The sequence below is a fragment of the Chiroxiphia lanceolata genome, chromosome 3 (genome assembly GCF_009829145.1).
Source record: "Chiroxiphia lanceolata isolate bChiLan1 chromosome 3, bChiLan1.pri, whole genome shotgun sequence".
NCBI classification, from domain to species: Eukaryota; Metazoa; Chordata; class Aves; order Passeriformes; family Pipridae; genus Chiroxiphia; species Chiroxiphia lanceolata.
The window spans coordinates 22318344-22605001 of record NC_045639.1 but is presented as its reverse complement, the minus strand read 5'-3'; the positions used below and the strand labels follow the sequence as shown (position 1 = coordinate 22605001).

Genomic DNA, 286658 nt, shown 5'->3' with positions numbered 1-286658 from the left:
TTTTTACCTTTGGTGTTTAATATTATATATTCCTAAACTTCATCGGTTTTATTTGAGACACTGCTACTTAGAACACTTATCCTTCATCTTTTTTGAAGATGAGGCACTGAGTATCTTGAATGATTGGGTGCAGATGTTATACCTTCCAAAATTCTGTATCTCCATCAGTGATGTCTAACCATTCAATGTCACAACGTAAACAAAGCAGAATACAAACGGAGCTTACTGTACATAATATTTTACATCAGTTATGCAGTGTTGAAATTATGTGTTTGTTCTAAAGGCTAAACTTAAAGATACCTCAGCCATAAGCTTCTTACGCTGCAAATTTCTCATGAGTCTATCACATATTGTACCTGATCCTTATATGATCATTATATTCTGCAACAGAACTTCTTAGTACGTTTTCCTAAGATCTGGATATATTGTAATGTCCTATATCACATTTTAAAGATATGTACTTCATGTATCTGAAAAGTGAATGTATTACAAAGATGACATACTAGGTCCAATTCTGTCCTAAGAATCCATTATCTTTCTGTGTACTGGAAGGAGGTTCCATTGACTTCCATTGACAAGTGAGAATTTTATTCACATCCTGTAGGCAGAGTTTGGAAACTGTGTGGCAACTTCTCTGGCTTAAAGGGTGAGTTCTATGTGTAATTGGGCCAGCTGTTTATCAGACAATAGGTATACATGAAGTGTGTTACAATAAACTTGTCAAACAATGTTCATTGTTATTTGACTTCTGTAATGTGGAAATACAAAACCAAGGCATCATCCCGGTATCGTCCACCTTGGCTTTGTCTTTTGTGCGTCAAATACCAGCAGATGAAACTGTCTCGTAGTCGGTTATGAAGTGTTACCACAGAGACTAGAAAATAGCGACAGAATTCACGTGTCTCCCTTAGGGAATTTGTATGGTTGCTTTTAACCATATCACTGGTGACGCAGGCGTCACGCTTTTGTTGCTTGATCTTATTTACTCGGCATGCCAAATGTTCATATGGTACCACTACTATTGTCAGAAGATAATCTATTTTTATTTCTTTATATGTGCAGTCATAGCTGCTTTGTATTGCTTTTGTATGTGTGTGTGTGTGTGTGTGCGTGTGCGCGCGTGCTCTTGCACGCTACTCTGGAAATGATGGTATTCAAGGACACTTGACTGTGCCCAGGAAAAGAGTGTTTAAAGAGCTAGACAGGAATGGTATGTTGCATGAGTTTTCTTAAGAGTGTACCTTATTCAGGAGAACCCTTAAAATGCATTAAAAGCAGTTTGTTTTCTATTCTCAAGTTTGTTTTGATACTTTAATAAAAAAGAATTAATATATATTTATTCATGTGTCATTTAATTCCTTCTAAGTTTCAAGGTCCAGGAGCAACTTCGTTTTCTTAAAACAACACCAAGATATTAAAAAGCAAGCACATTTTATATGTTTGCAACAATAAGTGTTTTGTAAAGTGAAACTGGTACTGTTTGCTGCTTTTCAAGGTATAAACAAAATTTTGTTATTACAAGGCTGATCATGAATTCCAGGCTAATTCCTTATTTGCGTCCTAGGGCTTAGATTAAAGGACTGGAAATAAGAACTCCTAAACCTTTCCTAACCTTGCAACCAACCAGATGATAGTTATTTCAACTTTCTGATTACCTAATGAGTTTAATGCTTTTGCTGCTTTGAAGCTTTAATATTTATAGATTGCTTTCTCTGGTTACATGGAAGATACTAAAGTAGTACGGCATGATTAGGGCTTTGTTGTTTTTCCTCTGTGTTGGTGTGTGTGGGGAGAAACATGAGGAAAGATGAACAAAATGTTCTCTCCTGCTTTTCCAAAACTAAGTATCTACACACCCAGACAGAAGTCCCTGTGTTTTGACAGCCGGTGATGCGGACAAAAACTTTTGGCTTCAGTCTGTTGCAAGCAGTTATAACTTGTAATACAGAGGCCAGGAGCTCCAGGGACCAGGAAATCCATTGCACTATTGCAAAATCCAGCTAAAAATATCATCTGGAGGGAAGATCTAGGCTACTAGGAGTTTGGCAATGTTCAGTGCTTACTTTCCTTATTGGTACATCCATTTACAGATGTGCAGTCCTCATACGTATAGTCACCTTTTCATTCATTCTCCTAAGGCTGCTATCAAATTTGACTTTTGAATACTCAGTTCACTTCTAAATTAGTAAATTTAAAAATCATCTACCTGGCCTGTTTTAGAAAACCTCATCAACAAAATTAGGGCTATGAATTCCTGAACTGATATTTTATAAAATTTTCCTTGAATAGTATGAGTTGAAACCATGGAATCACCATTGATCTCTATGACATATTCCTAATAACATAATTGGTATTCCTTGAGCAAAGTAATACGTCATGTCTTCTCCTTAGGTCTTGTTCTAGATGCTAAATCTGTGTGCGTACAGGCCCATGAGGATCTTGGGGCATGCTGGACTTTACCCTGTACCTTGATAAGGAGCACCTTCTACTCTTTTTCCAGCTTTTCCCCTGAGGTTAATGAATAAATAGCAGTATTGAAGAATGGTAGAGACAATGATTTATACTAAGCTGAAAATGTTTAATGAAACTGAATGGCAACAAACTTCATTTATAATAACTTTTCTACCTGAGACTATTAGAATTTGAAGTTATTGATTAAAGGGATAGTTTTAAAAATCACTGATTCCTAGTTTTGCAAAAGAAACTGGATGATTTATGGGTAATGAAAAGAGTACAACTGTTTGCTAGTAGCAATAGAGTTTTGAAAACAAAATCTAATTCATGTTAAAAAATTCTCAAATCCAGAATGATGACTGTGTCTCACATCCATTTTTCTTGGTGGTTTTGGTTTCCCCGCCTCCTCCCCCTCAGCGGAGTACTGGTCTAGGTACAAGACTCATTCACCCTGGCCATTGCCAAATTTCAATGTTTGCCCAGTGCCCCCAGCTGGAGACCCTGAGAATCACCCCGGGATTAAAATGTGTGATAATATTAATTTACCTAATTACTTAGTAACATTCTTCATCAGTTTGTAATGACACCAGTATAGTATTTTCATTTCTATAATAGATGCCATTCTTTTTTAAGTGTAGTTAAGATACTGAGTGACAATATTTTTAAAAAATCCTGTTATTTAAAATTCATTTCCTTAATGGACACTCTGAGTCAGAACCGCTGGCTCTAGAGATAAAAATAGTTATTTGCTAATTTTCAGTGCTATTAGGTCTTCAAAACCATTACAATTTAAAAGCGAATACACTGGAATCTATTCTTGAGAGAGCAGTAGTTCTGGCTGCATATCTTTACTACTGCTAACAGTGACGCATTAAACAAACAAAAAAACCCCAACCTAATGATTTTCGGACCCCAAACTAAATGGACAAGAGCTGACACTCAGAAAAAGATTACTAGACTTGTGAAATGAATAAACAGAAAATGTAAATAATCTGAGAGTTGAAGCTGGAATAACTTTCTTCTCCTTCTTTTTTTGAGAATTTAGTATCATCGTATTTCTGGACTCTGTCAAAATAATTTGTGCACCACCATGCCCACTTAGTAGGAATGCCCACACAGCAAATAGCAGTGTGGAATAGCAGTATTTTTATATAAGCTAGCTTGGTAGTGGGAACATCCCAGCGATGACAGCAAGAATCTCGGCACAGGCTAATTGATGCCACTGAGAGGACAAACTCTCCGTGCAGCCAGAGGACAGGCTGCTACTGGCATCTGAGGTAGCTCCTTTAAAGCCAACTTGGGTATCATTCAGTTCCTCAGGTTAGGACATGTCACGTAGCTGCCTGCATTCCCTACTAAACAGCCCCACCAGTTCACACCAAAGGTCCACCCAGTCCAGTTTTCTTTCTACACCAGTGATCAAAAGCAGCTGTCCAAGGAAGAATAAGAACAGGGCAAGTACGTTTCCCTGGGTGCTTTCCCACACTCCAACTATTTTCAGCTAGTGAGTCACACAAGCTTGCCATGAATCTTTTAGGTAGTACCCTTCCATAAATCTTTCTGTCAAGTATTTGACCAGTTTCTCATCCACAGTACCAGCATCTGCAGTAACTTTTGGTGGCAAGTTCCTTAGGACTGTCATCATTTAGAAGAAGAAAACCATTCCTTTTTTTTTTTTTTACTCTATGCCCTATTACTCGATTTGACAGGCCCTCATTCCTGAATTGGAAGAGTGAACACTTACCCAACCTCTCCGTGCCACATGATTTTATACTTTGCTGTATTGTTTCTTTTTCAGGAGAAAGAGCCCCACCATATCCAGTCAGCTTTTTTTTTTTGGTAGCCATTTTACATCCTTAATTATTCCTGTGAACTTTTTCTGTGAAAATTGTGACTTGTTAAGTAGTTTAAGATAAAGTGACCGTAAGTAGACATAGTATTCCAAGTGAGTTATAGGCACATATTAATACAGGGGCATCTTGATGTTCCCTGTCCCTTTCCCAATAACTCCAGCACTTAGGTTTGCTCTTTGGTGACTGCCAAGCATGAAGCCTGACAGAATGTCACTATCTACTGTAATCCAAAAATCTCCTTCCTGAGTAGCAATGGTAAACTGGAGCCCAACATTTTATATATGATGCCAGGATTGATATGCACTACCTTGTGTTTACTTGCATTGAATTTTATCTGCCATTTTACTTTCCAAACTGTAAATATAAACTCTTCCTGCCAATCTTCTGAAACTGCCTTTCTCCTGCCTATCCTTAGTAATTTTGTACCATCATCAACATTCTTGCTGCACTACTCGCCTTCTTACCAGATCATTTATGAAGATGTTGAGTTGTGCAGGTCCCAGTAAATGTTCCCATGGAATTCCAGTGAATGACCTACACCTGCTAGAAGAGTTCATCACTTACTCCTACTCTCTTTTCTACCCAAGTCTTTATGCAAGTATATGCCTTTTCCCTATTCATAGCTATTCAGTTTCTTTAAAAAAATTTTGTTGAGGGAATTTGCTGAAATCCCTTTGAGATGTCATAAAATGCATCTACTGTATCTCCCTGATCCATGTTTCTGTCAACCCTTTCCAAGAATGCCAGATATGTCTAAAAGCCTGAATTTAATTTTACAAAATCCATTCTTACCCTTTAGGTAAACCGTATTTATCTAGGCACCTATTCATTCATGGCTTCTTTATTTTAACTACCATTTATTGACCTGTTCAGATTACAGGCCTATAGTTCCTTGGATTCTCCTGAAACATTTCATAAAGGTTGGTGACACATTTACCACACTCCAGCCCTCAGATACCAAGAAAGATTCAGTCAGAGTGACAGTTTTTTTGTTTGAACCTTTTGGTGAAAACTCAATTGGTTAGTGCTGATTCTTCTCTAAACAGTCTCTTCAGTTTCAGACAGAACCTCTGCTTGTTTACTTCCCTTTACCCTGTCCTGAAGAACATTCTGGCTGAGGAATGACATCTATTTTTCAGCTTTTCAGGTCTCCGAGTGTTCCCTTTGTACCCTGATCATCAGTTGTCACTCGATTTTCTAACAGATTAATTATTACTAATACATCTGAAGGATTACTTAGTATTTATTTCAGTTTCTTTAGCCACTATTCCCTCTGTTTGCCTCTGACAGGCTTCTGCCCTCGGTGCCATCTCCTGAATGGCATCTCCTCCTACAATAGGATCTTCATCATCCTCAATCATATCTGGAACTTTTAGAGTCTGTCAGCTACTCCAAGATTTTCTGTGGCATCAAGGAGTCATTACGTGGGAATACATCTAACTACCAGATTTTAATTCCTGCCATGCTGTGTGACTTACACCCAGAAACTACCCTATGCCTCAATTCCTCCATCTAAAAGACAGAGTTTAACAACCGATACCATTCTTCCTGCCATACTTTCATCGCTTGCTTATGTGCACTGAGTCTTTTGAGCAAGTCTTGTGAAGATTCACAAACTGCTGAGTCACTAGAAAGCTAGTGAAGAGAAGGGTAGATTTTCTTGCCATGCAATTGCCACTTACAGCTGAGTAAAATCGTCCAAAAGACCAGTAATAAACGGTACTTCACTCAAACCCAGGAATACATTCAGTATTTTGGGATCTTTCTGGTTAGTTTTGGGGTGGTTGGGGTTTTTCTTAATGATTTGTTTGTTTGTTCGTTTGAGTTTGGGGTTTGGGGTGTTTTTGTTTTGTTTGTCTGTTTTACATCTTTCACCTTTGACAGCAATAGGGACATCATGAGTGTAAACAATCTATGAATTAAATACACATTAAAAGGTAAAAAAATCCTCTGAATAAAACAAATACAACTTCAGTTACCTGGCTTGTGGTAGGGTTACGGGCTATTTTCAAACCTGATTGGAAAACATAGATTTGACCAATTTACTTGACTCCAAAGGATTTATTTTACATGCAGAACTATGCACATGTAGAACTAAAACGGTTCAGTCAGAGTTTTCCCTGAGACCCAGAACACACTTTTCTGTTACAGAAGAGCATGAATGCCTTGGATGCCATTATCCAAACCACTACTGCAGTCATAATTCTCTATCCATTGACTATTGCTTGGTTAAGAGTTGAAATCAGAACAAGATAAATGGGGAAAATGTAAGTATACAATAGTCCTTCCACTGAATGGAATCAACTACCTTTCACTGGCTAAGAACAGGGATCCTTTCTCACCTGGTTTGGATAAGCACACTCCCCTGACACTGGCACGGTGAGAACTCTTCCTCTTGTTTTAGTCTACTACAACCATTGAAACTGAATCACGTAGAGCCTGTAACTCCCACGTCTGTAGGTAGTCCCTGTGGTTTTATCACACATTCTCCAACTCCTAAATCTGAAATACATGTGATGGTGTGAGGTCCTCCTTCCTCATGACTGTAGGAGAAGCCTTAGAAATACTTCTTGTGTATACTAAGTTCAGAAACCAAGAGAAAATAAATTAAATTTAATTTCTATTCACATTTCATATTTAGAAACAAATGTTTTGTTTTGGTTTTTTGTACATGTGAGAGTCTTTTTTAAACAGGATTTTTGAATGTCTGGGCTTGGCCATACCACATTCCCCTGTTGGCAGTAAAACTATCCATGGACAGAGGAAAGGGTAACTAAGAAACCAGTTACCAGTGCTAATTCTGAAGGGTTTACCAATAAAGAGAAAAATCCTTAAAATTAATAACAAGAGAAAGGAAAGAATAATTTAAAAAAAAATTACCCACCTTTCAAGTAATATCATGCCCCTCTGCACCTAGAAAAAGCAACATAAAGGACTCTGTGTTAGGTTTATCTGTTGTTGCTTTTATCTGAGTTTCTTCAACACATTTTTGACCCTCCTACCTTCTGTGCACTAACACTTCCCATCTTTCTAGAACTCGATGCTCAAATGAAGAGAATGTTACAAAACTGGTTTATAGCATGCAGCAAAATAGTTCCCTTAAAGAGAAAGGAAACTATTCTACAGGAAGCTAAAGCAAATATTAAATTGCACAAATACTTACTCAAAAGGAGGAAATGCTACCAAAACCTAGCCACGCAAACCCAATACACTTTCCATGGACAGCAATAAGTACACCAGAGAAGAAGGACATAGGACACAGACCATAGACAGAGGGCCATTTTCCATCTCTTTCCAAAAATATAGTGCCACCATTAAAAGACATTTTGTGGTTGGTGGGTTTTTTTCAGGCACTTTAGGATTCGTTTAATTCTCTCATGAGAGAGAATTGCTTGCACAGTGCCTCACCAGCATTCGTGATTGTTGGAACAGTTGTGTAACAATTTTGTAAGGCACAGAAAAGATCATTCTGGACACTCCTAGCTCAGAAACAGCAATGCAAATATTATATCCTGGAAAATGTTTTCCCTCTGAAAGCTGACCTGTCACAAGCAAAAGCAGAAAAAACCAAATTCTTTCATAATTGACCCCTTCACTCTGAATATTCATGGACACTGAATGCACTATAAGATCCTATTCTCTTTACCAAGCCTCTAGTTCTGCCGCTCACAGACATTTAATCAGTGTCCTGGCTGCTGGGATCCTATCCCGTTATGTCTGGCATTCCGGACTGCTCCTTAAGTAGTAAAGCATTAGCATATTACTCCTGTGCTGCAAATGAAAGAAGGATATGAATGCAAGGGCTGGACAAGATATCCTTCCAAAAAAAACCCCCTGATAATGTTGATAAAGAACCCTGAGTTTTAAAGAGAGACTTTGAGATTCACAGCCCACACTCTACCATGTGCCATCTACATAGTCATTGTGGAAAAACCATCTGAGTGTGAATTTATTAAGCAAGTCTTTTAATAAACACACAGCTCCCATGGCATAGCTCCACACCCCTATCTGGATGTGTTCAAGGCCAGGTTGGGTGAGGCCTTCTTCAACCTGATCTAGTGGAAGGCGTCCCAGCCCATGGTGGGGGGTCAGAATGAGATGGTCTTTAAGGTCTGTTCCAACCCAAACCATTCTGTAGTTCCATGAAATGTTTGTGTTCTTAGAATGAATGCCACATTAGATCCTGATGGTCAGACAGGCAGGCAGATTCCCACTCAGAGTACCTTTCTAGAGCTATGAGTCTGTGCAACTCCACAATGCAAGTGATGAATCCTGATGTTTGTGCATGGGCAGCTGAACAGAAATTTAGGGTTAGGCAGCAAAGAGTTGGAATTATGGCTTAAATCCTTTTGGGGATTTAAGTGCCACTAAGGTGCTTTAGTGCTTGGAATAAAATTCAAGCACTAAGGAGTATTTCTAAGTATGGATAAGCATATGCATTAGTAAGGGAACAGAAGTTAATGCCCAGTTTCCTTTAAAATGAATTTTGTCTAAAATACTCAGTTAATGTTTTTAGGTCACCCTAGTAACATGATCAACATTACCATAGTAGCATCTTATATGGAAAGACAGATCACTCCAACCTCATGAAAAGGTAATTCTACTTCTATGACTCATGGTAATAAATCCACACTTGTGGAGTGAAATGGACAGTCACCAACCATCCTGAGCTCCCAATGATGTCAGGTTAGCTGGCTATTCAGTATATGTAAATTGGAAAAAACAAACCCTGAACCCACAGTACATGTCATACTTAAATTTATAATCCCCAAAAGTTCAGCCTGTTCTGAGCAATTAACACAAAATTACTGCCAGAGCTGTGATCTATTAGAATAAATAACCCTTTAAAAAGATACAGATGTTAAATGTGTGTGCGCCTTGGAGAGTCATGTTAAACATTTAAAAATAACCTCAGTGATTATTGGTGCATTTAGATTTTATAAGATCTAGGACTGGCAGAAGACTCTGTGGTTCTTGTTCTGTACCATACCACATGTGTGATCTGGATTAAATTTCAGAGGGAGGTCTCTTTTTGTCCCTTCCAGACTTTTACTTAGTAAGAGTACAGTGAGCTAAATTCAGAAGCAGGGTAGGCATATGCATTTCCAAAAACTGTGTGGGTCAAATTTAGCAGTGGTACAAACTATAATGCTGGTGTCCAAGAGAAGTAAATTATTGACTTAGTGGTTATTCTTCAGAGTATGTAAGATGAGAATTGACTTACAGATGATATAAACTGTTCACAGATAGGTGATGAGCAGTGACCTGCTGAAAATTAACATGTACAGGTTTATAAAATGAATACATTTATTATCAGTATTACCTGTATACTTATACCTTATGGCAAAAAGCAACAATATCAATGGCAGTAGCAGTTTCAGTAACCAGCATTGTGACAGTGGGTTTTAAGTTTTCCTTTCAAGCTCTCAATTATATACATCTACCCTCTTCACCAGGTAAACTACAGTTTGAAGCTAAAAAGCAAATTCTGTCTCATCCCAACAGTGTCACAAAAACTGTTCTGGCAGAGAAAGCTGAAGGCCAAGAGGGAAATAAAGCATTTCTCTTGTATTGTCTTTCTAAATAAGCAGAACTTGCAAATGTTACAGTAAAGGGTAAGAGAAGTGAGAAAACTAGAGTTTCCCCTCGCTGGCTCTTTTTCAGTCCTAGCCCCTTCATATCCACCCCTCCTACTCTGGGTCCCTGCCTCCCTACTCAAAACACAAATCACCAGCGCATCTATCAAACAATTCTCTTTCCTGCAGCTCCCAAGACTCACAGCTCAACTCAGTGTGTAACTAGTTCCTTCAAACTCGGCCACATTTACCACCAGCCTGTGGTGACATGGATAACTAACAAGAGTTAGTTTAATAGTTCTCCCCAAATATGTAGGTTGTCTTCCCTCATTTCTTCCTTCAATGCATATCCAGTACACTTGTTTTGCATGCTTGATGACTGCTGAATTAGCTCCAGTTACTGCATTTTATGATATCCTCCTGTTCTAGGAATAATTTACACACAATAAGAAACTTACACCACGATGTAAGTCATTGTTAAACTTGCCTCAGTCTGCATTGTCATAAACGCTGCTTAGAAACCACACATAAATCTGTGGCTTTCTTATGCCACCAAACAGCAGACAAATACAAAGTAATGGACCATTCTTTGAAGAGCTGAAATATTGTCTAGAAAAAAACAGACATGGTACAAAGAATTGTTTCAATTCCTGATTTATGAGTGGGGGCAAGGGAGGTTTGATCACAAGGTAGTTTTCCCATTTTAAATGGGTAGGGATCCCAGCCCATGAAGTTTGTTGGGAGATTTATAGTATTCCACAAATTCTCATTCAGTGAAACATTTCATTATTAAGAGTGAAAACTCTTATGTTTTTAAATAGAAAAAAAAAATCCCTTAGGAAAAAAAAAAAGTAATGAGCAGAAGAGTCTCTTCCAAACTTTTGGCACTAAAAACGCTATTGCTGTTGTTTTACAACACCAGTTTTAGCCATCAGGAAACTCTAACTGCTATGTAACTGTTCCCACCGGACAGGAGCAAACAAACCCTTGTAATGTAAGGTTTTGCAAGGAGCAAGCAGCCCATTGAGCTCGAGTTCAGCTTTTTAAGCCTTGGACCAGACAGAAAGCTTCTATTACCTCATCTTTCATCAATCTGTTAAGAAACAAACCAGAGCAAAGTTATGCCCTTCAGTCTTTCAAACAAATTCTGACCAATCTGTTCTTTAATTGGAGCATCCATGGTTTCATTCATCTCCCAGAGGAAGGTGCAATTTTCTTGCTAATATATTTCAGAAACTTTCTCTTGAGTGTGTTTTTAGATGGTTACACAGAGCTAGAGAGCCAAAATCATAGATTTTGATCAGTGAACAGTTGGTTCACAGAATCATAGAATGGTTTGGGTAGGAAGGGACCTTAAAGACCATCTAGTTCCAACCCCCATGCCCTGGGCAGGGACACCTTCCACTAGACCAGGTTGCTCAAAGCCCCATCCAACCTGGCCTTGAACACTTCCAGGAATGGGCTATTGACCACTTCTCTGGGCAATCTGTTCCAGTGTTTCACTGCCCTCATGCTAAAGAATTTCTTCCTAATATCTCATCTAATCCCATCTTCTTTCATATAATCATCAGGGTCATGAGAGACCTTCAAGGTCATCCGGTCCAACCGTCCACCCAGCACTACCACTCTAACTCTTAAACCACTAAACCATAGCACCCAGTGCCAGACCCAGATGCCTCTTGAACACCTCCAAGGATGGTGACTCCACTACCTCCCTGGGCAACCTATTCCAATGCTCGACCACTCTAACAGTGAAATTTTTTTCCTAATATCTAATCTGAATTTCCCCTGTCTTAGTTTAAAGACCTTTCATCTTGTACTCTCACTGCAGGTACAGCAGAAGAGAACAGCCCCCACCTCACCACTACCTCCTTTCAGGTAGTTGTAGGGAGTGATGAGGTTTCCCCCTGAGCCTCCTCTTCTCTAGGCTAAACAAACCTAGTTCCCTCAGCCATTCCTCATAAGACACGTTTTCTAGACCCTTCATGGGCCTTGTTGCCCTTCTCTGTACACACTCCAGCACTCCAATGTCCTTTTTAAAGTGAGTAGCCCAAAACTGAACACAGTACTTGAGATTAAAGCCCCTTGTCCTATGTCCCTGTACAAAAGTCCTTCTCAAGCTCTCTGGCAGCCCCCTTTAGATACTGGAATGTGCAATGAGGTCTCCCCACAGCCTTCTCTTCTCCAGGCTGAACAACCCCAACTCTCTCAGCCTGTCTTCATAGGAGAGTTACTCAAGCCCTCTGACCATCTTTGTGACCTCCTCTGGACTCACTCCAACAGGTCCATATCCTTCTTGTGCTGGGCACTCCAGAGCTGAATGTAGAACTCCAGGTGGGGTCTCAAAAGAGCAGAGTACAGGGGGACAATCACCTCCCTCGAGCCGCTGGCCACGCTGCTTTTGATGCAGCCCAATACACAGTTGGCTTCCTGGGCTGCAAGAGCACACTGCTGGATTGTACTGGTTTTTTGTCCACCAACACCCCCAAGTCCTTCTCCTCAGGGCTGCTCGCTGTCCATTCATACTCCCCAGCCTGTATTTGTGCTTGGGATTGCCCTGACCCAGGGGCAGGACCTTGCACCTGGCCTTGTTGAACTCCCTGAGGTTTGCATGGGCCCACCTGTCAAGGTCCCTCTGGAAGGCATCCCTTCCCTCCAGCCTCTTGACTGCACCACACAACTTGGTGTCATCAGCAAACCTGCTGAGGGTGCAACCAATCCCACTGTCCATGTCAATGACAAAGGTGTTAAGCAGCGTCAGTCCCAATACTGGTCCCTGAGGAATGCCACTCGTCTCCGCTTGGACACCAAGCCATTGATAGCAACTGTTTGAGTGCAGATCTCCAGGCAATTCCTTATCCACTGAGTGGTTCATTCACCAAATCCATATCGCTCAAATTTAGTGGGAAGGATGTCCTGTGGGACAGCATCAAATGCCTTACACAAGTCCAGGGAGATGACATAGTTGCTCTTTCCTTGTCCATCACCACTGCAACTCTGTCGTAGAAGGCCATCAAATTTGCCAGGCGCAATTTACCCTTAGTGAAGCCATGTTGGCTGTTGCAAATCACCTTAATTTCCATGCGTTTCAGCACAGTTTTCGGGGGGATCTGCTCCTTTGTGTTAGGAACAGAGGTCATGCTAACTGGCCTGTAGTTCCCTGGGTCTTTCCTTTTTTACCTTCTTTTAAATGGGTGTTATATTTCCCCTTTTCCAGTCACTGGGAACTTCACTGGACTGCCGACTTCTCAAGTATAAGCCACTTCCTTCACCAGTTCTTTTAGGATTTGCAGATGCACTTCATCAGGTCTCATGAACTTGTGCACATTCATGTTCCTTAGATGGTCTTGAACCTGAACTTCTCCTACAACGGGCAGTTCTTCATTCCCCAAGTCCCTAAAAATCTGGATTCATTTTCCATAAAAACCTCAGAGGTAGACATTTCTTCATAAAAAGAGGCAAGAGGATTCTCTTTGACTCTACTGTCATGAATCTTCATTTACTTAATAGAGCAAAACACAGAACATTATTTTACCAGAGTAAAAAACAAGACAAATGATTGCAAACATCCCCTGCAGAGACATGCCAGAAATATTTATTAGATGGAATGATTCTAGAAACTGAAATTTGGCTCTGGAGTTCATATCCTACAGTCCTGAGCTGGTAAAAATGGGAAATTGTGCCAAAAAGCTATGAGACTATTTAAAGTAGAAGAAAATATATTCATCTGCTTTTTAAATAGGAACAGACATAAAGAGCAACATAATCTACAGACAAAAGTATGAGAGAAAAATGTAAAAAGAGAAAAATTATTTCATGCCCACTCAGAAATTAATATACCCAGAAGATGTTTCTGAGAGATTTCCTTGAAGTACCGTCACTTGTGATAAATCATAGGTCATAGTCTGTGGATGAAGACAGTTTCTTGCATCTCTTCTGGCTTTAAGGAAAACAGTCACCATCCACAGGAATAAAAATAATGACAATATTAAGGACTGTGGACAATTAGAGGGAAAGAACAAAATCTGGAATAATTTCTTTTCATGGGCAACGTGAGTTATGAAGATTTCTGCCCCCGGTAAGACAGACTTCATCACGAATGAAACTGATGCCTAATTTCAAGAGATTAAAAAAAAAGGCAAAATTCAGTGCTTGCAACCTAGTCTTCTACTAGTCCTCTAACAGGTGATTTGGTTCTTGTACATAATTTGATTGCTCTAACCCAGAAATGCCCAGTTCATATGGAGACCTTTTAACTCACACGTATGCATAGCACTTCCACTGCTTCAACACAAACTGTGAGCATGCTATGAGTAGCACAACACTGAATCATAAAGCTGTGGGCTATTTCATTTCTAGTAAAGATAGTGAGAAAAAAGATAGAGCCCAAACGTAGGGTTTCTATTCACAGTCTCCTTCTATGAAATGTGGTATTTCCAGTATGTGTTTCTCAATCAAACCATCGCCAGATCAGCTCGTGTGAACAGCTCAAAGACAGTAACCAGACACTTGCTGTCTGCATAGTAGGCAACACCAAGCAGAAGCGAAACAAGCTTTCAAATGCACTTTACTCACAGCATCTCCATCCTTCTCCCCCACTGACTAAAGATAGGACAGCACATTAACACTTAATATCCAAGTGTAACTAGCCTTTCTGTTTCCTCTCCCATCCTCCAAACAACGAGCGTGATTCTTTGAAACATTACGTGTTTTGCTTCCTAGATAACTCAGCACTGTGTCAGCAAATGACAAGCACAAGTGCTGGCGCCAAAAAGATGCGGTTATTATGCATGGCTTGTGAGAGACCCTTACATATTTCTGGTGTTAAAATATAAGTCTGTCTTGCATCATCTGAATGTGATTCTAGTATTTTAGTTAATTTGAAACAGCATTGCATGTAGTACGCTGTAAGGAGCTTGGCTCTTTAATGGTGAGCCAACATTAAGCAGATACTCATTCTAGCCACACCAAGGCTGCTGGAATTTCTATTGGAATGAGGATTATTCTCTTGTAACAGTGCTGGTTTTGGCTGCTTGCAGCAGGCTAGGCAGAATCATCAGAAACAGATCATTAAAGCTCGACACGTTCCCAAAAGTCAGAGAGTTGGGTAGGTTGGAAAGTGGTTTATACATTTTCTATTTTTATCCAATATAAAAATTTGGTTACTATGGCCCAAATCCCACAGCAGGTTGTCTTCCAGCAGCTCAGGGACATGCCGATCCCCCTCGTTGGTAGGGGGACCCTCCACTGGCAGGTCAGGAAGGGTTGGCCTGCAGGGCTGGAGCCTGGCCTGAGCTGTCCCTCAGTGCTTCACCAGGAAGAGGGGCCTGGATCATAGAGTCATAGAATTGCTTAGGCTGGAATGGACCTTAAAGTTCTGACTCTCCTGCTCTGGACAGGGACACCTTTCACTAGACCAGGTTGCTCCAAGCCCCATCCAACCTGGCCTTGAACACTTCCAGGGATGGGGCACCCACAACTCTGGGCAACCTGTTCCAGTGCATCACCACCCTCATAGTAAAGAACTTCCTCCTAAAATCTAAACTAAAACTACTCTCTTACTCTGAATCCATTCCTCCTTGTCCTGTCAGCACATGCTCTTGTAAAAAGCCTCTCTCTCTTTCTTGTTATTTCCCTTTAGGTACTGGAAGGCTGCAAATAGGTCGCCCCCAAGCTGTCTCTTTTCTAGGCTGAACAAAGTCATTTCTCTCACCCTTTCCTCTTCTTAATGGCCTCGTCTGGACTTGCTCCAACAGGTCAATGCCCTTCCTATTCTGGGAAACCCAGAGCTTGACGGAGCACTCCAGGTGGGGTCTCACCACAGTGTAGGAGAGGGACAGAATCACCTCCCTCGCCCGGCTGGCCACGCTGCTTTCGATGCAGCCCGCGATCCGTGCCGACTTCCTCACCGTAACCCCAAAACTCCAGCCCTGAACCGAAAGCCTTTCACTTTCCGCTGCCGCCAGACCGGCCGGGCGCGCCGCCGCCAGGGGACACTGCGGGCACGGCTTGAGGACAGGGCGGACACGGCGGGACACGGGGAACCGAGCGGCCCGGCCCGGCCCCCGGGGGAAGGGGCCGCCGCCTCTCCAGCAGCTCCCGCTGCCGCCGGGCCCGAGGAGAGGGCGGGCGTGGGAGGCGGTGCTGCCGGCCCGCTCCCTTCCCTGCCCCGGGATACTCGGGCAGCGCTCGGCTGTGCTTCCTGGGAGGCTCTGGGTGGGCGGCCGGAGGCTGCTGAGCAGATCCTGCTGAGCAGATCCTGCTGACCAGATCCTGCCCGATCAACGCTCGTGAGAGCGGGTGGGTGTCGGCGTGGACCGGGGAGCGCAGCAACGCGGGCTGCACGTCCCGGCGTGTAACTTCCAGGCATGTCGAACCCGCGCCGCACTATGGCACGTACGTGGGACTTCCCCTCAGTTCAGCCAGCCCAGATCCAGTAAATGAAAATTCTGACCCTGCTAGTTATCTGGATGGAGAGTCCCTGACGGCAATTTATAGACTGTATTTCACGACTAACGAAATATGGTCGCTGGGATTTTCTGAAGGCTTTCAGGTATAGCCCAGCAAGCTGTCTGTATGAGGGTGGAACATGAAGATGTCAGCAGTGACAGGCAGAGAAAAAGTCCATGTCCACTGAGCCTATTCCACTGCATGATAAGATACCAAGCATTTCAAATCACAGCTACACAGCTACTGCTATATGCACACACTGAATGGAAGCAGTGGACCAGAGTTACAGGTACCTATCAAAGAACCCCAAGCCAACACCTTAAATGCGTGTCCTCAGCTCAAATCCCCCAAGTGGGATGACCATTGTAGCAAACGCTGACTTTTACAGCATGGGGATTGCTACACACTCATCTCTCCGAAGTCACCTGACTGAAAATGCTGAGCAGTTGTGCAGTTTCCTCACCAGCGCTGTTCCAGTGTAGCCCTGAATGAAAAGAATCTGAATAACTAGCTCTGCTGCTCAGCAAACTATCCCATCTTGCCAATTCATCTGCGTTGTTTTCCATATATAGGTTTTTCGTTTATTGTGGACTGCATTGTGCCACACACACTTGCTCTTGGGTTTATAGGTGCCTTCAGAGAGCAAACATGCACAGCGATTTAAAAAAGTAAGCAACTCAGAAGAGATTATGTGTAACAAATCACATAAGCTCTCTGTAGCCACTTTAGTAGAAAGATTGGAAGGCAGCTCAGGGAATAGTTTGATAATTTTTAAACAATAATCTGGTCTGCTGATTCTGGTATAGAACTGGCAACTTCTGGCAAGAAGGCAGTAACAAACATCTCCAAGGTTATCTTGACAGGACTGCCCCCCCCCCAACTTAAGCCATATTGTCTTTGAAATTGTAACAAAAGGAACCTGTAATTGCTTCTTAAAAGCAGACATGTCAACTCACTAACACAATGGTTAAATGGAAAAACATTATCCCAAATCATTCTCTCTCGGATGGAAGCAGAACATATTTCATACCAAGTGCAATTTCTCTTTTAAACAGCTTTATCTTAAGGCTTTCAGTATTTTACTTTTACAGCTACTTGTCCAGTTGTAACCAACATTTCATTCACTGCTTTTCAGTCAATGCTTGGAGTCCTCTTAGAGAGACACATAAACCCTGGACTGCACTGATCACACCTGCTCAGCAAGAATAACACACATTCAGAGGCTGACCACCAAAAGCCTTGTCCCCTAAGGCAGCAAGCTTGGTGTAAACTCTGCTGGATTCCCCAGGCATCACTTTTCATGTGATTGTTCCAAACTCTTAGACAATACTATAGAGGGCAAGTCTTGACAGAATTTACACTAGCCAGTTGGTTTTATTTTTTACACGATTATCACTGGAAAAATCAGAGAGAACTGAAATATGGGGTATGTAGGGGAAATTACATGATGCTCTAAAAATGCCTGGTATTCTGAGTGTCTTTTTGGGAGCTAAATGTCACCTGAGAAAATTGTTAATGCATTGCAGCTCCCAAGAGAATCACGTGGAACATATTCCTGCATGTCATAGACTCACATCTCACCTGGGAGTCCTGATTCATTGCTTGGGTACACTGTTCTCTACATCAGACGCTGTGTAAGACATGATTTTTCCACTGTACATTATGCAACTTCTCTGTAATAAAAACTGTATGAGAAAACTACAAGAAGCACTTGATTCCAAATGAACTTATTCCATTTTATTGGTGCTGGCCAACCTTTCCACAGAGTGGCATATGGATGGACTGCCTATCCTGCCTGATTCATGGAATTCAAATGCATTGTACATGGTGTGCTAACACTATCAAAGGCTAATTTTGGCTTTTGAAATGCTGAAAAAATGATGAAGGGTAACCTTTTATTAAGTATCAGGCCAGTACTGCTTCATCAACTATTAAGACAGAGGTGAAAGTGGTTTATCACTTAATGACTTCTCTTGAAGGCATGAATTTCTTTGAAAATAGAGCCAGGCGTGACATCCAGAGGTTCCCAACACACCCAATATGATGATACCATAAAGAATATCTCCATATACAAAATAAAAAAGTCATCATTCTAATCACAGGAAAACTCCCAAATCAGTCATAAATTCTTCTAATGATTTCTCTACCTTGTTTATTCCCAAAGGAGAATAGAGAAGAAAAGGAAATTTTCAGGTTATCACATCTGAATCAAAAAAGTTCCAGAGAAACTATGACCGTTAAGAACATAGCTCTGAGTAACCGGCTAGTTCAGCCTAGAGAAGAGGAGACTGAGGGGAAAACTCATTGCAGTCTTCAGCATCCTCATGAGTGGAAAAGGAGGGGCAAGTATGATCTCTTCACTCTTGTGACCAGTGGCAGAACTCGAGGAATGGCACGAAGCTGAGGTGGGGAAGGTTTAGGTTGCATATAAGGAAAAAGTTTTTCACCCAGAGGGTGGTTGGGCACTTGAACAGGCTCCCCAGGGATGTGGACACAGCACCAAGCCTGTCAGAGTTCAGGAAGTGTTTGGACAAAGCTCTCAGGCACAAATTGTGACTCCTGGCATGTCCTGCGCAGGGCCAGGGGTTGGACTCGATGATCCTGATGGGTCCCTTCCAGCTCAGCATATTCTGTGATTCTGTGGTCTGTGTGAAAGTGATCAGTTCAGGAAATAAGTGATAACATCCTGATTGCCTATTAGTGTCCAGGAGTTCAGCCATTACTAAAGCATGTTAACAAGCCAGCTGAGATATTTATGCAGCTATCAAATGACAGATGATCTGTCCAGTTTATGTATACAAATGTTGGATGCCAAATGAGGGTGAGGAGGTTCACAACACAAAGTGTTCAGTAGCAAGCACAACCTCCTAATCCAAGGCATTTCTGCCTTTATTTCTGTCTTTCCATCATGGGAAGCTCTCCTCTTTCAGCTGTTCCATTCCTGCTGTTTGGTAAGTCATTCTGCAGAGAGGATGAGGCAACTGTCACTCAAAAAAGCTCTTTTTTTCACACAGGGTTACTTTTCAGCCATCTGTGGTTCACTGACCAGGTTTATTACACAGCCTATAAACATTGTGCTGGAAACATGGGGAGGGCAGCAATATGGGAAAATGGTTGGAGTGAGAGGTTAAAACCTGCTTTAGATGGTGTTGCCACCCAGGAAACTCTATGTGCACCTACTCTCTCCTGCAAAGGATTGCAATTAATGCTTTTACATATTACATGCATACACTCCAAAAATATACTCAAACAGTGGTAATATAGCATGAAATTATAGCCTAGTTAGTTCTCAGAGACAACCAAAAACCATTTTTAACTCTGGGTGTCTGAAGTCTCTGCCTTTTCCTTCCTCTCTCCCCACTCTGAGTAGGAGCTGAGCACCTTGGTTGAAACTCTGGCAGAAAGACATTCCCTGATGACAAATCCTACTGATTTTGGGGGTGGGGAGGAGAAGGTTTCACTCTGGCACTTCTCACAAGTTTAAAACCAGAACTGCTCACTCTTTGACTCCATCAGTAATAAACCACAAGCAAGCATACTGTGATGTCTTACCTTAAAGCACCAGTGGCCTTTCAAAGGAACCAAGGCGTTTGAGTGAGAACCAAAGTAGGTTAAGCAGAGATAAGTTCCCTTCTGTCAGTTCTGGTAATCAATGTGCAGAGGAGCAGAGTGACATCCATGCAGTAAAAACTGTGGCTGCTATACTTACTAGAAACAATTTATCAGTGCTCTTACTCAGCTGGAATATACCTACCTAAACAACCCTACTGAAATCAACTTGTAAACTAGCTGTGATCCACACTAATTTTAAAATTCCTTTATATTGCCAAGATGGCATAAAGGTGTGGTATGGGGAAAGAAGCAGGTGCAATGTTTTACTTTATTAAAGTTATTGAGACCATGATTTTGAAACCAGTAAGGTAAATCATCCAAGTGCTTGACAACATCTGAAGCTGTTTGCAATTTTCTGTAAGATTTTGAGAAAAGCTAGACTACAATGTGCAACTTCAGAGCCTGAATATGAATTCATGCATGCAAAACTCTTTTGCTCTCATTGGGAGTATCAGAACACAGTTAAATGAAAATATTCAAATTTGCTAACTGCAGCGCTGAAACAGTAATGCAGGTCTTGGTTTGCAATCTAAGAAGATCCACTTTCATGCCAAATACACATAAATTAAACTCACCTCATACAATTCCCTGAGTGGACTGAAGATTGAAAAGAAGTCTGTTCCATTAAACTACAGAGAATAACCCCAGAGAACCAACCCTTGGTTGCTAATTGAATGACATCAGAAAGCAGCCATCAACCGCATTCTGCCAATTTCCTAGACACTGGAGAGTTTTGTCAAGAGTTGCATTAAATGATCTGTCATCAACTGAATATTAATCTTTCAGTATTTTATTACTCAGACTTAAACAGGGCCTTCTGGAGGGCATGAATTATTGGCAGAAGGAGGCAGTAATTACAAAGTGAGGTATAGTGTCGAAAACATGACAAGTGAGTTTAAACAGCGTCTCGGGACCATTTAATATTGTGCTGGCAAACACAGCATGCTATAAAGCCATTTTAGAGAGAACAGATATAATACAGGAATCTGTCTGCTAAACAACAAAAAGGAACCCCAAAGCAGAAAATTACTTTGTTTGTTTGTTTGTTTCTTGCATTAAGGTATAACCTTTCAGCCCATGCTCCCTTTAACGGAGTAGTAGGTTCTGCCAGTGCTATCACCATACAGAACTGCCAAGTTTCTTGAATGTGTTGCAGGACTGGACACATTTTTTGACACACAGTAATTGCTGTGCAAGAGATGCCATGTTCCATGGTCTGCATCTTGGGTGCCATGTGGCTGATGGCAGTCTTGCTGAACCCAGTGGTGAAGGGGCTCCAAGCGAGAACAAAGTTAAACTGAGGAAATATGCACTATGCACGTGCATAAGATGGATATGGTTCTGTTGTAGTTAAGAAAATGTTTCAGTAAGGTGAAAACAAAATCACACTGAATTATTACAGTTGAAATATGGCAACCTGAGCCAAGTATGAACAGACACTATGTATTCTTAAGGGATGGTAAGAAAAAATACAAGCAAAGTGTACAGGAGATCAGCTGTCACAGGCAGGGCGTATGACTGATAGAAAGATAAGAGGCTTTAGAAAGCATCACTGAATTATTAGGAAGTTTCAGTCCATGAAACACAGAACTGACCACTCCAGGCAACACGATACAGCCTGATGTTCCCACAGCATTGTTATTGCATGAGAACATGAGTAATAACAGAGGAGTTCAGGTGTATCAGTGCATGGAAAGACTGGGAAAGTACAGGAGTATTTCTCTTTATTGCTACTCAGTGCAACAAATCCTCTGCCTTGAAGAACTTGCATTAGTTGGTAAAATGGGCAGATGTGCTGGGAAGAGATATATTTAACCTGATAGACGACCAACAGTACCTTGTAAAGCATGATGGACCTAAACAAAGAACATTTGTTCATTAAATAGGAGTTGTAAATGCACAGCTTAAAAAAAAAAAATCATTATTGTTAGGGAAATTGGAAAGTTTCTAAGCAAAAGAAGTAGAGACTCTGCATATTGACTTGAGATAGATTATTTCTTTCTCACTCGCTGCTATTTTTAATATTCATTCAGTAACTGAATCACTGCTTTTAAACACTATTGTTTAGGTATAAAACAAATAGCAGTGCAATGGGATTTTTACTAAGAAATCATGCGACAGTTTAATATCCTTGTGTTATCACTTGTAATATTATATTCTTCAAGTTTTTGAGAGCAAACCAAGACAATGATAGCTAAAAGTTTCTCCATATGCATCTGATGTCAAATATTGAGATAAAAGTGAAATTGAAAACACATCATCTGATTTTTCTTTTGAATATATATAGTTGGCATTTAAAAAGTAAAATAATTTCATTTTCCCAACCATTATAGAGTGTATAACTTGAAATCAAAATAATTATCTACAAATGTATGTTGTTTCCCAAATTTGTTATTGGAAATGTACAGAAAATCAATATAAACAAATAATTATGGAAAGCCAATTAGTGAAAACTGTAGGAATTGTTTTTCATATGAATTAAGTGGAATATTTTGAGTTTTGCAAAGTATCAATCAAAAATATATAAAAATCTGATAATCTAATAATTTACATGGAAAATGTTTTAATTCCATCATTTCTCGACACAATAGTAAAAATACAGATGTGTTCACATGTAGGTGTCATTTAGCATTTCTCATAAAAAGTCTGACTAGTCATGTAACTTTATATTACAGCCCTCAATCACCCATATCCCCACTTATATTCTTCTACATGAACTGTATCCACAGGAAGAACCTGTCCCTGCTGCAGGCTGCTCTGTGTGGGCTGACCTCACTGACTGTTCAAGGCTCCCTGAGTTATCTGAAACTCCAGAGAGAAGAAGTGTGAAAGTACCAGCAGGACACAGGTTCAAATAGAGGCAGGCTGCCTCAACATTTTATTCACTTGGAAAACAAGACTTCTGTTCTTATATAAACAATACAGTTGTTATCATTAAGTTCCTCACCTGTGTGATCAAAAAGACTCTTTCAAGTTTGATTGGGCTTCGCTACTAATCAAGTCCTTAAACACAGCTGATGGACCACCTACCCCTAGAAAGGCATGAGCAAGGGTGCAAAACCTCTCAGTGCACTGACAGAATAGGTCCTGAGTCCATACTGGAAATTAGCAAACAAATGGGATGACCAAAATTTACAAGGGAAATTTCTAGCTTATGTACTATTGTCATTTACAGTAAAAAAGAAAGAAAAAAATATTCATCTCTAGAGATTATTTACCTCGCAACCTAATAGTGCACTTGGAAATTACTGTACCCTAAAACAGTGCTGATAAGCAAAGATGAAACTCAAATAGCTAAAAGGGAACTAACAGAGCTCTTGCCTAGTATCAAATCCTGTTTTAAAGCTTTCTGCTCTTAAAGACATCCTGTTTATATATTTAATCAATGAACTGGATGTAAGAGAAACAAAAATGGCCTACAATCTTCTTTTAAATGTGTATTTGTAAAGTTGGAGTAACTCAGCTTTTAAAACCAACAGCTAAACAGCTTGGGAAATTCTCCAAATTCCTGTTAGATTTTGTTTCTCTTTCTCTGTGAACAGTTTTCTGATTTATTTTTTTTTCTGGGAACATACCATGTTTCAATGGTAGCCATTTAGAAAAGAAAATTCCCTCTTTTTTATGCTCTTTCCTTACCTACATGTCATCAAAGAGACTCTGCCTCTGACAAAACTTTATGTCTGTGTTAGCTCTCCTGTCAAAATGGGATTCTGGGTAATGATATGAGATTCAGAAATCTCAGGGGATTGCTTTGTTTGTTTTAAGATCTGCTTGATTTAAAGTTCAATTGCAAGTCTTCTCCAAAGAGAAGAAGGACATGGGACAGGAGGAAATGTTTTGGATCACCAGTGTACTCAACTGGTCTTATGTGAAATACACAAGTTTCTTCCCAAAACTAAGTGTCTTGCATATGTACATGTCTACCTATAAAATTGCTCACATACAAAATTTCTGTGGAAGGCTATTCCTGAACATCTTTCTTCTGACAGTCGGAAAATTCTTCACATATATAGCTCAAAAATAAGTACAAATTCTGCCTATTTATTGTTCTACTAACACCACTTCTTCTCTGTGATAGCTCTTTCCCTTACATGAACTTTACTCTGCTGTAATTACATAAACAGTGATCCATCACTCTTCGGACTTTATTTGTCTAAAATAAAAACTTGTCTAAAATAAATAGAAAATAAAAGACGTCTCAAAAAACCAGCTTCCTCATTACTCTTATCTTCCCAGCAGCCCTTTTATGTGCCTGTACCACATAAAGATGTTGCTTCATCTTTCTTTATCGTGGTTGAGCAGAAACATATGCAGTATTTCAGATGAGGTTTTGCCAGGCCCTTGCATAATTACATTGATATTTCTCACTTTAAGAACACAAATACAAAAATAAAGGAATAACACCCTCACTATGCACCTGAATTCCTGTTTAACTTCCTTTTTGCTCCACTACATTGGTGCCTCAGCATCAGTTACTGACTAACAACTTTTTCCTTATTCATTCCATTTGCGCTTTCAATTGATGAGTCTTCACCTCGTTACAGAAATTCCTGTTAATAGTTCTTCACATGACAGTATACTTTGCATTGTGGCAGGATGGGGGGTAGTCTCATACAGGTTCCCTTTCCCACAGAAGGCTGGACCAGATGACCTTTTGCGGTTCCTTCCAACATGGGCTGTTCTCTGACTCTATGATTCTATGATTAATGGCATCTATATTCCCTTCTGCAAGGTCATGCAGTTTCTTTTGTGTTATAGTAGTAATGGTACTACTTCTGTAGTAACGGTTCCTTTGTTTCCAAAGTCTTTACCAAAGATACTGAACAAGAGTGGTCTGTGATCAGTCCTTGAGAACCTCCATTTATGAACAATTTGTTAGCCTGATGGCTCCTTTTTCAAAATAACTTTTGCCATTTTTCTTCAGCTAGTTCCGTGGTTATTTTTCAATTCTTGTAAAACATCTCCAGCTGAAGCAGTTGTATCTCACATAGCGCTGCATCAAATATTTAAGCAGAGTCTTGTTGCTTATTCCTTATCCTCAATTGTTTACCTAAGACAGATAACAAACTAGTATTCTCAAGATTTACTTTACAATGGGAAGACAAATCCTAATAGTCTGCTTATCCCAGGAGAGATTACCCTTTCTTAGAACTTCAAAAGTTTTGATATTTTAATAATTTAGAATAATGAAAATATGACAACAAGGTCACTGTGAGACAGTTAAAGGAGAAAGTTCTTCCAAATTATTGGAGACACCTATCCATACCGAGTTCTGAGTGGAATGGTCTGTGGTAGACTTAATGTGACTGTACTCGGATGGGTGTAACAAGCTCTACTAGAAGTCTATAGAACTTACTAAATACATACAATAAAAGCTCTTCTACTGCAAAAGTAAAGCAAACACAGTTATTACCAATGTCATTTTCTATTTGGCTTCGTGAAGAAGCTGCTTCAGGATGAGATAAGCTGTGACATTGTAGCATGGCAGTCACTCAGTACTAACTCCACAAATGAATGTTTTCATTCCATACCAAGACCTTTGTGGTTTAGCTTATCCACTTCTAAAGAGAACTATAATGATTCCCTTAGAGCAGACCAAACACATAACTAGTAGAGGACAGGTTATTTGCAAAAGCTATGCCAGCCATTTTCAGAATAGTCAAGCCTTTACATTTGATGTCATGGTTTAAAAATTCTACAGTGAGAAAAAATTCCTGCTCTATCACTATGGATTTTTTCCATAGGAGCCATCTAGGAAAAAAAACCTGAATGAATGCCATAAATGGAGCATGCAATCCCATGGATGACTGTTACTATGGTTTCTTTATTAAGAATTGCCCACTTCCAGTCAGCCTGTAGCTGTTCTTGAGTTAAATATTACCTGTTGAGTAAACATAGTGCTGCATGTCCCCTGAGGCAGCTGTAGGACTGTTTCTGCTTCCAGTGAAATCAAGGTAAATTCCACATTCCTGCAAAGAATGAATCCAAATTCCTTCACTCCCTTATGGATGTGTGCCCACAGCACATGCTGTCTGTACATGTAAGTTGTTTCTCTAGTGACCACTTGACAGTAACCCAGGGTTTACAAACAGAAAATTCCTACCCTCCTATAAAGAGAATAACATTAGTTTTGTAACAGTAAATAAACCCACCACTTCTCCTGCTTATCAGACGTTTCCTTACTGTAACAGGAATTATATCACTGCACTGATGGGAAGAAGAGAAAAGGGATTTTTTTTAATGGTTGTTTTATCTATCACTTTCACTGAGACAGAAATTCTAGACTGATTCAAATATGGAAACCCCAAATGCCATGCAGCAAAGCATTCATCTATGGACAGGAAACAGTGTGGGTTTTATAGGCTAGGGTAAAGGTTATACCACTTTTAAGTACATTTTTAAAAGACTGCACAGATGCCTTCCTTAATATTCACCTGACCAAACAGGCCACACATAAAAGCCTTTAATCATGTACAAGGTATACCAGTGAAGTACAATTTCTATATGCTTCTACAGATTAGCCTTGATAATCTGTAGAGATAGCCTCTAATACTGATTCCATTAAGTGATGTTGTCACCAAGCGATGTAGGAAGAGAAGGAAACAGGAAGAAGGAAAAAAAAGTGGCACTACACAAAGACTACTGCAAATAACAAATGCAGATGAGATCAAGAGGCGTTGCAGAAGGAGCGCTAAATGACAGTAACTGGTACCAGGGAAAAGAACAGAAAGACTGTAGAATAGGCTGTTTTAAATCTGTTTTTTAAAAAATGTACTTTTAGCAAAAATTCTGGATGAGTACATGATGTTCACAGACATGAATGTAAAGTAGCAGTGGGAAGAAGCAAGGCTTTCTAATAAGCTCTCTTGAGGTATAACAGTTGATCTCTTTTATACTCATACAAACAATTTTGTGAAGTTTGCCTTGCTGTTGATTTTTTTTTAGTTTTGAAGGCTAAAATTATCTTTTTAAAATATGATAATTTTAAATCTGACCCAACAACGAAAAGAAATTAATAGATAAATCACAGAATTGGACCCAGTCTGCTCCTGGAATGAATAATTTTATCTGTGGGTAAGTTTGCACTAAGCATTTTGCTTCTTCATCAGTCACAGAAAATACGAAAAAGAAATCCACACTAACTGAATCTAGGCAAACTGTAACCTCCTCTGTGAGCCTAAGAGGCAAAATCCAGCTTTCTCAGCAGCCCTCATCTACAATGTGCATCCACAAACAAGACTGCAATTCACAGTATGCCTCACATGAACCACAACCTGAATGTATAAAAGATCTTCCCTACATATCTGATTCTGAAAATCATGTGAATGCAATACAGACCACATTTTTGTGGGGAACAAGTCAAACCAACTGGAAGCTTTCAGAAGCTAGAGTATGTCAAGTGGTACTTTAGCCATATATAGGTATGAAACATTTTTTGTGATGGTGTAATACTCTGCTGCAAAAGGAGAGGTTAGGATTTGAAAAAACTCTCTGTTGTTCCTTAACAAATGGGCCTTTTCCTTTCTGTTCTCCTTTCTGGTTCCCTATTCATGTAACAATTATCCCAGGCTCCAGAACATACTTTCTGTTTTGAGACTTCCTGTAAATCAATATTCTTATGAGCAGCTCCTGCAAAGAGTGTAATCAGTACTTATACATACCGATTGCTTAGGGGTACATAAGCCTGTGCTTTAACAGTTTGTTGTCCTTTTTGACCTATGATTCAGCCTTTACGTTAATTCTACAAATATATCAAAATGTTTGAATTATTTGCCTTGGGACACCCATTTTGCTCACTTCTTTTACTTGAGGATCCCAGCTGCCTTTGAACATTAGTCACACAGTATACTGATTGGCAAAATGCCTCGGTTAATCTATTAAACAGAAGAATGATGCAAAAGGCCCTTTGGAAATATTGCTGGGGAAAAAAAGTGATGCAAGAAATTAAGGAGGAAGAAGCAGTCCAGGCTCCAGAGGGTTCAAAGCCTGCTGTTAGTAATGGAAATGATCCACAGGCTAGAGCTACACCCTGTGGTTGTGGGAAGAAACTGGGTAGAGTGATGGCCCACACAAGGCTCCCAGTTCTTCCAAAGAAGAGCAACATGACCTTGGACTTGGGTTGTTGTTGCCATCACACAACATTTCTGTGAATTCAGCTGTCTTCCTCTGTACACTCCAAGACAGAAATCATGGACTAGAACTTTTATCGCAGAACAAGAATGGTGCTTGCTGATGAGGAGTGTACAGTAGAACTTGGATATGCCAAATGATAAACTGGAGTCAGTTTCTAGACAGATGTATAGAATAATAAATGTGTAGAGGAGGAGGATTTTACACAGGGAACTAGATCTCTACTTCTAGAAGCAAGCATCTATAGGACAAAAATCTTTAAAGGTTTCTGGTGAGTTGGACTGTCTTGCATTAGGTGGTTGATCTTTCCTTCCACTTTCAAGGGTCCACAGGGCTCCATATAGGAGACCACACTTTTGTACAAGTCCTGACCTCAACTAGATACTTTCCAGCCTTGGCTCAGTTGCACATACTTGGTTGTGAGATGTGAGACATTCTTCCTCTGCCTCCATCCTAAGCTATAATGAATTTTTCCAGAGTGAATGTTGTTAATTTCCATCACTCCTTCTTCATTACATCTCTACTCTGCCCAAATTACACAGTGGCATCCAGGGCCTGAATGAATGTGGATGGGTTGATGAAGATGCTCAAGACAGCTTCCTTTCTTAAGGGTGACACAAATTCTTTTGGGAATTACCTACTGAAATATTTAAAGAAGTCAACAGCTCATGCCTATTATCTTCAGTTTCTAGCCTAAAACAATGTCACAAGAGGCAGAGTTGACTAAATAATTTCCCCAATTCTACCGTGGCAGTGATTAGCAATGCAACATTCTACTAAAGAAGCTTAAACAAAACCAAAAAAAATCAGACATTTCAGATCATGTTTTGCTGGTAAACACTGTGATCCTGGCAAGGGGAGAAATCAATCCCAGGAGCTGAACTTAAAAAAAATCCAAATGCTGAAGTGAGAGAGTTGGCAAAGGGGTGGAGCTTTTTATTATCCAAAGATGCTCTTTGACTGGAAAATACTGTGAGAAAAACACTCTTTGCTGGATTCCAGGCTACAGCACTCACATTTCTAGAGCTTGACACTAATAAGAATCTTCAGAGAAAGCAAACACATTTTTCTGTACGTTTCTCATTGTCATACTTCTTTTTTGTAACAAAAAAGAAAAATTTAAAGAAAACAAAGTTTTTCTTGCAAGCAGTTATCAACCACCTTCAGTGTGGACACAGAACAAAATGCTTACTGAACTCAATTTGTTCTATCCATGGTCATAGTTTTTTAGTAGCAATAAGCAAGATGAAGGAAGGATAAAGATATTTGTTCATTTCCAGTGGGTGCCTAAAAAGAGTAAATTTTAAAATCTGATTTTTAAAACAATGTGAAAACCAGATGACTCTGTTTGCTTTTCTTCCACACAGAGCAGACAGTCAGCATTAGAAACTGGTCAAGCCGTATTTTGGGATATAAAACACTCCAAGAACTAATGTCAGCAGAGCTGATTCAGGTTAACAAAGAAATAAAGATAAGAAAACTCTTGTTACACACACTTCAAAAGAGGAACAAATGAAAAGGTGACAAGCAAATGATAGAACAACTGATGAGAAGATTAGCATTAGACTTTGGATTTGACCAGCAAAGAAACAGTAGAGATGTTGTAAAGACATTGATTATTGAAGAAGTTGGAGAACATAATAAAGATGGGACATGGCTTTTATTAACCAAACGTGTTTAGAGAGATACAAAACAGCAGCCAGAATATGATATACATGGATGACAAGTTACAAAGGGTCACTGGCAGCAGATGTGTGGGAGAAAGTCATCCCAGTCCGAGGTCGGCACTTTTCCCTGTATACATTCCATCATTCAATAGTGGGCTGCACGGCACTTTGACATTTCTGAATGCAAAACCATGGCTTGAGATTCTACCAAATAAGAAGTTGCTCTTCCAATTATCTTTTTTCCTACTGGTGTTATCCTGAGATTCAGAGGACTATAACACTTCAACGTGGAGAAGAGCAGCGTGGTCAAGTCCAGACCTCTTAGATGGAAGACTTGCACCGTGAGTAGGCAGTTCTTGAACAGTCCTGTAAATGGCACTTTCACACATCACATTTAAAGGTGATTGAGGAGAGCACTCATCTTGGCAGGCAGCTGGCAAGTGCGTCAGGCCGTGGTATGGTCACAAAGTTCATGGTGCAGTGCAATAGTGGACAGATCTTTTCATGATCCTTCAACACTTCACTCAAGTGTTTCATTTCATCTGTTAGCTTTCCAATTTCTCTTTTTAAGGAGGTATTTTCTTGCTCAAGAGACTCATATTCCTGGAAGGAGGGGAAAGAAAAATAATAAACCAACTTAGTCAAAACATTTATTTCAGTGCTTCCATCTTGAGTACATTCACATAACTGTAGAAAAACTGTGTGGTTTCCTACTACAACATGCAAAATCTTAAGGAAAGACAGACACAGCCTGGGTGCTCTAAGAGGGCAAGTGCTTTATGACCTGTGCCCTGACCACAGTGCAATTTCTCTTGTGACCCTGAAAACCACAAAGTGCTGCTGGCCCTCAGGAGTCCCCCAGTAGCCCAGGGCTGCAGGCATGGGTGGCTGTGTCCCCACAGTGGCCCCTTCCAGCCCTGGGCTGCCTCTGCTGGGAAGGGCTGAGCCGGACTCTGCACTGTCAGATCAGAGAAAATGAAAGCACTGACTGCAAATAGATGCTGGGAAAACCCGGTGCCTGGCATTGCTGGTGAGAAAACAGCAGCCCCTGCCTTGGGCCAGTGCAGGGAAAAGCCATTTATCCCAGAGCCAGCTGAGATGCACACCTAGCACAAGGTGTCCAGTGCTCTCCTCCAGGCTGGCCAGAGCTTGTAGCTCCCTGCCTAGATGCCTGAGAACTCAGGAGCAGGAGGAGGGGAGTGTCATGCCAGCTTGTTGCCAGACTCACTTTGTCACCACAAGGCCTTGGTTATCCCTAGCCTGTGCTGCCTTTGAGCTAAGGCTTCTCTGGCAATAAATAAGCTGCTGCTAACTACATGGGAGTTTCGAATTGCTCTGCAGCCTGCATCTGTGATGGATGCAAGGCTCCCATGTCACATTTTTTGATAACTGCATGTCTCAAGTGTTCCTGCTGCCAAGCCTTCTCATCCCAAAGAGAAAAGAACTAGAGGTTCAGAGCCAGCCCACTGAAAACTTGCAAGTGTCTCGCTGCTGGCCCAAGGCTCAACACTCACCCACTCAATCTCAATTTCCTGGGAAAGCTTGAGAGGAAACTTCAAAGCCTACACATGCCTTAAAAGGCTTGTTTCTCAGGCAGGAGGGAGAGCCTCTCATGCAATGGTCCTCTGGGTAGCCTGGCACTGCCTCTGCTACCCTTTGCAGCAGAACTTTGGATTCCCTGCCCTCCCTCACACCCCTCCTCTCACACACAGAGTAAAACAGGCACAGTCCTCCTAACACACTAATGTAGCCAAACTCCAGCCAAGTTTCCAACCCTGATTCTGGTTGTGCTCATCTCTTGTTGCCCCAAACCCCATAGGGTTGGGTTTTGGAATGTGTTACTCTCTCATTTCTCTGTCCCATTTTCAGGGGTGAGACTATCAAATTGTTCTTCCTAAGAATGAATGCCTATTCAACCAGATCTGCCTGCACCCAGAAAACCTGTGTGCCTGGTAATGAAGATTCCCAGCAGAAGGGGAATCCAGGAGGAATATTTGAGAGGCTGCAGTATGGCACAGGGCCCAGAAATTATTCCAAAAAAGCCAGGGGTTACCCCTTTACAGAAGTACTCTGCACCTGGCTTTCTCAGGCACTGACTCAGAGGAGATCTGGGAAAAACCAAACCCAAAACTCCCCACATTGTCCCTCTTGGTCTCTCATGACTGTCGGTAGATCCTTCCACACTGAGAAAGACAAAAAGCCTGTGATGAACCTTCAGAGCTGAACAACTGACTCAGTCACAGTTGCAGCAGCAAAACTGACACTTACCCTAAAAACTGACACCCCAAAAGCTGACACTGACCTGGCTACAACAGAAGCATTTTTGTGTGAGGCAACATCCAAAACCAGAGAAAGGGAATTCCTGTCCTCCAGTGTTTGCACTGGGGACACAAGAAAGCTACACTGCATTGTGATATTAAGAGTTTCTGGAAGAATCAGTTACCTTTTTTTTTGAAACATAAAATGTTATTTATCAGAGCATACAAGTACAACAGCTAATCGAGCCAAGCTCTCACAGTTGCAGGTTATAAAGTTCCTATGAATCCTTTTCAACTGCGTATTCTGGGGACCATGTTGATTAGTGGCTGTGGTAGCACCATAGTTAAAGAACTGATTTAGATCAGCACTGCCGCTGCATGGTCGTCTCCTCCTCCATCACCTTCTCCCTTGTAAGACAACAAGGATTCATCTAGTACCACAGCAAATGGGGCAAGCTTAACACTAATCCAGAGGAAAATGGGTATGTTTCAGAACAGAGGAAGCCTGTGAACCCATTCCTTGGGTGGTCAGAGGAACAGCAAACGCGGGAGATTGAGGCGAGGGCAGGACCATGTCCCTCTCCCCGATGGTGTCCCTGATGGCAGAGCTGCACTGTCAACAGGAGCATCAATATCTGGGAGTTCCCAGCTAGGCATCCCACAGCCCACCTGTCTCTGCCTCACACCCACAGCTCTCTGAGCTGGGTTAGCATGAAGACTGGCTCACACCTGCTTAAGAATTCTCATTTACTGTAAAGTCCTGTGCTCAATACCCAAGCTGTGCTTGCAAAACACCAAGTACCCATTCACCTCGTGAAGTTTATCCGCTTTCTGAGTTTGCTTCTTCCGGCTTCTCTGTGCAGCAACTCGATTTTTTTCTCTTCTCCTTACTTTCCTGTCATCTTCTTCATGACTCTGGAACACATCACCCAGAAACACTTCGTTAGTTTTTAAAGTGCATATGGACATGCCCTAATTCAGACGTGCAACTGTTTCTGAGAACGAGCATATACTCTAAAGTTCACAGTACCGACCGCCGGCATCCCACTGATCCCACAGTCACTGCAAAGGGCAGAGCATCCCCTCGCCCCACTGCACAGGTGGGACCCGAGGCGGAGGGATGGAAGCCCGCAGGTCTGCCTGGAGGGAAGCCGCAGAGCCCCGCGGGCACACGCGCTACCGCCGATGGGGGAACGTGGGCACCCCCGGCAGCCGCGGCAGGAACCTGCCCAGCAGGCAGCACTTGACACCTGCTTCGCCCCAGCGCTGCCGACGGGGCAGAGGTGCGAGCAGCGCGGAGGGAAGCCGGGCTCCCGCTGCTCCCGCGCCCGCTGTCGGCGGGGCAGCCCAACTCCCTTCCCGGCTGCCTGCGCCCGTGGAAAACCCTCTGACCGCGCCTTGCCCCGGCGGCTGGCAGCTTTCCGCGCACTGCCGGCGGTTCGCCCGCTCTCCCACCTGGAAGAGCCAGCACCGCGGCCGCCTCCCGGGAAAAGAAGTGCCGAGGGCCAGGAGCAGCGGGCACCCCCGAGGCGGCGCTGCCCGGCGTGACTCATCCCCATGTGCCCGCCCGCCTGCAGCGCAGAGCCCCTCGGCCCGGCCCTACCTGCTGGCTGCCCTCGGCCGCCGCGCCCCGGGGCAGCGCGCTGGTCCCCGCCGCAGCCCCCGGGACGGCGCACGACATCCCGCCGCTGCGGAGCCGCCCGCAGGGCTCCCCCGGCCCGCGGGGGGTGGGATACAGGGGAGGGGAGGGCAGGGAGTAGAAGGACAGGGCGGGCTGGGGCGGGACAGGGCAGGGGACGCACCGCCCCGGCACCTGGCAGCCGGCACCCCCCGGCCCGGGGGCGGAGCTGCTGCCCCGCCGCCCGCATGGCCCTCACATGGCGCCCGCCGGGAGCCGCGCCGCGCCCGCGGAACTGGGAACCCCGGGGCCGCCCGGATCCTCCGGCCCGCACTGCTCGCCCCCGAGCCTGAGCCCCCGGCGACGGCAAGAGTGTCCAGTCCCCGGGACCGCCGGGGCTGCTCAGCCCCCGGGAGCCGGGGGAAAGCCCGCACCCCCGGGGCACGGCGCTGCCGGGCAGGAGCTGCCTGTAAATCCCCCGGAGAGCCCCGGCCCCTGGGGCCGGCTGGGCTCGACGCCCCTCTGGGAGGCCCGACTCGCTCTTTCGCCTGCAAGAAATAAGCTCCCCGCAGTTTCCCTTCTCCCCGAATTTCCTGCCGGCGGCGGTGCCGGAAGGTCAGGCTGCCCCCCTGGGAGCCGGCTGTGCCCCCCCACGTGTCTCGCTCCCGGCTCACCTCCGACCGCTCCTGCCCGCCGCGCTCCTGAGACATCGGCTCGCGGCGGGAGCTCCAGATACGGGACAGCCGGCTCACCCCGGGGTCGTGGGCGTGAGGACACGGCATCCGTGCTGGGATAAAGAGATTTTCACTTTCGCTACTCGCCCTGTTCCTTTAAATAATAAGGAAATGCCACAGACTTCTTGTAAAGGCGAAGCCAGACAGGGATTGCTGAAAACACAGTTGCTGCAGACAAAAATCTCTCTGTTTCACTGTTCTGTCGAGAGTATTTTAACAGACTTAACAATGTTTCTTTTATCCTTCTGAACACCTTCTTTGCATTTTAATTGCACTGTTACCTTGGCCTTCTGCTCTGAAAGGGATGTTTGCACTGACAGGTACTTCAACAACATCCATGCTCTACCGCAGAAGTATTTGTAACTAATGTGCCCTCCTGGCTGTGCTCTACTCACAGGGGCAAGCACACGGCCATGCAAGGAGGGTGCACGCCCTTAAACTGCAGGGCAGTCAGTCATAAAGCCCCAGGTATCTTAATAAATCAGACACTTCCCTATTTTTCTGGTTTCCTCAGAAGCCTGAGTCATCTAGCTTAGACGAAGATGAGGTTAAAATGTTTGAAAAGTGAGTAAATATAGACTATCCTTTCAGGAAGATCTGGCTAACAGTTCATGCTGAAGGTGAGAGGACTGTGCTACCCAGGAGTCCAAGAGTCAAACCCAAGTCTGCACTCTGCCACAGGTTTCCTGGCAGGCTCTGGGACCATCAGATGACTGATAGACCTGAGCATGACTTCCCTGGTGGGAAGCACTTCTCCCCAGCTGTTCCACCTCAAAGCAGCTTGTGTCTCCATCTTCCAGGCTACCCACAACTTTGCTTTTGCACTTTCTCAGAGCTCCTCCAATCCCAGAGGAGCTCTGAGAAGCTTTGAGTCTCTCCCACCCTTATAGCCATGGGATAGCCTTAGACCACAACTGGGATGAGGACCCTTGCCAAAATACCCTGACCTCAGCTACGTCCCCAGGATGCATTGGGTCTCCCACACATCATACAGGATGTTCCTTGGTTTCTTTAAAATAATTTTTGCTTCTTTTCTCCTTTCCTCTGTCATCTAACATGCCGAGAGCCATGAGCACCAAGGGGGTGCTCATGGAGGTGGCAGAAGGTGTGGGTTCAGTGCCATTCTCCAGCTGAGGGGATCCAAACTGGCATCTCCCAGAAGGCAGTCCTAGCCACTGGGCAATGAGTTATTAGAGGGTGAATTGATCTCAACTGCTCCTTCAAAACAGTGAAACAGTCCAATTTTGCATTAACTACACGTCATGCACTTAAAGAAGTGTGGGCACAAGCAGAGACTTAATCGGGACAGTTGCATAAAAAGGAGCAACTGAACTCTTGCTGCCTTTGTAGCTAAAGCACAGTTGAAATTAACAGGACTAGGAGCTGGTATTTTTGTAAGTTCAGAGAACAGGTATAGTCTTTTGCAATAAAACCCATGAACCATGCAGATAAAACACCTCAACAGCCCTTCAGTGTGATCTGTGGGAAAAAAAAGCCTGTTCCACAGAAGGACTCCACACGAAGCTCTCAGGCTGTTCTAGGAGCAGTGCTGCCAAGCATGCAGCCAGCAGCTGCAGAATAAGGTTTCCAGGCCACCACAAGTATGGGACAAGCCAGGGGACAGTACCCTTGAGCCTGAATAGTCTGTTCTTGTTCAGAACAAATGGCAAAGGAAATGACAAGTCAAAATTTGCTCGTGGGAACAAGTTTCTACTTAGTATTAAAGCTATCTCTGGTACATCTGTAGAAATGCCTACACAGTAATTCCAGGTAGTGCAGCAGTGAAGGCAGAGTGTTTCTGTGCAGGAGAGAAAACAAGCCCAGAAAGCAGCCTAGTCAGCTGAGTTTACATTTTATAATGGCAGTTAATCAGTGAATTTTGTCTGCACTGAAGCAGCCTACACACACACAGACTAGAGTCACTGATCACAGCTTAGCACAGCGTGGCTCTTCTGGAGAAAGGCACAGATCAGAACTGGGTCTCAGAGTGCTGTCAGTGTCTACATGAAGATTTATGGAAGAAGAGCTTCCCTGCACCATTTGTAATCCCCTTTGTTCAGAAACCATACACAGCAAAAGTGTGCTTGGATACTGCTCCAATTTCCAAGTTTTTCTCAGGTGGGGATGGCCCAGCCTCAGCAGCAATAAGCACCTCGCAGACAGCACATACTAACAAACAGCGAGATGTGCCGCCTCACCTCAAAAGGCAGAGAAATGCAAACTCAGTTTGCAAATGTTGCCAAGCATCCATCGCCATTGAGCTGTCTTACAAAATTCGAAGGCTATATAAAGAAAAACTACCAGACATTTCTTGATGCAATACTGATTCGCCCCAAGTTAAAAATAAGAAGTTTGGATGTTGTGACATTTCAGTAGAAGCCTGATTAGACACTTGTCTTGCACAACACTGCCAATTCCTATGAAAAGTTAACTGAAGGACATAAGGCTACTGGAATGGGGAAAAAATAAGTGTTTTGTGTATTTCTGCTAGTAGAAAGAACAGACCCCAGGCACTGCTAGCTGCACGTATCACTGGCTGTAGAAAATTTTAATAACCATTTGAAAACCACCTGAACATTCAAGTGAACATTCAAGTGTTGAGTTTAGCTCATCACAGAACTTGTATTTAAAGGGAAGTCCTCTGACACCTTCTAGTGCTGCTTGGCCAAAAGTAGTCATCAAGAGATTTTTAAATTCATAGTTTTTATGTTGCACTTAGAATCTTGACTGGTTTATCCTTCTTTACACTATTCATTTGGCCAGCGTTTCCAGATGCATTTGTTTTCTTTTTCCACTCAGGTATAGTTGAAACAAAGGCCATGGAACAAAGCCCGACTGCCCTAGCTTGGGGCATCCATTCCCACTTACTTCAAATCCTGCACAGACCAACTATCCCACAATCTCTTAACATGAACAAACACTGTAGCGTGAATCCAGTAATTCTCTTATTAAGTCTTCATCCACAGTGCTCTCTCTGTATTTTGTAAGGATTTTGTCCTACCTTGGCCATTTTTGATGGGACTCCTTCAAAGAGATGCACCTATTTTCTGTACTTACCTATTATTGGCAGAGAAGAGCAGAGAATCTTCCTATTAACAGAGAAAATGTTCAAGTACTTTAATGGTAGCCATGCAAAATCCTGCAGGGCTCACTTTATCTGGGAACACTCAAAGAGTATCGGTGGATCTTGGTGAAGAAAGCCATGGTGGGGATTTTCAACGCCGCACAGAGCACAGGCACTCAAAGCAGCTAAAATAGCAAGTTGCTGCGTGAAAAGCCGTCTCAGCCACACGTTCCACAGTTCTGCACCTCCAGTCCCTCTCACATCCTGTCCTCTCTTACATTAGATGTTTTGTAGCCCTGAGATTAATAACAGCCGTGAGTTCAAAGGCAGTAAATGGAACTACTTGAGTTACTCAAGCCAAAATTTAACTAAGATGTCTTCTGAAGTATGCTCACTGCTCAGTCACCATCTGTTCCAGGATTAGAACTGACAACATTATTTGAAACTCTGATCTTCCTCAATTGATTTTATTTACTTCATATAAAAACACACATTTGTATTTACAAGAATGATGGGAAAAATATTTACATATGATTACATACATAAAGTCTAATAACGATGCTAAAATCTGTCATGTTCTATTGAGAATTTTCAGTCTCAAACATCAGGTTGGACCTATCTTCTTACCACAGTACATTTCATTAATAAAGCATCTAAAAACCCCCTCCATTTACTGTGTAAGGAATGTTACATATCAGCACGTGAAACTATAAACCAGAAAAGTTTATAAATAGTTAAGGCACAATGCTCAATCTAGTAATACTGTGCAATCCTCTAGGTACTAATGGGTAAAGAAAATAAAAGTGAGCAAGCTCAACTGAATACCATTTACTGGTACCCTGTACTGATCTTTAGAGTTTAGTCAAACATCAGAAATGCATACATGACCCAAGTCAAGATCCTGTAATGTGTAGACACACTGCCCAGGAAACCCCCAGACTGCATAATTGGATTACATGAAATGAAACATCACACCCTAAAATGTTGATGGTTAAATTTCTATTTAGAAGAGCACACTGCAAGTAAATACATACAATTACTAAAAATCCAAGTTTAAACAAATATGACTATAAATAAGCCTAAATAACCTATATTCAGGAAAGGCAGAATAGCAGGGACCAATGTCACACTTGTGCATGGATTTTCTAAAAACTCTAACATCCTATGAAATCTGGTGTTTTCAATATGGTCCAGTGTGAATTCATTTATTAAAATGGAAGCCACACGACTCAGTAATTAATGAAGGTGCATCAGGAGAACTAGACATCCTCCAACCTCTTTAGAGGCACGCTGAATGTAAATGAGCATTCAGTGGTTTCCTAAAGACTGCCCACATACATAAAGCATGCACACGAACTCTGAGAAGTGCAAGGACTCGAGCTAAGTGCTGCAACATAAGAGCAAAAAATGAGAGCTAAATGGCGATACATTTGCTGGATATTGGATGCTACTGGTATGCATAGGCTTTCATACACCATCAGCATGACAGCAAAAATACAAATATTGAAGGATACAAAATACAAGGGATTGAAGACTAATTAAGGAAGCTCCCATACACAGCACTGAGAGGAGACGAGTTTTAAGAGAAACAATGGAGCAAACGGAACAAGAGTACAACTGAGATTCCAAACTGAAAACACAGAATGAGAAATTCACGCGCGGAGAGCAATCTTCCTCCGTCGAAGTGGGTAGCGCTTCCTTTCTGGTGAATCTGCAGCTTTCCTTCTTTTTAGCAAAACATAAGGATTTTTACTGGTATTAGCGTCTGTTGGTGTGACTTCTCCCGGTGGTACAAAATTTTGGACATTATTTTCTTCCTTTGCCTTGCCACCAGCAAAGATTTCTTGCCGCAGCTTGCAGAGTTCCAAGGTTGGTTGCCAAGTCAACACTTGGGAAAGACCTTCTGCTCTTTCTGTGAGTGCTGGAAGAGACTGCAAAAACAAACCCAAGTATCTCAAGTTACGTAGGAAAAGTAACAGTTACAATGAATGAAGTATGTTTATTAGATCCTGACAGGGACAAAAGTTTCCGTGTCTGCAGAGATGATCCTTAGGATGGTGGGTGAAGGTTGGGAATGCAGACCTACCACCCCAGTGGTGACAAGAGTCTGTGCCCAGAGGCAATGCAAAGAGTGTGCCGAGGTTAAGTGTTCTCTCATGACATCTCTAAGCAGAGTTAAGTATCACAGGAACACCACAGCTGATGCCTAAGCAGGTACTGAAGTAACACGTCACACTCTACATGATGTCGTACAGGTCTTCAAAAGATGTGTTATTTTTCAGATGCTGCAGGTTCCAAAATCTCTGTTAAAAGTATTTCCTATAGCCACAGGGTAATCCTCCTTACTACCACGTGACAGGGAATGCTTTATAGACAACTTCAGCAGTTGTACCTACTTCAGAAGTACACACACAGCCTTTTTTGTAAAAAACTATCATGAGGGTGAGTTAGAAAGCCTGTTTTGTGATATATTATGAGATCAAGAAAATAAAAACATGTCCTGTTGGAGCGCACAGAGATCTCACCTTCATTGCTGCGCTGATCTGTTTGGATACCATTTCTGCCACCTGCTTCAGATCTGCGATGTGAGCATCTACAGAAAAACATAAAGCCCAAATCACCTTCTGAAACGTAGCTCCCTCCCCCCACTACTTGCTATCAGAAACTGGACAGAGAAGCAGTAGAGTCCCTGTATAAAACTTAAACCTGCAGCACATGGCTTTCATTATAGCACTGAGGATGACAACTGATATGCTTTATCTCACTAGTATTGTTCTTTATCACTCAAAATGCAGTACTGTCTAGCAGTCCCAACTATGACAAGCCACAGAGTTCTTCCCTAGAAAACCTACAGCTTATGCAAAACATGAGACACAAAGCCATTATTTGACATAAAGGAAGAGAACAGTTGTTAAGAAATAAATAATTATACAAAAAGATTTGTTTTCAAAACTTTCGAGCTCACATTACATTTGATAAAGACCACACAAAAGAAGGCGAATAAACACAACTGTGGAGAAAATGAGATGAAGGAAATCCTTTTAAGGAGGAGAAATAAGTAATCTTATGTCTCCAGCAAGTTGGCTTTTACAATAAAGGCTACTTTTTTTCTTCTGGCTTAATTTACCAAGGATTACCACCAAAAAGAACCAAGCATAAACAACACAAACTGCATGAATTCTGCTTGTGCTAATTAGGAAGGAAAGAGGAAGGGGAAAGGGAAAGGGAAAGAAGCTTTCAGTAACACTGAAGCAGGCAGCAGGTGCAGAACACTGGGAGGAATATGGCATATATTTGATTGCAGTAGCAATATGATAAGATCATCAACACAATAATTCTTTATTCAAGAGTTAAACCCTCAGCTATCATAAACTGTTATGCATGTTCTCCACCATCCACAAAGCTTAAAATAAGCAGACCAGTGTGCTTCTGGGAACTAAGCAGCCTCATCTCCACTCCTATTACTTTTCTGTAGGGTTTTAGTGTCTGCAGTAGGACACAGTGTTAGAGGGTGCACACCTCCCTAAACCCTGTCAGGGTTAAACACAGCATTCTGCTCTGAAGTCAATCTCTCTACTGCTGCTGGAGATAATTTAAGTCAGTCAGTGTATTCTAGCACAGGGTTACGGTGGCTCCCTGCTGAAAGGTGGTGAGCAGTGAGAGACTGTTTGTTAAACTGTCAACATGTCCAATGTGCTGATCAGACATGGTTTAGGAACATATAATCCATATATGAACATGAATACTACAATGTATCATCAGAGTTTAGAAGAATAAACAGTCCAACAGCAGCCTCATAAAACACACCCCAGAGGCATGGACATTCCCTAAAAGAAAGCTATATCCATAATGAAGCACTCTTACATTAGAGTGCTGGGATGAGGAGACTGGTGATGCAATGAAATGGCAAGAAAGGAGTTAAGTAAAAATAGAAGTAATTATTTGGATTATTATACGGAAAGGCTGACACACAGTTAAATGAAATTTGCCTGCAGGAGTTCAGCTTGACATAGATGGCATTATATTCCTCAGTGTTCAAGGCTTTCCAAAACATAGGGAAATGAAAAAAGGAAACGAAAGGTACTGAGTAATCTAAACATTTTTGGTTTCTGGCCACTGTACTTGCTAAACTGGGATACACAAACTTCCCAAAGAGTACCTAATACTAAAATTCAGCACAAACTCTATGCTATCTTTGCTACAACTTTGCTGTTACCAAACCTAAAAAGACAATACCATAGTGCAAACTGCTACTAACTTTTAAGTTAATAGCAGAAACAGTTAATTCACATCAGAAAAGCATAGATCTTGGAACCCAGATATGAACCGACACTTTTTATTGCTCCTACTAGCTGCTGTGCTGCACAGGCTGGCATTTCTGGAAGCAATGTCTCCATTTACAAAGAGGAAATGATGCTTAGAATGAAGCTAGATTAGCAGGGTGAGAACTGGAAGATTAAGCTCAGCTTCTCAAACTTTTAGCACCACTGCTTGTTACACCAGCTTTACATCCTGGCAGTAATCCGTAGTGAGGGTTCTGTAACCAAGCTTTTCAACTTAGAACTGCACTGGCAAATTCTGTCATTTTTTCATACTTAGGAACAGGCAACACAAAACTTTCCATTTCTTAAGGCCAGCCTCAAGAAAGCCCCAATCACCCACTGCCAAATCCACCACCTTGTTCCATAGACTTTGTACAAGGCATCTTTCACAAGCATGCAGCAAACTTATGATGCTGTTTGCAGTTTTGTGCCTTCATCAACCCTTACATGTGACACAGGCAGGATAAAATCTGTGTCCTACTCTGCAAGTTACTCCTAGTTTGCAAGTGATGTCAACACTGCCGTCACTGAGTACTACATAACAGCTTTCAATTCCCTGAAGAAACTGTCTGATTAGGAAGAGAGATTGAAGCATTTCTAGTATTCATGTACAAGGAACACAAGAATGGCCAAAGTGATCCAACTAGTTCCCCATCTGGCCTCCACCAGTGGTGAAGGAAAGAAGTAAGGAAAACTACTGGGGGTAGCTCTGTGACAATTCCTATCCAATACACACACACAGAGTGGCCAGTTTTTGCCTTTAAGTACAGTGTCCCACTGCAGACCGCACTTAGAACAAGAGAAATGGACACAAGAAAACTGAGGGAGCAATACACTCATTTATGAGAAACTTGTAGCTATTTTAGTTAACTATTTAAACAGCCAATAATTTTAAACAAGTTCAAAGAAAGAAAACTTCTTAAACATTTACAGCTAGTCAGTAAGTAGGCAGTGTTTCCTCAGTACAGCTGCCGTCCCCACGAAACCTTTACCTTGAGAAGGCTGAGATCTTATCTCTTCAGGTGTTACCACGGGCTTGTAGAGCTTCTGCATATTCAAAAAAAAAGGGAAAAATTCTTAAATACCCTCTTGCTTTAACAGATACCTAATATACACACAGCAGTCAGAACAACTGAGACAGTAGCAGAATTATTTACATCAAGAATATATTAGAGGTTCAGTTTCTGAAAACAGTACTCTGGTTAACACAGTTACATTCTCTGTAAACATATCTCCAGACTCTGCTTTAGTTTGCAGAATTCTAATTATTAAAGCAGAACTGAAATCCAAGCATTTCAGAAGAAGCATTGCCACCTGCTGCATGACTGAGGAACGAGAGCTGCTCTGGCTTCTAAGGGGCCATTCACAAAAACAGCGTGCTTTCACAGAGGCACAAACTCCAACAAAGGGTACATTAAGACAAAAAGCTAAGAAAAAGAAAACTACTTAAATGACTTCATTCTAGCCCTGCAATTACTTATGCAAAAGTAAGAACACTGTGCTTCACAGACTGTGAGTCTTGTGACTTGACAGCAGTTAATTGAGACATGAAGTAAACTAATACTAAATGAACACTACCAATATTTAGCTATATTAAAGGTGGAATTAGAACTAGCTAACAGGGAAGAAGGAAAAAATACCAAAGAGATGGGAACACAAGTTATATCATCAGCAAGTTAGTATTCTCCAGTTCAGGAGCTGTCCCTCAACCTTCTTCAAGCAAAAACAATTCCTCCTTGTAGTTTTCCCAGAGAAATTTTTTCACAGTTCACACATCTTCTCAGTGGAAGAATAAACATTGCTTGCATTAGCCTCAAACATTAGAGAACATATTGGCTGAAAACCCACAGGGTGACCTCTTGCTTTGGCAATTACATGGAGATCATCACCATAGATTAGTAGTTCTCTCCAGATAAACCATGTCTTCATAGCTGCTCTTTATGCCTCAGAAAACACGCACCACAGGGTTAGCTAGGGTCAAGAAAGAATACAAAACATCCTCAAATAAAAGCAGAGAAATCACTAGTACCTTCACAGAAGTAGCTCTGAGAGGAAAAAAAAAGACACTTCATTTACAGAGACAGACTAAACTTTCTCTATTTCTATACATACGTACAGAGAGAGAAACTAAACTTTCTATATTTGCAGCCACTTTTAATTGAAATAATTTAGCTGTAGAGTGATGCAAACTTTGAAGAGATCAGCAAGAGTAAAAAGGTAGCATGAGAGGCATTCTAAATAACTAATTCACTGTGGAACTCAGGTAGCACATAGCTTTCCTTTTGCAGAAAGGTTAAATTGCCTTGCTAAATCTTATTGTTCCGTAATAGCATGTTTTATTTGAGCTGACTTTGTTTGTTTAACACACTTGATATAATGACAAAACAGAGATTTTCTAACATATATTGCCTTTTATGATATCTCAGGTTTAAGACAAATATGTACCTATGACCTTTTCTTTACTGTAAATCATCTCTGCCTGGCTAACTAACATTAATTTGTTGGTTTTAGTCCTCAGAAATGCAATGCAGGCTCTTAACTTTCAAAAAGCATCCCTGTCTTCTTTAGTACAGAATAACTGAAGTTGCAAAGGGCCTCTAAACACCCTACAGAAAGTAGGGCCAACTAGTGCAGGTTGCTCAGAGCCTGAATCTCTCCAAGGATGAAGACTCCACAGTTTCACTGGGCAACTTGTGCCAGTATTTGCCTCTCGTCCTTTTTTTTTTTGCCAAAGGAAGCCTAATTAATCAGGAGGTAAGCAAATGGTAGGCCTAACGTAACTGCAGGGAAGAAATCAAGCAACCAAAGACAGGACTGGGTTGTTTAATGTCAGTAATAACTTTACACTGAGTGTCAAAAACCTCACAGAAATTACTGCACTTATTCATTAACCCTCACTGCCTTTTTTTCCTTTCTTTCCTGAAAGTACTTAATGTAGTTACAATGTAGCAAAAAAACCCCACTTAAGAAGTCACAGACATTCTTTTTAACAACCGTATACTGTGCATGATACTATTTATCTGTATGTAGTGTAACATTTGGTACTTCAAGCAGCCTTTGGGCAAGGACTTCAGAAACATGTGACAATAGGTGCATACTGGCTTGTAAATCATGAGGCACCACACTGAAACAATCTGCTTAAGCAACTCGCTGAACTGTGCCACAGACCCAATTCACTCATAGCTTTGTAGTAATCCTCATTTTACTGAAGAACCAATTAATGCAACAAACCCATTTAATTATATGACAAATAACCGAAAGCAACCATGGGAAGGAGCTTAAAGGTCAATATTAGATGATTTATTTCTTCAAGTTACACATGGTCAGCAGCTACTATATGCAAAGTTTTTCTGAAAATTTTAGGTTACTCACCAACATCTCTTGCTCAGCTTTCATGGTTTGGATAGCATGCACCAGTATCTTTTTAGGCCACTGTTTACGCTTTGTTGCTGTCTCTACTATTAGTTCATCAAACTGATCTTCGAGAATTTTAATGTTGGAACCTAAAAATGACAAACACACAAAGTTGTTGCAGGAATTCTCCTACAATTTTTTTTGGAGACTAATTTGTAGGAAAAAAAATTATATCTGAAATAAAAAAATCACGCGTTATTATCAACAAAGAGATGCATATACGTCTTGAATCTCCTTGTTAAGGCAATATAGAAATTGGAGCATAACTTGATGCTGGCCAGTTATTTTGAAGTAAATGAGCTGCGGGCATGAAGGGGGAGAATCATCTGGGCAAAAATAAAAAATGTATTTCTCTATGAACTCTGAATCTATGAAGAAAGTCTTAAAAAGAAATAGCTGTCTTTTGAGATCACATGTTTTTCAACTGAAGAAAAGCAGTGCAAAATGCAGCAAGAAAAATGCTTTATCTGTATGATCTACAAGTATTAAACAAACTCCAACTGTACAAGCAGTAATTTGAAGCCTGACTGATTTTATACCACACAGAGCACAAACATGCAGTTTAACATGACAAATTACAATGCCACCTTAATGAAACACACTTCTTGGAAATACTCTGCATCCTGACAACATCTACAATTTCTAGTCACAATGAATTTGCAAAATATATACCTGCCTGCTTTAAACACCTGAGGACCAAGAGAAAACATGGTAGGAGCTATCTTTCATAGCTCTTTTTTCCAATGTCAGGGTCAGACTAAATACCTAAAACATATTTTCAGCTGTGAACTAGTGTTTTTATTACTGCTACTCTACTAAAGGAACTTAACTTCTCCAAAATTGCAAGTTAAACGTAACAATTTTAAAAGCTTAAGATACTATTTTAAAACTGGTCTCAAAATTTAGACAAGTAAACGTCTGCACTTTCCCGACATCACACATCATTGTTACAAACTACAAAAAAATAAGTTATAGAAGAAAGCAGAATGAACTCTCAGGTCATTCTGTGCAGAATCAGGTCATTGCAAACCTCCGAAAGGCAAAATCAAGGTTTTAAGAGTTTGTGGGTCTGTTTTGGTTGTTTGTTCAAGGATCACTATGAAATCATTTAAGTATAAATAGAAAAGACTTGAGCCACTGGCTAACATAAACACAGAAGGCAAAAAACGTCAGACCTCTTGGTGATTCAAACCACATCAGAGATAGGCACACAAGTAAATTTTTGTCAAATTAAAAAGCACAGGTCCTTACACCTGTTTTATGCCAGCTGCAGGCAGATGACAGTACCTCGGTTTAGCATTTTGCATCATGAGACCAGTGCATTTTTGGCCTTGTAGTCAAAGGAGTTGGAGTTCTATCATTCTAGAATGACAACTGCAAAAGCTTCATAGAATCAGAGAATGGGCTGGAAGGGACTTTTAACGGTAATCTAGTCCAAGCCCCTTGCAATGAGCAGGGACATCAACTAGGTCAGGTTGCTCAGAGCCCAGGTTTGCTCAAAGCTTCCTCACTAAAAACCAGCTCAAGGAGCTCTTTCTCCATAGTTAGTTCACTATATCTGTATTTTTAGCTTTATGCAACTGTAAAAAGCATCAAGTTGCAGGTAAAGGACATCTCGTACCAACACAGGTGAGCAAATGAACCACACTGAAACTTTATTTGGACACCAGACTACCAAGAATCTCCACTAATATTATTTAAAAGACAATCATAACAATCACACTCTGTACATTACATATGTTTATATATTATTATACATCAATAATTTTCAACACTTAATTTGTATATTAAATAGCAGCAACAGACAATCTCTTAGGGTCGCTCGATAGGAAGGTATCTTGGACAATGCCCCCAACACTCAGGGCTGGAAGGGCCCTCAGCAGGTGACTCAAACCTCCTGCTCACAGTAGGGTCAACGCCCAGTTCAAACCAGGTTGCTCAGAACACTTTGGTCCAGTTGATTTTTGGAAGCCTTCTGGGCTGGAGACTACACAACCTCCCTGGGCAGCCTTTTCCAACGCCCAATTAACCCAGTAGCGAATTTTTACTTCCGTACATTAAGGTAGAACCTCCTCTTTCAATCCGACCCTTTGCCTCTGGGCAAAACCAAACCGAACCAAAACAAACACGCTCAGCAGGAAATCAATGGAAACCAGCGCGTACCGCTCGGCGGGCTGGGGTCATCCGTGGCCTCCTCCCAGGGCTGCCCGTTAATGGTCACGTTCTCCCGCAGCGCTGTCTCGAAGTTCTGCAAGACACGGGAGAGGCTGGAATCCATCCCTCAATCCCTCCATCCCTCTCTCGGGAAGGGCCACCTCGGGGCGAACAGCCTCCCCCGCCCCGCTGGCCGAGGGCCGGCCCCGGGGCCGCTCTGTGCCGGCACCGGCCGAGCCTGCTCCCCGCTCACCCACAGCGCGTCTCCCTCGGCGGCGGCCCCGCCGGGCTGTCCCTCCAGCACGGCCCGCACCAAGGGCGCGCACAGCTCCATCACGTCGCGCAGCCTGCGCTGCGAGCAGCACCGCACCCGCCGGTCCCGCCGCGCCGCCACCGCCCCCTCTACATCCATACCCGGCCCCGGCCCCGGCCCCGGCCCCGGCCCCGGCCCTGGCCCTGGCCCAGGCGGCGCTGCCGCCATTTCCCGCCCGGGACGCGGGGAAAATGCCGGCCCGGAAGCGGAACCCGCGGCCGCCCCAGCGCTGCCCCCGGGGCGCGGCATGGCGGGGCCGGTGGACTGTCACTGCCACCTCGCCGCACCCTGCTTCCACGCGGTGAGGCGCGGCGGCCAGGCGGGGCTGGGGGTGGCGGTGGGTGGCTGGGTGGATGTGCGGGTCGGGCGCTGAGGTGCTGTCTGTCTCCTGCAGGACGTGGCGACCGTGGTGCGGGCGGCGGAGCAGGTGAGGCGGCCGGCGGGGACCCCCTGCCCGCTCCCCCGTGGCCCCGCCGCCCGGGGCGTCTCAGCAGGCCGGGGGTCTCTGTGTGCCGTAGGCGGCCGTGTCGGCTCTGGTGGTGGTGTCGGAGCAGGCGGGCGAGTTCCGGAGCGTCGTGGAGCTGTCGGAGAGGTGCGAGGCCGGCTGGGGGGCCCCGGCGCCCACCCGTGTCCCGGGCGCGGTGTCCGCGCCTCGGCGGGAGGCGACGGAGGACGCGCTACTCTCCTCCTCCTGCATCAGGCCAGCCCTTCTTGGCTTTAAACTTGGGTTCTTTGGGGTTTTTTGGGCTTAAACTTGGGTTCTCTGGGGTCTCTCACACTGCCGATCCCTGTTCCGTGTCTAGGTTCCCAGGATTTGTTTTGCCGTGCCTGGGAGTTCACCCCGTTCAAGAAGTTTCTCCAGAGGAGCAGCGCAGTGTTACTTTGAAGGTAAAACACAGGCTATAAAATACGGCTGGGACTTTTCAGGACAGACGACAGGATGCTCCGGTCTGCCTGATTTACCTTCAGTTCTACCCAGTGATTTTTCTGCTCCCTGTGATGCAGGAGACCCAGTGGACCAAACCTCAGGTTTGTCGATGTTAGTCCTAAAGCAGAATTGTTCACTGGAGTCATCTGGCCCTATTACTGCAGTAAAACAGTTTAAAAAATCCCGAGTGAGTGCTTTGCTTACAGCAAACAGCATTTGCAGATGTCCCTTTGTTGACATGGGAACTGGAAGGCTACTGTTTGTTACCTTAGCCTGAAAAACTCAGGGAGCTGTTTGGCTGTTTGCAGCCATTTAATGTTATCGGATTGTTTATGGGCCTTGTTTTAATTACCTCTTCTGCTACTGCGAAAAGATAGCTAGAAATTAGGAGTATTTTGAATAAGTGTTATATACATATATGACGAAAGGGTTATTGAGTAAAGTCAAATCCTGAAGGTTTCTAAAATCTGACCGCACAACTTGCAATAATAGCAAGTTCTAAAGTACAGAATTTAAGAACAATGCAGAACAGTTTAATCATCATGCTGAGTTCATAACCCTTCCCCCTTGTAAAAGCATCTTTAACTTGTTCCTGCAGGATCTGGATGCTGCATTGCCGCTTATAGAACTCTACAAAGACAAATTGGTGGGGATCGGAGAAGTGAGTAGAATTCCACAACTTGTTTAAACCTCTTCAGCAGCAGCTGTCACCAGAATTACAAAAACTTAGTGAATGCTTGGTTTTGTGTATGCTAGTATAAGTATTGTTTTCAGTCTGAACAAGCACTAAGTCTGATTTGTAATTCATTCTCTTAGTGTGCGTTCCTTCATAGATTTGCCTGATTCCTTCCTTTCCTTCTTTGTTATTATTAGAAAATAGATGGAATTTATGCTGGTGGAGTAGCAGGAAGATTGCATAATTATGTTGTATCGTCTTACACCTGAAGGCAGAGCCTTCCTGCCTTCTTCCCTGACAAAGTTAGGCTAAGCTGTGATTTCAGTACACCTCACTGACTTGTACAGGTTTTTTTTTTGATCCCTCACCTGTTTGTATCCACGTATTGTCCCCTGTCTAACATTTGTTTATAAAGGAATTGAAGCTTGAAAAGTTTAGGGTAGGCTGCATTTGTTTGTTTGTTGGTAATGGAGGGACTTATGTCTGGTTCTGCAGTGGCTGCAGAAAAAGCAGTTATTGGCAGAGCTTTGTAGCTGAATTTGCCATGTTGTACTGTATATAAAAGACTTTGGTTGGTGTAACTGAATGGGGCTGCTTTGACAGACTTTAAATTTTGCCTGAACATGTTTAGATCAAAAAAGTATAGAAGTAATGGGTTATTTTTGCTAGAGTTTGGACTAAAGCTATGGATTCAAGTCAGAAATTTTACTTATAGTGGAGATCCAGATTTGAGACTTATTCTGAAATAATATTCAATAGAATATAAAACCCCAGAAAACCAGTTGCAGATTAAAGTGTTAAATACCCTTGTTAGTAACTCTCTGCCCAAAAATGCTTTCGCAGTTGGAAGAGCTTATGGTTGGGAATGGATTCTTTTCTGAGTTAAGCTACAGTTGAGCTTGTTTTAATTTCAGTCTCTAGTATACATACTTTGAAATGCTTTGCAATTTTGAAGCATTTTTTGCCTTTACATATGAAATAATGGTTTTGTTAAGTGTTAGGTCTGTAAAATTTTTTCCCTTCTGTTCTTGTACTGTAGGTTGGACTAGATTTCACTCCCAGATTTGCCAGCACCGATGAACAGAAGGAAGGACAAAGACAGGTTTTAATCAAGCAGATTGAGTTGGCAAGAAGACTGAATTTGCCTTTGTAGGTTTTATTTATAATAGTGGGAGAATTTGCCAGATCTCAGTAACATGTGGAAATATTTCCCAAGATTTATAGTTACTAAGTGCCCACAGAACTTTTCTTGGATGGATTAAACTGGCATTAGTGTCCAGTCAATCTCCAGTTTAAGATTTAATTATAGAATTTTCCCTGTGTTTACACTTCAATACTGTTGCCTTCTGTGTCCTGTCCTTGCTATGTTCTATATCTTCACTAAGTGCTATATCTTCACTAGCTACAGTGATTCATACATGTATCTCCGGATTTTTTCCTGATAAAAGGTGTAATACAGATTAATTACTTCCGTGCCAAGGTGCTGTTAGTTTGTTCATGTTTGCCAAAAAAAAAAAGTATTTGGCTGAATTTCCTAATGCCAGGCCTCTCCTTGCTGTGCAGAAATGTTCACTCCCGCTCAGCTGGAAGACCAACCATTAATCTCTTGAAGGAACAAGGTATGCTTTTAATGCATTTTCTCTGTCACGGCTTTTGTCAACAGAATTTCTTTAGCTGTGCTGTGTTCCTCACTTCAGTTTGTGTGTGTGAAACCTGGGAACAATAGTGCAGATATTCTGTATTCATTCTTTATGGGACCAGGGTCCCATTGGAAGCTGACATAGCAGCCCTGCTCTGTAACCCTGCTGATCATTTGTTTTGCTTCGTTTCTCCAAGGTGCTACAAAGGTGTTGCTCCATGCATTTGATGGGAAGCCCTCTGTAGCGATGGAAGGGGTGAAAGCTGGATACTTCTTCTCCATTCCTCCTTCCATTATAAGGAGTGAACAGGTAACATTTTGTCCTGATTGCAGCTGGGGTCTGCTCCTTCTCAGTGCCTGGGAATTGGAGGTAGTAGCTGACAGCTTATGGTGATGGCTGATGAGACCAGCAGTGCCTGCATACAGTTACTGTAACCTGGCGCTTCTCAGGAGAAGTTTCAGTTGCTATAGCATTGCACATTTTTACTTCGGCTGAATTTCTGTCTGGGACTTTTGCCTTAGCTAGGCTTCTGAGGGGAAATTTTGGCTAAAAGAACTCAGCTGTTCCTGAGAAACAAGGGGGTTTTTTCTTCTCATTTTAATGTGGTTTCTGATGAACTCTTCTTTGGCAGCTTCTCTCACTGTACTGTTTTAGAGTAGGGACATGACACATGGAAAACAACTAGTTTCTGTCTCAGAGCTGTGGCACTTTCTGTTCTAAATGAAATCCATTCACAATTGGCTAAGTTGCAGACTTATGAAGAATTCTGATTATCAGAAGCAAAGAAGCAGCTAAATTGCTTAAAGATGGCATTGTTCAGATTCAGTGCTTTATAGGGTGAGACTGCTCTTTTAATTTCTGTTCTGGGCTGCTACAAACTTTGCTAACCTCTTATTTTGGGGTGGCAGTCTGTTTCCATCCTGCACCATCATCACTTTCTGTCATAAGCTTGGGAAGTATAGGAAAGGAAAAGGCTTCATTCAAGTGGAGGAGGTATGAGGGATGGATATAGATGGGGGTGAGGTTGGGAACTTGGAGGAGGGAAAGCAAAGGTACACACATATATACACAGAAAATAGCAAAATTGCATTAGCAGCTCTAAATGCAGTGTGTTTACTGCAATATAACTGCATTATTATTTAACTGCATGATTTAATAAGTAACAATGGATTCAGTGTTGAGATAACAATACTTCAGATATTTAGGAAACAGGAGAATCCTAATTTGAAGGGACTTCTTGAGCAGCTCTTGGTATTCTTGCTTCCATTCAGAAATTATTGCTAAAATGCAGGCAGTGGCACCGAAGTCTGTTGATGTTGCTGTTAAATGCAGATGTCCTCCTTTCATAATTTTTTCCCATAGAAGTACATAAAGCAATTAATAGCTGTCTTATTTTCTTCAAGAAGCAGAAGCTTGTGAAACAGCTACCTCTGGAAAATATGTGCTTGGAAACTGACTCTCCTGCTCTGGGGCCTGAAAAACAGGTAAATGATGAGGGGGGAAGGACTTCTGTGTATGTATATCCAAACCCACACCTCATGGAGGTCAGTTACTGGTACAGGAGAGTGAAGTAGTGTAAGCATGGATACAAGAGGTGAAAGAGGTTACCAAGGGAATGTAATCAAGAAGAATAGATTCGTGTAATTTTTCTGGAACTCAGCCACAATGTGACTGAAGTTGTGTCAGGAAGTACTGACTCTGAAACACCTGTGGTCTGTAGGGATCTGTAACTTGGTTGGTTTGTTTCTTTGTTTTCAGGTGAGAAATGAACCCAAAAATATTTACATTGCTGCAGAATATGTTGCCAAAATTAAAGGAATTCCAGTTGAAGAAGTTATAAAAGTGACTACACAGAATGCACTAAAAGTGTTCCCCAAACTTCAGAACTTTCTTCGGATATAGATTCAGAAACTGAAATGTATGATATTGCAGAAAGTATTATTTATATTGTAATTAATAAAACCAACATGCATCTTGTGTTAAAGTGGAGTTTTGCTCTTGGAAAGTTCAAGAAGTGAGCAGTGTTATATAGCTGTATAGGGTGAAAATAGGGAATTTCTCAAAGACCTTTGGTATGCACCATACTAATAACTTGAATGTGATAAAGATGTGCTGTTCATTTGCATCTCTCATGTCTCTGAACAAAGTACTTCGTCTGCTGTGGGTTGATTTTGCTACTTTGGCCAGTGTCCTAAAAGCTGAATCTTGTACTCCCTCACGGCACCTGTGTGCCTGTGAAATATTGATCAGAATTGTGCTGACTGTAAACTAGCAATTGAACAAGGTGAGTTTTGCGTGACACCGAATTATTCTAAGAGCCACTGAGCAAGTGGAGATTTTGTCTCTATGGGGAGTTTTACCTGCTCAGCCAAGAAAATACTCAAATACTGACTTAGTCCATAACCCCCTCAGGTATAAAACCATGTATCATAGCAGCTGATGGTGAAAGAGTTTGGCTTTAAGATCTGGGCACGTTTCTTTAATGTCTCACGTGCCTATGTGATTTTTTTTTAATTGGAATCCTTCCGTTCTTCCCAGTTTAAGCTTCTTACTGGTTGCCCCTTTGCAAAATGGTTCTATAATGCTCTGTTCTGAAATCATCTTGATGTCTGCCTTCTGGGGTGGAGGACTGCAAGGCAAGAATTTGGTTTTTTTTCTTGTTTTGAGGAGCATGTGGTTAGAGAAGGGATCAGCTCTCAAATACGGGGAAAAATAAAAGAAGAAGAAAAAGCTTGTGATGTAAGTGATGCATATTGAAGTTTTGTTTTCCTCTACATTGTTTTCCTCAGTTTCTTAAAATCACATGGTCAGGAGGGTTTTTTACTGTCTATCAGAACAGCTGGGCTGTTCTGAGTTAGCATACTGAGTTTAAACATATGTTCCTAAACAGTTCTTGACCTGCAGCAAACGACCAAATTTGCATAAGTTGTCTTTATTACAACATGTATTCAGAGCAGCAAACACCTGAATCTTTGCTGAGAGTTTGATCTGGAGGAGTTAGAGCCAGTTGTTATCCTGGATCTACAGGCACCGTTTCCACTAAATTGGGCGAAGGACTAAGTTTGCCTCCAGATGGTGCTAGGGAACAGGTGTGCGATAGTCTTAAGAATATTAATGCAATTGACTTAATGATTAATAATCATGTCATTGGAAATACTAAACATGTGATACCAGGCAGCCTTACCCGTGCTTCCTGCTGCCTGTGTGATGGGAAGGCTCCCAGTATTGCTTGGGAATGCAGTTATGTATGGAGGTGCTCCGGGTAAGAAGTCAGGCAGCATCCAAATGTTTGCAGAGTTTTGACCTAGTTATTTTTCTCTGTGTAGTTCTTAGCATTGCATGAAAACACTAGTTTTGCAAAAAGGGAAATATTAAGTATTTAGACTGCTCAAAATCCCTGTCTCTGCAGGGAGCATTGCTCTGGTTCGGGCTTAGCCTTGCAGACCGGTGATACCTGGCTGAGCATTTGAATCCTTTTGCTGCTGCAGTGCTGCAAAAGCCTGTAGACATGCCCACATCCTGCAGCTCCCATCTGGAATGGCACTGCTGAGGGCAGCCAGCCCCACATGGGCTGTGGGGGCTCTGTGGGACAGCCTGTGCCCCTGGTCCTTGCATCAGCAGAGTCTAGCAGTGTTCATGGTCATCTGGGAGTGTGGTTGGGGCTTGGGAAGGAGACACGGACCTGCTTCCCCCTGGGCCAGAGAAAGCTGGCATTGCAGCAGCCTTGGGCAGGGCGAGCCTGGCAGAGAGCCCACAGCAGAACAGACCGACTTTGTCCTCTCCTTAGACCTGCGGCGCCTCAGCTAAGTCATGGAGTAGATGGCCTGGTGCTCCAGAAAAGGAAAATGCAGTGTCATTCCCACTCTGCCTTGGCATCCTTGACACCAAACAAGGGTCAGAAGCACCACCCTTTCCCCGGTGCCATTTTGCTGTATGAGCTGTGCCCAAGTCCCCTGCAGTCAATGCTGGGGGAGCGGGCAGCAGGCACTGAAAATAAAGTTGTTACTTTGCACAGGAAGCCCAACTTTTTAAGGTGCTCACTCAGGACTGATGGCACTAATGTGTGTGAGAGAGGAAGTGTGGTTTCTAAGCTGGAAAACATCACTGATCCCTCAGCAGTCATCCTGTGACTATACCTTGAAAGGGGAATGTAGCGAAAAGCTTGCATTTCTGCCTGCAGTCCTGAGCTGATACCTAGTCCCGAGGGGCTTGGGAAGTCAGAATGGCTTTTGGGGAGGAGCTGTGTGGCTGTACACCACGAAGCCCTCCCTCCCCACAAAGGTTGGCCTTAATATCAGTGTGTGCTGAACCCTGTTGCAGCTTCTCAGATTGTATCAATAAACCATGTCCCCTCCTACATAGCATAAGACACTGAGGTGGTCAAGGATGTACTGGAGGAAGGACCCAGCGCAAATTCAGCTGGATGGCATGTTAAGCTTTCAGGAAACCTGAGGAGAAAGGAAAGTATGGAATTAGTGGGGACCCAAATTTTGTTTTCAGTCATGTCATTAATTTTGGGGGACATAAATGGCCCTGGTGACCTCTGACAGAGAGAGCTGGAATGGCACAGATGTTCTGCAGCTGTATGGAAAGTGGTAGGTCCCAAGCTCCATCTGATACCTATAGCCATCTGGTACAAACAGCCGATCTGGTTGCACTTTGCGTGACTCCTCATGTCTCTCTACCTTGCAGGATACACATGGTGTGATAGAAAAATCAAGAAAGGTTTGTGATTTCTTTGACATAAATAATGCTGTCAGAGTGCCTTGCGTGTTAGTTATTGATGCAGCTCTGGCTGTTAACAGCTTCTGCCAGAAAAAAAAAAAAAGCCCCACATCTCTTTCCAGGCTTAAAATAATGCCCTGTGTGCCCCAGGACTCCCACACGTGCAAGGGCTTACAGTGAGTGTGTAGCTCAACACCAAGGCAAAGAAATGAGGGGGAGACAGGGTGACAGTAATAACGTGAAGGGACTTTCCATAGGCTGAGATGCACAGCCTGAAGATATAGAGAGCTTCTAAAGTGGATTTTATCTGCTGATAGAGACAAAATATTTGATCAGTGTATATTGTCAATGGCAGAGGTACTTTGCTCAGTGAGCACCATGGATCAGCAGCAGGGGTTGGAAGGACACTGAAATTGTGACTCCTTGGCAGGCTGGTGGCATTGCCCTTTTGCCACCCATGCCAAACTACTTGCAGGGCTCCTGGGGAACAACACTAAAGTGATTTTTCCTGAGGGCCAAGTGACTTGTAAGAATGGAGTGGGCATAGAAATAAAAGGTTGCATGAGTCACTTGAACTCAGATCCTGAATATCCTCTGAGTTCAGGCCTGGCAGCTAAGAGTTTGTCTAGGGACTCTATCTGTGCTCACTTAAATAGTCTTTGGAGGGCTGCAGCTGGATCATCCTCCCAGGGTCTTTCTTCTGAAACTTGTTTTCAGTCATGGAGTTACAGGACCTGAATCTGCTGAATTTTGGGACAAAGCGTACTGAGTTTTTCCAGGCTTCAACATGGGAACAAGTGAGGAGATGGTCACGAGGCCAAGTGGATGAAATGCTATTTAATGTTGCTGTTTATTATTATAAGAGTTTAAACAAATTGACTAAAGACTTTTACTGGAGGTGCTTTCAACAGACTCCTATGCAATGCATAGATAGGCTCTGTAGAAGCAAAAGCAAATAAATAATTGGCTGGAAATGCAACTTTTATCACTTATGAAGTTATGCTTGTGTTTGTTTTTTTCATTAATGCAGGCTGGGAGTCGATCCTCTGTTCCCATTATGGAGCAGGAAAATGAATTTGAGAAACTCAGTGGCTTAGCATAAAGCTTAATTGTTTTTCTCTTTGCTTTCTATATGCAGTACAAAGATAAAGCTGAGATCAAAGGAAGTATACAAATTGCCATAACACCTAGTTGTATCAACATTTTCCTTTTCAGCAGGTGGTTATCCATCTGTTCATTTCCCCTGCTGGGCCTGGCATTTCTGTCAGTGTGAATGGCTCAGGACATGGACATCACCCTCACTGCACTGTGTGGCGGCCTCACCAGGCAGTGAGTGCAAAGTGCCTCTTCCAGGGGCTGGTGAATTTTTATGCCGCTTTGAGCTACTGTGAATGACAAAACAATGACAAACCATAGTGAGGATCATGGCCCTAACGAACCTGTGCCTGGAGCAGGAGCTGATACCCATCTCCCCAAATGCTTGATGCTGTTCTCAGAGAGATGCTGCCCATGGGCTGCTTAATGCAAACGCAGGAGACCAATGCCACTACCGCACCCGGATCTGCTGGTGAAAATGGTGGTGTGGTTCATCTGCAAAAGCAGAAACAATGAGGCACTGGGACAAGGAATCTGCAGGAGCAAGGACCCCTCTGCCCTAGAAAACAGCATAATGAGCACTGCTGATGTTCATCTTGGCTGCCTCAGAGAGCCTCTGGCACATGGAGCACTTGTCATGGAATGGGTGCAGAGGTGGCATCAAGGAACTTAAGGCAAAGCTGCAAATAGGTGTAGAGCAGCGGCACATCAGCAGAACAGGAGGATCTAGGGTGTTGTCTGAGGAGCAAACAAGTTCTGCACTGATGCTTGGGGACATATCTGGTGTCCTTCCAAGGTGACAGAGTCAAAATATATAGATTTTGTCTGCAATGTCTGGGTGAGGCAATATGTCTGGTTACACTGCCTTCAAGGGCAGGTGAGGCAGCTGCGTGATGTCCATGGCTGGTGGCTGCATACAGATGAGCCCAGCCTGCCACAGCAGAGCACCAGTGTTGTGTTGTGGCTGAGCAAACCTTCAGCTTCTTGGCACGGGAGTGAGTACAGCTGCCTGAAAGACCATGGAGCAGCACTGACATGTGGGGAAGCAGGGCCACATCCCCCTGTTTTGGAAATGCAGGGTGTAAGACATGGAAAAGTGACAGTATTGGCAGTGTGATTGAACCCCTGATGCCCCAGAGGTATCACCTGGCAGGCAGGCTGGGTCAGCATGCGGACTGTGCCTTGGGCTTGATGCTAAAGCCTGACTGCAGAGCGGGGAGAGCTGTTTGAGGTCCCTATTGACAGAGCCCATAGAACTGACAGAACTGCAGCAGAGCCCTGCCCTGTGGCACCATGACCACTGTTCTCTCCATCTGCTGCAAGGTCTCTGCAGCTGCTGGCACTTACTGCATCTGGGCCATGCTTGCTGACAGGGAATAATAGCTGACATGTCCCTGCTGCCTCCTGTCCCCCAAAGGCATCCTGACTCCGTCACTGCATGTGGGGTTCATCCAATTTGGAGCAGAACAAAAGGGCAGTGCAGTGCCACATTCCAGGTGAGGTGCCTGGCTCCTTCCCACGTGTATTTTCTATTTCTGTGACTGAGTGTGGACACCATGTTTAACTTCTTTAATATGCATATTCGAATTTTGCATCCACTGTTTTGGCTGTGCCAGGCCTGTATGCTTTATCACCAGAGAATGTAAACAGAATGCTTGATACCTTGTTAGTGTGTAAGTGTGCTTAGATAAAGCACATGGCCCCATACTGATAGAAGTTATTTCACAAGCAGCACAATCAATAATGCTTTTTTACCCCAGGGATTTATGATCTCCTCGTCACATCAATCCTAATCTCCTACTCGTGTCCTGATAAGCTTCTATTACAGCCTAGCACTCCTAGTGCTGCATTTCCAGCTCCCTGTGTGTCTCCCAAACCCCTGCCATGGTACCACCAGCTCCTCCATGTATGTTCTGGGCTCTGCCCCCCACAGTACCTTGGTTTTCTTCCTTGTCCCTGTGACCTCCCTGTAATTCCCATTCTCTCTTCCATGTTGCCTCCCTGAGCTTGTTGGATTGTCATTTAGGCAAGATTAGTCTGGGTAGATCATATTTGGATAACTGCTGGCATCGAACCCAGCAGCTGGGTGTGTGACTTCTCTTGCTAGCCTTGAGAGGGAATGAAGGGGGTCAGTGTCATCTACATAACAACCAACTCTCACAAACCTTGTAGGAATTTTGTATCTCCTAAAGGTGTGTCTGTCTGACAAATTTTGTTGACCATGGTCAAAAACTGTGAGTTGTGGATGTGGACTAGGGGACAGCACGACCATGTTAAGTGAATTCCATAGAAATGTGTATATATTGGATGCTATGTTTTCCAGACAGAATTGGATCTGTTGCTTGGAGCCTCCTAGTTCTGCTCAGCATATGACCACTGGTGAACCTGTGAAATGGACCTGGGATTATCTAGCAGGAAGGTCTGCCTTTGTGAAGTGCACTACCTGGAGAGGGCAGCTTTGAAGTGCTGATTGGCACTTGCTTATTACTATAAATATATATAGAGAGTGTTTTTGTGCTCAGAACATTTCTGGATGCACAACAAAGGGTAAGGAAGAGAAAAAATGGAACAAGTTAAAGGGAGCAGGATGCAGGGAGTTCCAATCAAAGCATCTCTAGATAACTTCCCTTCTCTTTAGGCATCATTATTCCCGCCTGGAAAAGTCAGGGTGGAAACTCAGCTCCATACTACACAGGACTTCTGTGCTGATTTGAAGCAACGGCAAGTGCATGTGCAGAGGGCTATTGTGGTATATAATATGAACAAGCAGAGTTCAGCACTTTCGGAAATAATCCCTTCTGCACTCCCAGTGAGTGCAGCACATCCATTGACAATCTCTGTGTGTGTGATGCCATTTATCCAAAGATGATGTTTCTTGACCAGCACATGGAGGCTACTGTTGTTGTCCCAAAACAGGTTCTTTCATCCAGTGTGCAAGGGGCCAATCCACACACAGAGTCGAGGTGTTTGATTTATTTACGGTTCTGCACAGAAAGGGGTGACAGGTGGCAAATCCACAAAGCCAGCATGATGACTACCAAAACTTTTTGCTAATTTATACATCTTAGCAAACAAAGGCATGAATGTTAATTGGCTACAAGTTACCTATTTCTCTTAGTAATTAATATTCTATCTTCTCTTGGTTAATAATCCTCTCCCTTCTCATGCTAATTAGTCTGCTTTCTGAGCCTTTCTCCTTATTTGGGTTGGTGGGTTTCTTGCATCAGTGGGCCATGAGTTGGCAGTCATGCTCTCCCCCTGTCAGAATTACCTTTTACCCAGTCAGAGCTGATCCAGCACAGTTGTTGTCTTTATTAGTTTCTACCTTATCTTGGAGGCTCTTCCAAATATCCTTGTGGCCTATAAGTTGTACATTATTTGTGTTCACCTAGGTCTGAGATCACTGAAGCATATTTAACCCTAAATCTTAACAAGGCAATTCTACTGACAAGTAATCTTTCTAACACCTGGGCATCACTAAGAGCTTGCTTGTTAGCTGCTGTCTGTTTCATGAATTAAATCTGCTTCCATGTTGATTAGGCTTGAAAGTATACAAAGATCAAACATCAAAGAATATCCTTTCTTAAGAAAATTTTTATATATTCCACATTTTGCAACACTGTGGTATCAGGATGATCAGAGCTGCCTTTTGGCATCCTTAAGCTGCCCTGTTTGTTGGAGAGGTGCAGCTACACACAGTGGTGTCACTCCATCCCTGCTGTCTTAGTGGATGCACATTGGGGTAGAGGAGGGTGAATGCTGGGGCAAAACTCGAGGAAGGTAAGTGCTGAGCCTGTTACCGCCTGTGGCAGACAGAATTGAGGTTCACCAGAACAGTAGAGGCTGTCTTACTCTCATCTTCCAGGAATCAGAAGAAGTCTCCTTTCTTTCTAGCCTCTGTCCTGGAACAATGGGGATGTCACTGCTGGAGGACAGGTGTATTCAGAATTGTTATGTCTGTGTGCTATTGGCTGGTGCAGCTCTTGAGCAGGAGCCTGTGCTCTTGAACAGCTATTGTGGTTTAACCCCAGCCAGCAGCCAAGCCCCACACAGCCACTTGCTCACTCCCCCACCAGCGGGACCCGTGAGAGAATCAGAAGGATAAAAGCTAGAAAACTCTTGGGTTGAGATCAAGACAGTTTAGTAGGAAAGGCAAAAGTCATGCACACAAGCAAAACAAAACAAGGAATTAATTCACTGCTTCCCATGGGCAGGCAGATGTTAAGCCATCTCCAGAAGAGGAGGGCCCCATCATGTGTATTGGTTACTTGGGAAGACAAATGGCATTCTCCAAATGTCCTCTCTCTTACTCCTTCTTCCCCCTCTTTATATACTGAGCATGATGTCATATGGTGTGGGACACCCTTTAGTCAGCTTGGGCCACCTGTCCTGACTGTGTCTCCTCCCACACTCCCATGCACCCACAACTTGCTTGCTAGTGTAGCAGTATGTAAAGCAGAAAAGGCCTTGGCTTTGTGCAAGTCCTACTCAGCAATAACAAAAACCTCTCTATATTATCGACCCTGTGATCAGCACAAATCCAAAACACAGCCTCTTTCTAGTTTCTGTGAAGAAAATTACCTCTACCCCAGCCAAAACCAGCACAACAGCCCAAAGTGATGAAGAGCTTGGCCGAAAAGACAGTGATTCGTGGGACTGGTCTGGGAGGTTGGTTCAACAAGACCTGTTCAGTGGCATTGACAACTGCCTTTCCTCTGGAAAGGACACCACTCAGGACCAGGCTGCTAGAGAGCTATTAAAATGCCTTTCTCAGAGGTTTCCCAGCTCTTAGAAGATGAGGCTCAGTCCAGCCAAATGAGGAAGAATGGGATCTTTCTTCCTCTGCTCACTAGCGGAGTTACCTGGACTAACATCCCTCCAACCCTCTTTGAATCTATCTTTGAATTTTGTTCTGAAAAGGATGAATAATTAGGCTATTCAGAAGCTGTTAGTAACACTGTAGACTGATCCCCTCTGTCCTGGACTATCGTTTTCAAGGTTTGCTTTTCAAGATGAACAATAATACAGTTGTGTGTGGTTTTGTTTGCCATGGCTCAGCTTAGCGCTCATCAGTCTTTACAAAACACACAGGCTTGTTTATTACAGGTCATGGAATCTGTCCTGCTCTTCAAGAAACACAAAGATAAACTGCTGGCCATTGGTGAGGTAATCTGCTCTGATTTCTGCATCGCCAGATCTTGCTTAATTTGACTATACGGGAACTTTCTGAAGCTGCATGTAACTCATTGTAATCTCTGGCTGCTTACATTCCTCTTCATGGATAGATATGAAATGAGTTGAGATTAAAACCCAAAACTTTATTTTCCTGGCTAAACACCCATGCAGAAGTAAAATGAAGATTGCAAAATCCTAAAAGGAGAGCATATTGTCAGATGTCTGAAATGCTGGTTTCCTTCAATGAAGACAGGGTAGGGATGCTAGAGAAATTACTTTAGATCTTTACCAGGAGTGCTTTCATAGCTAGTATCACATTTTCTTGATTTTTATTTTTCATATGTTAATATATTTCCAGTTTTGTTGCCTTTTGGAAGTTGCTGTCTTTTATTCTGTTGCTTCATTGCTAAAAGGTTCTGCCACTCTCCTGAGAAAATTAAACTAGCATTAGATCCCCACAGTTTGAAGTTCATCGCATTTTGTTAAGTCTTAGGTGACTTTTTGTGTGGATTGGGCTGGACTTCACAGATTGTGTCCATGCCTCAGCAATGTGAGGAGCAGCAGAGAGCCCTTGTGCTGCAGCTGGCACAGCAAAACAACTGGGCTTGCCAGTGTGAGCCAGAAAACGTTCACACAGTGTCTCCTTCATACATAGGACTTTAACTGGGCTCAACACCTGTTTCCTGCATCACAGCTCCACAGGCATTCCTCAAAGAACACTAGTGGTTGTTTTGAAGTTTGAGTTTATTCAAGTGTTCAATGTTTTGAGTTGAAAGAAATAACAATTCTTCGTGAGCGCTTACATTTACGAGCATGGTGTCTTTGTCAAACGTGAACTAGAAAACTGTTCCTTTCTGGCTGTGCTTCTGGTGAGGATGTGGGAGACTTCCTAGCCTTTTCACCAAGACTCTCCCAAAGGAGACTTCTTTTTGTGATTCTACACCTCAGGGGCTATAGGGTGCTACTTAGTACTGACCTAGTAACATAAGGAATTGCAAAGTACACCTGAACAAGTATGGCAGATGGAAAATTAGTGAAACAGAGACAAGGAAGGTACTGTAACTTTGTGGGGGACAAGTGGTGAAGGTAGGGGAACAAAACAGCTACTGCCCCAGCATTACCCAGTACAGTGTGGGGTTTTTTTTTAATTAGGATAAGAAAGTATGATTTCATGAAATATTTTTTCTTCCTGGGGATTATTTTAGGCAGATGCGTATATTCCAAATTTTACTTACCTAATGGGGAAAAATATATCCTTTCCACTCATCTAAAAACAATTAGGTTTATGTATACCTTAAAATAGAGCATGGCAGAAGACAATAGGACAGAAAAAAGACTGAGCTATTGCAGCAAAGACTTTTCCTGTGTTTGCAAGTCCCATTGTGCACCAGGCAGGTGCTAACTGAAAAATGTGCCCATTACCTGTCCTCTGGTGACTGGTAAATTAATTTGGTGGTCCTTGCCTACCTACCAGTAGGCTGAGGGAATCTCAGTAGCCATTTCAACACCTGGAGGGCAGGGTTGACAAATCCAAGCTTTGCAGTTTTTTGGTGGCTGTAGTACTGCTTATAATCTTGGAGTCTTCTTGTCCTGCTGTAAGAAAACCTGATACACTGGGTTTGGGCTGCTCAACTCTGCAGTGTGATCCCAGCTCCCTGGCTTTCTTAGTACATCACAGATGTTCAGGATATACTGTTCCGTAACTTTGCTAGGACACAGTCTGTCACTCTGGAAAGGGTACAAACTGGTTATTATTTTTCTTTTACTCTGGCTATTATTTTTCTTTTCCTCTTACTGTTACAAGGCTTGATCCGTATAGTCCTTGCAGAGTTCCTGGAAGATATTTCAGCAGAGTTATAACTGGATTGCATGAGCTTTGGCCTTTTGCCTTTTCTTCCAACTATCATTTTCACTACCTGAATCAATGTAGAAGAAAAAGTGATACTAGCAGGGACGAGGGATTGGCTGTGGCTGTCTGGGGGATAACTTCAATGCCATGAAGCATATTAATGCCCATGTTTTCCTTTGGAGAGAAAACAAAATACTGGGATTTTTTTGATTTTGGAAAAAAACACGTGAAATACAAGTCACATAGCAGTTTGAAGCTAAGCCTCCTACAGGCTATGGTTTTCAAACAAAACTGCTCATTTTGAAACAAGAGGCCCATTTATTTTTCTGTATTTCCAGATGAAAACAAACAGTTCCACACTTCTCAACAGAAAGCTCAGTATGACTTTCTCAGTGAAGTGGTTTGATGTTTACAAATAAAAGAAAGTTTCCCAAACATGTAAGTAACTTTGGTCTCTCAAAAAATGCAGCTTCTCCCAAGCCAACCCCTTGTCAGGGAGCAGTGTGAGCTTCACTTTCACCACCAGCCATCCCAACATCACCCAACTCTGTTCTTGCCCCAGGCTCTGGCTACCCCATCACTACTCACTGACCTGACAAGGGCAACAAAGCCTTCTGATTCCAGCACTCAGACATTTTTCCTCGAAATAGCTGAGCTGACAGGAGAGTCATCAAGAGTGCCAAATCTGCCAGGGTAAAATGAGGCAATAATGAGCTCTCTCTGTCCTTTCCCTTAGGCTGAGAGGAGGGATGCAGGACTGTTTCTGAGCGCAGCACTCTGAAGCTGCCAGCAGAGTCATGGCTGTGCTGGTTTTTCACCCGTGTGTTAAACTGCTCTGTGTCCTTTTAGCAGCTTTGTGAGTCTGCTTTCTGGCATCCAACATCACCTTTGTCCTGTATGTGGCTCCCAAGGTTGTTGTACATCCAGCAGGGAGGAATAAGCACTCAAAGCAGAGTTATTCCCAGAACCCAAGTTATTTCCACTTCATTCCCCTCCCAAGGTTTCTAAAAGCTATAAGCCTCAACTTGGTACTGTCCGAAGTCTTAAGGGACCCAAATACTCTGTTCACCCTGTGTTTGCAGTTAATTGGAAATACAGGATTATCTCCAAAGACTTAAACAGTCTGAATGCCATTCTGGCAGAACTGGTATGTATGGGCTATTCTGTTATGTTCATTTTCCTGGTTGCATCGATGCAGACGAGAGTAGATGGCCTCAAGTTACACCAGGGGAGGATTAGATTGGATATTAGGAAAAAACTCCTCACTAAAAGGATTGTTGAGTATTGGAACAGGCAGCCCAGGGCAGTTGTTGAATCACCGTTTCTGGGGGTATTTAAAAGACATGTAAATTTGGCACTTAAGGACACGGTTTAGTAGCGGACCTGGCAGTGGTGGGTTAACAGTTGGACTTGATGATTTTAAAGGTCTTTTCCAAAATAAATTCTATGATTCTATATATAAGATCCACAGGGTTCTCATAAGACAGAGAAACAATTTATAAGGCAACAGTTCAGCTGTTGGGCTGACATCATATGACTGCTGCTCTAGTAAAACACACTGATGAATGTATCTGTGGATGTCTCGGGGATATCAGGTGCTGGGTGGGTGCTGGAGGTGCTGAGTGCCCTCCATTCCCTGTGGTGCCATCAGGAGCTGGGCATAGTGTTGAGCTGGTCACTGGGCAGGCAGGAGGTGAAAGCAGATGGTCATGCTCTCCCCTGCTTTCTAAACATGTAGATGAAGTAGATGATGTCACTCACATGCAAAAAGCTCTAGATGCTCCGGGGTTGTCCTGGCAGAGGAGCTGTCCACTGGCCAGTGGTTGATAGGTGCACACTAAGTTTGCCTCCCTTGATAATAAAAAGGTGGGGAATTTTCTGTGAGAAATTCTGGATTTACAGCTGATTTGAAACAGTTTATATCTTGTAGCTGTGCTGCAAAACACAACAGTTCAAAAGGGTCTTTGGAGAACACTTGGTGTGCTTTCCCAACAGAGGAGCTCCAACAAGGAGAGTCCCCAGTGTCTGTCTGTCTGTCTGACTTCCTGTTAAAATGATTAAAACTGTTGGAATGTTAATGCATTTACTATAATTTACTCTCACAGCCAGGGTCTTGGGCAGGCATCTTTTATTGTTATTCAGTCTAAACAAAAAAATTCCTGCTGATTTTTAGTTAAGCTGAGTTAACATTCCCCATCTAATAGATGTAGATGTTTAAAGAACATGGCTCCCTTCCTGCTGATAACCTCTTCAGAGAGAAATTGGGAACTTCAAGCTGTTACTAAGTGTTTGGTTTTCCTCAATAATAAAAGCAGCAACATTTCTCAAGCTTGGGTGAACAATCTGTCTCTGAAATAGTAGCACATTTCTGTACTAGGCCCTTAATGGCCTAGTATGGAATGTCCCTTCCATTTAATTTTCAAAGGATCTGCATGCATGGACCAGGCAGGTAAGTTGTAATGAATGATGTAGTGAAAGAGAAATGGGAAATTTAAGATATATACATTGTGGTGTTTTTTCAAGAGTATAGTGCTTTTTGTTGTAACTCTGATCTGAGATCTCCCAGAAGGGAAGAGAACATTTTATCCCTGTTGCTCTGAAGGGTGGTTTCTCCAGCTAATTGCTTCAACATTGCTGTATATTCCTAATGTGGATGGGGCAGGGAGCAGGAGCTCTTGGTGGACTTTGCATCCACAGAACACCACCTCTGAGTTAGTCACTTGTGATCCTGCTAGAGCCAGCAGAGGAAACTCTTATGGAGTAATTCCTCTCACATTACTGAATTCTTATACTCTGAGTTGCTGACTGCATTGTGTTAGTGGAAACCTGCACTATCTCCCAGGTGTAGAGCCAGCTTGCTCAAAATGCAGCTGGCAGCATCTGCGTGGCTTCTCGAATCACTTCTGTCCCACAGCCCTTTGATGGGTCAGGTTGATGTTACTCAATCTTTCTCACAAAACAGCTTTGTTGATTATCTTTTAGGAAAAAAACAAACCCAACAAATCAGGATTGCCTGCCAGCAGATTGCTGTGGTGAAAGGCATATCAGCTGAAGGAGTTTGTGATGTAACAATGAAAATGCCTCCAAGCCTTTCCCCAAACTTAATAACTTTTGAGTGAATGAGTGCTGGCCAAAAATAGGAATGTTCATCCAAGATAACTCTTCTACAGATTATGCATTTTATTAATTTTTGGGGGGGGCATACACATTTTTGTCATTGTTTATAAAGGATTCAGATGGAAGTTACGTTTGTTGTAATATATGAAGAGCCTGTTAATCTTGGAGAATAAGAATCAAATAAATTTACCTACTGTATTTGTTCATATGATTATTTTTTGTACACAAAATTGATTTTATATATGTATGTTTTTCCTGCTTGCTTTGGTAGGAAACTCAGGGGTAAAATTCCATTACATATATGAAATTGATAGCTGACTACAAAAAGAAAATGAGATGGCAGCCCAACAGAAGTACCAGATGTACATTTCTGCAACTTTTGCGTGGATTGAGACACTCAGAAACACAAATGTCTGTTGTTTACAGTAGAGGAGTTCACTACACATATTTTAAATTCAGAATTTTTTCTCTGATACTTAAGAGTACACTTCTGTATTTCTGTCAGTTCATCAAAAATTGAATCGAGGTCATTGGCAAATATACCTACTGTAGGCAGCCATATTCCCAAATTGGAGTGGCCAGGCAAACCCTTGGAGATAGATACAAACAAATTTCAGACAAGTGCCTTGTGTTGCAAGTGCTTTTTCTTCAGGTGGGGTTATGACTTTATCTTATGGGGAGACTGGGCAAATATTGCTGGAATGAGGACTGCATAGGAGGAAGAGGATGTTTACATTTTCCCCTGCATTCTCTCAGAGCTTTCAATTAAGATATTTAAGGCATATGACTCTCCAACTAATTTCTTTCAAGTGCAGCTTATTGAAGTTTGTTTAATATCCTGCTAAAATAGTTCATTTCTAGCCCAGTTGGAACTTCAGATCTTTTGTTCTGAAATCCCTTTCTTAAACTGCTGTCATTTTCTTGTTTAAACAACTCGTCTGGAAGACAAATACCTGGTGCACTCCTGCCATGTAGGTTTTCTCTGCATGAAGAGGTCAATTTTTGCATTGAAAATCATAACCAAGAGTTAAATAAATAAAGTTTAATTTGTTTCATTTAGAGACTGATGTACTTGATTTGAAACATTAAAACTAGAAAAATCTGGAAGTCTTAACTGTGTGCGTGCTGTACATAAAATTTCTAGGTTTTTTTCAGAAGTATTGATATTTTGGTAACATCCTATCTCTTTACTTCAGACTCCTAACCTTGGTCTCAAGTTTTACAAAGGTGGATTGACATGTGTTTTTTGGGTGGTGGGCTTAGATAACGTTTTGAGATCTGGAAGAAGGAGTTAACTAGGAATTAATACCACTGAAATAACCCAGCTAGGGATATCTGAAAGTTAATTACACCCTGAAAGCGACACTGTAGCTGAGTTTCCTTTATTTTGTGAAATTCCATGGACTGAAACAAAAAGGCTGTTTCTGAGACTTTTTTTTTTTTGTAGAAAGATTCAGAACCTGCAAGATAACATTAAAGTTTGGAAATATTATGAAAATATATTTTCTTTTGAAAAAGAAACATATGGAACATATCCTATAGGAGGAACAATGACACCACTACAAGTAAGGATACTGCCTCTCTAATTGCCTTTTAACTTTCTCCAACTTGGAAATTTGAGTGCTTGGCCCTGCCTGACTTCTGGAATTTGGGTAGAAGAAAATAATTTCTATGGAGTAAATTAGTATCACCTGCTTCCCAGTGACTGCATGATACATAACATATTTTAGCATTTTCACAGCATTCAGGAAAACAACTTCATTAACATTTGGGTATACATGAGCAATTTCTGGCACTAACACTAATAGGAATATTCAGGAGAGCCTAAATTTTCAGTTAGAGGGTAGATTTAGAAGGGACAGCAGCAGTTTTAAGCTAGACTTGTGCTGTAAACCTTGACATCAGTGTTCCATTTTTAGCTTTATAAATTGTCCATGAAATGTAGAAATCCAGGGACTCACATTTTAATGCCATAGACATTTCTCATGGGCTAACATTCTCTTGCTGGGCAACTACGTCCTTGGCCCCGCTTCTCATACAAATGGCTATAAATCAGAAGTAATGGTTGTGAAGCTGATAAAATACAGCAATGTCAAAAGACAGAAGATAAGTATCAAGGCGTTGCCTTGATGCTGTCAGTTTGGTTTGCCTTTTCCTTTTTTTTGTCTAGGAAGATAATTCTGGAGATAAATGTTCCCAGGATGGAAATGTATTGGCCGCACCTCATCGAAGTCAACCTGGTTTTATTTCACTGAGACCAGTGCAGCTGTAGCAAAGGTGGATTTGCCTCCATGTTGATCTGCTGTAAATAAACTTGTTTCTTTCTGGGAAAAAAAGTCTCTTCTACTTCTGGGAGTTAGCTGTCATTGAGGTGCTCTTTCCACTATCAGACTTCACCTCTTTTTATCTACAGTTCCCTGGTGTCTAGTTATTTCTTCCATGCGGGACGCAGATGATGTTGTTTTGTGCTGAACCACTGGGTGGATAGAGAAGACAGATGATACTTTGTGGGCACTGTAGCAGTGAAACCCAAGGTGTGCTGGCCATTCTAGCACAGGCTGGATTCAAACTTTTCACTGAGTGTATTAACTGGCAGCAGATCTGCCTGCTGTATGCAGCCAAGGGTGTAACAGTAGGAGAAGGATAACAGAATCAGAATCACAGAATATGCTGAGTTTCAAGGGACCCACAAGGATCACAGAGTCCAACCCTTAGCCCTGCACAGGGCCATTTCCAAGCATCACACTGTGCTTCGTGCTGTGACTCCTTTTCTAGGAGCTTGTTCCAGCACCCAACTACCCTCTGAGTGAAGAAAATTTTTCTACCTAGTATCTAACCTAAACCTCCCCGACACAACTTGGGTTTATATTAAGCACTTGCACTACAGCTAAAGCTCTACCCTATCAACAATGGTACAGTCTGTTATGTCTGAGAACTTCTCTTCGTTATCTCAACAAGTCTATGATTTTACCCGCAGCCAATCAGATCCGAGTCACGGCACCAAAAATGTTTATACCTTCTTCCGAAAGAACAATAGTAATTTAGGATGTTAAAGCTACATTTATACAACCCAACCAAAGTGTCATGGTACTTTTCCTGACCCTAAAGCAAACCTACAGCCTGTGCCAGGGATCATAAACAGCCACTGCTGGAAGTGCTAGCACAGACATAGTCACAGGTGCGTTTTCAGCATATAATGTGTAATACGGACATATGTTCTTGAAGTGAAAGCCATCTATTCTGTTGCTTTGATATTGTTTGTTTGTTTTAGTTCCTGCTACACTTCTTTCTCCTGAACTCGTGTTTGAAAAAGGCTCCATTGCTACATATAGAACTTGAACTGTCAAGTCAGGCAGAGGATTTGGGAGAAATTTACCCAGCATCTGATCTTACACAGGAAAAGTAGAAATAAATCAGGCTTTTTCTTGGCATGAATGACAGAGGCAAGAAGAGCCTGGATCTGTCATGGGTAACTTTATTTTTAAAGAGCCAATTTCTAGCACATACCTCTAATCTGCAAATTCAGGATATACTTCCAGTAATCTCTAAAAATCCATGGTGCCTGTAATCATCACTACCATTGCTCAGCTAAGTGCTCGGGGAAAGCAAACAGCCAAATTAATAGTTTGAAGCATGTGTTCATATTATTATTTATGCTGTAAATAAGATCAGGAACCGTGGCTTACATAGGTCAACTGATCTTGAGTAAAATACCAACTCATAATTAATGAGGGTACTTAAGACTGGTGGCTAAGCGTACCTACCACACAGACAGATCTGATTAGGCTCTGACATACCCATGAACAATGTGTGATGTGTTATTTGCTGAACACACGCCAAGTGATTTCCCACAGAAACCAGTAAAATACTATTAACATTGTTAACAAAATTAAATATTTCTATATTTTCCTGTTGCTCTTTGGAGAACAATCTGTCTTTTTATTAGGGGACACTGTCTGCAGCAATAGAATTACAAACTGTGACGGGCTGCCTGTGCAGGCACATACTGAGTGGGGTTTGAGGGAAGATTGCTTACTGAAGTGATATCTACCCGCCTCTGCACAAGGCCAGATGGCCAGTTTTCTGGGGTATGTGTCAAATCAAATTTCAGAGGTTGAGTGGAAACAAGGAATGTTTTGCCTGGGGCTCTGGAGGCAATGAAGGGCTGGGGTGGATGCACACACTCTAGTGATGCACTGTGCTAACCACCCTCTGCTTCAGTTTGGATCTCTGTCTCTGCCCATCCATCTCTTTTCACTCCAGTACATTTCTCTGCATCACCGTTGTGGAGAGACGAATCTTATTATGGCAGGGGAAGGCCAGGGATTTTCTCAGAATGTGCTGGGAGTGGTGTGGCCTATGTGTCTGACACAGATGGTGCAGCAGCTGAGGCGACCTGACCTGTGCCAAGGAAGAGGAGCAAGGAACAAGCCACAAAGCACTGGTCTGTGATCACCCAGCCTTGCCTGGGTCAGGCACACCAGACACCAAAAGTGTCACCAGGACGGAAGTGATGTTGCTTGTTCCTTGGGGATGTCATGGGTGTTATTTACACCACTGCCATCTCCCTATGATTCTCAGTCACCCATGTGGACAACCCTTCCAAGTTCAGCTTAAAAGACTGAAAGAAGTGTGTGTGTGTGTACATATATATACATATATATGTACACACACATGTCACTTGGATGTTGAAATGTTGGGGTTGAAGTGGTGCAGGACAGCAGCAGGAGTGTAGGGATTGTGTGGATAGGAGCCGTGAGAAAGATGGATCAAGAAAATGGGAGCAGAGGTGTGAACAAAATAAATACCTCTATGTATATATAGAGAGATGTGTATATACATGTGTGCCTATATATATAGACATATAGAGAGAGAGAGACACAGATGTAGATACATACATCCACACTACCAACAGCCTCCCAGCAATCAGGGCTGCAGTACTAGCTTTTTAAGATCACCTCTGCCACGGCAGTGCTGCCCCGCCCGGCGACACCCGCCCGTGTTCGGGGCCGCCCCCCGCCCCGCCCGCCCTGCCGAGATGCGGGGCCCGGCCCCGGGGCGGGGCGGCGGCGCCGGCGGCGTGGGCTCGGCAGCGGAGCGGACTCGGAGCCAGGTGACCTTGGCCGACAGAGCGGGACTGCGCCCGCCGCCGCTGCTCCCGGGGAAGCTGGGTGGGGAGACGGCCGAGATGGTGGAGGACGGCGGCGAGGAGGAGGCGGAGGGGGAGAGCGGGGAGATGCCGGCAGCCACCGCCGCGCCCCCGCTGCCGCGCTGCAATGGCTTCCTACCCGGCAAGGAGGCGGCGGACGGCGGGCAGGCGGCCCCGGCGGGCGGCGAGGAGCAGCCGGCGGCCCCGGCGGCCCCGGAGGCCGAGGCGATACTGCCGACGGGCGGCGGGCGGGTGGAGACGCGCCTGTCGCGGCGGCGGCTGGTGGTTCTGGCCGTCTTCAGCTGCTACTCGCTGGTCAACGCCTTCCAGTGGATCCAGTACAGCATCCTCAGCAACGTCTTCGCCGTCTTCTATGGCGTCTCGTTCACGCAGATCGACTGGCTCTCCATGGTCTACATGGTGGCCTACGTGCCGCTGATCCTGCCGGCCACCTGGCTGCTGGATGCCCGAGGTCTGCGCCTCACCGCCCTCCTGGGCTCGGGGCTCAACGCGCTGGGCGCCTGGCTCAAGTGCGGCAGCCTGGCCCCCCAGCGCTACCCCCTCACCCTGGCCGCACAGGCCGTCTGTGCCATCGCCCAGGTCTTCATCCTGGGGCTGCCGTCGCGCATCGCCTCCGTCTGGTTCGGCCCCACCGAGGTCTCCACCGCCTGCGCCGTGGCTGTGCTGGGCAACCAGGTAGGGGCGGAGGGGAGCAAGGGCAGCTTTGAAGAAGTGGGCTTCCTTGGAGTTTGGCATTGAGTTAAAGATAAGGTGCTTAAGTGGGAAAAGGTATTCTCCAGGAAGCGGTTATGGGGCGACATTGGAGAGTGGAAAGACGAGGGAGTGGGGACAAGTGTGCGGTGATGCTGCGCCCTGCCCTGCCCGGCCAGCCTCGCTCTGCCGGACCCGGCCATGTGGCAGCGTGTAGCAGCTCACACGCTTCCACATCAGCTGCCGGGAGTACACCAGTCAAGACCCTTTTCAGAAGTGGTCTTATTCCACTTTCTCTTCCTCTTGCATTTTGACATTTGGATTCATATGACTGAATCCACCCCCGGCTGGAGGGGTGTGAAGTACATGAACTTTCATGAAGAGCCCCAGTGCCAACATATATTAGTTTCTGCTTTTTAAAATATGGCCTCTAATTGCCAGGTGCCAGTAGTCAATACCCTGGTGGCTCGTGAAGTTTTCTGTTACGCTGTGATAGTTCACATCACTGTGGGGAGCTGATAACTGAGTCCTGGATTTCCTCAAGCTCCCTGGTCCTGGCCAGTTTCAGAGAGCTGGAACAGGTGCATCTGAAAGCACAGGTGCAGGTATGATACTTGGTTTTTTTCCTCCTATAGCCTTGTTCTCACACTGTGCCACTGTCCCTGCTTTTTTTTTTTTTTCTTTTTTTGGTGGCAAAATATTACTAAGATTCCAACCAGCGTCACTGGTGCAGGCTGAGGTCATAGGTAGAGTTTGATTAAGGTAGTGGGGGATTTGTTTTTTCTGATGTGAGTCTAATGATTTTATGCTTGTGCACTTTGGATTATTACAGTGGTACCTTTAATGTTACGTATTTACGGTTAGGGTTGCTCATTAGCTTGTACCTGTCTGTTTGCAGTTTTTTCAAAACAATGGTTTTTTGCGTTCAGGTCTTTCAGTGTACAAGTCAACTATTCACTTTGGACTGAAGATTTCAGGCGTTGTTGGTTGTTTCATCAATTGAGCAAAAATTTTGGATCTACATCCTGGAATCAAGTTAAAGGTTTCTTTGGCAGCTAAATTTCCACTCTTCCAGACATGCACCAGTCCTCCCAAGTACCGAGGAGTTGCTGGGTTTTCAGTTCTGCAGTACAGTGCCAAGGATCCAACTTGAAGTGTGAAACTGATGCTTTGTTTGGATGCTGAGATGAGGGGGTCAAAGTGGTGCAGGACAGGAGTAGGAGAGCTGGGATTGTGTGCCTAGGAACCACGAGAAAGATGGACAAGGGAAACGGGAGCGAAATGTGAACAAAATAAGTCATAGTTATTTCTGGGGCATATTCCCCTCCAGAAGGTAGGACTGATCTTAGTGTGCCGAAGTGATTGCTGGTCCTCTGCCAGGGAAAAACCTGTGAAATGCACTGACAAGGTGTGTTTCGTCTCCCTGCAGCAGTCCTGTGCAGAGGACAGTGGCTTATTCTGCAGCTGTGCCATACACTGCTACCTCAGAGCTCTGTGCTACAGAGGTCTGAAGATCCTGGTCCTGCTTGTGACGCGTGAAGTCTGATATGGTGTCAAACAAGGAAATTTCTCTGTTCTCAGTTTTTGCTTTTTTAAAAAACAAACTCCAAAACCAAACTAAAAATTCCCTCCCTCCCTGCCCAAACCTTCAAAAGCTAGATTGAAAGAGTGAAATGGCAAATCAGAAATTAGAAGTAATGTTGTCTGTATATTCTACTGCAGTTCACTTCTTTATACACATTCTGTTAGGGTCTCAGTGTATTTATTTAATTGCACAAGGCAAACTGTGTAACAGAACATTTTGCTATAATCCACTGTGCTGTTGGTCACGCGATTTCTTATCAGAAACTTTTTATAACTTGAGAGTTGCAGCAAACAGGGCTGGGACTGCAGGCAGGGGAGGGACAGGATAGTTATGAAAAATCAGATCGTACCCATTACCTCTTTAGATGCTGATCATTTGCAGTTCAGCGCAAATCACTGGGAATGCAGCGATGTACCTGCCAGGGGTCGTTAGGAGTGCCAGATTGCCTCAAGGATTTAGCATCTTAAGCAAGGCATGCCAAAACCGTTGGAATGCTTGATCCTTCTGGCCCTAACCTCTCTAGATGTAAATGGTGAAAAATGGTATCACTCGACTTTGTTGTGGGTGCTGTATTGGCTCCTATTGGGGGAGGAAAAAACATACCTTGAGAAAAAATAGTAACTGTGTACTGAGTTCATGAATTGTATACTGAAGGGTGAGGACAAAAAGAGACACAGTCTTTATGTGACCACTGGATACTGTGTAAGTCTGATGGTCTGTGGGGGGGAAAAAAAAAGTAGCAAACCACACATCAGGATATGCACAAAGGACGCTTTGTAAGCACTATTGTAAGCACTTAAATGTGAGTACTTTCTGAGTGTTGGACTTATACTCCAACAGTCTTTTGTGCCCTTTTTTTTTATTTTACCTAAAATAGATGCAGGTTCTTTAGTAATAAAATAAATGTTCTAGCACTTTAAAAAGCAGTTTAGTTTTGGAGGAGCAGAAGAGAGAAATTGGAGAGTAGTCCAAGATGGTTGTTTCTTCATGTTTGAAAATGCTTTATATATATATATACCCAAAATTTCAGTCCTTGTTTTTTTGTCTCTTTAATACAAAATCAGTTGTTATGTTGGAATTTACTCCAGATACAAATCAGATACTAGTTCATACCGTGATTTTTCTTTAGGATTTTGGTTTGTGTTTCTTAAAAAGGATGTTCCTTTTCTCTTGCTCTTCTCAGCTCAATCAGTAAACATTGCGTGTCAGTCTTTGTTACTATGGCGGCAGGAACATGACATCAAATGGAGAAGAGCATTTCTACAAAAGTATCTTGAGTCTTCTGTCAACTCCAGCCCTTCAGTTGCAGGATGACTGATACAAATTTATGTGCATGCACGGTGTTTTTCTGTGAAAGATTCTTAGACATGTGCTAGAGGTAGTATAGATATACACAAGGTGTAGTATCGGAATTTAATTTAGAAATGAAAAGGTTAAAACCTGAGTTATGGAGGCTCGGATTGTAAAACATCATCAAGAGAAAATGGCTCAGAAGTATGATACTAAAGGAACACTTTTCTTGATAGTTTTATTAATACTTATTATGATAAAAATTCTAAATTCTACCTGGTAAGACTTTTCACTTCTGTTAATTTCCCTATGAACATAAAAATTATTTTTGGTTTTCTTTTCTTGCTTTACAGCTTGGCACTGCAATTGGGTTTTTATTGCCACCTGTTCTGGTTCCAAATACACCTAATGATATTGATCTTATGGCACATAACATCAGCATCATGTTCTACGGAACAGCAATAGTGTCCACACTTTTGTTCTTCTTAACAGGAGTTGGTAAGTGTTTCATTCCTGGAATTTAAATGCTGACCATAGGGAGTGTTAACAACATCTCACTTAAAGCATCTGACTCTTCAAAGTATTTGAGGTTACATTTTCTCCAGTTTATTTGTGTACACTCACCTGTTGTGCCAGAGTTAAGCAACAACCAGTTCACTGTATGTCATGCTTCACATGGGGTGACCTCTTTCAGAATATTTAATTCTCTTATTTTTTTGCTACAAGGACATTATGATATAATGTGAATTCTCTCTGTTAATCTAAAAGTTCAGATTGTTGGTAGCAATCAGATGTGACTTGTGGCTGTGACTTGATCCTTTAATGAGAAAATCTGGAATATTTTTTTATGGAAGTCTTAGAATCACAGGTCAGTCTTCTGAAAATCATCACACTGAAACACTTAAGAAATAAAAACAAAAAAACCCCACATTAGTTTGGTAAAGATAAATACAAATTGTTTTTTCTTCTTTTTCCCCAGTGTTTGAAGAAAAGCCCAAATATCCTCCTAGTCACTCTCAAGCAGTCCTGCAAACCAAACCTCCTGAGGATTATTCCTACAAGCAGTCCATTACTAACTTGTTCAAAAATACTCCATTTCTACTTTTGCTGATCAGTTATGGTAAGTGGTGCTGCCCAGCTGTAGTCTGGAAGAACAGTTCAAATGTGTGCTGAAAGCTTACTGAGTTTTAATTGTGGTGGTGGTTTTTTACGGAGGAGGGAGTATCAAACTTTTATTTATTCAGCTGCCAGTTCTGGAAAATCTTGCAGGATGTAAAATACCATTTATAGGTCCAACGAAGAGATTTCACCTGGCAAATAAAAGGTTTTGCCTCTGATGTGGGCCTTAAATGTCAGAAGAGTATTTCTTTAGGGTAGCAGATCTGCTTGGCTACCCCTGGAATGACTGAAGCATTTATTTTGGTACTGCAGGTATTTTGACCGGGACATTTTATTCTGTCTCCACATTATTAAACCAGATGATAGTAACTCATTATGAGGTAAGTTTCTCGTATCTTCTTTGTCTTTTTGTTTTTTTCGCTGTACATTTGCAGAGGTGATGTTTGTTATTATGTAGGTGCTATGTGTGCTCAGATGTTTGGTGTCCTTTATACATCTCTACAGTTTCTTGTACGTACTGCTGTGGGAGTCATAGGAATGTTTGTTTGCACTTTTGACTGCCATGAGGTCTGAACTTGACTCTGAGTGGAAACAAGTTATTAATGAGCACCATATAAATATTTGTTGAAAGGGAGAAGAAGTGAACGCTGGGAGAATTGGCTTGACACTGGTGGTGGCAGGAATGGTGGGTTCGATTATTTGTGGTTTGTGGCTGGATTACACTAAAACATACAAGTAAGTGTGGGTAGGCATGTCTGGGGTCAGGGGTAGGAGAGTGTTGCAATTGCATTTGAAAAATACTGCAATGTAAGGGCTGAAATGAACTGATGATAAAATGCAGTTCATTCCTGATCTTTTAGTGGCCTTGATGGACACAACTTTCTGAGGCTACAGTGAAAACTTGAGGCTCTTATTGATTCTTGGCCAAAAGAAATGAGGGAGAGGAATGCAAAGATGCAAAGGGGTTTTCCATCTATCCCTGTCTCTTCAGGAGTATAAGGCTAACGAGGAAAGCACTGTAAGTCCTACATACTATGGCCAGGTGGCCCAGGGGGCTTCTTCTCCTAGGAAAGCATAAAGGCTTAAAGCCTACTCTGCATTGTTTTGCAAGATGGACAGCTGATGGATTCTCAATTTTTTTATACTGCTCCTGGTCCCATTAGTAAGCATAACAGTAGCTTTAATTCAGGAGGTGACCATGGAGCTGAACTCTGTTCAGCTAGGAGGCTGGGAGCTTCCAGGTGCAACACCCAAGGCCCCCAGCAGCGAGCACTGACCTGGAGCACTGTTTGTGATGGAGTAGTTCTCCCCTGTGACTCATAGCACATTATGTGCAAGAGCTCTAGAAACCTAATGGATGTTAATGTTGTAGATTGGTTTTGTTTCTGCGTGTGTTTTGGCTTATAAATATGTGCTTTAAGAATTTGGATGACATCGCTTATTCCAGATTTAAAATAAATAGAACATTATAATGAGATTTGTTTGACTTGCCTCTTAGTGGGCTGACTTTTATTAAGAGTGTTCAGTTTGGCTGCTCCTGTGTTGATGTATCATGTAAAGGGCAGCACTGCAGAATGGTCGAGAGGTACAACATAGCAGAGAACTTAAAATAGTCTTGAGGCAGTAGTATCTGCTGTGATTGTCCATTCTTTGAGAGTCTGAGTACTAAGTGTCTTGAGCCTTGAGTGAAGCAGCCATATACCCAAGGCACTGAAGAGGTCAGGAAGGAATATATTCTCATTGCATGCTATGTTTGAGTCAGAATTGGATGAAGCAAATTTTATAGCTTTGGAATGTCTGTTGTTAGAAAGTAAGTAATGTTTATGTTGCTCTTCCATGCTTCAGTAATGTGCTATGACCTTCTGTTAAGAATGTTAACTTTTTTTTTTTTTTTTGGTTGGGTTGCAGGCAAACTACTTTGATTGTTTACATTCTCTCTTTCATTGGGTTGTTGGTATTTACCTTCACCCTGGACCTCGGATACCTTATAGTAGTGTTCGTGACTGGAGGAGTACTTGGGTGAGCAATTAAAGAGCATTAGAAGACTTACTTTTGTTCAGAAACAGTATTTAACTGTTTTAATTAGATGATTCTACTGTGTATTCTGTCACCATGGTCTCAACCTACGCCTATAGCTCACAGTACAGGTAGGGTTTACTAGGATTTCACCTTCCATTAAATCAGAATAAATCTAAAGTAACTCACTTTTCAGTAAATTTCATTTAACATTTTTATGGACCTAAGTCTCTATACGGTCAGTTCATTTGGCTGCAATTCAAAAAGCTGTCTGCAGTAAAGTTGCAGCTTCTTGATGACCAGTGGAGAAGTGATTAGAATATGAGCAAATCTAGAAAGACTGGCTTCTTTGCATTTTGATTAACCTCTGCTTTGATAGCCCAAGCAACATGCTGGTTACTTTGATCACTCAGAAGAGCATGAGCTCTCATCATAGATATGTGGTCTAAAAGCCTCAAAAGGTGCTGAGGGAATGGTGCTGTATTTAGACACAGCAGACCAGGTAAAGCCAGAAATGTCTTGAGACCACCTCAGCTGCATTAAGCCCCTTCTCTTCCTGTCATCTGTCAGTCCCCTCAGCTTATTCCATAGCAGCTTCTAGCAGATGTTCCAGTGTGCAGCCTCACTCCCTACTGATAGTCTCTCTTTGTCCTTCAGCATGGATATCTGTGCTGATCAAATGATGATGATTCTGTATGTCTTTCATTTGAGAGGAATTGGCTTCAATTATGGAGTGGCTTGTGGACTGGTCAGAAAAGGTTGTTTTGTATGTATGGAGTGGAATGCAGGTGGTTATGGGAAATAGGACAAATATGTTAAAACATCTTTGTCCTAAAGAGAGAGAGTTGTTTGGCTAAAATTCTTAGATGTTGTTGAGGGAATGAAGCAAACAAAAGAATTATTGAATTATGTTGTCATAAAAACATGACGGTTCAGAGTACCAGCTAATTCCTAATACCCTATGTGTATGTTAGATTTTCTTAGCTGTAGTAATAGATGAGGGCCACACCTGCCATCCTTTTACTCTCCTCTTCAACAGGTTCTTCATGACTGGCTATCTTCCACTTGGGTTTGAATTTGCTGTGGAAATTACATACCCAGAGTCTGAAGGCACTTCCTCAGGTCTCCTTAATGCATCAGCACAGGTTGTATCATTTTATTTCTTCAAGCAAAGTAATTTTGGGAAGACCACTGTGTTAAGATCTAGGAAGGCTTTCTTCAACTTGGCTACTAAGTTTCTGTTGTGTTGCTGTAGCCCTTGTTTTTTGTAATTTGGTTTCTATAAGATGTGACCTGAAACTTTTAAAGGTAAAGTGATGACACTTTTCTGTGTGATCCTGATGAACTGACTTGTTTGTTTATAGATATTTGGAATTCTCTTTACACTTGTTCAAGGAAAACTCACAACAGACTACAGTCCTCGTGCAGGAAACCTCTTTCTTTGTGCTTGGATTTTTGTGGGCATTATCTTAACAGGTAATTAATTAGAAATACAAGTAATGTTTACTCTTTAATGTAAAAATGTGGAGGTTTTAAGGATGATGTTGCTAATATAGCAACAACCATTTGGCATCCATTTCTTGGGTCATGCCTTAAATTTGAGACAGATATCTATCTCCTGAATAGGGTGGTAAATGAAAAGAAATGCATAAATGGAGGCAGTTTGCAGTTTTCCAAATGCAAGAAACTGCTGATGTGTTCCGGAACTGTACCAGTGACTTACACATGTTGGTACTTACAAATGTGCTGAAAGTGCTAAAACTATCAAGCTTTGCTTTAAGTACTTGTGCTTTAAAAGCTTTTATTGTCATTTTCTGCTTTGTATGCTTTGTGGGGAGCAAGTTCAAATTGGCAATGAGTTCAAATCGCAAAAGAGTGAATATGGGTATTTTGAAAATGTGCTGAAAACAGCTTTCATGTCCTTGCACTGTGCAAGCATTTCCCTTGACATGCATGTCATTGCAAAGTTGTGAACCAGCTTTCTTTTTTCCTTTTTTTTTGTTTCAGCCTTAATAAAGTCAGATTTGCGAAGACAAAATGTGAATTCAGGGATTATGAATTTGGACGTTAAAGCTGTAAGTGGTGACTCTGTGATTGTATTACCTACTTGAATGCTTGGCTTCTATTGGCATAACAATATTAACTGCAAAAGAGTAAATACAAAATCTTATGACTGTTTCCATGCTGTTTTCGAACAACAGAGCCACATGGGATGCTGCCCTCAGATATCTGTTTTTCCCCTTAGCTCCCATGAAAAAACCCTAAAGTACCTTCTGCTCCCAGATTTTCCTGAATTTTAAGTGGCTAATATTAATATTTGATTTTATTGCTTGAATCTTGCTTTTTCATATTTGTAGGTACCATTGTAAATTGTGAAGCCTTTTTGTGTATTGAGTTATGAAGCCATCCTATAGACTATGCATTTTATTTAAAATATCTGCAGTCCCTTCAAGTGAAGTCAGTCTGCTGAATAGAAGCCATGCTGCAGTTTCTGTACTGTGCTGCATAAAGAGCTGGGTTTGTTCTTGTGCTGAGCACCCTCTCGATTTAAATGAAGAGTGAGCATAGCCCTTTCTGCTGTTCATGAGGTTCCAAGGTCATGTTTCAGCAGCTTTTCCAAATTACCACAGTTACTAGTAGAAATAAAGTTCTCACTGAAAACTTTTTTCAGTGGATCAAAACATGAGACAGCTTTTTAGAGTCAGATATTGCAAGATCCTCTGTCGTACTTCTTTTTATGTGTAGGTGTCTCACATGTACAGCAGCTTTCGATCATCTGTGATCAGCTGCACACAGTTAGTGTCTGCAGGAGGTGCAGAAACTTCCAAGCTGGTGCTGTATGAGCTAACTTGAACCTGAAACCTGTGCAGCTGTGTGTGCAAAGTATGGCATCCTGTGGGTTTGCAGGCCTGAGTTGGGGCTATCTTGGGGCTTATATGCTGCTTAAAGGCTGTGGCCCGTGACTCGTCTGATTTCTGTTATCACCTTCCTAGTTAGCTTAGGTTGTCACACAACTTCATTTATATTAGCCAAGATATAAGAAAAGTTGGAGTCTTTGCCCTGGTATTACCATAAGTAATTGAAAGCTGTCTGTGTTAATAATGTACAATAGCACTTTGATACCAAACCTTGATCATCAAGATTCTACAGTGTTTAAATGTAATGGAGAAAAAAACTGGAAGTTAATCCATATGTGCCAAACATCTATATGCTGTAAATCCATGCTTTAGATTTATACTAAGAAACTAAATTCTAAGGGGGTTTTCGTTTGGGTTTTTTTTGGGTTTTTTTCAGGAGAGAGAGAAGGGAAAATAGGGCTTTCTATAATAGCTTAATTGGTCTAATTGACTAGATATACTACTAGAGTCCAACTTAACAATTAACTAAGAATACTGAGGTTGGGAATAGTTCTGCTGCATAACAGCTTAATTCCTGTTGTGTTTGTGGTTTTTTTTTTATCTCCCTCCCCAGGTACCAGTTGACAGTCCTGTAGAACCTGAAAGCACTACGTTAAAAATTCAGTCAACTTTATAAAGCTGAAGGAAGGTGACTTAGAAACGCACAAGTTTGGTCGGATATGGAACAATATGAACTAGTATAATCACTGGATTTGTGTGTATGAGTAGTAAAACATGTCTGTTGATATTGGTGGTAGATGTGTGGTGGAAGCTATGAAGATGCTCGGTTCATTTTGCCCACGATGCAAACAATTCATCTTTATATGGAATATTTATTTTAACGGTTTTCAAGTTTTGCAGTTTCACTAGTAAAGAACTGTGTGAACACTCTCCACACTAGGGAGACATGTACGTTCAGGATGCATACTTGAAAAAATCTAGAATCCTGAAGTACAATTGTCATGATTGGAAGTATCTAATCTTCTCTTCTTGCTCAGTCTTTGCTGGTGTGTTTGAAAAGTCAAAGAGTAGGGAGCTGCACAGCAGGAGGATGTTCACGAGTTCCTTTTTTATTTTAAATGTATCTGTATTTTAATATAAGCCAATGATTCCTTCTGGGAAGCTGATAGCACAATACTGAAAACGAGAGATGACGTGTATGTTTCATACTGGCATCTGACATTTCTTTTGCCTTGAAACTTCTTGATAGGTATCAGAAGGCAGATAAGAGAGAACACTGTCTCATACGTTCATTGTAACATTTTTGGGGAGGTTTAAAGAGTTTCCCACTAGATAAATTGAAGAAAAAACATTTTTTATTAAATATAGTAAAAAGGAGGAGAAAGGCCTTTGATATCTCTGTTGTGAAGTACAGGCAATAAGGAACACTACCACACAGGTTTCCTCCATGGAATATTTTGAGTGCTTTCTCAGTTAAAGCGAGAAGAGTACGTGTTTACAAAGAGCTGGTGCCTTTACTTTGTAAAGATCTTTGCCTCATCTTGAGTTTAATCAGTGCTGCTGAAGAAATTCCATTTTGTCTGTTAAACTTTCTCTGAATATTTGTGGAATATCAGAAAACGTTTTCTATCCTTTTTTTGCATTTATTTTTCTTTGTTATGAATTGTATCACTCGTCTCGTGAAATTTTTGTGCTTGTATAACTTAAATCATGTCTTTTGCAGTTTGTTAAAAGCTGTAAGGATGACTGAAATGAAAATGGTGATATTTTCACTTTGTCTGATCAACTGTTTGCGTTTATACATACATCTTAGCTACAAAATGAGCAGGCTCTGTTAACATTCACTTTATGTGATCACATTTATCTGAATTTGGGATGTGGGTTTCTCACTGTAGGGCTTCTGAAAAGTTTCTCTTTTACCTTGTGCTTTACCTACACACCTACAGAACTGACAGCACTACAATAATACTGAGTTCCTACTATTACTGGAAGAGTCAGACCTGAGCTAGCGGACTTTTTGCAAACATTTAAGTTTTAGCAGTTTGTAAGCTGAGCCTGCAGATTCAGTGCCATCAATGATGCTGTCTCTTTAAAGTCCCACAGATGTAGTGCCATCCAGAAGGTAGAATAGAATCCTACTCGAAGTTTTCCATGGATTGTTACAGTTGAGTATGGGGAACTATTTAACTCTGTGCTGGTTTCAACAGGGGTAGAGTTAATTTTCTTCACAGTGGCCAGTTATGGGGCCGTGTTTTGGATTTGTGCTGAACACAGGGTTGATAGTATAGAGATGTTTTTGTTATTGCTGAGCAGGGCTTGCACAGAGCCAAGGCCTTTTCTGCTTTTTGTACTGCCACGCTGGCAAGGAAGTTGGGAATGCATGGGAGTGTGGGAGGAGACACAACCAGGACAGGTGACTCAAACTGACCAAAGGGATATTCCAGACCCTATGACATCATAGTATATAAAGTGTGGGGAAGAAGGAGGAAAGGGGGGCACATTTGGAGTGGTGACATTTGTCTTTCCAAGTCACTGTTACATGTGACAAGGACCTGCTTTCCTGGGAATGGCTGAACATCTGCCTGTGGGAAGCAGTTAATTAATTCCTTGTTTTCCTTTGCTTGTATCTTTCCTTTCCTTTGCTTTCCCTATTAAACTGTCTTTATCTCAACCCATGAGTTTTCCAGCTTTTACCCTCCTGATTCTCTCCCCTATCTTGCTGGTGGGGGAGTGAGCGGGTGGGTGGCTGTGTGGGGCTTGGCTGCTGGCTGGGGTTAAACCATGCCAAACTCCAAGATAGCCTTTCAGTACAATAAGTATCACGAGATGCTTTTCTTTTCCTTGTTTCACTGTAGACTTAGAGAATCCTTTTGTATGAAAAGGATCCTGAAAACTTATGTTTCTAAACTTAGCCTCTAAACTTGATGATCTTGATTTAAACATTTTGTATGGGAAGACCTATCTCGGAGTAAGCTAAGCATGCTTGGAACACTTGCCAAATAGGGTCCATGTCTCTTTGCCAGGTCTAGTGCTAGCAGGCTTTGCTGGTCCTAGAGAGGTGAGCTCAACAAGAATAGTCTGCTACTGAGGTAGCTGAATATAGGAAAAGTAACTCCTGGATACTGAAACGGCAGGCAAGGGTATAGGAGTGGAAGTAGAGATGCTTTCATTATGTCAGTTCTTTACATTTAATGACTTGCTGTGATATAAACTGCCCCATCAAGGGATGTACACATTTTCAACCTGAGTGAGAAAAGTGAAAGTTTCTCCCTTCTGATATATGTGGGTGGCTTTTCCTCTGGAAAATTTATAATAATATGTGCCAAAATATATTTGTGTTCTTTGGCAAGATCCAGATTCAGAAAATATTTATGTTCATGGCCCCTGGCTGCTTTGACTTTTGCCGTTGCAAAATCCTAACAAGATAATATTTTTGCAGTTTTGGGGAGTTGTTTTCAAATATCCAGTAGAAAGTCTTTGGCAGTATCCAGAATGTTTGCTAACCTCTCCAGTAAACACTGTCCAAATTCAGAGATGGAGCCTTTTTCTTTCTTAAAATTTATTTTTAATTCCTTTCTTCACTACTAGTTTCCAGTTTTTTTAGTTATGTTCAGCTGATTGTTGAAAAAATATTCTAGTTCTGGTTCCCTGTGTTTTTATCTCCTGCCAAATTACTTGGCTACCCTCTGAAAAGGTTCAAACAAGATTTTGGCATGCTGGAAACCCTGTTGGGTCCCTGAAAAGAAAATATTTCTAATAATAAAGGCTTAATTATATCCTGGATTTAATACTCTCCCTCTAAAAAGAGCTTGAAAGTTGGAAACCTGCAAGCTATTTCCAGGCAGTGATAAAGTATTTAAATAAAAGGTTCAGCAGCAAAATAAAGAGCAGATAAAGAGCAAACCAGTATTTTATGCAATAATCTTATCATCTGTCAAGAAACTGAGGTTCTAGCTCACAGCAGAAACAAATTTGGGGTAGTTGAGGCTTTGTGTTTTTTGCTTTCCACTCAATCAAACATAGAATCATAGAATGTTAAGAGGTTGGAATGGACTTTAATGATCATCTAGTTCCAACCCTGCTTGCCATGGACAGGGACACCTCCCACTAGACCAGGTTGCTCGAGGTCTTGTCCAGTTTGGCTTTGAACACTGCCAGGCTTGGGGCATCCACAATCTCCCTGGGCAACCTGTTCCAGTGTCTAACCACCCTCAGAGTAAAAAATTTCTTCCTAATATCTAACCTAAATTTTCCCTTTTGCAGTTGGTACTCATTATGCCTTGTCCTATCACCACAGTTCCTGACAAAGGGTCCCTTTCCTGCTTCCCATATATAGGACCCCTTTCAGATACTGGAAGGTTGCTATGAGGTCTCCATGCAGCCTTCTCTTCTCCAGGCTGAGCAGCTCCAACTTTCTCAACCTGGAAATTCCACATCCATCTGGCACTGGAAATAGGGTTTCTGACTCTCTTAGCCTTGAGATTCTGGCTCAGCTGTCCAGTAAGAGTAGAGGTGGGTGCTAAAAATCATAACTGTTTAAAGAGGTAATTGTATCATGAATGGAATAACATGTCAACTGCAAGGGGATGGCGTGAGAAACCAAGCGAGGAGAAGCATTCCAATCCCGTGCATCAGTTTTTGCTTTTCAATTTGCTTTTCTTTTAAGTGTTTCAAGAGAGCTCTAGAGGATGAAAGAGAACTTATGTAATGGAACGTAAGCAAGGGGGCTGCCCCCAAGTTCCCAGGGGCCCACCAGGGTGTGCAATTGATAACTTTCAGCTACAAAATTCAGAGATTAGCCTTAAAAATAACTCTTATCTTTGCATTTCTTCCAGACCATGTCAAACTTTTGATAACCTAAGTGGGAGAGATCCAGCAAACATTGACCCGTTTTTTTTTTAGCATTCGTAACATGGCCTTAAACCCCTCATTTCTGTTGCCTGGGTGTGCAAATACCAGATCGGTAAGGCATAGTCTGGAATTGCTGCAGTCAGGAGCTTTCTTAAGCTTAGGACTGAGATAAGTCCTTCAGAGCAAGTATTTTGTAGGTGAGTGCTTGACTTTAATAACATCTCTTTCTGTTGCTGAATGTCCATGTTTTACATGGAAGAAAGAACAAGGGAAGAAGTAGGAAGAATTAATGTGAAACAATTCAGGTTAATAGGTCTTTCCTAACTTCATCCTCTTGGTCATCTCTTTTGTTCAAGGCAGTCTGTTGTTTCAGAGACAATCACTGGAGTGTGTAATTAGAGCTGCCAGCCCATGTTGCCTAATGAAAAAATGTTTTTTGAGAAATATTTGGACTATCTTGTGCATCTACAACCAAGTGAAATTGGGTTAAGCTGTAAACAGTTATTGTTTTCATTTTTCATTCCGTGACCTCACTAGTTTTCCTGTGTGATTGGGAATGTGTGCACTTTTTAGTTGCTGTCTTTCAATACATGAATGTACCACCTTCTTAAGTGTTATAGGCTACTAATGTTTCTTGGACCACAAGCTGTTATTGTACCCCATGTGATTGCACCCAGCACCACATTCAGTCTGAAGTCTGTGAAGAGGGCAAAGCGGTGTTAATACATGAACTAGAATGAATTAAGCAAAAAAATTTCCTAAAAGAAATGTATTTTTGTGTAAGACCCGTGTTATTTACTGCTCATGTCTTTGTTCTACTCATGAAGATAACAAATATTTTTGCTGTAATATTTTGGGTTTGTAACTGTACCATTCTTTGTTTCAAGAGAAAATTAAAAATTCTTTAGGAATAATCTCTGATTGCAATATTGTCTGTATCTGTATATGTGGATGGCATCATTATTTACTGTTATATGTAACTAATAAAGTGTATAATGCAAAACTTGATTGAAGCCAAGATTAGCATTTTTGATAGCTGCTGATACAGCTGATGATCTAAAAATGATTCATTTTTTTTTTTCCTTAGAAGCTGCCTTTTAATGTAGGGAAATTTAAAGCGAATGACTTACTGTGTCATTAATAAACATGCATGCACATGTACATGCAGAGTACATGTATGCAGGGTATATAGATTTATTCTACACAAGAGTATTGGCATCCAGAGAAATTTTCTCGGGGCATGGAAGGAATTAAATATTAGCAACAGTTGAGTTGCTCCGCTCTAGTGCAGTGATTTCTCCTTTGCTTTGAAAAAGGTCTGTGAGGAAAAGGAAGTTGAAGTTAACCCCTAAAGCAGAGCGATCCAAAGGCAGCTTCTTGAGGGTAGTGCAAATATTATTTTAACAAAGCACTTGATTGCAGAGAGATTATCTGGGGAGAGAGAGTAGATTAACTTCTTCGAGAGGATAGAGTGAGACATCTTCAGTTATGGCACAACTTTTGTTTCTAAACCCAGAGTTGTCTTCAGCGGGAGCACAGCAGAACCCTTGTAAACACTCTGCAAGGGATCTGTCACTTACCCTCAGGCATTTAGCCCAGCACATCAGCTATGAACCAGGTAAGTTTAAGTAACCTGCTTCAAAGAAAATAGAGTCACTGTAAGAAAATGGTTTAGGTTTTTTTTAATCTCACTTCTCCACAAAACTCTGATTCTCTCTCAGCTATTTTTGTATAGGAGATTCTTCACAGAAGGAGGTTGCAGGTGCTGCAGAGAAAGCAAACACAAGCCTTTTGATGTATACAAATGCTAACTTCCAGTTCAAGGCTGGGTTGAACTTTCAGATGGGTTCTTCATTTTACAACCATGACTACAGGGTCATGTTCCTCTATGAAATCTGCAGGCAATATCTCCATTTAGCATTGTAATTTAAACATTCCTAAAGCTAGGAAGGAGCTATCCCAGAAAATTATTATTGTCTTAAAATTTCTTTTGGTTATTTGATTTTTTGTTTTGTTTGCTTGTTTGTTTGTTTGGTTTGGGGGTTTTTTATCAGATGCTCAGTCCTTCTTGAAAGAAAACACCAGAAGCCTCATCAGGTAAGTGGAAGATGTGAATCCACCCTGACTATGATTAGTCAGATAATCATTTCTGTAGTTGGGAGGAGGGCCTGTTTATCCAAAGCTAACAAGTGCTACCCTTTCCAGAAAGGGATGTGGTTTGTGTATGGATAAAATAGGCAGACGCTTAATAGTCCAGCTGCTTCCTGGGCTGAAAGCTTTCTTAGAAGCCTGCTGGATTTCCTTCTGGTAGTACTTCACAATGAGCTAACCTTATCTGACTATGTTCTAAATCAATATTTATAGCTTTATTAAACAACAACTTTCAGAAAATAAAACAATAATATCCTGAACTTTACAGAAAGGACTTTAGCAGGTATGTCACAGTAAAAAAAAAAAGGCTAAGTACTGGCAATGGTTAGGCATAATTATTGATTTGTGAGTAATTATATATATATATATTTGTGAGTAACTGGCTAATGTCTGCTTAATAGCAGGGATCAAAATTCAGCCTCTAGGATGCTAATTTCCAGTGTTTTCTCAGTAAACTGCTTCTTCTTGTAAAAATCAAAAAGGTTGTAAATAATATCTAAAGGGCATTGTCAGTATTGTGGCCTTGCATTACAAGTTTCCAGAAACAGACACAGGACCCTACAAAAGCTATAAACTCCATGCAGATGGAAAAATCCCAGGGAAGTATTGAAGGCTTCAGTTTTGCTAGACTGCATTAGGCTGAACCAGAAAGTTCCGAATTTCTTTTCTCAGAATGGGGCAGTCCTGAGGTTTCTCGGATGCTGATCACTAGTTTGAATAAGGTAAAAGAGGGACTGCAGAGGAGTGCAAAGTTAGTTATTTCTTTAGAAATCAAATTATCCAGCTTGCTACCAAGAGAAAAAGAACTTAAAATATAACAGCACAGTTTCTAAGGCTGTGCATGCTGCTTTCTCCATTAAATATTGGAAGGCAACTTGATTTCTTCAGAGTAATTCATCAGCTGATTCTGAACAACCCTACGGGCATTAGACAGAATGTACATCCTGTGAGGAATGAAGAAGCACCGTCCCACTGGGGTGAGAATGACTCACCCGTGGATGATTAACTGTCTCTATGGGACTTGAATTTGTGTTATCTTCTGCTCCCAAGGAACAACTGAAATTTCCTTAGGGCCCTAATGCTAAAAACCTGAAGTTCACTAAGAGGCCACTGCCTAAAGCCTAGATAGAAATCCCATGATTTTGCATCTTGTCACTGCTCCACAGAAGCTTCAAAAAAGTAGAAGAGTCTGCAAAGGCTCAGAAGCTTAACAAAGTTATCCAAACCAGGCTGTTTCCAGGGGAGATGCAGAGGCCCCTTGGCTTTTGGGGAACAGAATGCCCCACGGTTTTTCTCTGACCTACTCCAACTGCTCAGGCTAGAGCTGTAAGAATCTCATGAGGGTTGAAATATCTGTGTGCAGGAAGAATACAGAGAGCATTATGGAGCCTCCTCCAAGTTTGCAGCTTGCATGATCACACAACATTCCCAGTTTTGATTCCAAAGTCAGAAAATGCTCTATAGGGTTGACTTTGCAAGTTAACACCGACAATGAGTATCATTTCTGTGATGGCAAATAATGAAGATGACTGAGAAAAAGTAATTTTGCTCCAGATTACTACGCTTCCTTTAAGAACTTTGTTTTTGAAATGACCACAGTGTTTGAATTTTACTGTCACCTTCAGGTGCTTCTGCAGTGTTTTGATTACTCTTCAATCATGCTCTAGAAAGGGGGACTCTTAACCTGCAGAGCACTGTTTCCCAGGGATGTTTGAAGTGATGCTTCAGATCAAAAAACTGTTTGATGAAATCATCAGCTGATGACACCTTGTTGTACCATAGTACTGAGAACATCACACATTTCTCTTTGCAGGTTTCACACATCTAAATTCAAAGGCTTTTGGTTTTTGGGCTTGTGATATGTTCTATTGCTAGATTTAATAACTTTTTCAGTCCACTTCTCTTTCTTCCTAGAAAGAAAATGTGTTTGAGGAATTTTAATATGTAAGGGTGACATCTGGTCAGAGCATTTCCTAACCAGCATCATACTGTTCATAGAGGGCACAGAGTATCCCATAACAAACTAGATTGATTAATTTATTTCTGAAGTGCACCAACAATAATGCTTCTAACCTTAAGCAGGCAGGGGTTTATTGCAGTACATTCCTCTCTCCATGCAGGCAGGGATGACTCAGGTGCTCACGTGGCAGTGGAGGTAAGTCCTGACTCTCACCTTTGGTACCACCACTGGCACCTTGTAACAAGGGCTGCAGCTGTGGATGATTGCTGAAAAATCTCATTTCTAGTAGCAGATTTTTTTCAGCCACCACCTTTCTTTACTCCCTGCATTTTTATTATGCAGTTCCCCAGAAAAAAATAAAAAGTGATTATGCTGGGTAGTTTACCCTCTGACTAAAGGTTAAAGAAGTAGATGGTAGAAAAAAATGGATTGTCGATATTTATGGAAGGTTGCATTAGTGTTTCCTTGTTTGTATAAGCAGAGCTTGCTGCAGAGACCAAATCATGTGATATGCCATCAAGTAAGACCTTCACAGCAATCTGTATTGATGTAATTATTTTCCCAAGCTACTGTAATGTTTGAGACTGAAACTTTGCAATGAGATAGAAAGATTAAGGCAGGCTAGCAAAGGGACGCTGATGTTGTACCCCTCAGAAACAAGTTTCACGTGTATCTGGTGCTATCTGTTGTAGACCAGAGTGAAGTGACTATAGCAAGTATGGAAGAGACTATTTCACTGTCAGCAAAGGATCAGTCAGGCCAAGTGGGACATGCTGACCTGCCAATGGGGAGTGGAAAGTGAAAACTTGCAAACCAGTTTTGGGGGAAGCCTGATTTATAGGCTTTTCCTGACACTTTGATTTATTTTTTTTTTTTGATCTTTATTAATACAAGAAAATCTTGCCTGTTGGATTAGTCTGAGGACAACTGGAGCCCAGTTAGATTCACCTAAAATGAACACTGTAACAATTTGTTGCAGTAGAATTACTGCAGGAGGTCCTGGACTTGCTCATGCAGAAATTGAAAGAAGCTGCTGAAGTTCTTCATTGGTTCAGCCAAACCAGCTGATGGCTGTATTTTCTGCTAAACCACTGTAAAATAAATAGTGTTAAGAGTTCCCAGGAAGGGTTACTTTGGGGAAAGCTCCAAGGAAGCACACCCTCAAAGCACTCCTTTTGTAACTTGCTTTTTTTTGTTTGTTTGTTTTAAGTCTGCCTTACATTTTTATTTTCCCAGTGATCACATGGAAGTTTTATGAATACATAAAGTTGTTCTTAGTGGTTACGCAAATCACTTCTGCAACCTTGCATCAACAGCCCTTCCCACATTACCATGGTTACATCCTTATCACAGTTTGACCTTGCATTTCATTACTAAAAATATCCCGTTCCAGTATAACGTCCAATTTAGGAAAAAGCCCCAAACAAACAAATTTTATTTTCCTTTTCAAGGATCAAATGAGGTCACTATGGTCTTTCCAGGAAACGGGTTCACATTTGCACAGGAATAATGCAGTTCATTGACAGCAGGCAAACCTTCTTGACCTCTGTTTTTCTGCTTCCCCCTGCAAAACTGAAGCACCTTTGTATGATTAACCATTTTGGACTGCAGCTGCTCTTCTGGTTCCTAAGTTCAGAAAAAGCCATTAAGATCACTTGGTCCAGCTTTAGTAGAACAGTGTGCCCACCCTGGGAACACTTTGTGAGGTACCCAGGCTTCAGGCTTTTGACCACTGCCAGCTGGAGGCACTGGGCATATTTCCTGTTCCACCAGTAACTGACCTGCTCTTGGGCACTGATACAGGGACGTTCAGTGAGTGCAGAGCACTTCGCTCCACTTTTGGTGACCTGGAAAACAACCCAGGTCCAGAACTGTAATGTTGTCATCTACCTGATGGAAAGAAAGCTTTTGATTGGGTGCTGTGAGACCATTCCTTGACTATTGCTTCCCAGCCCTGGCTTGGACAGCAGAAGACTTGAACACCCTCTTCTTGCTCAAAAGAAATCTTCAGCTCTCCGTAGTGGGGCTGTAGCAATGTTGGGTGGACTGCTGGACCAGCTCCCCACTGCCTGCCTGCAGAGGCAGCAAAGAAAATGCACCAGGAGCAGACTTGTGGCATGGCTATGGCACTGAGAAGGGGGCACTGGTGTGGACTAGGACCAGGAGAATTGCTGCACAGCCTGGTCTGAAGGAGTCCAGAAGTCAGGCAGGGTAGAGTCAAGGGCAATCTGCCAACCACCCCATCTTTAGCTGCAGTGCTGCTGCTGGTCTTCTTCCACTTCTGGGTTCGGTGCTTCCCTTATGTGCCCTGGCAGCATAGAGTAGCATTCCCATCCACAGTGAGAAGTATTTTAACACAGGTCTGTTGATAGTGGAGTTGGGACAAGGCCTTACAAAGATCTTACAAAAGGCTGGAGCCATACTGTCAGAAGACCTGCAGAGCAGGACCCCACTGAATTTCAAAGCAGAAAAGTGGGAGCATGGGTAGTGCAAGAGTCCTCACAGGCACTAATCACACCAGTGGTCCATTCCCAGCCTGGCTGCAGCTCCCTGTTCTGAGGCTGGGTCGGGCTGGAGCTGCTGGCCAGACAAACCCTCTCCTGCTGGCTCCTAGTACAAGAAATGCTGTTTGGAAACAATGGGTAATAAAGGAAGTGTTTTCTCAAATAAGCCCAAATAAATACATCAGTGAACTGCCTCTGTCCATGAGGAACATCAGAGGGCAGTGAAGTTTTGCTACATGGCAGGGCTGAATTTGTTGCTGTGTGCAAGAAGATGCTGTGGAAGGGGCTAGTGGGACTCCTTGAGGGGGTTGGGGGGGTGACACTTTGGAGAAGTCTGCTTGGAAAAAGTGCCAGTGCTAATATCACCTTGCTGCCATGGTACAATTAAGAGCTATTAATTTTCCCACAGTTGATTTTGTAATTGCACTGCAGGGCCTTTTGAATACTGCATTTAAATGAGTCTGCAATTGGAAATAATGAAGGTTAAAACCCTCTTACATGATTTTATGATCAAATTAGTTCCTTTGACCCAGAAAGCAGCTGTGGTAGCAACAAGCCTCACATTAGGAGAAAGACTCTAGGTTTGAGGTGTTGTTCAGAGCTAGCTTTAGAAAGGTACATCCATACAAAGTGACCTCAAAGTCAAAAAGATCTTGCGCTCCAGGATAGAAGCTGGGAAGGAATCTGGTGTGAGAGTAAGTGCTGTGAACAGAGTGGGGAGCAAGGTCTGTCTGCTGAGAGTTATGGTATCAAAATCAGGTGATCCCATGAAGTGAAAGCCATTGGATGCTGGGGACATGCTGCATATCCCACCCTGCACTTACTCATCTTGAATATCTCTCTGTTTGTAACTACTACCAGGGAGGACTTTGGCTAATCCAGAGCAGCGTTCTTTTATTTTTACTCTGTAGCTGGCAAGAGGGTTATTAAGATGTTCCCTTAGTTGTTGGGACTTGGGGATTCTACTTTTATCTCCTTAGGCTGTTGTTCCAAAGTTGCCGTTGGCTTCAGGACCTCAGTTAATTTCAGCCCTGCCTGCCCAGCCCACAGCTGGCCTTGGACACATCGAGTGACCTCTAGGAGTTCAGATTGTCCCTCTTCATCCTGAGCATCAAGAAGGAGTTGGTAATAGTTTCTTTTTGTTTCAGTCCTGGTTGGAAAGGGTCTGAGTGCTGCAAAGGGCTGCTATGGACAGAGCTGTGGTGTCCCAACCTCACCACACCCCTTTTTTGTCTGGCCAGGGAGAGTCCATCCCCCTGGCATGGAGCACGCCCTGATGTGGTAGATGCAGGAAGCTTTGAACTGCAAAGCACGTAGCATCACTCTAATCTTCATCCTTTCAGGGTGGGTGTAGGAAAGCATGATCTGACAGCTCCTGGCTGCTCTGGGCAGTGAAGCAGCACTGAGTGAGGCTGTGACGGCCTCGCCATGGTTGCCTGTTCCAATAGTGAACAAGGCTCTGGGACATACGTGACTGTCAGCTTGTGTATCAGCATCCTTGGTGATGACATTCTGCTGTGTAATCCCAGTGCTCCAGGCTCTGTCACACGCAATGTGCCCCTGGGCTGCTCACACATGGATGCCACCACCTGCACAGTCCCATTAGTCCCAAGATCCAGGTCTGAATGATTTTCAAGCTTTCCCCTGGCTCTGCTCCAGTGAACTTACAGACTTCCTCAGCATTCCTTTCCTTACATTGCCTTTCCTGAGCCTCCCTTGGCTCCTCGAGAGCCCTCTCCTCCATCTGCAGCCTCTCTGGGTCTCTGTGCTTCATCAGCTCCCATCTGGAACTCATCTTGGTGCTCTCACATCTTGCTGATGTGCAGCTTCATCTGTGCTCTAGGAGGAGAGACTGTGCTTCCCTTGGGATCCTGCTTCAAAACCCAGTGGGGGGTGTGTGTGTGCGTGGATTGCCTCTGGCCATCATAGGGGCATATTTGCCCTCCAGTTGCAATGTTTGCCTGACGATGAGGGAAATGCAGGACATAGTGGAGAAGGTGGAGGCTTCACAGCAGCTCTAAATCCACTCTGACCTTTCCTCCTGTCCCCCAGGTTGTGTTACCACTTGCACACAGAGCCCTCACATTCAGCTCAAGGGGCTCCCTAGACCGAAATCTCCTGGGCTGAAAGCTGACATTTGGCAAGCTGTGTAAGCTGGAGCCCTTAGTTTGCTTTAGCTGATGGAACAGCTTTTCTCGGGCCTCCCTTCCATTAAACCTCCTGATGAGATTCTGGCATACGACAGGGCCAGGGTACAGCAGGGAGGATTACTGGTAGCACTCACAGAGACATTGACTCCTGTGGAGAGTGATTAGCAACTCAGCCTACACTCCTGGCTACTGAGAGCCTTCAGGAATCCGATTAGGGCACTGCAGAAATTTATTTATGTCTGGGAACTGAGGAGATCAGAGTGGCAGCAGTATTTGAGTTGCATAGGTAGGGAATGGGAGCAACATTTTTCAAACTGTTCGTTTCTCATGGGGAACTCACCTCTAGCTCCAGAAGTTCCATTACATTGACACTTTTGTGCTTGATATAAAGAGCTGCAAAATACCCTCTGAGCATGGAGGGTATAGCCATCAGGGAGCAGCCAAGTGCTGGAGATGGCAGCAGCATCAGGGAGCTGTCTACCTGACCCGGGGCGCTCCTTTGCCCGCCGGGCACAAGAGCCCTGGTGACTCCCTCGGGAGCGCTTTGCCTTTAGGCTGGGATCTCACTGCCACCACCTTAACACTCAGTCCTTAGCAACTGGATTGCTTAACACTCAGTCCTTAGCTGGATTGTCCAGCTGTGTTGGGAAGAAAGGAACAGCCCAGCTCTCTCTGATAAAGAGTTTGATCCTCAGGCTCCCGTCATGCAGTGTGGGCCGGGATGCACGGTTCGGCTCGGGCTTGGCTTGACTTGGCTCTGCTTGGCGCGGCTGGGCTCAGCTGGGCTGGGCTGGGCTCAGGCTGGGCTGCGATGGACTTCGGCTAGGCTCAGCTCGGTTGTGTTCGGGCTCGGCCGGGCTCTGGTTCAGCTCGGCTGGGTTTGGGCTCTGGCTCGGCTCGGCTGGGCTCGGGCTCGGCTGGGTTCGGCCGATGCCCCCGTGGCCGTGCCGCCGGGGTCCTATGGCCCGCTCTGCCCGGCAGGGGGCGCCTCCCGCCGGCCCCCCCCTCCGCCGGCCCCGCCCCGCTGGCCCCGCCCCTCTTTGTGTCGGCGGCCAATGGGGGCGCGCGGCGGGCGGCGGTCGCGCGGTAGCGCGCGGCATGGCGCGGGGCGCGGGGCGCGCCCCCAGCGCGGCCGGGGCCGGTACCGGGGGGAGCGGGGCCGGGACAGGGAGCCCGCGTTGCCGCCGCTGAGCAGGGGCCGCCCCGCACGGCCCTGATATACACACATACATACATACATACATATATATATATTTATATAAAGAGGGACCGGGCGGCGGCGAGGCCGCGGGGCACCTCCCGGCAGCGGTCCCGGGCTCGGGCATGGCCGCGGGGCCATGACGGGCTCGGCGGGCGGCGGCCGCGGGAGCAGCCGCCGTGCGGCGGCCGGCAAGGAGGGGGGCCGGTCGCGGAGCGCCCAGCCGCGGGCGGCGGGCGGCGGCGGGAGCGGCAGCGGCGGGGGCTCGGAGGAGGAGGAGCAGGAGCAGCAGCGAGACGGCGGGTCGCTCTTCCTGGTGAACAAGAGCGGCTTCCCCATGGACGGGCAGACCTGGGAGCGGATGTGGGGGCACGTGGAGCGGGTGCATCCCGACGGCGGCGCCGTAGCCGCGGCCATCCGGAGCGCCGCCCGCCTGGCTCGGGTAAGGCGGAGCCCCCGCGTCCCCCTCGTGCGAAACGAGAGGGTGTCACAGAGCCCGAACCTCGAAGTCCCGCGGCTGCTAGCTCTGAGGTCGTCCAGGGGCCGGGGAGGCTCGAGGGCGGGTTGGAAGGGTGTGACAGCTCAGCCGAGAGCGTGCTCTCGGGGCTGCGAGGGGCAGCGAGGAGAGAGCTGGAGCGTCTGCGCTCCGAAAGCGTCCGGAACGGGCAGCGGGGGCTGCGGGATGCTTAGGAACTGGAGTTGGTATCTTGGGAAACAAGTAGGAAGAAAATGACTTTTTTATCCTGGGGAGGAAAAAGTAGAAAACAAGAGTTAAAAGGAACTGAACGAAGTGCTTTGTGCAGTTTAAATCACGTTTTTCTCAGCTCTTTGAAACACAGGCATTTTCTAAAACACAGCCTTGCGCCCGAAGTGTAACAAGAAATTTAAAACTCAGGCATTTCATTTCCAGTACGTAGAAAGATTCCAAACGCTTTTGTCTTGTACGTTCCTCAGTACAAGCTCCAAACAACTCTGCTTAACCCAAGTCTTTTTCCTTCAGCCAGGAAATGAAATGTTGGTATCTGTTGTTGTTCAAAGGCTTCTCACCACTGCGCCGCATTACTGATCACAGTGTCTTTTACACTCTCTGCTTTGGCAGACTTTGAGCTTGATTCACTCCTCCCGTCTGAGCTGACCACTGAAGTCGGGGTTGATTTGCACCCCTCTGCATGCTAGGATGAGATGGTCGGGCTGGTGCTGTCACAGGCCAGATTGTCAGTGATATTTATATATGTATATGCCTTTTCTCTGTGGGGTAGAAAGGAAATTTTGTGTACAGAGAAGTTGAAAGCTTATTCAGTAGGGCTTTTCTGAGAAGGTGCTTGTCAAATAAGATGCAGGCTGAAAAGGCCTTTTATCTCTTCTGCAATGTTTAGTTCAGTGTAAGTGCAAAAGGGGCAATCTCTTTCTCTCTGTTCTACTCCTTGTTCTGGAACCAGCCTTTGTTTGGATAGGGGAGTAGATTCAGCTAAAGAATAGTCTAGTTGTATTGAGTTTTTTGTGGTTCCTTGGTGTGATTAATCTTGTACTTGTGCAAGGGCTTGAGGTAGAATTGAAGGGGTCAGGGAGAGGGTAAAACTCGTTTCAGCGGCATGACCGTCTTACAGTAGTCTAGACAGCCTGCAGATCTGTTTGGTGTTAAGGGATGGCAAAGCAATCGCTAGACTTAACTTCCATCCCTTACTTCCCAGCTCCAAAGTGTGTAACTTTTACTGATGATACCCATGGTGACTGTCAAAGCATCTGCTGAGAAGTGCCAGTGGTTGCAGTGTGCTGGCATGCTGCCTGTGGGAGTGCCCCACAGAGCATTGCCCATGGCTTCTTCCTCAGTGCCAAAGCACTGGCCTGACTCTCTGTGGCATGTGTGCATGAAGTTGATTTGGACAAAAAATGTTTTGAAATCTGCTTGGCCGAATCATTTGTTGTTGGTGATCAGTGGAGGGTGATTTAAGAGTTGTACTCCTCCAGTACTGTCTGGAAGGAAATTCCCTGTTGCAGTGATTAATTTCTTCAGGAACAGGAGGACTTGGTGACCCCTGTGACTAAGTAGCTCTTTCTGGCTAAGCCTGGAACCTCTGGGGTCAGAGGGCAGTTTGAGGACCACCTGGTCCTTCTTAGGGCCAACACAGCTCAAGTGAGCAAATGAAGGTTAGGAGCAGGGGGTTTTGCCACAAAGTGATAGTGGGTTGCTAAAGTGATGATGGTAATTTCTGGTTCAGAATAGAAATGTGAGGGGAGACTTGTTCCTTAAACAGTGGTACAGATTTTTTTAATTGACTTGTGCTGCTGGGTATGTGCCACCCCGCAAAAGACCATGTACTGCTGATTGGGAGTGACAAGAAAAACTTGTGTCTGTGAGAAGATGATTTGTAATCCGCTTGCATTCATAGTTGGTTCAGGCTGAGTGAGTGGTGAGTGCAGCTGCTCCATTTCTGCATCTGATCTGTTCTTAATCCCTAGTGATGGGGAGAGTTTTCATCAAGAAGCTCCACTTGATTGCTCTAATCATCTTGGTATTAGTCTCAGCAATCATACACTCAGAACGGTTAAGTAGCTTCTTACCGTATTGGGGAGATTGTCCTTACTGGAACAAAAGCAAACTGCAGAGATGGAGAGCTGCATCTCTCTCAAGAGGCAGAATCCTCTCAAAAAGCTGGCTTGTCTGCAAGGAGGCCAGTTCTGGAACCTGAGGGGTGTCCCACCTCTGACTGCTGGCTTGAGCTCTGGGAAGAGTTCAGGCTTATGGTTTGGAAGGACTGTGCAATGCTTTACATGTCCTGTGATCATGGAGATACTTGTAGATCTTAATGAATTAAACCTCTAACCAGCATTGAGGGCTCTTGCCTGTCAGCTTCATTTGTGCTAGATAACAATGTACTTGCAGGGTGAGCTTGTAGAAAATTACTTTCTGGTCATTAAATGAGACAGTAGAATTGGGCAAGACCAGTTTCACACAGGATGTCTGTGGTGAACTGAGACTACAGCATTTCCAGCCATAGGATGATGGTCTCAGCTCTGCCACATGGTCTTGTAGTGTAATGGCTTTACTGTCTTTGGATCTCTGGATCTGCTGTTGCTTGGAAATACTGATATAAGGTCAAGGCTTTTCGTCTGCCTCCTCTCTCTGTTTCACTCGCTTCACAAATTCATGGTCTGTAGTGCTGTGTCTGCAGTTCCTCTTGACGTCCCTGATCTGCTACAAATCTTCACCAGCGCCTTGCCACTGAGCTGGGATGCACACTGTTAGCTGGAAAGCTGCAGCCTCAACAGCAACAATGCTACACTTTCCTTTGCTTGTGGTGGTGTCCTACAGCCCTGGCTTCTGCTCCACGCTGGGTGGGTGCCCAGTATCGGTGCTCCTGCAGCTGGGGCAGGAATTGGGGAGGGCGGGAAATGTGTTTGGTATGGAAGGAGTGGGAGTGGCAAGTGGCTGTCCTCTGCCTGGCCTGGCTGGTGGCACAGTTTGTGTACTGTCCAGTTGCACTGGAAAGATGAGAGCAGTGCGATGTTCTGTGTGGGGGAAGACTGATGTTTTTTCTGTTGTGTCCTGAGATCTGGAGGGACTTGGGATTCCTGGCTCAGCAGGCCTGCTGAGGTAACTTTAACAATCGAGTTATGTGTCAGCCATTGGGAAAACCGTGGTTCTCTTTACCAGATCGTACCTTGGTGTCTGACATGATCATCCTCCTTGGATGATGTATCACCCACCTTGGAGATGGGGAGCACCTCACCTGGAGGTCCAAACCTGATCCCTATGGTAAGGGTGGCCACTCTGGGTTACAGGAAGGGCCACATCTGTTCACGCTGGTGTGATCCCTATGGCATCCTGGGTCCCACAGCTGTGCGAGGGCTGGAAAAAGGATGTTGTCTGTACCTCTGCAGCAGCTGGGCCTCTCACTGGCTGGGGCTCCCATTGTCTTGGTGTATTGTATAAGTGCAAAGCATACACCTAAGAGCTTCTTTATCTTCAAAGAAAAGGAGTGTTTATACTGGAGCAGGCCAGCCCTGGGAAGGTGGGACAGCCCTGCTGTAATTCCCTTAATCAGCTCCTTGCTGCTCCTGAAACTCAAGCCTCATCTGGTGTGTTGAGTCCAGGTCTGCCTTCATGCTTGGAGGGACAGGTGAATAATTTGTCCAGACCAAAGGGGCTGGGGGAGAAAGGAACTTGTGAAACCAAAAAAAAAAAAAAAGCCTCTAATGAAGAGCTTGGGCATGGAAATCGTGATTAAGAAGTGTTATTGAGTCTTGCTCATAACTCCCACTGGTGAGGAGAGAAAGCCCATGTGCATGCTCAGGGCCATGTGGGGCTGGAATGGCAGGAGTGAGCTGGAGGCCTTGCCATCTGCTCGCTGCTTACAGTACTTTTCTGTGTGCCAGTAGTGTAGGAGTCTCTGTTTTTTTCGTTTGGTGTTTTGGTTTGTTTTTCCTTTCTCCTAAGTGTATTTACTGTTTGACTGTAGTAACTAGCTACATGTAGTAAATGCTGGGTTTTGATTTCCTTGGTATTACCAGTGCTCACTCCCTGAAAGCAAAGGCACAGTCCCTTCCTCATAAGTGGAGATGGGAAGTGGAGAGGAAAATCTGTGTGGTGGAAATGACCCTGTATCACCTGAACTTGCTCTTCTTACCTGTGATTGCTACCTTGAACTGTATTTAGGACAAAGATATGTCACTTTATGCGTTTCAAACTATTGTAACAATGATGTGGGCCCACAGACGCTGCAAGCTTTACTTTGCATTTTGTGTCACGGCTACCTAAATTGCTGGTTCCTGAATTTGGGTCTGCATTAATGTTCAAATAAACTGTTTCCTCCATTGTGTTTTTGAGAATTGTACTAATCTCTTTTTAGCCATGCTGTCCACTTTAATATCTGCTGATCCCATATTTTGCAATGTCACCCCTAAAATAATAGGACTTGGGACAAGGCTGTGCCCCTTTCCTGCCTGGCTGCAGGCTCAGGAGCCACATAGCTTTGGGGATTAAACATGGATTGAGGGCCTGGCTTCTTAAAATACTTAGGCACAAGCAGATGTCGTATGAGATTTTGGAAAAATCCCATTATGTTGCCAGTCTATATCTTTAAGTGTCTTAATATCATTAAATATCTGGGTCCCAGGTGGTCTTCTAGGTACCATGCATTCCCTGCCCAGCAAGTCTGCTGCAGGCATATGGCAGATGGGAATTTATGCAACCTGGGATTCTTGTCTCCTTTTCTCTTGTGGTAAAGAAAACCAAAAATCAGACTTGAAATGGCTTCTTGGGGAAGGGGGGACAGCAGAGCCAGTGCTGGGAGTCTGCTCATCCAAAGTGCCCTGTGCTAAGGGGGAAAAATGGGAAGCGTTGGCTTTCTGTGCTGGACTGCCTGCCCACACAGGGATGCTGGTGGCTCTAATGATCAGCCTGCTGTGGGGGGGCCTGTTCTGGGCTCTCTGTGCCGGCAGGGATGGGGCTGGCTCTGGTGCACAGGCAGCCCCCATTGTCAGCAGGATGACTTTGCCTGATGCTTGAGTTCACGTGGGGTTTAAGCCATCTGTGCTGCCGCGTTGCGTTGCACTAAGCACATGCCGCTGCCCGAGTAAATCACTTATCCGCTCTACGGGGAGTGGTAACTATCTAACCTCTTTATCTCTTTTTTTTTGTATGTGTGTGTCCAGCCCTCAGTGCCACCTGTGCCAAACTACAAGCTCTCCATGTCAATCCCAGAATGGCTTCAGGCAGTACAGACCTACATGAAGATGCTGCAGTATCCTTCTTGAGCGTGTGGTTTCTGGAGAGAAGGCTGACTTGTGCCTGGCATGAGTTAACAGGAACTTAACTGAAGCATTAGCTGGTTATGAGGGCTTGGGATCATTTGGGGGTAAAAGGACGCCTCCAAGGATTTGTGATAGCACCAGCAGCGCTGAGCTTGTCATAGCAATCCTCTGGGAGATGTAATTAGTTTTAAATGATACTGAAAAATTTAACTGAAGTGGCGTTGGTGGGAGTAGAAGTGCTTATTTTGAAGTTGATTTATGAGGATATTATGATTGGATCGTGATGTCTGGAGAAATAATATGGCATCTTGTCATAAAGCAATGGAGACAGTGTTGTGGCATACCCTTTCTCCCTCTGCCTTTGAAGCCCCTGTGGGCTCCCTGAGGACTGCCTGTGTGCTCAGCTTGCAGGAAGTGCTTGTCATTGGGGTGAGGGGCATAAGCAGCTGTCCTGACCCCAAGGTGGGCAGGCTTGCCTGTGACACAGGAACTTGCCTGGTGTGTTCATCAGGGATGTGATCTATCTTGCCTCCCTGTCACTGCCCCATGCCTAGTTCCTGACTACTTCCCTTGCTGACTGATAATATCAAAGCAGGTTGCTGACCCAGATGCTGCTCTTCTGGTTTCCTTTTTTTCTGAACTCTCCCTTTTTGTGTGTGTGGGGAAGCTGGGGGGATGAGGAATGAGTGTAAAGTCCTGGTAAGGATTAAGAAGGGATATGGGTGGCAGCTGAAAGAGCATCCAAAAATAGCAGGCGCGGTTAGCCTGCTGAGGAGCAGTGGTTGGGATCAAGGCAGCAGCTGCGGTGGGGAGGGAGGCTGGGGCCTTCCTGCTCTGCAGGGGGGTGGTGCCTTTCTCTTCTGTATGTCGGCCACTTGGGCAGGACAAGAGGCTTGTTGCTTGCTGCAGTTGTGCTGAAGAGGATACCATGTCACATAGAACTCAAAAAATTGTACTTTTCCCTACCTCACCCTGCAGTGGTTTTGAAATCCTGCACTCTGCTATGTAGCAGGAACAGGCCTCAGGGGACAAAGTTTGGATCTGTGTTCAGAAAAACTTCAAAGTGGGCTAGGGGGTAGTGTCTGGGCTTCCTTTGAGGGCTGAAAGAGGATGTATGCTTTGTTCAGAGCACCCTGAAAGGGCCTCATGAATTAGGTTTTGAAGGCGGGAGGGGAAAAAAAGCCTTGTTTCTGGAGAACTCTGAACTCTAATTGAAGTCAGTTCAGAGCATCCTGGTGCAAGCTGGAGTTTTTATTTAGACCATGGTTATACAGCCAGCAGCTGTGCTATTTATGCCTTGCAAGGCACCCTTTGCCTCCATGAGGTCACCTCTTTCTGCTCTTGTATTGCCACTACAATTTTTACTGGCATGAATATTCTAATGGCCGTGTTGCAAACTAGGTTAGGAAAGAGATTCAGCTGGAAAGATAACCTAGAAAATATAAGTGAATAGTATTGGGGTTTTTTAGTTTCTTCTTTTTCTAATTTTGTTGGATTTTTTGTTTTGTTTTTACTGAACAGATTGGTATCTTGATCTCATTTACTACATTGCTGCTTGAACAGCTGTGCTTGAGGAGCAAGGAAGAGGCTGCTTTTGGTGATGCTGCTGCATGGTAGCTTGTGCTTCTAGGCAAGTGGTGCTGAGATTTGGTTGACTGTCTGCAGGCATCATTTGTGATGAACTTTTCTCCTGTCCTCATGGTGTTAACTAATGAGCTTGAGTTGCATGTAGCTGATTATTTTAATTTCAAGTGCGTTGTGGTTTTTTAGAGAATTATTTCTGTTTCTTAAGTGTAAATGGATGCATGTGCCATGATTTTGGTTTACAGATCATATGTGACTTATGTGGCTGAGTTAAAGACTTATAAAGGAAGTAAGTTCTTTCAAACCATGCATTATGTTGATTGTTTTTGGTAGGCTGTGAAAACTTTATCTTGCCCAAATGGGAGACTTTTTTTCAAACTTGTAACCCAATAGTGAGTGGGACCTGGGAGATAAGTGATTTAATAACCCTCAAATGCCAAATTTGAGTATCATTTTAGATGGACAGCCTTTTTGCTTGACTCTGCACTGAATGGTGGTTAATAGATCATACAAGAAGACAAGTAAAAAGTTTGCTTTATTTCACATGCCAGGGTTTCATCTCTGAGAGTCAATGGCTTTTACTGCTTATTCTATGTTTCAGCAGGAAGTGAGAACTGAAATTCACCTTTAGAGCATTGTCATCTTATTGTTTGACTGTTCAAGCTACTTTCCTTTAACAGAGAAAATTCAGATATAATCACACAGGAACACAGTTCTTCGAGATCAGAAAAAGCAGACCTCTAAGTGGGTAAGTGTCTCTGGAATTGGTCTAGTGCCCTTGTCCCACATCATGCCAGTTGATCACCTGGCATTTAAGCATCTGTGGCACCATGGCACGGGAGGGCTGTCTCTTCTGACAGGGCCAAAACTGTGTATGTTGCTGAGTGGAAGGGCTGGCCCTGCTTAGCAGCTGTGTGGGAGTTGCATAGCTGCAGGCCAAAGCTGCATGCACAGGGTGGGAAAACTCTAACTTTGTGCTTGTTGGTGTTGGGTTGGGAGGGCTGGGCTGCTTTTATGAAAACTGTGTAAGTCTTGATATTCTGGTTGTGCTGTAATGCCCTTTGCTGATGGTTGGAAGAGATCAGATTTGAAAAATGCTGTAGGAATTTTGATGTCTTGGGCACAGTCCTTTCCTCTGGAGGCTCACAATGGACTGTGTTAGGTTGCATCTGTGTTCTCCCATTGCCTCTCATCTTGCTCTTCCTTCCATGTGGTGGACTCCTGTGCTGGGCAGTGATGGGTTGTGCAATGCAAGTATGAACATGTGCCCAGGGAGCCTGCCAACAGAGAACTGGGGTCCCTTGCATGTAAGAACTGCATCAGACTTAGGATGATTCTTTAATAGAACTCAATAAATTAGCAGGTTAGGGCAGGAAGTGATGTTGACAACATTATGCTTTTATTTTAGGGTGAAATTTAGATATGCAGAGTATAATTACTTCTGTAGACTAGCCTGTCTCTAGTTCTCCTCAGATCTCTGTCATTAATCTAATGGTCCATCACTGTAAATTCCGGTTTCCACTCCAGCTTTGTGCTTCAGGTTTTCATCTTACTGACAGCAATCTTTCCCACTTCCTTTTTCTAATGTTCACTGCTCTGGTGGAACTAGATTAAAACAAATCTTGTGCCTTGAATGATAGGTTTACAGAAACTTAAACCAATTTTCAAGCTGCTTGCTCATTTTTAAATTTGTCCCATTACTTTTTTCCACGGAAGTGGAAGATGAAAATGAATTGTGTTCAGCACTTACCACTTAAAAGGCTGTCATCTCCCTGGGCTGGATGAAAGCCTGGCTTATGAGGATGGGTACTCTTTCCTGGAAGGGAACCAATACAGTGCTCACAGCTGGAGACCTACCCCTGCCTTTGGATCCTCTCCATTTCCTCTAATTATCTGCCTTACTGTGTTGTCTGGGGACTTGTGTCTGACTTCTCTCCTGGTTTTGTTGCTATTAGGACTTCTGTGAGTGACTTGAAATGGGGTGGCAGGACTTCTGTGGGGTTAAGGAGAGTACCCCTGGAAATGGTCCAACTCCTCAGGGCAGCTGCTGTCAGATTTCCAGGCACAGTAGTCTGAACCTGGTGTATGCTGGACTTGCACAGTGTAGAGTCCTAAGACCTGTGCTGCTTTGCTCCTTGATCGTGTAGATGGGAGTGCTGCCCAGATCCTGTTGTACTGCAGTAGGGCTCAAATGCTTGCCCTGTCTTGGTTTCTCCAAATTTGAAAAGGGGAACACATATAAGACTATCTTAAGTTCCTGTCATTTTTATGAAACTAGGTTTAGATTTCAAGTAAACAGATAATTGTGTATTCACATAGTAGCATTTACTATGGTCAAACAAATACAACAGGAAGTGAGCTTAAAGGGTCACATGTCCTAAACACACGTAATACTCTGAAGACCTAAACTTTGATTAGCTGAGATTTTTTTTCTGAATAGATAGCATGAAGATACAATTAGATTTTGTGAGAAAAAGTAAATGTAGCATACTGAATACAAATATACTGAAATAAAAAGGAGAACTGACTGATCTTTTTAAATTTACCTGGGCAGGTGTCAGGGAAGATGGGGCCAGACTATTTTCAGTGTGCCCGGTGGCAGGACAAGGGACAATGGGCACAAACTGGAACACAGGAAGTTCCATCTGAATATGAGGAAAAACTTCTTTACTTTGAGGGTGACAGAGCACTGGAGCAGGCTGCCCAGAGAGGTTGTGGAGTCTCCTTCTCTGGAGATACTCAAAACCTACCTGGACATGATCCTGTGCAACCTGCTCTAGATAAACCTGCTCTAGCAGGAGTGTTGGACAGATGATCTCCAGAGGTCCCTTCCAACCCCAACCATTCTGTGATTCAGTGTGAATAATGCATTGATTGCCCTGTAATGTTGAGTTGTGCCTGAAAGCTTTCCTTTCCTTCATCTGGTGTGCAGGTCAGTTTTCATCAAAGCTCAAAAATCACCTACACCTGTTTTTTTCTGGGGGGTGTGTTCCACTTTGCAAGAAATCTGCTTCCAGCGTGGTGACAACAGGCATCTTGCACTGAGGCAACAAGCACTGCTCTGAGCAAGTTTCTGTGGTGTGAGAGGCCTCACTTTGCTGCAAGACAAAGTTTGCATTTGCAAGTCGGTTGGACAAGATGCTAAACGCCTCCAATTGCCACTGGCTCTTGAAAAATGAGACTGTTCCCAGAGCTTTATTGATACTAAACATATTGCTTATTTCATAATGTGAGGGCTCAAAGCTAATGGAAGTATTAGAGATCTTTGGCAGCCTTTCTTCAAGAGAGCAGTGGCTGGACACAAAGAAGCTTGAGTACTAGATGGAAATTGAATATTCATAAATTCGTGTGAAAGTGTCCTAAAGCAGCTGGGGCATATTAATGAATTTTTCTGTTATGGAGGGAGAACTAGATATTACAGAGATTTAGTGCCAGCATCAGTGTGATGTATGAGAAAATAAAAATGTGTGGCTGCATGTAGAAAGACAAGCATAAATTATCTGTAGGAACTCATTAACGGACACAGTCTTGCTATAATTCAGTATTTAAAATCTCTTTAAGAAAAAGTCACTCTTATTGTCAGCTTAACTTCTAGACTGCCAGACACTCTGTGGATTTGTCTTGACTACAGATAACACTTTTGGAAATGTTAGATTTCTGTTGGCATAGTTGTGTGAGTCAGGGTGGTAGAGCTGTGAACCTGTAAACTTTGTGTGGTATTCTTGTTGTACTGGCAGACTGTGACTGAAAATGTGTCTGTGTCTAACCTTGCCTGAGTTTGCTGTATTTGTACAAAATCCAGATTTACAGGTGCAGCTACATCCACCATAGGAGTGCTTTGCTGATAGACTGTATAGGTATCCTGACCCAGGACAGTGACCTTCATAGGCTTCATGATGTAAAGGAAAAGGGCACTCCATAGAGTTCAGCTCTCATGATCCATGGAATATGTGTGTGCATATGATATGAGTGTTTCAGGCATCAATAGGGCTGGTTTTCCTTTTCCCGTACAGGATTATGCTGGTCAAACCTATATTACAGCTTCCTGTTGGTACAATTGGTCTGATTAAAAAATGCTAATTTTAATTGAAATAGTCATTATTTTAAAAATTTCCAAGCTTAGATCACTTAAGAACTTCAGGAAAAAAATGTATTTCTGGATATCAAGTAACTTCTGTAATTGTGTATGCAATGTCAACAAGCTGTTATTACTGGCTTTACAAGGAGTGATAAGCCCTCTGGAAGCTTCTGTTCTAGGATGCAGGTATGAGCCACAATGAGAAACAAATACCTTTGTCCTGCACAGAGTATCTGGGGAGGTGTGGTATTGTACTGTTCCCTCCAGTTAAGTGCCAGCTGATCAGTGGGACCTACAACTGAAGCAAAAACTGATGTTTGAGTAGGTTCTAGAGTCTTTGAGGAATTGCAGCCCAGAAGCTGCTGTGTGAGGAGGGAGAGACATTCAGTGACTGCTGATATAATGGGTAATCAATTGCAATAAAAGACTGCGAGAGGAGCAGTCACGTGGGAACGGTGCAACCAAATAACAGGGAAGGGAAGGGGGGAAGGAAATTATACTGTTTCAACACACCATGTTATTAAGGAAACCTGATGGGGCTGCAGAGAAAAATAGGTTCATACCATTTCCAGACAATAGACTGCAGAAGGCATTTGAACATCTGCTTCTCTCTCACACAAAGGGGGAATGTTACAGATACAGTGCTATGTGCAGCATGTGGTAGAAATGCTTTTGCTGTTGAAGCAGACTGGTTTTGAGAAGATTCATGAGATCAGTATCTGCTCTGCTGTTTTTTCTCCTTTTAATCCTGTTGGTCCCTTTCACTTCTTTCTTGGCTTCATTGTCATGAATAAAACTGCCAGGAGTTTTAGATAAGCTTGGGAGAGGGAGATTTTGTGCACCTCATGCAAGCACAGGGGTCTGGAAAAGGAAAATTTTGTGGAAAATGTGCTGAAGGATCTCACTAATTAAAAATGTTATTGAAGTCTATGGTAGTCTTTCTGATGAAGGTAATAGGCAGCCTCTCCTAAGCATGGTCATCTCTGAAGGGAGTCCAGTGTGATGGGTGCCAGCTCTGACATCCTCCTGTTTTGGGCATACTAAAAGGTTTGAAGATTTTTCTAACCTGTATATGAAACTGGGTGCCTGAGTGAAAAATCTGTGAGCAAAAGGAATTCATTCTTCCCATGAGTTGTCTGGAGACACTGACATTTTAAACAGAAAACCTCCTAGAGAGGCAAACCCAACTCCTTTACAGGCCCTCTCCTACTGCAGAAAGCAAGGGAGTTAGTCCAGGTGGGCTCCTGAAAACACTGAAAGAAATTTGAATCAATTAACAAAGAAATATCATCATCTGCCAAGGACTAGATCTCAAGGCAGGAACAAACAGCCTGTGCTGTTGGCTACATTTGTTAGAGGCAGAAGTGTTCGCTCTGGTCTGGAATAGAGATCTGCCTGGCAGACTTTAGATAGTGTTGTAAGTACCACAAAGAGGGAAGCTGCATGACACTTGTCTTTGACTCTAGCAGTCTCCCTTGGGTTACTGGAAGTGATGGGCTGCCCCCATGCTCACTGGGGTCTGTGGAGAGGGTGACTGTGGGCGAGTTCTGTGATATAAGGTTGTAAAGATTAGCTGTATGTGTGGAATCTTTTCAGGTAACTGTCAAGATTTAAAGAAAATCCCAGAAACAAACCCTTCTCAAGCAGGAAATTGAAATGCTTGATGCCATTTTTAAAATTCTTTTCTACCTTCCTTAAATGTTCTTTCATGAGTTTAACTGCGGACTTTCTGGTCACTGTTAACATCTGAGACAGCATGGTAAGAATTTAGGAGTTAAAAAAAAGAGGGAAAGGACAAATCAAAGAGCATCTGTAATGAGTTACTTTCAAATGAGCTGAATGCTCTGTCATTTGTTATCTCTTAGAGAACTGACAAGTGGTGCCCCACCATTAATACTTGTGTTAGAGAGCATGGGGAGGATGGGTATTCTTGGAAACTGGGGAAGGCAAAGATATCAGCCTTTAAAAACAATAAAGGAAAAGGTAAGTTTGGGAAGTTTCTGAGTTTATCTGCAGTTTCAGGGGAAAGGCAACATTAATGTCATTGGGCACAATGAAAATGACAAAGCTTTGCAAGGTGAAATTGGGATTCAAAGTGATCTCAAAGGATAGGAGAAAGCTGGGCTGGAACAAACAGAAGATAATTTAGTAAGGGCAAATGCAGAGAAGGGTTTTGGGAGTAGCCAGCTGTGGAGAACAAAAGGCTAATTTTGCAAAGAAGGAGCTGATCTTAGAAACCAAACAAAACTTATCAAAAAAAAGGCCAAACCAAAAAAACCTCCACCCCTAAAAAAACCCCCAAACCCCACCAACTCAGCCCCAGTAAAAGAAACCCGCAAAGCCCCACAAAAACCTATTCAAGGTGGGCCAGGAGGGAAAAAGCCAACAGCACACTGGGTTGGTTGCAAAAATGCACTGAAAGTTGGATTCAGAAGGAAATTGGTGTTTTTCTACTGTGGTGGACTTAGTTGAAGGACTGTGAGAAGTGAGTTGATTGAAGGGACTCTGAAATTGAAAGCAGCAAACTTTTTGTTTGAAAGGTATAGAAAACATAACTTAAGGGGGAAGTTTTGGGGGGAGTGAGGGAAGGATTAAAAAAAAAAAAAAAGATTGGTGTCTGCTTTCTCATGTTTACTGAGGAGAGGGTGGTGGTCTGTTGCATATCCAAACATCTGTAGCAAGAGGAGAGATAATAAACGGTCTCCATACTCACTGTGCAGAGCAGAAATAGCTCCTGATTTAATTTGCAAAAAGGGAAATATTTAGTTTAAACATTAGGGGACCTTCTCAGATGCAAGGTTAAGTATAGGATAGATTAGCTGGTGGGTTCTCAGGCCTTTGAGAAGCCAGTCGAAAGTGGGTTGAAAAATTGTCTGTTAGTAGTGATTTAGATTTGGCTTATGCTACCTTGGGCAGAGCAGTGGCTTGGGGATTCTCCAAAGGCTCTGTTTCCAGTGCAAACACAGGGTTTAAGGCCATGCTTTGTCTCAAGCCTGTTAAAAGTGGAAGAAAAACTCTTAAGTGGCTGTTGAACTGGATCATCCACGCAGAGATAAAGCAAACTGTTTGTGGAGTATTCCCCAGGACTGTGGGATGGATGTGTGTGAGGGCATGACCTGCCTGTGAGTGCAGATGGGCACTTGTTCACTGACCACTGCTGATGCCTCCTGACTGATGCTCCCCTTGCACAGATCCTCATCCCTACCCCGGTCCAGAGCACCTACTGCAGCTCCTGGACCCGGGTGCAGGTTCCTGTGTGTGCCTGCAGGCAGCAGGGCCAGCGCAGGTGCAGACCTGAGGAGGAGGTGCTGGCCCTGTCCCTCAGATTATGTTAACCAGGCATATGTCACACTAAATGGCTTGAAGCTAAATAGCTTAACAACTCAGAGCTTTTTCTTGATGATGCATGTTCATTATCAGCTGTGACTTTTTTTTTTTCTTAACTTTAGAAGATAGGAAATTCAGTGGGATACCTCCCATGCATCATCTACATGTAACGCCTCTGGATGGAGCTGGGGCTTTGCAGAGGCTCCTTCTGCGACCAGCACTGAAGAGCCACTGTGGGGGATGAAGGAATCCCATTGTGTGCCCTTGCTGGAGCTGCTCTGTGCTCTGTGGGGTTTCTGTGGCTGATTGTGAGTGTGTAGGAGGCAGGCAAACTCTAATTAGTCTTCTGTACTGAAGGCCGAGTGTAAAGAGTGGTTGTTTACAAATGAAAAGATAATTTCTAACTTGGATAAATGGGACATGGAATGGCTGTGACAGACTGTAATAGCAGTGGAAGCTGTATTGCCATTTCCACTCAATACAAGGTTTAAAATGCATGAAGTGGCTGAATTAGAAAGTGGGAGAAAAAGACTGATGATTTCAGATGCATATTTTCATAATCTTCTCTAATACAAATATTTTTGTCATTTAATATTGTGTTTCCTTAGAGTAGGGATTTGTTTACAAAGCTCTTCCCGGGGAAAGGATATGGATAGGGAAGACTTCAAAACAGATTTCATCCATTTGGCTTAGTTTTTAGCTGCCTTTTTTTTTTTTTTTTCGGGTGTGTCATTGGATGTGACTCTTCTGGCCTTTTTTAGTCTCCTTCCAGTATTTTTCTTAAACTTTGCAGGATTTCAGGATCTGCTTGTGGAAGGAGATAGGTTACCTAGTTGGTTAATGGTACAGTATCAATTCGGGACAACATCTTTCTCAGCTGAGCTTGTTTCTTGTCACAATGTTGTCCCTGTCAGATAACTGTACTCCAGAGATAGTCTAGATTGTAACTAAACTGAACTTGCAAAATCCTAGGCATAATAGTTTCCTGCACTCATGCAGGAAATGGTGCGGTTTTTGCCTCTTTCCCCATCCACAGGAGGTGGGGAGCAGCAGCCAGACAATAACTCAGCTTGCAGTGGTGTGAAGTGTCTGTGCTGGTAGAGTTTTCTGTAGAGAAGGGTGTGATAAAAAGGCATTACATTCTTGTCCAGCTATAGCTATAGACTCACAGAGGCATTTGTAGCTTTCAGGGGGCCATCATGTAACCATCCTCTCTCCCCTGTTGTTGTTTTGTTTGTGGTTTTTTTTTTTTTTTTTCCAGAAGAGAAGCAGGGTTATTTTGAAAATAAGCTACTCTTAGTCCTGCTGTGAGAGCTTGCATGTTTGCCAGCTTTTCCAGTTCAGCAGGGATTTGTATTACAGTCTGAAGTGATGCTCATGGAGTTGCTGGGAGAGGCAGCATTCCTTCAACCCATCTTCAGAGGCTGAAAGGCACTAGGATGCCAAACATCTTTTTTTTTTTTTTCTTTCTTTTTTGTTTTTTCTCCCCCTCAGTCATCCTCCAGAAGTCAACAGGGCTCTGGCAAGTCACTGTAAAGGATAATCAAGTTCATCAGCTCTTGCAGAGATAAGAACTGGAAGCGCCTGGCCCTCAGTCTACGAGAGGGCCCTTTGATCCCAGTCAACTGCTCTAGATGGAAGGACTCAAAATTGTTTTGTTTCTGTTCTAGGTTAATGGAGACAGCAAGAGAAATGACCAGGGAGTCCTTACCTATCAAATGCCTTGAAGCAGTTATCCTGGGGATGTATCCTTTCACATGCCTGTCTGCTGCAGTGCTGTTTAATATATTGCCCTTCCTGAATGGTGTTTGAGAGGGTCACAGCCAAAGGTGAGTGCCAGCAGCTTGATAAGCTGCCACAGTATTGGTCAGCAAGTTGCTGAATTGCCTGGGCTTGTTGGTAGGAGTTTGGATGCTGTATGCCCAGTTCACAAGTGTTACGATTTGGCTGTGCAGACTTTGCCTTCTGCCCTGTAATCTGCATAATGTCAGGATCTGACCCAAAGTGCCCAGATAAGTATCTGCCTACACAATCTTTGTTTTCTTTGTTAGTATTTCTCTGTTGGTTATTGTTGGAACTTGGTAACACTTGAGGAGCGTGGGTTCAGTTCTCGGGTTTTGATGTGTACATGGCCAAGTCATGTTAGTTTTTGTCTCTCAACCCACAGCTGTGCTTTGTGCAGAAACATATGTGTATTATAGTTAAACATTTAAGCTTTACCTTAACATAATGCTTGCTTTCTGTTCAGGCTCAGAAAAAACCCCAGAAGTATTTTCATTTAGAGGCTGACTCCCTTCTTGACCCTCTTCTACTGTCACTGATAAATCAACCTGCACCATCCTAAACCACTACAGGGGTGGGCAAGGCAGGGCTACAGGAACAGGTTGCCAGATAAATCTCATCACAACTGATCAAGTTTGATTTAAAACAAAAACACAACTGAAAATAAGCCCCTAAAGCAAACCAGCTTCTGGGATGTCTCTGCAGTGTTTTGCTTGCTGCTGCTGCCCCCTCCTGTGGGACAAGGAGCTGGCAGAGCCTGGCACGTAGTGCCTGCTGTTGGCTGGTGAGGAGAGGTGGCTGCTGGGGGAGTGGGAACGGGATGTGGGCTGAGCAAGTGCAAGGATATGGTGTGCCAGACTGGTTGCTGGATACAGTCCTCACTGTGCTGGGAGGTTTGTGGTGTGCTGCTGTGGCTCCACTTTGCTCCCTGTGCACCAGGGATAAGCCTTGAGTATGAGTTGAAAGGTGGCTCTGGCTGACAGCACTTCCCCTGCAAACGCTGGAGGGCCTGCATGCAGCTAGAGGGATGGGGTCCTGGGGGCTTGATGTCAGCAGGAGACTCAAACCAATGCCCTTCTAGAAGCAGAAATCATAGAATCATAGAATATTCTGAGTTGGAAGGGATGCACAAGAATCACTGAAGTCCATCTCCTCGCCCTGTGTTGTCCAAATGCTTCTTGAACTCTGTCAGGCTTGGTGCTGTGGCCGCTTCCCTGGGGTGCCTCTTCCGGTGCCCAACCACACTCTGGGTGAAAAAAACCATTTCTTAATATCCAACCTAAACCTCCCCTGACACACCTTCATGCTGTTCCCTCGGGTCCTATTGCTGGTCACCACAGAGAAGAGATCAGTGCCTGCTCCTCCACTTCCCCTCACTAGGAAGTTGTAGACTGCAATGAGGTCTCCCCTCAGTCTCCTCTTCTCCAGGCTGAACAGACCAAGTGACCTCAGCTGCTCCTCAGATGGCTTCCCCTCAAGACTCTTCACCATCTTCATTGCCCTCCTTTGCACACTCTAATAGCTTAATATCCTTGTTATATTGTGGTGCCCAATATTGCACACAATATTCAAGGTGAGGCCACAGCAGTGCAGAGCAGAGCAAGACAACCCTCGACCGGCTGGTGATGCTTTGCCTGATGCCCCCTCGGACCGGGTTGACCCTTCTGGCTGCCAGGGCACTGCTGACTCATATTCCCTTTCCACGGTGCTGCTCTCCAGCATCTTGTTCCCCAGTCTGTATGTAGATCCAGGATTGCCCTGTCCCAGGTGCAAACTCCAGCACTTGTCTTTGTTGTATTTCATATGGTTGGTGGTTGCCCATCTCTCTAATTTGTCAAGGTCTCTCTGCAGGGCATCTCTGCCTTTGAGGGCGTCAACAGCCCTCCTAATTTCATGCCATCAGCAAACTTACTAAGTATATGTTTGAGTCCTGCATCCAAGTAATTTATGAAGATGTTGAAGAGAACTGGCCTCAAAATGGAGCTCTGCAGGACCTCCCTAGTGACTGGTCGCCAGTCTGATATAACCTGAAACCTTTGTGTTTGACCCATGAGCCTGTTGTTCACCTACTGTGTTATGTATTTCTCTAGCTGTGTGCTGGACATTTTGTTCAGGAGGATAATGCAAGAGACAGTATTGAAAGCTTTCCTCAATTCCAAAAAGTTTACATCAACTGGTTTCCCTTGAAATCATGTCAGTGGATATGTTGTGCTTGCCCTTGTGTCAGGATTGTGTCCCAAACTATTTGGGGATGAAAGCAGAGGAGGAAATAATCCCCAGGTGGAGTTGATGCTGCTTTGCAGTGTCAGTGTGGCTTGCAGTGCTGTACTTCTAGTAGTGAACTGATTATTCCCCATAACACTTGAACAAAAGGTGATTAGTGGCCTACAGATAACGATGTGTTGTGGTTTTAAGCCCAGCTGGATATTAAGCACCACGCAGCCCCTCGCTCAACCTGCCCTCTCTCCCACCACCCTGGTGGAATGGGAAGGAGAATCAAAGTAAAACTTGTATCTTGAGATAAGAACAGTTTAGTAGTTGAAAATAAACTAATATACAGTAATAAGGATAAATGATAAGAATAATGATAATGAAGAGGGAAAAACAAGTGATACACAATTAAATTGCTCACCACCTGCTGACCGATGCCTTTCCCGAATGCACATCGGCCCCCCCTTCCAGGTAACTCTCCCCAGCTAATATACTGGGCATAACATTCTATGGTGTGGAATATCCCTTTGTTCAGTTTGGGTCACCTGTCCCAGCTATGCTCTCTCCCAGTTTCTTTTGTGTACCTTCTCACTGTCAGAGCATGAGACAAGAAAAATAAATCTGTGACTTAGGATAAACCCGATTTAGCAAAGAAACAAATCATCAGTGTATTATCAACAGCAATATCATTCCAGATCCAAAACACAGCACTGTAACAGCTTCTGAGAAGAAATTAACTCTTCCCTAGCTGAAACTAGGGCACCATGATAACCTAAAAGCGTTGCTGATTTTTCTGCTTGCCTCAGACCTGACTTGTGTTCAGTTTGGTGGTTTTTGGTTTTGGTGGGTTTTTTTTGAGCAGCGAGGGAAGCAAAAAAGTTGAAAACTATGTTTTATACTATTTGGTGTAATTTGAAGTTTCTTCAGAGTTAAGATTTGTATGAATCTTTCTATCTCTAGATGCTACTTAAAAAACCCCAAACTTACATTAGGCTTTTTTTTTAAATTGAGAAGGTTTAGTCAGGGGACAGTATGGGGCAGGCTTGTCTTTCTAGGACTTGTACTTACTGTTTTGGAAGTCTCTATATGAGAACAGGGACTGTCTACTGGGTGGTGGTCCAGTAACAGATGCATTAAAGTTTAAAAAATCCATGCAATAGAAAACCCGTGTATTTTGCTTGAGGTGTGGGTACACAAAGAATGTAGAGTGGTGAGGTGATGGGCCATCTGAATATGTGTGTCTGGAAAGGGGCTGGTATGAAGCCTGTGCAAAACCTTGTGCTGTGATGCAGGTGCACCATGCGGGTTTTTGGGAGGCATCTTTGTCATGGTACATGGCGAAGTTTGCTGATTTTTCTCAGCTGTGAGATTTTGATCTTCAGCATTGCCTTCTCTATGCAAACACAGTGAGGCCAGCAGCTTTACAAGGTCAGGTGGCTTCCAGAGAAGAGGTGTGCTTACCCTCTCCTAAGTGTCCAGCCAGTGTCTTCACATAGGCCTGAGCTGAGCAGCCCTGCCTGTGTGTGTTAACCTCTGGCTCCACTCCATATCTCTGGAAATAAGGTGCTGCTTGTAATTCATGTGCTGGCAGGCTTTGCCATGTTGCTTGGATACCAAAAAAAGCACAGCCCACTCCAGCGGACCCTCGGCATGAGCCTTCATTCAAGGGCCAGCTCTCCGAGCGGCTTAGCGAGATGTCATTTTAATTGAGCTGCTCGCTGGCTTGTGCAGCTGCCTTTTACGATGTGACTTCTTATAAAACGCTTCCCTAATCCCTCTTGGTGCAGAATTAAGTTTGGCATAATTGCCTGTGCACTAGATCTTGAAGCATTTTTGTAGGGCAGTGAGTTAAAATACTGAGCTACCCTGTCTGCATGCACCAAGCAAGAAGCTGCTGTGAGATGACTGAAAGCTTGTACAGATCTTCCAGTATTATTTTGCAGCAGTCTGCACAGCTCTTTTTCTCTGTGTAGCTGTCTGAACTGGCTTCATATCTCTCTGCTTATATGATCTGCTTGTCAGTGCCTAAGCAGAATCATTCCTCCTGCTGTCTTCCCCAGGGCATTTCTCAGTTCATTTGTAAATCAGCTGAGTAATGGTGCGTTCAGCCCACTCTTCCTGAGCAAAGATCCAATCCACTTGAGTTCAAGAAAGGCAATAGTAACCCAAAAAGTACCAAGGGAATTTTATGCGTGCTGTATTCACTTTATTAAAATGTGGAGAGCAAAATACCAGCGGGGGAGAGAGAAGCGGCACAGGGCATCCATCCTCAGGGTGTCCTGTGGAGCGTGTCTGTGTCAGCTGAATGTAACTCACTCCCATTGCCTTCAGCATGCTTCTCCCAGTTCATGTGAGGTAATGGTTAGACCCATGCAGGGTATTAGACCCCTTGTCCAATAATATCATTAAACAAGGAAGAGGAGAGCAAAACTGTCTCAGGAGGGAGAAATTATTTAATACACATATACATAAAAAATATATATTTTTATATATATATATATATATATACACTCCCCTATACCTTCTGTGCTTTTAATTGGTGGATGATGGTTATCCCCACTGGAGACCTCGGTCCATCCAGCTCCTCCAGCCTAGCAGGTATACTCCTCAACATGGAGTGTTTTCAGTAAGGGGGAGAGTTTCTTGCAGTTATTGCAGGATACTGATGTCCTTGTAGTGCCCCTCTTTGTCTCCTGCATGCTTGTCTACAGCTTAACCCACTTGTTATCTGAAATGCAGGAAGGGATGATCCTGCTGAAATAGTCCCTCTGGTAGCTGGGAAGAGCTGGGAGAGAGCTTTTAATTGCTTGCATTGTCACGGTCTAATCTTATGATAGTCTCCTCTGACTGCAGCCAGGCACTGCAGAGTAGGTTTCTCAAAATGAGGGATGCAAGCCCGGCAGTCCCACTTGGGGAGGCTGAACCAGATGCTCAGGCCTTTCCTCCATGGACACTGGAGCTGTCACAGGGAGCTCTGGGCCCTCTGTGTAGACAAAATCTATATATGGGCTCGGTAGCACTCTGCCTTAGAGTGAGCAGTCCCAAGCCTGTGGGAAATCCATCTGACTCCAGTCTGTGGTTGGAAACTTCTCTGAGTGTTTACTGCTGGTGGTTGGAGGCCCTCTGAGCAGTTGCTTGGTTGCTCAGAAAAACAGCTCTTCTGTTTCTACTGAAGCCTTATCTGATGGTTTTGAAGCTGAGGTTTATTTTCCTCCTGTTACACCTCCTCACTCTGAGCTAGCAGCTTCAGCATTGCTAGTGTAAATAAAGCTGCCTCCTCGCTCCTCAGCCTGCCATCATCCCTCCAGCTTGCTGGTGCCCAGTGGCACAGCCTGCCATGATGGTTTGGGGCACCTGCTCGTGCCTCCCCAGCCCATGTGGGTGGCAGGAGAGGAGAGAACCAGACACCCTGTGGTTTTCTGTGCTCATCTCGACCAGACTTCAGCTATACCCACCCTTGCTGGGCTCTGAGACATGAGGCACTGCCATGCCATCTTGTCTAATTTAAATAAGGGAGAATTTCAAACTAATAAATAACAAATTAATTAGCACAAGCAGTGCAATGGGCACTTATTTGCTCAATAGTAGGTTCATCTGGCTTTCCCTTTTTTGTCTTTGGTTTGCAGCAGTGTTAGGTATGGTGCTGGGTCTTCTTGCAGCTGGAAAAGCACTTATGAGTCTGGGCACTGGGACAGGTGGTGTTTAGATTCACTTGGGCGTCAGTGTTGGTGGGCTGGGCTGCTCAAACAGGTGATGCTGGCACTTCCATCTGAAACCTGAGCAGGCCTTGGTTTGGCTCTGTTAACGTTTGGGCTTTTTCCCTTTGAGGCTCAGAGGAGGGTCTCCCCATGTCCCCTGCCCCAGCAGTTTCTGTTGGTCTGGGTCCCTGTTGGTGCTGCAGGCACAGTGCAGGGACAGCATTACTCTCCTCACCTGCCACTGCATGTCCCTTGCACAGTTGTTGCCTGGTCACCTTGTCAAAGGCTAAACTCCCATTCAAGCTGGTTTAGACACAGGTGGGCTGTGGTGCTCACAGTGTGTTCCCTCACCTACTGTTCCTGCTGTATGTGCTTCCGAGCAGTGGTGGGAAAACTGCTGGTCGCAAGTTACCTTAGCTCACCTAGCCATGGGGAGCCAGCTGCTCTCTGGTGGGTGCTGTCAGCTTCTAAGACAGAGTTCCAGCAGTGTTCAAAGCCCAGAGACACAGTGCTGGCCACATTGAAAGATCCTGCTCTGATTATTTGGTAATAAGTGTCCTGGTTCAGGAAAGGTGCTTCCTAGTTCAATGCCCCCACTGAGCCTCTCCAAACCATGGCTCCTCTCTCACTCCCCTGTATTCCCCTTTCCCTTCTCATTGCCGAGGGACAAGAGCTGAGAATTGAGAGGCACAAAGGGCAAACATAATGGGTTGAGGTAAGAACAATTTACTGGAAACAGCAATGAGATAAGAAAATGAACAGTAACAGCAACAATACTAATAACAAAAGTGAGGGTGATTCACTTGCAAAATGCTCACTGAGCTGGACCTGACTGTGGTCATGCCACCCCACTGCTCTGTGGCTCAGGACTAGTGCCACACTATACCCACTGTCCTGTCCACCACCTTTTCTTGACCAGAAGGAACCCCTTCCCCCAGGAAGAGAGTCCCTTTCCCTGCCCCCGGCAGTGACATGAAGTGTTACAGAATATAACATCTGTGTCCTAGCCATGCCCCCTCCTGGCTACTGCAAAAAATGAACCCTGTCCCGACTGAAACCAGGACAATAAGGGGAAAAAAAAAAGGCAAGGGAGAATGTTTTTTTTCTAAAAGTTGCTGCTGGCAAGTAAACAAGGTGAAGGGCTTCAAGTCTCTCTTCTGGCTGGGACCTGCTCTGTGCTCTGCAGTGGGGGCACCTGTGTAGGGGAGGGTCTGTACTGGGAGCAAGATGTTGGGACTTCTTTGTAGGACATTGTTGATTTTAGAGTCCACCAGGAGATGATGAAGAAGAAAAAACCAAAACAACCTTAAATCACAGAAGGCCATTGCTTGAGTCATTATGTGAGTGTGCGGATTTAAAGAAAACTCATCCAGATGCTTTCTGCTCTAGAGTTTTAAAACTGAGGGGTTGATTCACCTAACACTTCAACTAATTCTCCCCTTTGGAATTGACTATGGATACTGCTTCACTTTTCCCTACTGCCTAGGAAGATACAGGTGGTGGCCAAAGGGCAGGTTTTGTGTCCTGGGTCTTGCTTGTACTTGAGTCTGGGATCTGAACATCTCCCAAGTATCCATGGTAGGTTGTGCATGAGCCTGGGTGGTGAAGGCGAGGGGACTGTGGGAAACAAAACAACCTGTGGCTCAGAGGGTGGTATGTTTGGAGACTTGCAGATCCCTAGGAGCTGCGTGCTGCCGTGGGAAATCTGGCCCTTCCTGCAGGCTGCTAGCAGTAATGGTGTGCTCAAGAAAGCCTACTTGTTAATAGGCCTTTTTTTTCCCAAGTCACTGTTAAGTGTGATGGAGCCCTTCTTTCCTGGAGAGGGCTGTGCACCTATCTGACGTTTGGAAGTGTGAATGAATTCCTCATTTTGCTTTGCTTGTGTGCACAGCTTTTGTTTTACCTGTTAAACTGCCATTATCTCAACCCATAATTTTTCTCTTCCAGTTTTGTCCCCCATTCCACTGGTGGAAGTGTGAGTGAGCAGCTGTGTGGTGCTCAGTTACCAGCTGGGGTTAAACCATGACAGCTGAGTTTGGGAATCTCCAAGGGGTGGGGACATGCCATACCACCCCATTCTGTGAAAACTCAGTGGAGCTCCAGGTATTGTCCTGGTGCATATCCTGGGTGTGGGGAAAGAGGAGGGATATTGGGGCAGGAGGTGGCTAGCCAGAAGATTAGAATCCCTCTTGTGTGATCTCCAAGGAGATCAGTATCCCTCAATACTGTTTTTCTGCTGCTTTGATTTACGTGAAGACCCAGGATTGAGAGGCCACTGAGCTTTCACTACAGCTGCTTTTGCCCTCTCCTGCTCTGCCCTGCTTTCCTATTGTGGCATGTAATTTACTCCCTGACTCTCCATCCTGCAGTTACAGTCCCAGCTCAAAAGTGTGATTACAGCTGCGGCATTGCTGTGTCGTTGCCTTTTGTTTGCCACAATACAGCTCTCCTTGGGCAGAGCAGAAAGGAAAAGATATATAACGATGCATGGACAGAGGGGAAGATCTGACGTGCCTTTCCAACCCGTTTGCTGTGTATTTCATCTCGGGTGGGGACTCTCGTTAACTATTGCTCAGCGAAGCAACCCGTACCTAAAGGTTAATTTCCACAGCGGTTGTTGCTGGGTTATTTGATGGTGGGTAATTTCTACCCTCAAAAGATTCTTTTACTCCTACTTGGTATTTAATGAGATTAAATTGCAACTTCTCTGAGACCTCGTGGCAGAAGTGTGTATGTGTGGCAGGTGGCCACCAAAGCTTTGTGTGGACTTAATAGAAAGGCACTCGGGGAGCAGAGAGAAAACTCTTTAATAATGAGGGGGAAAAATAGTGGTGATGTTTGAAAGCTTCACAGGTGTTAATAAAAGATACTGCTTTGTCAGTTACATAGAATGATAAATACAATGGGCTTTTGCAAGAATCTGTAGGACACAAATTATTGTAACATGACTTTGATGTACACAGGATGCTCCTTTTAAGGCCCGAAGCAAGGTGACCTTTTATATGAGGTGACTGTGGGCTGAGTTTTCCAGTTGACATAATGGTGCTGGGCCCCAATTCTGGCTTTGCAGTGAATTTATTTAATTTATTTAATTCTACTGATTGCATGGTTTTTTTCTTGGAGAACCTAGTCCTAAGGCAACAGTGATCCAGTGAGACCACCAAAGGCAAATAGAGCTGCTTCTGTTCTGTGTTGATGTAGTTGATAGCGGGGTGGGCTTTGACAGTTGCTGCAGGGTGTTTGTGTTTGATGTAGGTGAGCAGGAGGTGGGTGCACGTAGCCTTGGTTGAGCAAGGAATGTGTGTGTGTTAGGGAGGTCTGTGCTCTGCGTGCTTATCCAGGCTTATGATCTACAGACAGTGAAGTGCACCATGAGCTGGGCCCGAAGTGTTGTCCGTTCCTATACCCTCTCTTACATTTTCTCCAGGCTGCTAAAGCTGATGACATCTAGCATTGAATGCAGTTAAACTTGTTTGACATGGAACTGAAAAGCTTTCCTGTGGCTGTTCTGAAAGATTTGTGCCAATGTGTTTTTCTTGACTGTTGGTTTTTTTTGTTTATTTAACTACTTGCTCGACCTCGGATTCTGGGCAGTTCATGAATCTCTTATTAGTTGGTTTCTGCATTCACTTGGGGGGCGAATGTTTGAATATGTGAAATTCAACAGGGATCAGGTGGGTGAAATACTCCCCTGAGAAAATGCTTTAGAGACAGATGAGAGCCACTGGATGCTTTTGCTGCATCTCTGTAGAGAGAAGAGGTGAAACATTGGGTGTGGGTGGGCAGGGATAAACATCCCTGGGAGTTGCACTGGTGGTGAGATGGTGGCATGTCAGGCTGGTCAGAACCAGAACTGAGCCCGAATTGTGTTTTATGGTGTTGGTACAAAGGCTTTTTCTGTTCTCAGCTTCCCAACAGCTGTCAGGCAGCCATGCTATGCAGGCAGGGGAGAAAGGCTGGCCACAGTAACATCCCAGGATACCTCAGCTGTGCAGCGGCTCTTGTTTCGCTGCCCTTTTTGGCTATGGGGTGGGGAGAGGAGGGGATGCTGCACATCCTCAGAGCAAAATCCCAGTCTGAGCTGGTTTCTGCAGCTCCAGTAGAATGTAATGCCACTCCTCCATCCGCCGGGATACCCTAACACTATCCTGGCAGCGCTGCCCTTTGGGGCAGTGTATTTGTAGTGGCAGTACCCTGACTGACTGCCTTGACTGCATCTGCTTCTGGGGGTGGCTTCAGGGTTGCAACAGGTGCCTCTGGCTGGAGTAACCCCTGGCTGGGGAGTCTTGCTGCAGCCTTTTCTGGTCATCCCTCCTCCAGTCCCCAGGCGTGGGTGGGGGCCTCAGCTGCAGAGGGGAAAGGCACCTGCTGTCTCAGGGGCCAGGTGGCAGCACGTGGAGCCAGGGTGAGTTTCAGCTGTCCCGGGATTAGCAGCAGGGAGCTGCATGCAACGTAAGTGCTGACGCAAAGCTGTTTGCATGAGGGATTCTCAGCCAGTCCTTTCCCTGGCACGGGGAGATGGCCCCGGACCTGCACGTAGTTCCCCTCTGAGATCACATACTACACTGTTATGGAACTTGGTCCTGGACTCTGCATGTGCTGCATTTGAAATGGGCAGACAGAGATTCCGGGGACAGGTTTTGCTTTTTAAAAGCGTTTGTTCCTGACCGTGTCTCTGTGCTTATCTAATTACCCATCTGGTGATTTTGTTCATCTCAGCAATGTGTGACAAGGGTAACATGCAAAACCACTATTGTATGAGGAGTGGCAATGTTGAGGGCCAATTTACAGAAGGAAAGGCAGGCTGTCACCTTGGAGAGGAATAAATTCGGATTTTTTGATAGTACTTGAAGATGTGAGAAAATGAGGCTCAGTAACCTGAGTCGTACCAAGCCCCCCCAAACTGCTGAAGATGTTTTACAGGTGTCATTGTGAGGGCCCCTTTCCCAGCGCTGTTGTTGCCTTGACGCAGTGCACATCAGATACTTAACGAACGGGCAGCCCTCCGTGGAACGATTCCCCATCAGCTTTAAAACCCACTTCTCAGGGAACTATTTTCATCATGTGGTGCTTGGGATTTACTGCAACGGCCGGTACGGCTCGCTGGGCATGAGCAGACGATCAGATCTGATGGACAAGCCTCTAACTTACCGAACTCTGAGCGACCTCATCTTTGAATTTGAAGACTCCTATAAAAAGTACTTACATTCAGTCAAAAAAGTAAAAATTGGATTATACGTCCCGCACGAGCCGCACAGCTTTCAGCCCATCGAGTGGAAACAGCTGGTCCTCAATGTATCCAAAATGATGCGCACAGAAGTCAGAAAGGAGCTGGAGAAGTTTGCCAGGGATATGAGGATGAAGGTAGGCCTGTGCACCTGGGGGGTGGGCTTGGGGGCAGCTGTGCCTTGTCCCATCCCCCAGAGATGGGTCTTGCCCTGTGTCAGCACACTGATCCCAGCCTGAGGTGAACCAGGTACCAGGTGGACTGGGCATGTGCTTAAATCTGTCTTGGTGGTGTTCCCCCAGGATTTGGTGCGTTTTCAAACCCTTGTAGCTATTTAGTTCAAGGGTCTCCCCTTCAGCCTGAAAAACACTTGAACCCATACTTGTACCTGGCCATCAAGGACCTATTTCCCACTTTGCTTTTCTCAATGACTCCAGAAGAATGTGGCTGGGAAGAATCAGCATGGCTGGGGCTGGAACTGGTGGGAAGGGTGGCCTGGTAACAGGTAGGAATCTCTGCTCTTTGCACCTGAACTGCAAGGGATGCCACGGGACATCCGTGTCAGTGGTTGCCTCTCCTTGCAGGGCATGCCAGTGGGCTTGCCCTGTGCTGCCTGATGTCCACCACCCTCAGCTAAATCATAAAGTGGATTACATGGGAAAGGTGAGTAAAGCAAGTCGTTTGCAGACTGATGCTTCCCTGCCAGTTAGTTGGACTGAAGAGCTCAGAGAGAAACAATAGGGAGACAGGGCAGGCTGCCAGGGTGGAGGAGATTTTGGCTGCCCTTGGGGATGAGGGGTGTCCCTGATCGTGCCTCTGAGCCTGGCATAGGCCAGGAGCTGTTTGTGGTTGTGGTGGAAGGGGATTTGGTGCCTTTCCAGCCTGCTGCTGGCAGCGAGAGCAGAGCAGGTGTGTTGCTAAGTATGGGTCTGGCTCTTGTGGAGAGGTATGTGGCATCGTGTCCAAGTTATTCTGGGTTCCTGTCCCCTTCCCTGCTAAAGAACGGCTCCTACGTAGCAGCCACGTGCCTTCTTGGCTGATGCACCTGCCCCTTTGCCCTGACCTTGGGGTGAACATTTCCAGTGGCATTGTAGCCCCTGTGTTCTGCTGCCATCTCTCCTGCCCTACCAAGGCATTTTGAGGGCTGTCTTGTATCATACTATCACCTTAAGAATGTGGTCTTGATTACTGATGTAATGACATTTTTTCTTCTTTTCACTTCTAACCTACTCATACACTTTTAATACTACCTAGAGAGCAAAGAGCCGAAACATGCTCTAGTTGAAGAAGTCCATATGGGTGGGTGACTGACTGAATTTTATACTTGCTTTTGATAGAGGGACCAGCTCTGTCTGCGTGCTGAGCTGTGACATTGAGTTCAGTCCTTTTGAGCGTCTCAGGGCCAGGACCAGAGCCCTGAACTCTTGAAGGTGGAAGGCCCTGCGTCTGACCTTTCCCTTGAGTTACTTCAGAATTTGAGCCACTTGATTCAGAGGGCTCCTATTGTGAGGGGGCTGACTTTGAAGGGTCAGGTCTTTAAAACAGCCTGAAGCGCGAGTGTTGTGCTGATGGCCTTCTGAGGTTGGAGGGCCTGGAAGATGTGGGCAAGGTGGAGACCTGCTGAAAAGTTTCACTGTCAGAGAGTTCAACTGCCAGCCTGAGAGATGGTCACCTCTGTTTGTGTAGAGAAAAGTTGGAGAGGGCGATTTGGCTGCCTGAGTTTCCTTCAGCTGAGGCTCAAAGTCATTTTTCTTATCCCTTGCTGTTGCCAGCTCTGAAGAAAGCCGTGGATGAGACAGTATTCAGCTGGGAACTGAATGGGTGACACTGAATTTTTGCAGGAGGCCGCAGAACAGCTATCACATGATAACAGCTTTGGGTTCCTCTTAACCTGGGCAGAGTTTGAATACGCCCCAAGGGACTGAAGGCTCTTTGTGTGCCATCCCTGCTACTGTATGAGGCCCTTTATTTTAATTTTTTTTATTTTCAGTGAATCATTGCCTTTATTGAAGGCCACTTCCTTCCCTCCCCCATCTCTCACAGATTCTGAAACCCTCAAGTGCCCATTCTCCGATGAAAGAGAGATCACGGGGTAAGTCGCTGTCCCCTCGTCGAAGGCAAGCGAGCCCTCAGAGACGGGCATGCAGAAGAGATAAATCGTGAGTATTCCTGCCACCATCACTGCTGGGTCAGAAACGGAGGGTGATGATGCGTTGTTTTGGTGTACAAAACTTACATGCTCAGTGGCATATATAGCAAAACTGCCCCAGGTACCCTTTGTTACCAGAGAGGCTCCAGAAGCCGCTGGTACTGCTGGTCTCCTGGCATTCCTGCTGCCCGGTGACCCCTCTGTGCGGGGTCCTCGGACTGTCCAGCTTACAGGGATGGTAGAAAAGTAAACCTTTTCTCTTCTTTCAAAAGTGGAAACATCATTTGCATTGCATTCTTTGATTTTAATCACCTTAAAAAAATCCCAAACCACTTCCCTTTTGCGTTGTAGCTAATAGTTGTTCCTTAGCTGTGTGGGGAAGCATGGACTAACTGCATGTAATACCTCTAAATGGATAAAACTGAGCTTCCAGATCACAGGCCTTTTACAGCCACTGGCAATTCAGACTCCCTTACCTTAGATGTGGAAGAGTTGAGTTTTAGCTATACTGCCTCGTGCCAGGAACCTGACAACTGTGAAAGCCTATACGTAACCCAGATTAGTCACATATTTATGATCATCATTTTTTAAATAGGCTCCCAGACTACTGTCTCAGCACTTATTTATTTATTTTAAAGCAGCTAACAAAGACATTAGACTAACCTTCTAAAGATAACTTCAAGATACTTTGGCAGCACATGATTTCACAGCAGGCTTTTATTTTTACATGTGAATTCACACTCAGTCCACGATGCTGTACTTTGGGCTTCATCACTGAGAGCTCCTTGTTTAGTGCATAGATAATTATAGTTGTAATGAGGTCAGCTGTTCTAGGCTTCTTTACCTCCTAGATTCTTTTTGAGGGACAGTTTCATTTTTGGGTTTCTGATACTGTTTCTGCAGTTGCTGGCGTGGATTATGTATTTATGGAGAGGAGTGTCTCACTGAGCTTGGAGACTCTCCAGTTGGGCTGGTTTCCTGAGAGAGCTGCTGGGCATGTGGCTGCTCTGCAGTGACTGATTCCTCCTTGGCAGCTTTGCTTTTCTAGGACAGAAAGGCAAGTGACGTATGGATGGCCTTGCAGTGGCTTCAGCACCTGTTACCTGCTGTGTTGCTCTGTATCTAGAGCAAATTTTGTTATTCTAAAATAAACCCTGGGTCACCATGACACAGGATCCAGGACCCAGCTGTAGCATGATGATCTCTGAGCTCTGAAGGGGGAATGGCATCCCCTCATCAGGGATGAGCTGAATGACACACACCAGCTTGTACAGCACTTGACACGGGGTGAGAAGTACAAGAGGAGAAACTGGGTATTTTCTTCAGCATATTGATGGATCTCTGAGAACCTGATGGAGTGAGAGGCCTTTGTGTTACACACAGAAGAGGAAAGGCTTTCAGGTTTGCTTAGGCTTTAGGCTGGAATCCTAGCTAAAGAATGGCTGTGATTATCAATGCTGTGTTTTGTTTCTTTGTGGATGTCTTATTCACATGCTGCAATTGCAGCTTTTCCAAGCTTGCAGGGGAGGGGGGAGAAGTGTTTTGCTCTAGTATGAGCTGGCAGGGGCTGAATAACACATTCATTTGAAAGGCTTCACCTGCTGATGACAAGCTGTTATTACAGCCTGCATTTTGTCAACAGTAAAATTATATGGGCCTGCTGGGAAAAATCTCCCACTGAAGAATATATGAACTGGAATGGTGAACTGGAATGTCTTTGCTGGATTGTTTCTGAAGGACAAAGACTGAAGTGGTGCTTCAGGACAGAAGGGGATTTTACAGCCTCAAACCTTTAACTTCTTATCCTGGTTCCTTACTAGATTATTAGGTGGTGGCTGCTAGCAAGCCCATGATAGCCTTTTAGCCTGGAAATGCAGCTACCAGGCAGATAGGGCACATTGCAGAAAGCAGGTGGTGATCCACTATGCAGTACGTGCCTGTCTAGGAGGCTGGTGTGTGGACAAATTGCAGCTCATTAACTGAGCTATGTAAGAGTCCATGTGCTCTTAGCCCACAGCTGGTGTGATCCTGCTAAGAGTGGACAGCATGAATATGGAGGATATAGGGTGGAGTGAATCTGGTAACTGTGAAGCTTTCCTGTGTCCACTTGTCCATCCTCTGAAGTCCCAAAGCGGGAGGGTCATGCAGCAGCCTGGAGAATCTCTACTCCTAAATGTCAGTTCACCAGCTCTATTTCCTTTCAATTTCATATTGAGACTTAACACATGCATGCTCTGGGACTGTCATGGCAACACTGGCCTTGCGTGCTTCCAGCCCAGTGTCACTGTTGAAAGGAAAATTCTGTTAGTCTGTTTTATTAGGATGTGCAAGGGGACAGGATTATATTAGGATCATGTAAGGATGTGCAAAATCAGGCAGATCCAGTGCAGACAACTCATGAATACTGTGTACTCAGCAACTAGGCACAGCTTGCTCACCTGCTCATGGTCAAGGCACTTTGGACAGGAGGTGTGATCTGACAGGCCAGTACAGCAGAGGTCCCTCACTTCAGAGGACAGGTTTGGTGTAAGGTCATTTGCTGGCCAAGAAGATTGGGATCTGTGGTGCCTCTGGTCCAACAAATTCTTGTCTTTTCCTAAACCTCATGGAGGACAGTCTGTTTGTAGCTAGAAGCTACAGAGAATTGTGATGGATGGGTGGGTGGAAACGGGTATGTCACCAGGGGTGTGCAGGGACTCCCCATCTCTGTTGGATAATCAGAGAAGGTAGAACCATCCAGACATGCTTTAATTAAAACCATATTCTAGCTTTAATTAAAGGGAGAAAAGGGTGTGAAGAGCATCCATAAATTGGAGGGAGGGAGGAAGGACGCTGGAAATTTCATACAATGCATCTCTTGCTGGTCTCTGACTCCTCTGCAAGCTCTGATAGATGCAGCTTGTAGCTTGTTTACTGGCTAGTCAAATCCCATCTGCTCTGAAGGAATAAAGTGAAAAATCCAAACTATCTTACAGTAATTTCTTTAAGTGTGATTCCTTCTTGCAAGTGAGAGAGACCAGTGAGGACTCCTTCACATCTGTGAAGTACTTCCAAACTGAGATAAACACAAGGGTGCAGGGCAGTACTTCAAAGAAGATGATGAGGTTATTATTAGAGGTGCTTGGATAAGTGGCAAAACAACAGGTTTCATTCAGTGTGACTAGGCAGAAGAGCATTAGTTGTCCATAGCAATGTCTCCAGCTCTCAAATGCTGTGCAAAATCTCAGCAGAGATCTGGTGTTAGCGGTTCTGCTCTTAAAAATAAATATCAAAAAATTCCCCACTGAATTAAAGAATTAAAAAAAGATTTTGGAGGCTCTGCCATACGCGTGTATGTGTAAGCTGGACACCCTCACCTCTTAGGGCTGCAGCAGTACAGCTCTTCCACCGGTGCATGCACCCAGCACACTCCATGGGCAGGGCCGGGCTTTCCCTGGCCTGCCAGCCCACCTGTGGCATGCTGCCTCTCCTGAGCTGCCTCTCCCGAGCCTGTGCTGGCTGCCCTGGGCAGCTTCCGTGGAAATGGGCCGGCAGCTGGAACGAGGAGATAAGCACCAGCCTGGCAGCGCAAACTCAGGGGTCACAGCTGCTGCATAATGAGCAAAGAGTGAGTGCACAGAGCTGCAAGCCAGGTCTGAGGAGCTGCAGGAAAGCACTGGAGCCATTACCAGCCTCACATTGTACTACTCTGGGCTTTAGCTGTGTTTCTGCAAGGAAGCAGACATGCTGTAGAGTACTAGGAGAAATGTGTGTTTTAAACAATGTCTGCCTTAAGAAAAGCAAATGTACAGCTTAGTGTGAAAGCAGCTAGGAGCCTGGAGTAAACTCAGATTAGACACTTCCATAGACTGTAAATCAGCTGGAATGTTTTGGTTTGACAACTTTGTTGCAGGAGCTTTTCCACTGCTTTCTGAATAGGGATAGACTGATTGTTCAAGGTTTCATTTGGTTCAGGCCGTTGAGACACTTAAATGACCTAATAGCATCTGTGTGTGCGTGATTACTCAAGTGAATGGCTGGACGGGGTCAGCATGTTGGGTGCCGGGAAACCCCTGAGATTAGCTCAGTTGCTTAGGGCATAATGCTACTAACACCAGGGTTGTGGGTTTGATCCCTGTATGCGCCATTCACTTAAGACTCGGTGATCCTTGTGGGTCCCTTCCAACTCAGAACATTCTGTAATGAGAGGAGGGGGAGACCGAAGGAGTTCACCTTGTGTTTTCTGTTTGGGGGGCTCTAGCCCTTCACACAGACCTTGCCAAGAAAGGGCAGGCCTGGGGAGAAGACACAGTGGCCATGTGAGAGGCCCTGCCTGTTTGTTCTCAGCTGTTTCACCTTTATTCTAAAAGCTGAAATCCTGCTCTGGGGTAGATGACAGAGTAGTAGGTGGAATGTGTCTAGTCTTGTCTACTCATTTAGGCCCTCTCTCAAGTCAGGGGTGGGTGCTTCCAGGCTCAGATCATGGACCCGAGCATGGGACAGCTTGTTCTTCACTGGCACGTGGCTTCAGAGGCAGCACACAAGTAGCTCAATCACGTTAGTTCCTGTGGCAGATTCAGCAGGACTGTGCATATGATGAGAAAATTAGAAGTAGTGAGGCCTGTTTTGAAGTGGACCTTTCCCTGTGTTCCCATTGTGCTGTCCACACCTGTGGCAGTGTGGGATTGCTGGTCAGCAGCGCCCTCTTCCCTCTTTTGCTCGCAGGCCTGCGGTGGTGGACAAGAAAGGAGACCTGGCAACGCTCAATGAGGTGGGCTACCAGCTCCGCATCTAACAAAGCCATACTGGACAGAGGGCTTCCTGCTGCTTCCCACTGCACTTTACCTGCACTCCGTTGGAAAGGAAAAGGAATGGACTATTTATTAACTTATGTACTCCCACAATAAAAGTTTTACCTAGAAAATAGAAGGGGGGGATTTTTTTTTTTTTGTGGCAGTATTTATTTCAATTTATAGAAAAGGCATCAGCAAAGGGAACCTAAAATTAGGTTTGCCAGGATAGGAGATTTTTCTTCCCCTCCCATCATGTAGCAGGTGACTCTGTGGTGTGAGTTTCTTCAAATATCATTTCCCTGTACAAGTGTTAATTGAACTTGGCACTGTGCTGGGTAGTAGCATTGGAATAACTAAGGAATCTTAGTTTTAAGATGTGCTGGGGTGCAGTGCAGTTAAAAGAAAAATCATATTCAGTATTAATCTTTAATTCAGCAATAAAAGCAAGCAGTGCAGAAGTGGCATAAGTTTTTAAAGTATCAACATTACCTCACTAGACTTAATAGATATGCAAAACTGTCAGTATTATTGTTTTCTCACTAATTTGTACTGTCTCCCAGCATTTTTGGTAGTATTAAAACAGCACTGGATATTTTACTGCCACCTGTATTATTTTCTGCATGTTGCTGAAAGATGTTAAGTAATAGTAATATGCAAGTGTATTCTTAATACTGACATCTTATTAGGCAAGATATGAGGGTTTGGGTTTTTTAAACAATGACAATTGATGAATAACGGATTTTTAAACTTTCGTAATTTTTTTTATACTTTTGTCACAAGCTTTTAGTCTTTCCTGACTACACTGCTAAAGCACAAAACGTAGAGATTGCTGGTTTGGAGAGACAAGTGTTCACCTATTAGTCAGTTTTTTCTCATATATGTACCTGGAATAATGGAAAAACTGTCAGAATTGCTAACGTGAGTCTCTGTGCTTTTCTTTCCACATTTGTGTGTAAATTTGAACCTTGTCTCTGAAAGGCTGAGCAGTCTCCAATGGTGATGCTTTGTCATCTTATAGTAAATCAGAAATGGCAGGCTGAAGTTAACCTTCTGCTGTGCTGCTGTAAGGGGGTTTTTCTACATGTGTTGTAGGTCTCACTGCTTAGTGAAACCTGAATAAGGAAGTCTGCCTGAAATAGCTGCAAATCAAGCTTTTCTGCTTCCTTCCAACTCAATCCTTTTGTTCTAAGACTTGGCTAAGGACCTGTGACCGACAGCAGCGTTCTCAAGTGATAATGGTAAGACTTACTGGGGTTCACCGTTCACATTAGTGAAGTTCTCTGGAACCATTCGAGTGCTGCATTCCTGGAAATATTTCATTAGGTGCCTAAATATAAACTGGATTATTGTGCAAGTCCAGCCTCAACCCTTTGTGCTGTGCTTATAGATGATACTGCCATGGGCCTTGTGTACCTCCACTCCTGGGCACGCACTTTTTGGGATCTCAGTGAAGACAGGACGTTGTAACAGACAACGATGCTTATTCAAATGGAATGATTTAAGCTCCTAAAACACTTCTATCAGCCAGCAAATGAATGAACACAGAAGGAGATGACTGCTTGTACACAAACCTCATTGCCCAAAAAAGTCAATGAATTTCACCTGCCTAGGACAGGAAGAAAACACCAGGACCTTGCAACCTTCTACAACCAGTGAAAGGCTTTCTACTAATTAGACTTCAGAAGGTGGAAGAAGAAAACCTTTCAAATGTATGACTCTTCTTTATCCAAGTTTACCATATCAATTACAGGGAGGCCTTTCCCATCCCTCTTTCTGTAAACTTTTCCACTCCCGTGTTCACAATACGGATTTTTTTTAGTTAATGAGTGAATTTGCAGAGAGGGAAATACTCTTTTAGTAGAAATTATTGTGTAATTTGACATCAGCTGCAGAGTTTCAGTTTTAAACTTTGTGCTGCCCAGTGTCTTGCGACCTAAACAATGTTTTTTTCATGTATTCCTTAGAATTTCTCATGCATAAAATGATGTGGAAAAACTTTTGATCAGCTGTATCCTATAGCACAAGATTATCTGATATGTGGCAAGTTTTTTCTATGAAACCATGGTTTACTTCAGCTCAAGTAATGTCTGTATATAGTTTTTACTACTGTCCAGCACAATTTATTTTCTCTTAACTTACACTGAAGCTTTTTAATGCTGTAGAGGTGTATGACAAAGTGCTTTTGGTTCTTGTCTTGACGTTCAGATGAAATATTCTCTTGAAATTTGCTTATGATGCCATTTGTCTTAAGTGTGGTTCAAGTGACAGCAGTGTGGTCAAATAGTGTAGAAAACATGCATGACTTTTTGGGCTTTTTTTCATCACCTGTATATGCACAGCATGAAACTTCAATAAAAATATCATTGTAGTCTTTTTTTTTAATGACTTATGTTTTTTTTTTTTTTTTATTCTTGCTCTTAACACAGACTGTAAAAGTTGCTACAATTGAACAATGTTTTTAGCTGTAGCCTGGATGTACCCAGAAATTTGCTGCATCTGTTCAGATATGTTGGCATCTATGAGGTTCAGCTTTGAGATTACTCAGATACTTCCAATCAGACAGCACCAGTATCAAAGAGGTAGTCACCATTAACCTGACTGTTAACAGGTGAAAGAAATATCTTGAACTGATACTACCTAAGAGTAAAATAGCCCCCTCCAAATCTCAGCAATTTAAGCTGAATGTTTTAGGTTTTGAGGAACTTTTTTAATTCAGCTGGTTTTATGATTACTACCACTGTACTTCCTGCGTTATTCTCAAGGCAAAAAGTAATTGCAGTTGTTTGCCTGTAGTCAGGAAAAGGGAACAGAGATGAAAATTCTACAAGTGCTCCTGAGAGACAACTGCATCTGAATGTGATTTCAGGAACATGGGTGCAGGTTTTCCAGCACTGCACTGAAACGCAATTCTGTTCTACATACATATCCACATGTAGTTTGACCAAGTTACAAGACCTGTTTTCAGCCCCTCTCAGTTTCCTATGCAGGAAGGCTCTGGTGTTTTTTTAATTACTTTGTAAATTGTATTTTGCAAAGAATGTTTGTGAGTCCATCATGAGAATAAAGTCTTGATCATGTAATACCTCAGGATCTGTCATTTCAAGATACAACCTGACATTTTTAAAATGGAAAAAAACCCCTGTCCTCCAGTTGTTCAATATGTATGAAGCCTCATGATGTCAAGAACTGATTTTTTTTTTTGTTCCTAGAATAGATTAATTAAGTTTCCTGTAAGGTAGTGTGCTCATTAAGGTTAGTTTTATTTCAAATATTTTTTTAAAGATTCCAGTGAATGCTGCCCATACTTAAGCTTTTAGAATTTTAAGAAGCAAATTCCAAAAGCATAAATATTTGCTTTACTGCAAAGCTATCTTCTTCCTTTGAAAGTTCAATCTTGCAGCCTCTGCACTGACTACACTCTAAGCAAATTCCTTTGCAAATGTGTTTAGACAGAAGTGTCCAGAGCACCGTTGCAGTAAGACATTATTTTCAGCTCATTATAGAATGTCACAGGCACACAAACACGTTCCCCTTTGATTGAAGAAGCACACAGTTCTCAGAACAGTCCTTTTTACTATGATTTACAATAAAAAACGTTTACAACATCTCCGTGAAAAATAATGCCATTTTGAGTCTGGCACAGATGTTTTCCTTTATCAAAGAGAAAGTTAATCCAAAATCTTTTCTTTTTTGCCTTAAAGACTTCATAAAGCAATTTGAACGTTTAAAAAAAAAAAAAAAAAGTCTCTTTAAAAAGTCTACTTTACACAACACTAACAAATCTGCATGCAGGCAAAGTTATTTAAACCGGACCAGCAGTGCTTGAATTAACCTTTAAAAAAAAATAATAATCATCCCATGAAAGAAAGAAGGTGAAGGTAACTTTACCTACACAAAAAGTCCTTTGGGTATTACCGTTCAATAAGCCTGAACTCTGCTAGCAATGGCAGGTGGTCAGAAGAGTTATTTTCATTGGGAAGACCATTAACAGTCCAGAGATCTTTCTCTGTTAGAAGTGCCAGCCTGCCAAGAAGTTTCAGACCTCCATGAAAAGAATCCTCTGCTCCTGGTTAAAAAAAAACAAAACACAACAAAAGGAAATGTTCATCAGTGTTTGGGCTAATTATCACACATTCATACATATGTAGAAAAAGGAAAACAGTATGGGAGCAATAATCTGACATTATTGTTCCATGCAAGATCACCACTAAGTTCAGAAATTCTTCTTGTTTACTATGACTTTCACAGTAGAGTTTATAATCAGTAGAGCTCCAAGTATTCAGAAGGACACTATTTTGTGGAGAGATAAATTGAGGTAAAAAAGGGATGTATTTGTTCATTGTAACTCTCCTAAAAAAAGCCTTACATAATCCAGTCCTATAGTTTAGCACAACAGCACTGCAGCCAGAGCCAACCCTTGCAAAATTAATTATCTTTTTAGAGCTACCGGTTCACATGACATTTTATTTCTGTATTCTCAAGCACACAGTTCTCCAGCAGGCAGGTCATACAGAAACTCTTACTCATAAGGATGAAAGTCTTATAGCATTTCCCTTTCTAACTGTTCATCATAAGAAAGGGATCTTCCTCCATTATTTCCTGCTACCTATTTCTATAATTGCCCAAGGAACAGCCCCCCTCGACAAAACACCATATTGCTCATGCAAGAGGGGAAGGTGACTCACAACCTTGTCTTTACTACAGAATTATATAGAGTGGTTTGGGTTGGAAGGGACCTTAGAGATCATCTGCCAGAGGCAGGGACACTTTTCACTAGACCAGGTTACTCAGAGCTGCATCCAGCCTGGCCTTGAACACTTCCAGGGATGGGGCAGCCACAACTTCTCTGGGCAACCTGTTCCAATGCTTCACCACCTCACTGTAAAGAATTTCTTCCTAGTATCTAATCTGAACCTACTCTCTTTCAGTTTAAAGCCATTCCATTATGTCCTATCACTACCTGCCCTTGTACAATGTCCCTCTCCAGAGCCTTCTCTTCTCCAGGCTGAACAACCCTGACTCTCACAGCCTGTCTTCATAGGAGAGGTGCTCCAGCTCAATGATTATCTTTATGGCCTCCTCTGGATTCACTTCAACAGGTCCACATCCTCATGCTGGGGGTCACAGAGCTGGACACAGCACTCCAGGTGGGGTCTCATGAGGTGGAGTAGAGGGGGACAATCACCTCCCTCGACCCGCTGACCACGCTGCTTTTGATGCAGCCCAGTACACAGTTGGCTTTCTGGGCTGCAAGAGCACACTGCAGGACTGTGCCGAGCTTCTCATCAACCAGCACCCCCAAGTCCTTCTCCTCTGAGCTGCTCTCAATCCATTTATTCATCCCCGCCCTAATACTGGAGTTCTCCTGACCCGGGGGCAGGACCTTGCACTTGGCCTTGTTGAACTCCCTGAGGTTTGCATGGGCCCACTTCAAGCCTGTCAGTGTCGCTCTGGGTGACATCCCTTCCCCCAGTGTGTCAACTGCACCACACAGCTTGGTGTCACCAGCAAACCTGCTGAGGGTGCACTCGATCCCACTGTCCATGTTGCTGACAAAGGTGTTAGACAGCAACAGTCCCAATACTGATCCCTGAGGAATGCCACTCATCACTGGTCTCCACTTGGACATCGAGCCATTGATCCCAACTGTTTGTTTCCCACCAATTCACAGTGTGGTTCACCCATCAAATCCATCTCTCCAGCTGTCTTGCAGGACTGTGTAAAATGCTTTGCACAAGTCCGGGTAGATGATATCAGTTGCTCTTCCCTTATCCACAACTGCTGTAACCCTGCCAGAGAAGGCCACTAAATTTGTCAGGCACAATTTGCCCATCAGCAAAGAGCAACCAGCTTTTTCAACTCTGGTCAAGAAATTCCACTGAGATCCTTCCATGATGTGTCAAACTTTTAGACTTCTTAAGCTATGTAGTCAAGTGAGACAACTATTCGGCAACCCTAGCTACTGCTTTCGGAGTGCAGAGATGATACCGAGCCAAGCTGAGTGCCTTCAGGACCAGCACAAACAGCAGCTGTTAACTTTTGACAGAAATACTTTCTGTATGAAAGTGATCAGCAATTTCAGAACTTCCTGGCCGAGCCTGGTGCTGGCTTACCATAAAACATACTTTAAAGGACTATCCAGCAACTGCTAAACTCCTCAGATCAACAGCTTCATCCTTTGCCATCTGCTAGCTTTCCAGCCCTCTAACAACCCAGCAGCTGTCAACTGCTGCTCTGAAGAAAAGCTTTATTACTGCAAAGATGTCTTGGCAGCTCCAGAGCACACATCCACCTGGGTCTTGAGTCAAATTAATCACCTGAGGCAGCACCTGCATGTCTACAAAGGAGCAGTTTGTTGCCACAGAGCTTAGTCTGCATGCAGTGATTAATGTCAGCTCAGAACACTCTGGAACCAGCAAAACTGTGCTCTGCAGGACTCAGGTAGATACTGAACCCTGATTACATGCAAATCCTGAATACCAAACCAAATACTTGGCTAAACATGACAGATTGAAGCACAAAAAATTTTCAAAAAAGCCCCTTTAAAAAAAAAAGAGCAGTCAACCCAGACCACATTTAATATTCACCTGTTCAGATAGTGGAACTTTTAATACAGAGGCCCATTAAAAAACTGAAAATCCAGACCATTACTTAGTTTCTAAGACATAGTGACTAAAAACTATACCAGTTTAAACTACTTGGAAAATTCATTCCGTACTCTGATGTGGGGAGAAGAATCTATTTGAAAAACAAGTGCAGAAAGAAAAAAGTGCTGTATTTCTTCTGGGGCAATGACGGTGCAACAAAATATATAAGCAGGTGAATTAGGATTAAATTTTGTGCAGGAATGCACTCTGAAATCACACCGCACTCTGTTAGAACACATGGCATTCAGAAGTCATTTAAATACTTCTCATACCTGTTTTTCAGTCAAAGCTTTTGTATTTACTATTTTACATTAATACAGCATTTACTGTGCATGTTATGACAAATGAGACTTTCATGAACTGACTCAATCAATTTTAACAATCAGGTATGAGAGTTGAAGGTGGTATTTTAATTTTACATATTGAGAACAATGTTAATTTATAAAAATCAGTTGCAATGCACAGTGGGAGCAGGAATGGAATCCAGCTTTCATTGCTCTGAGTTCTGCAGAACCATTTATCTGATGGTGGAATGACCTCTGTTGATGGCATAAAACACAGAACTAATGAGGGCATGGGAAGCACACTGCTCAGAAGTACCCACGGTTCGAGTACAAACACAGTAAAGGATAGATAAACACTGTTCCCCATCACGAAATTCCTGCAGAGATACCATGACTTTCTTGCACCATCTGGTGAGTTTTCGCTGCAACTGCAAACCAGAGAGGGACAACAGGGCATGTGCCAGTGACCATGCTCAGAGCAAAGGCCACAGAGTCTGTTACTTGACAGAAATTACATCAAGACAAGCTGAAAAGTAAATTGCCAAGAAACAGTTCGTTTATCAGTTTTAATGCACATCATAAGTTGCTGCTCAGCAAGTTGTTGATTAGATGACTGGAAATACTGCTTTGTTGTAGGTCTGGCCTGAGCTACTGACAGCAATATTTCTCAGATGCTACTTACTTACATTGCTGCTTTTCTGTACCCTCAAGTCTCATCTCCATGATGACAACTACAGAGATGTTCAGTCAGGTAAAACGTTTGCCCTGTGTGGCACTACAGGTTCATCTGTGGTGAGCTGACAAGGCCAGCCAGACTTCTCAGGGAGCAGCTGGCATTGAAAGCACTACCACAGACCTCTGAAGTACTTCATACGGATTGAATTATCACTACATTTCTCTTAATCTCATTTAGCATTTGTGGAAAATAATGAAAAGTTGGTTTCTTTACCTGGCTGGGCAGCAGCGTCATCGTTTGCTGCAGAATAGAAAATATAATCCACAGTGACAGCACTTCGGGAATGACAAGTTGTTACTTCTGGTACCCCAGTTTCAGGAAGGTAATGAGAATAGACTGAAGACAATTTAAAATGGTGCCGCAATTTTGAAGACAACCTAAAGCGGAATCAAAAGAAAATCATTTCATTTTCTTGTGTGTCCTACAAGGTATAAGCAATGAAGAAATACCACATAGTTCCTGGTTACAAACAAAATGAGTTATCTGGATATGCAAACTAGTGTTTCTCTCATGCAAGCAATTGCATAGCCTTTTGTGTGAGTGGCCTAAACCTCAGAAGGCAAAAATTCAGGCAGTATTTTCAAAGCAGATACCTAAGAGCTTATCCAAAGTGTCTTAACTGACACTTTAATTACAGGTAGCTTTCACCTCCATATACACTTTGTAAACATTCATGTGCTCTCATTCAGCAATATCTCCCTGACACACAGGTAGAGAAGTCCATGAAAGCAGCTTATATGAAAGCAACAACTCATGTATGAACTCATCTAACCAGGCCCTTTAGCATATATAGAAATTAAGATTTTTAGCATTTTTTTCCTCCCCTAAAGCTACCAAGTGCTTCCAAACTAGGCTATGCCTAGTCATCTTTCCTCCACTCAGGCTCCCATTTTCTGTCTCCCGGTTACTTGTTTGCCTGTTCCTCTTCAGTTCAGCCCATCTCGCCTCACCTATCTTTTCAATCTTGAAAGCAATCTGCACCTTCAGCAAAAGAACTCTCTCCCAGCCATTTGCTTCCATCATCTCTGCAAATCATCCATCCCTGAGCTGTACCTGCCTCATCTTGCATTTTAAACCTGAGCTGCAATGTGTTCTGGTTAAAAACCAAGCAATTTAAAAAAAAAAAAGAATCAGCACGTTACCTGCCTGATTCAGAGAAGAGACAAATATGCCAGTTGGTACAACACGGGCAAGTAATAATTTCTGCTCTTGTTGCATGACATCCCTTTTAAGACAAGGGGAAAAAGCCCTGCAAGCAGTGTTCAACATGTAGCATGCTATGGATTTACACCACAGCGTAGGGCTTCCTGTCTTTTTATCTACTTCTTTACTCAGAAATGCCATTGCTCACCTTTTTCATTCCTAAGAACCACCAAGAGTTCTAATATAACTATCTGCAGTGATACCAAGATCTCATATCTGATAAGAAACAGCTGACTTGTAGCCTGACATCATACACGTAGAGTTAGGGCAATTTCCTTCTTCTGTTCCTTACTTTATAGAGTCACAGATTATTCCGAGTTGGAAGGGACCCACATGGATCATTGAGTCCAACTCCTAAGTGAATGGCCTGTAGGGGGATCAAACCTGTGACCTTGGCGTTATCAGCACCATGCTCCAACCAACTGAGCTAATCTCAGTTGTTATATGCCTTTTCCAGTTTGGTAAGTGCAAATATATTCTTCCTTTCAAAAAGCAGTTACGTTTTCCTTCCCAGCATTCTAGTCATGGCTTCCTCCTTCAGTTTAACAAGCAAATGAGTGAGAGTTGTACTACCAAATCCATAATACTCCACAGATTTCTCAGACTCAAAGAACTTAGATGCTCCCACAGAACTCTTGACAAGAAAGATTTTATGACCTCTCCAGTTCCTTTCCCTCCTTCATCCCAATTTCACATTGTAATATAGGATTTAATATAGGATTATAGAATCCATAAATCAGTGTCTCAAAAACAATAAAAGAGGGAAGTGCCATCACTTAAGCAGCTGGACACTTGATTATGTCAAGAAGTGACAAAAAAATGTCAAAAGTATTCCTTTAATAAGACAGAAAGTACCCTCTAAACAGCACTGACTCCTTGCCCGTGAATTCTGAAATAATATCTGCAAGTTCCTGAAAGAACACACACTCCATTATTTCCAGTTCTAGTCTTTTGCTGTCTGATCAGCCTTTTCATTTAAATGGACAATGTTTTTTTTCCAAAAGGGCAGACTGGGTTGGGTGAGCATCTTGTATCCACATTTAGAATCAAATACAAGTTTGGTCTAAAATTAAAACCAACCCCCAAGTAACCAGCCAAGGGTTTCCATATTTTTCCCTAACACATACTTTTCAGATGCTACTACAATCTCCTGAGTGTTGTCCAGTTTTGCTGCTTCCAATTTTTCTCCTGCAAAATAAAAATACATTCCATTTACATTTAAAAATAGGATATAGCTGAGACCAATACTGAAGAGCTACATAAAGAAAAGCCACAGAAAAAAAGTATCTGTAAGTACACTTATTTTTTGCAGCAGGCAAGGTACAATTCACAAGGCTGGATTGAATTCTTCTGTTCCATTAGTAAGATCCCCTCTAAAGACTCTTTCAAATTATGTCCCATTCATTTAAAATTGTTTTTTCTGTCAAAGAAAAAACCGGTGGATGACAAATATAGCAATATCCAACAAGGAATCACTTGCTTTTCCCAATTGCTCCGTGAAGTGCCAACACCATAACATATAAACACTGAAGCAGAATGTAGGTTCACACTAAGTACATGTGCCGCATTCCTTTGTCTCTCTCTTCCCAGTCACAGCACAACTGGCTTTCGTGATGCAAATACAGGAGTTCAAATATTATGCATCAAGTCCTGAATGGCAATTTCTAACTATTATATTCTAAAGATTCAACTTTGCAAATGTTTATGTGAATAAATCACTTTACACTCCAATGAGCCCAACAAGTAAGTTTTGCAAGCTCAAGACTCACTGTTCTTTCCCCACTAGAAGAGAACATCTGGTTTTCAGTGCTACCTGAATGATATTTTTAAAGGTTCACAAAATTTGTCAACCCAGAAACTGACCTGCATTTTCTTCTTTTTGTTGCTGTTTTATTTCATATACACAGTTTTGTGAAATACCTAATTTTTTTGGCCAAATAGGGATAGATAAGATTCTTTGTCCCCTTGGAAACTGTTCTTGTCCAGAGACCTGAGAAAGACAACATGAGCTTTTTTTTAGACAGAAATCTTACTTAAAAAATAAAGAACCCCAAACAAACCTGAAATAAGTGAACATTTTTTGTAAAGTTTAAAGCAAAAAAAAAAAAAGACCCAGCACCTTAGAATAAATCTTTTATAAAGGCTTGCCAAATCCCTGTAAAAATACCACCCTTTAGGTACATCCCCTTTGTTTATGCTTTGCAAGTTCTTTGCAGCTACCCAGTTTTTCCAGATAGTTCTTGTGACAATGAGAGACTACCCAAGAACATTTTTAGCAACATGACAGGACTGGCTGAGCATAGAGAGCTCCCTAGCTGACACTTTAGCTTCAGGATGCTTATTCTTCTGGGAGCAAGTCAAGTCAAAGAGGGGCTTGAAACAACTTCCCACTAGCAAAGAACATCAGTGGGGGTATTATTTTGTTGTGTTTTCTCATTGTATGTATTCCAGTTACTTGCTGATAAACAGCATGTGACACATCCAACAGCTAGATACAAGAGCTCACAACAAGACATCATTTAACATAAAACAGTTGAGGTTCAGCATCTAATTGCATTTCTGCTCTTACAATTATTCCAGACACCAAGTTTACCTAAAGGAAGAGTCATCCTCCAATGGAGTCCACAGTAGGTATTTGATTAAGTAGTTATTTTACCCTGCTTAAAAACTGGGACACAAACATAGTGATACAATCATCCTGTGGATAACTACATTTCAGGAACAACTGTTGCTGAGTTTTGCCTTTCAGAACACTGGAAGTGGAAACAGTATTTTGTAAGGCACAGTTAATATACCCAAGCTTATTTAAGTAACTCCACAGTAACTTTTGCTTTGAAGGCTGTGTAGAGGGCACTAAGATAGGCACTGCAATGGAAATAATCAGAGATACCGCATGCTAGCACCACTCAAATATTTCTCAATTTTTTTTTTTTGGTGAGAAGTGAGAAGCATAGCCTACCTTCCCTATAGCAAGTCCTTCATAATTTAACTTTCCTTCCTTTATAAATCTGTACAATGGAGAACCAGGAACAGAATTGAAGTCACCACAGATGATAATTGGGCAGAAGGAACCACCCTTCTGAGGGGCGACACTCGCGATCTCTGCCAGGAGCATTGCCAGCTGGGTCAGTTTGATGTCCCCTCGCCTGGGGTTGTACAGCAGATGTGTGTTGGCAACACAGATTGCAGCATTAGTTTTACAGTGAAATCTAGGCTGCAAAAGCAACACCAGTCCAACGTTGTCCCTGTCCAAGAGTGGAATATCACGGCGAAAGAATTCCACGGGGTTTGATGAAATCAGGCTAAATTTGGAAGTTTTGAAGCAAATAGCGCAGCCATCGGGTTTTCTGCCTGTCCTCATTTTATACTCACAGTGATACCCTGCAAGAAAGGCAATTAAAAACATAAAATACCATAGTATAAATAGAGATTTTAAAACAAAAAAATTAGGAACACCTCATGCTACTTTTCTCACGACAGCCAACACTCAGTCTGAAGTACCAAAGCCTACATGAAGTTCACACAGAAAAATGAACACAAAAGTCTTTCTGTCCTATCTAAACTGAAGCGAGACGGGACAGGATGCCTGGTCTAATACCTTTTGTGATGTATAAGCATCTACATACATTAAGATACCAGCCATGTTCTTCTCTCTTCATGTGGAAAAAGCTCAAAACAAAACAACAAAAAAACCCCACACAAGTCACATAAAAGTGGACTTGTGCATTGAAGATTTTTCTGGATGTTTACCAGAATGGTTTAGGAATAATACCAGTGAAGCATTCCAATCAAAAACCTTAATCACTCTAAGTCATAAATCAATGTCTAAAATCATTCCTAGAACAAAGGTCTCGAACACATTTACAAAATTATGCAATCATCCAGTTAGCAGCAAGTGGCAAGCTTTCAACAGGGAAACTTGTCAAATGACAGCACTGGAGTTCAAACAAGTCCACCTACAAATAGTGATTTGCCAATTTCTTCACTTTATGTAGAGATGAAACGTAGATGTAAATGACATCTTATCTATGTAAGGAAAAAAAATTAAATCTTGAACCAATGTCTAGTTTTTTTTGCCATTTTGAAATACTTCTCTGTCCTGCCCATACCATATGAATTCATGTAGTACAACCTCAGTAAAGTGGGGCAAGTTGACCTCTAAGTTCACACCAGTGCTGGAACACGGGATTCCCACTTCCCTCTCCCAGCTTCAGACCATGTTGCTCTTTCCACTTTAGTCTGGATAGTAGACTTGATTCTATAATCTAAGAAAGGTTTTTTTTAGGAAAATAGTACTGGGGCAGGGGAGAAGACAATGTATTGGTCCTAAGAGTTTCATCATACCCAGGGATTCCAAACTTGACTTGATCTCTGTTCTATAGTGGTCTTCTTGGACTTCTTGTAAACAGAGCACCTAAGGCAAAAGTTTACAATTAAAATATATTATTAAGTACATCGAAATATTACCATAGCATATCTCTATGTTTGTTGGCCAGTCTGAATAGGTATTAGAATAAATAAATCAGAAGCTTTTTGACTCCATAATCCCACAATAGGATTCACTCTCCTATAGAAAATGCTCCTCAAAATCATGAAGAGGGCTCCAAGTTCCCCCACCCTTTCTCAGACATATATTTTCAGATGTGAGATTAAATTTAATCAAAATAATGACCTGCTGATACATTCTCAGCAGTTAAGGGGAGGGCTAAGTGTTAGAGTGGTGGGATGAAGAAGCCAATGGCACACTACAGAATGGACAAGCAGCTTCCATATTACAAGAACCTGAACCAAAGATCAACCTCAAAATATTCTATTAGGAGAGTTCTGAGCCTTCTCCCTGCACACTGCATAAGACACAGATTTACAACCACCTTGGGACTGTGATGAAGGACTGAGTTCCCAAAGGGTAACAAGTAACCCCTGCTTGCTGAACTGCAGCAACAGACTCCACTCACCCAGCTGACACTAGCTCATTCAAGGGCTCAAGGGAGAGTCAAACCTCAAGCAACATTCTGAAGTCTCTGCTTCACTTTCAGGTTACAATTCAAACCAATGAAACAGTTAAAAATCTATGTGCTTTAGCAAGAAATTTTTCAGTGGAAAGGGCACCTGCACCTACCAGGGTCTAAGAGCAGCTGCTCACCATGACTAGTGCATGCAGTAGAGGGCATCACCTCTTTACCCCAGTGCTGTGCTCTGTGGCTCTGCAGACTTTAGCAAGTACCCTGAACTGAACTGCTCTTGGCTGGAGGGACTGGCTACAGCTCCAACCCTTCTCTCCTGAAGAATTGTCTTGTTGCCTCTAATAGCACCGGGCAGATCCTCACCTAAGTCCCTCTGCCTGATGCTCCTCCCAGAAAGCCCTCTAAGGTATGTCACTGTAAAGATACATGTATATATATACAGTATGTATAAATTTATTAGGAAGAAATGAAGAGCGTGAAGGAGACTTTAATTTCCAGATTCCTGGCTACGGACTAACATTAATGCATTTTTTACTTTTTCAAGGCTGTTTTTCTGTGGTTTCTCTAATACAACTACAGTACTGCTTTCTAGCACAAACAGGTTGGATTCTACCACTGAACTTTTGCTGGTCTGAATAATGACTGAAGCAAAAAGTTTACTGACCTGATTTCCTGATTAAGACTAACAACGAGTAACGTGTCCTCAAAACCAAACAAAAAACTCCAACCAACAAACAAAAACCAAACTAACCAAATCCAAAGCAAAGTGTTCTGCCAGACCCCAATATAAGGAGAATTTGCTACTCCAGTTTATCAGTTCTTAAGAAATATCCACATGCTCATTTTCTACTCACATCTGCATCCAGCTGTTTGATTTCTTGTAGAATGTTGGGAAATCTGTATGTCCAAAATAACAATCGTTGCCTGCAGTGTCTGTACAGGTGAGAGTTGTCTTCCAACAAATTCTGTGAGAGAATATTGTAGGACATGACCGTAAAGTCAAATGTTGCCTCACTTTCTTTATTGCTTTGGTCAGATTCTTTATTTTCAGAGATTTTCATTGTTCTACTCTGCTGACAGAAATATTCCCAGTGTCTTTTGATGGTTCCTGCTAAAAGAACACGAAGCAGAAAAAAGTTATGTAAGGGACCATATGACTTCTTACCACTCTTAGAAATCATTCTATTGACAACTATTAATCTTTCAAATTGCTTAAGCAATTCTAAAAGCTTATTTGATAAGCAGTGATTTAGACCCTCTGTTTAAGATGAACTTCACATAAGCATCAGTAAAAAAACCAAACAAAAAAAATCAAACAAAAAAAAACCCCCAAGCCCAAAATACAGCACAAAACCATTTTATGCCCTGGATTTCAACTGCTTTGAAACTGGGAAACTGGCCCCATTCTATGGAGACTGTTGCAGTCAGATAAAAGCCCCCTGCTCCCCTCTGTAGAAGGGCTGTCAAACTGGTAAGCCAAATCCAGTCTGTTGAGAGACTTATGCTGCCTTCTGCCACTACTTCCTCAGCAGAGAAGGTGTATGTCAGTCTAGGATACACTCTTTGGAGCAGCATATGGGCATCTTGTTGATCCCTCTATTCATGGCTGTAGTGGTTTGAACCAGGTTTCCCCCCCTGAAGCTAAGAAAGTGGTAACCCCCAGAGGGTGGTGACACTTGAGATTTGAACCAATCTGTGCTCCTGCGAAATATAAACATACCACAAGCAGACTGGAAGAGAAAGTTATAGTTTGGGGTGGTAGAAGTGGTAGCCATGTTGTAGGAGCCACGAGGAGAAGCAGCAGCAGCAGCCCACTGGGGGCTGGGCCCCCCCCCAGCCCCAGTGGGGGGCTGCGGGGACCTGGAACAGCATAAAGCTGGGCTAGGTGCCTGCAGCTGGAAGCTAAATAAGTTTTCTCCACCGTGAGTGAGCAGAGACAGAGCAACAGCAGAAGCAGCGGCAGTGTCCAGAGACTATGGCTAAAAGCCAACAGATAAGAACTGAACTGTAGAAGCAGCAAAACAGCGTGCAGCCAAGGAAGATACAAAGTTGTCTGAGGAGAGAGCAGCAGAGAGACAGAGTTTTGGGGGTAAGAACTGAACCAGACCCCCCAAACTCCTTGGAAACTCCTCACGTCCAAGACAGGAGGGGTGAAGTGCGACGTGCCCTGCGAGAAGAGCTAAGAAGCTCAGTCGTCCCGAGAGCTCAGCCAGGACGGAATGTGTGGGAGGTGGACCTTGGGCCCTCCCTCGCTGCAGCTATAGAGAAGCTAGCAGTTTGGACTACAAGGAGCTTGAATCTCCTGAAGATACCAGACCGTCATGGAGACTCCTGTGCTTCGTGGTATGACTGTAGTGGAATGACCTTTGTCTGGGGTGAACACAGCCCACGGAAGACCCTCGCTTAGAAGACGAGTGGCCGAGGGGGCTTGGATATCCCCTCGTGTGTGCTGGCAGAGGTCCAGCAACAGCTGCATGCACGAGAGAGAGACACACTGCTCCTCTGAAGAACCTGCTGCCTTAGAAGATACTGCTGCTCAGAGACTAGAAGGGGTCTTTTTTTCTTCTCCCCTCCTGGACTTTTATTTGGAAGGGAGAAGAGATTTGATCCATTGTAAATACTTATGTCATGGTAGAGATAGCTAAGGTTGTAAATAATGTATTGCAGCATTTATTTTGTACAGTGCATTGTAATATATTCCCTTTCCCCCGTTCTGAGTCCGTGTGATTGTCTGGAAAACACATCTTACACTAGGTTGAGATGTAGAAGGGGGTTTAGACTAGGGAATTGGATTTTCGGGGATCTCAAACCATGACAATGACTAACAAAGGGTTAGCAGTCAATCAATCAATCACCTCTGTACCGACTGTAAGCTTCAGCCATAAACTGCAACAGGGTCCACTACAGGGATCCCAAAACAAATAATGCACCCAACCTTCCTCAGTGAGGTTGGGAAATTAAAAAAATTAATAAGCCTCAGAATTACCAAGAACTTCTGAAAAGGCTTCCTTTGCCTTTCTGCCATTTCTAATTTCATACTTATTATTAGTATCAAGATATGAAAATTTATAATAACATAAGTGCCCATCATTAAGAATCCAATTATTTTTTAAGATATGTCAACCAAGATATATTTCTCCACTTACAAAACTCATGCACAGAGATGCCTTTCACCTTTTATATCTGAACTCATGTGAGAGCAAGTGAAGGTCCAGTTACCCGTGATACCAACCAGTGCAGACTGCAGCTACAGCTGTCACCATCTGCCCTGTTTGGGTAGTAAATCTCATCAGTGTGCTTACATTATTCAGGACTTTATCTAGTGTTTGCAATGAATACAGCAAGGCTTTAAGTACTGTTTCTACCATGAGAGAGAAGCCCCACTGCTCCTCAGCAGGTATCTTTAATTACCATCACCTTACAATATGTGAACAAAAGGAACACAATGCTAATCACGCTCTCAGACAAAGGTATGTCAATGAGGGTTAAGAGAGGACTCAGCAATTTAGGCACAAAGCAAACTCCCTTCCTTCAGCTGCTAAAGATGGATATGATGTTTCTAAGCCTTATGGATATTTGTGTAGAAAATTCCCTTTGGGATGCTGATAGCATCTGTTGCCCTTTTTAGTCGTAATATACCTTCCAGTTTATTTTGCTAAGGAAGTGATTTATACAAGTGGGCCATATTTTGGATGCTATGTAGAGGGTTGTATCTGTAATAAGGTAACACAGACACTGAAGTCTCATGAAAGTGCTACTGAGCTGGGTAGACAACTCTGCACTTCTTACTGTATTTATCTGGATAAATTCACTTGCTGCTTGCTCTGCCAGACGTGTTCTGACACAAAACTTGCCAACATGCCAGTGGCAAAATACAGTTGTAAACACAAAAATCACACAATCACACTGGAGGCAAACACCATTAAATCTCAGTCCATTAATTCTCGGTTATGTAGGTCATAGGTAACTCAACTCGTCTGGAAAGAAACCAATTCAGGTCCAGCAGGGCTGATGAGCTCAGCTAGAGTACAAGGAATGAAGCTACACAACTGCCAGCCCAGCTCAGCCCTACAGCAAGTCAGCCAAATCTTTGCTTTTACAGAGTTCCCAAGTTAACAGACTTGATCTGGCGACAGACACCTGAGTGTTCTTTGAACCAAGCTCAGGACTCCCCAGGTTGGGCAATCCCTTACCCAGCTGACTGTGTTCTACTGCCAAATGGAGTGAAACTAGTTCTAGTAAACTGTTTGACAGCACAAAATACAAGTTTACAGACCAAACAGCATTACAAAACTGGAACATTTTCAAGACAGATGTTTTCCCGAGAGGGGTGCCAAGAAAAAGAGTAACTAAAAAGGAGCCCGCAATATTGCTAAAAACTCCTTAGGTGTATTTAGCATTACAAATAAACAAGGAAAATGAGCAAAAAGCATCTTTTACCTTTCTTGCTGCTATGTTTTTCTTCATTCTGTGCTACAGAAAGACACGATGCTTCCTTTTCATTAGAGACGTCTTCAGAAGCTGAAGTATCATGCTGGCCACTGAGTCTTCTCTTCTTTGTCAATGGTTCTTCTCCCTCAGGTTTCATACTGGGGTTAGGTAGGTGAAAGCAACAACTTTGCGTGTAGTTATCAAGATGCCAATTAGAGTTCTGAAATTGTCTCCAAGGTCCGAGAAATGGAGGGAGTCTCCAGTTTGCTGAGAAATCAGCTGGGATAGGAAGTGGAAAAGAGGCCCAGGGAGGATAGTGTCCGGCCCATCTCATACAGCTGAAAACTGGGCTGTTCAAGGCGAGGATCTGGGAGCCATTCCAGTGGGTGATCCAGTCTCTGCCCAGCCTCTGCACATGGCGGGGCAGCATGGAGTGTCTACCAAAAAAGCAGAGGTTTCATTACTTGCATGCAGCTACATCTGCCTGTAGAAGGCTGCAGATGCAATTCATCCTGGTCATGGCTTACAAAAGATATTCCTTCTCTATAAGTTAACACACAAAAGATATTCAAACCTTTTTAGGTATATACAAGATACTTAGACATTTATCTAAACAATATGCAAAGTGGGACTTTACAAAGTGATCTTGCATCTTTTTTCTCCCTTCAGATTTATAAATACTATTTAGTGTCCAAGCTCTATCCATCTGAATAACTATTTATTTTCTGCCTTACTGAATTCAACTGTCAGATATTTCAAGCACTCAGAGGAATGACCTTTAGAAAAGGTCATTTTTGCATGCTGCATTAACTTTATCATAAGGTTATATGAAAGAAATGAGAAAACCACTTTCCTTCAAGCTGTCAGAAATTTGTTTAGAAAGCCACTGATTTGGCTCAAACCACAATGCCAACACGACAGGGAAATAAAGGTATTAACTCTCATGGCATCTCTGGCACCAGCTTAAAACTTAATTTGTATTCTCATTTCTTTTCCAGGAGGGCAAACCACAGCTTAGCTATTAAAGCAATGAAAATAAGGTGGGTGGTTGTTTTTTTTTTTTCCCAGAAGAAAAAAAAAATAATCTGTCTCAACAAAATTGCAGGAAGAAAGGCTGAGTGACAATAATCTGTCTCAGCTTCCTCATTGTTTAAATAAGAAGGTGTATTTTGCCCTTAAAAGCAAAAGATAACAAAGGTTGATATGTCTGAAGTTGAACTGAACTGAGAACCTCCCAGCTACCATTCAGCCTAGCAAATAAGCTGAAAATACAGAATCACAGAATACTCTGAGTTGGAAGGGACCCACAAGGATCAAGAACTTCTGGTCCTACACAGGACACCTCAAGAATCTCCTGATGTGCCCAAGAGTGTTGCCCAAACACTTGAACTCCGTCAGGCTTGGTGCTGCGACCACTTCCCTGGGGAGCCTGTCCCAGTGCCTAGCCACCCTCTGGGTGAAGAACCTTTTCTAATATCCAGCCTAAACCTCCCCTAACACAACTTCAGGCCGTTCCCTCGGCTCCTGTCCGTGGTCACCACAGAGGAGAGATCAGTGTCTGCCCCTCCTCTTCCCCTCACGAGGAAGTTGTGACTGCAATGAGGTCTCCCCTCGGTCTGAACAGACCAAGTAATTTCAGCTGCTCCTCATACGGCTTCCCCTCAAGGCCCTTCACCATCTTCGTTGCCCCCCTTTGGACACTCTAACAGCCAATATAACTTCCAACAAAACCAGCTTGTCCTGGAACAGGCTATTTCCGCCACCGCGCATCACATGCAGCCCGACAGACACAGAAGCAAAACACACCCCCGGACACCACGGCAGTACGGTGGAGCAGAAAGCGGCGCCGCTCCTTTACAAAAACCTTCTGAAACACCTGTTTTACGGAAAAGCGCCGAGAAACTGCCCTCTTCCAAAACCCCGGCCCCACCGCCGCCTACCCCCGGCAGCGGAACGCCCCAGCCCGCCCTGTGTTTTGTTTACCGCGGCCCTGCCCGGCCTAATGGCGGGTGTTTGAAACCAGCGCCCCCCGAGCCCCGTTACCTCCCGGCGGGCCCAGGCGCGGGCCCGGCCCAGGGGGGCCCCGCTACGGGCCCCGCGCAGCCCCGGCGCCCCCCGAAGGGGTCACCCCAGGGCAGCGCCAGCTCCGCCCGCCGCGCTCCCGGCCGCGCCGCCGCCTCATACCCCGCTCGGGCGGCGGCCGCGCCCTCCCGCTCGCTCCTGGGACTTGTAGTCCGAGGGCCGGGCCCGCGGCCATGTCTGGTCCGGGAAGCCGACGCCGAGGCCCGGCAGCCATCCCGGCCCCGGAGCCCGCGCTCTGCTCTCGGTGCCGCTCCGCGGCAGCGCCCGCTCCAGAGCGCAACAAAATCGCCACGGAGGCAGCTCGACTAAAGGCTTTTGAAGCATTTAAATGGACGTAAAACTGTGATCGTGCAGTGGTTTCTTCACCCAGAGGGTGGTTGGGCGCTGGAACAGGCTCCCCAGGGAAGTGGTCGCAAGCAGCAAACCTGACGGAGTTCAAGAAGCGTCTCGACGGTACTGTCAGGCACCTGGTGTGACTTTTGGGAATGCTCCTGTGCAGGGCTAGGGGTTGGACTCGATGATCCTTTTGGGTCCCTTCCAACTCAGCATATTCTGTGATTCTCTGATAGTTTCAATAGACAGTCTTCTCCCTGGGATCACCGTGTGTCCCTGTAGGGTGAGAGGGACTTAAGGAAGAGCAGCCGTATGTTTGGAGGTGCTGTGTCAGGGCAGCAGCACCTTGCTCACTGTTTGCAGAAAAGAAACCAAAACCCACTCATCTGAGACAGTATTTTAACGTTCTCAGGTTTTAAAATGCACCTGAAGGTGCTCTGCCGAGGAGACCTGCCTGCCCTGCAGACACCATGGAAAGACACACCGCTGCTTACCAGCTGCATAAACAATCCTCTGTGTCTGTCGATGTTGCTTGAATAAGCCGTTAAAATGCTTTCTTGAGGTCTTCTGAGGACAGAGTAAATGCTGGCTCTGTTTACTGTAAGGAAACGTAGTACAACACATGAAAAATTATAGTGCTGAACAGTGCAGATGCTGCGCAGGAACTGTAATCAAGTAAAATACTGTTTTTCTGCATTCCTTTTATTTGTGTCATAAAAGTGACTTTAAATAACATTTGATGTTTTTCCAGGAGTGGTAGGGAAGACTGGAACAGGAATAATGTAGTGATGTTAAGAGCGTGCTACTTAGACAATTTGTCAAATCCACTTTAGGTTTTCCATTTCTTGGACACAAGTTACTTACTGGCAAAAAGTAAAAATACCCATCCATTTTCTGTTACTTTCTGTACAATGTAATAAGAGAGTAGAGCTACTAGTCACATAATACAGAGGTAGTCAAAGATCTCCCAACTGTATTTTCAAGACCTGCTTATTTTTGTTGTTTGTTCTTCCCCGCATTTTTGAATTATTCTTATGTATTAGATATATTTCTAAGAAAAAAGACAGTGAGCCATAGCTATAGGAACAACAACAACTGCTGTTATTTTTAGGAGAAGACTTCACACAGAATGGAGTTATTTTCTGTATTTTGAGCTGCACAAGTCACCCAAGTTTCTCTGTCACTTTTTTACGTAGTAGCAATACCAGTAGTGAAGTATCAGTAGCGAAGGACTGAAGCTTTGGGGTTTTTTAAGGAAAGCCTTAATGAAAAGGAAGATATGCTGATAAGCATGAAAGTTAATTGTGTAACAGACAAAATATTAGATAAGAAAAAAATTAACTTATTAATATGATGCAAATTGTCTCTCATCTGAGTGATGAGAGATTTTCTTTTCTGATTTTGATGAGAGATTTTATTTTCTTGCCTTGACCTAGGAAAGTCTTAATAAGCCAGGAACACTTAATTGTGGATTACTCTCCTCTAATTATTATTTTGTGTATCTTGGTTGGCTATACCATGTGAAAAGATATTTTTCAAAATTAGGTATCTTCAAATTCTGATTTGTAAGTAGAAGCCAAATTATTTTATGAGTCATTTGAGCTTCTGAAACTCTCTAGTGAATGGATGCTACTGACTCACCGAGGGATGCTTTGATTGATTACACTGCACATAAGAACAGCCACAGTGGTTCAGATCAATGGTCCACTGAGCTCAGTTGCTTGTTTTCCAAATGCAGTTAGCAGCAGATGCCTAGAAATGTGCAGGGGCTGGGCAAACTTCAAATGAACACTCTCCCTGTCTCTAGCTGTTTTCAGCTCAGTACATTTCCTAAGCCTGATATGTTTGTCTCTTTAGTTACTCAGTGACTCTCTCCCCCAGGGACTTGAATTTGCAAACTTTCTGCATCAGGAACATCCTTTGACAAGAGTCCTGCAGGTCTGTTTTATTATTATTAATTTTATGACCTCATTCATACCAGCTTCACTGGCCTCGAGTTCTTGTGTTAAGAAAGACTGAACAGTCCATCCTCATCCACCTTCTCCATGCCACTCATGATTTCACAGAGCACTACCATGTCTCCCCACATTATTCCTTCTTCCACGCTGAAAAATTTCAGACTACTCTATTGTTCTGCATGAAGATCTCTGTTAATTTTTATTGCCCTTCTTCATTCAGCCATGAACTTACACAGTTGCAATATACTGTTCTCTGTCTTGTTTTTCACTCCCACTTCTTCTCCCTTCCTACTCCCACCAAATTGCTAACTTTTGAGTTAGACAGAATTTCAGGATGGAATTTTTTTCTCAGAGGATGCTTCAGTTGGCTATTGAAATTTAAATGAGATCTATTATATAAATCAGCAGGGATTTGTCAATGATGGTTTCAGTCCCATTGATTTCTGTTTATACCATTAAAACCTCACAACTGCCGTATCTTATGAGGCATTACAAGCAAGTGCAGTTTCATAAGCAAATTTTTATCAGAACTGGTTGTCTAATCATGTTATTACACTAAAAGGTTCTACAAGGTAATTGATACCTTCATATGGTATCAATTAGTACGTTGTGCTAGAAAATGCTCTTTGCTTACTTGAGCAAGTGCATTTTCAACCAGCTGTTTGTTTTTGGATATAACGCCACTACATCTGTAGCTGCAAGTTCCTATAGATAAAGTTAGAGAAGATGAAAATTAAAAAGTATTCTTGAGGTCATTCTGTTCAACCCCTTCATTTCATATCCTCAGATTAGGTCACCTTACTTGTACATTAAAATTACTCCAAACAGAAGATCTCTTCCTGTGAAGTCTCTTTCAATGAAACTTCAACTGCATCGTCATTGGTATAAGAAAACGGTCACTATCAAATGGAGTTTGATGTGTATCTTTTAGCTTTTTGAATTAGAAACTTGCTTTCAAAGAATGATGATCAAGACCAAATTATCTCAGAGGTACTCCTTTTGATAACATATAACTTCCATGAAGTTCTGTGTGCTGACACCTTGCCGAAAGATGTAAAAGATGCTCTTCCTCTCTCAGAAGACTGAGAGTGGCAAGTGAGCTGCTGACAATCAATGTTCTCTTTCTTCCCCCTTCCTTAAGAAAATGTTCCTCATGCAAAATAAAGTAGACCTATCAAGCAATTTTTAGAGATAAAAAGGATGAAGAATCTTTCTAATAACTTGGTAGCTGGCAATTTCAAAGTAATTAAAAAAAAAAAAAAAGAGAGTCAGGATGCTATAAAACTCCCATTTGGACTGTTTCTGTCCTATGACATGTTAGGAAGAGTCATTCTGTTCTCCCACAGAAAATGACCTTTCTCTAGGAGAGCACCTTTCAAAGAAGCAGCTGTGTGTGGATGCTAGAACATGTCAATGTGGAGCTCCTCTGATGTGACTTTGCTGGGCTCTCCAGGATTGTCAAATCAACTGTTTTGTGTCAGACTAGCACGGGGAGGGGAATGGCCGGTCCACCCATGCCTGCCTCCCTGACTCTGTGTGTTTGCAGAACCTATTTCCATTGTACTGAGATATCAATTGAGTGAGGGCAGTGTACTCACTAGGAATAAAGACTGAGGTGAAACAGTGGCAGTACTTCCAAACAGCATCACACTGAAGCTGCTTAGAAAGACTCATTGGTGAGCTTGTGCTTCCAGATCTGTAGAAGTGAATCTGGTCTGGAACTCAGAAAATGAATGTCGTTATAGAAGACAACCTTTCATTTACCTAGTAATAATTTGGAATGTTGAAAAGATTCACAATGCAGCTCAGTCATCCTCAAAGGAGAGACACTTGCATACTATGAGGTTCAGTACAAAACTCTCATCTTTTACAAAGACATGCAACTAAGTATTTTCTTTAAGTCAAAGACTGCAATGCTGGGGGTACCCCTGAACTGGACTCCATCCATAGCTGAGCTTTCCAACCTGATATTATATTTAGCCTAGTATTGTATTTAGCCATATATCTCCTTATTAACCAAGATGCTATATAATCCTTAATAATGCTTTAAGAGTAGACATTTATGTTTGTTAGCACAGCATAGTATTAATAATTAGTAAGGTCTATATGGTTATAAATGTGCCTTTTTTTCCAGTCAAGGCCATGAAAGCAGTAGGCCTCCATGGTTGCAGCTGGTTCATATTTGAGATATAAATGTAGCCATAGTTCTGCATTTAGAGACTAGTCAAGGCCATGGGGCATTTGACAGTAGTTGGTCCAAACTGATTCCCTGATTTTGCCCTGGGCCCTCGCCAGGCTACAGGGGAAAACTAAGGAGAGAATAAAGCCAGATTGTTCTCTGCACAAATTGAGTGATGTAAGCTTGTTTAACGCTACATAAGCTGGACCCTCTCACAGCAAAAGGGAGGCCTCCCCTGCAAGTGGATGCACGTAGGATTTCCCAGTTACCGGAAAGACATTCTCCAGACCTTTGCCTGTGATCGGGGCCTCCCCAGCTGAAGTGCGATCTGGATGATGGTAAAGTATTATAGGGTAACTGGTGATGTATCTCTCTCTTAATCACTGTAAAATTTTCTTTGTAGTAATGATTAGATGCATTGCTAAGTGTATCCTTTCATAAGCCACTGTTTCTTTTGTAATTCTTTACTGTTTTGCACTATAGTAAACTTATACATTTATTCTTTAAAGCTGGTGTCTGTGTTCCTTAAATCCACCCTCATTCCCCAGTCAAAACAGATTGGCAAAACAAACACCTGCATGAGATCAGAGATATTAATAACCTGGTAATGAAAAGCTGATTTTTTAACATCTTCAATTAAATGAATGAAAACACAGTGATGAAAAGAATAATCCTAACAGTTTATATAATCTGAAGTGTAAGATCTACATTGGTACAGATCCCACTACAGACAAGAAATCAAAGGTAATCTTATGAAAGGAGAACATCTTGCAATACAAAGTTGTGCTCCTTTGAACTGAAGGAATGCACCTCAAATGCTGAAGGGTTTCCTCATGCCGAAGTGTTCTGCAGACGGGTGTGCACATGAGGGCCTATCTGCAGGGAGAAGTCCAGGCACAGCTTAAAGAACCTGGAGAAGACGCAACACAAAAAATGTGGTGATTCAGTAACCATGAAACTTGCCTTTCTGGTAGCATTCCTCCTTAAAATCCGTGAGTCATTTCTGCTTTATAGGCCTATGGATTTAGGGCAGCACATCTCAAAATAGCCCACGACGAGCGCTGGGAGCGGCGCACCAGCTGTGTTGGTGGACGGTCTCATCTCGGATTTGTAGAGGCCACGGGGCGCCTGTGTTAGGAAGGGGCTCGGCGTTCAGCTCCTGCCAAGTGTAAATCCCCACGGCAGAACACCTGGAATCTGCGCTGCCGCCGGGCCGTGCCTGCCACGACTGGGCCGTGACACCTCGGCCTCATCCGTGCGGTGCGGACTGTCAGCCCCGGGGAAAGGCGGCCACGTCCGCGCTGCCTGTCAGGAACCGGGGATACCCAACACCGCGCCCCAGCTCATCCCTTCCCGTCCGGGCGGGGCTCCCCGGGCCGGGCCCCCGGCACCGCCCGGGCGGGGCGGGGCGTTCCCGGGCGCCGCTTCCGCCTGGGCCGGGCCCGGCGGGGGCAGCGGCGGGAGGAGGATGCTGAGCCCGCGGGAGCGCGGCGGGGACCTGGCCCGCTTCTACACGGTGACCGAGCCGCGGCGGCACCCCCGCGGGCACACCGTCTACAAAGTCACGGCGCGGGTGAGTCAGCGGCCGCTGCCCGGCCCCTCGCCCTGCCCCTCGCCCCCGCAGGTCCCCGGCCTGCCCGGTGCTCGGTCTTTTAAAGCCGCCGCTGTGTGCGGAATAGCGCCCGTGGGGAATCCTGACGCGCCTGGTCGCGACGTGGAAGCCGCTGTCAGGGACACGGGTGGGTGGGAGGGAGGGAGGGAAGGAAGGTGGGACACGGCAGCCCCTCCCGAGCCAAGCCTCTGTCACCTCCTGCAAACTTGTAGCTTCAAACACGGCGTTGTAATGGCCTCAAACGCGCTTTGCAATTGACTCTCAGTTTCCTTGCTGTCTGGAGCAGGGCGTGCGAGAGTAGCTTAAAACCAACCATCTCCTTCTTTTCCGCCCCCCTTCTTCTGCCCCAGATCCCTTGGATAGGTTGCAGTGGAATTGCCCAGCCTTCCTGCCGGCCCCGCAGCGCACTCGGCTCGGGAGCAGAGTCCGTGGGCTCAGCACGCCAGCGCTGGCAGCGCGGAGCTGCTTGGGCTGGATGTTTAGGCGGTGTGCGCCTGGGAGGGTCCACCCCCCTTTGGGCAGGAGGGGTCTGGGTAAATGAGAGAGGCCTAGTAGGGAAGAAGGAAAGCTGTTGCAGATAACTGGCTATTGGGAGAGCTGGTGTGGTAGCTTTGCTGAAAGCTCCGTCTCTTCCCCTAGGGAAATTCCTTGCTTTCTTTTCTCCTCCGCTTTCTTATTTAAGCCAAAAAGAGGAAGGAGACTAAGTAAATATATGGAAGTAGGCGCAAGAGGAGTGGGAGTTCAGCTCACAGGTATGGTGGGATATACTGAGAGCATCAGAAAGCATCACAGAGTTTATTTAAATGACCTATGATCTTGTAGTTACTGCAGCTATAGACATCCTCCTTGTAAGAGCAACATATGCTTATATGCATCCTTCCCTTAATTCAAAGTATACAGCATTCTATATGTGTGTATATATATATTCTAGTGCTCAGGTTGTTAGACTGTGATAAGTGTGTATGATTTGTGAAATTAAAAATATTTTTAAATTTTTTTTTCTGGTCAAATATATGTATTCATATCCACCAAACATGAATATGTGACATGTTTAAACCATTCTTTTTGGTCCAATAAAACTTAGTATTTGTTAAGAGAAAAAAAAAAGAGTTGTTTTCCCCTATGATGTTTTAATTTAAAAAGCCTTTCTTGAGATAGAGGCAAGGAGGAAAACAGTGCCATCACATCTTTATATAGTAGCTCACGATGGGCTAAATCTGTATGTGTATTAGGGACTAATAGTAATGAGCCAAGACTTCTGCTTATTTTACTCTGATGACTTTGTTCTTATTGACTAAAGCCAGTTAAAATTCTCAGTGATATTTTGGTTTCTGTAAAATTATTAAAAAACAAGTTGTGGCTAACTAGTTAGAGGTGTCACTCTCTCTCCTTGTCCCATAAGTTTTGGATACTCTGGTGCTTTTCCAAGTGAGGCAGTGCAGAATCAGGTGGTGCACTGACTGCGTGTGATTTAGTACAGAGCAAGGCACTGATCAGTCTGTGAGCTGTCCAAATTAAACTGAGCTGACCAGAGATCATTAGTTCTTTATGGTGTTTTGATAGCTAAAATCCACAAAGGGAAAAATTATTTTGCTTTTATGCAGCAAAAGATGGTTTGGATTCACAAATGTAGAAGTATAAATAACTTTTGTTTCAGTAGGGCACTATCTGGTAATCTGTTATGTATTACTTCAAGTGAGGATGTGGGGAGTTAGATGCAGAATAAATGATTTAAAAATAATTAAATGTACATACCAGGTACCCTCTCTTTTTCTTTCCTCCTATTCCTCCCTCCTGTTCCTGCAGTGATCTGGCTCCATGCTTGATATCACAGCACTCCAGCTGTATTTGCTTATCTGATGCTCAGCAACTTTAGGGGACCACCAGGAAAAAAGTGAGGTGGATCTTCCAGTTGTATTGAAGATCATTCTGACTGAGATCTAGTACATGTTAGTGGAGATTTGTAGTTACTTAGTGTGGTATATGAGTATCTTTTGTGAAATGAAGTTACAGGAATTTTGTGTTTCAATGCAATGATAGATAAATAATCATGGATGAGAAAACACTTGTTTAGTATGTCCTTAAACACCTGACCCACAGCATAACTACCCATACAGTCTCTTCTGAGTGCTAAGGAGGTCTATCCTTATTGCAGCTTGTTCTTGAAGGTTTTGTTTGTTTAGCAGAGAATATATATTTTATTTACTTGTAAACTGTGAAATAATTGGAAATGCAGACAAGATTAAATGAATATTGGCTTTTTAATATCCATTTTCAAAGGCTAAGGAAGAGAAAGAGATATTAGCAGGTTGTGATATGAGGAATATTCTTTGATGAGATCTGAAAATATAGGCCACTAATAAAAGTTCAGCTGATTTGGAAGATTACAATTATTAATGATAATTAAAATTCTAATGAGTTATGTTGGATATCTGTAGGTCAGACAAGGAATGATATAATCTGAAATACTTTACTTGATGGTTAGTATTCTTGTAGGATCTCTGTTTTTCAGAGCCTAATGCAGTAATTGTGCATTGCTTAGCTCATTGGTGGGTATCCTAGTGATATTTTTGAAAACAGGTTAAAGTTGCTTGCATTAAGGATTTGTGGAAGGAGCTGACTGCATTGATCTGTGTGGAAGGATTAAAAAAGTACATGGAAAATTTGGAGGATTGGGTCGTCTTTGCCAAGTCTCTAGGTTGATTATAGGTTGGATGGAAGGGGCAGACCTCTTCTGAGATGACTGACCTTCAGGAAAGGACGTGAAGAACAAAGTAGGACAACACATAAATTATTGCATACTGACTTAAAGTTGGCATGGCTGGTAGATATAGAAGGCAATGTAACATTAGAGCAAGTGTGAAAGAGGGCCTCTGGGTTTTATTCCAGATTCTTACTAACTGGCTGGGTAATTACTCATCTCTCTGGGTTTCCTTCTGCCCATCTGGTAACTTACCTTGCTGCCAAAACTGTTGCAAGGCTTTAACTAAAGGTGAACTGCAAAGCAAAGCAGTTGGTGTCTGCCCTTTGGTGTTCTTCTGTGATGTGTAGCCATGCCTGTGATATTTTCATCCCCCAGCTCTACAGGCTCCTTATATCAAGTACGCCAGCTATTAGAAAAGAAGGTTAGAAATATTTCACCAATTATACTTATAAACTGCCTGGTAGTCAATGAAAGAGCAACAGCCACCAAGGTTAAAATTTGGTAAAGTTGCCAAATGTTAGATTACTCAAGAGTGAGGAAAAGTTGAGAAAGGTTTTATCAAAAGATAGACTACGCTGGAAGAAGAGGACTTTGATGTGCCGAGGTGAGAGAAAGAATTTAGACTTGTGAAGGAAAATGTTTCAGGTCTTTTGGAGGATAGCTAGAAAAGGTAACACTTCTCTTTTCTGTTTTGTGTCCTCCACAATGTGTGAAAGATGACAGTGGCTGGGTTGTGTAGTAAACTGATGGTATGAAATCTGGGAGGCTTTGGCAAGGATTCTTGAAAAATGGACGGGAGGAAGAGAGCTAATTTGTGGGGAATATAAGGGTATGTTACTGTCACATATCAAGAGGGAAGTGTAGATTCAGTGACTTCCATCTCAGAGCAACAGCTACCTGGTGCTTGTGGTACAGTGGGATGGAGTGTGAGTCTCTGGGGTGCAAGTAGTGTGGACTCCTTGTGCTTGCCTACACGCATCACCTGTTCACAGCATCAATTATTCTGGGGTGTGCCACTGTGAAGATAGTCCCAGCTGGATTGAGAATGCCCTATTTTGCTTTAGCTAACAATAGACTAATTATTTTGTTAAACAGCTTTGGCTCTTATAATGAAGGATATACTGACATGCACAAGATAATTGCAGTTATGAATTAAAGATGTCTCTATTTGGTTTGTATGTTTGTGTGGATATGCTCTTACTGCTGTTTATAAGACCAGTTCAAAACTTGGATTACAAAGGCTTTTGCAATCAATATTTATTTAAAGAAAAAAAAAACCCTGACAAAAGAGAGGCATCTTTATGGTGTGCAGCCAAGCCTCGCTTTTACTGCAATCTTCCCCTGGACAAAGTCGTTTATAATTAATTAGGCAAAGAGTATTTAAGGAGAAACAAATACGCAAGGGTAGAGTCAGATGGCTCTGTCTGCGCACTGATGGTTGTAAGTAAAGTGGAAATACTGTCTTAGTAAATGAAAAACCTCACATTTAGAGTGAGGTGGTGTGCAGCTTATGTAGCTTTATAAAAGCTTTATAGCCTGAACGAGCTCTGCTTATTGGGAGTAATGTGGCCCTACTAAGAATTAATAGGAAGAGGCTGGAGAGATGACTGAGAATGTGCTCTACCTGGCTTTGTTTTGAGAGATGCCTTTTGTGCCATTTTGCCTAGAATGTACATCTTGCTTTGTGATCACGACTCTGCTGCTAAAATATCTCACCATGTTGTATTTGGGTATTAGACTTCTCTAAAACTACCTAAAAACTTTTCTGAGTGTGCAGGAACATGCAGCTGTTTGCCTTTTTCCGGATTTTTCTCTTCAGCAACAAATCATTATGTGTTACTCTTTAACTTTCAAACTGAAAATCCAAGTGCTTATTTTTTGTTTGTTTGTTTTGCTTTTCAGATTGTGTCAAGAAAAAATCCAGAGGATGTCCAGGAGGTAACAGTTTAAACTTGTGCAAACGTCTTTATGTATACCTTTTGAAACATCTTTGATGTGATTTAGCAGTTTCTGTGTGTTTTGTCATTGTAATTGAGCGAACAGTTTTCGTATGTTTTCCATTTGTCTTCAGCTCTCATAGTTGAAAACAGTAGCTGCTGTAACATGTTGCATTTTATCCCTCAGTGATGAATCGTGACTTGAAACAAAGTCTTAGGGAGTAAAGTGTCTTTTGATGACAAAACTGCTTTGATAACTTTGCAAGCTCTTTTCTCGGGGCTGGAATTGGCAAATTGATGGTTACTTAACTCCTACTGGTAAAATTAGAGATCAGTCCACAATTCAAGTCTTAGGTCTCAGCTGTAGGTACTTTTTTCCTCTTTAACCACTTCACTGAAAAGCCTACACCATTACTGTCTATTAGTGAAGAGGGAAAACGGAGGAGCATAGGAGTAGTTGAGAGAGATTAGACTGCAAATCATACATTATACCTATATCTCTGAGTCTCCTTTAGTATTTTTCCACTGATATGCTTTGATAAAACTTTAAAATTGCTTACACTTTGCCTCTTCTGAAAAGTCTATGAATAAGAATCTGCAGTATTCTTGTACCTCTTAAACGCCTCAAAAGTCTGTCACGGAAGCCATTTATTGATACAAAAAAGTACATTGTGTGTGTGGGTTGTGAATTTTTTTTTTTTTTTTTTTTTTTAGATTATGAAACTTTTTTTCCCCCCTCTTGATTTTTTTTCTGGAGTAATGACTTGACATGGGTACTGTTACACTATGCAAAATCTTCCTTCAAAAGCACAACTTTATGGCTTTTCAGACATTGTGTAACTTATGCATATGTTTGATTTGTGGTGCAGTCTCTTACTACAGTTCAGGAGAACCTGCATAGATGATGAAAGAAGAACTCATAAATGAATTCATTGCATCTCTCTGTGTGGTCAAACATGAGTTATTGATTAGTGGCTTGGCAGAGGTGAGAATTGACTAATAGACCTAACACGCCTTTCTTGCATCCTTTTTTGAAATCTTGAGAATCAGACAAGCATGAGCATTCCTGCTTTTTGCATTTTTTTTTAATCTCTAAAAGATTACAATAACCTATCAGAATCAGAGATGATCATGGATCTAGTTTAGAACTTCATTACTGTAGTTTGTAGCTTGATGTTCACCTTTTCCAGGAAGACTCCTGAATTGAACCTGTCCATGAGCACATTCTGCCATTACCTAAATCTTCATTTGTGAGGAAAAACACTTTATAGCAGCTGTTGATGAGCCCATTCATCAGAAAAATATATTGTAAGTGTCTTTCAGCTAGAGTATTGCATGAATATATGTTAAGGAGTTTTGACACAGTAGCAAAACCATATCTTTTGGTTGTTGCTTTGATCTATGGCTGTAGGTGAGCCATGCAGAGTTCCACATTAGACAATAAGAGGAGATAAGTATGCTATGAACTTGTTGATGGTTGTCCTTTTCCACCCTTCATTGTACCAAATGAATGATTCTGCTTGTGGCAGCATGTGGGGTGATTCTGTTATAAGCAAGCATCTGAAAATAATGGGTTATTAAAAGGAATATCCTAGATGGTAGTTGCCATAAGGGTGAATTGTAGTCAGAAAACTCCGTAAGTTGGGGGCTTTTCTGTTATACGGGCCCCTTGTGATAAAAATAGAATTGTGGGCAGCCTTCAAAAGAAAAAGAATATGCCCCTAACCTGCTCCCACTGGAAATTGCTTTAGGATCTGTCTCATGCAACTCCCTTCTCACACCCAGACAGGACCACACAGCTGTGCCTGCCTCCTCATTCAGAAGTCTCTGTCACTGCTGTGACGTTAATACATACATTACATATGTACAGCTGCACATACGTCTGTGTGCTTTGACCTCAGCTCTACTTGCCAGTTTTCCATCACATCTTTTAGCTGCCCTTTGGGACACAAGCCTTTACTACAGCATCTCTCCCACTGCAGCCAATTACAATTCAGTAGAATCCCTGCTGTTGTTGTTGGGACAGGAAGGACGACAACCTTGTAAGGGCTTCCTTCTCAAAAGGATGAAAGAAATTAATGTGGAGTTTTGTGTGAGGAGTTATTAGATACAGAAAGGCTGGCATACTGAAGTTTAATAGCCTTGTTTCTGGGGACTGATGGTGGCAACATGGCATGTAAGGCAATTGCAGCTAGGGTAGTCTTGTGGGTTTTTTCCCCTTTTTAATCAGGGAGGAGAAAGGCTTGTTCATTGTGGAACAGATGAGTTGCATGAGTTAATCGAGATCCACTGGCTCTAGCCATGACAAGCACCTTATTGCGTTACAAGTGTAACATATGTTTTATGATATACTTGCTGTGCTTCGTTGGGCCTCGAAGTACAATGTGTCCTTCCTCAAAATCTATTTTCTAATGAGTATGTTAGAGTGGGAACTGCTAACTTTGCCGAGCCACATGTGTGCGGAGGCATGTTTTCCATGAGCTTGTGAAAGGTTTTAGGATGACCATGACTGCTTTTTGCTATGCAAGTTACTTATGGATATTTATTTTTATCTCTTGACTCTTGGGTGATCGCTTGCAGCATGAAAAATGATGCTTTTTTAGTAGAGCAGAATCTCATGCTTTTATTTTCTGGCAGCTTTTCACATAATATTGTCCCAAAATATTGACAGTACAGTTACTTAACGTTTAAAGAATTCACCATCTTAAGCAATTTTACTTGCTATACGTACACTGCTCAAGAAGTGCTAATCATCCACTTTCTAGATATTGGATTAGATAGAAGTACCTAAATGAAAAATTATTGTTGCTGATAGCAAAATGACTAGCAGGCCTTCTTGAGATTCCCCTGTTTGTTGAACTTCCCTAAGTACCAGTTATAATTAAGTCCTGAAAATGTGTGCCAATAAGTGAGTCTGAATCAGAACTGCTAGTTTCAGTATAGCTGAGTTGATAAGGTGGATAGAGTGTCACCATACTAACACTTTGCATATCCACTGTTAATAGTCATCTTGCCCCATATCTGCATTGTTCTGTAGGTAGGGCTTGCATCTGCTGAAACTTGGAAGGCCTCTGATCTTAGTGTTTAAAAATAATCCCCAAACAAAACCCCTCCAAAACGCAACAAAAACAACAACAAAAATGCACTAAATCTAAATGTTTTATTTAGCTTTAACTCTGATTTGCTTGAAAGAAGTACTTTTTCAATTATGATTGCTCATGAGAGGTTAACCTGTTAAATCATTCAGAAATATTTGGAGTATTTTAAATTGTGGTTAGTTGTATTAAGCTAATTGGGATATTTGAGTGATGCAACAGGGGAATCAACTGCTGAATGCATTGCAGTTTCTCTCTTTTTTTTTTTTTTATTCTGTTCTACTTTACGTTACTGTTGAGGTTTATTATGATGGCTTAGTGAGTCTGACCAAAAACAAGATCAAGATATAAAATATCTTTGTTAATTTTTTTTTCATCCTGATAGCAAACCGATTAGCAGTCAAGCATAAATTTTATTGTTTAGTTCCTTCCTTGGCTTGATTTTCCTATTGGGTTCTCTTTCCTTGAATGGAAAGAATAGAAAGAATGGGATGGAAGAATGATAAGGTAGATACCTGACTGGGAGATCACTACTAGGTAAGGATAGATCAGGAAAACCTGGTATAACGAACCAATGCTGTCTTTACATTCCTAAAGTTGGAGATTTTGTCCAGATTACAAAAGGAATATATTCTTTTTTGTTCAGTGTTACTACTAATAAACCATTTAAAACGGGGGCTTGCATTTACATCTACATTTTACATACGCAATTTAGAAGCTGTTTTGTAGTCTTGGGTGCTTAATGTGCTGTCCATAAGAATCCCTTACTGGTATTGATTTCTCTTCACTCGTTTCCTCTTTTGTTGTTGTGTCTCTTCCCCCCCACCTGCAGCTGCGCCAAGCACAGCATGCTGTTGAATGTCGGATAGTGCAACACTCCTATTCAGCATTTTTTCCTCTCTTACTGGTTCCCTATGTAGATCTGGATCTCAGTGTGACCGAAGCAGTGCTGCCTTTGGCCTCTCTTGTTTCTTTCTTTCAGCTTTTACTTAATGTTTTTTCTGTGCACTGTAGTGTTGTTGCTAAAATGCGGGTCGGGGACAGATAATGACCATGTTTTTTATGCCTGTTACAGCTGACAATTCAGATTGTATGTGTTTGTTAAACAAATTTGCTCAAGTTGGTGCTGTGCTATGATTAAATAGGTATATTTGTGGTGTGATGCAGTGGGAACAATGAACCTTACTAATACTTCTCTCCCCTTTCTCTGCTTCAGATAGTCGTTTGGAAGAGATACAGTGACTTTAAGAAACTGCACAAAGATCTCTGGCAAATCCATAAAAACCTATGCAGACATACAGAGCTCTTCCCACCTTTTGCCAAAGCAATAGTATTTGGTAAGCATAATTTCTCCCTGACCTGCTGAAATTCTTTGATAACTCAGTATCTATAAATACATCTTGTTTTGCAGCTGGATGGGAAATTTTCCATGTGCTTTTGCCACCCAACCTACTTGTAGGTGTGTTGGTATCATAACTTGATACTTTTATTTATTTTTGTAACAGGGATATTTGTATTCTTGCCTCCATGTTAGACATAGTAGCCGAGATATCTTTACAACCTACATTTCCTGTTTTCAGGAGAATAAAATCTGTATTAGCTCTGTGAACAGCACTTGAACAACGAACAAAGTTTTTCATATATGAGCTGTCTGATTTTTAGTGATGCGTTACAGTAAAGTATCAAGTACTTGTTACAGAAAAAGATTTTTATTTTAGAAATGGGAGTGCAATTGTCAGTTTTATCTAGATAGGCTTTTGAGATCAATTTTACATATACCAGTTAAATATTTCACCAAAATCTATGGATTGTGACTCTACAGGAGAAACAAGTGACAAAAAGGAATTAGATCTTACAGGTCTTAATCCTGATGTATATGTTCTCATGAATGAGCTATGTGTGGATTTCCAGTGAAGTGGTGTGACTCCATACAGAATTCCACCTTACCACATTTTTTTCAGCAGTGCTGTGTTTATAAAAGAAACTTTTTTAGTGTGTGTTCTTTGTGTTCAGCACAAACTGGTGCTGTGTTTTTTTTTTTGGTGTACGTATATATCACACAACATCCATTGGGTTTTTAAGCATTTTTCAACGTTTTTTTTGATGTATTCGGCATATTTGGCATCTCTCTTGATGCACCTACTGAATGCTTTGTGAGTGTTTCTGAAGCGTTTCTAAGGTGTTACTACTGTCTGGAATGGGTTTTGTGCTTGTTGGTGTGCATCTACTGCCTGCTTTCCAGCCTTTTCCCCCAGGCATTTAAAAGTCGTTTTTTCTTCTTAATTTACGGTGTCCAGTAAATGTTTGACATTTCTTTACATGCATCTATCATGTCGCATTTGGTTTGGTTTTGGGTGAGTTTTTTGGTTTCCAAAGTGCTTTTGGGGTTGCTATAGCATTTCCATGGCACTTGTAAGTTGTTTTAGTCTGTTTTGGTTTTTTTTAAGCACCCAGCCTGTGGTGGTTATGGTGCTTGTTGTTGTTGTTTTTTTTTTCTTTTTTTTTTTTTCTTTTTGCATATTTTTAAGCATCTAGCATATTTGGTGTTTTTTTGGCAAACATCTACCAAATCTCTCTTTGTCGAGATTTTTGGTGTAAATTTTGTGCTTTTTTTTGGCATGGTTTTTGGTTCCTAATGCATCGCTGCAGCATTTTTATGTGGACTTTTTTGATTTTTTTTTTTTTTTTTTTTTTTTTTTTTTTTGTCCAGCATTTCTTAGGTGTAGCTTTTTTTCATGCATATACTGCAGGTTTTTAAGCATTTTTCAGCATTTTTTAACAAGTCCAGCATGTTTGACATTTTTTTTTTTTGGCTTACATCTACTGTGTGCTTTGCAAGCGTTTTTGAGGCATTTCGAATTCTGTAGAATGGGTTTGGTGATCCTTTATAGTTTGTTGGGTTTTGGGGTTTTTGGGGGGCGTTTTTAGGTGTGGCTTGGTTCCTAGGGCATGGCTATGATGTTATTTCTGTCCTGGATTTCTTTGGTGGTTTTTTTAGCATACATGTACTGTGTGATTTTTCAGTGCATTTTTAAGTTATACAGTGGGACTTTTTTGTGTGTCCAGTATATTTAGTGGTTTTTTTTAACATGCATTTACCATGTGCCTTTTGTCATGGGCATTTTAATGGGTTTTTAATCTTTGGACATCTGTTTGGCATTTTTTTTTTTTTTTTTGCATGAGTCTACCACATGCTCCCTTTTTTTTTTTTTTTAAAGTGTTTTTTGGCAAGGTTTTCAGTTTCTAAGATGTTTTTGGGTAGGCTTTTGGGTTAAGGCCTCTTCATGTTGTTTACAAGTTGGTTTAGTGTGGTGGTGTGTTTTTTTTTTTTTTTTTTAATTAGCATTCAGCCTGTGTTTATGGCTTTTCTCTGCACCTTGTGTGCTGTTTAGTGTCCAGCCTGTTTGACATTTTTTTGAATGCATCTACCATGTGCTGTATTTTCAGCAAAGTTTCTGGTCTGGGTGTTGCATGATTTTTTTGGTGTGGGTTTTGGTTCTTACAGCATTGTCACTGCATATTTGGCTTGACTGTGGTGGTGTTCTGAGGGTCCAGCATGTTTGGCATCTTTTGGCATGAATTTCAATTTCCCATGTGCTCCTTTTTTGTCCCCCCCTTTAGGTTTTTGCACCTTTTTTTTGAATGTTTTTGGTTTCTCAGGCATTGCTGCAGTGTTGTTTTCCATTGTCATTTTGTTTATAATATGTTTGAAATGTACAGCACGCTTCAGCTTTGGGGTTGGCTTTTTTTTTTTTTTTTGCCTCCTGCTACCACATGCTTTTTTGTGATTTCTTCCCATATTTTTTTAGCATTTTTAGTGTTCAGCACATTTGGCATTTTTTGGCACACATCTAGTGCATCCTTTTGTATGTATTTGCACATTTTCAATGTGTTGTGCCTGGTTTTGTTGTTATTGTCATACATGTTTTTGTGTGTTTTGATGTGTGTCACACGTTTTAGCAACCAGGCAGTGTTTGGTGTGTTTTGACATGTATCTAGTGCTGATTTTTGCAGGTTTTTTGTGTGTAACATATTTTAGCAGTGTTAAGCATGCATCTAGAGCATATTTTCCCACATTTTCTCTGTGTCTCACGTTGGTATATTTTATTACCCAGCATGTGTTTCACATTTTTTGGCATACATCTATTGCATCATGTTTTTTCATGTTTTTCCCTTTGTAATGATTTTAGAGTGTTTTAGTGTCTGATATGCTTTTGGCAGTTTTTTACATGCTTTCAGCATAAGCTTTTGGGCACCCTAGCATTTTTTGGAGGTTTTCTGTATTTTTATTTTTTATTTTTTTGTTGAGTGATGATTTTTTATTTTTTTAATTTTCTCCTCTTTGTGTGTGTTATGCTTCTTGGCGTGGGGTTTTTTTGTTGCTGTTGTTTGGTTAGGATTTTTTTGCTATTTACTATTACTTTGGAATAATCAAGCCTGCCTGTTTGGACAGTGCCAAACTGAGGTTGTTTAGTCAGCCTTTTTTCCAGCACTTTATGTGACAGCACTGTAATACTAACCACTATCTACTCATCCTGTAGCAGTGTTTGCTGGCTCTTTGCCTTGAGTAATGGAGAAACTGTATGAAACTCCCCTGGAGGCCAAACCTCAGTCTGGAAAGCACAGATTTTGCTTTTGATACTTCAGGACCAAATACTGCCACTGACATGTAATTTTTGAGAGAGAGGGGTAAAAAGAAAATCAGGGTGGAAGAAGATATCGGCTTCTAATATCTTGTATAATTTTAAATGGCCATAAATGCAAATTAGCTGTTTTTATCGTAGCTCTGTAAGCAAGGACAGAATTGAGTGAAATCCTTTCTAAAAAACATCCTTCTTCTATTGTATTTAGTGAACAAAAGTGACTGCAGTGTGCATGGTGAGAGAAGGGAATCCTCAGAAATATTCAATGCAGTTATTTGTAAAAAAGCTCTTTGAAATTAAACAAAACAGACCTCACTACATTTGAATGAAACTGAGCTACAGAAGAATACAGGAAAGTGGAGATAATGTAAAAATGAATTTTAAATGATTGGTACATAGCTGGAAGGAACAGAACTGTCTGACTCTTCAGTTTAAGAATTATTTTTCAATTTACAGCGTAAAATTTTACCTTTACAGCATAAAATTTTTCCTTCCATTTCACTTCTACACATAGTAACTGCTGCATGATTTATTTTAATTTAAAGCATTTGTCTTCTGAAAAGTCCTAGTATTTTTTTCTACTAGAGGAAAAATATAATCTTAGTAGATTTTGAGGTTTTGACAAGCTTGTTTTCAGTCTTGTTCAGTTAGTGGTGAGCTGCAAGGTCCATCTGTCTTAAGATCTTTTGTTTCCAAGCTGCATTGAGGGAGCATTTCTGCAGTGTTTCTTCCCTGTGGTGATGTTACACTTTTTGCAGCTTTTGAACTAGTTACTAATTAGAAGTGCCAGTAGTTGCTGGCAACTGGTTGTTTTTTAATTTTTTTTTGGATACCCGTGCTTTAAATAATGCACCTACATATTTTTTTGCAGAGAGTGCACTTTACAAAATGAGCATTGGTGGTTCTGACAGTTGTACTGCTTACTTGTAATAGAAGTGTTAAACCTGAGCAGCATCTCCAGCGTTCGGAGTTTCAGGATACGGTGTGGAGCACTGAGATGTATTTAAAAACAAATGTGTTGTGCTGTGCTTCCATATTTCCTGCAACTAAAGACTTGCCACATCTGCAGAACTGAGCTCTGTTGCATGCTTTACACCTCAGCTGTTAATATGAATGCAGGTGTGTGTATTTTTTATGCTGTTGCGATAGAGCTGCTTGCATCAAAGCAGGAAACTTGTTATGGATGTGACAAAGAAATCACCTGACTTTTTCTGTACTTCACTTGAACCTTTTCTACCCATCTTATGGGGAAAAAACCCAGTGACCTTGATCTTGGAAATCTAAAATGTCCTAAGAGATCCAGTTGTTAAAATTATACCTATTTCTGTGACATGATTAGTGTCCTACCCTAACACGCATCAACATAATTTCTTCAGTACTTTCAAACTACTTTTTTTGTTGTTGTTGGACACTGTAAGTATTCCCATATGTTAACTATACATGGCATTTTACCAAAATATGGGTAAGTCTGTGCTCATCATGTCTCTTATCTAACAACTGCAGAAGTGTACTCTAGTATAAAAAAACCCTACAGCCCCCAGCCCTACCAAAAAAGAAACAACCCCCCCCAGATATCGCTTCCGTGAGTCAGAAAGTCAATGTACATTAAAGTAGCATATTTAAGAACTTGGTATCATGTACAATAGGAAGTCTTGAGAGAAACTAACTGAAACATGAACACAAACCTTGCCGGGTGTTTTGTTGTTCAAGTCTGCTCCACAGAATTAATTGTGGATTCTCTTTAAAGGAATTTACATTTGGCTTTCATGTGTATAAGAAGTTTTGAATGGATCATCACTGGAGGAATAGCAGAACTGTGCTATTGCACGTGTTGCATGCTAAAATTGTAGCTGACACTTCTTAAAAACCCTGGAAAGACATAGTCCTATAATGAAGTTTACGTGTGTCTGAGAGATGTAAAGAATAGCAGAAATAATGTGGATTTAGATGAAGGATGACTTTCCGATAGAAACGTTTGAAGAGTCATGCTATGTAAGCATCTTTGAACATCTCATTGAGAAGGGTGATAATGAAACTATTGAGCAATACAGGATTGCCTGAAAGTATGAAAAAAGGAAGAGGGGGAAGGACTTAGGCAGGGTTGCCTGGGAATTAAACTACCGGCAAGATGGCAGCTGGTCTGTGAACTGAACCAGTACTGAATTAGTCTCTTCCTTCCCCCAAGGTCCTCTAGTTCTATAAGTAGTTGTCCTGATAGTGTATCATGATGCTGCAGGGCTGGAAAATGTGGCAGTGAGTGATGTTTCAACAGCTCTGTTCAAACATATATTTTTATTTTCTTTTTTAGCTCAGCTTCCTAAGAAACTAAGACTTGTGTAATTGTGCTCTCAGAAAGGTGAACCTCTTACTCATGTGGCTAATATCAGCTAAATCTGAGAGTGCAAGTGGTTGCAAATGTAATTATATTTCTGCAAAGTCTGTGAAACAGCAGCTGACTAAGAAGAGAGCATGTGCTTTGGTGCTGGTGAAGGCCAGGCAGGCTCTGTTCTTACCTGTAGGTTGTAGCTGCCTGGCAATAGGGGAACACACACTGGTTAGCCTGGCAGCACTGATCCTGGTGTGTTCTATCTGGGGCCCAGTGGGAGTCCTGAGAAGATGTGGATAAGAAAAATTAGTTTTTATTGGGTCTGATGATAAATTGGAACAGGGGAGAGATTCTTGGTAAATGAGGAAACATATCTTACAGAATTACTTTCTTGCTAAAGTTATCTGTTTCTGGTATTGTTGCATGTTTACTTCTTCACAATTGATTTTGTATTGCATATAAGTGTTCATGTTATTTTGTAGATTCATTTAACTGGCCCATGCTGCTGTGCTTTGCTGAGAGAAGTTGTTTTTTTTTTTCTGATGTCCCATTTTGCATGGAATGAACCAAGAGCCCTAATGCACCCTCAGTGTTGCTCTGAAGACATAGGAAGTTTGATGAGCAGTTTAATAAAGCCTGATTTCAGTGTTGCCACTCAGTGTGGTAGCATTGCTTTTGCCTTCTTTCTGCTTGCTTGTTGCTCACTCCTTTGTACAGCTGATCATGTTTGTGCAGCTGAAACGGCAGGGTGAGCAAGGTACAGAACCAATCAAGCTGAAAATTAGCCCAATGATGTCTTTTCTTTTCTTTCATGGAAAAAATAAGCCCCAAAAGCTTTGTTTGTGATCTTGTGAGTATGTGTGTGTCTTTTTGGTTTTATTTTCTTTTTTCTGGTACCGCATGGGCAGGAGCTATTTACTTGAAGAATTTCTGGAAAGAATCCTGCTTTGATACTTTCTTCTGGGATTATTTTTTTGCTTGCTCTAAGTATAAATGAATTTTGCTTTTGTATTCAATGTTTCTTTTGTCCTCTTCAAAGGTTAATGCCACAGAGCTGTCACAGGTGGTTCTTATTTTTCTGGTCATGCTGTTATAGCAATACTGTTTCTTGCACTTGTCTTCCCAGTCCTTTTTTTCCCCTCTGTATAGCAGTTCCAATATCTGTTCTATTCTCCTTCAATTATTACTGTTAACCTCTGCCCTTTTTCTTTTGTAAACTTGTAACTATTTCAACAACAAAGTGATGTTGATATAAAAAGCTAAAATAAGTTATGTGCAATTGTGAAGGATGTGAATGTAAGGTAGCAATCCAAGGGTTTTCTCTCGAGAAGCAAATCTCTTCAGGTGTACTGTGGGATTGTTTTTTAAGTGTGTTTTTTCTAATTGGAATGTTTTGGGTGCTGGGTAGGGAAAAAGGAAGGCTCATACATTTTAGTAAATGAGCTGCTTTCCAGCTCTGTTTACCTCTTGAATCCAGAAGGAGATGAGATCTTGTCTGCATGGAACTACTTCAGAGGAAGGCTTCAGTGCCTGGTGGCAGGGCTTCACCATCTCCCTTACACTTTGTCTCCTCCATAAATGGCACCTTGGAATTGATGATCTGTTTGGGGGCTTTTAGTAATACTTTGTTTACTATCTGCTTATATTGTGCACTGTTCTTGAGAATATGTGAAGATTGCTCAGCTCCTTACAGGATTTGGGCCGTAATCAAGGCTGACACTGACTGGCATATTGTCAAATTGTGCATGTATCATTTATTGTTAGATAACACTGGACATCCGTTAGTGTCTCTTGGCTAATCAAGAGTGTTGCCTCACATATTCTTACGATGAGAGGGCGAAGGATTCTTGTCGTAGCTGCCAGCTTTCATCATCCGAGTGGATTGCAGAAGATGGGACTCTAGGGACAATTGAGAATAGGAAGTTTGAAGATTTGCTGTATTCTCCTGAAGCGTTGGAGTGACTTTCATAGACTCAGGGCATTGTCTCCAGAAGGTTGCTTTTGTCTCATTTGTTTTTTTCTTTTCCGTTGTAGTTATTATTGCAAAATAAATGTGTAGTTATTTCTAAAACTGTCAATCTGTGTGTCTCTTCCAGGGCGATTTGATGAGACTGTGATTGAAGAAAGAAGGCAATGTGCTGAAGATCTGTTGCAGTTTTCTGCCAATATCCCTGCTCTCTATAACAGCAAACAGCTGGAAGAGTTTTTTAAGGTTGGTTAGCATTTGCAGAAGTATTTGTTTCTTACCGATGTAAATAAAATACAGTGCTGATTCTGTTTTACTTTATAAACTGGGTGAGAGTGAGCTGAACTGACATGCTTTGTGAAGGGACTGGGGGTTTTCCATTCACTCTAGAAATGTGGCTTTAAAAAAAACCCCATGCCACACCCCTACAAGGTGGAAAGTTTTACAAGAACTTCAGGTGAAGGGATTCAAAATTTATTTTTTCATTAAGTGATGAGAAAAACCTGTGATGATGAATCTAGGTGTTCAGTAGGGAAGTAATAAAATATTGTCATTGTTTCTGTATTTTAAGTAGGTGTTTATAGTTTCAAACTAAAGGAACGAAGACTGTTTAGACTGTTTCCATATGGTCTCTTAGGGACTCAGGTCCATGACAACAAATTTGGCATATAACTAGTCCAACATGCTGCGTGTACAATGTCGTGAAAACCAGTCTCCATAACGTATCTAACAATACATTGATATGGACTTCCTCTTTATTACAGCTGAAGCAGTTTGTTTTCAATAGTTCCTTCAAACCTCTTTATTTTCAGTAGCTTAGTCTAACATTCTGCAAACTCATAAGCATAAATTTACATGGAACAATAATAGTAACTCCCTGGAATTAAGGAAATACTCATCTGGCTGAGATGGGACTTAAACGTGTGAATGTGTTAAGTATATTTAAATGATACATGTGCAAAAGCAAAATTACACTGAGGCTTAAAATTCTCGTTTTCATGATGAAGTTATTGCAGAGTTCTTTATAATACTTAAAATAATTTTCTTTAAGCATTAGTGGCAACAATAAGTGGGAGACTGGGTTAGGATATTTTACTTTTTGGTTAATTTTCACTTGCATTTTTTTAGTTCTTTGGAAATACTTCTGTGTTTTTTGGGTACTTTTTCAGAGCTCTCTTCCGCCCCTTTGCTTAATAGAAGTATTACTTTTAGCCTCCCAATGGACCTTTCCTGGCTTTGTAAGGAAATGAATAAAACTAGAAAAACGTTAACTTTTTTAGAAGCAACTATATCTACAAGGGGAATTATGCAAATGTAATAATTGAGGCTCATTTGTTAGCTGATGTGGTGTTATGCTTTCCTGTAGGAGAGCCTTGGGTTTTGATCAGCTCAGCCTGTGTCCTTTAGCTCTGTTCATGGGTGATTTTTGTTCCTTTTCAGATTTTTGTGCAAATAGCCGTGGAGAGAGAGACTTGGACAATAAATTTTTAGAAACAACTAAAGGGAGTGCTGTGTGTATCAAAAGAATGAGCTGGCTAGGTTGAAAATGTGCTGGGCTAGTTCAAGACAGATTAGCAGTGTCCGTATGTAACACAGCCTTGAAAATGGTGCAGTTTCTGTTAAAGTTACATGGAAAGTGTGCACCCACGATTTGAAGCAGAAATTTTTAAAAAACCCCATGTATGTGGTTTCTAGTGCAAGTAATTGTTCCTGTTATTACTTCACTTGTCCTTGATTCCTTTCAGGCTTGAGAGGGAATAACGTGTCTTGGTATCTTTGTCCAGTCTTGACTATGACTGAACTCAAGACAGTGGGTCATGGGTGGGACATCAGTCTGACAGGCAAACAGTCCTGTGTGAGGGACCTGCTGAGCTTAGGAGCTCCACTGAATGGCACAGACTATAAGTGACACAGGAAAGCAGGAACAGGATTGTTCTCTTCCTGTTAGATTTGAGTGTGCAGGCAGACCTGCTGCAGAACTTTGAAGTTGCAGTGGGCTAACAGTTTAGATCAATAGACAGCCTGTAGGAACCAAACATGACCTAACTAAAAGTCCTTGTTTAATTTTACAGGCTTATATAGTTTATTTAAATGCATTAACTCTAAAGTAACGGAGCATTCACTGGTTAGGAAATTTAATTTTGGCAATCACTTCTATATAATGAGAATTTCCATAGAGCACAGCAGCTAAATAATTCCTTTCCCTCTTCCTTTTCAGGGTGGAGAGGTGCATGATGGCTCTGAACTGATTGGTCCTGTTGAGCCTCTTTCTGACTCTGTGACTGACAATCTGTCTGACTGCAGCTCTGAAGGTTTGCTTTCTTCTCTCATGTGTCCTTACAGTGTGCTCTGTTTTAAAGCAGATCGTTAATGACAAGTGCCATATTTGTTTATGGAGTGCTGCTGTCCAGTTTATGTTTGCTTGGTATGGCAGATATGGCAGAGCTGTGATTAATGAAAGAGAGCTTGGGATCAGCAGAGCTCTGTCTGCACCTCTGGAAGTTTGCTTCTAAAGATGTACATGCTGGCTTGGATCCCACATGTAGAGTAATTTTAGAGGCACTTCACCTGCACTAAATAATAGTATAGCTGTAAGGAAGGGTCAGTCAGCCCAAATAAATATTGTACCGGGGCTTCTTGCCTGCCTCTGGAGGCTGAGCTAGCTTAAACCTCTCTGTGTACCATGCAATCTTTCAGATATTTATGTGTTCCTGAGTTACACTCGGTCCTTGTGATTTCTAAGAAATTCTTCTCCAGTCCCTAGGTTTTCATTTGGAATTGTTTTGCACTTGTGTATAAATACACATTATTATAGAAACACTCGTTATGCTTACATGAGAGGGGATTTTTTCTTAACTATTAAATTTCTTCTGGTTTTTCTGGCGTAGAACTTGCTTTGATAAAACAATGCTTGAATAATGAAAACTGCTTGTGTTTTCTAATAGTGGTAGTAGTGGTTGTTTCTTTTTTCCTTGAGGTTGTATGACTTGCCGCTGGGATCTCTCTGTGTCAATAACTTTGTGCTCAGTTGTACAATATATTATATATGAGAAGTGAGCTTTGCATTTTATTTTGTAGTATTTTCTATGATGTTTATGGACTAATGTCCTCACGATATTTCATTCTGTGAAGGGAAAGGCATAGAGCTGTTTAATTACAGAGGACAGTTATGATAAATACCACTAACTAGTTTTAAAGGGGCATGATTTCTGTGAAATTTAACATTCTGACAATGCACTCACGTTGCACTGTGCCTTATAAAAGAAAAAATGCTTCTTTAAGTGCTTAATGTGAATGTTTCTATTCTTTATTCACAAGGACATAATTTTTAGAAGAAGAAAATCACTTCCTTTATGTGAGATTAAATACTGAAAAGAAAAAATGCTGTAAAGTAGAAAAATTCTTTGATACCTTTCTGAATCTGCTGGAGTGCTTTTACGGGATACTTGCAACGACCATGAGCACAGGACTTCAAGATGTTGAATGAGACTTTTGTGGAGTTATATTTTCTAAAAACCAATGTGTCGTCCAGCTCATTTCTTCTTATGTTTGAAACCAGATTTTGGAGGCGGGGGGGGAGGCCGGGGACAGAAGGAAACATGTCTTTAAGGCCTCTAGATGGCAGTGGTGGCAGTGGCAATACTCTGCCTTGAGTCTCCTCCCTGCCTCTCCTCAGGGCTTCCTGCCTGCGTCTCATTTTCCCAGTCTGATTATGGTAGTTAACTGTGACTGGTTCACTGTGCTATGTTTTGTGAGCATTCAAGGGCCTCCACGTGGGCACTGCTCCTTCAGGCTGTTGTACTGAGAAGTATCAGACTCAGTTCCCAACAGGTGCTGCTGTTTGCTTTTAAGGGTGGGTTGTGTTTTCTCTCTTTTATCTGTTCTTTTCAGACAAAGTTATTTTCATAGCAGGTGTGCACATTAATGGTAGGAGGTGCAAACTGACAGTAGCAGAAATGTTTTTGTACCAAAATAAGCAACAATTATCTTGCTTGTAAAAATGTTTTGGCAGTTCATACTTTTATCTTTTTTTATCTTCTTTTCAAGAGGCCAGGTTATCTAGGCTTTCCAAAAATTTTTGGAAACTGTGTTTCCTCCTCAGATTCCTGGTGAAATTTCATAAGGCAGAGACAAGAACAGAAACTTATGTTCAATTTCAACCTTATACTCATCTGTTATTCCTGAAAAACAAGCGCTTTGTCTTCCTCTCTGAGTACATGGGATGACGTTCAAATGTCCAACTTCCTCTCCATAAGTCTTTCTATACCAATTATCAGATTCTTTAGAGCACTTCATCAGGAAGATAATTTCTCTTTTTATTTTTACCCCCCTCTTTTTTTTTACCATGTACACATTATCTTCCCAGAAGTAAGCCTGTGCAGTTCAGACCCTTCTCACTCCATGAGCTGACTGGAAGCCCCATGACTGTGGTTGTGTGGTGCCAGATCTGGGCTCTAAACCTGACCTTAAGAAAAGTTTATTAGCTCAGGCTCTGTGCCATACTAGCTGTGTTTGGACAGCTTTTGGTCAGGTTGGCTACAAGAGAAGAGCAAATGTGGTTTTGTGTGGCCTGTAGGGAAAGGAACTTGAGTCTGTGTAAAATCTGCTGTGTGGATGGGTGCTAATTCATCTAGGCTGGGTGGCCAGAACAACCTTCCCACAAACTCCAGCTTTTCCATTCCTGCTCTCTATCTGCACCCTTTGTCCACCAATCGGCTCTGCTTCCACCACTTAATTCCTCTAAGTGTAATTGAATTCAAAGTCCTCCACACCTGAGTTTTGTTGCTGTCCCTAAACTGAGCAGGTGAAGGGGCCCATTATTATTACCCTAATTAATGTATCCTCTGTCTTCCTCCAACATTTCTGTTGGGAGTTTTCCTTCTTCCTTGCTGGATTTGGGGCTACACAGGCAGTTTTCTTCTCTGCATGGACACTTCACTTTATGTCCCTTCCATGAGAAGATCAGGAGTATTGTCTTCTGTGTGCCCTGTCCCCTCCTCTCAAGTAATCTTGGGTCACTAAGTATGACTGTCCTTTGCTTTTCAGACAAAGAGTGGCTGGTAGTTTGTTCTCCTTTATGTCTGTTTCCTCTGACTCATGTTAAAGATACTGCTGGCTTTTAGAAAAGCAGTATTTCTACAGTGCCTTCTTACTCCTCTTCCATAAATTGTTAATTCCCTATAACTCTACAGTTGCAAAATGAACAAGAAAGTGTTAGTTGCCTTCGAGTCAGCTTCTTGCTGCTGCCACATACTTTTTGAATATAAATCAGAACATGTTACCTGGAAACGTGGATAAACTCTTCACTCAATAATACAGGGGAAAACAGACACCAGGTTTTAGCTTAGAATTTACTTTCTCTGTGTGTACAGACAGCTAAATGTCTTGACCTTGTTGCCTGTTTTATTGCCTCGGTGGGCACATGTGCCAAGTGATAAAACAAACTGCTACTTGATATCCAGGTGGCACTGCCAAATTCGTGGGTTGCTTGGTCTCATGCAGGGTTACTGTTCTGGAACGATGTACTTGATACTGAAAGCTGGCTTCTTTTTTTTCCATGGTGTGTAGATCCTAGCCTTGGAGGCTCTCCTGTTTAAGGTCTCCTTAACTGTAAATCATCAGGGCAGTGAGAGATAGGGATTACGATCCTACTGCTGTTGAAATTAGGTGAGTTGGTAGGTTTGAATTGTCTCCCCCCCCCCCGTGTTTTGTTTTTAAAATTGTGGAAGCAGTGAGAAATGGCAAATCCAATACCACTGTCACAATTTTAATGGTGTGTTACCAAATGGGTATCTCTGATAGCCAGTCAAAGAGCAGGTTCATATTATGTACTTTTACCTGTAGGAGGGTTGTGCTCTTACATTTTGATGGCAAGTGAACGTGTAATCTGCTGTACCGAAGGATGTCAGAAACATTTTTGTCGTTCTTGTTCTTTTCAGTTCGGAAGGATTTAAGTGGGCTTGATGACGTGACACTTACGAGCCAATCGGAATGTGGAGGTGAGATCTAGAAGTTGTTTCTGTTACGTTTGTGGAATTTAAATAGGCATAATTGAAAGTCATAATTGAGTGAATGCTTTTTGTGGATGATAATCCTTATGGAATGAAATGGTGCGTGCGTAAAATATCTTTGTTGCCTTTTATTCCCAAATAACCTTGCAAAATTCCTGTGGTTTAGTTACTGAAGGTCAGCTTGCAGCAAAGATATAGCAAATGTAAAATGTAAAATTAAATGTGTTACCTCAGATTTGAGTGAAAGAGGTGTTACCTAATTCCTTTTACCACGTGTCAGCAATGAAAGAAGGCTGTGTGTGTTAGATGGGAGTTAAGAGTACTGCATGATACATAAGCTGACACTAACTGTGTTAATTCAAACTCCTAATTTACTGTTTTTGGATGCTTCCCCTTGCTGATTTAAACAGTATGTTGGGATTTCTTGCAACAGTAATTTGGCTCCTGCTGACTTTTCTAATAGCACTCACACAGAAAGGGTTAGTTTTGTAATTTTCTGAAGCCCAGTGGTGAACTGGCTTTGAAAGTTTAAGTTGGGTGTTAGATGTTGGTCTCTTCATTCTCAGCACTACATTCAAGACCCCTTGCTCTGCAGAGTTTGTAGTTAATTTTAAAAAGCTTGTTTCTATAGGTACTAAAAGCTTTTTAAGACAGAAAGCTGTCTTAAACAGGCAGGGAGTTTCTGGGCACGGTCTCAGGAAGCTGCATGAATGAAAAGAAAGCTAAATCTTTGGAAGGGATAAAGAATTTTGAAGGTTCCTAAGGTATATGAGAGACCTAAAGTAATGGATGCCTTTCTGACTTCTAGGCTTCTCCAGTGATAGTGACCTGATCTCCCTGACAGTCGATGTAGATTCTCTTGCTGAGTTAGATGATGGAATGGCATCCAACCAAAGTTCTCCCAGTAGAGCTGCTGGCCTTTGCGTTACTTCTGAACCCCCAGTACAAAGCACGCTGGCACCTGAGCAGGAGTGGAGCAAACCCGAAGGAGAGAGGGAAAGCCACAGTTTGTTTACTGGAAGCTTAAAACCCAAGCCGGGCAAACAAGATTACTTGGAGAAAGCAGGCGAGTTAATAAAACTGGCCTTGAAGAAGGAGGAGGAAGAAGATTATGAAACTGCCTTAAGCTTTTATAGAAAGGGGGTTGATCTGCTTCTGGAAGGTGTTCAAGGTATGGATCTTCCCATTATGTTTGTCTTATCTTTGGCTGTGTGTATTTGTTTATGGCATTTCCTTAGTTAACATCAGCTTACTGTGTTGCAAAGAGGTGATATGAAATGCAGGATGATGTGTGCTTGGCTTTCATGTACTTGATAGCTGTGTGCATATAAGAGAGAGGGAAATCTTTCTCTCTTAAGACTGAATAGTAATTTAGGGTCTCATCTTGCAAGTGCCAAATATCTCCTCTTTTAAAATTGCAGCACAACCTTTGACTTGCAGGTAAGTAGCGAAGTGCTTCACTCCTGCCTCTTTCCTTTTTATTACCTAGGCATTAATTATTATGTGGCACTTGCAGCACTGTTGAAACATTATTTAATTTACATGGTTAAGTGAGGATTAATTATCTCCATTTTATGCATGGGGAGAGGCAGACTCAGGTTAGCTTCCTAATCACAACAGGATTAGAACTACTCTTCGCTCACAGCATCTTGTTTCTTCCACTAAACTATTCTCCTTTTCTAGCTAATGGATGCATACAAACTTACATACCTGCATTACTAGAGGAGAACAGGATTTTTTTCTTTATTAAAAGACTGATGCATTAATATATGTGTGCAAAAGCTGTTGTTAACAGACAGATGCAACTACATGCAAGTTTCTGTGTTGTCTCCTTGTAGCTTGTCAGTGAGGGAGCAGTTTTTTCCCCTTCCTTCTCTAGTTCTTGAGAATCTAGAGTGATAACCTCATATATTTGCATTTTGTCCAACAATTGCTTAAGACTATAAAGCACAGGAAAATATTTGTTCTTTCCTGGAGTGAATTCAGGGTCTGTGTATTGTGCTTCTGTCCCACACAGATCAAATGAGTAAGATTAGAATTGTGGCTTTGTTTGACAGCACACAGCACAGATGCATTATGCTGCTCCAGATCTGAACTTAAATGTTAATGTACCAAAGCACACACAAGCAGAAGCCTTTGCTGCATCTTGGTGTGATGCACAGCAGTGATCCAGGCCTTCTGAACAGTTCTAGGAATGGAAGTTACCTGCTGAGCTGATTTAATGGGTCCTGGCAAAAAATAATTGATAGGTTACTGATGAAAACTAGAAGTGTGGGCCAAGATATGTGCATAGCCTTTGCTTAAAATGTCTTACACTTTTTGGCAAACGTAAATCCACCTCTTTCTTTTCAAGTCTCAGTGATGTCAGTAGGGTTGCTGCTTTGCTGCTTGTTGTGGCTTTTCAATAGCATCCTGTCTTTTCTTGCCTGTGTTGTCAAAATGCTTTTCATTCTTGATGTTGAATGTGCTGGCAATCCTTCTGTTGGAGAGCCCAACTATTCTTTCTTTGCCAATGTACTTTTTCATAGACCCGTTACGGTCTTCTGAAGGATATCCTGTTTTGTCATAATCAGTTCTGTATTCCCGCCATGATGCAAGGCTGCTGTGATGCAGTTTTGAACCAACACTTCAAATTTCAACTTCAAAAGCTTCTTTATTAAACAGTTTCAAACTGTTAGGGCATGAATCCAAGTCAGGCTATCATACGTCCCTTTTGCTGTGGTAACTGTTGCGCATGCTTGAGTTGTGGCAGTGGTTAAACAGATCGGCTTTGAATCTGTGGTAATCGTTATGGTGATATGTTTACCTTGAAGTTGTGAAAGGCTTTTCTTGCATGTGTTGTCGGTGACTTGCCCAGCTGATGCATATTAACATGTTAAACCAGAGTGGATTGAGCTTCTTACTTGCATTTCCCAGAATTTCCTCCAAGGACTTTTGCTTTTTTGCTGCAGAGTAGCCACTCATCCAGCTCCCTCAGATGACTGTTAACCCTTTTTTCTCACTCACTGGTATCCATGCTTTTCAGGCTAGGAAGAAATTCAGGATGTCTTAGGAAAGTGTGATATTCTGCCCTGTTTTCTTGATGCCACTCAAATAGTACAGGCGTTATTAATAAATATTTAGTGGTATTTGTGTGTGTATGTAGATGTTCCTGATGGATGAAGTCACATGTAGCCAGCACCTGCAACTTTTCCTTTGCAGTCCCTGACATTCATCTGTAAAGCACAGAAGAGGGAATAATGTCAATAAGTTGCTTTTTAACTTGCATCTTATCCCTTGTGAACATAATTGTGCACAGGCTAGATCCTGGCAGTTAGCTCTTCTTTTTCATTTCTCTGTGTTACCCTTCATGGCTGTGAAGGTGGAAAGCAAATGAATGTTCATCCTCTGCTGGACACTTGCACTAGATTTGGGTAAATCCAGCTCATTTTGTGTCCCATTCTCCTTGGAGCTTCTGCAAGCTGGCAGGGAGACAGTGATGCCCTCTTTATCATGACAGGGCTGATTCAAATGCCTTCCTAAAAATATATGCCTTCTCAGAATCTATGAGGACAGTAAAAAAAAAAACCTCAAAAGACCAACAAAACTTTTTAATGTAGCTACTTTGTGAAGGCACTACATTTAGCATTGATATGTGAATATTCACTTTATGTTGCAATAAAAAACGACAAACCCTTAGTGTAATTACTTCAGTTATGTATTTCATATGGATAATAACATGCTCCTTTCAGAGATAAGGATGGTGCAATTATTACACAATGCTTCTGGTCTTCTGCCGTTGATTATTTTCAAGCTATTTTGTCTAAATAAGTATTAGTAACAGCTGAAAGTGAAACAGAGTGTTCATACATACTTAGACCCGTGTAAAGTGTCATTGCTTTTCGGTGTGCAGCCATAGCAGAATGTGTGGCCTGTGGACTGGGCTGCAGGTGGCTTTTTGCACTGAAAGCGGTAATACAGATTTTTGCCACGTGGTGGCACCAAGGAAATAGAAATTGACGCCGAAGAATTGGAATGGGGGAAATGCAACCAGCCCGCGGAGTGGTGTGGGTGAAGAAACATCACCCATCCTCTGTTTTTGAAACTTTGAATTTGAAACATTGCATTACCTCAGAGATGTAATACCTCTGTAAGCTGGTGAGATGTATCCAAAAACTGAGCTCCTTTAGGCTTGGTACAAGGTCTACTTACTTCTCAAGGCTGCCTCATCAAAATCGTGTTCCAGTAAGTTTCTGACTGCAAGTTTATAGACCTCTGTTGTTTGTTTTGAAGTAGGTGGCTTCTGTAAAGGCAGTTGGAGCACACTTGAGCCTGTTCTGTTCCTGATGACTTTCCAGCTCTCTGAGCTGATGGCACTAATGCTGGATGAGGCAGGTGTCACGTATGCTTACACCAGAGAAATGGCCGTCTTGGCTTTGTTTTCAGCTGTGTCCACATGCTGTCAGAAGCGTGGTAGTGTTAATTATCCTGTGCAAGGTACATATGTATTTTCATTGCTGTGTGCAGAGTTTTGGAGCTTTTGGAAGACAGGTCTGTAAAGGTTGTGTAGGATGGTTAAACAATTATCCAGGAGCTGAAACCGCCTAGAATTCAAATTTTCAGCCTTTTTAAGCATTCCAAGTATACTAGGTGATAGAAACTTTGGCTCACAATTATAGCTGTTCCTTTGTTTTTTTGGCATGTCAGAGCACTTTGAGGTCAACGCATTGCTTCAGGCCTAGTGATGGAAAAAAATGCACTAATCAATAGCAAGCCACCAACTTCTAGGCTGGAAGTTAACTGTGTTTTATGCAAAGTAGTGCTTTCCCTGACTTTGGTATAGGGCATAGTTTTCATTAGGACAAAAACAGATCATGAGGCTGAAATTGTGGAAAGAATTTTTTGTAATAAAGAAGGGAGTCCTATTTATATAAATTGCTCCTCTTTTTCAACTTCAACTATTCTTCAGTTATATCCATTATGGATCTGTGCAGTCTGAGCTGTGTGAGAAGCACAAAATTAATGCTGTTGCTTATTGCTAGGTTTCAATACATTCATGCATCTGATGAAGCAACAATGCTGCACAATATGGTCAGTCTAATTCGTGTAGAAAAGTACAGGATCTCTTCCATGTGGTTTAGAAAGCGAATATGTTCGTTGCTGGTCCATCCATATTGCACATTAACATCCAAAGGGAGATGATCCATTTACTCTCTGAGTTTTGGAATGTTTGTTTACACATGTGTAGCAGCTGTGGCTGGGCAGAACGAATATTTATTTGGTTTAGGCAGCATGAACCTTGTTGCATGAAGTATGTGATTCCTCTTGAGTCACAGCGGCCACAAACTGTATTCCAGATATCTGTGTTTTGTGTTAGGTATCTACAACTTCTAAATAAGCTGCTAGTGCCTTTGAAAGCAGACTGTGAATGTCAGTTTTTCACTGCTCTGTGCTATTTTAATGTTTATCCAGTAAACAGAGCTGGAACAAAAATTACACAAATTACTGGAACCTTGCTAAAATGACTTTGACTTTTAACCCAGAAATGCATATACAATGAAATGCTGGGAATACTTTGGACAACTAGATGATATTTTTGGATATACTGAAAACAAACCAACTTGTGTCTAATTACTGGGATTATGATGGGCTATGATTTGAACTTGTGATGGAGCCAGGGATGCAAACAGGAGCATGCTTAACAGAATGCCAAGAAGACAGTACTTTATGAAAAGGGAAACAGCCATGGCATTCCACCAGCGTGTTTCTGGCTTCCTTTACTTGTTTGTTGAATGGCACTTATGAAGACAACTTCTGTTACCACACAGTAGCTATTTTAAATTCTTTTCACTTGTTAAGTTCTCTGAGTAGTGTTTCTCATTGATAGTAACAATCTCTTAGACACTTCATGAGCTATCCACTAGATGTGCCTGACTGGAGCAACATCTTTAAGGAAACAACAGACCTGTTTTTTGAGAAGGTGCACTGGGGTGTGAGCTGATGTCTGCAGGGAAACCCTGAACGTTGTGCTGGACCTCACAGGGAAAGATTGGTGACAGGTTGACTGATGGAACTGTAGTTCTCCCTTGCCTGATCTCAGACCTCTGTGCTCCTGTGGTATATCATCACTTGCCTTATTTGCTGTTGTAGTTTTATACTTCCACTGAGGCTGGAACCAGTCAAGTTCCTGCCCTGGTTCCTACCTGAGGAGCCTGAAAACCATCTCTGTTTCCTGCTATTGGACTGTGAGGATGCTGTAGGACTATTTGGGTCAGCTTTTTAAGCAACAGTACAAAGTGCTTCCTCTCTCCTAGCGCTTCTTGAAATCACAGCTGCTGCTTTAAAAGAAAGGTTTGTGAGAGGACTTGTGTGTTGATAAGCAGCTAGATTAGGAATGGATGTTGGAAATATTGTGGTTGGTGAAAAAAAGGGCCATCTGATCCCAGTGTGCTGCCAGTGATGCTGAAACACATATTATTATGGGCTATGAGCTGTCCATAACTGTGTTGTCTTCCAAGCCCATTGCAGACCATACAGAGCTTTAGACAAGATTAGTCTTGTAGAATCCATTACTGACCCTGAGATTAGCTCAATTGATTGAAGCATGGTGCTAATAACACCAAGGTTGTGGGTTTGATCCCCATATGGGCCATTCACTTAAGAGTTTGACTCGATTTGGTTACTGTATATATGCAGCCAGATTCAGCTATGTAAATACTTAAGGCAAAGTTCCACTTAAATTGCAAGACCTCTTTGCACCAAGAGGCTGATAAAGGTTTGAGGTTAAGTACCTGCTGCACAGCTTAGAACCTTGCAATAAACATAAAGGTGAACTGTAGCAATACCTATAAGCCAACATGTAGGGTCTGATGCAGAGATGACTCCGAATGGGGTTGCTTAGCATGTGGCTGTTAAAGAATTAATTAATATGTGACCACATGAGCCTTAGAAATCTGTTTTCTTCCCTCTTCTGGGGCACACAACTAACTGTGTTGGCTTGGTGTTCATCTGACCTTTCTGAATCTGTCCTCATAGCAGTACCTTGCCAGGTTGCTAGCCAGCACTTAGCTGCAAAGTGCATTAATCTTTTTTTGACTGTTGCTGTGTGGGGTTTCTACCTCCCATCAGAAGACCTGGTAGGGTTGACACACTTCTTCCAGCACACAGTGTAGACAGAACAGGCTAATCTGGGTTACAGAGCTGCTTCTGTCCTCAGGTGAGGAAATTGAAGTCCCTGGCTGCAGAATTAAATGCCTCAGGCAGTCTAGGTGAATTAAGGCAAATTACTAGCTGGAATAGAAAAATTGCATAGGTATGTTTAAGGGCATGATGCTGCATGATAATCAGTGCTCTGATTCCTCCCCCCAAACAGTTCTTGTATATACAGCTTCTCTCTTTTCACGTCCTCCTTTTCTCTTTTCCTGTCCTCTTTCTCTTTACTCTTCCAGTATCTTAAAATAGCCCCTCTAGCTTCAGAGCTGCATAGAAAAACTAGTATAGGTTTGATCTCTACAAGGGCTGCCGCTGGCTCTTCTGTTTTAGAGATTTTTGTGATTGCTCAGGGAAAGATACCATTTCCTGTAGTAGTATATAAAAGTACATATGAATTGTATTTAATACATAAGTATGAGAACTATTAGACTGTCAGGATTTATGAATCTCATAATTGGTTTTTCATCTGCCTTCTTTATGCTTCAAACTGTTCTTACTTGTAGGTGTCTCTGTGCCTGGGTTCCCTCTGCTCTGAAGCAAAGAATGTTTGTGGCTGTAATTCGTATTTGAACTTGTCCTTTTAGTTAAGAAGGAGGACATCTCTTCTCTTCTGTGGTGGTGGCCTGAGCAACTTCTTTCCTTGCTCTGTCAGTGCTTTCCTCCTGTTCCTGTGGTGCTTGCGCTGAAGGACCTGCTGATACTGTCACCATAGTGTTTTTTCATCTGTTCTAGAATGCCATCACTTGTCCTTCTGTTTTGCAATGCTCACAGGGTTTTTTTTTTCCTTCTTACATAGTTCAACAGAAGAATGTTCAAGGATATTTCTCATATTAAGTCTTACTTTGGTGAAACACCTTGCTGTTGAAGACTTCTAGTTTTAGTAGATAGGTGGGAAGTTAAGCTTTGCCTCCCTGAAATAATGTGTGCTGGGTGACTGTTCATTTTATCTTTTTTCCAGTTAGTCACACAAGCACATGAAAAGCTGCCACCACCTTGTGGATTTAACATCAGGGTTTGTCCATAAGCAGATGTTTGTTGGTTAGCATTTCTGGAAAGTTACAATTCTTATTATCTGGAGTGTTACTGACTCCTGCTTTATTGGCCACTCAAACACATTTCGCCCACACCATTCTTCTATGTAGTCTTAACTTTGGCATAAATGCCAACTTTTTTTTTTTCCCCCAGAGAAATGTTTACCTAGAAATGTTTACCTAGACATTTACATGACAGGTATGTAACCACAGGTTTTCTACAAGATGCAGAACTGGTAACTTCATAGGAAATGTAGATCTGTAAGTGTCTCAATCAACCTGCAATGAAGACGATGTATATAACATATAGACATAATAGTTGTGAGCACACTGGAAAGCTGGAAGAAGAATTTGTAGGTGCTCTCTCACTGTCACAGATTTGTGCTTCAGCATGAAAGGTTTAACTTTTCAGTGGCTTTTCTTTTTGATTGATAGAGTACAGTACTGTTCTGAATCTTCAAAAAATAAGAAAGTGGTTCTGATAAGTGTGTTGCATTTTAATAAATTTTGACTCTCTCAAAATGTTAAGAAAAAAAGAGGAAAAAAAATCACCTCAAGCTGTTTTACTGTAATGGGTTTAACTTTTGTCTTGTTTTTTAATATTTACAGGATTTTTTTCAGCTGCAGAATTTGACCACCACCTCAAAGGAACTCATTGTTAATATAATATATAGCATACTAGAGGCGATGAGCTAGTGGGCTTATTTCACAATTCCAAACTCCCACCTACTGCTAAAATCTATAGCTCTTCCCTTGATGCTGCAGTGTCCATCTACCTCAGCACCTGCCACATTTCACTTAAGTAATTGTTTGAAAATTAAAGGTTACCCACTCTCCTGTGAAAGTTGATGGAGACTCGTTCCAAAATCAGCAGCTCTTCCCCTTCCTGAAATAAATTTTGGGGTTATAAAGCTGTGTCCAAAGTCATCACAAACCTGTGCTGGATTATGAGTCGCATTGTCATTTATGGTGTGCCTGAGCTTTTGTTTGGCTATTATGGACAAAGGAGTCTGCTTCACATGATGTAAGAAGTGTTTGCCCTAAGAAGAACAGAGGTCCTCTTGAACCAATTAGGCAAAAATAACAGCTGGGCTACCCACTAATAAGGAAGGTGCTGCTAAACCTCTTTTCATTGTGAGAAGAAATAAATCTTTTAAGGCTTACTCCCTTGCATTTTTATAGAGAGCAATTCTTTGAAAAATTCAGCAATCCAGCTGGGTGATATGTGCAGGAAGACTGTGAAGAAGATAAAGAAACTTTTAAAAATAAAAAATGGTATTATAGCTGTTAGATTTGGCAATTATAAATGTTTCATTGAAGATTTCAGTATTTAGAGAAAGTTTTACTGTTTAAATTGTTAAGAACGTGGAGTTTGGGGTTAGCACAACAGGCAGTCTCCCACAAGTTCCTTGTAGCTTGTTCTGCAAGAGGACATTCCTTCCTGGAGCAAATCTCTTCTGATATCTTCTTTAAATAAAGGCAGCCCACATATATTTTTAGTAAGTCTGAGAGAAAAGCAGGAAGAGGAGGTTACAGAGGATTGGGACAGGTAATGCTAACTTTTCAGCCTTACCTTTTCTGTGAAAATAACCCCATCCTGGCCAAACAAATAGTTAGGTAGGGAGACCACTTATGTTGTCCTGACAGATTGACTCTTCCTGAGAGAATCTCTAACGCCTCAAGGGGGCTGATATGGAAGGGGTCAGGCACAAAGAAAGGAAGGAGTATCTAGAATTCTTGTGTAGGTGCTACATACTGTGATTTACTCTATATTACTGTGATTTACTGATTTTATTTTTTTTTTTGTGTGTGTATGGTAGTGGCAAGTGGCAACTAGAACAATCTTTGCTATGTCCTGTAAGAGGCATATCTTCCCCAGGACTTCATCCTGGATCTGTGGAGGAGAATAGCTATGGATCAGAGGAAGTTTGACAGCCCTTCTATGCATCTGAGATGTGTTCTGTTAGTACCCCAGATTATTTTGGGGAAAAGGGCAGATTTTTTCCGTGGTCTTTACTGCCCAGGTACTGTTTATTTGGGTTTTTTTTGTTTATTGGATATGACCCCCCAATTAATAGCTTTTTGCTATTAATATCTGAATGTAAGTAATTTTCCTACGTCATAGAATTGCAGAAGGTTTGATGCATGAATAAACAGTTAACTGAGCTGAACACTTTGACATTGAGTTAATTAATCTCTCGAAGGTGTGTCCTCTTCTGTTGTGCTCTGAGATGTGAGTAAAGACTTTTTGAGCAGAAAACAAACAAAAGTATATGCTCCTACTCTGTACATTGTGGAAAGGCTGCTGCTTTGTCTTTTTTCATTTGAGTCAGTGGACTATGGGCAAACGAGCAGACAAGTCACAGATGAACTCAATGGCACAATTATTCTGATATTTGTGGTTTTCCTCTATTCAATCCTCAAAATAATTTGAATGTTGTTAGGAACGTCTGTCTTTGTAAATATATTGTGGCTGAGCCATCCTTAGAAATAAAAATTGAAGAAAAATTTTAAATTATTGGCTGCTGTCCTAATTTCCTGGCTACTGTTACTTTGGTCAGTGGGTGGCCTGGTCAGCCTTTCCAAAGCCAATTTTCATTTTAAGATATTTTTATTTCTTTGAAATAGGCCAAGCCTTTGGAAAATGAGGGAGCAGCCTGCTTGTGCTTGTGTGGATGAAGGCTTATATGTGCAACAAAGTAGCTGTAGAGTTTTTATATTCTGTTTTCAGTGATAGTAAACAGAGCATCTAAAATAACCACTTGCACATTGCAACAAACACATCATCATTTGCTTAAAAAGAGTTATAATTACAGTTGACGAAGCATGGACACCATAAAAAATGCATTAGTTTGGCTTGACACATTAATTACCTGTTTTTGCAGATGTTTTTATATATTGTTGTGTGAACAGTTTACAAAATAATTACAGGAAAGTCATATGGAAAATAAACTAAGTGGGTGGTTTCTCGCCTTAATATTTTCATTCATGTGAATCTGTGTGAGGCACAGCTGCTCCGTAGCAAATGCAGAGGGAGAGAGAGAGAGACGGGGAATCTTGAGGGGGTTTTTATTCTGAGGTCTCTATGATCAGCCTTGCTGCACTTTTATATCTTGCTTTAGCAGTGTAGTTTTTAAATGTGTAAAATGACATTGCTGATTTAATCCCAGTGATCAGGAGAGGGGAGAAGCTTTGATCCTGATCAGATGAAACATAAATCTTCTAGTATCTAGGAAAATAAATGAAAAATCAATATTATTTTAAGCAGGATGATCTTTTATGAGCAGTTGTAAAGATTCATCAAAGGCTTTGACACAGTTTAAACATTTCCTGTTTGCTACCATTTAAAGAAAAATGCCTTTCAAGTTTAAATTGTAATTAGAGAGATACCTCTTTAGATTATTGTGGGCTAACCACAGAATGGAAATAGGAGCTCAGTATACTCAAGCAATTTTGAAATCAGAAGTTCCTAACTAGGAATAAATTATTATTCCTAATTTATTATAAAATAAAATAGATTCTTTTGAGAATATGCATTTTGCATAACTAAAAACACTATTCCATGACAAAATGTAACATTGCATTTTAAAAAAATAATGCATAAAGTCTGAATCACAGCTTTAACATCTGTCAAATATAAGGATTTGTTCTAGTACTGTGTTTTAGTGATTTATTTGGTTTTAAGTGAAGAGTTCTATGACCTCAAATTTGACATAAATGCTGAAGATTATTTTGAGTTTAATGGGGTCTTTATTGTTACTCCCTGTGTTTGAGGCTTTTAAAGTAGTGTTTATTTGTTTATTAAATTAATATCCTGTATTTATTTACAGATTTTTGTGGGATATTGGCTGTTTAAATGGGAATTCGTATAGGAATGTAGTCTTTTTCATTTTCTTGGTTAAATTAATGCAAAGAATAAAAAACTAAAATCCTATTTCCGTAAATCCAATTCTTAAACACTCACCTGTTTAAGTATTCAGAGACCGAACTGTTAATGATCTTATGCACAAATAAGATGCAAGAACTTGATGAATAAATCTTGTTCGGTGAATCCACACCCTTTTTATGGCTAAAGATTTTAATGAGGCAACAGTTTGCAAATGTTATTTAACAAATTACTCAGGAAGGAAAAGTAGAAGGAAAACTGAAATTAATGTCTTGTGAAAGTAGGGAGAACAAAGACAGCTCTAAGGGGACATCCCAGCCTGTTTGCGTTAATTACTGTAAAATTACTGAAGCATTGAAAAAAATCAATAAACATCCAAAGTAAATACACATAACTAACAATTAAGCAGTAAGCTTGACTTTTATGATAGCCTTAGACACTAACCTAGCAGTTTTCTACCAGTCTGCTTGAAGGAAACACTGGCTGAAGAGTTTATTGTTGCTGTGCAGATGTCTTGTTTTCCCTGAGCGACTGCCACTTTGTGTGTCAGAGAGAACGTGGGTGCTCACCAGTGGATTGGCACAAGAAAGTTTTATGGTGCATTAACATCATGTGCAGAGATGAAAGTAAGAGCGTTAGTCACGTTTTAAGGAATTGCAACACACACTTATAAAAAAATACTGTGTATCTATTTTCTTCTGATAAATTCAGGTTCAAACAGTTGAGTGATGTTTTTTGTTTTTTGTTTTTTTTCTTAAATCCTGGATGGGAACAGGACTGGCAGTCTCACGTAGTGGAATCTAGGTACAAAGTGCCCTCTGTCTTTAGAATGAGAGAAATTACTGAGAAATTGATACATATTCATAATATTGAATGCTAAAGTGTGCTGAATTTCTGACTGTTCACCTTCTTCCCAAACCAAGTGTACACAAAGGTTTTTGCAGAGCAGGGCTCTGAGTCTCTATCCAAGGAGGTGACAGCACTTTTTCCTCCTGCTGTGAGGTGGATAGTAAGATTTACAATAGATCACCTACCACAGAATTTGGAGTAGATCCGAAGTCTCTTCTGCTTATTCTTGATGGAATCTGTGTAATAGTTCTGTGTGTTCAGGTAGTCTCTAGTCATGATATGAAAGAAGTGGGAATCTCTATTTTATAATGAAGTCAGAATGACTAGTGGCACATCATGGCAACATAAAGTGGAAAAGTGACTGTACTGTCTTCACACTCTAAGATTTTTTTAAAGCAAGAGCAGAAATTCATTGTCTCTTGTTTGGGGCAGGGGAAAAACAGGAGCTCTGATAGCTTACAGCAGAGGAACTTTCCATGAACTTTCTGAAGAAATATTGTACTTAATTTTTAATTGTTCTCTGCCATCTAGAAAGTGTTTTGGGAAAACTGAAAAGACAGCCTACCTATTTAACCCATCCAGGGTTAAAGCTAGCCAGCTATGGTTTACTGAAGGATCAGGGCGAGTCCTCCTGCCCTGAGCTGCTGGAGATACACGGCTGCAGCTCATCTCTTCTTCAGGTCTTGCCAGTTGTGAAGCTGAGTGCAAGTTGTTGAGGGGCTTGCATGTGTGCATACATGCTCTGTATGGACATGGTTCACCACAGATGGATTGGCACAGGCAGAAGGATATGGCCTCTACAGGCACCTGCATAACCACTGGCAGCATGAACAACCCAATGTCTTTTGAACTATTGCTGGTCAGGGAAAGACTTGCTGTTCAGCTCTCTCTGGTAGCTCTCCCCAAGGTCCATGGTCCAGCTCTCAGACTCTGTGTCTGACTGGCCTGCTTATCAGTCTTGAAGTTTGTTGGCGTATCTTATGCACAGAGAATAAGGAGCACGGTAATGCAGAGAATAGCGAGAAAGAGTTTTCTAAGAAGGTGAGACAGGCGCCGCTCAGATACAGGGTTCAGTCAGACTAGCGTATTGACCAGCAGCCTGCTTATTCACAATTTACCCATGAAATTTCCACCTCTTTTCTCATGCTTGTGCCCCACATCCACCTTGACCCTCCCTTCAATCATGCTCTTAAAAATTTCACAATGTCTTATACATTGCCACAATTGCCCCCTGAAAACCTCCCACAGTAGGTTTTGAATGCAAGCTTTTACACAGTAAGTTCTCCCTTGGAAATTCCATAATAAACGTGCTCTTTTTTATGAGACTCATTCTTGATAACCCACAATAATCCTGTTTTTTTCCTTATCAGTTACCAAGTTGCTGGTTGAACTCCTTCAAGGTTACACTCGTGTTCCTTTCATGGCCCGTTGATCAGTGTCTTAGGAGTTTCAGCCTTCCTTATTGACTGTTATCTGCTGTTAGGATTTGTGTGTTTAATTTATTACCTCTCCTGTTTCTTACCTTGTCTTTCATGTTGAGTAGCTGTTAGGCAGATAATCTTGCAGTTCCTTGCCCTGTTGGAGCATCGGTTTGAGAGGTGCTGGCTTGCACCTGGCAGTGCAGAGCCTGTTGCAGTCAAGGCTGTGCTTCTGCAAGTCTTGGATGGCCTTCATTAGGGCTGGAAGAGACTGCCAGGACCATATGAAGTCTCTGCCTCTGGGACAGTTGTCTCTAGCTTATTTTCACCATAGTAATCTCAGTTCTCTGTTGTAACAATTGCGTCTCACAGTCTTTTTATCTTTGCCTGGCAGTTGACTGGTTGGGCGTTGTCATCACAAATTGAGTCAGTTATAACAGTATACTGCTCATGAATGCCTAAATATAAACTGTAAGTTTTAGAATGAATACAGAATTTGTTTGGTATCATGGGATTCTCACCTCTTGTAAGAGTTTGGGTAGATTAGAAATAACACAGTGATGGTTCAGCCATCTGGGAAGTGAAGTAATTGGCGCAAGTGCTTATTCCTTTCTTCCCGTGTTACCCTAAGTCAAGAGGCAAGGAATGCTGTGAGCAAGAGTTCTTGGGGTCTCTCGTGTTGCCTTCTGGTTTTTAATATCATTTCTAGACTTAATTTGTACTTAGGAAAGTCCATACTGAAAAGCTGAGGAAAAAATAACTTTATTGTTTTGTTGTAAATGTCTTATTCTGTCTTTCCTAATTGATTCTGCTTTTTTAATATGACATTTGGATCAGGGGTTTGTTTCAGTCCTTACTTATGTTACCATAGGAACATCTCAGAAATATTAAGTAAGGTTTTTTATTTACCTTAGTCTATGGCAAGGCTTAAATTGTTATTTTTGTAGAACTCTGAGATCATAGTACTGGATTTTTAGAAGATGTATGTCTGTAGGTTTCATTACGGATAAGCGAAAAGAAATCAAAAAGGTAGAATCAAAGTAGTCATGTGCTTTGATTACTTAGTACCTCTCTCTTTGTAGAAAACATAACTTTTTTTTTTCCTTTATTAAGGTGAATCAAGTCCAACTCGTCGAGAAGCAGTGAAAAGGAAGACTGCAGAATACCTTATGCGCGCTGAAAAAATTTCCAGTCTCTACCATAAGTCCTCTGAAGATGTATCTGTTTCTATGGTAGGCTTTAATTTATTTTTTTAAACCAGAATTTGGTATAATTAAGTTGTCTTGTCTTTTAGCAAAGCATATTCAAGCTTAAGGTTCAAAAACTAGCTAGCATGTCTCTTTTGAGAGGCCTGAGGAGAATTTTGGTGTTGCACTTTTGCTAAGTTGCCATTCTTTTCTGATTCTTGTTGGTGTTTCATAACATTATGAAGAATTTTTGGTTTAATACAGAGCTGGTTTTCACATGCTTTCCTGCTACTTACAGTTGATGAGGTAAACATTTTTCATCCTACTAAAGAATCTAAAAGTAAAGCAAAAAACCACATTAGAATGTAACATTTAATTTGACTTTTCCATGAGAATATTGCTTAACCCTGTAGGGAGTGAGAAAGCTGTTGGTTTCTTCAGCTTAGCACATAGTGGTGTATCAGAAGTGAGTCGAGCACATGATAGAAGAGGTCAGATGAATTTTCCACAGAATAAGTACTTAATTGTGCGAAGGTTATTCCTGATCCTTTCAAATGTCTCTCTTGGATATGCTTATATAACCAACTCCTTCTTGATTTTTAGGAAGTTTCTGTACTATTCCCACTTTCTTGAGCAGAAACACCCTTATCTGTACTTGCACAAAAGACAAACACAGCTTGTTCCAAGATACCCTCAATAAATTTCTACTTTGCCCTTCCCCAAACAGTTCCTTTGGGACTTATCTGTTCTTACTTTAGACTTTTACTGCAGTCATGCTAAACTGTCTGTGATTGTCAATGACTGCCCTATTGTAGTGACTACAAAAGCTACCAACTTCCTGACTCTCTACTTTAATATCAAGTGAGGACAAAAGGCGCAGAAGATTATTGCATCTTACTTTGCACAGATCTAAAAGTGCTTTAAGGAGACCACTGCTGCAAAAATGGGAAGGCTTCTAAAATCTGTTTAATAAGTAAATTAAAAAAGCAAAGACACTGTTCTGTAAGGGTAGCTTTTTTTATGTTGAGAGCCCACAAGTACAATTTTGAGGATGTTCCAAATGGGATACATTTTGTGAGGTTTGGAGTCTTGCTGTTGCTATGAATTGTACTTTGAACAATTTAGTATTTTGGACTGATATGAACTCCTACCAGGTACTCTTTTCTTTGGGTCAAACACCCCTGAAAATGGGGAAAAAAATCTATATTGAATGGAAACCTCAATGTGTTTGGAAAGTGCAGAACAAGAGAAAAAACCCACAAGCAACCTATTTTTGCCTTTTTATAAGTTTAAAAATTAATTGTGGTTGAGAAGGAGGAAGAAATAGGTTGCATTTTTGTATGTGAACTTGAGAGGTAAAGTATTTCCTCTTTTATGCTGTACTAAGACACATGCCTTCTTTGCAGATCCAAAGAAAAGCAGATTTAATTGGAATAAGACAAGAAAAAAGAAGTGGTGAGAATAGAAAACCATTCTTCTGTGCTGAAAATCAAAATGGACAAGTTATGGCAAACATGATTTTGCACAAGCAAGATGTTGCACCTGGCTGATTCTCATTTTTACAAAAAACCCCCATGTTTCCATGGTTTAGTTTTGGTTTTTTTCCTAAGTTTGTACATTTATTTTTGTGTCCTTTATTTGCTGCTCTTCATAATGCATACATTTTAGTTTTATCTTAGAGCTCTGGAATTTTCTGACATCAAGGGCAGATGGTGCTGATGGGTCATGATGGTTATGTTGAGGAACAGCTTGTCTCTGAGCTTACAGCTGAAAGTTAATCAGGAGAAGGACTTCTCTCCAAAAGTTATCCTAAGGGTGGAGATAGGAACCACAAAGAATTGGCATGATCTGTGCTTTGGCTTAGAGGCTTAAGGAACATGAGGAATGTGACTCTTCCTTCATATTAATTGCTGAACAGACTTGAATTCTTGCACCGTAGTTACTGCTTATTCTTCTTATTCTTATTCTACCCAATATAGTTTGTATTAAGAGTTTGCATGAATTTTCCCCCCTCATACAGACAGTGATAAGTGCACTGAAATGACCTGCATTTATATGCAGTGTGATTCTTAGGAATACCAGTCGAGGCATGCAGATACTTTGTGTCCTTCTCCTAAAAAACTAAGTCTGTATTGTACAAGGTTAGTGCAGAACCTGGGCCCTATTAAGACTGGAAGGGTGCAGTTTTGTTATGGTAAGCATGGTTCAGTGCAGGGAATGTCAAGGGCAGTGAGGGTGCTGAGACCATTTCTTGGAGGAGGAGGTCTGACTGATAGACAATCCTGTGCACTTAAGGCAAAGTGCTCTTGTTCATGATGTGATGTTACCAGGCAGAACTGCTTTGTCACCCATGTTTGCTGTAGATGGCTTTGTGTTTCCTATTGTGCCCTTACAAGGAACCATCATGGTGATCAGCATCAGAACTAGGCTCACATGCCTTTCTTAGATATGGAATTTTACTTCTTTTTCACCCATGAGGCCAGGGAACTGTCCAGCAAGGGAAGAGAGAAGCTCAGAAGTGCAGGTTGGGTTGTTGCCCTGCACTTCTCAGCTTCTCGCATCTCCCAAAGGCTCAGGGTGCCAGCCGTGTGCTGAGCCACATGCAGCAATCTCAAAAGACTGTGCCCACTACCCATACCCCAAGCCACCCATTTGCCATCTGAACACCACATGAAGGCAAAGCACAGTGGCTTGCTTTTCTCTGAGGTCCTGGGGCAGGAGAAAGTGAGCCATTCGTTCATGGCTGGAAATGCCAGACACTTGCCTCTTCGAAGACCAGATTTCCCTAGAGGCAAAAGTCTGGCATTTCAGAGCTGAGAAGCAAAAATTATCTTTGGTGCCATGGAAACCAAACAAAGAACAACAGTACTTTGTTACTTTTCTTGCCTCAACAAAAATTCAGCAGTGTAGCCCTCAAGGATAGCATCCTTAGCAACCACCCTGCTGCTGGCAAGTGCGAGTGGTGAAGAGAGAAACACAAGAAGAGGGTCTTTGGAGAACCCTTGGCACTGTTAAAAAAAGGTTATGGATAGAGGGCTTCATGATGGATAGAAGGTTTCTTAAAGCTGGAAAGAAACACAGAGAGCTGATGCAACTGTGACCGTGAACTGGGAACTCACTTGACAGAGTCTTGTAAACACTGAGAAAAGCCTTGCTGTGACCCATAAGAGTAGGAGATGTGGGGACAACTTCTGGAGCTTGTAAACAGACATGTAGACCTTCTGGAAAAACAAGCTGCAGCAAATGCTGTCCTTCTCTTCCTCCTTTGGCACAGCATGACAGCTTCCAGGACCTTCTCTCCGACAAACGCTCCAGAGCACTGTGTAATGGCAGCAGCGGGTCATTTTGCTCATTCTCAAGCTGCATTTTCTCCTCTACCCCTTTGTAAGTAGCAGCTCTGGGGAGCCACCTCCAAGCCTGAGAGGAGGCTGTAGCAACAGCCTCTGAATCATGCTGGATTGACTGTCAGAAAGGTGAAGTCTTACACAACTGTCAGCTGCAAAGCCCAGCACAGCTGTCTGTGCGGGCTGTGGGTCCATTTTAACTTTGGTAGTTTTATAAAGCATACTTTTTCCCCTCTTTGAAATTAGTTCTGATTCTACTCATGCCTAACTTCTTACATTCAGAGTTGTTTCTTTTTGCACTGTTATGAAAGCTATTGTCTTTTAAAATGTCAATTATTTTTGATTTTCAAAGCAATTTACTAACAAGAGGTACATGCAAGCCTGATGCCCAAACAGAAGAAGCAACTTTCATTCTTTGTGGTTTTCATAAGATATCTTCCTAAAATCCTCATTAAATGTGCATGAAAATTACATGAAGTATAAAGAAAATGCACTGCCATAGTTCTGTGAGATATAAATTTAACATAAAATAAGAAATTCAGTCTCAAGGTTTCCAAGAAACTAGAGCTTTCCAAAGGCAGGTGGTGGCCACAAGCTGCTGAGTCTCTGCAGAGGCATCACAGTCAGCATCATTCTTTTCTACTTGCAATTAGTACATGATGCTGGCCAAAGGGTGATGGTGGGAGAGAAACTGGTGATGCCAGTCCTAACTCAGATAAATCCAGCAGTGCGGCTCAGAGTGTAGTCTGGAAATATAGGGCCTGACCACAGGAGAGATGATCCTGGGATACCTGTGCAGCATGCCGAGCATTTAGACAGGATGCTGTAGGCCTTTAGGGAGAGGTAGCCTGCCACTTTCTTTAGAATACAAATGCCTTATTTCTAAAGGCAAACAAAGCTTCTGACTTTTTGTTACCCTCCTTCCTGTATTTTTTTTTTGTCCTCTGTTTTTGATGAGAGTGGTGTTTTTTAGTTATTTTTATTATTGCTGCCTAGATGCTGAGCTTGGATTTTTACTCTATTCAGAGGAGCAGGCAGTTTCATAGAGTGCTTAATTGCTGCAGTTCTGGGAATTGGGTATTTAGAGTTTGCTTCCGGCTTGCCTCACAACAGAATGTGATGCCTCCCCATCACTGGGCTCTACTATTAGACTTTGCAACAGTGAAACCAAAGTACTGTAAAGAGCAAAAAATAACCTGAAACTGATAAAAGTGGAGAAGCTATTGGGAGCTGTGGAGATGTAGATGTGATTGTAAATCCTTTTAAGGTAAGAAGTGACTGTAGAGTGCATATATGAAAAACAGTGTGTGTACACAGTATTGCAGACTGTGCCACCATTGGTCATACATTAGAGAAGGACCTAAAATATAAATAATGGGGTTTTTTTAGCTCTTAAGACATAATGGGTGCAGGAATCTAATTGTATAGCATTATTAGGCAACTGTTAACTTCTGTAGAGATGTATGAACTTAATTCATGGTTGAAATGTTATTCATAAGAGAGAATTTTAAAAGCTTGATTATTGAGGAATAGTTATAAAATGTAATAGCAAGCAGATAGAAGTGGAAATCTTTTATAGTAGTCTAGAGGATTTGGAATTGTTATCTTCCATTTAATGTATTCCTTAGAATGCTTTTGAAATCTTGTCATGAATAAGTGTAAGCACAACTCTTGGTTTCAAAGGAAATATTTGATTATTGCCAAAAAATTGCACATTCTCAGAATACTTTCAACAGCTTACTAGAATGTGGAACGTAAATTAGGTTTGGAGAAAAAAGTTCATGCAGAGTGTTCTTTTTTTTCTTCCTGCTGCAGCCTTCAGTTTTAGATTGTAGAATCTGGACTGTTTTCTCCTAACTGCAGTTGGTACTTCTGCTTGACAGTGTTTACACTATGAAACAATTATGAGATCCAGACAAATAAATGAAGATAAATAATGAACTCGTCTAAACATCGAGCCATAAAAGCACACTTTTTCTCCATGCTTTCTGAACATGTATTTATAACCCTTTCTTTTGGATTTTGTGCGCAATGCTTAAATAGGTACTGAGTTTTAGGAAGGAATTTGGAAGGAGAGGGTATTGACTGGCAACACAAAGGAGCTCAGTTTTGGGGAAGGCTTTGGCCTTTGAGGATACCGCAGTAAGGATGTCAGAGGGGAAAAACTAGGGGGGGAGCAAATGGCACTGCCTAGTTCAGCATCTTGGAGTTTATGATCACAAGCGAAAAATTTTTGATTTTCCCTGATAGTTAAGCATTTCATCCACAGCATAATTGCTTAGCAGCCATTTTCCGATGTGACATAAGTGTTACATATTGTCTCAGGATGCTGACAAATTAAGTAAACAGCTTTTACATCTTAGAAGCCTAAAAATCAAGGAGTTTCACCTTCCTCTTCCTTTCCACTTTTGTGTGATAGAAATGTACTTGGGGAGGCCAGGTTATGCTTAAAAGGAGTTTGGCATTCAACAGCTCTGCAAATGAAATTACCTTATTTGTGAGGGAGAGGTTCTAGCAGAAGCTGCATGTTGAATTTTTGGAGGAAGATCTAATGAATTCTCTCAGTTGGCAACCAGAAACTTCTGAAAATGTTTGTTAATGTGCCAGAGGTATATGGGATGCTTAAGAGGTTGGTCTTTGTCCCAGAAGACTTCCAGTTGAAATGCTGTTCCTGCCTTGGAGATGCAAGCTTTGAGTTTGCCCTGAAAAACTGCAAAACATAGCATGGACAAAAATCCATGCATATTAACTACTTGAATAGTTAGCACATGCCAGTTTTCTTGCTGTGGTGTTAATTTCTAGATTAATGATATGTAGCTAGCTACCTTTTTCTAAGGCAGTTTTAGGAATAATTTCTGTTGTGCACCTTATTATTAAACAGATTTCACAAAACTCACCAGAGAGCAAGAGAACCCTGTTTATAATTCTATATTTTATGTTCTTCTGACTTTAAAAGCCTCTAATTTGCTTTCTCCTCCTCAGTGATCTGTGAATTATTTTGTACCCAGAATACCTGTAAGGCTTTGATTGATTATTATGATGTGGTAAGAACCAAGTAATCAATTGCCAGGTTCCATTAAGCATAGCAAATATAAAAATTCATTATTTTTTTCTGTTTTAAATTTCTGTTTTCACTGTTATCTCGACTTTTATTTACTTGCAAGTTGTTTTTTTTTCCCCCCACTAAGGACAAACAGAAAACTTCTCCTTTCATCTTCACTCTCTCTGATTTATGATAAATTTAGTTTCCTTCGGCCTGGCATTTGCTTCAGCAGGCAGTCTTCCTTCAAGTACCACCCTGATTGATGTATAATCTTTGATATCTTCCATTAGCCTCCAGGATCACTAAGTTCAAGGCCCTCTTGGAACCTAAGGAGCCCTGCCGAGGAACTGAAGACCTTCAGAGTCCTTGGGGTGATTGACAAGGTAATTCTTCAGTGTCTCTTCAAGAATTCAGTCATAAATCGACTGCATGCTGACATTTTGTCTTTGAAGCTGTGGATCTTAAGGATATGAAACAAAAGGGGAAAATGACTCAAATGCATCTGCACTTTAAAATAACAAAAGTAGAAGAAAAAAAGGCTTTTATCTAAGCAATTCATGTAAGGTCATGCAAAATGTATTTGAGCTAAAGCATAAGGTACATGTTTGGTGGCATTCAATAGGATGAGACCTGTTTTTCAAAAATGAAGTCATAGTTACAATACTGGGGTAAGGACGAGTTGATGTTTTTTCAGTTGAACGGTCTGCTGGATACCTAAAATATAGGAGGATAGAAATTCCTACTTTTGAACTCTTACTTGAAATGGGGACTGGGGACACGTACAACTGTTCTCCTTACCTGAGAATTTGGAATTGAAATGTATTGCCAAGACAGAGATTCAGCAGTGAAGCCAAGCTTATTTTTGAGTCATGCAAATAATGTCTTCCAAAATCCCAGGATAATACCCCTCTGTAAACAGTAAAGGACCATACGGAATTTTTTCAAGTCTAATTAAGAGACCAGAAGAATTGTTGCATTGTTTTGATAGCGCTGATTAGCATTACCTTACCAAATACTTTTAAGATGATGTCTTATTATTCAGCAATGTGACAGTGGCTAAGGCAGACTATAATGGCTCGTTTCCTTTTTGCTGTGCCAAGTCCTTTCTGCCTTTTAATAGTTCCTAATGTGGTCCATGGTTTGTGTGTGAGATGGTGGTGCATTTGTAACTTGCATCAGAAAACCTCTAGCTTATCTCTTAAGGTCTGTATTTCTTGTTTTCTTTTTCTTGTTGGACTGACCCTAGCTATTGGGACTGATTTTTGGTTTTCTTTGCTTGTTTTGTTGTAATTGTGTGCATAAGTTGAAAATTTCTCCTCAGAGGGCTCTATATACATTAGGTATTATGGTTGCTTTTATAGCACACAAGGTTTTCTCAGCTCTGACTTCATATTCATTGTATCTTCTTTCCTCAGTTGTAAGTACAGAACTTAGCCTGTATTTCACTCTGTATACATATCAGAGACAGGCTGGAAAGACCACCTATCTGTTGCATTAGTAGGTGCTAGCTAAATTAGTAGCCATTAAATGGATGCAGTAGGCATGGATTTTGTGAATTAGTCTGACAATGTGAGCCTGCAGAAGTACTGGAAATGGATCAAAAAAGACCTTCTCAGTATCTCTGTTCTTATATAAGAATAATGAACATCTACTGGAGAAGATTCTTGATCACAAGGAAGCTTTTGGAGTTCTTGGTTGTATCAGGTCTCCTTAGATCTCTCTGAGCAGAGTTTCAGTAAGTGTCCAGGTGTGAGCGAAATGTGTCCAGATCTTTGAAGGAGAGTTGGGAAGAATCAAGCTTCTAATGATGACAAAATAAAAGATCTGTAGTGTCGGAGATCTGTGTGAGGAGTAACAGGCCTGTGGATACAGCTGGTGTGCTCATGTGCAAACAGTATCATAGGGCTCAGAGTTCACGTTTAATTATTGTGTGGAAAAGGGAAATTCTTTCAGGTGTCTTTGTACTCTGCATTCCTACTTCCACATTCTCCTTGTCACAAACTTAGTCTTATTCTGAGTATGCTGCCTTTTTTCCCTATATTTCTGGGTGTTTATGATGTTGTGAGCCAAATGAAAACTGCTCTAAGCCCAGATGTCCAGAGCATTTGGCTTGATAATGCGTACACAAAATGCTTGTGAATGTGAAGCAAAAGTGTGCATGTGTGTCTGTGTGATGGAGATGATGCCCCTGCCTTTGGTTTCAAGCACCATCTCACTTCCTTCCTCACCATCTCTGTTATTTGCCGCCTTCTCTGCTTGCATGTGCCCTAAAGCTCACGTCATGGAGAAATCCAAATCAATGTGTAAGTATACTCACTGGAGCCAAGTAGATGACACAGCATGCTTGTTCTTGAAAATGGATTTTGATTTTCAGCATTGAAGATGCCTTGCTTTTGGGCACGAGGCTGTAACTGATTCATCATCATGCAGAGTTTTGCCTGAAAATACTCTCCTATTCTAACCCTGAGATAGCTGCTTTGGTTTCAGCAGAACATGGGTGTGTGGATAGTAATGAGCCACTGGGATTGTAACTGCTGGCTTGCCTAATCCTGAGCAAGACTGGCTCAAACACACTGTCTTAAAAAATGGTGTTGATTGCTTTGCAGACTTTTTCTCCCACTGCTGAAGCCCAGAGTGGTGTCTGCTTGCTACAGTGCTGCCTGGAGAAAACCAACTGTTAACCTTCCCTCCATCAAATGCTGAAAGGTTCAGTGCCTTCCCTTAGAGTAATGTCTCTCTTTGTTCTTCTTTTGAAGCCTCTTGAAGTGTTTTGAGTTGGCTTCATTTTCACAGACAAAATGCTTGTTGCAACCTGAAACTCTGGGTTTTTCAACCTGTTTTAGACCAGGCAGAATGATTAGATATTTAATTTTAGCCAGGTTTATTCCCAATGTGCAATCCTTCTTTCCCTGTCTGCCCGTTCACCTTTCTTGTCACCTTAATAATTTTTGTTGTGTTGACCCTTTTCTGTTGAATCTGAGGGAGTTAGAGATTTTAGGATTATTAAACTCCTTAAATTATTGTGAAAATTTGAGAAGAATGACCATATCTGCGCCTTGCCTCCCATCCTTCTGCTTCAGTTCTCCTGCAAAGGCTGTGGTATAAATCTGACTATTTTAGTAGACCAAAGAGAACCTACACTTTGCTTGAGAGAAGCAGCTTTCTTGAATTCTGCTGCTGCTGTGTTTGCTCACTTCATGGTGTCAAAAGTTAACGAGGTGGTGTTTGCAGGTATTTTATATGTTTATTATGTTAAGAGTCTGCCTGTGAGTAGGTTTCTGAAAATAAAGGTTTAATGTAATGATAAAGGTGGTTTTTGTCCTGCAAACGTTGTGGAATCTGAGGTGCTGCAGATTGGGCAGCAAAGCTCTCATTAGTGTTAACAGAGGTACAGCACTGAAAACAAACTAATACCTAAATATTTTAGCTGCTGTTATCACCAACCAAGAATGATCAATTATTTTATCAGTTCCTGTACTTTAAAGCAGAAAACTTCTTTTTGGAATAGGAGAGAGTTTTGCTTTCAGAATTTGCCTAATTAAAAATCAAGGTTGCAGATTCTGTGCTGAGTTTCTGCCCTAGGCAAATCTTTCCTTTGAAGCTACAACTGGCCCCTAAAGAAACGACTTTGTTATGGTGCTGCTGGATACCTTCACAATGCTGTTTCAAACGCAATTTCTTATTCTTTAGAACCCTCTGTTATTTAGATTCATTCAGTTTAAAGATTCATCTTGAAAGCAGAGTGCATTAAGTAATAACTATGCCTCTGTAACCAATGACTGTCTTTTATGTCTTTTCTATCCCCTCCCCTGGTCCCCCATCAAGCCACACTGTCCATACTGGCACTGGTGTGACTGTGATCAGTTCTTCCACAGATGTCTGTACATTTGAGCTTGTTGTTCAATACACTATTTGTCAAGCTTTATTATGAAACCTTAAAAAATAAAATACTCTCCTCAGGGCCTTGCTAAAATTCTTTTGGGAGTTTCTGGAAAGGATTCTGTGGATAGATAACTTTTTTTTAAGAACTGGAAGCAATTCTGTTAATCTTGAGTATAGATTTTCTTTGTGGCTGTTTGTACTGTCTTCAGAAGTCATAATTCTGGTGGTTGTACATTTTGGTGAATCGACTTTACAAATATGCAGAAAAACTAACTCACTATTATTAATTATTTATAAAGTGTGATTACTGCTTTTCTGCTTGATGAGTGGCAATGCCAAAAAGCAGAAGTGTTTAGAATATATGTCAACTTCACGTGCATAGTCTGCAGACCCATAGTTAAATTCAAACAGGTTATGGCTAGCTTTAATGGAATTTAATCAGAGGGTGGGAGAAATAGGCTCTTCTTATGGCAGCGTGTGTATTGTGCAAGAATAACATAGGACATAGGTAACTATGTTCTGTTAGTATTTGTCAGAAACTTAAATATTTGGCCTTTTGAGGTGAGATTAAAGACCGTTGCAGCTGTGAACCTGAGTTGGCTGTAGCAGATGTTTTCTCTCGCCTGGCTCTCGGGTGCACTCTACCAAGCATCTTCAGATCATCTTATGGGTTTGAGTGAGTGGCTGTGTGTGCATGAGAGGTGTGGGGGGAAGGGAGCCGTACTAAACGTACAAACATGGCATAAATGGAAAATAGCAGTGGCAAAAATGGTTGAAAATCTGAAACTGAGTAATAATAGTAACTATTCATACGAGTAAACTTATAAGAGCTAGTTTTCTGTTTTGATAACCTTGTCGTTTCTTAAGTGATTTGCCAAGTCCTACAAAATCAAATCAACTACAGAGTTATCGGCAAAACTGATTTCTTGGCTCACTAACTTCTTTTCCCTGCTGCTGTGGGATTATTCCTAACTGCAGTCGGGTTTCAAGCCCCATGTAACAAAGCTTACTGAACTTTAAAACACAGTCTCTCTGCCAGCTAGTAAGAGTCCTGTCCCTTCTTCCCTGCCCTCAAACACCTGCCGCTTGTTTTCCTGAAATTGTTCCATTTATACTAATCTGAATGTTTCTGAGTATTTGTTGGTATAACCCTTAGTCTCTCTCTAGCTTCTTTCTTGTTTGTCTCACTAAAATTTCTTTTGGCTTTAGTGAATGTTTTATTTCATCTGACATAAAACAGTCTTAAGATTTGATAGAGTAACACAAATTTTGCCCTTGCCTTTAGAAAATAGAAATTAAAATATTGGATGTTTCTGTGCAGGCCGAACTATATGTATCTTTTGGCCTCCAGAAAGAAATAATTTATAGAGATATTTTCTTTTAAATCAAAATTATTTTATCTTTGTATCTGTTACAAAATTGCTTAGTACGATGTCAGTGGCATTTCATATTGTAAAATGCATTCTCTAGTAAAACCTGCCAGGTATATTTTCGAAGTTAATATTTCACCATTTGTAATTTATTGGCCAGTTTTTATTTTACTCTAAGAAAATGAACCTTCCTCTTTGCTACCAACCAACTTAAAATATTTAAAAATTCGAATTTGAATATATGCTACTTTCTTAGCATTTTCATTATTTAAAGCTGCACCGTTTGTCTTATAAGTACACTATTATTACAAGTCATAGAATACACGAGCTGTAAGTTCCTTAGAATAATGGTTTGAAAGGAGGAGTAATTGCAAACTGAAGATAATTCATATTGCACAGGTACAAGGATAAGCAATAATCACATTTTCCATACATATTAGCCAAATGTAATCTCTTTTTGTAACGACAGAGGGAGACGAGTGAGAGTCTGGGTGGTGTAATCTGAAAAGTGACAAGAATAAATCTGTACTAAGCAGATCTTTTAATCCTGGTAGCCTTATGACAGCCAGCACAGTTGAGGAGAGTGAATTGCACCCCTCCTTCTGCCTCATCACTGCAACTGCGTCCTGAGAGCAGCACCAGCTGTGCACCAGACCCTGCTGAGGTTTTCTTGCGGTCCCAAATACTCACCCCTAGGATCAGGTGGACAGCTTGTCTCGTTCCGTGTTGTCTGTCACAACCTGTAACTGGATTTTCCAACTGGTGGGGTAAATGCAAGAAAAAAATCATAGATGATCATCTGATACAGATTGAAGTTTGTAGGACTTCTTTTAGAGTATCTATCCTGTGATAAAAGTACATTTGTTTCGCAGATAATGACCAGAATTAATAGATGGCCCACTGGTGACATTATTACATGATGTGTTTTCAGTGGAGAGTGGCAATTTAATAACAAAATGGAGCTGGTTCTAAAGTAATCCCTTAGCTCTGGTTTGTCTTCAAAATCTTTCTGTTGTCTGGTACTGCAGTAAGAGATCCTATTCAATTTTCTTTGATCAGGCATGAGCTATTTTTCAATTGTGTCAGTGAACTTAAAGTTACATTTTTGCAAGCAAATGTGTTGATGTGTTTGTTTTGATTAGTGTTAAAAGCTGATGAAGTAAATAAAAAGCACATGTTCTGAACTATGTCTTGAAAGAGTGGAGGCAAGAAAAAAACTGGTAAGAGATGCTGGACAGGGGAGAAGGAAGGGGAAAAAAATTCCCAGAAACGGAAGGGGAGCTGGGGAAGCAAATGTCTGCAGCGTGACAGGATTTATGCGTTTATGTTAAAGCCACCCGCAGGAGAGCAGTGCAGTTAGAGCAGCCCTTAGTTCTTCCAGAGCCGTCCCCCGCGACCTTGGTTGGGTGCTCGGTAGGGTAACTAATGGTTCACCATGTTCTTTTTTCCTGGTGACTTGCCTGTTGCCTGCCTCTGGGTCTGTGCTTCCCCTTATGCTGACTTCTGCAGTATTCCTTCAGTCTCTTATCTCAGGGCTTTGATGCATATGTTCTGAAGGTGGCCACCGTGACTTTGGGTGGCAGCAGATGGTAAACCTTCAGGCTGCCACCGGCTATACTGGTGTTAAGTTGGAAACTTAACGTTTGATGAAGAATCAGTAGTGCATATGAAAGAGCTTTTACTGCAGAAATATCTTTTAATTAAAAAAAATTAGCATACTGAAACATTTGCTAATTTCTGTGCATTTAAAGGATCCTAAAATTAACTGTTTTCTTAAAGCTAGACTATGGTTATTTACCAGGCAGGTTTTATTTTATTTTTCTCCAATTAATTGTACCTACTATATTGAATTGAATTTAATTTATTTTCCACTAAGCTGTTGGATACGCTGTAAATCAAATCTAAGAAGCTAATTTTTTTAAGTAGCTGCTGTCAGCATCGGAATTAACCCTTGACTTAGGGGAAAAAAAAAAAGGGAATTAACCAGTAGAAAATCCTGTTTATCATCATGGAGGGGTATTGCTATCTGCCACTTTACTGAGATGCTGTCATGCAGCACTGCTGTGTTCACTTGTATTTTGGGATGTACCCGAGAGCTCAAGGGCTTGTACAAAATTAGGGATGTCTGTGCTGCTGAAGACACTTGTTTACATGAGATATTTATTTGTGGTCATTGCTTTTTGCATGTCAGTGTTTTTGACCATGCTGAAGTTGTCATCAATGCAAAAAACTAGGAAAGAATAAGCAACAGTGCCATGAAAGCCAGTGTGATATGTAGACCTTGACTCTGTTCATACATTACTGTTACAAATAGGATTTTGCCTTGTCTGCTTTTGTATCACAGTGTAGTTTGCTCAGTGGCCAGGAATGCTCTGCTGTGCATTCTCTCTCCTCTCTGAGATGGAATGCTGAATGTTACAGCCGACAGCTCACTGTTAGGAGATATCAAATATTACAAGTTACTCAGTAGTCGTAATTGGTGAAAGAGGTTCCATCAGCTTATGTGAGCTAGAAGCAGCCTAGTCTAATCCCAACATCTCTGTGTGATCTGCTCTGGAATAAGAGTTATGTCATAGGGAATGCTCTGTGAAATCCCATTTTGTCCCATTGTGCCACTAGTGTGGAGACTTGTCACTTCACATTTTAAAAAGACATTTTAGAAAAAGAATTACTGAAGCACTCCCTTTTGCAATGGGAGAGAAGTGTGGAGGAATGCCAACAGGAAAGACTTGTTGCACCACTATCTAGAAATTGGCTGTAAAGCATGAGGTGAGGAGAGTGTGTTGGCATTTGGGTCAGTGGCAGGCTTACAGGTATGCCCTTCTGCAGCAGCCTGGTAATGCATCCAAGAGCTGCTGACCTTTCTCTGCTCTGGATGCATGATAAAAGTCAGTCAAATATACTTGTAACCCCCTCTTTCCTGGACTTATCCCTTTCTGAAATGTCAGTTTTCTGATAGCAGTTTGTTCATTCATGTAGTCCTTTAATTATCTGAAAGAATCTGGTCAAACCACGTCTTTGTAATATGCATGCAGGCTGCTTTCCCTTGAAGCAGGTTTTTGACTTGGTAGGTCCATGTAAAGTCCACAGTCTGCCAGGGCCAAATGGAACATCACTAGATGAATTTCTAAAGTTACTTTTATGGCTCTTCCTGGGGCTTCTTGGCATCCCCTTTGAGGGAAACAGTCTTGCAGAAAGGTGGACAGTGAATCAACAAAGAAATAATTGGCCATAAAATGAAGTGGAGCTGTAGATGAGATGTTAGTCACTTGGGGAAGGTATGGTGCTTGATGGGAAGCAGAAGAAAAGAACCTGGTTAGTTAGACTGGGTATGTCTAACCTAGTCCAGCTAGGTAGTTAACCTCGAAGGCATGCTGATACCAGTTGTTGTTATTAGAGTTATAAAACTGTAGCTGCTACATCCATTTTGATGTTATAATATAACAGCAGATGAAGCCAGCCCTAAAGGGACCTGTTTGCTTTGTTCGCGTTACTGGTCCTCATTCTATATGTCGTCTTATAGGGCGAGGGCTCAGTAATCTGTTCTGTTGCACCATATGCTAATACAGTGCTGATAAGCAAGTATGAAAAATGAAAGGGAGGAATACATTAATTGTATTTGTGCAATAAGCTATGCTATCAAAGGTAATTATTTCATGACAGTTTTAGTTATAGCAGTTGTTTTATCATGGAATAAAAGATGGCTTTAGGAGCCTTTTATTGGAAAGACAATTGTATCAAATTAGTACCAAATTAGATTTTTGTCTTTATAAAGGTGAGCAAACCCATGAGCAGTTTTTAAATTGGTGTCTTCTACTCTACAAATGAACAAATCCTGTTTGAGGGTTAAAGAAGCTATTATTCTGTCCTTTATGCTGACAGCTTCATTACTGATTGGCCTACTGTTGGTATTAAAAAAATGTTTGGCTTCTTATGATCTTTGTGCATGCAACTATCATATTAATACAGACCATGGAACTGTTCATTAAGAAATGACTTCAAATGAGGTTGATGCTTGTAAATCTGGAGAGATACAGATGTTAAATGCTGCTATTCCTTTTCATATACAGCCGTATGGCTAATAATTTCCAAGTGGCTAAAGCTCTTGTTAGCAGGAGTGCTGGTGTGTTAAGAATGGCCCTATAAATAACTTTAAGAACTGAAGTTGAAGGTGCTTCTTTTAAAGACTATTGTTAACTAAACATTATTGCCAAACAGATGGAAAGCATTCACCAGCCTGATGTTTTTAGGTCTAATTATATTATCGCCAGTCCTGTACGGCTCAGTTGAAGAGGTGTATCCAGAGGCCAATTTATAATCATTTAACCAACACCTGTTTGGGAGATATTGACAGTCAAAGGGCACATTTAAAAAAAAATCACATATGTTCTTGTATTTATTACTTCAATGTGAACAGTGTAGGTACAAACAAACTTGGGAGAAGAGGAAGGAAAGTGACTATAAACACATAGATGTTTCCAACCCATTTTTATCTTATTTTGGCACCTCTTGTGAAGTGGATTTTACTTTTCTCTTGTTCTGTTGGTTTTCTTTGGTTGGTTGGTGTGTTGCTTTTTTTTTTTTTAATTTTAATTTTACATCTTTTGGTTAAGCAAGAATAACAAAACCAGTTGTACAGTTACGTATTTAACTGTTTTTCTCTCTTACTGGAAGACTCAGGTAAGAGACCTGAAGAGTTGTTAGGCAAACTCAGTGGTCTGGGAATATCTGTCATTCCTTACCATGCCCTTGACATGGAAGCTGTATGTCATTCCTTTGTCAAAAAATCTCAGTAACACCAACTTCTGTCTGGATTTTTTTGTTTTGGCTTTTTTGTTTGTTTGGTTTGGTTTAGTTGTGGTGGTTGTACTTTTTGTTTGTTTGTTTTGGTATGTTTGGGGGGCGGGGGGATTGTTTTTGTTTGGTTGATTGGTTTTGGTTTTGGGGTTTTTTTGTAAGAAGATATAAACCAGATTTTGAAATTGCGTGCAGCTCTAGTAAAAGAAGAGATCTTTGAGATGGAGGTGTCTGTGACTTTATTTCTGTTGGTGAAATCTGATGAGAGAGAAACGCTTAGAAAAGACTTCAGTTCTTCATCTCTTGCTTGAGATGCAATAGGGAGAGATGGAGGGCAGTGTTTGAAACGTGGCCATCCCAAAGAGCAAAGCCCCTACCTGTGAGGAAGCCAGCACAGCCCTTCCCCCATAGAGCTCCCTTCTGGCCCAACTGCCGGGCCTTTGGCACGTCTCCACCTCACCTTGCTGTGGGCACTGCATGGGACAGATGTTCCCACAATTCCCTTGACGTGAGGAAAGTCAGCATTTCAACCTGGTGGGCATCACCCTTTCAGAGATAGCAGGGCATGGCTGCATTGCTGCCCCACACAGCAGGGAGATAAGGGAGACTGTGTGTTGTGTTGCCCTTCTGTGACCTGGCGAATCCAACACCCTGTTACTCCTGACATGTCATTCCTCTGCAAGAAGTCTTTTTTTGATGTGAGCTGTCTTGGGCTTCACTGCACCTTGTCTGTTGACTTGGAGTTGCTTCATCTTGTCTTTTAAACTCAGAGTTCGGTAACGCCAGTGCTGGCAGTGGAAGCCCTTTAGGATTTTGATTTTGCAGCCTAAATGTTTTGGTATAACTGTATGTGAATATTTATACTGGAAGTTTACAATGTCTGTTGTAAATAAACAGTGAGCATGCACTCTTGTTCTTGTTCCTAGAGGAGGGTTGAGCTCATGCTTGTGCTGCTCGTGTGACTGTCTTGCAGCTGGTGCTTTTCAAGCACATCTGGGTTCTCAGAGTTTGAAAACAATTAATTCCTGACCAGGGTGATTTGAAGATGGAGATGTGGAGGGTTCCAGCTTTCTAAAGATGCAGTTTTCTAAATGTATATACACATAGATATTTTTGTTTGTTTTGTTTTCAACGCATAAACAAATGCAGATTGCTAAGAGTGTAGTTGCTATTTAGTGCTTCTGTCATTGCCATGTTTAAAGTGCTTTCAGTAGAGGTGATGCACTGCTAACAGAGATGCTATTTGCAGCTGTAGGTGTTCTCCTCTCTGCAGCAAACCCATCCACAATTTTCTCCCTAAGTAAATCCTCTTTTTTGTTGTTGTTGTTACATTAATACTAGAGATCTATAGCCTCAGTCATATTTCTTTCCTAGGAAAAAACCCTGGTTATCAAGTCTGTTTGCTGCAGGAGTTCAATTTATTTATTTTTTAAAAAATCATTACTTATAACCCTTTCTTTTTAAGAATATTCAACATTAGATTTAAGATCTATGTTTTGTTAGCTTACTCATATGAATCTTAAATATTTATCTGAATACTTTTTGCTTAGGTTTTGCTTGTAATGGACACCAGAACACAGCAGACTTTTATACTGAAGGTGAGTAAAATCTTTTATTATTTATTAATAATCTTTTATTATATGGCCTCCTAAATTACACCACCACACAAAGCTCAATTTGTATGTAATATATAGAGTTATGCCTGCAATATATTGTTATGGTAATACATATATCCCTATTAAGGGCACTGGAATTCTTTTTGTTGGTATTCAGTTGCATTCCCTTCCTTTTTCTGTAACATCCCTAGTGCTCAGATATGCTGTTTTAGTCACTTGAGTTGCCAGTGGTTATTGAGGCCAACACCTTAGCAGGCTTTGGTAAAGAATCACAGATTTAATGTGCTGCTTAAAACATCTGTAAAGCCCTAGTGGCTCAGGACATGTGCAGGCTGCTGCTGAAGGTGAAAAATCTTCTTAACCCAAGTACATCCATTGTGCTTTGTGTTTGGTCTTCTTTAGCTGAAGAATATGGTCTTGGCCAAAGTGGATTCTGGATGAAATGTATGACTGGGCTTATTCAAAATTGTTTCCTTATGTTTTACATCAATAGGCTGTGAAAACTGAGTTTAATGTTACTAACCAATTGAATTAGTGAATAGTTAATTGGTCAGAATAAAATTTTTCCCATTACTCTTTTATGTTTCAGAAAGTGTTCAGATCAAGATCCCAATATGCTCAGAGCATCTGTGATGCCGGGAATTAGTTTAGTTATGAGTATTGTTATTGTGGTCATTATTTCAGGCTCCCCTTGACATGAATTCCACTGCTGATGGCAGGAAGGGCTGAAAAAAACTGTATCCCAAACAAGCTCTAATTAGTTGTTAACATTTTGTAACTTTGCTTTGGATTTGGCTTACAACCCTGCCTTAACTTTGTGCATCTGGCCTTTGAAATTGTTTTTCTGAAGTATGTGCAGGATACAGCAAACCCCTCTGTTCCTCAGAAACGTTTATTTGTGAATATTTTATATTAGAACCTCACATTATCTACTGGCAGATAGAGTAACATTGAATTTCCCATTTAACTGCCTATGTTTATCAATATTGTAATAGGTCACACTATCGACATAATTTTTTTTCTCTTTTTCTCCCCCCTCCCTTTCACCCTCCCACGTCAATTTTTTCACTTCTGGCAACTTCATCTCTGTGTTACCTCCCAAAAATCATTGCCTCTCAAGGAGACTAATCCTTTCCTTTGCTTTTTGTTGTGGTGGTTGTTGTCTTTAGTAAAGTAAAATGGAAATGTGAGGATTACCTGTAACACTAAGGCATTCTTTTGTCTTTAGAATTTGAATTGAATTTTTTTAATAGTGTCTTTTGGTCACACACAAAAATAAAATTTTAAAAAAAGGTCACAGGGAAATAACTGAGTGTCATCCTGATGACTTAGTTTGAGAGAGATTCTAATAAAAACATTGACCCATGTAATTGATTTTAATGGCAGCTTTGTGCCATCTTCTGTTCTCTGGAAATGCGCCAGATGCCATCAGCACAGCCTCGGGGGACCGAGGGGCATAGAGCAGCAGATGAGTGGTTTCTCTGAAGCCCAGAGTAACTCGGATAGATTAGTTTGGTTGATAAACACAGAGCACAGCAGGCTCCAAAGGCAACTGAGGGTACAACTGACCTTTTTGTTCTCTGTCAGGGTCTAAGGAAAAGTAGTGAGTACAGCAGGAGCAGAACGACCATCATCCCCCGCTGTGTGCCCAACATGGTGTGTCTGCACAAGTACATCATCTCCGAGGAGTCTGTCTTTCTCGTGTTGCAGCATGCGGAAGGTTCGTCTCTCATTTAAGCATATTGTTGAAAAGAGTCAAAGGTTTGAGTTTTAATCAATGGTACATTTCATTGTCAAATTAATCTCTTATACATCTAGTTAAAATATTTTTAGTGTGCCTAAGAGATGTCATGTAAGACACCACACTCCCTTCCTCTGTCCCTCCCCCTTATTCCCCTCTCGTTCTGCGGTGGATCTGATTCCCGTTTCAAATGGCCTCAAATCCTGATGGGTTACTTGAATTGTAGCAATATTGAAAGCTTCCAACTGTTTATTTTCTACAGAAGAGGAAGTGCTTTGGAAGCAACAACTATCTGCATTATTTACAGTCATCTCCCAGAGATACAGTCTTTGGCTACTTTTGTAAACTTTGGATAGTTAATCTTTTTAGCATCTTATAGTTAAAATGACAAGTATTTACACAAGAATTTAATAGCTCTGCTAAATACCATGAACATTTGCCTGTTGGTTAATGTTGAATAGTTATTCTGATCTGGATTTTTAAGAAAATAGCTAGTGGCATCACACAGGAGTTCAAAGCAGAACCACAGAGTTGTGCCTTCAAACTGTTTATAAAATTCCTGTTAAATGTACAGGGAACAGGTGGCACAAAATAATTACATTTTGATTTTTTCTTCTAACACCTGGATTTAAATATTCCCTAAATGTAATTACCCATATTTGTTTAGAATGAGTGGAGAATATAAATTGTGGGATTGCTAATAGTTCTTTTTTTTAGGATGTTAATAATTCAGTCACAGTGGATGATGTGAAGGAACTGAGCTGACTGATAGAGAAGATAATTTTATTACATTGAATATTATTTCTTTTTTCCCTCAGTAACTTAGATTTTGGCTTTTTCGTGAACAGTTTGTCATATGAGACCAGTTAAAGGTAACTTCGCAAAATGAGTGACTGTTTCTGCAATGTGTGACTTGATTTTGCCATGAGCAGTGATGCATGAAGAAAAGCCTCACATTACAGTACTGCCTGATGGTGATTTTGAGAATTTACAAAGCTGCTCTGTACAATGCTACTTTTCTCAAGGTGTGTGTATTTTGGCAGGATAGCTTAGAGACTCTCACTGGAACTGTAATCTCCACATAAGCTGGTAAATTTTCTTTGGAGAAAAAATATTTTTAAAAATCCGCTACCAAAGAAACCCCAAACCATACAAAAAAACCTCACCCACAACCCTTGTCAGATACCAGCTGCTCTTAACCTAGCGTAATCAAAGGGTTGGAGACAGGATAAGATAATAATTAAAAAAACTGTTCTTAATATTTCTGCAGTTTCTGAAGACCTAGAGGTTTGAAATTCTCTTCAGGAAGAACGTTTTTCCTCAAGACAAATGGAAAAGTGGGTGAAGTAGTAGTGGAATTTGGGGGCAGATGTGTCAGATGTAAGAATAAAAATTTTAAGGAAGCCCTAATGTGACCAGTTGACAAAGATGATCTCCTGGAAATCAGGATTTTGTTGTGACAACAGTGACAAAAATTAAGACATTGCATGATCAGACTTCTGTCGTTTAAGAACAGAAACCTCAGCTTAACATTTGGAATAGATGGGATTTTATCCTTAAAAAAGGAATGCCTTTCTTCTGGTTATCTTTGACATGGTCAGAAATCTCAGTGAAATGTGCTTCGTCTGAATGTCTTGCTTTTACCAACGTTGGCTGTAACATTTTGACTTCTGTGGCAGAAGGATTTTTAATTTACTAAGTGCCTTCTAAATCAGGTTTGTGCAACACACAGCCTTGTGCAGCACCCCACACCATTTGTTTAATTTGCCAGCAGTGAACGTGGTGTCTGTAAAGCATCCTCATTTCAGCTGGCCAGACAGGAAACACATACTTGGAGACAGCCACGGCTGTGCTGCGTCTCTCTCAGCTGTGGGTCAAAGCCATGCAAGTGGGAGGGAGATGGGTTATTTTGAGGTGGAGTTGGGAGAGGAGCACTGATGAGATACGAGTACTTCCTATAGGGAGAGCTTTGAAGAACAGTGGGTAAGAAGCATGGGAGAAATGGGAGAGCATTGCAGAGAGGATGGAGGACTGGCAGGCTGTGCTGGGGTAGAAGGGGAGAGCTGCAGGGACCAGAAGGGATTTTGATGTGGATGAGGGCTGTGGTTGGTGATACTCAATACATGGATTCACTTGACTTGGACACTTCTGGATGTAAGTTGTGAACTGTAAAAGGTTTTCCCTCACTTTCTGGTAAAGCAGGAAATAGTTTGGAAATGGATTCACCTCTATTCTTGTTAGCAAACCATTCAAAAATTATGATGTGCTATAAGGACTTTTTCCTGATTATCAGGGAATTAACAAGGTTTGCTTCATTAAAGATAAGTCTCCTGCTTTCATGATCTTACTGTCTGGGCTCAGAACAGGCAAAGGGAGAGGAAGAGTGATATATTGTGTTGTAAAGAGGGATAGCTGGGGTACAAAGTGATGAGTAAATTGCCTGAAAATGCGTGTAAAAGGTGTATTGCAGGTGTAGGGCGTGATCCCAAATCCCTAACTGTGGCAATGCCCAGTGCACGTCACGCTATCCCAGGAGACTGATGGTAGAAAGTGATTCATAAGAAAGGCATGTGAATACAGCATGAATAAAATAGGGCTAAAATAATGCTGTACTGTATGCAGGGGCTAGTCTTGCTCACCCCACTGATGATGGTCTTCATCATATCACTCTTACATAAGTAGCACTCATCCTTTAAATTACAAGGATAATAATATTGGGAATCCCTACAGATAAAGCAATCTTAAAATTTTGTTCATCTCAAACCAAAAATAAATAGAGAAGGTGCTTGCAGTTAATGTTGGAAAAGGATAAAAATTTCAAGGATTTTATTTTTTAAGTAATAGCCTCTTGAAATTTTATTTTGTGTCTTTAATTCTATTCCAATAGGAAAAAAGATTCTGCCAGTCAAATTTATAAGTGGTGCTGATTTATGGTGTTAGGTATCTTAGCTCCACCATTGTGAGGTTCAAGTGTAAAATACTCATTTAAGTGGGCAATGGGCTTGTATTACACCAAATTCAGAGGTCTGAATGCTGTGTGTGGGCAATATATGTTTTCTAATCAGCTCACTGCTTCCTGTTCACAGTGGATTTTAACTATATTATTAAGTGCAGCACTACTGGGTTTTGTATGGAATTCTGCAAGCTTGACCACAGACTCAAGATTAAGACTTTTTTACTTTTTTTTTTTTTTTTTTTTGTAAATCGTGATACTGTTACGTGCTCAGAATTGGTGAGTGAGGTCTTGAGTTCTCTTACAGACTTTTCTCTTGGCCACAGTTGGAGGCTTCAAGGATGCCTCAGAAGCACAAAAGTCCATACAGTTATCTTGTAGCTTTGTTGGAAAGCACTTGGCAAGTTCCAGTGTGGTAGGGAGCCAATCTGGTGTTAATAAGGCCTCGCTTCTTCTTGGCACTACTAACTCCAGAAATTTTAGAAACAGATGCTTCAAAAATAGGCTGGGGGGCTTCCATGGGACATCAAAGTTTAAGTGGCTGTTAGAAGCTGTCAAATCTCTTTAAGCATAAACAAGCCCGAGTTCCTATCAATCTGGAGAGCACTCAAGAAACTTCCTGCTGAAGAGGGTTGCTGCATGCAGCAATTGATAGACAGCAACACAGTAGTGTTCTGGCTTGCAAAACTGGGGATTTGTTGTTAGGAAAGCAGATAATACTAGCTGTAAATATTTGACAGGAATCGGAAAATGTAGGAAAGGTGATATAGTCCTTGGCAAGTCACTTTTTCAGGAGACTGCTTTGAAATTTTACTCCAAGTGCATTGAAGTGGGAGCTTTGCCTAAACTAGCAAACTTTGTAGCAGAGATTCACCAGCAGCAGTGGAAACAGCTGTATATATATGACTCTGGTGCTTGTAACTACTGTCATGTTAGAGAGATTAGGCAGGAGATTAGGTTCCCATTCATGTGTACGCTGCAGCTCCACTGTGGTTGCCATTGGGATGCTGTGAAACATTGTTGTACCATGGCAGTGCCTGTGTGTCTGGTTCCCTTTGGCTTAGAAACTGGACAAGCCTAATTTTATGTAGTCATTGCATTAACATGATGAAGTTTACCAGGAGGCATGTCTTTAGTGAAAAGGAGGACAGTGATTCTTTGAAAATCATAAAATTGTTCCTTTTCCAGCGAGGAAGGCTATTAATTCGCATGAGGTGGATGATTTAGGATTGGTATTCCCGGCCATAAGCAAATTCTTATGTGATGATGTAGAGAGTTGGGCCCAGTTTTGGAGAATAATTCAAGCAGATGTCTTTCAATACTCTGTTTTTCTTTCCTATCAGATTACAGTTATTTGGAAGCCCGGGTTGTTCACTTTGACTTTGTTTGGGATTTCCTAAGTACAGTGACTCCTGCATTCTTAGCTGCATTCCAATTCTGCAGAAACTGGAGTATATTATCCTTCAGAGAAAACTTGTGGGCCAAGCTAGCAAAAGCCATTGATTTATTGTGGAATATGTCTCCTCAGTCAGCCAGTCTTTCAGGATGTGAAGCTGAAATGTAACTGTCTGAGCACCAGGTGATGAAGAATCCAACTAGTCATGAATTTTTCTTGTCAACTAGAACAAAAACATGATTAGAAAGCTAAATTTGCTGATTTGTTAGGTTTCATTTTATCGTGTGATATGTACTGTATAGTCCCTGTATTTTAGCTCAAGTGCTATTAATAACTATTATTATAATAGTTCAAGTGCTATTAATAAACAAAAAAGCTGCAGAAATGTTTGAAAGATTATAAAAATATTATGGAACTAACAAGATTCCTAGTCAGCTTCATCACTTGGTCACTTTGTACTGAATTTCCTGTTGATTATGTTGGACACTAACTTTTTAGATTCTGCCTGTAGAAGCAGAGGTATAACCTCCAGAATGCTAGAGTATGAAATGCTGGTTAAATATGGCACTGCTAATAAGAAATTTTTCATGGAATAACTGCAGAAGAATGTAGAGCTTGATGATTTTCATGTGCTAATAAAACCAGAAAGAGGGAACTATGCTGGCTGTAGAATCAGTTCATGGTAGTACAAAACAAACTTAATAATTTGTCATGTTAATATTGAACTTCTGAAATTGTGTTGAACACTAGTAAACTTTAGCTTTATACTGTAGCTTTTATAGTTATTTAGTCTATTGGACTATTTGACAATGACTGAAGCTTACTTGTTTGGATTGATTTCTGTAATTTTAGTTTTTATAGATTCCTGATACTATATTAGCATGGCTTGCTAATGGGTTTTCTTGATCTTACACAACACATGGGTAGAGGGGGAAAGATTATTAGTATGTCATTCATAAAGGCATAATTACATACGCAGATACAAATATCACTTTTGTTTGACCCTGGATTGGACATTTTCAAAAAGGACTAAAATGGTTGTTTTTCCGTGTAGAACACAATTATTGAATGGCATTTATTTACGTATTTCCACTTGACCAGGAGGCCATTCTTGAAATATTTGTGTGCAAACATATTTGGACATAATAATTTTTTTTATTTACTTGCATTTAACTCTTAAGTTGGAGTTGCAGTAAGTAGTCATTTCCACTGTGATTTCTAGATAAATACAACTCATTATTAATGAGCAACTTTTTTTAAAAAAAGGTAAGATAATAGATTTGCAAACAGAAAATGAGTTATTGTTGCAGTTCTATCTATTTTCATAAGTGGACAATGAATTCCCGAACAGTGTAAGAATAAAGAGAAATTTTTTTTGTCTTTTGCAACTTTTATGTTGAATCTTCCAGTGATTTTTCTGTGGATTTTTGAAGGATTGATCCTAATGTATCTCTTTTCCCTCCTTAATTCTTCTTGAGTCTCCTTTCTTAAGCTGCAGTAAGACTTTGAGTAGAGGCCAAAATCTAGTGGAGGTTGCATGAAATCTTGCATTGAAGGGAGGTGGAGGGTGAGTAGAAGACAGTTGTCATCCTGAGAGCAACTGGATGTGTCAATAGGTGAAAAACTAAGTTGTGCAAGGATAATTCTTGCGTTTTTCTTATTGCTGGGCACCCCAACCCTTTCTTACCTTAGAATAGGGCTACAAAATATTTTAGGTCAGTGAGAGCTGTTCAGGTGTCATATCTAAAAGCACACCTGTTGTCCAGTAATGACCCAGGAAAAAATGTGACAGAAGATCACAGGAATAACATTTTGAGCTTTCTGCATCTCTGGGTCAAAGCTCAAGGCAAGGCCTCCACCTTTTCTTACTCCTTGCCTGCAGGCTGAAGGGTTGTTGTGCCAGGCATTGTCCAGAGCTCCAAAAATCTTATGTGAGTCTTTGTGAGTCACGATCTCTTTGAAACCTGAGATTTGTGTTTTCATATGAAATTTGTGAAGCACAAGTATAAACACTAGTAATATGTAGATGGAAATATTTAGCTTGTACTAATTAATCTAATGCAGGTGGGATGGGGAGACTGTAACATTTTTTATTAAAGGCAGCAGGGGTGTGGTTGTCAAATGAGATTTTATTGTTTGGTGTGAAGTGAACCTGAATAATTCTATGCATAGTTAATAAATTGAAAGAAGTTATTTTATTATATTACTTGAAATTTTAAAGGAAAATAATTATTATGGATGAGAGTGTGGAAAAGAGGAGAAACTCTTGCGCTATATATATATATGGATGTTCTCACTCTTATTCTCTTTTCTGTTGTTTTTTCTCCCTGCCATTTCATAGCAGAAGCATGAATAAATGTACAAGTGTAATATTAGAAAAGAATCATTGGTGACTACAGGATGAACAACCAAATCAGTTTAAGACCAGTAGTTCTGAAGTCCTGCACAAGCTGCAGGGCTCAGAAGGCAGGGCAGGGCGCCTTTGCCCTGCTGAGCTCCCGTGCAACGTGTCATATTTAAAGCAAGCGGCCTCATCTTAAGAATCTGCACAGACTCCCAGCTTCTCACACAGGTGAGGTCCTGCTCGTCAGGCACCTCTGGCAGGACCAGGGCCCTTGGTCTCGCTGACACAGGGCGTCAGGTCACTTGTGTCCCAGCAAGCTCAGTCAGTCGCTGCCCTGCTTTGCTGCTGCTGCTGCTCTGCTGGGAGGGACTGATGAGCTGTGTCTTGCTGCTGTGGCAGGGCACACTTGGAGCTATTTTGAACATGTCTCTGGGTAAGTATTTAAAGTGCTTATGCAATACAGTGGGCAGTACAGCAGTTTTTACTCCCTTCTCTGTGAGCATTGCTTCCATTTGCTCCTGCTCGTTTACCTGGCATCCTTTCTCATCATCTTCTAGAAGGTGGCAAGGATCGTTCTGACCTGGTGCTAAATCCATTTGTAGCTTATGGCAGAAACTATGTGGATTAACAGATCTAAATTGTCATTTTTACCGTTGGACTCAAGGTGTTAGAATTCCCTCTTAGTATTTTTAATATACTTAGTTTCACCACAACCAGTGAGATTTTTTTTCCCTGTTTAAAAACAAGTCTTGTCTTAGCCAGGGGGATGGAGGGCAGGAAAACTCCACACTATATTATTCAAATTAATTTTTAGTGTCAAGCCTTTTCTGCCTTTGATAAGTTATGTTTGAAATACCTGGGAATACAGAAAACCTGTTCCTAGGCAATGATAAATACTTTCTTCTTTTATTGTACTTTTTAAAGGAATTTTGCCTGATACAGAGAGCATTAAAAAAATCCCAAATTATTAAAGACCATATTTTGGAAAAATACAAAACTCTGTTTTATCCAAATAAGTAAGAAAAAACCCAACCCCCCAAAACTTTGCAGATGCCCAGTGGGCTGGATGCTTACTTTTTTCTTCTACAAAGATTTTGTTAGAACTCCAGTGTTTTTGAGAATTCCTGTGCTGTCTTTTAAATTGAAATGTCTTGACATTGCATTTTTCCCTAAGTTATCAAAGGAGACTTTCTAGCTTTAAGCCAAATTCTTTGGCACAGGCAAGAGATGCAGTAACTTCTTGATTTATTTTGCTCAAATTCTGTTTTGAAATCTGTAGGCTTTTTTAATATGAACAGTATTTGGAAACATAAAGAGTCCTATTTTGTATTTTTAAATGTAACTATTACTTTTGGAGTTGTAACTTTCTTAGAAGCTGTGAAGGAACTTGTTTGCCAGTGTAACTTAGAGTATTGATAATTTCTTGTGTGGTGCAGCAAAGCATAAAAAACTTTTCTGAAGTTAATGGGAGAAATATATCAATATTTAACTAAAAACCCAATTTCTTCAAAGAGATAAACAGTTCCTTAAGATAACCTGCTAATATGAGGTAATTCCCTTCCCCTTACTGAACTTACTAATTAGTTTTTAGTCTGTTTCCACTGATGTCGCTCATGAACTTAGAGCTGTGATACAGAATTATTCATTGTAGGCAGAACTGGTGATGGGCCCTAAACCATTTGATCTTCCCTAGTTTTTGCTTCTTTTGAGACAGCAGATGGAGAGTAGTAACCACCATGCAACTTGAGACGGAGTCCAAAATAAAAATTTACTGAAGTTTAAAAACGCAAAAGCATCAGCTTAATCTCAGATGCAACTCTTTAAATATTTATGTAGTAATACAAATATACTTAAAAGGCAAGTTGTTGGTCCCTGTAATTATTTCCTCCTGAGGTAGCGGTTCCAACTTTGTGGGCATAAGGATATATAGTGCATAGTGACAGTGAGAATATTTTCCTGTTTCGTAATGAAACCGATTCTGGTTTGAGTGAAATTAAGAGTTCCCTTCCCTTTTTTTCTTTTTTTTCAGGAGGAAAACTGTGGTCTTATGTCAGTAAGTACTTAAACAGAAGTCCTGAAGAGAGCTTTGAAATTCCTGAACCCAGGACAGCCAGTTCAACCAAAATTTACCTGGAACAACCAACACCTAGTCCTAAAGAAATTGGCAGCAGCACCGATTCCAGAGAAAGCTATGGGGAGGGCATGCTGAAGGTGGTCCCACTGAAGAGCAGCCTAACACCAAGCTCTCAGGATGACAGCAGCAACCAGGAAGATGACCAAGAGAGTTTGAAGTGGATGGACTCAGGATCCAGCTCAGAAGAAGAGTGCACTACTAGTTATTTAACATTATGCAATGAATATGGGCAAGAAAAAGTTGATTCAGGCTCTCTAAATGAGGAACCAGTGGCTAAACTGGGGAGTGAAGATCTGCATACCAAAGAAAGAAGCTGCTTACAGAAATGCAGTGTTGTTGGCAGTGATAGCTTCATGTCTCAGGTTGTACCTCAGGAACGAAAGTTTTTCATCGATGATGCTGAGCCAGAAATAGCTAGCCCTACTAGGATATTGGACTCATTAACTAAATCAAAGAACAGCCCTATGGAACTCTTCAGGATAGACAGCAAAGACAGCACTAGTGAGCTCCTGGGGCTTGATTTTGGAGAAAAATTATATAACCTGAAATCGGAGCCCTTGAAGCCATTGTTTTCTGTTCCAGATCATGACAGAAGCTTGGATGCCCTAGAAAGCAAAATGGGTGTGAGACCTCATGACACTGTAAGCAGAGGTTCAAATGACTCTGTGCCAGTTATCTCCTTTAAGGATGCTGCTTTTGATGATGTAAATAGCATTGATGAAGGAAGGCCTGATCTCCTAATAAACTTACCTGGTATGTCTGATGAGACAGAAGAGGCAGCAGTGTCAGGGCCAACAAAGTTTACAAAAACTGATAGGGATGTGTTGGAAGTGAAGTTATTAGAAACACCTGATGTCTTGCAATTAAATAATTCTGCAGAGCCAAATCGTGTGGCACCAGAAGTGGGTGATCCTTCCCACAAGGAAGCAAATGGACAGAGTGGTGTCACTCAGGGAGCTCTTGGAACCCTCTTTACATCTGACCAAGAGGTAGGTAGTTCAGAAGACAGGGCTCTGTTTCAAGGACTTGGAGCCTGCTCCTTAAACATGACAAGCAAAGAAGAAAGTTTATTTGTTTCCAGCTCACTCTCGGGTGCTCAAGATGTTAGCTTGGACAGAGACACATTAAGAAATGAAGCAGTGTTGCTGTTTTCCAGTCAAACTGAAGACACTGGGAAAGCGGAGACAGACTTGGCTTCGTCACCAGCAGCTGAAAGTAAAAAGACAGCACCAAAGAGGGAAGACAAAATAGCAGGAGGAGGGGAGAAGGAAATACATCAAATTTTTCAGGACCTCGACGAAAGATTAGCGATAACCTCCAGGTTTTATATCCCAGAGGATTGCATTCAAAGATGGGCAGCTGAAATGGTTGTAGCCCTTGATGCTTTGCATAGAGAAGGAATTGTGTGCCGCGATTTGAACCCAAACAACATCTTATTGAATGATAGAGGTCAGGAACTTTTGCAAATGCATTTCTTTTTATTCGCTGTTGCTTCCAATTAACTGAGTAGGCGTTTTATCTTGTAATTAGTATCTTCATTTCCTGTCTAGAGCTTCATTATCAGTGCAGCAAATTCACCCCCAGTAATAGCTTCTAGTACTTAATGATGCCATTATTCTTAATGATACTGTTTTTAGCTACAAAAGGAGTAATTACAGTTCACTTCTGCAGAAAATGGAAGGGAAAAATGTTTTGATTTCTCCTGTCGTTTTGTTTTTAGGACACATTCAGCTAACGTATTTTAGCAGGTGGAGGGAGGTTGAAGATTCCTGTGACAACGATGCCATAGAGAGAATGTACTGTGCCCCAGGTTAGAGCAATCACCTACAATGTTTCACATGGAAAGTAGATTAGCAGCTTTCATTTTCTCATGGAGTCTCTGTAGCACAGAGCTCACGATCATGTAGTACCTGAGTTTTCTTTGCCTTTTTTCTGAATGTCTTAAAAAGCTACAGGGCTCATGACTGCTTTATTGTTGAACTGTGGTGGTGTTTGTTATGTCATTTCCGTAAAGTGTAATTGTATTGAATGTCTTGTTTAAGCAAGTTTAAGGAATGTTTTGTTTTCCTGCAGTTTTTTGCTGTGTGTAAGTACATCTTAGTAGCTGAAAAGATGGCACAAAGAGCCTTAAAAATACAAGAATTTATACTTGCAAAGAACATGGGGGACAAGGGGAGAACCATAGTGGTTTGAAAAATACAACCCTAATAGGCTTAGAGATGCCTCTGACATTTTTGATGAGCTACGGTGGGCTTTGAAATAGTTTAGAGAGCTCTTTTCTTAGAACCGCTTTCATCAATCATGAGGGTGATAAAATCGATCTCTCATAGCAAGGATGGCACTTGAAACTGAGTCCTCCCTCTTTTCCTTTTCCAATTTATTTTCTGCTAATACAGTGGTCAAATGGTAGTGACAGCCAAAAATCAGGTGTTTCACTTATAGCTTCATATTTTAAAAATTTCATAGCTAGCTTAGAAAAGCTACTTTTAGAGTTGAAATTACTACTTCTTTATTTTGAATTTGAAATGCCAGCATAACTTTCTGCTGAGTGTGTGGTCTGGCCAGGCATTGCAGCTTGGCATGCAGGTAATCCTCAAGTTCGGTCTGCAAATGTGCTCAGAAAATTTATAAAAAGAGTTACCAGCAATGGAAGTTCTGAACTTAGTTTGGCATCAGGTGTTTATTCTGTTTTTGTCCCACAACTGAAATGCAGTAAGGAACTGTCTCTGTGCATACAGGGGTAGGATCTCAGCAAAAATTTGAATGCCAGCTTCTTGAGATAAATAGTAAATAAAATCTTTTCTATCCAGGTGCAAGTCAAAAGGGATGGTATTACAAAAAATAATTCTTTTTACCTATCAAAGCAAATCCAACACCTTTATTCTACCCTCACTCCACTTTAATGCAAGAACAAGAGAACTGGGGAATCCCAACAATTCTTGTGGTTGTTGAATAGAAATGTGTCCTGGTTGCTAACATGCATGACAACCTGTTAGAAAGAGGTGTTTTCCTGCCTCCCTAACCCAGCCTCGAACAAAGCACTCCCTAGTTGAGTAGTAGCAAAGATGGAAGTGCAGCCTTTTCCCACCCTGTCATCATTAATGAGCTGTGAAAGTCAAAGCTTAATTTTTCTGTACTTTAATGAGGATCCAAAGAGAGGCTTTTTTTGCCCCCTAAGCCCCAACCAGCCAACTCCTGCAGTAATTAAGTGTTTAGGGAGCAGTTGAAATAATATTTAGAAGTCCCCAAATGCAAGAATAAAGTTTTCCACCATGTCATTATTTCCACCTCACAGCACAGGTGTGGTGTCCATCCGGGCTTTTTTTGGTTAAGTTGCCCTCTCCTCTCCGCCCTCTCTGCCCTACCCCAAGCTGCAGTTTGTTTTGTGTGTCTGTAACTGGCGAGCTACAAGTTGAAGATTTGCAAATGCAAATGTTGATCCTGCTCTATGATTCTTACCTTTCATATTTCTTGATCCTAATGTTATCTCCACAAAGCGTACTTGTACTTTGGTGTAGCTATTACATCTTAAATTTTTTATAGGGGAGTAATGCTCCCCTATATAAATTAGCACCACAAAATATATTTTGGAGTCAAGTGCCATTCTGTTATGAGCAAGGATTCAATAATGGTGTATAGCCGAGTCCAAAGCAGCTTTCTTAAGGCTACTGCTGCTAGTAAATGTTGCTTTAGAACTTTTTGTCAGTGTTAAAAAATAATCATGTCAATGGACTTTCTCTGGGTTCCAGTGTTACAGGGGAAAAAAAGCCTTATTTGGATGTTAAATTTTTTTTGTTTTAAGGAGTGTACCGTGTCCCTGGAACCCATATCTCCCCTTTATCATGACAACATTGCTCCTCAAGCTGGTTCTTGGAATAAGGATTTTGAAATTATACTTGCATGTCAGTTCAGTACACTAAGAGAAATTGGCAAGTTTGAGGGTTTTTATATTATTTTAAAGTTGCTTTTTAAAATTGGTTATAAATGTTTCTCACAACCTTTTTTTTTTTCTGCTGAAGGAAGGGCTGTAGTTTTGTGGCGGTTGAACAAGTGATCTTCACAAAATTTCATCAGATCTTGTGATTTACCATAATAAAACACAGTGACTAAATGAACTGACTCAAAGTGAGTCTTTATCTTGTTTTGAATTTTCCTGGGGTTTTCAGTATTATGTGCTGTGTTACCCTACCTCTGGGTCATTAGCCTTCCCTTTCCTTTTCTCTCCTGGCTGAAGGATTCAGTGGAACTTCGCTTGTAGAATTTTGTTTCCATGTGTTTAGCTTGGTGTTTTAAACAGAGTTTGAGATATATTAGGGTTTGTATGTGGTAACTTGTATGCTACCTGATTTCAACATTTTGTTATTTAAATAAGTGCACTCTTTAGAAGTATGCAGGAAAGGGAAGATGTCTTTTAGGGTCTGGTGTTGGAGACAGAAAAGATGATGAGTCTAGGGCTGCAGTTCTTCTTCTGCATTGATTTTTGAGGTACAAATTTTGAAGGCAGAAAAAGGAGAGTATGGATGTGAAATTTAAACAGATTTATTTCAATTTAGAAGAGGTACAAAGTTGTATTGCAGAATTATATGAAAATTGTAGAAATGTGTTTGAAACAGTTGTATCTTTTAAATTGGTCAGGTGTTGCTTTTTTACAGTGTGAGTTATAAAGTGCTTTGCAGTGAAGTTGCATGAGGATGTATTTAAATCTTAAAGTTGTTTTTATTGGTTGAAGGAGAACATGGAATCTTAATTCTACAATTTATGTATCAGAAACTAATTCCTGGATGGGGTAGGGATAACAGTGTATTAGTGTGGAAGTTTTTCAGACGCAGGGGAGAATGGAGGTCCACCTATGTGGAACTTGCTTGCGGGATCTAGGATTTTGTGTTTAAGGCTTTCGGTACACTAGAGTGTAACCTTGCATTAAAACAAAGCAAGGTAATATTGGTACAGAAACAGTGATCAGATCTCTGCCATGGTAAATAGCAGGGAATTGCTCAGCTCTTGTTATCCTACGAAAAGTGGAGAGGCAGTGTGACAGCATATGTCGAAAAGACATTATGCAGTGTATGTATAAAAGAACAAACAACTGCACACATTATAAATGCAAAAGTGTCAAAAAGATGAGGGAAGAGATGGTTTAAAAAGCTGTATGCTGTTCCCTGCGAGCAATATAATTACTTTTGTATGAAATAGCAATGGCCATAAATTAAAAGCAGGGCTGCGTCTTTTGCGAGAGGAGCAGCACTTCCCCTCTGCTGACGGGAGGTGGCATTATACCATTAATGGATTTTGCTGTCGCACTTGCTGGCGCTAATTTGCCCGACTTCTCCTAAGAACTGGAAATGGAAGATGCGGTTCATTTGTAATGATTTGCATATCGAGAATTGTACTCGCAAGCTCAGAGTTGTGGTGGGTTATAGTGCTGTTGAATCTGTTGGTAAAGCTGGATAACTCTTTACTGCTGTATAGTTCTACTCAATTTAAGAAAAAAAGAAGTTCATGCTGAACCAACTGCAGCAACAACAAAGCTGTCTGCAGATGCTTAAAAGTAGTGCCTGTGCTATACTTTGATTAATGGCCAAACTAAATCTTTGCTGTGCACCTACGATAAGTCAAATGTTGTTTCTCTAACCCACAAGGGAAGTGATGGATTATAAATCATCCCCTATAAACTCAACACCACTTCAAGTAAAACCATGGGGGTTTTGGCCAAGAAAAACCTATTTGCTTTTAAAGAAGACATTAAGCACTTTTAACTGAGAATTTCTCCTGTGTTAATGTGGCTAAGGTAACCATTGTGAGGTTTATGTGTTTTTTTTTTCCTTTAACTTTTTACTTAACTAAACCTTTTTACTAAATTTTGTTTTCTGAATGTTTTAAAGTGTGCTAAGCAGCTATATCTGAATACAAAGTTATTAGTAGATCAGATGAGAATGATTCACTTCTGTTTAAACAGCCCTTTGCTCTCCATGCCCCCTGAGAACTCTTATCACATATTTGTCCAAAAAATCCCCACAAAAACTAACAAAAAATCCCTTGCATTATCCACCTGTCTGGTGGCTGATAGTATCAGCAATGTATCTCTTTATCTCTTGGTTAATGTGCCTTGGTATTCTGAAGGGGGGAAAATTCCAGTAACAGATTCAATTTACATGGACAGAAACTTGAGCAAATGCCAGCCTAGCAGGGGGGCCATTATTCTGCTCTATAAATAAGTTTAAAAAAGAAACACACACACACACAAACCTGTGAATCAACATGTTTTGGTCTAATTGAGGGAAAAGCAAGACAGATGAATTTTGAAATGCAAATGATCACCTTCTGTTATTTAAGTATTGGTTTTGCCAACATTGTGATCTTAAATATAAAGAGTTGTTAACTTTTAAATGCAGTAATAATTGTATGCCAGTCTTGATTTTTAAAATCAAATCGGTAACTTTAAAAAAACCCAAACCCTTCATAGTATGCTTAATACGTGTGAGAAAGACGTTTGTCTATAGGCATAGCCTAGGCAAGACTGTCTTCAGCTAAAACAGATGAAGTTGAGAATTTACTCACAAAGAGAAATCTCTAAAGTACTTTTTCTACTAACCTGGGAAGTGTCATGTTGTGGAAGCGGCTTGCTGGTCTAACATCTTGTGTAAATATGATGTGTGAATGAGATGTTTTATTTACACTCTCCAAGTTCTTGTTCTAGCAGCGGGGATGCGTTCTGTTGCATCCTTGTTTTTGGAGGATGAGATTTCAGAACTGGACTGCCTTTAGTGTCTTTTTTCTTGTTTAAACAACGAGTTTTCACCAGACTGTGTTTAATAAAAACTGGAGATTTGCTGCTTGAGATCCTAAAACCAAAGGGATCTTAGTTTCACAGAAAATATAAGTAGTAAACTGGCCATCAGTAATGCACTGTATTATTCTGATGCTTTCATAAGCTGTGTTTGTGTAAATAAGCCTTATTTACACAAACTAGCCTTCACAGAAACCTACACATAAATACATGGTAAATTTGGTTTTATCTAACCTGCTGTTACTTGTTCATAATGCAAAACCTAAGCAAAACGAAGGTTTTGTGTGTACAGGATTTTTTCCCAAAGAAAGGATAAAAATGTTTTAATGTGCAACCTGATTTTTGTACTCCCAAATGAAGATGTCACTTCTGCTCTTAAACAATTGAATATACAGATGCAAAGTGCAGCTGATAACCTAAAATATATGGCATGTAAATAAAAATTGCTAGGTTGCTATTATTAGCCTTCATGCTATAATTTTTATTTACTGAATAAGGAAAAAAAATATTTGCCTCTGTTTACCAAACAGACATTTGATGCTGGAAAACCTGCATGTTATTTGTGTATGTATTTTTCAATAGGAGTTTGCAGGCACTCATTAAATCTGCTGTTCTGCATTATAGTAATTCAATTTGAGTAGATTGTTTAAGAAGGAAAATAACTGTGGTAGATTAAAGTGCCATTGACCCTGAGAGGTGTCGAGGGGTGGGCCGATCTTGTGGTTAATAGTGGAAGACTGGACTTTCTACTTTTTATCTCTGACTCTGTCCTAGCTTTTTGTGTGACATTAATGTCTCGGGATAATCCTAAAAAGAAAAACACTGGACAGGTGAAGGAGCTTTGGGCATCAAAATCAGAAGGATGGCCTAGCTTGATTTAAAAAGCCCTGGCAGTAGGAAACAGGACTAAAAATTAGCATGAAAAATATATGACTGGCTTGAATAGCAAGGAAAGGTGGTTTGGAGGTGCCGAAAAAGTACTGATTATTGTGAGGCTGGGAGTAACAGTTTTACAACAACCATTTGGAGTGGGACAGCTCTCCAAAAACAATGACAACTGACTGCTCCCAGAACAGCAAAATATCATGAACTTGGAGTAGGCAACTGAAAGCATAGGTCTGGGGAGAGAATCAGGTATTTTCTGAAAAGAATCTGATGTGATTTGGCACTCGGGCTTGTTGTGAGTACACTACATGTTTCAGATGAAGTACATGTTCTTGTGGTCTTTCATAGGCTCTGTAACTAGAATAAGCAGTAAGATGTACCAAAGCTGTTGATTTGTAAAGATCTGGTGTTTTAGTCTGGCTGACATAAAAGCCAGTTGTTAACTCTAGAAGAAACTGTATTTTACCTGGGTTTGTTTATGTTTTTTATTATTATTAATTGTTGTTACAAATGAGTCTAAAACTTGATGACAGTGTAGAAGATGCCTTGTGAAAATAAATGGAGCTAGTTGAAAGATTAATTAGTGTTTGCTTTGTTTTGATAACAGAGCAGTAATAAGTTTCTTTGTCTCTTTAGTCACATGATTAAGAGGAAGTTTTGATTCCATCATGGGCTGCTAAAAGAAAGAAAGAACACAGTTCCCTCTGTTATTTTTTCTTTTTTTTAGTGACATGAGGAAATTTCTTCCAAAGAGGAACATAGATGCTCATATGTTTTTGAACAACTTTAAGATGAAACTTCCTATTTTCATACTCCATTTGATCTTAGCAGATGTTCATTGGACTTGCCTCACTACTTTATTGTTTAAAGACCATGATAAACTTCTTATACTTAACTATAGATGGTTAAATACTGTGTTTTATAAATTGCTAAAACATTTTAGGCAAAGCATTATGGCCAGATTGCTCGTGTGATGTGTTATTTAGTGACTGTAGCTTACAATATCTTGGCTGACTGAGTTTGCTGAGAGTAAATTAGCTTGGACTCTTTACTTGATTCTCTGCAAATGGTTCTTTACATATATAGATATCAAAATATGATAAAATAGTGATCTTTTAAAATTAAATGAGTGTAAGGTAAACAGGATTTCCAAAGCGTCTCTAATGGTTTTTCATGCAATGCTGTTTATCTTAATGACCACAGAGGGGGAAAACATTGTGTTTGTCTTCAGGATGTTGAACAAGTCTAATTCCTCCTGAACAGTTTCAGACACCTCATGGTAGTTCATAGAGATCTCCTTGTGCAGAAGTGATACTTGAAAGTATGGTGTTTCTGCTTGAAATGAGGGGTAAGGGAAAGGGCCTCCTCAGGTTTTGGAATTCTTATCGATCCACTCTTCTTAATTTCAAGAAAACCACCTCAGTGCAAAGCCCATCCTGACTCCTAGGTGTCTGGAGAAACACTACATCCACCTAGAGCCTGTTGTCATGTAAGCTGACTTGAGATGCCTTTTTTTTGGATATTACCATTTGTCCAACAAAGTTTTTGATTAAGTTTTTGTTCTTGGTGATTCGGAAGCCGTCTGGCCTGAGTTGTGCACTGAATGTCTAAGTCCTCCTTTGAGCCTGACTTCTTTCATGTTAACTAGTGTTTGTGTGTGCTGGTCGTGAAGCCTTATTGTCAGCCCTGTAGGAAACTGGTTTTGGAAGAAAATGTTGCAGGTGTGGTAGTAAAAGCCTTTGAAATCCTTCAGCATGAAAGGTATATTTCAAGTTAAGGTGCTGTAGAAAGAATGAGAAAATGAGTCTTGGTTTACCGTCAATGACTTTATTGAGGGTGTGTGTTCAGGAGAGGTGAAGTTCTGCTTTTTACTTTAGAACTGGCACTTCAGTTTAAAATACAGTGTTGTCAGCTATGCACCCCTTATCAGGAAGTAAGGTATTACTGTGTGCAATGCAAATATTGAGATAAGTATGGAAACCATAAAGAAATGGCCTTTCGGTTGAGACCAGCTGCTCTGGAAGGAGGACAGTGCAGGGTAGTGAAGGTGTTTACCTGTCCCATCTGTTTTTGTCTAAGCTGATAGCATTTTACAAATTTCCTTCCCTTCAGTTATCCCAGTGACTGCTCTTGGGATTGTTTTTGTGCAGCAATCTAGTGTTGTTGTTGACTTGTGCTACTTGGTGCTGGATGTCATGGCCGTGCATCGGGAAGAGAGAAAGAGGAAAGCTTTCCCTTTAATGAAATTGCGGTAAAGTTGGAAGAGCTACTGACTTTTTCTTCACCCTACTTTATTATTTCTCTGATTTAAAAGGATTTTTTTATTTGAGGATGATATAAATGCTTTTTTTCTGCAAATTTTGTACTGCTGTTCCTTGAAGCACCAACACTGTGCACATGTGTGCACACATTTATTTTTGTACAAATCTGGGTAAGGTCCTTGATTTCAAGGTTCATGAAGGAAAGATTTGGCACAAATATCCCTGTGTTATTTACTTAAGCTTATGTGTCGCTACCATTTATTGTCTAAATTACTTTGCTGATGGATCGAGATGAAAATGTTTTCTTGGTGAAGGCAGATATTGTAATTCAGATTTATTGTAATATTAAAGCTTTAAAAAAAGCATATGCCCTGTGTGGTATATTACATTAGCCAGCTACTCTGTGTCCCTCAAAAGCACTTCATAATCTATAGTTTCTAGATTTTCCCATGATGTGTAGTCAAGATAAAATGCAGTAATATTGATGTGCTATCGTGAACTTATTATGATTGTAATGTGACCTGTTTGAAGTAAGGAAATGTAAACAACACGTGTTTATTTGTAGTATACACAATTTAAATTTTTTTTTTTTTTAAGGAAAACAGTTATTTTAACCTGAAATAAGGAAACTTTGGAACCTAGAGAAAGCATCAGGAAAGCAGACATTGCATAATAGGAAAAAAGTCGAGCTAAAATCTATTTTCTGTAAAAAAGGATACTCAGCTGAGTTTTCCATTTTCTTTTCTGTGTTGATTCAGATGACTTGTCATGCAGTTTATGCTGTGTGCATGAGAACCCAGCCAGAGCCCTTCAACCCTGAGAGAAATCTATGTTACTTGACTGTTCTTGATTTATCCCACTTGTGTCATTTTGGTCATGGTCAAAAGTGGGTGGAAGAGTTCAATGCTTCTCTCATAAAAGAACTGTAGTGACATTTGTTTTGGCTGGGCATATATTGAAAGTGTTCTTACAGTTGAAAATATGAGGCTGAATTTTGGAGAAGTGGACTGTAGTTTACTTTTTGACTCTTACTCTATCCGTTTTCTTCATCAGTGAAGAAAATTACGTCCTGTAATGAACAGTGTGTGATTCTGTGAAAGAAGGCAGTGTAACTTTGATGCTTCAAAGAACTGAATAAGCATCTGTGATTGACAAAATAAAAGGAAATAATACCAAAACTGAGATTTATTTTTTTTTTGGTAGAATTTCTTTTTCCTGTGCTCTGAATTATTTTTTTTTTCCAATATTTTTTTTCTTTTGGGCTGTAACTCATAAGGCCCATCCCCACTGAATGTCTTTAGGGAAGAATGGTTTATCTCCTTTTGTGGCAGTATTATTCTAAAATTTTAAGATGTGTCAATGTGGGGAAGTTAATGGTATTATAGGAACTGAGAATGTAATAGGCAATCTTAATTAATTTTTGGCTTTATTGTCCTTACTTTAAAATAAATGTGGAATTCAATTAAAAATAATCACTTGCTGTGAAGAAAGCTCTGCTCTAAAGAAATCTGAAGTATTTGGTTTTATATTTTACTCTCCATTCACGTTATCTTGTTTTTGAATGTACATTATTGCAATATACAGCACTAGGAAATCACAATCAGACTGGAAAGGCATTTCCATTCACTAGGTTTCACTGAAAAGTGCTATGAAAACCTTTCATCAGCTGGTTTGTGTGGAAAGGCCCAACTTCGGGGTTTTCTTTTGTTTTTCTTTTATTAAAGCACAGTTACCTAGAAGGTCTGCCTTTCTGAAGGGCTTTAAAAATAAACTGCAAGAACAGATTTTGATTTTTACACAAATTTTCTCAATTTACCATAGCTTCAGCTTCATCTGGATGCTTGCCTGAGATCTTAAAACATTTTAAAAATGCATGTAATTATGCTGATACAGTTCCTCGTGTGGTTGCTGTTATATCTCTGTAAAAGTTTCTTGATGCTGATAGGAGTGTTAATCTGTAGGGAATGGAATAAATCCTGATGTGTGGCACCCTTGTAGTGATGTATTGGTCATTCAGAGGCCATTAACTGTAGTAAACTTTTCAAAGTGAGGGATGTCCTACCTAAAGAAACAATGTCTGAGCCATCCTTCCTTGTTGCTCTTGCAGCAGTATCCTCAGGCTAGTTCAGTAAGGTGCTGAGCATCTTCCAGCTTGTGTGGCAGCTGCCCAAGGGGGCAGCCCTCTGCACATCCCTGTGCCCAGCATGTGTGTGCCTCTCTGCATCTGGGGAGGGCTGGGACTGACACCTTCCTCTCCCTGACCCTGGAGAGTGACTCATCTGTAGCTCTCCTTGGCCATGCTCATGCTAAGCTCCATAAAATGATGAGCAAGATTTTTCCGCACATGCCGCAATGCTTTTCACAGCAACAGCTTATGGCTGTATGCTAATTGTTGTCCTCTGCTGGGAAGCTGGTGTGGCTTTTGCCACCAAAGCTATTTTAGTGCAGATTCTGCATTTTTTTGACAGTCAAAATGAAGATTTCATCTTCGTTGCAATCTGTTTTTCTGCCTGTTTTAGAGCAGACAGTGTGGTGTATTTGTATTTAATAATTTTTGTGGTTTAAACCCTGAGTCAGTGAAGGCCAATTTTTCTGCACGCATCATGCTACTGAATATGTGTATGGCAAGGGACTCTGCTGCTCCTGTCTCTCCTCTTCACTGTCCCTTGTGCATGTACAGCAATAGCAGGGTTGGGTGCTTGCTGGGTGCAAGGGAAAACAACTTTTCATACCGAGGTACAATTTGGGCTGAGCTGCCACAATACATAGTTACTGGCTGTGGTTATGCTATATGAAATAGATTTAACATGTCTGAGACCAGAGAGGCTATTGTGAAAAGCCTCCTGTGGTGATCCCAGTGAAAGGGAGTATATTAGCCATGAGACAAATCCTGCCCTCTAAGACAAAATTGAGGCGTGCAGTAGACTATTACAACCTCTCTTGTGCTGCTTTTATGGATACTTCAGGCCACTCTGGTCAGTCTAGCTCTTCTGACCACAGTAAATTCTCTAAATATGTTTTGCTTTACTGTCTGTTGCTGTCCAGTTTTGTCCAGTATAGAAGAATCATAACTGTAATGCCTACAAGTCTTGAAAGTGCCTATGTGTGCATGGAAAAGGCAAATTATGCATGAAATGTATAGTGCTGCTGTGTTTGAACAATGCAATCTGTAGGTGGCTAAAGGGCTAACTAAATTGCAGGCATAATGAAAGCTCTGTGGTATTTAGTATATGTTCTGTCAGCATTAAGCAGTCACCTTGTAAATATATGTTAATTTTGAAGGAGTAACTGACCTTTTTAATATTAATTGAAATGTCTCATGTTTAGAGGTTGGTGCTATCCTAGAAGAGACAGAAGCCTGTGACTGGTGGAGCCTGGGTGCCATTCTTTTTGAACTCCTCACTGGGAAGGTAGGGCTGGGGGCTAGTTAATAAAACTGACTTCTTGGCCAGTAGTTTCTCACAAGTGGTATGCCCAGTTGTGGTTCCCTTGCTTGTCTCTCTCATGTGTTTTGCCAACTTGAGTATTCTCAATTTACTTAGTCTTCTTGAGACCAAAGAAACAGGACATGCTCAAGCTTCAGTAGAACAGCTTGGTAAAGCCTTATCAAACTCAGGACTGAAAAAAGAACCTAAACCATGCTGCCCTCTTAACCACAGTGAAATCAAAGTTCTCTAACATTCCACCTGTACTTCTACAAAAATTTTGCTCTACTAGTTTTAGTATTATTTCCTGGGACTGTGTAGAAGCCATATGTTGCTGTTAGACATTAATTCAGTATTTTAACACAAAGATTGCTCAGCCAAATCAAACTGGAGGTTGGTTTGCAGTTCTGAACAAAGAAAGCAAAGTCCACCAAATTCCCAGACTCTTCAAGTTTGAGAAATAGAACAGAAACTCTAAGACGTAAATGTTCTAAAGCCGTATCTGCAGGACATAAGTGCCTGTAGACATTCCTCCCCAAATCAGTACCTCATACTAGGAAGCACTGAAATTTCAACTGTTTGCATGTGTACTAGGAGATAATCCAACACTACAGTTTTTAAATTAATAATTGTGTCTGCCTCTTTTGTTAATTTTTTCCTTGTTTTCCTTTTCTTCTCCAGTCTCTGGTTGAGTGCCATCCATCAGGAATAAATACTCACACTTCTTTGAGTATACCAGACCATGTATCGAAGGAAGCCAGATCACTGATTCAGCAAGTAAGTGAGGAGAAAATTTGTTTTCTATATGTACACGTGTAGATGGGACAAATACCTTCCTGAGTTGGTCTGGTGAAGTAAATGTAGAAAGAGAAAGCTGCTGGTAGGAACGTGGATGGCTCTTTTGTCAGGGCTGATGAATTTTGCCCAGTTGTCTTGTTGCATCTGGAAACTTTTGACTTCTCCTGCCAGGTGTGTCTGTAGAAAACTAGAGTGCTTTGCCATTTCTTCAAAGAACAAGCTTGGCAAATGCTGAGTGCTTTGGAAACACCTGGTGGTGATGCATGAGCATGTTAGAAGTTCTGCCCTAAATGCTTGTGGAAATATTTGTAATGAATTAATCTAAAAAATGTTTATGCCAATTCAGAAAGACAGCTCAAAGTACTATGAAACCTGTAACACACTGATTAGAAGTTATGACCTTGGTGCGATTGCAAATCTGTAACTGTTCTCCAGGAAAACTTCTGGATGCCATTTGTTAGGAAAAGTACTTTAAACTGTGAATACAATGATTTTTGTAGTGAGAAGATAATTGGTAAGGTGGATGAAAGGCAGAGTAGGAATCTGTAAAATACAGACAAGCTTCCAGACCGATACACCATTTTCAGCCTAATAGAAATAGTATTGTCTGATGGTTTTAGTTTACTCTTAGCTTTAGGTATTCATGACTGAACTTTTAGTACAGGGTCTTGAAATTCAGGTAGTGTGATCTTCCTTCTAGTTAAGTTTGATGTAACTGAGGAAGTGGTGTCTAGATCTGACCTGTTCCACTTGAGAAGAATTAAGTGATACATGTGAACTGTGCTGCTTGGCTTTGAAGAATATATTGCTAGTTGATGCATAAATAATGACAACACTTAGATGAAGTTTTTAACAGAACAGAGTGGCAAAAGTAGTTCTTGAGGAAAATGAAGGAAAGAGATTTTGAAAATTCAGTGAGTCAAAAGACCCAGTGACAGATAGATTTCTGTGCCGTTACTGTGAAATGATTAGTGGAAATGGAACTAGATGTTTGGATGCCACCTATTTTGACTAGGTGACATGAAGTCACTGAAGGTGAAAGCATGTGTCTGTGTGTTTCTGGCAAAGGTAGAAAGGGAAATGACTGAAGAAAAATCCCATTTTTATGTAATCTGCATTTATGTTGTTAGATGGTAGCAAATTGTTACCCTCACCCACAGGTACTATAGAACACAAATGGCTGAGGGAAAGCGAAACAACACTTAATGAAGGGAATTCCTCCCATTAAGACGAAAAGACAAATGAAGTTGTCCAGTCCATGTTTCCCTGCCAGTGTAGGATTGTTTTTCACGGTAGACTAATGTGTTGCCTATTATCACATATGCCAAAGAGTGTCACTTTTGCCACTTGTGGTTTAAGTAGCAAATGTATTTCTGCCACTCACAGCTATGTTACAAGGCCAATTTTTTCTCCCCAGTGCCTGTTAGGTCAAGCTGTCTAGCGTAGGGTGGTGACTTATCTGGGGGAGGTTTGGCTGTATGAAGCAGTAAATCACATTTTTGTTGTGTGACTATCCAAGGAAGCTGCCATTCATTGCTGAGGAAGCCTTGTCAGGAAAAGGAAGAGAGCTCTCTTGGCATGGATAGCAATTTGTCATTGTGACTTTCCTTCCCCCCACTGCCAAGGGTAAACAGGTCAAAACCTCACAGAATAACTCTCCAGGATCAATGTTCAGCTATACAAAAAATTGAGTCAGGCTGTGGCTTCCAGTCCAGGTGACTTAATTGTAAACACCTTCTTCATTTAGCCAGTGTCTAAGAAAACAGAGATCTCTTTATTTCTGGTGAAAGATGAAGTTTTGGGTGTTTCTTAATGTTTGTTTGGTATTTTGCACCCAATATTTTTTTCAGGCACCTTCAGGTTTTTCTACCAACAACATATGCAACATGGCTTTTCAATAGTTGCAGTTTGTGTTGCATTTGTTTTCTAAGATTAAAGTTCTGCTGGAAGGACAAACTCCAGAAAATAAGTGACCATGCTTACTTTCCCTATGCTGGTGCTTCTTGCATTTCAGCAGAAGGCAGAGACACCCTGGCTGCATCTATGTGTGTGTGTGCTGGCTTGTGGGAGATACTGGAGCAGCACCGTTCGCTGTCAGCAAGCTACCTTTACTATGTGACATTATGACTGCAAATAGCTGAGCCATCTTAAAATGTGTAAATTCTTATGTTTATGGATGTAGACTCTCTTAGATGTTGACTGCATCAAGATATGAATACACGTTTTTCCAAGTGACAACTGGGAGAAGTTACCCTAATAGGTGTTGCAAGCAAGAAATCATGCCTTTGTACTGGCTGTAATTAAATAGAGTATAAACAGTTCTCTAAAACTGCAAAATATTTTTGTGTGCCTTTATTAGTCTCTTTGGAGTTTACCTTTGCATTCCCTTTTATATGGATTGGTATCTTTAAACAGATGTAAATATTGTGATTTCCTTTTCACATGAATTCAGCATGTGATGTACAACTAAAAAGCAAACGAGGTGCTGAATTTCAGGAAATTTCCATTAAGCCATTACACTGTTTTGTTTCTTTCACTAGGGTTTTGATTTTTCAGTTTTAGGCCATTTGTAGGACTCTCTAAAACTTTTTTTTTTTTTTTTTAGGAAATAGAGAACTGGCTATGTTATCCTGATATTTTAGTACCAACTCACAATTTATGAAATGGAAAGTTACAGACCACTATCCCCGACGTAGCCAGAACGCAGTGGTGTGAGCAAAGGTTAACATGAACAAATGCAGTGTCCAGAGTTCTACTGATGCAGGCTCAGGCTGCTACTGTCTCTTTTTTAAATGAGGTTACACTTAAAATGAAGTCCCAGTGTGCAGTGCTTTGGGGAATTGCATGCTGTGATCAGTAGTCTCTGAAGACTGTAACACTGAGACTCAAGGAAAGGAGAGAGTCTTCTTCCTTTTACTTGATTTTAGGAATTTCAAGTATGCTTTTGCACTCTTGAAAGTAATTCATAGAGCAGGAAAACAGTAGGATGTCCCTTACCTTAGACCTTTCTGGAACTTTTAAGCAGTTGTTTTTGTTCTTACTCACTGAATCATATATATGTTTCTTTTATATCAAGCTTTTGCAGTTTAATCCTGCGGAGCGTCTTGGTGCTGGCGTTGCTGGTGTTGAAGACATCAAATCTCATCCATTTTTTGCCCTTATAGAATGGGCAGATCTGCAGAGATGAGAGACACATGCCCTCTGAACAAACTCAGGTCAACTGGACAAGTTTCTTTGGCACAGGAGCACCCTTACTTGCTTCCTTTGGATGTCTCAAACCATTTGGACGTGGTGGCTAAAGGATGCTGGAGCAATTGGGCCAAGAATGAACACTTTTAACAGGAATCACTGGTTGTACAGGGTGCTGACTTATTTTTATGACAACTGGTTGCTATGTGTGCCTAAGTCCTTTCATCAAAGGGAGGTTTGTGAGGCAACTCCTGGGCAGCATGTTTAGCACTGCCAGCTTGTCAGCTAAGTAGAAACAGGAATGTCCTCCTGATGGTTTGTCTGATGATGGAAGTGTCTACAGACTGTGCCAGTTGAAAGTATTTTTTTATAGTGTCAGTAGACCATTTCCCTATGCTAAGTGCAGCTCTGGGGCTGGGTGGGGAAAGAAGAAACAAATAATTTATTAATGGTATATGCTAAATAAAATACTAATATGCTTTATGCAAAAGTTGACATTAAAAATAATATATCCATTAAAAATTAAGAAAGCTGTTGCATAATACTGTGGAATGTGTCTTGAAATAGCATATCATTTCCCACTCTGGAAGGAGCATATAAAAGGCAAATAATGCTGTCAAATGTTGTACTTTGTTGGCTGGCAATGTCTGTTTAAAACTCTTGACTCTGTTGTATTTGATGAGCTACCTATAAAGTCACTACAGAAAGGGAAATCTCTTCCTCAGCCGGATAAACACTGCTTTAGCACTCTCATAAGGAGCAAGAAAACGTAACACTAAATAGATGTATAGATAAAAAAGGAAAAAACTCTTCTCTCGTCACTGCACCCACTGCTTTACCACTTAATGAACTTTACTTCCTCTAAGTGTCCTATTTTTAGCTGATACTTCAGGAAAAAACCTTTCTGCTTGTGTTCTTGTGCTTGAGGAAGCTTCTGAACTCCCCTGCTTGTTTGTTAATAGTCTTAATAAATCAGAGAAAGCCTTCACTCACTCTGCTGCTTGAACAGGAAGAAGCCTGGGATTTGCTCATGCCAAATGACTAAGTGACATCTCTGAGCAAACCCTAGTGGGTAAGACTTGGGCACGAGCCAATTAGCTGACCTGTTTGTTTGTTAGAAAGGTCTGGAGAATGGGAGAAGAATACAGGACATGCAGAATATTTTGCTGAGCACTGCTGTTACTGCTAAGCAGCCATGCTTATATGGGTTCCCGATGTACTGCAATGCCTGTACAGATTATGGATCTGTGGTTTTTTTCCTAAATGTTCCCTTTGCTCGTGCTCTTTTTTTTTCCCCTTTTTCTTCTTCTCCCCAGCTTTATCCGGAGAACAAAGGGCAAATTCCTTTGGGAAAGTGAGGTGACAGCAATGATTATTGAATTTACAACTCAAAGAAAAAAAAAAGTATCCCTCCATTTGTATTTTAGCAGTGTATTTTATGGGCACTCCCAAAAGTGCATCTGCACAATCTCCATCTGTTAGACACCAGTCGGTGTATTCAAATAAAGTGGAAAAGGAAAATGCTTCACTTAAACAAAGGAAATCTGGAAACTTTTTTTTTCCTTTTTAAATTATTCCACTCCCCTCTTTTTTTTTTTTTTCTTTTTTTTTGTCTTCCCTTTCTTGTGATCGCTAGGCCAGCAGAGGGGCTGTCACAGCACTGCAGGTTGTAACCAGGTCACTAGTATCACTGCCTACGGAGTGCTGTCCAAGATTACATCACTTTCAGAAACTGTGTTTCAACCTACCACCCTCTGGCTTCATAACAGGAACTCCCTCAGGTGAGCCACAGGAACAACTTCCTGCGCCCATCGGGTCGGAAATCTCTAATGCAGAGACCAAGCTGATCCGGAGCTTCCTTCCAGCACTGCCCTGGCTGTGACTTTGGAGAGGGCTCATTGCTCAAGGGAAGCCTCCCTCCATTTGGCCACCTGACTCCATCCCTGAGGCTCTCTAGCCTAGCCACTAGATAATGTTGTTGCCCGTGTTGATCTGTCCCATTGCATTTGCCTGGTGATAACTGTAAAAAAAAAAGTATTTTCCATGTTCCTTTGAAATGCTCCCTTGTTCAGGTTGTGCTGGTTGCAAGCAAAGGCCGGATAAGACAGCATAGGAGCATGAGCTGGTTTCTGTGAGCAGCAGAAGGAAAACTGTGTTCTAGCAGAAACCAGACGACCAATCACTCTCACTGTAAAGCATTCAGTTTAATTAATGACACCAAAATATTCTTTTTCAAATATGTTAGTAGTGAGGAAATCTAGACCCCAGAGAGTGGAAGGATTAGGACACTTGGCAAGATGACTTGCCAGAAATGAACATTTGAGATGCTACAGGTTTCTGTAACATTACCAGTGACTCAGCTAATGGTTTTGTCAAGGGAAGCACAGTCTTGAGTTTATTGCACAAAAACAATCCTGCCTCTTATCTTTGTTTTTTTTCTTTGAACATGCATTATGTTGTATTATTGTTTACATGTATTCCTTTAATAAACAGAACCTTTCAAGCCTAATTCAGACTTTGCATTTCTGAACTTTATGTTTAGTTCTTGAAGACTCACCTTCTTATCTGATCAATGCTTTTTGTCCTTGACTTTAATGACTTGAAATGTTCTAGATACCTTATTTTGGTGCCTCTTCTGAAGCCCTGTGGTGCACATCTCCATTTTGCTGACCATCCATTCCCACTTCCTTCTGTTACACCTAATGACTAATAGCAAAACAAATCAGTGCCTTTTTGTTCACAGGAATTAGTGACGGTTTATGTAAAACACAGTAAAATAAACCTGTAGATTTACCTATTCTCCTGTTGGTATTCAGCTAAGGCAGATGACACGCTTAGGGCATCTCGAAATGGTAATTCACTGCACCCAGTTGAACCACTCTGTAATGTTCTTTTGTCCTACTAGGAAAAACTGGGAGACAAAATATTTGAAGGCTTCCACTGGGTGGAATTGCTGTAAGGTGAGCCCGGGCACCTGCCCAGACTTACAGAAGAAATTGCATTTCATGAAATGCAAGGGGCATAACTTTGAATGACTGTATTCACAGCTTCTGTGCTTGTAGCACTGCTCCTATATCTCCTGTTGAAAATCACCTCGCAGACAGCAGTCACTGTCACGCTGACTCTCCACACACCTTTGGGATGCTGAGTCGGCAGGGTTACCCTCGCTGGAACATCCACCCGGCTCCTCTCTCCAGTGCTAAACCTGTTCCTTGGTGTGTCCCTGTCGCGAAGGGCACTGGGATGAAGAAGGCTGGGGAGGTCAGCCCTCTCTAAATGAAGCACTCAGCATAACAAGGTACAGGGAAGTGTGAAGTAAACCACTATGGGATTTTTTTTTTATTTTAGTGTGGTGTCATTTGTTTTCTCAAGGACACTGAGTAGGAAGCTGGAGAAACAGAAACTTCCTCTCTGGTGAGATTTATGGTAGGGATTTTAGCAATAAAATGAAAAAGTACATTTGTTGATTTCTTTGGGTTTGTGCTTTCTGTGTGGGCCTTGCTGTGAGCTGAGCACTGTGGCTCCAGGCTGCTGCCTGGCCACATGCTCTGTGTGAGCCTGCGACTGGTCTCATCCAGTCAGCAGCATCTGCGGCTGCAGAGCACCTCTCCCAGCCGGCCCTCAGCTCTGTGCATCTTCTGAACTGTAGGTAGCTTTCAAATCAGAGCCCCACGGGTTTTTGCAGGCTCCAAGATGTTTGGTGGACAGGATTTCTTTGCCTGCAGCAGCGCCCTGTTAAGTGCAGCCCATTCCCCCACCTCAGCAGCTCATTCTGTCAGGGCTGCCTACTTGCTGCATGGTGTCCTTGGGGTACTGTTGGAGATGCTGCCGGAGAGGCATTTTGTGTGGTCAGTGCCTGTTGTGTCCTTCGGCCATGCTCCTGCCCAGCAAACTCCTGCGTGGTGTGGTGGGCCAGACCTCCCATGGGCTCTCTCTCTGCAGTGGCACGTGGCACCATGCACGTTAATGGTCATTGTTTGGTGTATGCCCACCAATAAATGGTAGGCTGGGGCTTAGTGAGGACCAGACCAGACCTGGGGCTTTGGCCATCCCGAATGTTTGAGGACTTTCTGTGTGGTTGCACCTCCAGGGCTGGACTGTATGCAGGTGCTGCAGGAGGACAAGTGCCTTGACAAGGTCACCCAGCTGGGGCACAGCTTTTGCTTAGGTGAAGGGGTGTGGGGGCGAGGGGGTGAGATGGGGGAGCGAGGGACTGGACCAAGCAGCCGCGGGGGCCTGGCAGCCACAGTGGGGGCGTGGGATGTGCATGAGGGGCTCAGGCAGCCCCCAGGACAGGGTGCCTTGTGTGGCTCCAGCTGCTGTTTGGGAAGGGGTGGCAGAGCCAACTCCCAGAGGGGGAATGGGACTTGCTTAAAAGGTGCCGAGCAGCTGCTGCTGGCAGCAGTGGTTTAGACTGGCAGCACATGGCTGTCTGCTGCGCCGCGGGGCCGGTGGAGGGCTGGTTGCTGCCTGAGCCATCTGCGTGAGCAGAGCTGTGGAGCCCTGGCCCAAAGGTTGCAGTGTCCTAAAGAAAATCCCAACTTCTGAGGGGCAAAGCGATGGAAGTGATCCCACCGTCTGCTAGGGCTGTGCAGTGAAATCTCCTGCACCCCTGCTGCTGGGCAGAGGAGGCTAATCAGGGTGCAGCAGAGAGGATGCTCCAGACTCCTGGCAGCGGGTGACAGCTTGATGTGCTGCCCCAACAGGACCTCACTGTCTCTTGGCAAAGCAGAGGCTCTCCTTCTCCAAAGACAGCTCTGTCTCTGTCTTCTTGGCCCAGGGACCCATCAGGAGGGATTAGAGCTGCTGCCAGAGGACTGCAGTGGTACTGTGAGGCACAGGAGGGCTGGGGAAGTGTGCAAGGCTGGGCAGTGGGGAATTACTGTCCTCTTGGGAAGGTTGCGGGTGGTTACCTTGATACTTTTCTGTTGAGATCCTAAAGTTGGCAAGTTTGGGAGAATTCCTTCTGGGGGCTATAAGCTAGACCAGCCAGTTGGCAAGTGGTAGAGCTGGATGAAGATGGACTAGCCAAGGAAAGAACAGATGTTGTTGAGGTCAGTGATCTCTTAGCCTTGCTCACCTCTTTATGCTTTGCCTTGGAGGCAAGAGACGTTTTGCCTTGGTACAACCTCACTTCTACCGGTTTCTTGCATCTCCTTCCATAGCTGAGCTATTTATTTCCAGGATATTTTCTAGCTTTGCCCAGCTGTCTTCATCCATGTCCTGTGTTACATGACCAGCCTTGGTCACAGATTTTCTTGCCCTTTCTGTGCTTTTGATTCTGAAATGTTGCCCCAAAATACTGGGACACAGGAGTAGATTATTAGATACAGCTGTTATCCCCACATAGTGATGAAAGCAGAGAGAGGTTTACTCCCACAAAATGAAAGCACAGGGATTTTAAAAGCTTTAGGAAATTGGTTATCCCAGCAGCTTGTGAGTAATGGGAGTTTTATGGCACCTTGCACAGTGGTGGGATAACGAGGAAGGAGCCTCCATGAGAGGGACCAGTGCTGCGCCATGATTTAGAGCACGATGCTGGCCAGCTATGCTCCACTTGGGGTCTTGCTTGTGCTCTGTGGTCTGACATTTGCCAGCTCATAATCTTGCTTTACGAACCAGGCATGGAGAGGAACTACTTCAGCAGTGTGGATCATGAGCCAAGTGGCATATATCCTTTCTCCAGATTTGAAAATTTGCTACTCTGCTGCTTGGTCTCCTTCCTTTCCAGCCTCATGCCTGCCTTGGCCTCAGAGAACTCCTCTGCGACCAGCCCCTGGTCTCTCATGGTGTTCTGACCGGCCCAGCAAACCAGGCAGGATGAAGTAAGTTCCCATGAGAAGGACCTTAGCTGCTCTGACTTCTTGCAGGTCCCTCATCAGGTGCTCTGTGATACTGCAGAGTCTTGAGTTAATCACCTTTCTAGGGTAAAATAACTGCACAGTGTGAATTTCCAGTCCCATTAACATCACTGTGAGTTTTCACACTGACTTTGCTGGGGTCAGGAGCTTACCCTTCAATTACAGAAAGAAGCCAATTTCATGGAAACGGGTCTAGAGAGCTTGTTTGCTTTCCTACTTTGAGTGTACCCATGTAGTTTCAGCCTTCATGTTAGTGAAATAAGCTGTTCTCTTTCTTTGGTCTTCTGTTCCAATTTTTTTTGTGTGTGTCGTGGTTGTTTTTTCTTTGGTTTTTTTTGGATTTTTGTTTGTTTGTTTTTTGGGGGGTGGTGGTGTGTGTTGTGTTGTTTTATTTTATTTGCTATTCTGGTGGATGAAGTTAATCAGTTAATATGGCTGTCCAGTTACTGTCCCTGGCTGGAGTGAGGTCTGCAATTCTTCTCCCTCAGCCCTTGCTGTGCTGCTGATGGACTGTGTGAACCTCCCTGGAAAACAGGGAGGGCATTTTGCAAAGTGGCAGAGATGGGAAGAGTTAGTTAGCGCCTGCTCTGTGTTTTAAGGCTGAGAAGTCTTTGATGAGCAGCGTTGCACATGCCCCGTTAGTGACTGGAGCGCAGAGGGCTGAGAAAGGCAGGCATCTGGTTTCCTCATTATTTCTTTTCATAAATAATCCCTTGTCCTTGCACCCTGGACTCTGACAGCATTTAGAATATGCCGGGTGGGTTTTTTTTCTTTTCCTCTCCAAAACTTATTCATTTGGAGAGGGATGAAACAATAGGTTTTTGTCTAAATCTTTACCAGTGAAATTGTCAGGAGAGATTTCCGCCCCCCTCTCCCGTCTATCTTCCTTTTGTCTCCTTCAGTCGTCGGGGTCAGGATTCGCCGCCAAACGGAGACCGCAGTTGCTTTTCCAGGCCCCAGATGCCAATATGTGGCAGCATCTGGCTGGTTGGCAGGCGCCGGGGCAGTGGTGCTGGCTGTGCCACTGCCTGTCATGCGGCGGTGGCGGCGCTTGGTGGGCGCCCTGCTTCTTTGAGAATATGGTCCTAACCAAGAAAATGGATAATAATTAAATCTGCTAAAGGAGGTGAATTATCGGGTAGAGTGGCTACTGTTAGAAGCCGTGCCGACTCCTGGCCCTGGGTTTTATTTTGTCCTCTTCAGCAGGATCTTGTGTAACCTCACCTTCTTGTGCTGTGAGCGTTTCAGGTGCCTTAAGGCATGGAGCTCCTTGAAAGAGAAATACAAATCACTAAAAATGTAGAGATAAAACCCTCTCCTTAGAGGCCATGTGTTTGGCATGGGAAACACATGATAACAGCTTGCTTTAAAAAGGTGACATTTCCACTGAAGGCTGAATAATAAAAAATGCATTAGACTTTTGTAATGAAGACAGCTTCTGGGACCAGGGAATCTACTGCTTCCTTGAAATATATGCGTGGGAGCTCTCCGTGGCCCTAATGGGTGTCACATGTGGCTCTGGCTGCATTAATGTTGCAAGCTCTATTAAAAAGGATTGTCAGTAGCCCGTCACGTGCTGTGAATCAAAGCTGTCTTTCCCTAACTTTGTTTTAGCTCAGGCTTGTAGACTGACTTGCCCAGGGTTAAGTCACTTTTAATATTAAGATGGACAGAAAAGACTCTAATACGTGGTTGTTGCTTCCCCCCCCTTTTAATTCAGAGCTTGCTGGTGAAGGACTCTGGAGGGATGGGGAAGGAGGAGACAGCCAGGCAGTTTAAAGACGCCTCTGAGGGTCATGTTGAGTCTGTGCTATTATGTTCCAGCGAGGAGAATAGCTTTATTGACAGACAGCTGTTTGACTCCTGCAGCCGTACAGTATTTGCTGCAGAGCTGCATAAATACCAAGCCCATGTTGACAAATTCCTCGTCAGTGCAAGATAGTTAAACCTGCTTGTTTAATCATTTGTGTGCTCTTACCTCTGGTGCTCTGAAAAGAATGAGCTGCTCTTTTACAATACAACACATGAGAAACCTTTAAATGCTCAGAGCTGTTTCACATGAAGGTTTCAGGGTGTCTTTTTATTCTGACCCTCTTGGAAATAGATTACGCTATTTTTTTATTATGGTCAATTAGATTTTTGTCTTTTTTTTTTTTTTTTCTCTAAAAGGCGTGTAATTTTTGGCTTTCAAATAAAAAATCTGGCAGGCTGGTTTTACAATAGAAGTAGCAGCTCTCTTGGCGGACCGTAGGTCCTGTCTGGGATGTGACACCAACACTGGCACAGGCCCTGTAGGAGTCCCACACCTTGGTTTACAGCACGTGTGTGAAGGCACGTGAGGATGTGTGTTTTGGTTTGGCTTTTCTGGCACGGGGGTATGGAACCTGTGCTACTGGTTGCCTCCTGTCCGTAGCTCAGAGGGTGGCTTTTTGACCTCCCTTCCATTTCACAATAATATCCACCTTCATACCAGCATACTATCTTGTCACATTGTTGGCCTCATCTCTGGAAATGTAGTATCTAAAATTAAAGATTTGTTTCCGTTTTGGAAATTTCGAGTTGACCTTTGTCACTTAAATAAGCAGAGTGTTGCAAGTCAGGGCTTCTGCCGCACAGTCAATGGGAAAAAGAGATGCCTTTTGAGATTTTCTTCAGACCCTCTTTACAGTGTGGCACCTCTGTGGTCTTTTCAAAATGTTTCTGGTGTGTGAGTAATTTTTTAATCAAAGGTTATGTTATTGAGAGGTGACCAAAAGGGAAGGTCTCACTGAAAGGGGAACCTATTCTTCAGCTGGGCAAAAGATTTAAACTGTCAAGTTGGTCTTTAGAGAGGTCAGTCACTGTATGTTTATGTGGCTGTGAAGGAGATATACACTTCTCTCAGGATTACAAATAAAGCTGTGGAAGCTTGAAGTGGTCGGCCACAGGCAAGCTGTCTGTCCTATGGCTATAACTACGGATAGAGCTGAACCTGACGGTGCTGCCAGTTTTTGAGACTTTTCATCCTTTTCCTAGTAAGTGCAGGGGAAGCCAATATTGTCTGACATTTTCATTTTTTAGGTACTGGTGTTGGTGCAAGACATTAGTTATAATGGGATTTACACGTGTGTGATGACACTTGTATCCTATGGAAGGACATTTAACCTGGCCATCTATTTCTGATGAGGCTGCAGAGATCAGCATACAGAAGAAGTGAGGTTTCCATTGATTTCAGAGAATACAAGTACCTTTTTTGCATCGATTTAACTAAAAAAACCAGCATAAACATACAGTCTTATGAGTATGGCGTAACTTTGCTTATTGGCCAGACCAGGCGGCTTCACTTGAAGCATAAGGAGCCTGGACAGCTCCTACATTACTTCCAAGGGAATACCGCCTCCTCCTCCTCCTCCTCTCTCCATATGTATGCTTCTTGGGGAGTTTCCGTTTATAACCAACTAATTGATTGAATGTTGTTTTTATCTTTTACATGACAGCAGTTTTGACTCTCATTTATTTTTCGGTCTTTTTCCAAGGGGACTTGATTCTCGCTTGTCTCCTAGCCACCAAAAGGGCGGTTTGCTGCAGAAATGTTGGCTTTCATTCCATACAAGTTTAAAAAGCATGTTCCCTTCTTTTTTGTATATCCCTGTAACTTATACATTGAGGTTCAAGAGCTGTACAAGTTTATTTGGCTATTAAAATATTTCTAGAGGAATGAGAAATATTTAAAAAATCCCAGCACCTTGAAAATAGTTAGGAGCTGTGGAAGAACTAGAAACACTTTTGGCTTAGGGCATAAGCCAACCTTCAGCTAGAGGCCTTTTTAAACAAAGAATGTCCTTCTGTCTTTCATATTTCATCATTATAAAAGACTAACTGCAGTGATCTGACATATTTGATTGAATTTGGAGTCCACCTTCAGAGCTGGGTCCATAGAGCTTCCAGAAGATGGCTGAAAGAAGCTCAGGTTTCTTCAGGTTTCCACCTTTGAACCCTGCTATTGGTAATATGACTGTTGTTACCATTGGTTTTTTAAACAGGATTTTTGGATAGAGGCTGACTTTTTTTCATGGTATAAAACCCAAAGCACAAATGATTCCTACCAGTAGTGGGGCCAGTGTTGTCCCCATTCCAACCAAGTATGAATTGGACCAGCTGATGAAGGACACCAAAACAAGAGTCTGATGGATAAGAGAACAAATCCTGTTCTGTGTTCAGAGAGAGACCAATATTTTGTCTTTACACTGTGGTTTTGTACAACGCATGTGCAAGCCTGAAGGAAGGAATATCCTTAGAGAGCTGACAGTTCAAGTAGCCTCACAGCAGAGAGCCCGAAGAAATGGGGCTGAAGCCACAATGTTTGGTACTATTGATCATGCTGGGATTGAGCTCTTCAGTCTCTCTTTATGTACTTGATGTACTTGATTTACCAGGTGCTTCCCAGCTCAGTGCCATGCTCATCCTGATAAGAAAGATGTAGATGATTTATATCTACCACGACTTTCTCCCTTGTTTTTCTTGTTCCTGAATGATGAAAACCCCATGTGCTGGTGTCCAGGTGTCACTGCGGTGGGAGTCCCAGAGGATGACGTACAGCAGATCTACCCTTAGTACTGGGTACCTCTGCTGCCAGGAAGTCTGAGAGGTTTTCTAGCATGGGATGTGACAGGGCTCTTTTGCAGTCATTGTGGAGAGAGCGTTTTCCTTGGATGTGTGCAGGTCATTTGTCATGAAGCAAGCTGTATTCCTGATGTGCCTCTGTATGCACAAAGCTTATTTATTATGGCCCTTAATCAGAGCTGGGTCAAATCCATCTAAGGAAAACGTAAGTGTGTTACAATGGTTTTTGTAGTAATTAGAATTGTAACTCCTGTGAAGTTTTGATTAAACAGCATTAAATGTCACAATGCTGTGAAAAATAGCCATTATAAACAATACTCAAACCAGGTAAAAGCCATTAAAGGAATTTTGTGTGGAGTGGTCAAATTGTGCAAACACAAAGGGTCAACTTGTGACACTTGGCTCCTGTATTCTACTCATAAGCATCCTAGAGTATTTGCTTTGCTCTCTCTCTCTGTCTTTTTCCTCCTCTGTTCCCCTGTCCATATATCAGTGTCGGGGAGTTCAGACATCACAAGGACCGGTGGTTTTTTTCATTATTTTTGTAGAGCCTAATGTGGAATTTTGCATGAGCAACACTCCTTCCTGTCGGTACTTGGAAACTCTTTTGTGTTACGTCCGTCCTTTCTCTGAAGTAATCGCTCAACTATTTCTAGCAATAAAATATTCCTCTGTAGCCCCATCAGATATGTTAGAAAGATTAGTGTGAGATCTGAAGGCCCTGTCCAACTAAGTTCAACAACACTTTCATGGCCTCTAATGTTCTCCTTCTTTATTTCGCTGCAGATATCACCTGAGGACGTGGAATAGGAAAAAGACACTGTAGAGAGGCTGCACACTGTCTGAGTGACACAACTCACACCAGCAACGAGCCAAGGGTTGGGGACACAGTATCTGTGCATATCATATACTTCTCTATATTTCTTTGTTTTGCCCTTTTTTTTTTTAATTAATTTTAAAAGCACTACACCAAAGATCTGTCCAAAACTTGTTAGGGTACTGCAAATGGGACCTGCCTTTGCTATCAGCTGAAAAGACAGTACAGCTCTTGTCTCTTCACAGTTGGAGAACTGAGGAAAGCAACCATTTTCAATAAGGCAGTCTGAAAACCTTATTTGGTGCTTAAAAGGCATTTTAGGAGAGGGAAGGTTTTCCTAAGATATTTAAACACATACCTGACTAACAGTTGGGAAGTACTCACTTCCTTTGCTCACTGCTCAGGGGCCAACCCTAGCTGAAGTAGAGCTGACACTCCCAACAGTTATGAAGAAATCCTTAAACAATCGAGAAGTGACAAAAGTGACAGTTGTACTGTTTTCCATGCCACCAGTTGCACCAACTGGAACTACACGTTCAAACTGAACTTTTCTGCAGTGGTTGCTTTGACCTGACTTTGGGAAACAGGGAGTGAGTCTGTCAGTGCTTGTTTGTGGGGAAAAAACAACTCCTCTGGCTTTCACAGGGGAACCAGCTCCTACATGAGGCACAGTACTAGGGATGAAACAGCTGCTTGTTCCTTGGCCTTTCTTCAGTCTTTCTTCAACTGGACCGTATGAGGAGGCTTCATCCCACGTGGAAAAGTCTCTACTCCCTGGGAAGGAGCCAAGTGTGGGCATGGTTATCTGACTGCCCCACTTGCTGCCTTACTCCTCACTGCTGTCTCTTGTGGCTTTGGCTCTAAAAAAAAGTTTACTTCAGTTTAAGAGTATTTTTGTGCAGCACCTTTTTTTTTTCCTGTTATGTTTTGTTTGACAGCCATGACAGCCTGTCCTCATTATTATGGAAAATATAGGGTTGGTAGTAATTACTATCTGAGTATGAATGGGAGCAGAAGTGGGCATAGACTGCACTGGCCTTTCTTTGACAAGGTATAACTTTCTTCTGAATTTCTGTGTTAATTAATGCTTATTTAAAAACCACTTTAATTGGCAGTAAACACCTCAACTTTTTGTACTCATTAAAATGCACCCATTGATGTGTGATGGATTTTTTAAAGCTTAATTAACTTTCTTCCTGTATATATAACCTATAATAATGACAAATACTGGAAACTGCTTCCTCTCCCCCCTCACATTTTTGACCCTCCCCCCAATATTGCTATCACTTGAAGAAAGGCTATAAAAATGTATCGTGACTTGGCCAGCATGGGGAGGCTCCCTGGGGACAGTAATTTAGCCCCTCTCAGAGCTCCCACAGAGACAGTGGCCAGGACAGCTGCCCTGCCTGTCCATGTCCTGTCCTGTGCCTGCTCTTGCAGCCCGACATGCCTACCCTGCCCTCACCCTTCTCCCTCATGGGCAGAAATTTGATCCTTTTCCCATCTTCACTGTGTGTTGTTCATTACCTGTTCTTTTTTTTTTTTTTTTTTTAATCAAAACACTGTGGAAACTTTTTCTCAGCTAAGCTTACAGGCCTGCTCTTCCCTCAAAAAACAAAATCTTTTTTTTTAGTAGATTCAGATGAGTTTATCTGCATGCATATGTGTGAATGCCAAGTCCAGAGAACCAACAAACCTCTAAAAGTTCTTTCCTTTTTCTCCAACTTTCAGCCCATATCTAAGCCACGAGCAGGATTTAGTGCAAAGCTTTGTAGTGCAATGAAGATTTCAAGAACGATGATTTCAAGTTTTACTTTGTAAATGTCTCAGCATTTTGGACTATGCAATTAGACTCCTGAATCTCTTTTGAATGTGGGATGTTGGTACTTTTTGCAACTGTCATCCTTTGTATACAACAGAAATTACCAACAAGTAGAGCACATTATAGTAATTCATGCAAAATATGCAATTTGCTTGGTTCAGCTGTTGCACAGTCTTTCTTTGCGTTTCTGAAATATCCTTGTTTAAAGCGGGTAAATCAGAAGTTTTAAAATGGGAAATCTGGTTTGTGAAGACACCTCTACCGAGTACAGTTTAAATGCATGAAGCAATGATTTAATTTCCACAAGTGCTTAGTTTCAAAAAACTCCTACTGTCTTCAGCAAAATATAAAACTGCTTAAAATACCTGGTAAAATGCTCTTCATTATCCTTTACTCTGTGTGCTTTCTCTAGCCCAGTTGATAACTGTACTGCTGCCCAGTTCCTTTCTCTTTACCTCTCTCAAGGAGCCATTAGGGTTACTATCAGAATTCCCCACTGTAATAAGAAATATGCCAAGATATTCCCTCCTGCTTTGTAAACTGTTGCGTGACCAAGCCAGCACCAATATGTAATGGCCACTGCATCTTGTCTGCTTCACAGCAATCTGCCACTCTGTGATGACCGACACAAATCTTTATAGCCACAGCTATATTCAGTAAAGCACCTGTTTATTGGAAGTATATAAATAAGTATTCCTCTGAGGGCATCCAATCTTGTTCACCAACATTTTAGATACTGCCTTGGCTGGTGGTGTTCAGTGAAAGACTTTATTTCTGACACTCTCACTTCCACTTGTCAGAATTTACTCCTTCTAGGACGCAGGGATCAGGCCTGTGGCTGTACACACTTAAAACCATGAAGCTTGCTGAGTTTCTCCTGCTGGGTTGTTTGCCTGTTCAGCTTGGGAATAGGGCAGACAAGATATGCATTGATTGAGAACTGGATTTCTCTTACCTGCTTAAGGTAACTTAATTAGAATGATAATCTTTAATTATTATTTTAAAATATACATTCACGTGGCTAAATGGAAATGGCATGCAGTATCTGAGCATGAGTGCTAACTTTTTTCCTGGGCTGATTTCAAAGCTATCATTAAAAATAAATGCTGCTGCCTGTTAATTTGACCGTGTCAATAAATAAAAATGTCCATAACACGTGTATGAGGCTAATTAGGATTTTATGGCTGTGTTGTTCTGGTTGATGGCTGTGCTGTCGGCTTGCTGGGTCTTTATGTTTTGGTGATGTACACCTCATTGATGCATAACATATAACACCTGTTGATGTGTTAAATGTTTAGTCCTGGCAATTGGCCCTCATATAATTTCTGGGTGCCAGAGCTCTGTGCAGCAGACTCAGGTCTCATAATTAGGCTTCCTCAGTTTAGAAGAGCTTTTCCTAAAGGAAACCTTTAAAGATTCTGTAATCCTGATGAAGTTCCCTGAATTTTGTGGAAAAGGAAGAAGTTCATAGCCGTAGGCTTGTTTGGTCCTTGCCTGTGAGACAGGGCCACCTCTATAATAGGATACTTAATGTTCTAGGCACAGCTGCTCTTTCTCTCCCAGCATGTCCTGGCAAACACGCAGCACAAATGATACTGATGCTTCCTTAGCTTTAGGTGCCATATAGAAGCTTTAGGTGCCATATAGAAACATAGGCATTCTGAAATAAAATCAGTATTCACTGACTTGAGCATCTGCTCTTTTTTGCAGCACCAGGCCTGCCTAAGAATTGCATATGTATAATAAAGAACAGTGAAATAATTTTCTTTATGTGGAGTTCCCTGCAAAGTCCAATTAGTTTCAGACTTTGCTTTGATATGTAAAAGATTATACGCATCTTACCTTTGTTTAGTTGAGCAGCTTTAACTAGATCTGCTTGAACTGTTGTTAAAATTTATTGGGTTTAAAATATTTATTTATTGTTTTTAAAATCCCGTTAATGTCTTGGTTTTAAGGGGATTTTCTGACTGTGGATTGCACAAGCTCATTTGACGCTGTGCTTAACTAGAAGCATTGTCTTTTGCTTGGAGTGCTGGCTCCCAGGCTGAGCTCTGCAGCAGTTCTTGTGTGGTAGGAGAGTCACCCTGTGCTAATGAAGGGGGCAGAGGCACCTCCCAGCACGGCTAAGTAAGGACAACTGGGGTTGCACAGCAGCTGTAGCCACATGCCTCGGAGTTTCAGCTTTGTGGGAGTTCAGAGTGAGTGAACAGCTTCCTTTGCTTTCTATGTAAGAGCATAAGAAATACATTCTTTTAATTCTATTATTATATATTTTGAAAGTATTAATCATAGTTTTAAAATAACTGGTAATTAATAGAACAACAATGTTGCTCATCAGAAAGAAAAAGCAGGTAAGTGACCTAGCTTGGTATCAAATTCAATAAATGAACATAATAAATAATTCCAGCAGTTTATTCTCCCTGCCTCAATTCTGTCATTCTACAACACTTCAAAACTTCGTTTTTCAGAAAAGAGCATTGTTACTAAATGAAAAATAGGTGCTGCTGAAGGCTCTCCCACTTTCCTGTGTCATTCAGCACAGGAAAGACATAGAACTGTTGGAAGAGGTCCAGAAGAGGGTCACAAAAACGTTCAGAGGGCTGGAGCACCTCTCCTATGCAGACAGGCTGAGAGAGTCAGGGTTCAGCGTGGAGAAGAGAAGGCTACAGGGAGATCTTACAGCACCTTCCAGTACCTAAAGGGGCTGCAAAAGAGCTGGGGATAAACTTTTTAGAAGGGCAGGTAGTGATAGGTCAAGGACTAATGGTTTTAAACTAAAAGAGATTCAGATTAGACATAAGGAAGAAGTTTTTCAGTGAGAGCAGTGAACCATTGGAACAGGTTGCCTGGAGAGGTGGTGGATGTCCCATCCTTGAAAACATTCGAGGTGAGATTGGACGGGGCTCTGAGTAACTTGGTCTAGCTGAAGAAGTCCCTGCTTATTGCAGGGGGGTTGGATTAGATGACCTTCAAAGGTCCCTTCCAACCCAACCATTCTATGATTCTATGATACTTCTATTCGATACAATTGCAAAAATGTAGGAGAAGGCAATGACTAAAGCAGAAAAGAGCAAGAAAGACTTGAATAATCTATTTCAATGAAAGGTAGGTGTATTCAGATTTTTCTTCTTTGCTTTTTGGTAAAAGTTCTCTCCTAAAGGAAATACCATGTCTTTGACTGCAAAACAACTTGAAGGGAAAAAAATGGGCTTCTAGTTTCAACAGTGGCTCCTGAAATAGTGGAAAGTGTAGTCCTGGGCAGGCGTATCCCTGACCTGTGCTTGCTGGTCATCCAGCACCTGCCATAAGAACATGCCATTGGCCCTCAGGGCAGTTTGTTGGTAAGATTCTTCTGCCAGAGTCACCTCTTTTCTTAAAATGGATGTCTTCTCATCTTCGTCTGTGCAGGTTACACAGAGTAAGTTTGTGCTTGCCTATTATTTACTTGTTATGAGGAGGTTAATGACTCAAATTGAGACATTAGTTGTGTTAATCGGCATGGTAATATCACAGCCCCAACTGGCACCTGATACATCAGCAACCAACCAAACCAGGTACCTGATTTTATGGTTCAAAATATAAACCCTGTATCCCTCCCTTTGCGAACTCACTTGATGAGGAGAATTGCTGGATTGAATGGGTCAGGATTGTTCAGGAACCCATTTCAGTGATCTTAAGTTCACAAATGTCACTAATTTTTCAGATTTTTTGTCAAATCAAACCAGTAAAGCTTTTGATTTTTGAAAACTTGAGGATAGTTGTTTCCAGATTCTTTAAATAATTTCCTTTAAAAAATTCTTTTCCCCAGGCTAGGAGGACAAAAGCAGAAAACTAGAGTGAAAGTTAAAAGCAAAAAACTTTGTATTTTTTAACAAGGAAATGGTAAAAAAAATTAGAATAAAATTTCATTTTATAGAAATGAAAATTTTTGATAAAAATTATTTTGTTTAACAGGCCATTTTGATTTGATTATTGTTTTTATCTTTCAATTACAAGTTATTTACTGTTTACTTTTCTCCTCATTGTGTGGCCCCAGGCCTTACTAAATGTATTCTATTCAAACCCTGCTCTGAAGACAGAAATATTAATTTCCACATGGGCTTTTCTATAGAACTCATCACTATGGTAACTGGATGTTTCATAAACATTAATGAACTTATTTTCACTGCACTGCAGTGAGGCATTGGGTGGTAGTATTATCCCCATTTCATGATGAAGAACTGAGGCAGAAAGAGATTAAGTACGAAAGTATTCACTAATTTTAAGTTCCTGATCTGAGATGCGTGGTCTGATTTTTCAGAGGAGTTAGTTTGTTATCTGTTCAAAGCATAGCTCCCATCGCCTTCAGTTGCAGCTGTGAGTTCAAATTTCGTTGTGCTTTCTGTAGTAGGATAGAGACTGCTTTAATCTTGTTCATGCATAGCCTTTTTAATTTCTTTTCCCCAAGATAATCAGAAGTAATTGAAAGTTACTTGGTCCTGGCCACATATTTTTTCTACGTATTCACTGAAATGATGATGGTTTACATAACTTTATCCAGATGCCAATTTGTAGCTTTTGTGATGATTTGTTACAACAAAATAATTTGTAGGATATTAACTTCCCTAAGATTAGAAAAGCATTGGCTTTGGTGGAGTTTAATTTTCATTTTCATGAAAGAGAACAAAACTCCTTTTTTGCTGATAATCTGGGGCCTGCTGATGTAGCTACAAACAGTTAAATTGGAATAATGGATTTTTATGCAGAGTCACTCATTTAAAAAATGAATCTTACCCTCCCTGAAAACCAAGATATCAGTCAAACTGAATGTATTAGTTATATTGTTATATGGGATTTTCTAGCAGGTGAATCAAGTCTCTTGTTTCAAACACACCTGGGCTTTGGCAAAGTTCAGATTTGCAGTCACAGACCTGCAGGCATATCCCTACATAGGAGAGAGTCTAATAAAATTGTTTTCTGTCTTCTGTCTTTAGGCAGGAGGGCTTTATAGTAGCTTAGGATATCTTGAAGAGCCAGGCCTTAATTTGCCTCAGAATATATCATTGGACTCTTGGGTCCCCTCATAATTTTTCAATCCCCTGTCCCATTCTTTCCTTTTGACCTACAAGTTGCAGAAGTTTACAAATGCAAAGCCTACTTTTAGATTTTTCCCGAGATATTTAACTCTGGAGCAAATTTTTGTAGATGTTTTTCTGAAGCAGTGGTTCAGAAAGCAAGCACTGACCCCATCTTAACCACAGAGGTGCAAACAGGCGGCTGCAATATCATGTTGTTGAATTTCCCTTCCAGTGCTGAACGAAAGAGAGCTTGCCCTTTTCCTCAAATCTCTCCCCGATCGAGAGATGAGTGAGCTGGTAACTACAATATCTAGCGGCTCCACCAAGTTGAGAATGTGATGTCTGTGTAATAACGCTCAATTTTGCACACTTCAAATCCATTAGTAGCAATTACCTTACCTGAGGTGTTTTGAGTTAGTTTTAGCACAGCATTCTTGTAGTTGGTAGATAATGAACATAATAATGTATACAGCATTTTCAAGTCTCTGTTTTTAGCTACAATAATGCCATTAGGATTCTATTTAGCAAATGTGTGCTTCACACAAAAAGTTAAGACTTTTTTGTTCATGTTTTCCCCGCCACAATTTCTATTGCATCTCACGTCCTACTCTGTGCAGCACTGGTTTTCCATTGCACTTGTGCAAAGGCAGTGAGGCCTGGTACGCTGAGAACAAAACAAGGATGCAGGAGAGCAGGGCACCTCTGGGCAAGCTGTGTGCCTGCACTCTGCTGTGTCCTGGTTGCCCAAGGGATGAGGATGCAGACAACCTTGCAGCACACCACAGCCGGTGTTCTGCTCACCCCAGGATGGGCTGCGACACTGCTGAAGCTGTTGCTGGACTCCATGGTGGTAAGAGATGCAGGTAGACTGTGTGGTGGAGAGAGATGCAGGTGTTGCAGCACTTTTCTCTTGGCATGCTGCCTCAGTCATCTGCACTGGGGGTCCTTGGGCACTGCAGATGTGCTGTGGCTTCCCTTCCCCACTGACCTTTTTTCCCCTCTCCAGGAAAGTAATTTATAGTCCATATGGGGAGTTACAGCTGAGAGGAGCCCAGCTTGGGCCTTAGATGTAGTAAGGGCTGGATGGTAAAGCAAAGATGGCTGCAGTTTTCAGGAGTCAGTGATGTCAGATAGCTCTTGTGTATGTGGGATAACTCTGCTCTCACTCTGGTTTGGGGAACCACTGCAGTACTCCACCCTTACAAGATCCTTCTTCATCAGATAGGCCCTGCCGTCCTTGTAGCAATATAACTATGAAAGCTCTGGGTTGGGAGAACTAGTACTTCAGCAGGTTTTTATTCCCTCTGCCCACCAAATCAGAAAAATATTCTGATTTTTAGCTATCATCTGAATGAAATGATACAGCTAAGCTAACACACAGGCACATACATAGAGTTGTTTTTATCTTTCCAAAGAATTCCTTACCAGAGAACAAGAAAGGGATGAGGAGATATAATTGATAACTTTGTAGGTTTCACTGACAAGATCTCTGGCACAGATCATATCAGAACCTTAAAAATAGGTATAAAATGTTCCAGCTCTCCTGTTGTATTAAATTGACCAAACTTAAGGAGAAAAGAATATTTGAGCAGCCACCCAAAATGTTTTATGAAACTAACTTGTATTTCCTGTTCATGTGTTTAGAAACAGACAGAGTAAGAGCTTGGAGAGCTCAATATGGAGATACTTGATGGAGAGTGGTGAAGAGCTGTCCTGGCAATGCTTAGTAGGGAAAATGATGCTGAATTTTAGCACCCCGTGGACAAGGACAAAACAATGGAAAAGCACCCATCTGCATGAAGATAACAAAGTGCTGCTGGCTGTGGGGTAGGCGAATTGAAGGGGAGCAGAGCATGTGCATCCTCCTCTGTTGCTGCCCCTTCTCCTTGCCTGCAGCACCTCCTGGCCCCTTCAACTGCGAGAGTGACTGTCACCTCCATCCGTCTGCTGCCCTGGATGTCTGCTTACTTGACAGCAGAGCCCAAAAGCTGACCCCAACCGCAGCCTGCACACTAAAGGGGAGCTGGGGGAGGCAGATATCACCTCTCAGTCACGACGTGCCCAGGCTGCTCCAGGGGCAGCACAGCAAAGCGCTGTCCCTGATCTTCTTGCCTTGCCATCACCTACCCTGAAATTAGTAACAGCACGTCCAAGGTTAGTGGCAAATTCAGATACCCAAGCTACACAGGCGGAGGGTGAATAAAGGACAGTGGTTGCATACAGTATAAGCGGTTGCCTTAGACAATGTGTGACCTCTGAATTAAAAGACCAGGATTAGCAAAGAGCTTTTTTGCATTATTGGGCCCATTTACAAAAAGCTTTAGCCCTAATTGTATGGTACCACAGAGCTTTAACTCGAGCTCATATTGGTTTTGTAACCTGATCCCCACATAAATCATAGTTGGTGAGAGTGGAACAATTAGTGCCTTAATCTACTGGAACTACACAGTATCTTTAAATCTGAATTTTCCTGATCACTATGGGTATTACAAGAGTCAATTAATTTATATTTCACACAAAACGTAATTAAATCCCATGATAACCTGACTGTGAAATGAAGTGGGGGGGAGTGAAGAGCAGGGTTTGAAAAGCCTTTCCTTATGGAGCTGCCATCAAGCACCACGGCGTGCTATTGACAGAGGCAAACTGGCTCCTCTTCAGCTTCCCAAAGTGCAGAAGTCTTGTGGTGAGGGAGTGTTCTTCCCCAATTTCCTGCTGAGCAGCCGTGCGGTCACAAGAAGTGTTTGCTGCCGTGTACTTTCAGTCCAGCCTGCAAGAAATGTGATCCATGTTTGCTAACCCATTTAAATGCTTGAGAAAGGGGAAGGCCTTGATGTTGCAAAGAGCCTGATGCCTGTAGTTGGTCACCTAAGGGAATCCACTTATGACTCTATTACCCAGTAAATTAGCAGAGTGGTTCAGTCAGGTATATTTATCATGAAGAGAACTGAAGATAATTAATACACTGCATTGAATGCAAATTGCACCCACAGCACTTATCTCATTTTCAATTAGCACAAATGTTACAGCACTGCAGGCTTGTTATGGTTTTACCATGGGCTGGGTAATTAATTTCTGTGAGCTACATATCAGACACCTGATAATGCCGTTTATTAATAAATGTCACCCCAGGTATCTGTTAGGAGAGGTAAATAAATTAAATGTTCAGTTGTCTGCCCTGTGCAAATCTATTCTTACACCTCATTGCATCTTTTCACTTGTTTGTTTATCAAGGAGAATGACTGCGGAGATTACAATGGCAAACAAAGGAATATGAGGAACAATAATCTGTACCCCAAAGCGGTGTTTCTCTCACCGCTGCTGATGGCAGGAGCCATGTCACTGCCACCGTCACGCGTCTCCCTCCTGGATGTGGCTGTGGGTCCCAGGACCCATGAGAGAAGAAAAGCTGAAGTGCCCCTCGAGTCCTCCACTTTCAGGGAATTTGCCAACCACTCATTGGTGTATATTTCTGCCTGTAACTCTGTCCCTCAGAATGCTTAACTGCCCTCCCTGGCCAACGTCCAGACGGATCCCTGTGGCAATGGTGCTCATCAGATCTTGAAGTGATTCAGGTTTGTGTTTTTCCCTTCCTTCCCAAAGCTTCAGAAAGGGAGGGTGGAGGTGGGTGAATCTCCTGGTTTGTCCCCTGCCACTCCATGGGGGCCATGGAGGAGGTGAGGGTCCCTCCAGCTGCCTCAGGGCTGGGGGCAGCAGGCCATGGCCTGTGCCAGGGAGTTTTGGAGGTCTCTCCTCTCCTCAGGAACAAAATAACAAGATTATAGGGAGATGAAACAGCTACATACTCTCTGATCTGTTCCAGGCTTTGGGAAAAGAGAGGAGCAGGAGATATTGCAATTCTGACAGACTGATGGTAGATAAATCTGGGTAAGGTCCTTATGCAGGGATATGGGAAACTCAGGAAGCACCATTTCCCCCAGATCCTGCGCTTTCTTCTGTTGAGTGGGTAGATTATATCCAGGAAACTTTCTGGCCAACTCCTGTCTTCCAAAGTTTCAACATGAGTCTCGTCACCTTTACGAGGAAAGGTCCTTTGGTCCTTTTTCCCCCTCTCATTTGATTTTGAAATTTCAGCAAGTCACACTAACAGAAATAATTGAAAATGCTCCAGCTAACATGAACTTTGGTGATCCCTCTCCCCAAGGAAGATCACAGGCAGGTAGCTGCAGTCACTTTAAGCAAGGTTTGCATAATCTGTCTTAGATCATTTGAGCCTGGTTAAATTAACACAACCTCCATTGTGTGAGTGCAATTAATTGATAGAAAGATGCTTTATGTTAGTGATTTCTTACTTATAATACAAGTAGAGCCATACTGTGTAAATATTCTGGTGTACATTAGGAGTTGTACTGTTTTGAATACACTGGCAAAATAAATACATCTAACTGACCATTATATTGGTAGAAATCTGAGTATGGAACAAGCATGAATCTTTCTTGAGGATGAAGAGTATTTACAGCAAAAAAATTAGGCATGATACAACACTCAGTTCCCCAGATACAGACATATTGAGCCACATTATGAATGGCTTGTAAGTTATCTGTGGGGAAGAAGCCTCTAAAAAGTGACTGTTGCCACAATAATTTAATCAGTGTGAATTTCAGTGAACATTGCTCCTAAGCAAAGTGCTTTCATCCTTTATGCAGATCTTCATTATATTTCCAAGTTTTTATACTGTAAATAATTTCCATGTGCCTCCTGGTAGCGTGACCTACCATCTTACCATTGTTTGCTGTGATTTTTTCAGATTGCAGGGCTCGGAGATAGCTCAGTATTTGAAGATGGGATTTACAATTATGCTTTAAAAATACTGCAGCACTTGAAAAATCCACTTAAAAAAATCATATTTGGATTGAAGTTCATACTTCAGGGAAGAACACATGATTTTAAAGGCCAAATGACCTGCCAACATCCTTTAAAACCACGTCTACTCTGCTGAGAAGTATGAACTCTCAGTTTAAACAATTATAATATCCATCTTGAGGAGCTGGCAAGGTATAGAATTAATGCAAATTCCTTATTTGGAACAACATGGACAACATATAAAATAAAAAGAGAAATGTTGAATAGGCTTTAGTATCTGGGTGAGACAGGTTTGGTTTCTTTCCAGTCAGATCCAGGTTAACTCCTAGGCATGACAAGTCCAACGTGGACTGCTGACTTGAGTGTGTGTCCTGCACATTGGTTGCCCCTGGGTAGCCACCTTGCCCTGGGAGGGATAGTGCAGCCGGTGCCAGGGTCGTGCCAAGCCAGCTGTACCATGCTGACCAGGCTTTGGCTTTGCTGGTGGGACTGGTGCCACCTGCAGAGTGAGGTTCTGTCATGGGGAACAGGCATTGTGGAAAACGTTTGTCAGAGCCTTCTGATGGGATCATGCAGCACAACAAGGATGTTTTTACAGGGAGAGAGGCCTAGGAAAGGGTTGTGGATGGTTGAGGTCAGTAGTGAGCTAAGTGGGCAATGAACTCATGTGGGTCATCTTCATAATAGCCAGCTCCCTGCACCATCCAGTGAGCCTTGTATCCCTTTATCAGTTGTGCATTGATTCCCTCTCCCACCTTCCTTCCAAGGGAGAAGTGGGTGTAATGGAGCATCTTGTTTCTGTGTTTCTGATGTTGTTATTTATGCAAGTCAAATATACCACAGGATGGAGGGGAAGTTTGGTGAAGGTTTGCATTCCCTGAAGGTATTCAATCCACAGGCTGAGGGCTCTGGACAGATGTGTGTGATTCTTTCTGCAGAGAGCTCATAGGGCTGGTGGAGCAAATCTGTCAGACATTTCCTTTGCTGCAGCCTTATACAGTGTTAGATGTGATGAGGGTGATAAGAATGATGACCATGAACTCAATTAGCAATTCTGTGGGAAGCTGGTGCCAGGCCCAATGCCAGGTTTGATATACCTTTGTCACTGAAGAGATGCATTGCAGCACTAAATGAAGTTTTCCAAGCATGAATGCTGCATGTTTGCATATTTCAAATGACTATAGTCCAGCTGAGAAGTGACACAGCCATGAATAACAGAGACAAGGTCATCACCTGCCAGGGTGTCACAGAGCCTTCTAACCAATGCAAAAGAAGTGTTTCTTGCAGAGGTTGCTATGGGAAAACTTAGCTTCAGTAGCAAATCCAAGAGCACTCCTAAATTATGAAACCAACACATCAATTGTGGAAATGCACCATCACGCCAGGCATAGTGCACTCAAGTGACAAGCTCTTAAAGATGTTTTCCTGTCTCCCATCTGTCTTACCTCTGTTTTGCTTGGATTTAACCAGTTGCCTTTCTTTCACTGCCATGGTGGTGGTAGCAGTATTTGTATATACACAGAAATTTGGGTGTAGCTGTATTTGAGCTGCCTGTTTCTGGCAATTTAGTCCATGCCATATCACCGGCAGCTTCATGTAGGCACAGGGAGGCACCACAAAGAATACAGATCAGGATTCCACAGGACAGAGGAGTGTAGTGCTGGAGGTAACACTTCTTCAGAAGTCACGAGTTGTGTACCAGCAGGAGTGACTCAAAATAATTTTAGTATATTACCCTGGTCTTCTGCCACCCATCAGGCGAGACAGTAATATCTCACGGTTAGTGCTGAAGTCAAGGAGGATGAGGATGGATGTCTGCCCTCTCTCCACTGACAGGAGGTTGTCATCCATCAATGCCACTTGAATCGCTCCAGTTCCACATCCTGGCTTGAATCCAGACTGTGACAGATCTAAAAGATTCACTTCTAGCAGGTTAAGTTAAGCTGGCCTTTGGCTAGAAGCCATAGGAACTTTCTTGGTAATTGGGAACCCTCCTGGATATTGGTTAGGAAGAACTGAAGTCCACAGGGTAGAATTCCTCAAGGCTGGGTGACAATTAATTCCCAACATGTTGGTAATTCCCCTGCTGGTGTTCCCCATCTTCCCTCTTTCAAGACTTCAGCCTTCTGGGTTGGGCTCTGGAACAATCCTGGGCAGATGGCAGCATGAGGAAGCCAGACAGCATGGCCAGGTTAAATCCAGGACAACTGGATACTGGAACAGAGTGACTTCTGAGGTGCAGCCCTTGCAGCCAGAAGCCCTGTCCTATCAACACACTGGTAAACACTTATTTCTCTGATCAGATGGGTGATAGCACTTTCTAAGATTTTTAAATGAAGATAACTTTGACCATATGTAAAGGAATGCCTTTGCTTTTTCACAGGATGGGGAGGAGAGAAGAGGAAGTATTTACAGATGATAAAACTATTTGGTCTTTGGATCCTGCAGTGAAGCTGAGTTGAGTTCCACTAATGGGGCAGTGACAGTCCCTTTGTGTTAAATAAGTTGTAGGAAAGGACTGTGGGAGGGGACAGCATTGCATCCATTCATTGGTAGGATTTCTCCTGCGATGACTGAAAACCAGGTGTCCGCTATGACACCTGCAGTAGATGCATGTGCTGATCCTGGTGATGGCAGCGAGCAGGGATGTTCCTGGCCCCAGGGTAACTGTGTGGGTGCCCCATCCTCAGGCCAGTGCTGCAGGGCAGAGGTGAGGAGTGCTGCCTTGCACCACATAACCCTCACCAGCAGGACCCACTCGTCCCTTGCGCTTTGCTCCAGCTTGCAGCACGCTCAGCCGTTCCGGCTGTGCTTGGTTGCTGTGGAGGCTGAGTGAGCCAGAGCTGTCTGTGCAGATCAGTGTGTGCTGAAGTGCCTTGAGAAGAGAATTACAGAAAAGAGAAAGTCTATTAGCTGCCTCACTTTAGCTCCCTATCATTATTTATGTCTATGTGTGAGATTTCTTTTGGCTCCTTGGTTACTTCTGGATGTCAGTACTGTAATGGAGGTCCATGGGGGTGGTTACTGTGTATCATCATGTCGGGACCAAACGAAAGAAAATAATCATGAATAGCCTCAATATGCAACAACTTTTTCCTTCTTGCCTTGTGGATTAATGTCAAAGCCTTTAAGTCTTTATGTTTGAGTAGCTTTTCTGCAGCTATGTGTTAATTACATGTTTGTATTCTTAGAAATAAGGATTTACATTTACCTGTGTTTCAAGATGATTAGTGGGTACCAAGCAACTGATTTCACTTGCAGCCAATCCTGTGCCATTAACAGTGAAAAACGGCAGGCATTATTGTTTCAAATCTTGTTTGGTTTGGCAAGGGTATGATGGTAAAAAATAACAGCTAAATCAATTGCTCGAATATACAGGTTTTTTCACCTTCAGGCATCTTTATCAGCATAGTTTTGATTAATGGCACGTTTTTATTGCCATTAGAGAAAATTTAATAGGTTGTTCACTATTTATCTCCAAAAGGTGAATTAGAAAATTAAAACACAATTACCTAATGTTTATTCTTAGAGGAAGTCAGTTCATGTTGATGATCCTAGTATTGGACTTACAATCTGAAGAATTATTTGAGAAGATCTGTGAGCTGTTTCCAAATTGCAGTACTGACTATGTTTATTTTTTTAAAAAAACAAAAATTCCAGGAAAGTATGTTTTCCCCATTACAAACAGGTCAGAGTTCACAATAAGCATACGTGTAATGAAGGTAAACTAGCATTAACCAGCAGAGGAGATGGTCAAATGTTTAATCTGAAACTGAGTTCTTGGTTGAAACATGCAGTTTTCTATTGAACAAAGAGAGTCATGAAGTTTTGCTGCTTTTAGTGAATTGCTTCAATTTGATGAAAAAGGCAAAAAAAATACCAAAAAAGACTGTTTCATTTCAGCTTTTCTAAAAATCCTAAGATGTTCTAATGAAATACTTTGATTTCACAACTAAAAATACTGTTTAATTTTCAAAATTGCTTCCAGTTTATTTTAAAAATTAAAATTAAAGAGATAAAATATAAATTAAACTATGGCTTTTTTGAGTGAATAAAATGTTTTGCTGAAATAGCGTCATAATTTGCCAATTTTTTTTTTTTTTTTGCTAGTACTTCTTTTTAAGAAAGACAAACTTCTGGAAACTTATTTTGAGTCAAAGCAACTAAAGATTACATATTATCTTTTGATTTGGCTTTGATTTCATTTGGTTACTTACAGCCACTCGAACAAATCTTGAAGGAGTAAATGTCAGTTTCAAGTTTCCCGGTTCCCAGAAACGGAGTGTCCTGATTGTTGGAATCAGTTCGGAGAGTCAATGGGATGGTGTGGACTTCACTTTGTCTGGGGTCGGGAACTTTGCAGTTTAGTCTTGCTACCATGAAAGTCAATGAAAATGAAAAAATATGTGTGCAGGATCTGGCCCATTGTAACTAATCCTGTGCATCTGAAGGTCTGCACATCGAGGTGCTTTACAGGTCTTGTTGCTGATGAATCTGTGGTATAATAAAATTACCTTGACCCTGTAGCAGGTGCACTTCTTTGCTATCATTAACTCTTTTAGGGTCCTTGCAATCCTGCTCAGTGCTGTAGATATCACACTTCACCACCTAAGGAGTTTTTTTGGTATTCTTTTCTCTAACAAGAAGCAAAGGTTGTTGTGAGTGAAGACGAAGATGGGGGTGGGGAGGTTTTTAATCAGCAAGTGATCTGAGAATAAAGAAAGGTTACCTGTTTGTTTGTCAACAGGATGAAGTAAATAAGAGTTAAAAAAATCTGAGACACCAGTCAAAGGCAATCAAATATGTATTTAATTAAAGCAAACATAAAAATTAAAGTTACATGTTGAATCAATAAACAGCACTTTTTTCTACATGCATTTTGAACAAGACAGATCAGAATCTTGCATGATGAAGACATAATGTGTCATAATAATTAGGAACACAGACAAAAGAACAGCTAATCAACATGCAAATTTATGCAGTTCTGGCGATTCAGATGAGGCAGATTTCTACCTCTTTTTTTGCTTGATTCATCTTCATTGCTAATCATCTGAAGGCTGCCAAATGTTCACTGACACTAATGTATTATAGGTCAAGAGAGGCAGGTCTTCACCTATTACCCCCACAAACAATATGCTTTCCTTCCCTGTTTCCTCTTCAGGATTTTCAGCAATTACTGCCAGATGCAATCAGACTCCTTGAATAGGAGCAACTGGGGCTTGTTTGTGGCTTGGATTCATTAGAATCAGGAGGATGAAGAAAGGAATAAATTACTTAATTGCACAAAAAAGTTGCAGCCAAAGTGATGGTGAGAGAAGCTGATTGTGTAGTTGCGTATTAGGCCACTCTTGGAATGGAGGATCTTAGAATAGCTGGTAGTTTGGCCTTCCTGATTCAGACAGATTTGGGTGTCCTCCAAAACAGATGGCTCCACACACCATCTATTCTTCTCTTTGTCAGGTTTTACCATTTATTTGATCTTGTTCATCTATGATGCTAGTTGTATTAGATGTAACACAAATATGCATTCAGATCATATCCATTTAGTCTTGCATCCCAACTTTTATTCTTTTAGCCTTGTTTGATGAGATGATCGAGTTGAACAAAGCCGTTGTTGTCCTGTTCCCACACAACATCCATACATAAAACACCAAACCCCGTGACTAAAGCCTTGCACAGACAAATAATCCTCCTGTATCACAGGTTTTAAAGGTTTATTTCTCCCTGCTTTACCAAGCAGTCCCCGGTTCTGACAAATGATAACCAGACACAACAAATAGTTAATTTTTATTTGATCCCGTAGAAGCAAACATTTGCATATGCCCAAGCAAAACTGCCCTCCTCCCATCCTTATGCTGAGACCCCTGTTCAGATATTCTCTTCAGGTTCCAGGCCATGTGTTATGCTTGTGGGTGGTCTTAAGATCTTAAAGAAAAGCTTTGCTCTGTGAAGTCATGCAGCACTGTATGTAATTAAGAGGCTTTTTTTTTTTTTTCAAACCTCTCTATGTTTCCTAATTTCATTGTTGTTGCGAATGATCAACACTTTGTGGAAGAGTTGCCTTTCAGGTAATGGTTAACATTAACTTTATAAAAATGAGATGTGTGGTTAGGGATTCACTTTCTGGGTGTCCCGCTGAGCACGCTGCTGTGCCGCAGTACTGCTCACTCGCAGGGGCTGGAGCGGGGTCACACGTACCTTCTGATCGCTGGATCTGGAGTGCGTGCTGCTGTCTGTGTGTTTATGGGAGAGCCTTGGCAGCTGCTATAGGTCCTTAATCTGGGGGAGGTGGGGTACTCCTTGTTTGCCTGATTATTGTGGGGGTCTATGGTAAGAGAGGGGCAGGTCTTTATGTAATACGACGCGGTCCTGGATTACAATGAACTTTTAGGGTCTGCGTTCATTTATCCTTTGGCCCAACATCTGTTGCAGCCTGACAGATGCCCAGGAATGCTGCTTTACTCTGCAATCATGTTTAGGTCTTGAGTGTACAATGCAGGCTTTTTGGGTACCTTTGAAGCCAAAACTGGAGTTTGTAAAAGGCCTTAACATTTTTCTGAAGTAAAAGAAAACACCCATGGGAATGGCAGTGCAATTGCAATGCTGGAGGGAGAGCTCAAGCTCACAGTTTCCAAGAAGGCTAGCTGGAGACCCACCTCTTGACAAGGCTGGCAGCTAACAACTATTTGCATTGCCCCTTGAGGGCAGCAATTCCAAAAAAACCTGAGATACCTCCCACAGTCTTTTTTAGGGACTATGTAATAATACAGATTCATGAAGATGGTGTGCCCTTCATATGACAACCTTTGGGACTGAAGTTGATGAAATTTTTTGACTAGAACTGCTGTTTCACAACCACCAGTGTCCATCTTGTCCTCCTTGTCCTCCCGGTAACCCCTTCACAGTGCCCATGGCCTACCATAGCTTTGGTCCCAAGTTTCCCCACTCCTCTCCCTGGGTGAGAGGGGAAGGAGCATCATGGCCCTAGGGAGAAGTAAGGTCCATCTGATGGCTCCCCTTGCCCTGGGAAGGGCAAATCATGTACCAGAATCATTTCTCCTTCCTGTCAATGAAGACAGAAGAGGGCTAGATATGCTGGAAAAGCAAAAGTAACACCCTGCTCTGTGCACTGCTTTCATTCCCATAAGCAAGTGTGGTTTTTATTTGGGGCGCTTCACAGGGCACCAGTGAATGCATTTCATTGCAAGTTTTGGAGGCTTAATTTTACTACTGTGTCACTAGGGGGAGATTTTTGAAGGCACAAATGTATTTAAGTGCTTACTCTCTTTTGAAAGTCATCAGGAGTTACACATCTAAATGGTCTTTGTGTGTGAGGGAAATATTCACTGTTGAAATGGGGAGAGCCCACGTATCTGTTGCAAGTGATAAAGAAAACCAATGGGTGAGGCTACATTGAACTGTTTTTTGTAGGTTTTTTTTACTGGCCTTTTTGTTTTTTAAATTGCCCTCACATCCTTCATTTCTCACAGGCTGGGATTTGGTTTGTTACAAAGCATTGCGATACCTCATCTCCTCAGTCGAAATCCTCCTAGATGGTTTTGAGATAAGAAGACTGAGAAAATCCACACAAGGAACTTGTCTTTGTACAGACGATACCTGGCTGCTTTTCTGTCTAAAGTTATACAGATTCAAGAGCTGATGATGTCTTACAAAGGCTCACTCTATCTGAGGGTCCCCTCAGAATGCGGGGGGAGCTTTGCTTTGACAGGCTTTAAAGTCTGTGTAATCTCTTGCAGAATGGCCTTTGCTTTCACAGCTCCTCAAGTTGCACCATGTCCTGATTTCTACGCTTGTATTTGTCACTGAAACATTGCCTGAGCTTGGGTGAACAGTGCTCAGTCTGAGTGAGAGCTGCTTACTTTGGATGTTTACCACTTTTTACTCTGTTGTGAAACTATCCCAATGCACAGAATATTATTGATAGCATCAGAGTGAGTGACTAAACTGTCCTAAATGGAAACACAAGGGAAGGTGAAGGATGCAAATAAACACTCTTGTCTGCCTGGAAGTACAGAAGCGCTGGCAAAGCTTTAGGCAAATAAAAGGCTATTTGTACCAACATTGGTGAAAAGGCTATGGGCACAGTTGAAACAAAAAGGCCTCAGCAGTGTGCATGTTTGTGAATGATGCTTTAACTAGGTCTAAATACCTATGCTGGGCATTTGTGGCCATAAGCATCTGAATTTGCTATTAGCAGTATTCTTTAAATGCTGGTGTTTCCTATCAGAGCAAGGCATAGTCTTATAAAATGGGCCTGTCTGTGTAACTATCATGTCTGTGGGCAGACCACCATCCTTCATCTGTGTGCAAAATGGAGGTTAAAAAGGTTGCTGTCCTTTTGTGCCAGGAGTGGCCATACGTCACCTTGCTGGTCTCTGAAGGCTCTTGAGGAACTTCTGCCGATTGGTGAACTCATTCGTTCTGACAGTCTATTACCTTCTTTGTTTTGACATATTTTCACTCTCCCCATTAATGTTTCCTGTTTTCATGAATCTCCCCCTTCTGCTGCATTTTCCTGTGTGTGTTTTTTGTCTCCCAGATGTTGTATGCCTGGCTATTTCAGTAACTCTTTGCGTACTACAGAATTGAAAAAAAAGGCAAGTGGAAAAACGCCACATTGGAATCATAGCATATTTTCCACGCACATGTCACATGTCACAGGTTGGCTGAAACCCATTCAACTGATACATTAAACATCTACCTAAAATACTGCAATACAAAGTGATTAATTATTGTATCCATTCAGTGTATGAGTTGGCATCCGCTCTTTCAAAAAGCAAGAGGCCCTTTTAAAATAGCAATGATTTGCTAGCAATGATGGAATTGATATTTGTTCAGTGCTTGAACCTGTTTAGGCACAGATTTGATTGATATAGGTAGTTTAGGACTATGGACTTCTTGGAAAGACATGATATACTTATTAAATAGCCAAAGACACAAATGTGGGACAGGATATTTGAAGATGCACACAGTAGCTCTTATTCTAACTTCCTAATGATTGCTACTTCTGAAAGTCAGGCTGTCTATTTAGGTGCCTAAATGTGTATGTCTACACCTGAAAATGTCAGCCTGCAGAGTAAAGCTCAGCCATGCCTACTCCTTGCTTACCAAGGTAATTGTATCTATATCCAAGCAGAGTTATCAGGGTCAGGTTATTTTCCCATATGGCACAGTTTATATGTAGTATATCCTTGCACTAGTATGTAGGGATTGCTGTGGGAGCTGAAGTGGGATGATTTCCTTAGTTTTACATACCTGTATTGCCTATCTTTGACAGCTTGTTGCTGAAAACTCTACAACAGTAAATACAGATAAACCCGGGTTCTAAGCTCCAGAGGTTTTGCCAATTTACCTCTGAGATTTAGTTGCCTTAAATATGTGTAAAACCAAATTTCACATTGGAAAGGGATAACTAAAGTAAAGACCAGGTTATTTGGAATGGACAGCAACTATTTTTGTCACAGTTCTGTCAGCCTTCACCTCAGTTCTGCAAGTGAACATTTTCTAAGTAAATGTTCTTGAAGCGTGTTTCTTCCTCCACTCGGGTGGAGGTCACTAACTGTAGAGTCTACAAGTACACTTGGGAAGATTTTCACCAAATCCCAGCTGTTGGGGTAACCCGTTAACCAGTACATACATCCTTGGAAAATGTCTGTGGTGCATACTCTACTGTTTGTCTTCAAAAGACCCATGGTGTGAAAAATATGCTGCCTTTGAACAAGCTGACCACATGTGCATACTAAGTCCACTGCTTCTGGAATGCACTATTAGGCTTGTCATGCCCATACGGCCAACTGGATTTGCTGCATGAGTCCAATGTATGGGAAATTTGACCTAAGAAACTAGCAGAATCAAATTCCTCATTGGCATCTGGCCTGGCTGCAGACTGATAAATCTTGTTCTTGCCTTTTGGTGAATTCAGATTTAGATCTGTCACGTAAGAGCTCTGCTAGTTTTCTTTCCTTAGCTCTGCTACTTTTCAGTGCATCTACTCCTGTTCAGAGAAACTGTCACTGGCCTAACCTCTCTGCCACTTCAGTAGCTTTGTGAAGTCCTCAACTGAAGCTGGGCATAAATGACCCCTGAGAAAAACTTTACACAAGACAAGGTCCCAGAATTTCTTCTTATTCCTTTTCTTCTGAGGTCACTACCTGAGGTGCCCAGGATGCTGAGGATCAGAGGAATTCAATCTATAAATGCAATTAAATTATTTAGAGCAGAAACTTTCCCTTCACATGTGTTTTTGATCGATGGTGGTGCTCAGTGCTTTGCCCATGGAGTGTGCTAGAGCAAGAGCCCCCAGGGTGTGATACACTGGTAACTTGTGACATGCAAGGCACTTCAGAGTGGCAGGCAGTGTGCCAAGCACAGGGGTGGAACACTTGGCAGAAAGGATTTCAAAGCTCTTGATTTAAAACTGTATCACACATGGTTTTGGAGAATCATGAGTCTCCCAAAACCTCTTGTTACTTTTTTGTATTGTGAAAATGCCACCTGACACTGTCAAGTGATTGGGGTGCTATCATGCTGTCACCTGATTCCTTTACCAGATGGGCTTGTTGGATGAGTTAGGAAGTCCAGGAGTTTGGACCCTTGATGGCAGCAAAGTCTTCTCTTTAAATGTATGTATAACATGTTTTCTATGCCCTCTTAAAAGACAATGGTACCTGGGATTTCTTTCAGATCCAGATGGAAAGCTTTTGTTAAAGGGAGTGGTAATGAGGCTTAGTAAGATTTGTTTTTTGTTAAGAAAAGATCATCTGGCGCTTGCTTTTGGAGCTGGTTGCTCATGAAGGTTTCTAATTCAGGGTCTTAATTTTTGTAAAGAGTGAATTACAAGAAGTCAGAAGAATGATGCGAAGAGCATTTAATAATGCACATTCACAAAGAAGTGGTGTAACTACATTAATTAGGCAAGTCTTGCGTAAAGATGCAATGTAATTATATATTTGAGACAGTTAATTAGGGAGCTACTTGGAAATTTCAGTGAATATTAAGGTAATTATACATAAATACTATAACCATTAAGACTGCACCCATAGTGAAAGCAATAACTAATTACATAAATAACAGCATACTTATGTTTTTACATTACCAGTACCTAACAATACTTCCTCTCTTTCCCTGCTCTCTTTGCCATGCAAATGACAAAACTTCAATTTTTAATTCAGATATTCTTGCAAATTGTTGAGGAAACAATGAACTTTCCTCTTGTTCTCTTTCTCTAGAGAAGACTGGATAACAGGAGTTATGCACACCTAGCAGGAAGACAGTCAAACATACTCCACATGTCTACAAGTTACATGCTGAGTTTTCAGTGGCTGCCCTTGGATTTCACACAAGCCCAGGTCTGAGAAATTAATAAAGAAATTGTATAGCTGTAAAGATAGTGTTTTAGACTTTTTAGGCAGCTTTGAGTGAATCAGTACTGAGAGTTAGATGAATGGATGCTGTAGAACCTGGGCCCTGCATTTCATAGTGTTGGGCCTATGGGCAACTACCAAATGCTTGTATTTCTCACCATTTGGTTCTGTCAGGGTTTGGGGTATCTGTCTGTGGTCAGCTCCATGTTCACCTAAATATACTAGTTTCCAATATGTGGCAACACTTAATGTGCTGTGCACGTTGCTATCCTTTTTCCAAGCTATCTCAACCAGACTCTAACTCAGGTTCCCTAAAAACTTAAGAACTACTACGCTGAGAACTTTATATGAGGTGCAGCCTTACTGACTCAGCTGAAATACAAAATTGTTACTTCCAACCATACTTGCTGAATTAATGATAGTTTCTAACAATTGTCATCTAAGGATCTAAAAGGGTCTCAGAATGAGTCTGTGATTTTGTGAACTATCATGATGGAGACTACAGGTGAGGAAACTGAGGCACAAAGAACTCGAAGTGACTTGTCCGGTGTCATGAAGAACATCCAGAGTCCTACTGTAAGTCTCTCTGCTCTGTTTTAGTCAAAGTCATCCTCTCTCCTGCCAGAGGGATGTGGTGCATGGTTTGGTGTTTAATGACAGTACGCTTTTCTCTCTTTGTTAATCTTATCTGAATAATTAAATTGACCTGGTGAGACAGTGGAGTTCACAAAGGAATGTAATTTTTAGCCAGTTGTCCATATTATTATGCTTCCACTGACATCATGACTAGCTGTCTGAAAGGGCCCACAGCAGCATGGGCTCTGTGGATGTTTGTAATGTCCTGCAGAACAAGGTCATAACTAGAGCGGGGCTGGCATCTGGGATTTCTGATGATGTACAAAAGAAAAAATGAGGGCAATTCTTTCCTTGCTAAATCTCCTTTCCATTAAGATATTTACTCTAAGGTATAAATACTGAGGCAAAGTTAAAGATGATTTAGGATGACATAGTAGATTTTGCTATACTCTCATTGCAGACTTCAGGGCAAGAAGCTGAATGCAACTGAACCATATTTTCTTAGCTCAACAACAGTGATCAATGATACTTCCTGCCATAAACTTCAAAACATGTCAAAGGCTGGTGGGACCTTTCAAATTATTTTGATTCTAGATAAACAGTATCATAATTTTGAGATGGAAAATCCTTTGAATCTCTATAAATGATCTTACTGTAAAGGGTTTTACATTACGGCTCATGTTCCAAGGCCAATCAGTTCTTTTATCTTTTTTTTTTGTACTAGTGTCACTAACTTTTTAAGCTCTTCATTTCTAGCAGAGTGAGATTAGGGGGAGTTGACCTTTGTTGGCATTATAATACATGGACACTGAACTTTGTGTAGATCTGTTGGAAGAAAGATTAATTAACGAATAGCAGTAGATAGCCTACCAAAGATAAATTGTGTCAGATTCCTGTGGTACCTTTCTCTGAGTTTGTGACCAAGAGAAATATAATTGCTCTAATTCATCAAGATTTCTGTAAAATGTTTAACACAGTGGTATGTGAAAGAAAATAATTTGGACTGGAGAACATATGGCACAATAAATGTAAAGAAATGACTATGGAAATATTGCTGAGAACTGAGCTGAAAGAACTGCCAAGAGAAAAGAACAGTAACTAGCCAATTTTATTAATGATAGTCTTTTGACCTATCTGAACATTTTTATTTGTAGCCACAGCAGAAATTCTGTGCAAATACAAAGTCTGTAAAGGACAGAAAACCAAGAGGCCTTGACAGTTCAGAGAAGGACTGACCCTGACAATGGGAGAAATGAAAAACAGATAAAATTAAGTACTAATAAACCACAAGGTCATGCAGATGTTTTTTTGCTCTGAGCAGGAGGCTCATCAGCTGGAAGTAACAGAGAAGTGTTTTGCTGAATCTCACAGTGATTGACAAATGCTGGCTCTCTACAACAGCAGGGAAGGGAAGTATTCCCTGAGATGTTCCCCTGGATGTTGCATCAGGGGAAGCATATCCAGGAAACGTGGGATTCCTGACTACTTTTGTACAAGACACTGGGGACATCCAGAAAAAGACAGAGTATAGAAAAAGGGATATTAAATTGAGATAGGAAATGGGGAATAAAAAACTGTGTCTTTAGTTTAGCAAAACAAAAACTGAGTATGGGTATACTGCTTCCTATGAATATATCATCAGAATAAGTGGTGAGAGAGAACTGGTTAAATTAGGGTGTATTGAATGCCATAGGAACAATTGATAGTAGCCAACTGAATAAATGTTCTTTGGAAAAGGGATGAAGGTTTTAATAATGTGAAGTTTTGGAGCAGCTTTCCATTAGGAGTCACAGGGCAAGAAAACTATGTGGTTTCAAGAAAAAGCTTGAGAAATTTATCAATGAGATTGTGATGTTGTGATATCAATGAGATATGATGTGTCAGACGTAGCAGGGGATGACCTGGGAGGACTCTTCCAGTCCTATTTCCCATGTAAAACTATTCAACAGAGCCCCTGGTCTCCAGAGTATTTTTTCTGTAAAAAGACTTCAATAGCAAGCAGGGAAAATGGCCTTTCCTTTGGATTCTTTGTTTGCCCTTATCTATACAGGAGACATAGATCCGATCAAAGTGCCAATGAATCTCGTGGTAGGTTGGATGCAGATCTCTATTATCTGTGTGACAATACCTTTCAGAGGTCCTGCTCATTACTGGGGCCCAGCTACTTTCCATGACTTGACTTTTATGATCCCAGTTCATCTCTTAGTTAAATCCATCTGAAGCTGTTTCCTTGATAGCCCCTTTAATATTCTACAGGTTTCTTACAGTTCTTGTATTCTTGTAATCTTCTGAGGTCCTTCAAAGCAAGCCAAACAATCTTCTACCTTTCACAGAGCCATCATGTATCCAAACCCATGAGTAGATCACTAATTCTCTGAGACAAGATCAATAGCCAGTCACCCTCTGCTGTCCTAAAAAGATCTGGCAACTCAGTCTAGTCGTAGCAACTGAAAGAGCTGTTAATAATGGATGACAATTGACAAAACTCGTAGGTGTGAAAGGAGATTTACCAGAAGCATGGTGTTCATGCATACTGCTCGTTGATTGACAGCCCCAACAGGTTAGAGGTTACCCACGGAATACAGTCTTGATGGCCTAGGATGAAATGTTCATTCTGACCCTTCTGTAAGCTAGTGATACAAAGCACTGGCTAACATATCATTAACTTGCGACACCATGATGATGGGATTAAGACCCAGAGGGCTTTATCTCTACCTTATTAATGGCAATTAAAAGCTGCGTGACAGTTTTAAAAGTTGTTGATGTAAAGAAAGTTAGTGCCTGTCTTACAGAGGCACAGTAAATAATTGTCTGGTTGCTTTGCTTTTCGTAATCTGTCCATGCAGCTGTATATTATCATTATTTTGCTGCAAATACAGCTTTTCGATTTATCAACAAAAGAGCAGGTAAGGCTCTATGTAAATAAGGATGAAGGACACTTCCAGGCTGGATTTTTTCCCATTTAGACTGCCGAGCATGGAAGAAGCAGAGGATTTTCAAAACTAATGACAATATCTGTTAGACTTGTTTTTCAAAACCTGATTGCCCCCCCCCCAAATTTAAACTCAGTATTATTTGCTTCACCCGGGTAATTCATAGGGTAGGTATTAAAAATTCTCTCCACCCTTCTTTATATGGAAATGGATATTTATTCTTTCTTGGGTGTTAGCCATTGGTGGAGCTGTACTGGTTTCATGGCAAGAAGTTTCACACCTCTTGTTCTTCTGCATATTCAAGGAAATATGACTACTGAGAGAGCAACAGTATGAGTGCTGTGAACTAGAAGTAGTTCTGTTATGTTCTTCTTCTGCTAAAGTCCCCATCTACATCGAAAAGAAAAGATTAAACTCAAATGTGTGCTCTGTGTGGAAAGTCCTAGTCTCCAACATATAGTGGCTGTTCCTGTGCTCCTGAATATCCTGATTATTTAACTGCTCTGTTTGTGACATTTCACTTTCTGGGCAATATTTCTGAACAACTTTCCTCCTGTTGTCCTGTCCAAATGTGCATTAGGTGCTGTTTCATGAGAACTGTCTGTCCTGGTGTTGGGGGGCCTTGTATGCTGCGAATCCTTCTTGATCTTTTGGGAAGTACAGTCAGGTTTTTGCTCCCAAGAGCTAATCTCAACTCTGTGGAGTGACAGAGTGGAGCAAAAAAGTCATCTGTGCAGCCACCAAAGAGGCTTGTCCCCACTTGCTCCCCAACAAGCAAGGGGCAATGGCTAGGTCTACCTTCATCTATATTAAGTTTTTACCTCGTTCTTTGCCTCAGGGTTATAGAGGCTGGAAAACCTTTATGTATATATATATTGCTCTTGGTTGTTTTTGAACTAGAGAAGAGGAGCCTTAGCTTTTGCCACTGCTGTTATTTTAGAGGTGTCAGCAGCTGTGGCAGGCTGCAGTGGCCTGTGCCTGGCTGGGCCACTCTGGCTCTGCTGAACTGGCTTCAGGACTCCCACTGGATGCCTTTTTCTCCCAGCTCCCCAGAAGCTGTGGGACTGGGAGACAGTGCCTGTCATTTTAGCCTCTTGCCACTCCAAGGCAGAGATTGCCTTACACTTGTAGTTTATACAGCCCCAAGCACAATGTCAGCATTACACATTAATTAATAATAGTGGCTTATATTGCTAATCACTTAATTATAAATTATGTCTGCTGGGTATGCCTGCCATCACATATTACTTTGTAGTTACATAGATATACACATAGTGTATCTGGGCTTTTGTAAATCAGCTTGTAGTTGTTCAATGATACAAAGGCTATGCCAGCACATAAATCCAATGTAAACTGCTAATCATTTTAAAATGAAGACAAAGCAATCTGAGTTTTAAATCCATAATGCAACAGAATTACAGTGCATGTGTCTGAAATTTAGGAGGAGAACTTGCTTTGCAGACGTTTCAATTGTAAGCAAAATTCTGACGTTATGCGCATTACATGGTATTTTACTGAAATCGCACTCAGTGGCAGATTTGCATAAATGAATGTATTGTATTTTTTATAACTGTGAAAGCTTTAATTACGTAAACTCTAATTAGGCTTGCATTTTTTAGAAAACACAAGATATTAGCTTATTTTGTAGTTGGCTCAACTTTAGTGTTTTCCCACATTTGTAACTCATACGCAACAATATACTATAAAAACACAGGGAAAACACAGAGAGGAAGGCATTCCTGGAATTTCTGGAGCTGATTGGTTGTTTCTCCTCTTGGTATATTTAAGCACTGAATTTTTCTTGAATGCTGCCCTAGGGCCGAAATCATACTTGATGTAAATTTGCTGCAGCTAGATTTGGTAGCGTTGCAGCAAGGATGCACCAAAATGAGTATATTTTAATAATTTCTAGGAATAAAGGTGCTGTGTGAAAGGGAGTTATTTATGATGCTGTTTTATAGTGGAATTTGTTTGGTGTTTTCGTAACTCTTGTAGAGTCCTACAAATATTTTTTTGTACAGTGAGATAACTACTATCTGGGTACTTGGCCTGCTGAGATTGCAACAAAGATTAAGGCACATAACACAGCTCTTAAAAAGTTCATCCCAATAGGACTCTCAGTTGGCACCTAGTGAGTCACCGTAGTACCTTTCATTAAGTGGGAAAAATAGATAAATAAAACTACCATTAATCATTACTATCCCTTTGGTCTAACCTATGAAAGAAATGCTAACACACTTTGTGTTGATTTTGCTGAATATTCTCATTTGCTTCTGTATCAACACATCCTTTGTGTCTGTGTTGGGTTGTCTAGATTTTGCCCTTTCCTCTGTCATAAAGTTGTGACAATTATCTGTGTGTTAGTCACTGCGTAGCCAGGATGCTGTAACATACTCAAACAAGAGCCACTTTACAAAGGCCATTCAGAAGCCTGTGCCAGAACAGAGCATCCTGCTCAGCCTTCACTGAGGGCATGTCAGTGAGAGCATGCTGCACCTCTTCTGTCTGCTGTTAAGGCAAGTCTACATGCTGTTGATGTGCTAGTCATGGTGTGTAGCCTCCCAGACGCTCAGGAGTTCTGCTTTTCTAAGTCAAAGGGAGGTGAGGATGCCTCACCTCTTGAAGGAGTGTATTGAGAAAAATTGTATAAACCTTCCAGTTTTATTCTAGGTGCTGCTTTCCAATATTTCTGTCAGGTGGAGCCAAACAGCACCACAGCCCTAAAATTGCTGGAACTGAAAAAAAAGACTATTAATATTTCATCCATTATTATTACTGAGGGTTTCAACTATATTTTGTCAGGAGGAATAAAAAAAAGGCAAAGGAGCAGCATATATATTTTCCTATTTTCTCCTCCCTTACTCATTTTAATCCTTGAATGACTTACAGCAGAAAGATTTGAGTAATTCTAAAAATGAAGTAAGAGATGTATATAGCATCTACAGGTCACATTTCTTGTATTCTTCTCTAACCTCAAAGCTCCCCTCTTATAATGCTGTCTTTGCCTTATGTGTAATTAATCATAGCACTCTGGGAGACATTCTTCTTTTCAGTGCAAGACTGGTGGGTATATATCACAGTTTGTGGTATGTTACTGCATTCGTGCTAAGTAATACCAACTGGAGTGGTGGACAAGACATTATTAAAAGTGCCTTTCTGATTTCCTTACACATCATAATATTCTCCTAAACATGTTATTTTGAATGCCTGTAGAAACCTGAGACTGCAAGGTGTCACTCAAACTTCTGTTCCAGGGCAGACCTGTGAGTGGATTCAGTGATGTCAGTCCTACTTAGAGCAAACAGTCTTTAGAGGGGCTCTGAATCCAGAAATGTCTCTGTCCCATTTCCAGCCACCTGCATCCTATCTCTTGAAATTCTACAGGCTGTGTGTGTGTATATACCTCCTTGTGTGTGTGTGGCTAGCAGCTGGCTGAAGCTCCTGACATGTTTCTGTGTAGAACCAGATGTGTCCATGCTTGAGCTGTGACGAGTCTGGCCTTCAGCCGATGTAGAAGATGAACAAGTATACCCATATCCTGTTATTTCATGAGGGCTGTGATCTTCTAAACTCTTCCTAAGGGACTGTGAATATAGTTGGATCCTGATTGCTATGATCTGGACAGGACAAGTTCTCTTCCACAAAGGGCAAAACATCAGCAAACTCAAACGAAGGGTGGTAAGTACCTGTCTATCTTTTAAGTTCTCAGGCCATCTCAGCAAATGAGTCTTTCTGTGATATCACAGAATCACAGAATATGCTGAGTTGGAAGGAACCCACAAGGATCATTGAGTCAAACTCCTGGTCCTGCACAGGACACCCCAAGGGTCACAACATGTGCCTGAGAGCGCTGTCCAAACACTTCTTGAACTCTGTCAGGCTTGATGCTGTGACCACTTCCCTGGGGAGCCTGTTCCAGCATCCAACCACCCTCTGAGTAAAGAACCTTTTTCTAACATCCAGCCTAAACCTTCCCTGACACAACTACAGGCCATTCCCTTGGGCCATATCACTGGTCACTAGAGAGAAGAGATTGGTGTCTGCACCCCCTCTTTCCCTCATGAGGAAGTTGTAGACTGTGAGGATATCTTCCTAAAATAAGGTACTAAGCAGCAAGGATAGAGGTGGGGGAAGGGAATCAGGCCTTATGGTATGTTATTTGATACTGCATATGTTGCTGTTTTCAAACATTTTCAGACAGACATAAGGAAATGGGTAGACCTTTAACTTCAGAATACATCAAACATGTATGTTTTGAAAAAGTAATATTGACATTCTGTGTTTAGGTGGAATCTTAATTTTCTTAAAACCAGAAATGGCAGCATCACCTTGAAATCCGCATAAGCAAGTGAATTAAAACAGGTTTAGTTCCTAGACTTGCTTCTTAGGCCTCTCAGTAACTTTTGGGTGTTACGATTACCAACTCTTCTTGCCTTTAAACAGTTTTACTTTGTTGTGTGAAAAGCACCTAGCAAAGGTAGTTATATAATGAGAAAGCACTAAATGGACCAGGAACTAGTCCATCAAAAGGAGACAGGTTTAGGGAAGATTGCATTAGTCACTTCCCACTCTTAAGAGCAGAATTTTATTTGCAACTGTATGTACAAGAAAAATTAATAAGATCCAAGAAGAGAAGATTGATCCAGTGTATAAGTCTCAGCCATGGTACTGGGATGTTGGGTTTCGTGTCTTTTATCCCTCTGGTACATTTTCTGTACTAGTTTTGGCAAGGTCTTTTGACCCCACTGCACAGATATGACAACACTGAGTGCCACAATACCAAGTGTCACATCACCTATCTTCAGTGGCCTAGTGCCCACAGTGGAATTAGCAGCCTGAAGGTAAGTACACAGATTTGTTATAAAATCCATATGGAGCTTGGAAGCTGGCCGTTGCAAGGTGCTCCCCTCCGGGCATAGATTCTTTAACTGGCACTATTTGTCACCTCTCTGTACCTGGGCTTAGCTCAGTGTCTGACTTTTCTCTCAAGAACCAACAAGAAGACAGCAATAATTTATCTGATACTTTATTGGTTCATGCATTCATCCAAGACATCTGAGTTCACTTTCCTTTTTTCTTACCTTAATTCCTGCATCTCTTTTCTGTCAGGATTAGATCCTACAAATTAAGCTATCAGCTAGTCTTAGGCAAGATGTGATGGCAAGCTGAATATGAGTCAGCAGTGCCCTGGCAGCCAGGAGGGCCAACCATGTCCTGGGGGCCACCAGGTAAAGCATCGCACTCTGATCGAGGGAGGGGATTGTTCTGCTCTGCTTTGCACCAGTGTGGCCTTACCTAAAGTCCTCTGTGTAGTTTTGGTAACCACAATATCAGAAAGATATTAAGCTGTTAGAGGGCGTCCAAAGGAGGGCAATGAAGATGGTGAAGGGCCTTCATGGGAAGCCGTATGAGGAGCGGCTGAGGTCACTTGGTCAATTCAGCCTGGAGGAGACTGAGGGGAGACCTCATTGCAGTCACAACTTCCTTGTGAGAGGAAGAGGAGAGGCAGACACTTCTCTCTGGTGACCAGTGACAAGACCCGAGGGAATGGCCTGAAGTTGTGTCAGGGGAGGTTTAGGTTGGATATTAGAAAAAGGTTCTTCACTCAGAGGGTGGTTGGATGCTGGAACAGGCTCCCCAGGGAAGTGGTCACAGCATCAAGCCTGACAGAGTTCAAGAAGTGTTTGGACAGCGCTCTCAGGCACATGTTGTGACTCTTGGGGTGTCCTGTGTAGGACCAGGAGTTTGACTCAATGATCCTTGTGGGTTCCTTCCAACTCATTACATTCTATGATTCTGTGATTCTTTGAAACTCTATGTGCTTCTTCTTGAAGCGATTCTTGTTGTAAAACTCAGGAAAAATGGAGATAGAAAAAGGATGTAAAAATAGCCCAACTGTAACACAGTAGTTAGCACACCCATTTAGGAAAGGAAGGTTGTGTGGCAAAGACTGGGAAGCAGGTAATAGAAATCCAGTGCTGCCATCACTGCTAGGCATACCTACCTCCTGTAGCATGGAGTATAGGAAGTGGAGAGCAATGATGGTTTTGTACAGAAGCCCCTTCCTGCAGATGTTCCAAAGGTATCTATAAGAGCAAGATGATCTTCTGAGATAGATGGAGGTATGTGTATGCCTGCTAGGGCAAAAGTACTTGATCACTGTTGAGTGACTGAGTCTTTTCAAGACAGCATATTCTAGGCATGCACAGAAACAAAATTGTAGAAAGTGGGTATAATGTAATGGAATCGATTGATGTGCCAAAAGACTCCTGGGTGTTCTGAGCTTATATCTTTGCCATGCAGGCTTCATATAGCTTCCAAAGCCCTGCTGTGGTTCTGGTCCAGAAGCTCTGTGTATTAGAGTTTTCAACCAGTAAAATGCAGATAATGTCCTTATCTCCTCAAGAACTTCAGGTATTATTCTCCATTATCAGATAAATAGCTAACATAAAAAGGACAAAGAAAGGTTAACAGTGTTCCTCAGCCTGCAAGCTGCTAGGAAAATATCATTCCAACTTGATATGGGATGTTTTGAAGACAGCTAAAATGCAATATTTCAAAATTGCGGGTAATTTGTGGGGAGACAAATTTGCGATTTTTCCAAACTTAGTTCGGAGTGGTCCTGAGAAGCCAAAAGGAACTACTGATTTCCAGGCTTTCTGAGACCAGACCCTAGGAGTTGCACCTGAGTCCCCTAAAAATGGAAGCATCTGAGATCACTGTGATAAAAAATTTTGGCGGAGTACCCTATGTCACACAGTAGGCTTGTGCCAAAGCCAGGGCCCAGCATCCTTTCTCCAAGTTCTCATAACAATAAGAACAACCTCCTCAGCAATTGCCTTACAAAAGGTTTGAACATCAGGTTACCCAGAGACATGAGCAGATAGTAGAGCAGTGATGTACAAATGAAAGTCCTACACTTTGACCTCCAACCACATGAAGCCCCATTACAATAAATATCCAACAACACATCCCTTTCCACACCACATGGATGCTGCCTTAGGTACAAAGGTACTAAAATGACTGTTCCATGTAATAAAACATGGTGGGAGAAATTATGAAGTATAAAGTGAGGTTATTGCCTTCACTGCTAATTAAAGTTTACTGTATCTTCTTGCAGCTTTGTTTAATGGGCTCCTACATATCATGGGGTGTTTCTTTAAAGAATTAAAAGAAAGCTCTTTTTAAGGTCACTC

General features: G+C 41.9%; 8 protein-coding genes across 22 annotated transcripts in view; 5 read left to right on the top strand and 3 right to left on the bottom strand.

The window, feature by feature from the left end:
• Positions 1-1333, top strand: part of ATF3 (activating transcription factor 3) — a 12254-nt gene extending 10921 nt beyond the window's left edge. For both annotated transcript variants that reach the window (XM_032683781.1, XM_032683780.1), the window contains exon 4: positions 1-1333. This exon is cut by the window's left edge and continues 1626 nt beyond it. The gene's annotated coding sequence lies outside the window, so the exon portion shown is untranslated.
• A 28383-nt stretch (positions 1334-29716) lies between these two features.
• On the bottom strand, positions 29717-34400 carry BATF3 (basic leucine zipper ATF-like transcription factor 3). The gene is made up of 3 exons (XM_032683136.1): positions 34293-34400; positions 32811-32915; positions 29717-30345 (listed from the first exon to the last, which is right to left on the bottom strand). Exons 1-3 carry the CDS (start codon positions 34398-34400, stop codon positions 30160-30162), a joined length of 399 nt encoding a protein of 132 aa, XP_032539027.1. The 3' UTR covers positions 29717-30159.
• Positions 34401-37854: 3454 nt separating this feature from the next.
• On the bottom strand, positions 37855-47787 carry NSL1 (NSL1 component of MIS12 kinetochore complex). The gene is made up of 6 exons (XM_032681275.1): positions 47560-47787; positions 47316-47400; positions 45111-45241; positions 42731-42785; positions 39942-40009; positions 37855-39347 (listed from the first exon to the last, which is right to left on the bottom strand). The coding sequence occupies exons 1-6, from the start codon at positions 47785-47787 to the stop codon at positions 39069-39071; spliced, it is 846 nt and encodes a 281-aa protein (XP_032537166.1). The 3' UTR covers positions 37855-39068.
• On the top strand, positions 47786-52988 carry TATDN3 (TatD DNase domain containing 3). Of its 3 annotated transcripts, none has more exons than XM_032683023.1 (10): positions 47834-47920; positions 48014-48046; positions 48138-48211; positions 48423-48507; positions 49146-49208; positions 50263-50372; positions 50787-50842; positions 51060-51172; positions 52267-52347; positions 52622-52988. In XM_032683023.1, exons 1-10 carry the CDS (start codon positions 47867-47869, stop codon positions 52763-52765), a joined length of 813 nt encoding a protein of 270 aa, XP_032538914.1. In that variant the 5' UTR covers positions 47834-47866; the 3' UTR covers positions 52766-52988. The 3 variants fall into 3 exon arrangements, with proteins under 3 accessions (XP_032538916.1, XP_032538914.1, XP_032538915.1); XM_032683024.1 differs by having other exon boundaries at positions 52270-52347; positions 52622-52847; XM_032683025.1 differs by lacking the exons at positions 48014-48046; positions 48138-48211 and having other exon boundaries at positions 47786-47920; positions 52622-52847.
• An 18904-nt stretch (positions 52989-71892) lies between these two features.
• FLVCR1 (FLVCR heme transporter 1) lies at positions 71893-87409 on the top strand. The gene is made up of 10 exons (XM_032683580.1): positions 71893-72669; positions 75913-76057; positions 76539-76679; positions 76991-77058; positions 77310-77413; positions 78587-78697; positions 79734-79839; positions 80059-80170; positions 80702-80769; positions 82166-87409. The coding sequence occupies exons 1-10, from the start codon at positions 72013-72015 to the stop codon at positions 82226-82228; spliced, it is 1575 nt and encodes a 524-aa protein (XP_032539471.1). The 5' UTR covers positions 71893-72012; the 3' UTR covers positions 82229-87409.
• An 8902-nt stretch (positions 87410-96311) lies between these two features.
• On the top strand, positions 96312-134030 carry VASH2 (vasohibin 2). 5 transcript variants are annotated; one of them, XM_032684257.1, is made up of 7 exons: positions 96312-96808; positions 102022-102110; positions 104396-104452; positions 112780-112854; positions 123783-124164; positions 126071-126186; positions 130881-134030. In XM_032684257.1, exons 1-7 carry the CDS (start codon positions 96506-96508, stop codon positions 130948-130950), a joined length of 1092 nt encoding a protein of 363 aa, XP_032540148.1. In that variant the 5' UTR covers positions 96312-96505; the 3' UTR covers positions 130951-134030. The 5 variants fall into 5 exon arrangements, with proteins under 5 accessions (XP_032540148.1, XP_032540153.1, XP_032540150.1 ...); XM_032684262.1 differs by lacking the exon at positions 96312-96808 and adding an exon at positions 96879-96897; XM_032684259.1 differs by lacking the exon at positions 96312-96808 and adding an exon at positions 96921-97084.
• On the bottom strand, positions 128985-165907 carry ANGEL2 (angel homolog 2). 5 transcript variants are annotated; one of them, XM_032684253.1, is made up of 9 exons: positions 149223-149650; positions 145637-145890; positions 144163-144232; positions 142778-143199; positions 141682-141808; positions 140946-141006; positions 138829-138992; positions 134837-135014; positions 128985-129261 (listed from the first exon to the last, which is right to left on the bottom strand). In XM_032684253.1, exons 1-8 carry the CDS (start codon positions 149641-149643, stop codon positions 134860-134862), a joined length of 1674 nt encoding a protein of 557 aa, XP_032540144.1. In that variant the 5' UTR covers positions 149644-149650; the 3' UTR covers positions 128985-129261; positions 134837-134859. The 5 variants fall into 5 exon arrangements, with proteins under 5 accessions (XP_032540144.1, XP_032540147.1, XP_032540146.1 ...); XM_032684256.1 differs by lacking the exon at positions 128985-129261 and adding an exon at positions 165902-165907 and having other exon boundaries at positions 134154-135014; positions 149223-149294; XM_032684255.1 differs by lacking the exon at positions 128985-129261 and adding an exon at positions 151398-151521 and having other exon boundaries at positions 134154-135014.
• Positions 157195-244095, top strand: RPS6KC1 (ribosomal protein S6 kinase C1). Of its 4 annotated transcripts, XM_032684251.1 has the most exons (17): positions 157204-157338; positions 161984-162019; positions 163209-163326; positions 166330-166450; positions 174179-174294; positions 176267-176360; positions 179988-180047; positions 180868-181230; positions 195548-195666; positions 202299-202391; positions 213608-213655; positions 215261-215393; positions 224137-225690; positions 225962-226051; positions 237502-237584; positions 238281-238376; positions 241474-244095. In XM_032684251.1, the coding sequence occupies exons 8-17, from the start codon at positions 180939-180941 to the stop codon at positions 241582-241584; spliced, it is 2619 nt and encodes an 872-aa protein (XP_032540142.1). In that variant the 5' UTR covers positions 157204-157338; positions 161984-162019; positions 163209-163326; positions 166330-166450; positions 174179-174294; positions 176267-176360; positions 179988-180047; positions 180868-180938; the 3' UTR covers positions 241585-244095. The 4 variants fall into 4 exon arrangements, with proteins under 4 accessions (XP_032540138.1, XP_032540142.1, XP_032540141.1 ...); XM_032684247.1 differs by lacking the exon at positions 163209-163326 and having other exon boundaries at positions 157195-157338; XM_032684250.1 differs by lacking the exons at positions 163209-163326; positions 225962-226051 and having other exon boundaries at positions 157211-157338.
• The last annotated feature ends 42563 nt before the right edge of the window (positions 244096-286658 follow it).

Coding starts and splice junctions, on each gene's coding strand:
- BATF3 (XM_032683136.1), bottom strand. CDS start 34,400: ATGCCGTGTCCTCACGCCCACGACCCCGGGGTGAGCCGGCTGTCCCGT. Junction 32,916..34,292: donor GCGGGCAGGAGCGGTCGGAG/GTGAGCCGGGAG, acceptor GATGTGTTCCAG/AGTCATGAAGAAGATGACAG. Junction 30,346..32,810: donor AAGCGGATAAACTTCACGAG/GTGAATGGGTAC, acceptor CCCTCCTTCCAG/GAATATGAGTCTCTTGAGCA.
- NSL1 (XM_032681275.1), bottom strand. CDS start 47,787: ATGGCGGCAGCGCCGCCTGGGCCAGGGCCAGGGCCGGGGCCGGGGCCG. Junction 45,242..47,315: donor TGACCCCAGCCCGCCGAGCG/GTACGCGCTGGT, acceptor TGTCATTTTTAG/GTTCCAACATTAAAATTCTC. Junction 40,010..42,730: donor AAGATCTCAGCCTTCTCAAG/GTAAAGGTTTCG, acceptor GTTTTTCTGTAG/ATGCTCACATCGCAGATCTG.
- TATDN3 (XM_032683023.1), top strand. CDS start 47,867: ATGGCGGGGCCGGTGGACTGTCACTGCCACCTCGCCGCACCCTGCTTC. Junction 47,921..48,013: donor CCGCACCCTGCTTCCACGCG/GTGAGGCGCGGC, acceptor TGTCTCCTGCAG/GACGTGGCGACCGTGGTGCG. Junction 49,209..50,262: donor AATTGGTGGGGATCGGAGAA/GTGAGTAGAATT, acceptor CTTGTACTGTAG/GTTGGACTAGATTTCACTCC.
- FLVCR1 (XM_032683580.1), top strand. CDS start 72,013: ATGGTGGAGGACGGCGGCGAGGAGGAGGCGGAGGGGGAGAGCGGGGAG. Junction 79,840..80,058: donor TCCTTAATGCATCAGCACAG/GTTGTATCATTT, acceptor GTTTGTTTATAG/ATATTTGGAATTCTCTTTAC. Junction 80,770..82,165: donor TGAATTTGGACGTTAAAGCT/GTAAGTGGTGAC, acceptor CTCCCTCCCCAG/GTACCAGTTGACAGTCCTGT.
- VASH2 (XM_032684257.1), top strand. CDS start 96,506: ATGACGGGCTCGGCGGGCGGCGGCCGCGGGAGCAGCCGCCGTGCGGCG. Junction 96,809..102,021: donor GCGCCGCCCGCCTGGCTCGG/GTAAGGCGGAGC, acceptor GTGTGTGTCCAG/CCCTCAGTGCCACCTGTGCC. Junction 126,187..130,880: donor GCATGCAGAAGAGATAAATC/GTGAGTATTCCT, acceptor TTTTGCTCGCAG/GCCTGCGGTGGTGGACAAGA.
- ANGEL2 (XM_032684255.1), bottom strand. CDS start 149,643: ATGCTGCCCCGCCATGTGCAGAGGCTGGGCAGAGACTGGATCACCCAC. Junction 144,233..145,636: donor TCAAACAGCTGGATGCAGAT/GTGAGTAGAAAA, acceptor CTTTTGCCTTAG/GTGCTCTGTTTACAAGAAGT. Junction 135,015..138,828: donor TGACGCTGCTGCCCAGCCAG/GTAAAGAAACCA, acceptor TTTTTTAACCAG/GAGCAGAGGATTCTTTTCAT.
- RPS6KC1 (XM_032684247.1), top strand. CDS start 157,234: ATGCTGAGCCCGCGGGAGCGCGGCGGGGACCTGGCCCGCTTCTACACG. Junction 162,020..166,329: donor ATCCAGAGGATGTCCAGGAG/GTAACAGTTTAA, acceptor TCTCTGCTTCAG/ATAGTCGTTTGGAAGAGATA. Junction 202,392..213,607: donor TCCTTGGGGTGATTGACAAG/GTAATTCTTCAG, acceptor CTTTTTGCTTAG/GTTTTGCTTGTAATGGACAC.